This window comes from Tamandua tetradactyla, chromosome 1 (genome assembly GCF_023851605.1).
Source record: "Tamandua tetradactyla isolate mTamTet1 chromosome 1, mTamTet1.pri, whole genome shotgun sequence".
Lineage (NCBI taxonomy): Eukaryota > Metazoa > Chordata > Mammalia > Pilosa > Myrmecophagidae > Tamandua > Tamandua tetradactyla.
In genome coordinates this window covers 220,080,639-220,368,996 of record NC_135327.1, presented here as the reverse complement: position 1 = coordinate 220,368,996, position 288,358 = coordinate 220,080,639, and the positions used below count along the sequence as shown (strand labels likewise).

General features: G+C 39.8%; 1 protein-coding gene, 2 long non-coding RNA genes and 1 pseudogene across 19 annotated transcripts; 2 read left to right on the top strand and 2 right to left on the bottom strand.

Moving 5' to 3' along the window:
* Nucleotides 1-4,230: 4,230 nt before the first annotated feature.
* LOC143677046 (uncharacterized) lies at nt 4,231-5,816 on the top strand. Its single transcript, XR_013172362.1, has 2 exons — nt 4,231-5,428; nt 5,567-5,816. It is a non-coding gene; the product is annotated as an uncharacterized LOC143677046 (long non-coding RNA).
* A 40,074-nt stretch (nt 5,817-45,890) lies between these two features.
* Nucleotides 45,891-251,442, bottom strand: ZNF438 (zinc finger protein 438). Of its 17 annotated transcripts, XM_077152414.1 has the most exons (12): nt 251,331-251,419; nt 222,167-222,356; nt 210,190-210,276; nt 181,222-181,384; nt 180,443-180,501; nt 157,062-157,166; nt 104,783-104,878; nt 71,275-71,342; nt 66,542-66,592; nt 59,432-59,515; nt 48,749-50,579; nt 45,891-46,781 (listed from the first exon to the last, which is right to left on the bottom strand). In XM_077152414.1, the coding sequence occupies exons 7-12, from the start codon at nt 104,818-104,820 to the stop codon at nt 46,169-46,171; spliced, it is 2,685 nt and encodes an 894-aa protein (XP_077008529.1). In that variant the 5' UTR covers nt 104,821-104,878; nt 157,062-157,166; nt 180,443-180,501; nt 181,222-181,384; nt 210,190-210,276; nt 222,167-222,356; nt 251,331-251,419; the 3' UTR covers nt 45,891-46,168. The 17 variants fall into 17 exon arrangements, with proteins under 17 accessions (XP_077008529.1, XP_077008495.1, XP_077008512.1 ...); XM_077152380.1 differs by lacking the exon at nt 181,222-181,384; XM_077152397.1 differs by lacking the exons at nt 181,222-181,384; nt 222,167-222,356 and having other exon boundaries at nt 251,331-251,442.
* On the bottom strand, nt 127,247-130,920 carry LOC143676979 (signal transducing adapter molecule 1 pseudogene; annotated as a pseudogene).
* Nucleotides 251,443-251,461: 19 nt separating the features above from the next.
* LOC143677042 (uncharacterized) lies at nt 251,462-267,478 on the top strand. The gene is made up of 4 exons (XR_013172359.1): nt 251,462-251,607; nt 256,251-256,330; nt 258,062-258,181; nt 267,154-267,478. It is a non-coding gene; the product is annotated as an uncharacterized LOC143677042 (long non-coding RNA).
* The last annotated feature ends 20,880 nt before the right edge of the window (nt 267,479-288,358 follow it).

The window sequence follows — 288,358 nt, the reverse complement described above, 5'->3', positions numbered from 1 at the left end:
TATGTCAGGGTGGTTTAGCAAAAGAAAATCAATTAATGTAATAAACCATATTAATAGAATGAAGGATAAAAACCACATGATCATTTCATTTGATGCAAAAAAAGGTATCTGACAAAATCCAGCCCCTTCCCCTTCTTGATAAAACAGTTGAAAAATAGGAATAGAAGGAAACTTCTCAATGTGGTAGAAAGCATATATGAAAAATCCACAACTGATGTTATACTCAATGGTGAAATACTGAAAGCTTACCCTCTAACATCAGGAACCAATCAAGGCTGCCCACTGTTAGCATCATTATTCAACATTGTACTGGAACTTCTAGCCTAAGCAATTTGGCAAGAAAAAGAAATAAAAGACATCCAAATTGGCAAGCAAGAAGTAAAACTTTCTCTATTTGCAAATGACATGATCCCACATACAGAGAATTCTGAAAAATCCACAAAAAAGCTACTAGAGGTAATAAACCAATTCAGCAAAGAGGCAGGGTACAAGTTCAACATGCAAAAATCAGTAATGTTTCCATAAACTTGTGATGAACAATCTGAAAAGGAAATCATGAAGAAAGTTCCAGGGTACGATAGCAATGAAAGGAATCAAATTATCTAGGAATAATGCTAACTAAGAATGTTAAGGACCCATAAGCAGAAAACTGCAAAACATTGCTAAATGAAATTGAAGAAGACCTAAATAAATGGAAGGGCATTCCATGTTCATGGATCAGAAGACTGAATATTGTTAAGATGTCAATTCTACCCAAAATGATGTGCAGATTCAATGCAATCCCAATAAAAATTCCAACGGTCTTCTTTTCAGAAATGAAAAAGCCAATCATCTAATTCGCATAGAAGGGTAAGGGCCCCTGAATAGCTAAAATCACCTTGAAAAATAAAAACAAAATAGGATAACTCATAATTATTAATTTAAAACTTATTGCAGTGCTACAGTGGTTAAAACAGCGTGGTACTGATATAAGGACAGGCATATAGATCAACGGAATCTCTGAATTGAAACTCTCTGAATTGAGAGCTCAGAAATAGAAAAAAAATTGTTTATTTATTTACAGAAAAAAACCATTCAGAAAATAAAGAGTTCCCATATAACTCCTGCTCCCCCTCCCATTGTTAATATCCTATATACAGGTTTGATGGTATTGTATACCCCAGAAAAGCCATGTTTTAGTCCTGACCCAGTCTTGTGGGAGCAGCTGTTTCTTTTAATCCTGATTCAATACTGTAGCCTAGAAACTTTTGATCAGATTATCTCCACAGAGCTGTGGCACACCCAGTTGTGGGTGTGACCTTTCATTAGATGGAGGTATGACTCCATCCATTCCTGGTGGGTCTTGATTAGTTTATTGGAATCCTTTAAAATAGGAAACATTTTTGAGAGAGGCAGAAACCTCAGAGCCAACAGAGAGAGCAGCTGTAGACACTTGAGAGAACAGTTGCTTCAGAGAACAGAGACACAGATGTTTGGAGACACATGGAGCCTACCAGACACGGCCCTGAGATGTTAGCAAGCCAAAAGCTGGAGAGAGCCAAGGGAAGCCAAGAGATGAAAGCCAGCCCTGGAGAAGCAAAGTGAGGAACCCCCATAGGAACAGAGGCTGAAAGCAGTGGAGCCCAGGAGCAAGGGACAAGAAGATACAGGCCACTTGACTTCCCAGTTGACAGAGATCTTCCTGACTCATCAGCCTTCCTTGAATTAAGGTATTGTTCCCTGGATGTCTTACTTTGGACATTTCTATAGACTTAGAACCATAAATTTATAACTTATTAAATTTCACTTTTAAAAAGCCATTCCAGTTCTGGCATATTACATGTAAACTAACATACCCTGCATCTAATATGACACATTTGTTACAACTGGTGAAAGAATATTATTATTATTACTGTACTATTACCTATGGTGCATGGTTTACATTAGGGCTCCCTGGTTGCATTGTGCAGTCCTATGTTTTTATTTTTAAAACTTTTATTCTAGTAACTTATGTACAGCCTAAAATTCCCCCCTTTAACCACATTCAAATACATAATTCAGAACTGTTAATTATGTTCACAAAGTTGTAGCCATCAGTCTCCTTAAAAAATAAGAACGAAGTTGGAAGACTCACATTTCCCAATTTAGAACTTATTACAAAGCTACAGATATCAAAACAACATGGTAGTGGCATAAGGACAGACATATAGGCCAATGGAATTGAATTGAGAATTCAGATATCAACTCTCACATCTATGGCCACTTGATTTTTGTCAAGGGTATCAAGTCCAACAGGAAGTAATAATTGCTTTAATAAATGGGGCTGGAAAAAGATGATATCCATATGAAAAAGAGCAAAGGTGGAATTTTACCCCACAATATATATAATAACTAACTCAACATGGATCAGAAAGCTGTAAATATAAGAACTGAACCATAAAACATCTGGAACACCTAGAAAAAAATATAGGGAAGTATCTCAGGGCCCCATGTTAGGCTGTGGTTTCTTAGACTTTATACCAAAAGCACAAGCAGCAAAAGAAAAAAAAATAGATAATTATGATTTCATCAAAATTAAAAATTTCTGTCCATCAAAGGACTTCATCATGAAAGTAAATAGAGAACTAAAGAATGGGAGAAAACATTTGGAGACCACCTGTCCAAATAACCATTTCCTATCCAGAATATATAAAGAAATCCTACAACTCAACAACAAAATACAAACAACTCAATTTAAAAATAGGCAAAAGATTTGAATAGACATTTCTCCAAAGAAGATATACAAATGACCAATAAGCTCATGAAAAGATGCTCAACGTCACTAAGGAAATGCAAATCAATACCATAATGAGATATCATTTTACATTCATTAGAATGGCTACTATTTAAAAAAAAAAGGAATACAACAAGTGTTGGAGAGATGTGGTGAAATAGGAACACCTGTTTATTGTTGGTGGGAATGTAAAATGGTGTTGCCACTGAGGAAAACATTTTGGTGGTACCTCATAAAATTAAGAACATCATTATCATATAACCCGCCAACCCCACTTGTAGAAATACACTCAAAAGAATTGAAAGCATGAACTCAAACAGATTTTTGCACACTAGTGCTCATAGCGGCATTATTAACAATTGCCACAAGATGGAAGGAAACTGAATGTCCATCAACTGATGAATGGATAAACAAAATGTGGTACGGACATCCAATGGAATATTACTCAGCTGTAGGAAGGAATGAAGTTCTGATACATGCTACATATCAAACATAGATGTTTTTTAAGGCATCGTGTTGACTGAAATAGCCAGACACGGAAAGTCAAATATTGTACAATCTCACTGATATGAAATAAATAGAATAAGCACATTCATAGAGACAGTAGTTACGAGGGGGCTGTGGTGTGGATAGAATGGGGAGTTAATGTTTAATTGGAATAGGGTTTCTGTTGGCATGATGGAAAAGTTTTGGTAATGGATGGTGGTGATGGCAATACAGCATCAGGAATGTAATTAGCACCATTAATCATATATTTGAATGTGGTTAAAAGATGGAAATTTCAGATTGTATATGTGTAACTAGAATACATTTTTTAAAAAGCCACAGTACTGTACAACAGTGTAAACTGTGGACTATAGTTAATAGCATAATTATGATGCTATCATTTCATCATCTGTAACTAAGCTATCACACTAACGCAGTGTTAATAATAGGGAAATTGCATGTGTGAGGGGGGCATATGGCAGCTCTATATTTTCCCCATGATTTCTCTGTAAACCTACAATTTCTCTAACAAAAAATAAATTTAAAAAAATTCCAGAACATAAAAAGTACATATAATCTTTTGTTCAGTAATTCCACATTGAGGCGCTTAACCAAAGAAATGGTTAGAGACAGGTGAATGACTCAGTACAGTGAAATTAGTGACTGTGTGATTTATAACATTAATAAATGGAAATGTCAGATTTATTTAAATAAATGACATATTTACTTATGTATTTAGAATGTCTTGCAAAAATAAAAATGCTTTCATAAAATATTTAATGACAGAAAAATATATAGGATAAAAGAGAAAAAGGGCAGAATACATACAAAAAACTGCTTTGATTCTAAAATGCATCCTTTTTAACTGATATTTTAGGCATTTTTATTATTTAAAAATTTCTTTATTGAATATATTTATTTTAAAATCAGAAGAAAATAATTTTTTGAAAGAAGACTATTAAGCTTACAAAAGAGCCAAGGCACATAAAGAAAGGAGTGCTGGGAACCAGCTTTCCACACCAGTGTACTCCAGTACACCAGTGTAGCTGCAGTGGCCAGGGACTATTTGATTGTTGGGTCATCAACAGACTGGTCATCAAAACTATTTAATATCACCCCTGCGAATGACTATGATCAAAGGCAGAAAATGACAGATTTCTTCAAACACAGATAAAGTCTTTTTACAAAATGACTTTCAATGAAAAGTATTGCTTGGAAATTGTTAACAAAGGAAAAGAAACTGATCATCATGATCTGCAGACTTTGAGAATCATGGTGCTTCAGGAGGCAAGAATCTGAAAGATCAGCAACGTCACGGATGGGGCAGTGAGGCTCAGAAGTATTTAATGATCACCCCAGGTCTAAGAAGTAGGCTGAGAGGCAGAACTAAGAAATCAGGTCTCCTGGCTTTTAGGTTCTCAGCTTAGTGTCTAGAGGGGTTTCCTGACAAAATGAACTCTTCGACCCTCTCTGGATGGAGATTTGTGTGATCATTGTGTTCAGGATGGAACTTGCTTTGAATTCTAAGCCAAGTTGAGATCAGAACTTGGACTGGAATTGAAGGTTCTCCAGGGGCTTATCCCACCAGGTTGCATGCAGGGGGTGGGAAGGGAGGATGGGCACTGAAGATCCCCTTACCTGAGTGTGAGGCTTGATGGGAAGGTAGCACCTGGAGAGGAGCGATGAGGCTTTAGAGCATATGCCCTGCCCTGAAGCGTATGATTTTCTAATTAAGACTGAACAGCAAGTTTGCAACCAGCACCTTTATCCCAGCAGCTGGCTACTCTTGTTACATTTCTCCTTGAAGTCCAGATGTCCCAGGCAGAAATGCTGGGTCAGGGGCTTTTAATTCAATCCAGATTCATATTACGTCCTACTACTGGAGCGAAGAAAAAGGATTTAACAGATGGTGTCCGGCTTGATAAAATTTACCCTCCCTGTGATGCAAGACATACCCCAAGAAGAATCTACTGTGATGCAACAAGCCCAGGAACCTTGCCACCCCAGAGACGGAGCACGGGGTGGGGAGAGGGGGAAGCCAAATGGGAAGTGTGGGCACATCAGAGAGAAAGCTGAGGCCTCCTGCCTGCTGGCTGGAGCCATAACTCTGTGTTCCACAATCAGAACTACTTTCTAAATAACTGGGACACCGAGAAGGTCAGAGAAGTTTTTGAAGTTCATGTTGGAAAGGTAACTCTGGAGGATGGAGAAAAGGAGATAGGAGGGGCTGCAGTGGATAAAGCTTCTGGGACTCTTTTTTTTTTTTTTTTAACTTTAAATTGGAGGCAGATTAGGGACCTGTAAACATCTGGACTGTATGGTTTTCAGGCTCTGGGCTCCCTGACGGGACACTGTACCCACCCCAACAGCCTCCACGGAAGGGCCCTTTGGAACGTCCAGTTCAGCCCTCCAGCTTGCATCACCCCAAGAATGAGCCTTCTGGGGCACAGCCAGGACTCAGAGCAACTGTTTTGTGACCCACAGAGCCTTTGAAAATGGAATCTTTCTCCAAAACAGTTTTTTTTAAAAAAATACAAACAGCAGACTCTTCTGGAAATCACTGCCTCAAGCAGTATGAGGCAAAAAAAAAAAACACCTCAAATTAAAGTCCATGATACATTTTGTACATAGTTTGTGGTTTCATAGTCACTTTAATCTTTTCCCCCTTAAACTCCTCCAAAGCTTTGAGCATCAGCTGAGCCAACACACAGTTGCACTTCTAAGCAACAGACTTGTAAAAGCAGACTGGAGCTGTCCCTGCAGCTTTGTAACATCTCCAAAAGAAAGGGTGACATGATACATTGAAACAGATCCAAGGAACCATTACTATGTTTTGTGGCACAGAGCTGCTCTATTAAAGTCTTATGCCTATAAATCAGGTCAGCCTAACGTTTCCTTTTCCTTCCTATCTCTACATCCCAGGTTAACATTCTCAGTTCCAAGTGTCCTGGATGTGGGCTGGGCTATGGGTTTGGGGCGTGGGGGTGACTGGGGGCGGGGGTGGGGTGAGTCGGGAACCAGAGATGAACATTTGACAAAGTGCTGCAGCTTGGCTGTCAGCTTTCATGACACCGGTGTTAAGTCTCCTCACCCAGCACCCCCCACACCCCGCCCCCGGCATGCAGCATGGAGCCGACCCAAACCTGCTGGGACAAGGCGCCAGGTTGGGTATTTTTAAGACTCAATTTCAAACAAAAGGGAGACCTGTGACCCCTGTACTGTCTTTTGTTCCCTTGTTTTTCTGTGGGGAGATGAATACAGCCTAGCAAAAGAATCTGCTGGACAAGGAAAGATAGAAAAGATAGAGTCAACCCAATTACTCAGCAGATATACATATATATATATATATATATATATATATATAATATTTAACACCATATATATTGTTTTAAAATTTAAATAAATGTTTAAAAAATCAAATTCGCATTGAGTTCATCTGTACGTGCTTTCATGAAAGAACCTGGGTTCTGACGTCCTGAGTTTGAGTCCTGACCTTGTTGGCTTGGACAAGTCACCTCATTACTCTCAAATCAGGAGCAGGGTGAGCCCACCCCCAACCCAGGGCTGCTGGGAGGATTCTCCATAGCGCTGAGTTGTCACTGTCAAGAACTGTGCGCACAATGGTCTGAGTTTTTCCAATCAACATCTTCCTCCGCAGTGCTCTTCTGTGAGTTTTATTTCTGTGTCTTCTATAGGAGGTGGGATTTAGGCTTTCCTTCCTGGCTCCTGCTGGCTTCCCTGAGCAGCCCTGGCTACCCTGGAGCCCGTCTTTCTGATGCGGCCCTTCTCCTGCCATCCCTGACCGGAGCATGAAACCTGGGGAGAAACCGGAAGCTGGTGTTTGCAAAGTGGCCCTTCTCAGTGACCATCCCAGATGTCTCACCCCAGGGAAGTTCTCAGTGGCAGGAATGACTGTGCCTTGGAGGTGGGGTGGGACAGAGGCGCTGCCTGGCCCTGCACATGCCCAGCAGGAGTTCCATTTGCCTGCTCCCAGCACAGGAACGCTGAGCAAACGGGCTCGGGGGCTCAGAGAAGATTGTAGTGGGGGAAGCATAATTCTCCAGCCGCCCTCCTTCTTTGGACTGGGCAGCACGCTTCACCTTTGGGTTGATGTGCTGCCTCAAGGAAGGGTCCTTGGTGAAAGCACAAACTTTTGGGAGGAGAGGGAAGATGTGGATGCCCCAAGACCCCTGAGAACCTTAGGGTAGGCATGTTGCCATCAGAAAGCCAGTCCCGGTGGATGGAGCAGGAGAGGGGGCAGTCCATTTGTCTGCTCAAGTGTACCTCCTGGAAAGCAGGACCTGAACAGTGCCAGAGGCTGCAGGTTCGACTGCAGGAATGATCCCTGGGTGGGGCTGCTCCCTGGATTGAGGTGCTCCCTGGATGGAGATGCTCCCTGGATGGAGGCACTCCCTGGTTGGGGCTGCTCTCTGGATGGAGGTACTCCTTAGATGGAGATGCTCCCTGGGTGGGGCTGCTTCCTGGCTGCTCCCTGGGTGGAGGCACTCCCTAGTTGGGGCTGCTTCCTGGATGGAGATGCTCCTTGGATGGAGGAGCTCCCTGGATGGAGGAGCTCCCTGGATGGAGGAGCTCCCTGGATGGAGGTGCTCTCTGGATGGAGGTGCTCCCTGGATGGGAATGCTTTCTGGGTGGGGTTCCTTCTTGGGTACTCCCTGGGTAGTGATTCTCCCTGAGTGGGAATTCTCCCCAAGTGGTTGCTTCTTGTGTCTGTTATTGAAAAGTTCAGGATGTTCCAAAGATAAGATATTTATCCTTTTTTTCCCCTTATATCCCCCAGAAGAATCCAATCGTTGGTTTTAGCTCAATGTTCCCTATTGCTAATACTCCCACCAGAGGAGAAAATAGTTACAACAACAGGTGGCCCTGGGATTTGCTTATATTAAATATTCTAGGAGGACAATTTGACCAAACTAAGTTCTGGTTTCATTGAATCCACATTGGATCCTAGCCTTCTCTTGCTTTCTCCTCGTCTTACCTCTTAGCTTTTGATATGAGATCAGTCTCTCCTAGAAACCTTAGAAGAGTGAATAAAGGGTAATCTGGGGTCATTTCTGGGCTTTCCTACCCCCAGGACTTGGGAATGTTGTCATCCCCTCCAGGACATTCAGACTGGACCACCTTCCACGCTGATGTGCCCCCGAGAGGGCTTTTGGGTTCTATATAGGTCAAAGCTTGTCAGTTTTTTGTATGCAGTACTCTGTGTCAATTTTTTTTTCTTTTTTTGCATGGGCAGGCACCGGAAATTGAACCCGGGTCTCCAGCATGGCAGGCAAGAACTCTACCACTGAACCAACTGTAGCTTGCCCCACTCTGTGTTAATTTTACCTCAACAAAGCTGTGGAGGAGGAGGAGGAGGAGGAGGAAGAGGAGAATGAGAACACAGCTTCTCCTCTTCACCAATTGGTTGAGCAGGCTGGAGGGACACAGACGGTCTCCTCCCCCTGCCATGACCCCCAGATCTGACTTGATGCTGACACCACCCATGAAATGATCAAATTGCTGGGGCCAGTGGAGCTGGAAGTTTGAGAAAAAAAGCAAAGATTGAAAATCAGACTACATTTGATTTCCAGCTCTTTCACTTACTGTGGGCAAATGTATATGTGTGTGTGTGTGTGTGTGTGTCTCTCTCTCTCTCTCTCTGAGTATTACACACAATGTCTCCAAAGCCACAACTCGCATGTGGCCTCAGCTGCCTCTTGTCCCAGTAGCCCTGGAGCCCAGGGGTCCAGTGGTGGCTGTTTGCCACTGCTTCCTGGCTGTGGGAGTGGAATGGCTGGTAGATGCCTAGATAAGACTTTTAGCATTTCCCGACTTTCCAGAAATTTTGGAGCTGAAAATGCAGATGAAGCATCAGGAATCTAAAGTGGTCAATTATAGAGAAATCCCTTTTCTTCCTGGGAAAACAAACGCAGTGACAGTCATCTTATGATCTTCCAGTTATTAAGTTGTATTCAAGGCAGACACTGTCAGAAGCCCCAGTCCTCCCAACCAACAGCTAGCATTCTCATTTCACAGATCAGGCCCTTGCGGCTGGGAGAGGGTAAGTACTTTCCCCAGATCTAGTGGAGATGAGATGTGGTGAGAATGGACAGGAAGGAGGGCCCTGGAAGCAGCCCTCACACTAACCCCGTGGAGCCTGGAGAACTTGCCCTGCACGCCCTCTGGAAAACATGCCCTCTGGACAAGGGCAAAGGGATGTTTGGCTCAGGGGAAAGGAGACTGGATTGAGGTGGCCTCCCACTGTCCTTGATGGAAAGTATGGTAAGAGTCTCTCCATGCCAAGGACGTTGGGAAGGAGTAGACTACCGTGGGCACTTCTGGAATGAGGAAGAAAAGTCACTGGGACAAAGAGGGCTGTTTTCCTTCAGACAGGGTGCAGATGAAGACTTGGGAATCTCTGCTTTGGGCTGCCCATGCATTAGGAAACAGTGAGACCCTGGACTGGGTGAGATGTATTGTTTCAGGTCATCAGAGTTCCCAGTCCCATTCCGAAGTCTAACCAAGCTGGGGACAATGACTATGGAAGAGAGAAGAACTCTCTCAGCTCTGGGTTTGGTTGCCCTGGCTTGGGGCTGAGATAGGGAGTGACCACAGGTGGGAGGCTGCTCTGGTGTGGTCACCATGGAGGGCCACGGGCTTAGGTGGGGCATGTCTGCTGAACAGAGCAGGGGGCTACTCCAACTAGGGAGTGCCTCCACCCAGGGAGCAGCCAGGAAGCAGCCCCACCCAGGGAGTATCTCTATCTAAGGAGTACCTTCTTAGATACTGCAGTTCCTTATGCAGCCACCAGCTTAGCACAGGGATGAGGTACCCTTCCCCAGGAGATGAACGGAGGTGGGCAGCCCTGCTTTCAAAGCCTGGGGCCCTGGGAAAATTGATAAACTTCCATGCTTTTCTCATCTGTAAAGTGGGGCTAATAACCAGTGCCTTCCTTCTGGAAAGAGACACTGTATTATCTAGGGTTCTCTGGAGAAACAGAGTCAGAGGGAGATGTCTGTAAATACACAATTTATAAAAGTGTCTCATGTAACTGTGGGGATGCAAGAGCCCAAGATCCACAGGGCAGGCTGAGAGCTGGCAGCTTCAATGAAGGTCCTCAAAGATCTTGTAGGAGAGGCTGGCTGGCTGAAGCAGGAAGAGTGACTGTCTCTTCTGAATCCTTAAAAGTCTTCTGGTGATTAGATTTAGCATCACTCATTGCAGAAGACATTCTCCTTAGATGATTACAAATACAATCAGCTGTGGATGCAGCCAATGTGATCATGATTTAAGTCCATGAAATGTCCTCACAGCAACAGACAGTCCAGTACTTACTTGTCCAGACAACTGGGCACCACCACCTGGTCAAGTTGACACATGAACCCGACCGTGACACACACTATCAGGGAAATCACCAGCATGGTGTCCATCTCAGGTGCACAGTAAATGGGAGTCTTGAAGGAATAATTCCCCGCGCTATGTGGTGCTTATGGATTCCCAGACACATTTCCATCCCTCCTTTTATTTTATTTTCATTGCCACATTAATGGGTAGATATCATTACATCTGTTTTATGGATGGGGAAATGGAGAGGTTAAATGACTTGCCTCAAAGGGAATCTCATTCCACCACATCACAACTCTTCTGGTTAATCCAAAGGCCATGGGGAAACCCCTTGCTCTGCAGGTGCTGGGCAGCCAGAAACAAGGCTGGAAGCCTCTTTCTCCCCCAGGACCACAGCACTTCCCTTCTTTGGCAGCCCTAGGTCCTGGGAAACAGGGCTCTGATGCCCTACACACATCCAGCAGTAGGATCTTGGGCAGAAGCGAAGACCTTTAAATCAGGATGGAAGGGAGAAGGGGGTGGGGGATGGGGGATGGGGGGTGGGGGTCCCAACTGAGGTCCGAACTCTCATGAACTCCGTTAAAGTGCGTCCCATGGCTCCAAGGTGCAAGCGTCTTCTCAGTGGTTGGTGACTGTCTCTGGAAAGATGCGTGTGGCGTCAAAATAGCTTCTCAGCGGCTCAAACAGGTGACTGGCTTTCCTGCTTAGGGGCGTCTGCAGGGCGACCGGAGCAACTGTTCACTGGTGAACACCTGCTGGGCGGCAGAATCGAGGACCGGAAGTCAAAGGCCCAGCGCAGGCGAATGGGGGAGGGGCGAGCGCTCCGGGAAGGTTCTGCAAGGAGGAAAATTGAATTACATCAAGACGTTTACCTGCTGCAGTGGCTAGACCAGGACCTAAAACCTGCCGAATGGAGAACATTAGCCACACTGGCCATGCAACTAGCTGGCGACAGAGCTGCGCGGGAAGCCGGGGTAGTCTGCAGAGCCCCCTTTCCTCCGGGGAGCCTCCAGAGCAGACAGGTCGGGCCCCTGCTTCCTGCAGCCCCGCTCAGCGCTGTCCCCTGCCCTCTGCCCCCACATTCAGGCCTGGCTGAGGTCGGAGGCCGCCGAATTCATCACGAACTCTGCTGAGGCTTTAGAATTTGTGGGGCGACCGAATTCCCCTTGTCTGCTTTTCACCACTTTTCTTTTTTTTTTTTTTTCCCTGTTGTTTATAAGAACAAATCGTTGGACTGAGATCAAGCAGTTCCTGGCGCTGAGAAGCCAGAGAAGCTGCCGGGGCCCTGGGAAAGTCGGGCATCTGGCGTCCTGGCGGGACGACCCCACTCTGCTGCAGGCGGCCCTTTGGGTGGGGGACCCGGGCAGGCGCGAGGGCATGCAGGCCAGCGTGCGCCCACCCGGCCCTCCAGGGCTCAGAGCTCAAGGGCGCCAACAACCTGCAGCTCCCGGGACCCCCTCAGGGCCTGGCCGCCTCCTTGGCTGGGGTTTATGCAGGGGTCGGGGGCGCTCAACCTGATCCCAGGTGCGGGAGGTGGGCTGGGGGTGCAGGGATCCGGCCGCTGTGCTCAGAGGGTGAAACCGGGCTGTCCCGGCAGAACCGCCGCCTCCACCTCCCTTGCGCCGGTGCCCAGCTCTTCAGAGCCTTCTCGGGGTTTCTCCTTCCCCAGTTCCGCCGCCCGGGAGGCAGGCAGGGAGGTCAGGGCCCCGCCGGCAGCGCGTCCGTTTGCAGAGCCTTTGTGCTGTTCTCTCCCAGATCCTCTAGGGCCCCTGCGACTCCCCAGGGCGGGGTTTCTGGATGAGGAAAACGAGATAAAAGCCACCAGGGACTTGTCTCAGATGGCAACTTTCATAAATAGAGAAGCCTGAGCAAAATCATTAATTTTTCTGACTTTGAGTTGAAAAAAAATTACACATGAACTGATAAATTTAAATTGTACTTGTGTGTTTCATCATACTTTAAGGGGTTGGACTATTGAAAGAACCGTATGGTGACTCCTCTGTCACCCAGGTTTTCCTTTGTCCCTTCCTTAAAGGGAGGCCCACCTGGGTGGGTCTAGCTCCTGGCTACTCAGAGGAATAAGATTCTAAGCGGGTTTGTCTGTCCACTTGTAATTGATGGGCAAGGAGGGCTTCCTTAACCCCAGTTCACCCAGAGGCAGGTAGGGATGGGAGGCTCCAGCCCAGGACCTCTGGCTCCCCAGTCTCTGCTTTGAACTCTTTGTTCTCCTGCCGCTTTCTAAGCAGCCCTGACTTCTTCCCTCGCTGTTTCTGCGAGAGGAGTGACAGGGATTAACTTTTATAGAGGAAAAGCACTAAGCAGGTAGGGTCCACCCTGGGTTGCCGTGCTTAGAGCTGTGGCTGAGCTGGGAGCTTAGAATCTCCACGCTAATTGTCAAGAGGGAAGCTTTACTCGTCTATTTCTAATAAGCCAATAGACAAGGAATATTCCAGAGCAAATCTCCTGGGGCCTGCTTCTTAAACATTAATGTGCACACAAATCCCCTGGGGTGGGGGAAGGGGGGCTCTTGTGAAAATCCAGATTCGGGTGGGGCCTGGGATTCTGCATTTCTCACAAGCTCCCAGGTGACAAGGAAGCAGCTGGTTCGGGGGCCACACTTTCAGTAACAAGGCCCTCCACCCAAATTTTCCAGACCGGGATTCCTGGGAGCCTGTAGATTCCTCAATATGCTGCAGGGGCTGCCTTGGTGGTGGTGCTAACAATTCAAGAGGTTTTGAGTAAGATTTCTTTTGAAAATGGAGTTTTCCAGCTTTAAAAAAAGTTTGAAAGCCACAGCCTTAAGTACAATAGCACATTTGGACATACCCAACTGTGTGGCAAGAAATTTCTGTCCCCAAAGAGATACAGTTTTTTTATATGGGCTTTGCTAACTCAGAGGATCAGCAGCCCGATTTGGAGATTGACCTCACAATGACCTGCTATCTAATGGAAAATGTTGAAGGTACTCTACTTAGAAATAATTATATTTACATAGCCTCTGTGGTCTGTGGGTCTCTCTCTCTCTTATAGATGCTTGCAGGAAGAAAGAATACTTTCCTTTGGAATTCATCAGCTCCAGCTGTTTACCTCCATTTAAGGCCAGAAACTTTTTCTCCCACTGTGTTTAAGTTCCTTATGGGAGGGAGGCAAAGGGAAGGGAGGCTTCCAACATTGCAGTCATCAGACATTGTTACCCTTGGTGAAAAAAATCAATCTCTGTGTTCCAAACATCAATGAGAGTTCAACACCAGCCCTTCGAGCTGGTAGGATCTTACAGAATCTGATTGAGCGATCTCTAACAATATTCTGCAAGAAAAGGATTCTACAATCAAATAAGTTGGGGAAATGCTGTGTTAAACACATTTCTCTACTGTAGGATTTTGTGGAGTCTTTATAAGCTAATATGGTTGGTAACTCTCCAAACTGTACCCCAAACTTTGACCACAGAGCCTGCTTTTCACAGAAATATCTCAAGGAGCACCAGAAGTCTATAGAAGCCAACTCGGGGAAACAGCTGATCCAGCCTCAGCTCTCGTACACCCAATCCAATCTCTAAGACCTCGGCTTATGTGGTCTGGTTTTCCAGATGAGACACCCAGCCCTTGGAGTTCAGGAATTACAATCCCAGAGAGTCCCTGGTTGAGGCTGCGGTCAGCCCTGGGAGGTTGGTGGCAGAGGATGAGGCTAATGGTTTACCCCACAAGCAGGTGCTGAAAAATTCTCCCCAGAGTCCTGCCCCTCTCCTCACCACTGCCCAGAGCTGAGATTGAGTTTCACTAGCCTTTGTGTCTCTAGGGCCCAGTGCTAGCACTCAGAGGGCTGTCTATAAAGGTGGGTCAAGCTGAATGTGGTGGAATTAAGGGGTCGTGAGGAGGAGATGCCCATGCTGAAGGAGAAACAGTTCTCAAGTGCCCACACAGCAGGGAGAGCCCTAGGCTCTAATGGAAGCTGGGATCTTAGAGAAAGGAAGGAAAGAGGACTCTGGGAAGGCTGAGCTGGCACAGTGCAGGCAGTCGGCCTCCAGCACATCACTCATGCTCCATGCAGGTAGAGATTTGGCAGGGCCTGGTCTTGCTTCAGCCCAGTTCAGCTTCCCTTGCATCTGTTTACTCATTTTCAAAACAAGGTAGTTTGATGGTTCTCAGGCCCTTGTAGGTTCAACAGTCAATGTCCCTAGTATGGCACCTCCTCAAGGTGAGCTCAGCACATTTGGGGAAAGCAAGGGGACTCTGATGAGACACAGACTAGTGTTTTGTATCATAGTTACATATTTGTTTGATTGCTTATGAGGAAGAATGTGATAGTACCTCAGGTCCGTGCTTGCCCAGATATTCTTGCTTCCTTGGAAAAAGGTGGCTTCAGGTGTTCCAGATACATGGCTCATGAACTGTGTACAGGTGGAAGTGGATTGGCAAAAACTGTGAGCAGGTCAACGGATAAGGGACAAGATTGGGGAAATTTAGAATTCCTCTGGAAGGATGCTCTGGAACTAGCTGGCTGGGGAGGTGTATGCATCATGGGGTGATAGGCTCAGCACCTACCCTGATTCCCCAAGAGGCAGTTTAGTTGCTCTAGGTTCCCTCCAGTCTGCAACCAGGGCTAGGCTGAGTAGTGCAGAAGCTCAGCTTGTCTTCAAAATAGCAGCAAAGGTCAATTAAATGTGTCCTCTCTAAACAGGAGCCCTGCCCTGACAGCTCACCTGGGCTCACACCAGCTTTCTCGTCCAGAGCTGCATTTCCGGAGGCTCAGCCTGATGGTCTCTTGAAGTAACAAATGCCTGAGGACATGTGAAAGAGTCCGGGATGAAAAGAAAATGCTAGAATGTGTGCCATTTTCTGCCCATCCAGCTGCCTTAAGGTAGGTCTTCTGTCTCTGTGGATTTCAAGACCTGAATTTAATTCACTTGACGAGATTATTTTAATTCACGCTGCTCCTGAATGCTCCTTGAGAAGTGTATTTAAAATAAAATACAATGGAGAACTCCTTCAGTTAACTCAAAATAGGTCTCTGGCTTACTAATACTGCAGTTTAATGAAACATGAAACTATGTGCATATGCAAGCAGTCCGGCTTGAATAATACAGAACTTTCTATTTTCTGAATAGGGCTCTGTGCCGGTTTGAAAGGATTGTGTTCCCCAGAAAAGCCATGTTTTAATCCTGATCCATTTTGTGGAGGCAGCATTTTCTTTCAATCTCTATTCGATGTTGCAGGTTGGAAACTTGATGAGATTATCTCCATGGAGATGTGACACACCCAATTGTGTATATTAACCTTTGATTAGAGGGCGATGTGACTCCACCCATTCCAGGTGGGTCTTGATTAGTTTTTGGAATCCTTTAAGAGAGGAAACATTTTGGAAAAAGCTTCAGACCCACGAGAGCAACAGAGCCCACGCAGCCAGAGACCTTTGGCGTTGAAGAAGGAAAACACCCTTGAGTGAGATTCATGAAACAAGAAGCCTGGAGAGGAAGCTAGCAGACATTGCCATGTTTGCCATGTGCCTTTCCAGTTGAGAGAGAAACTCTGAATGCCATCAGCCTTCTTGAACCAAGGTATATTTCCCTGGATGCCTCAGATTGGACATTTCTATAGACCTGCTTTAATTTGAACATTTTCACAGTATTAGAACTGTAAACTAGCAACTTAATAATTTCCCCTTTTTAAAGGTCATTCTGTTTCTGGTATATTGCATTCCAGCAGCTAGCAAACTAGAACAGGCTCCAACATGGTTTAAGCAAGAACCCATTGTGCCCCAATGGGAGATGATAATAGTCACTGGGATTTAGTGTGGGATTCTTATGGGTTCTAACTATGTGAAGCTTTCTAACACTTTACCCTGCAAGACAGACACTTCATCAAGGTACAAAAAGACTCAGTCACCCACCTGAGGTCAAAAGGCAGTAAATTGCATAGTTGGGATTTCAAACTACTGCCCTGATCCCCACGAAATAAATTCAGGATCCACATCTTTTCTAGTTACAGGCTCAAAACAAAAATAAACTATGTGGATTTCTACAGTCGATATTTTTCCATATTGACTGAGACGACCCAAAAGCTTCCTCTAGACCTTTATGGAAATCTAGAGCTCTAGAGGAATCTAGAGGTGACCGGTCTTAGACCTCATGTGCACTTGAGAAACATGACATAGGAACGTCATTCTAGACCCTGAGCTATCCAATGGGATGATGGAGAGGAGCCATGGAGATTGGGGAGTTGAGGAAACTTCTGGTTCAGTCTTTTCTTTTTCATGCATGTCTGTATTTTGTTACTCATCTACCCATACACTGGATTAAAGGGGTCTCAGTAATAAAGTTTTTACAATCACACAGTCGCATGATAAAAGTTATATAGTTATACAATCATTATCAAAGGTCAAGACTACTGGATTACAGGTCAAAATTTTCAGGTATTTCCTTTTGGATAGTGTAATGCACTAGAAACTAAAAAGACATATCCAAATAATGAATCAATAGTCATAATCATTTGTTAAATCTAAACTTCTCAGTTACAACCCCTCCCTCTTATATAATCATTCTTTCAATCTTCAGGGATATCTGGGCAATGACCATTCTAACTTTTTTGCACTGAAAAGAAAAGGTGTTGACATTATAGGGTAGAGTAATGAAACTGGTTAATATTCTTGGAGAGACTGGTACCTCTGGGTTTCAGAGCTATCTGGCATAGGAGCATTTGGAAGCTTTAAGTTTCTGAAAAAAATTAACTTAATAGGTAAAAACTTTTATAGAGTCTTAGATAGAGCCCAGGGCATTCTTTAGAGTTTTTGGGAGTATTGTTGGTTGGGGCTTGGTATACTGTTGCAATTTACAATATTTGGCTGCAGCTTGCATAAGAGTAACCTCCCTAATGACCTCTCAACTCTATTTGAAATCTCTTAGCCACTGAGACTTTATTTTGCTTCATTTCTCTTTCCCCTTTTGGTTAAGAAGGCATTGTCAATCCCATGATGCCAGGGCTAGGCTTTTCCCTGGGAGTTATGTCCCACAAAGCCAGGGAGACTTACACCCCTGGGAGTCATGTCCCATTTATCTGCAGAATTTGGCTCAGAGAGAGAAGCCACCTCTGAGCAACAAAAGAGATTCTCTGGAAGTAACTCTTAGACATAATTATAAGTAGTCTTAGGTTTGCCATTGAAGAAATAAGTTTCATAAGGGCAAGCTTTAAGATTGAGGGCTTGGCTTTTTAAATTGGGAGTCTCTATTGCTTGAGAAAATATCAGGAATTCCCCAAGTGGGGAAGTTTAGTAGTTACACATTTTTCTCTCCAGTCCATCAAGGGAATTTGCAAATGCTTTTTTCATTTTCACCCAAAATATTTCAGAAGGTATCAGAGTATTATAATAATCTGTACGGAATAACAAGATCTCATTACTTATTCTAGTTTGTGTGTAATTAGGTTGTTTAAATAAACTGGCTAGACAGGTTAAATTAGATAGTATTCTATAGAAAATTTAAATTTTGGACAAAATAAGTTTTTCTTCCTTTGGTCTCACACAGAAGTTGAAGTTTTAAAATACAGACAATGTCATCCTTTACCCTGTATTCTGATTTACAGAATTCTAGACAAATCAGTTTAATTCCTATCTTAAATTGAAGTCTGATCTCTTTTTCAGCTTCTTTAACAGTTGCTGTATGGAGTAATGCTGACTTTCAGAACTGCAGAACTAACTCTGAGTCTCAGCTGTCACACAGATACCTGAAGTTCCAGGGAACTATCAAGTTATACACAAAGAGCACAGCATCTCAGAATTTAGAGATAACAGTTAAAATTCAGGAATAAATATGACTTCTGTAAGAACTAACAATCTAGGAACCTTGCAAATGAGCTTTATTGACATTCTGCACTACATAATCATTGATTTTCCAATTTCTACCCATTTTCATTATCCTGATAACCTATGCTCTTGAATTTAATTTCCAGAGTTTGTTCATTATAGTTAGTTTATATTAGTGAGGCGATACAATATTTGGCCTTTCATTTCTGGCTTACTTTGTTCAACATAATGTCCTCAAGGTTCATTCACCTTGTTGCATGCCTCATAACTTCATTCCCTTCTGTAGCTGGACAGAATATTCCATCGTGTGTGTACACCACAGTTCATCCCTACACTCTTCAGTTGGTGTACTCTTGGGCCAGCTCCATCCATTGACAATCATGAACCCTGCCATAAACCACGGCTGTTGTGCGGCTGCTAAAACAAATCCCATACAATGAGTTAGCTTAAAAAATGGGAATGTTTTGGCTCATGGTTTTGAGGCTGGGAGAAGTTCAAAATTGAGGTGTCAGTGAGGTGATGCTTTCTCCTAGAAGGCTGTGGGGTTCTGGGGCTGGCTGTCATTTATCCTGGGGTCTTTGACTTTTCTGTCACATGATAATGCACATGGTGACAACTTCTCCTTTCTCCTGCTTCTTCCTACAGCTCTTGGCTCCCTTCCTGAATTTCATTCTGCTTATAAAGGACTCCAGTAATCAGGATTGAAGCTCAACTTGACTCAGTTGGGCCACACATTAATTGACTTAACATCTTCAAGAGATTCTATTTACAATGGGCCCACACCATCAGACTGCAGCCCAAGACCAGGAACATGTCCAAACTGGTGTACAGAATTCAATCCACCACACCTTCCTTGACATTCATCTCAGGAAAGAGAGAGCCAGATCAGAATCTTTCTATAGGAGCATCCTGGAAACCCATGGATGGGTCCTTGGGGGATTTGGAGGGAAGGTGCTTTGCCTTGTAGCATCTCAGACCTATATATATTCAGGGGTGGTTCTCCATGGCCTGGAAAATGTGGGGCTTCCACTGATCTATCGTTTTCATTGGAATCCAGGAACACACTGAAAGCTCTGATGTCTGCTGAGCAGTATTTCATGTTCCCGTGACTCAACATCCGCTTCCTGGCTACTGGGGCCCTGGGGAGCACTTGGCCAATAGACCAGCATTGAGCCTACTGCCCCAGGTAAAGTCTTATAGACTGAGATGGCTGAAGGCCTATCTCCTGGTAAATGGCTGGAGCAGGGACCAGCGTACACAGCCTTGAGCATGAGACTTCTCCAGACCTGGGAGTGTGCAGGGAGGTCAGGTCCCATCTGCCCTCGGGGCCCAGCCCTCCGGCCGCACCTCTCACTGTACTCACTGCCCTGTGATCACCTTTGGCTAGTGGGCTTCATACTGTCTTATGCTGGTGAGCTCCACATTTCTCTTCCTAGCCAGTGCCCTCCTCTCAATTCCTGACCTGTTGTATGTACAGAGCATCTGCTGTATGTCTGGCCGTCTTCACTGAGGTGTCTAATAGGTTTCTTAAACATACCCAGCTCCAGATGCCCCCTCCCACCTCCTCTACCAGCTCTGATCTCCACGTGGTTCCCGCCAGCTCCGGATGGCCGCGCTCAGGCCAGCACCCTTGGTGCCATTCTTCATCTCTTTCTTTCTTCCACATCTCACAGCCAGTCCATTGGTAAATTCTCTGGCTTGTCCATCGCAGCATGTCTGAAATCTGGCTCCTTCTTATACCCCTGCAGCTCCTGGTCCTAGGAGCCTCAGCCCTTGCTGGGCGATTGCCCTCCTCCCAGGTGCCCCGAGGTGTCCACTTGGCAGCTGGCAGGAGCCTTTGAAAGGGAATTCCCAGTGCATCCTCTTCTGCTCTCTCAGAGTGAAAGGCCCCTGTGACCTGGCTGCGGCCCCTCCTCAGACCTCGTGCCCACTGCCCTCCCCGGTTCACTCACTCGGCCTCCCCTGGCCCAGCTGTTCCCTCTGCTGGGAAACTTACCCCCCAGGTCTTGTGCTGGCTCGCCCCCTTGCCTCCACACTTTTGTTCTAATGCCACCTTCTCAGCGTAGCCTGCTTAGACCCCTCTCTTTAAAGTGACTGCCCCACCCCCGGCCCCATGTCATTTCCTGTCCCCCCTTCCTGATGCATTATCAAGCCATGTGATTTACTTATTTTTGTTCACCATCTCTCTCCCTTCTCTTGGACAGGAGAGACGCAGGAGCAGGGAGGTTTGTTTCTCCTGATCATGGCTATCTCTTGGCACCTGGCACCTGGCCGGTGTGGATAAAGGTTTGTTAAAAGCAAGCCCTGCCTTTTCCCCAAGGGCAGGTCGAAGGTTGGGTGAGAGAACATAGGATGGCACTTTATGAACTGAAAGGGGCTCTCCAAACCTAAGGGAGTGTGGGGACTCTGCAATTCCTAAACTGAAGATCTGCAAGTTTCTGGCCCCACCTGTGCCCCCACGTCGCCAGGCAGCTCCCGGCTGTTCGTAGCCACAGCTCTCCAGCTCTCAGCCACAAAGGGTGGGAGGATGGTCAAAGCAGGAGATCTGAGCTGTGACGTGGGAACTTCACCTCTTCTCTAGGAGACCTTGGAAATCCCGCAGAGGCAGGAGCCCTCCTGAGAAGTGGAGGCTCCTTCACCCCTGACAGTCCAGTCACCGTGGGACCACTTGGTAATTTGCTGATGGTGAGTGCATGGTTGGGGGTTCAGGCAGGCAGCTACGACCACGGGTAGGCAAAGCCAGAGCAGAGCGCACATGGGATGTTCTTGTCTCCCTGAGCCCCTGCCCCCACCCCCCATGTCTGGGAAACCCCTGAGGGCAGGGACTGATCCGGCCCATGCTCCCAACCCTGTGCTCCGCTCAGAAGCCGGCACAGCACAGATGCGCATAAGATGCTTGTCAGGCTGTGAGGCGCCTGCCCAGCAGCTTTTGGGTACCCTTCCTATATTTGCACTTTTTGAGCACGAACAAACACTCTGCAGGGTTGACTGAGTGGAAGCTGTGAACCTCCTCTAGTGCTGCCTTGTGGTGAGCCTCCTGGGATCTGCCCGGAGGGTGTGAGGGAAGGTAGCTGCATCTGCCACCAGGGTATTCCAGATGGGTCTCCCACCTACCCTGGGTAACCAGAAAAACAGTGGCACCTGCCTGTCCCCGAAAAAAAGCGTTAAGCTGCTGGATGCTTTTCTCTGCAAACCATTTGGAAAAGAGAAAGGAGCTTGGGGACTCAGACCAAGCCCCGTCCTTGCAGGCCCTTCCTTCTGCCTCTTGCCGGATGACAAAGCCTGCAAGAGCCAGATTTCTCAGCACGCAGGTCTCTCCCTCCCTCTCTCCCTTCCAGGCAACACCTTGCCCTCCATGGCTGGCTTGCATCCCTCCCTTTCCTGCTGCTTGGTAGCTTTTAGGAGGTAGGAATCAAATTCTTAGGCCTGAAGACACTTTTCCAATAGGGTGGCTTGGGGCCTTTTTTGGGTCCCTAACTGTCACCCCAGGGTTTCTCTAAACTAGGGCTCACAGGCTCCGCCCAGTCCCTTCGTAAGTCCCTCCCTGCCTTCCTTTCTCTCCATTTCCTTATGTTCACCAGATTTTTCCCTCAAAGGGAGACCAACACACAAGGAAAGCTGTCCCAGCTTGGAATTCCAGACACCCCCACTCCAGAGCGGGGTGAGCAGCTCCATTTTGCATGACAGCTAGTCAGTTTGTCGATCACTGGAAAACTCAGCTACACAGCAAGTAAGGAAGTTGGAAAGACTGTCTGTCTTCGCAGGGATTTAATATGACAGGTTTCTGGCTCCGTGAACTTGTATAAGATTAACTCTTCATTTGTAAGGAGGGGGGGGGGAAGCCAGTTCTCTGAAATAGCAGCTCAGTGGGACAAAGTGAGCTCTGAAATCACGAGGGGCGGTCTGATCTGTAATGTCCCCTCTTTCCAGGGCTGCGTTATTTTCTGCGTCTGATAATAAGTTTGCTACACCTCATCTCTGCCAGGGACACATCCAGTAAATTGTCAGCTCAAAGCATGTAATCTCCTAACCAGAAGGCCTCAACATCTGTTAGCCACTTGTTGCATAGCTGGGTCGTTAACATGGCTTCTAATTTTACTCTTTGAATTTAACATAAAAAGTTTTAATGAGTCTATGTAATTCATACTTTCCAACTTCAGAGGGCCCTGAAAGAAAAACCTGTGCTTGTGTAACCCACATCTCTGAAGTAGATGGTTCTATTTTTAAATCCCGTTTCCTCCCCCAATCCCCTTCCATAAAGGCATTATAAAACAGACCAATTGGATATTAGCTCCCTTTCAAAAAGAATGCATTCAAATATTTGTCTAAGTTTTTGGTTAAGATCCCGCCCCCTCTCCTTCAACTTTGTGCTCATAGGAGACGTCAGATGTGCCCATTCGTCATTTTGATTAGACGAGTCTTGCGAGTCCCCATGCATCCATCTATAAAAACAAACTGAGAATTGGCATGGACATGATGACCAGTGAGTCATGCTGGAAGTATCCGGTTTTAAAACTTGCTTTTGCTCTCATGCCTGTTTTTACCGAAATGAGATGGATTTAGTGATGGTTTGTTTCTCCCAACTTAGTTCACTCTTCCCCTTTTCCTCTTCTCTGGATATGCCCTCAAACTGCAGCCTAGAAAGCTGATTGCATTTGATTAAATGCAGTTTGGGGTCGACCTGTGTATTCAGAGACTTGCCTCCACTAATATATTTTGAGGTACTTTTTAGCAACAAACTCTAACAGCCAAGAAAAACTGTTCAATCCAATAGCAGATGTGATTGATCAAGAGGAACAGTTACTCACTATAGCTGTGTTTGTCGTTAACCATCCTGGAGAATTTCAAAAGGAGTCACTGCATTAGCGTGTGTTTTTGTTGGGGGGATTTTCTCTACGGAGCTTAATGATGTTTTCAAAGCAAAAGGTCCCAGACTAACTTTGCTAGTGTGGCCTGTTCCTTTTTTTTTTTTTTTTTTGGTCCTTTACTCTTTTTTTAACTTTTTTTAAAATTGTGAACTATAACATATATACAAAAAAGCAGTACATTCAAAATACATTATAACAAGTAATTATGGAACAGAGTTCAGAGTTTGGTGTGGGTTCCAGTGCCACGATTTTAGGTTTTTCCTTCTAGCTGCTCCAAGACACTGGAGACTAAAAGAAATATCAATATAATGATTGAAAAGTCATACTCATTTGTTAAATCCTGTCTTCTCTATTATAACTCCTCCTGCTCCTTTTAGTCTTCTCTCAATCTGGAGGGTTATTTGGGCCATGCCCATTCTAAGCTGAAAAGGGGTATTGATAATATGGGATAGGGGGATGGAGCTAGTTGAGGTTCTTAAGAGAGCCTGCCCCTCTGGGTTTCAGGACGTATCTGGCCTAGGAACCCTCTGGAGGTGGTAGGTTTATGGAAAGTAATCTTAGTATGTGAAACTTTTGTAGGATCTGAGGTAGAGCCCTGGGTGTTCTTTAGGGTTGGTATAAATGGTTTTGGGGTTTGGCAAACCATGGTAAACAGCAATATCTAGCCGAAGCTTGGGTAAGAGTAGCCTCCAAATTAGCCTCTCAACTCTATTTGCACTCTCTCAGCCACTCATACATTTCTTTTCTCCCCTTTGTCCAGGAAGGCATTGTCAATCCCTGGGAGTCATGTCCCATGTTGCCAGGGTGACTTCCACCTCTGGGAGTCATGTCCCATGTTGCCAGGGTGACTTCCACCTCTGGGAGTCATGTCCCATGTTGCCAGGGTGACTTCCACCTCTGGGAGTCATGTCCCATGTTGCCAGGGTGACTTCCACCTCTGGGTGTCATGTCCCATGTAGAGGGGAGGGTAATGATTTTCCTTGTAGAGCTGGGCTTAGAGAGAGGCAGTGTGGCCTATTCTTAACTCCTGCCGAAAGGTCTGCAGATGGTCTGCACGCCTATTTCCCTTTCTGGCAGGGGAATTTTACTTACCCTAGTTCCACAGAACAGCAAGGGTAGTGCCAAGGATGAATAACTGGAGTTTAACAAGCAAATTTCTTTTGTTTGTTACAGGAGATTCAAGGAGAACTTCCGTGGGATTCTCCCAAGTTCAGGAAGAAGGAATACCAACTCAGCATTTTGCCGGATGAGCCACATCTCACATGCATTACCCAAGATAATGTGTGGTTGATGAACTTGACCCATGTCAAGATAAGGTTTTTCCTTTCACTCATAGGCATGTACTGAGCACTGTTTTATGCCAGACTCTCTCTAGGCCTTGGAAACAAGTACCACTTTTTCAGTGCTTATATTCTAGTATGGAGAGAAAAAAAACATAAGGAAATAAACTGTACAACTAGAACTGTGAGATGTTTCTACCAAAAAGCTAAAGAAAATGTTTCGTATTCCTTTGGAGCCCTAGGCATGTGCTTTTGTTCTAGAATTCCTAGGCAAGATTGGCATAAAATGTATTTTCATGGCTAAGGGTTGGAGAAGGAGTTGTGACTACAGCAAAAGGGGTTGGGCAAAATGGGAAGGAATTTAGAGATGATCTTGTCCAAGGATTTCATTCTGAGGTGAAGAAACCAAGGTCTGCAGGAACGATATGTTTGATAGTGGTGTCCAAAATTTCCTGAAGGAGATGGAGGGAGAGAAGAGTTGGGGATGGAGACCCATGAAAGGAAGAAGGGGGCATCGGAGAAGAGGTGGGCAAAGCAGGAGGAGAAATGGAGATGGGATTGCTGGAGAGAAAGGAAGAGAAATGAGGCTCAGCACCATGGACTCCACATTCTCTCAGTTAGCTCAGTTATTTCAGGCCTTTCCCCTTGGCGAGCCCTTCTCTTTGTCCTTGCCCTGTAGCCATGTGGGTTTCCTCAGGAAGAGCTGCACCTCCGAAGGAACATAAATAACCCAGGGCTGCTATGGTACATATTTCAGTGGAATATCAAAGTAAGCATCTGTAGAGATCATGTAAAACCAGGCTGCACATAAATTATCCAATGCCTCTCCTGCTGAAATTTATAAAGCTGCACCCTTGGAATAATTTGCAATTTTAATTGAAGACATATTTTATGCACTGAGGTCAGCTGATGGGCCTGCTCTGGAGTTCTGGTCACCTCTGCGTGGAGCTGGGCCTGGTTTCCACCACTCTGTGGATCTCACCTCTCCTCAGCATACTTGTGCTTACCGCTCAGTGACCTGGCCAGACATGGGCAGCCGGGCTACCCAGAAGCAGGGTAAGGCCAGCAGTGGGCCGAGAAGGAAGCAGCAGCCTTATACTGAGGCAGTCCTGGGACTATTAGGGCATAGCAGCTTTTTCACCTCTTCTCCCAAGCCGGAGACTAAGACCTTCTCACTCTGGATGTCGACACGTATTTTCTCAACTCCTTCAAGGGTGGCCCTGATGTTGGCTGAGAGGTGAGAGGAAAGAAAGAGGACCAAGGAAAAGGGTGATCTCTGCCCCGGATGACCCCCAGACGCTGCAGGCACATCAGGTCAAGGCCAAGCTCAGCAGACCCCAGGCCTCTAGGATGGCTTAGGTCTGTTAATAGGACCACTGTCCGCATGGGCCCCCGTGGCCGGGCATTTGGGCATGGGCTCCTCTCTTCCTTTGCCAGGCTGCTGTGGCAGGCACCACACAATGGGTTGGCATCAGCAATGGGAATTTATTGGCTCACAGTTTTAAAGCTAGGAGAAGCTCAAAGTCAAGGCATCAGCAAGATGACGTTTTCTCCCTGGAGTTTGTAACATTCTGGTACAGGCTCCGGCTCCCTGGGGCTGAGTCCCTGCCTCGCGTGCATTGGTGACATCCTGTCCTTTCTATTCCGGGTTCTGTTGACTTCCGGCTGCTGGCTTCTCCACGAGGCTTTCTCTTTCTCCTCTCTCTGTCTGAATTTCTTCTGCTTATAAAGGCCTCCAGCATCTGGATTAAGGTCCTCCCTCATTCAACTGGATCACACCTTAACTAAAAGCAACATTCTTGAGAGCTCCTCTTGACAATGGGTTCACAGCCACATGGATAGAATTAAGATTAGGAACATGTCTAAACCGGGGAACGTAGCTCAATTCCGACAACCTCCATTCCTTCTTCTCCTCCATCCCCCAGATCCAACCTGTCACTAAGCCCTACTCAATCCACCTTCGACACTCCAGCCCTGTGCTATCCAAAATCGTAACCACTAGCCACTGCCAGTGTGGATATCTAAATTTAAATCATTAAGACTTTTTTTTTTTAATTAAATACTGTTCTAGTTTGCTAGCTGCCAGAATGCAACACACCAGAGACAGATTGGCTTTTAATAAAAGGGGATTTATTTTGTTGGTTCTTCAGAGGAAAGGCAGCTAACTTTCCACTGAGGTTCTTTCTTACGTGGAAGGCACAAGATGGTCTCTGCTGGTCTTCTCTCCAGGCCCCTGGGTTCCAACAACTTTCCCCGGGGTGACTTCTTTCCACATCTCCAAAGGCCTGGGCTGAGCTGCAAGTGCTGAGATGAAGAATGCCGAGCTGCTTAGGCTGTGCTACGTTGCGTTCTCTCATTTAAGCACCAGCCAATTAAGTCAAATGTCACTCATTGCAGCAGACACGCCTCCTAGCCGACTGCAGATGTAATTAGCAACAGATGAGGTTCACGTACCATTGGCTTATGTCCGCAGCAACAAGACTAGGTATGCTTAACCTGGCCAAGTTGACAACTGAATCTAACTATCACAAATATCATTTCCTCAGTTGTACAGGCCCCATTTCACATATGTAATAGCTACCTGTGGTTAGGGATGATGGTATTGGATACAGAACATTTTCCCTGTTGGACAGTGCAAAGAGAGAACACTTGCATCTTCCAGAGTGTTCTAGGGGTGGTACTGCTTGGGTGTGGGAGCCTCCTCCCTGATGGCGTGTCCACACTCTCTCTCCAGCACCAAGTGAGAGCCCAGACGTGAAGGTGGTCAGCCGAGAAGGGGACATCTCTTTGGCTGGGTCCCAAAGCCATGCTCTTGGGCAAGGTCTCTGTCACTTCTGGCCCGGCCTAATGCCTCAGCCTCCGAAAGGCTCTCCCTGCCCTTGCAGATCCCTCCTCCATATTGTCAAGGATCTGATAAAACCACTAAACTAGACCCTGTCATTTTACCAATCTTTCCTGCTCCCTTTGACCCCCGGGATAAGGTAGAGCCCAGCGACCGTCTCACCTGCACCCCTTTAGACTTCACCCATGCTGCTCCTTCCCGCAGTGACCCCTCTTCTGGGTCACTTTCTCTACCTTTTCCAGTAGAGTTAGTTCCTCTTTCCTTTGTCCTCCCACAGGACATTTTTGAACTGTCAGGGAGCCCTGTTTCCCTGTCTCCCTTCCTTCCAGGCTGTGAGCTCCTTGTCTGGTTCATGGAAGGTTCCAGAAATGCTAGTTGAAGGATTAAATCTATGCATGATTGAGGGACTGGACGAACAAATGGAGAAGACCAAGACCCCCTTGAATTCAAGGTATTGTTTCTCTAGGTGAGGGAACTTTGTCTAAGGCAGTGGTCATCAAGCCAAGCTGCATTTTGGAATCACCTGGGATGCTTTCAAAATTGCAGCTTTCCAGGTCTCCAGACCAATGGAACCCGAATCTCTGGGGGAGGACCCTGGCATTGGTGTTCGTTAAAGTTCCCTGGGAAAGTCTTCAGGCAGAAGCAGGTGCCGCTTGCTTTCCAGGCCACCTACTGTCTTGCACATTGCAGCCCTGACTCCTTTCAGGTAGGGATGGATGATGAACCTGCAATGTACATCAATATCTTTATGTATGAAGGGGTGGTGTGGGGCAGAGGGGGTGTTGGGACTTAGGAGACCTGGATTCCAGGCCTGGCTGTGTGGACGAGCACCATCAGTTGTACACACTATTTCTGCTTTCAGCTCTCACTCCAATAAGGCATGGGCTGGGAGCAGCATTTTGCCATTTTAAATTATTTATAACAGGGGATTATGGGGCTGAGGCATTACCTGACACATCCCATGGGTAAGAGAGCAGTGCCGTGTGCATGTGTGTGTGTGTGTGTGTGCACGTGCAGGTTGAAAAGTAGAGAGAAGGGAGATGGAGCAGCAACAGAGCCTCCTGGGCAGACCCTGGACCTCTGGCCTGTTCCCCTCTGTCCAGTCCTGATTCTGCACCCACATGAAGTCGAACCTGAAGCCCTAGCTGTGATTCCAAGGGGAGAGTGGAGCTGTGGGAGCTTTCTGGGAGGGGCAGAAGACCAGCTTCAGAGCGAGTCTGGGTTGTGGAGTTCAGCTGAGTCGGGGTAACAAGAAGAAAGTGGGGTGCTGCTTTGGATAAGGTGGGCGGAGCCAGCCTCAGGGCTTGCCATCTGTGTCACCCTGGGGAGTTGCTTAGCTCTGGGCGCCTCACGGCCACCTGCCTTGCCAGTCTCGGTGAGGCTCAGATGACATGATGACATGCAGTGCACTGCATGGCTAGCTCAGAAGTGGCATCTCCCAGCCACCCATGGGTGCCAGGGTATCAGCTCTGTGCTGGGGGTGGCACCCACACTCTGTCAGAACTGTCCACCCCGAGGCTCCATGAGTGAAAGAACTTCTGGCCCCATGTAAGGGAGCACGGAAAGATGCCCGAAGCCCTGCTGGCCCGGGCAAACACCTAGTAAATATTTCAATCAGAGAGGAACGGGATTTGACTGATAAACTTTGGTCCGAGCTAGAGTGGGTGCTGGGCGCTCAAGTGTACTGGACAGTACATGAGTTTGCCATGATTATCTCCGACTGTGCCGAGCAGAGGCCATCTTTTCCTCATGCATCCTTGACCAGGTCGTGACAACCAAAGGACACTGGCCAAAGCAGACAATTTCCTCAGGCCTCCAAAAGAGCCCTGAGTTGCCAGCCCCGAACGGCTAAACAAGCCCAACTTGTTGGGGGTTTTGATGGGGAAAGGATGAACTCGCTTCCAAGTGTCTTGGCCATATACCAGCATTATTTCCTTAGCTGAGAACTGCCTTTCAACACCCTTCTCATGAGAAGGGCCAGGGAGATGGAACATCTGGGGAGCTGGAGATGAGTGAGGGGGGAGGAGGCGGACATGTGAGGAAGACATTGGCACCCACTCGCTGCTGTTTCTTATTTGGCCAAACCTCGGATTGAGCCAGGGGAAGACTGGAGGATCTTTGTGTGTGTGCATTTAAGAAAGGACTAACTGCTCAACCTCATGGCCAGGAATGGAGCTACCATTAGGTGTCATCTGCTCTCCTTTCCCAAATAGTTCATAGCGATTATTGTGACTTAAATAACTCCCCCCTGGTGTCCCCAACAATTTCAATGCAAATGTGCTAAGGAACATTCTGATCCCAGACCCCAGTGTGTTTCTGCTGAATGTGCTTCTTAACTACATGCTTGAAGGCAAGGGCTGGCCTTCTGGTATGGGCGGGACCCATTTGACGGGCCGGATGATTCTAGAACACAAACTTTTGATAATATGCCCCATTCTAGAGGGATTTGCTTATGAGTGTGTCTGCTTTCTGGTCAAGGCCGATGATTATGGGACATGATTGTGGGACACTGGGGTCCCTGGCTTGCATCACATACCTGCACAGGGCATTGCTTGTAAAGCCTTGGTGCATACCCTGAGCAGGGAAACAACTCCATCACTCATTCAGGTCACTTCACGTTCTCACCAAAAGGCTAGGTGTAAGAGTTCAAGTCTTGCCTTTAAGTCAGCATTTAAGAGGAGATATAAAATGTGAAGCTTTTATACATATTTTGCAAAGCTGTAGGTACTACTGTAATAAATATCAGAATCTATAATAATTTCAGACGTTCATTAAGAACTTACTGTGAAACAGTGGGGACAACCAAAGCAATAGGCTGAGCCCCCAATTTTGGGGTTTGTTCATATGAAACTTAGCCCCACAAAGGATAGGCTAAAGCCTACTTAAAATTAGGCCTGAGAATCATCCACAAGAGAACCTCTTTTGTTGCTCAGATGTGGCCTCTCTCTCCAGCCAACACAACAAGCAAACTCACCACCCTCCCCCTGTCTACATGGGACATGACTCGCAAGGGTGTGGACCTTCCTGGCAATGTGGGACAGAAATCCTAGAATGAGCTGAGACTCAGCATCAGGGGATTGAGAAAACCTTCTCGACCAAAAGGGGGAAGAGAGAAATGAGACAAAATAGAGTATTAATAGCTGAAAGATTCCAAACAGAGTGGAGAGGTTATCCTGGAGGTTATTCTTATGCATTATATAGATATCACCTTTTTAGTTAAGGTGTAATGGAGAGGCTACTGGGAAGTGCCTGAAATTGTAGAGCTGGGTTCCAGTAGCCATGTTTCTTGAAGATGATGGTATAATGATATAGCTTTTACAATGTGACTGTGTGATTTTGAAAACCTTGTGTCTGATGCTCCTTTTATCTACCTTATTGACAGACGAGTAAAACACTTGGATTAAAAAAAGTAAATAATAGGGGGAACAAATGTTAAAATAAATTTAGTAGATTGAAAGGCTAGTGATCAATGAAAGGGAGGGGTAAGGGGTATGGGATGTATTATTTTTTTTCTTTTTTCTTTTTATTTCTTTTTCTAATTGATGCAAATATTCTAAGAAATGATGATGATGAACGTGCAACTATGTGATGATATTGTGAGTTATTGATTGTATATCAAGAATGGAATGATCATATGGTAAGAATGCTTGTATGTTGGTATGTTTAATTAAAAAAAAAAAAAAAAAGAACTACCTTGGGCCTTGGATTCTTTTAAGAGCTGAAACCCAAAGATGATCCAGCGCCTATCCCCTCCTCCAGTCCCAGCCAGGATGGAAAGGGAGGGAAAGACGGCGAGGAGACGTCACCCACAGAACATCAATCCCAGGGCTGGGCTCCCCGCCCCCCCCGAACAAGCCCCCGATGGAGGCAGATGGCCCCCTCTGCACCTGAGAAAAGACAGTTTAGGGGGGCAGTGGACTCTCTGCCTTGATGGTGAGTGGCAGGGCCAGAGTCCAAGCCTGGACCTGCCTGGCTCCTGAGACCACATCTTCTCACTGTGCCATCAGCTATGGTGACAGGTCCCACAGGAAGAGAGGATGTACTCTCTGCCTAGAGAAATTGGGGAGCACTGCCAAGAGGGGGGAGGTGTTTGAAGACAAATGAAGCAAGGGGTCAGGTCCCCAATTCCTTTCCCTTTATTTCTCCCTTCTGCAGTCGTTCTCGTTGCCCTTGGAGAAGGCCCGGGTGTGAGAAAGGGCCTGGGCTCGAGTTCTGAGGAATGTTCTAGACAAGTGAGGTGCAAAAGCCCCTTCAATAATCCTTTCTTTGGCCCAGAAGGCAAGGAAGGACCAGTAAGCCTGGGGAAGCCCTGGGTGTGGAGGAGGGGACAGTGGCTGGGCGGCTGGACGGGGAGTAGGACAGGGTGACATTAGCTGCTAATAATGCATTTCTGGGCACTGACACATGTGAAGTCAGGAGATTCTTAAAATGATTAACAAAAAGTACAAAAGGGGAAGGTCTTCTAGCAGCCTTGACGAATGGCACCTGGGGAATATGGATGTGCCTGTAATAAATCTCACACACAGTATTCAGATTCAGATGGCTGCACTGCCATCATCCTGGTCCAAAACATCTCTAGCGTGGGTGCAGGAATGTGCCGGTGCCTCCGCCGGGCTCTCAACGGGGTTGTCCGGGCAGTGGCTGTAGAGGGGCAGTGGGCCCTCAGCTTCCTGGGCCCTTCCAGCAGGAAGCTGCATTTTCCATTAAGGATTGGGAGTGCTGGAGAGAAGACAGAACAGCTACCAGCGGTAGAACCGAGGGCTAAGCAGCAGCCTAAGAAGGTAGGCCTCCCAAATGTTATGCGAACCCCCCAGATAATTAAATGAACAAGCAAAACTCTACTGGCACACCAAGAATCCCCTCCAAATGCAATTAAGGAAATTCTGGAGCCATCTCTTGGGGCCCATGTCAATACTCTGGTGATGGTTCTCTGTGCAGCAGCAACACATCTGGCCTAATGTTCGATATTGACAGTCCAGGAAGGAACAGAGAAGGTCCTTATTGACAAGCATTTGAGATCACTGCTTATAATTGAATAAGGGAGACCCCACCCCACCCCACCGAAGGTCTTCGCTGGCAATATTTCTGAAATGACCCAGCGGTGTATTTCCACCAGCTTTCACCTTCAGTATTAACAACAGCACCGTTCCTATCGGAAATGTCTTTTATAATTGTGTAATTACACACCTCATTTATCCAATTGTTAAGCCAAGAGACTGATTAAATATTAACACCGGCTTGGTTCTCCTGATGTCATTAGCCGGAACACAACCCTGTAATCTCAGGTAACACACGAGGTAATTACCCTTCACATTCACACTTAGCTGAAACCCCCAGCACTCCATCCAGATGAGGTTGCCGGGTGGAAAATGCACTGCCTTGAAATCCTGTTTATCTCACGGTCTCCAAGCAAAGAGCATTTTCAACCAGCTCAGGGGTTTTCAGGAGGAGAGCTGCGCATTGTTGGGTAAGGGCTGCAGAGGTGGCGGGTGGGGAGAAGGGACAGCTCCAGCCCCTTGTCCAGCCCCCAGGCTTTGAAGGTCCTAGAGGGATTTTTCACCCGAAGCACCAAGAAGGAGCAGTTGCATCAGTTCAAGCTTTCCACATTGTTCGCCCCACTCTGTGGAGCCGAAGTGGGGGTCCAGGGCTCAGGTGGAGGTGTCTGCAGGCTTAGGGGTCCCCTCCTGCCCTCGCTGTCCCCAGCCAGTGTCCGCCACCTCACCTTTTCCCTTCCAGGCCACCCTACCTCTTTCCAGTTTTCGGGCTCATTTATTCTTTTCCACGTTCTCCAACTCCCTCCCTGCTGGTCCCTGCTTGGGGACATCTCCTCCTTCGGGTCTCAACTCTAGTTCCATCTTCTTGGAGAAGCGTTGCTTGACTGCCCGTTGGAGCAGCTCCTTCCTACCCTCTCGCCAACCCCCTCCCCTGCTCCAATCAGGGTTCCCTTCTTGTTCGGAGCGCCATCCCACCTACCCCTGCCCTTTAGCCCCTTGGAAGCTCCAGGAAGGTTCATCTGTCACCCTGGGGCCTCACTCCCAGCACAGTGCCATAGGCTGTCCTGAAGAAATATTAACTAAACGAATGAAAAGATTTTTTCTGGCATCTCATTCTGCAACTTTGCTCCAGACCAAAGCACTTTTGTGCAGATTGTGAGGGGTCCATGTGTATCAGTCTTGGGGTAATGCAGACTCATCATCACTCCTGCCACGCATGACCCTGAGTTCCTCCTTGGCATGCCCTTGGGCCAGCTTAGCCTGAGGTCTCTGAGGGCCTCACAAGCCTCAGAAAGGCCAGTGGATTCCCCAGAAGGGAGCCAGAAAGGAGGGAGTGACACTGGCCCTGGTGGCGCTGTGGGGCAAGGCCCTCATGGCCAGCCTGGGGAAGCTGCTGGGGCACCTGGAGGTGGACAGTCTGGAGCTGACCTGAGTTGGCTTGAAAGAGCTTCAGGTCTGGTTGGGTGAGGAGCCTCGGCAGGGGCTCTCTGGGCCCAGGGGGTACCGGAGCCACCTCCATTGCTTGGACAACTGCAGTCCCCGAGCACAAGGTCAGAGCGAGAGCACTTCCCAGGAGCCTGGGGCAGCTCCACTGGTTGGTCCTGGTGGTCCTACCCCCACCACGTGCCCAAGCCGGAGAACTGCTCAAAACTTCCCTCCCTGTCCTAGGCAACTGGGTGGTCTTGTACCCTCTGCTCTGACATCATGAGAGGCCCACGTGGCAGGACCAGGCACTCTGGAACATTCCCACACCTCAGCCCAGGGCATGGTGGGTCGGTGGGCAGGTCCCTTCCAGTCCCCAGCTGGAGCCAGTATCTGGGGGTGCTCTGGGCCCTGGTGGGCCATCCCAGCTCAGCACGGCAGGCAGGCAGGACTCTCCCTGTGTGTCTGGCGTGGCACTGGGGAACTTTTCTAAAAGGTGACAACTTCGGAAGGATCATGTGGTCAAATGGATCATCACAGGGTCAGATGGAACCTGCCCTTGGAAAATGTGAGGGAGCACTGCCTCGATCTGCTGATGAGTAGCAAGACAGTGTTAATGAGAATTAGCTAATTACTGCTCAAATCACCTCTTTTAAAAAGACTACTATGACGTAAACTTTGGCAAGTATCTACAAAGACTTGGGCTCATCTTAAAGATTTATGAATATGTTTGCCATATACTGATGTGAGGAGCAAAAAGAGAAAAGAGAAGGGGCAGATAATACAGGGCAGAAACTGATGGACAGCTCTAAACAGGAAGGAAATTCCAGGTGACAGAAACGGCGAGGGGCGTGGCAGCTCCCGGAGGCCTCACTCCATGACTTCGCTCATCTTTACTCCCCTCTGATACTGCACACCTGACACTTTATAAATTGAGAGGAATAAAAAACGTGGGTCACTACCTCACATATCAAAGATTTTAGGTTAGGGAGGAAAATGCAAAAACAAGCCCTTTAGGAAAAAAAAAATCTGTATCTGTGTAGCAAAGTTGTGTTTTGCATTCATTGCTCAGCAGGGCAGAGCTGTTTTAATTCTCCAAAGCAAATTGACTGGCAACAATCCTCCTGGGAAGACTAGGCAGCTCTCTTTTGACAACTCATTTGCCAGATCCTAATTACCGTGTAGGTTTTTGTTGTTTGTTTATTTAATATCAAAGAAAGGGAGGAAAGTCAGATGAAGTAAAATTGCGTGGCATTCAGCTCTCCAGAGGAGAAACCCAGGTCCTTAAAGTCATTTCTATGCATCGTCTGCAGAATTATTAAAATTCACCTAAAAAAATAAGACTGCTTAATCGAAGGCTGATTTCTTATTCGACAGCTTATCCAAGGATTTACTTCTGCACTTAATCGGCCAAAAGACAAATTCTGTTCGATGTGTTTCTCCTCTTTTGATTTAAGACTCTTGCTCCCCAACTTCTTAGTTCTCAAGCCCTTTCTGACCATTCATTGAAACTATCAAACTCTTATGTCCTGATGCTGGATAAGCTTTATGCCCCCACCAACCTCCCACCACGACCACTGCCTTTGTGGATTTATCAGTTCCCTGCTCTATCGTGCAACTGTTCACAGGGAATGATTTTTCACAGCTGGCAGTTGGTATGCAGTGCCCAGAGGGCAGCGCGCCCCGGAGACTTGACAAGCCTGCTTGAACCAGGTCTGAAAAATGTGGCTCAGCTAAACACTGCAGAGAGGGGAAAGGGAAGAATTTAATTGGTTCTGACTTCAGGATTCAGATCAGAGTTTTCCCTGGAGGTGTGCACTGCAGGAAACAACATCACCCGAGCCAGGGCCTTTCTAAACAGCTGACATTAATCAAGCTCCATGACCATTTGTAATGGGAGACTGTAAGAGAGCATTCGAACATTTAATTACAATATTTTGTAACGGTTAAATCACCAGTGGCATTTCGCAATGCTGTTGGTGAACAGATGCATGATGTATTTCTGCAGGAGAAGGCAGAAATGCTAAGCAAAAAGGAAGCAATCAGAGGCACCTCCTCTTCTTCATCTTCCCTCAAAGGGACCGTGCAAAGAGATAATTTGACTCGATTGTTTTTAATTACATTGTAAACATTTTGAGAAAAAAGTCTGGGATAAAGGGGAACATAAGTCAGTCGGTAATAAAAACACAGGCTCCATTTCTTCTTGGATGACAGAGGACCTGCGTTTAAATATCTTCTTGTTCCATAGAAAACATGGAACGTTTAGAATTGCAAACAACTGAATTCAATTAGCAGACCTTGTTTGAAACAGCTCAGGCAACCAGAGGACAAGGAACTCCTATTACCCACCCATTGTAGAAATAGGAAAGCCACACAATTCATGGTAGAGAAAGACTATCACATTGGCCCCTGTGTTTTTCCATCCAGCCATATCTGGCAAGCAGAGCCACAAAGAGATTCAGTGAGTCATGTTTTCAATCCCTCACCTTACATAAGCGCTTAATTCATCAGAAAGATACAAAAGTGAAGAAAATACATTCAGTGTTGAAAGATGGACTGCTAACTGCATCGCTTTCTAATGCAAGTAAGTCCCAATAGTAAAGCTCAATTCCAAACTCTCCTTCACTAATAAATCATAATCGGCAATTGTCGGGGGCCCTGTGTTCCGCCCAGCCACCTGTGAATAGGGAGTCCCTGCGAGAGAAAACTCGCCCTGGGAGAAGATACTGAGTTGGTGGTATTTTCTTCTTCGTGGAAGGGCACATCCATCCGTCTTGGGAAAGGTGGGCCTCGGCCTTGGTGTGCGAGGGCAGCGCTGTGCATTGCTTTGCGTGGGCCTTTCCTTCCCGGCCCTGGGAACGCGTACTTGGCGCGGCGTTGGATTGCACGCACTGGTTTGGTGGGAACGGGGTTGGTCCCAGGCTGGACGCCCCAGGCTTCCCTCTTAGTCGTTAGTCATGTCCTGTAAGCAGCACACTTCGGCCTGAGTTGGAGAAGCAAAATCGACGTAAGAAAGCAGAACCCTCAGTCCGGATGGTCTCGGCGAAGGCATTCGGTGGGGTTTATGGGCTTATGAGACTTGAACTCCAGGTGCTGGGAGAGCTGGGGAGCGCGCGGGGCGGGGGGCGGGGGGGGGGGCGGTGGTGCAGCCCAGGGTCCCCGGAAGGGCCCATCGGGGCAAGAGGCCGGGAGAGGGCATGCTCTTCCCAAGTCGGCGGGACACCCTGAGACTTCGTTTCGGGGATGTTCGAGTTGAACGTTTTCCTTTTCAAATTTCATTCTACAGTCCCCTCTCCCGGATTGGAAGTGTTTGCCCACGTCCTCTTTGTCCGAGGCCACGGGCTGCCAGGTCCCGCGCCCCCCGCGCAGCGCTGCAGCCACGAAACCGGGGAGGTCGTGCTTCACGGGCCACGGGGGTTTTGACAACTGATGCGTTTCCCTCACTTGCGGAAGGCAGACCTCGCCCTTCGCCCCTCGGGAGATGCGGGCCCTCTCGTTCGGCGGGGCGTCACCGCGCGCGGGCTGGGGAGGGGACAGCGGGTCGGGGCGGCAGCCGGGCCGCGCCAAGCTGCCGCGGGAAGGGACGCCCGCCCTTGGCGTCCTGGCGACGGCAGCCCCAAGACCCAGGTCTAGATCTAGAAACCTCCCCAGGGAGGTGCGAAGGTTTGGCCACCGAGCCTGAAGGCTGACGTGGACAGATGGACTCAGAAGGCCCTGCGAGCTGTCACTGTCCTCCCACCGGGCTCTTGGAGGGTGGGGTGGTAGGCGCAGGACGCAAGCTTGGGCTGGACGAGGTGGTAAGCAAAGAATACAAGGTCCGGGTAGGAAATTGCAGGCTACCTCCTTCCGGTTTGGGGTCTCATACAAGAAGGTGCCACTGTTTAGGGGGACGGCAGGTCCGAGTGGTTGGAGTGGAACAGAGAGTGGGGGGCAGGCTGCTGGGAGGCTTCTGGCCCCTCGGAGGGCTTCTGGCCCCTCTCGGGGACTGACTCCCTTGCTGGTGCCCACATCTGAGCCATCTGAGCCATCGAGTGAACAACAGGGGGGATGGAGAGGGGCGGCCAGTGAGCAGAGCCGGGGCCAGCTGGTTCCCCAGAGGAGAAGGCAGGGAGGGCTGGGGTGGACGGTCAGCTCCAAGGCTTAGGGCCAGAGATGACTGTTGTTTTCATCCAGATCTCCCCGCTGCCGCACACTCAGGAGGGTGTGACCGGGAAACCGTGGTCATGCAACAAATATCGGTTTAAAAGGGAAGAAGAAGATGGACTCTGAAGTACAGGGAGGGAATGCGTCACAGGCAACAGGCTCTGCAGTGGCTGTTGATCTTTTCTGTGCCATATTTTACCTGCCTTCCAGAAGAAAAAATTGTGCATTTAAACCATTTCCTCGAAGATGTTGACGCATCTTTAAAAGTTTGCTGCTGGCTTTATTGGCAACACGGTCAGACTGCACTTGGTAGGAAATTGGCAGGTATTAGCAAATGATTGGATGTGATTCAGATCACAGCGCTGAGGACTGTGAAAGGTTTAATTTAAACATCATGACAACACAGAGCCTACTCCCTTTTACTTAAGTCTAATGTGGTCCCTGGAAATAACGTCTCCATTACCTCCCAGTGGAGAGAGAGAGAGCGTGGTTAGTGTATTTTCCTGAAATTCCGTCAAACCCTCTCCTATCAGGAGAATCGGCTCTTTCATCTACTCCTCAGTCCGTTCTGCCACCAAATGAAATTCAGTGGTTTCTTTGCTGAGCTCAGAGAATATTAATGTTGGAGCACACTTAAGGTCTCGCTGAACATATTTTAAGTTCCTTGGGATTCCAGAAGGCCTTTTGCTGGTCCTGAACGAATCACTGGTGGGAAACCAGGACACCACGGCTCTGCACTCCAAGCCCTCTGCTTGTCCCGGGAGACAGCAAGCTTAGGGCGGCAACAGCGAGACCTCCTACCTCCTGTCTCAGCCCTCTAGCAAGTCACTCGATGCCCAGGTCCTGGGTTTGCTCCTCTGGGAGTGCCCATAAGGGGGCAATTAGTGTCCATTACAGCAAAGGATTTTGTGATGCGGAAATTTTCCCAGGTGTAACTGGACTGAAATCACCACTTAATCCCAAGGTTCAGAAAAGCATCTGAGGCCTTGGTGAAAATTCCCTAAGCTTGCCCTCTTTAACAGTCCTCAGAGTCATAACGGCAATTATAAAAATGATTAATTATTATTTTTCACATAAGATGTTGAACATATTTGGGGTAGTATTTCAGGGCACTGATGAAAATCAAAGTAAACCCAAAGCATCCCATCCCATAGCTAATGTCTGCCAATTTCCTTCTTCCCCAGTGCCTTTTATCATCGCAAGAGCCAAATTCTCTTCTCCCATCAATGTGAAAATGGAAAAGTACAGCTTAGCAGAAGCAGCTCCCAAGTGAACCCATCCAAGTGGAAGTCTGGGAGTATCTTCCGGGCTGCGTGCTGCTTGATGCCAGCCTGTCTCTTTGGGTCAGTGACCCCAGAGTGGGCATGGCGGTGGGGCTTGTGGCTCGCCACGGGCGCGTGTGTGGATTTGGGAATCTCCCTAGAATACCTGCGATGAGTTCCATAAATACTTTTTTGGCAACCTGGGATGGATTTAAGCTGCTATAAAAAAGGGAAACCGGACCTATTTTCTCCAAACCAACACACTGAGAGTGAAAGAGAGAACAGGCACAGGAACGTGGGAACTAACTGGGGGCTACTTTTGAATGGCTTGGAACAAGGGAGAGCTAAGTGAAAGGCAGAATCTTCACAGTGGTCATGGTTATATGACAAGCAGCAGGCAGCAGCATTTGTTTGTCTCAATGAAAGATGGGTCTAATTTCAGAATCACTCCCTAGAGAGAGGATGGAGGGATGGAGATCACTTTGAAGTCCAACAGATCCCTTTCTTTAACCACGTCCTACCACTGGGACCAAGTTAGGTGGCAGCTCTGGCCAAGTGCAAAGCATTCAGCAGGAGGGCGAGGAAAGTGGGTCAGCGGAGGTGGAGAAGGGCAGTGGGTGGGATGAGGAGAAGGCTGTGCATCTTCCTCAGTGGACTTGATCTCTGTCACGCCATTTTGTTTGAATTAGGATAAGAAAAGAGGGGCAATTTCAAACCCAACCTAAACCCAAAGAGCTTGGATGGGTTTACTCGGGAGCTGCTTCTGTTAGGCTCTCCTTTGAAAAAGTACAAGTGAAACTTCAGAAAGAGCTTCAAGCCTAGGGGCTTGAGTGAGCCCCCCGCTGGGCAGCAATGCTTACTCCTAAATGAGGGTTCTGCCTTGTTCCACAGGGGACTGGAAAGCCACTCAGGGTGGCACTGGAGAGGCACCAAAAGGTGCTGTGGGCTGGACTGCTGGGGATCCCCAGCTTTACTCACCCCTTTGGCATGAGGCTGCCGCTTAAAAGGCATGTAAAATGCAAATTTACGGGGAAAGGTGAGTCATTCATTAAACCCCAAACAGCAGGGTCCGAGGCACTGGGTGAGCCCAGAAGGGCTTTGATGGAGTAGGGGAGGGGTCAGTAAGTCTACAGTCTATGGTGGAATATTTCAAATCGTGGTGGCTCATCAGTGGGTCATGAAATCAACTTAGTGGGATGTAGCCAGCTTAGAAAAAATGAATCCGAAGAGACGGTATCAGAATACATTGTACAGAGTAAGGGCCTTATTTTGAGAAATTTTTGTCTCAGTTGTAGATACCCGTGTGCGTATATACTGGAGTGAAAATTAAAGGTTTTTCTCCCCGTGGGTCATGTCTGTGGGGTAGTGCTAGACAGCAGAGGCTCAAGCGGGGAAATGCTTTGGGGAACCGAACCTGAAGAGGGAGATGACATTTCCCTCCTCAGTTTTGCCGACAGTTGCCCCAAGCACAGCTACATCTTAATCCAGGAAAGCCTTTCTTTAACTTAAAAAATAGAATGCAGCAAAAAGATGCCAATCATGCAAAACCAAGTGGCCCTCGTTCCCATTTCCCAATTCCCCTTTCCTGAAGTCACTTCCCAGGAATTTCTTATGCAGCTTTAAGCACGTATATGTCCCTTCTCTCCCTCCCTTTCTTCCCCTATTAAGCATGTGATAACACATTATACATTGTTCTGCACCTTTCCTCCTTCATGTTGTAACTAATACTTGAGTACATAGCGTTACGTCAACATCTTAAATCTGGTATTCCATTATATAGCAGACGATTTTTTTTTTTTTCACCAGCTCTAATGGATCTTTAGGTTGTGTCCAGGCTCTTGCTTATCGTAAACAACCAGTGAACATCCTCATCTGTCTGTGCACATGTGCAACAATATCTATGGGAAGTGGAGCTCCTAGGTCAAAACGTCTGTGCAGTTTTAGATTTTGATGGACACTGCAAATTTCTCTCCCCTGAGGCTGAACCAAAATGTTGATGGCATTTTGCTGCCTGGGACACGGGAGCCCAGGTCACATCCCCGTTGGCTTTCCAGTGTGCCACTGGGCGTTTCTGATCAGAAAGCCCCTTGGACCATATCTGGACATACAACTCACATCTCCTGCTTTCCCCTCCCCAACCCCTATTTCAAGGATTCATAGGAAGAATAAACAGCATTAGAAAGTCCTCTTCGATACTTTAGAAATCACTTCCCTTTGGTGTTAGTATCATCAAAAAGGCTTGATTTAATGAATGTCTTATGGAAAACTGTGCTTTAATCTGTACTAAACTGGGAAAAGGTACTGTTCTAGTTCCCTAACAACACATCCTTAAATGATTCTTTGGTCTCGCCAGAGCTTTGGGGTAGGTTATGCAGCCTATTGGAGAGCCACTGAGATCTCTTCCATAGCCAAATTTCTGTAGTAATAGATGCATGATGACCCACTCCAAACTCCTGCTGCCTCTGAAAATGCCACCAGAATACCTAGCGGTCTCTCATCCATCTCCTAGGTGGGGATTAAATTTGTATTTAATTTTTTGTTTTTTGTATGCTATATGGCAGGGTCACATTTCATTCTTTTCCATGTGAGTATCCTGTTATTGCAGCACCATTTGTTGAATTTTTCTATTTTGGGGGGTGGGAGGGGGCATGGGCAGGCACTGGGAAACAAACCTGTGAATGTTTGTTTTGAGAAGTGCATGGGCTGGAAACTGAACCCAGGTCTCCTGCATGGCAGGTGAGAATTCTAACCACTGAACTACCCTTGCACCCTCTAAATTTGTATTTAATTTTGACTCAAATGACAGAGGGTAAATCTTTCAATTCTCTGAGTTGTGCTTAGTGGTTACTTATCAAAACAATGACCTATTATAATAAAAACTTGCAATTTTGACTTTGGAATATATTAAAAGTGGCAAGTCTTATGGCCCTATTTTAGATAGATTCTTTACTGCTAAGCTAATCAAGGGGAGGGGGAGAAATTTTGAGGCTGGCAGCACATTTTTTATAAAACAAACCTAACTGTTGAGTCTTATACCAAAATTAGAACAAAAATAATCTTTAATTCTCTTTCAGTTGTCACATTTGGTTTCCTTCAATGGACAGCATTTTTTTTCTAGGGCTAGGCAACACACTGAAATATTTTCACACTTTGGAGCTGTGGAAAATGTGATGTACTCCTACGCTAATGTCTGCATGCTCAACACAAATTTAAAATATGCCTGAAAAGCTGCAGTAAGTTTTATTATGGGGATAACTGTGCCATGGCCAGACGTGAGATATAATAAACATTGTGCCTCCAAAAGTGACAATTCAGAAGAGGTGGATGTAGTTAAAATATATATTAGATCGTACCAGAAGCCCAGATAAGCTGCTGGATTGCCCGACATCAGGGAAGTCAGTATAAAGTTGAAGCTAAAAATCTGTTCTGCTAACTTCCATTTCATTTTCACCAGGGTATTTTTTTTTTCCAGCTCAGTCAAAAGGGGAGACTACATAAAATACGTACCTAACAAAGCATGTCAGCAGCTTGAATGGAGCAAAACAGTCCAGTTCCGAGAATTCTAATAAATAAATGAGGTTGAGCATTTATTGCCAACCATCATGTCACAAAGGCTGCAGAAAACTGGAGCTGAGCAGCTGGGGAAGGGCCGAGTTTGCAGCCAGAGGAGGCCATGGAACATGTCCAGGTTTGATTATTTATGGTGTGTCGATGAAGAAACAACTTTCCATATGAGGTGCAGCTTAACGGAGGAGCAGTTCGGCTGAAGCAGGAAGAGGCCCAAAGAGAGCAAGAGAAACAAAAGGGGCGTGAATAAAAATGACAGCTAATAAAACAGTACAAATCCAAACTGCTTTAACTTTCAGAAATAATTTAGGGCCAAAAGAAACGAAAAAAGCCTTGTTTTGCTGACTGTGAGACAATCTTCCAAGAAGCAAAAAAAAAAAAAGGAAAATCAGGATGCAGAACTTCAGAGCAAATGTGCCTCGATGCCTTCCTGACTACCTGTTTGGTTGCTCCTGAGCTGGATTTAATTAATCAAAAGGGAAGTTGTAGTTTTGTCTGTATTTAGTCAATGTCTTCACGTTTTCAACAAGTAATTTTCTTGTGCACAATTACATGCCAGGTGCTGGACAAAGACACGTTCCTTCCCAGCCCGCAAGAAGCTTACAGTCTAGTTGGGAACCTGGACATGTGCTGCATCAGCTTCAGGACGGTGGGGTGGGTGCGCTGAGAACAGCTCGAGCAGGGGCCAGGGGATGGGGGGGCACAAAGGAGGGGGCAGTGTGGTCTGGGCCTTGACCTGAAGAATACAAGCTTCTGGGGGGGGGGGGCTGGAGCCAAAATAACTTTGTGACTTTCTCTTTCTATATTGACTAGACACTTAAACCTCCATGCAATCCAAATCCCATTTTTATTTAAACATCAGTATGCACTTTGTATACAAAGACAGAGATTTGTGGTTCTCAGTGGAGTGCCCATCCTTGAATTCTGGACATGAGGCCCACTCAAGTTGTCTTGTAAATATCTTTCACTGGTGTTATGGACCTCTTCTTCCAGCTCCGCCCTGGAGTATAATAAACCACACCCACAAGTTACCATGAGCACCAAATGTTTCAGATGAGGTGTCAGGTTTATTTTATTTGTATCTCAGTGATTTTTCACAAGGCAGAAGGTAGGATCCACACTTTCGTTTTCCAGGTGAGGGAGGGAGGCTCCTCAGGAGAGAAAGGGTCATCTCCTGGGGCTGGGGGGAAGCACTAGGGCATTAGTCTCTACCCTCACTGCCTCTGGGTCAAGTATATAAAGATGGGTGCCCATCACACCTCTCGGCCAGACCCCAGGGAGGCTGTGAGCTGTTTCTAAAGTCACTTTAGTTGAATGACTTCCTTTCTCCTTGACTCCCCCAAAGGAGGCTCCCTTTCCATCGTCCTCTCCAAAGTAGTGCAGGGAACTCTTTTATCTTGGGAGCTGCAAATCTCAATGAAGTTTCCACACCGAGGAAACATGTCCAGGCAGGTCTTCCAGGGAAGGTCAATCTGTACTGCACACTTCCTTCTCCCTTTTGAGCTTTCTGAAAATATGAGCACCCAGCCCCATGAGTGGCCTAAATCTAGTTAGGGCACTAGAATATTCTACAAGGTGCATTCTAGAAGGCAACCCAGGCAGAGCTCAGTCATGAGTGTCACCCCTTCTCCCTGCCTTTGTCCTCTTTTCCATTCCGAACTCCTTACTTTCCAGAGGTTGCCTACACCCTCAATGCAAGAATAGGTGGTGGAGCATGGTACACAGTTACCCCTCCCCCCATCTGTGGGGACTCCGGGCTTTTCTTACCTGCTGGGTGGATGCATTCTCCCCCGTGCCAGTGCCTCCACACAAGCTGCAGACCCACTACTTCTCCCTTTGGCCCCTGGCCACTATTTCTAAAAGTTTACTCACCACTTGAGCACTGTGCAGGCTGTGGGTTGCTACGTGAACTGAGTTCAAGTGTCATCGTTTGAATTTGAATAATTTTCTTGGTAGCTCTCGTTTATTAAAATCTTCAAGATCAATCTTCCCAAAACAAAGTACTGTACCGAATGGTAAACTGTTTCATTAGCAACCCAGGAGTTCTAAAAACAACAGACAGTGGAGGTTGGAAACTCTCTCTTTGCGACTGGGCAGAATGCAATTGATAAACCATCACAAAATCTTTCAGCAATTTGCACCCCTACCCTCTTATTCTCAAATGGACAAAACTATTTGCAAAAAGTCAAGGATCAAGTTTTCCCTTTTTGTACTGTTTGTGCTAAATTTTGTCTATGAATGCGTGCTCTTAAAACTAGACAGCAAAATAGATGACTTGGGGCCCACGGCCTTATCAATTCGAATTTAGTTCTTCCTCTGTTTCAGGTAACTGCCTTAGGCACAGGAAAATGTGAGGGCGCTGCATAGACCATGCTTCAGGCAAGCAGGGCTGGCTGCATACACTGTGCTTTCATCCAAATCCAAGATTTTTTTGGGGATAAATGCTCAAATCTCCTCCTTGCAAGAAAATTATTTCGCAGCCAGGATGGTCAGAAACTTCAAATGGCAACTTTTCTGCTTTGAGGTAATTTCCCAGGAATTTAAGAGGCAATTACTTACTCTTGACTTTGAAAGAGAGCTTGGACTTGAAAAGCACTGCTGTAGCTAAAATGGATCAGCTCACGACAACTTCCCCAAGTTTCCAGGTTTTGAGACACGTAGACAAGAGACTGAACTTTTGAGCCTGTAAAGTTTCCTGGTCCCCCAAACTACTTGAAAATAACTTTTTACCAACAAAGCAGATTTTATTAGCTCAAGTACCAAAATTTTCTTGACTAATGTGGAATACTACAGCTGTAAGACTTAGCAACAACTAATCTTCAAGACAATGTTCGTTTAAGAAAGCAGAAGTAAAAAGAAAAATCTAGGTTTTTCTTATAGATTTTAAATTATAGTAAATGACAACCTCATTAAATATACTGTTCTATAGCATACTCAAATAAACCAGAGAATTTCATAAATATCAACATTTACCATTCAACTTGATACTACATTTGAGAATGAAGGGTTCTGCCACCTGAAAATGTGTCACATTTGTCAATCTGCATATGGAGAAAAGAACTGAACAAAAGGACGTGCACACAAAACACGTTTTCACTGAAAACTATATTTGAAGAATAGCCTATAATCTTCTACATTTCAATCTCCAAATTTCGATCTTTTTATTTACTCTAAAATAAAGCCCCAAAATATTAAGAGTTAGTGTAGTTTTAGAATAGACTGTGTATGGTTAGAGAACTATGCATTAAAAGCCCATGTATTTAATTTCATAAGAAAATAAAACTGTGTACAAAAGTCACTTCTGGTCATCAAAGTTGACCCTAACTTGTTTGATTCTACAGTTAAGCACCACAGATAAAACGCAAAGCTTTGAGAGAGAGAGGAGATGCAAACCCTCCTCCGGGCCCCTAGGTTTCATTTCTCAGTTTTCTCGGCCAGCCCCAGGCCGCCCTGGCTGGAGAACTCGTTCAGAAGCGCCCAGAGCCGGGCCGGCGCTTGGCAGTTGTGTCGCTGCTCCCAGTGGAGCAGGAGCTCCTCTTGCCTCCCCAGGGTCTGAGTGCACAGGAGGCAGTTGAAGCCCGAGGGGGACCAGAGGACACTAGGGGCAGCACCCGGAGGGCCCTGGGGGTCTTCTCCCCGCTCCCTGCTCCCCAGTGGGGCGCCCTCGTCCTTCCCCATGAGAGTTTCCACGTGGCTCTGCTGCGGGGGGTGCAGCGGCCTCTGTGACTCAGCAAGTGCACAGGCCTCCTCCTCAGAGGCTCGCTCCTTGCCCGCCTTTCTTCTCTCGGGATACTCCTTCCAGTAGGCAGCAGCATGTCTGACCAGGTCTTCCTGAGTGCGTTTGCTTCCTGACAAAATCCCTTCCTGCAGTCGGCCCTGAATTTCCTCTCCATGAGCATAAAGTAAATGGAACTTTATTTCTGCAAACGACAGAGCGGTCATCTGACAACGGCCGCACTTGATTTGCAATTTGACTTCGTTGGCCTGGTTTAGAAAGAGGTCATCTTCCAGGTTTGACTTGCTTTCTCTGAAAAGGGGTGGGGGGGGAGATTCTCTATCAGACCTGATGGAAAAACACTACTGCAGCTGTCCCCGCTCAGGGACCTGAGACACGCCCAGGGATGGGATGTGGAAGGCGGGAGGAAACGGAGACCGTGGCAGACCTTCCATGAAGGCCACAGGACAGCCACTGTCCCGCCTGCCCAGGGCCCTCGTTTCTCCAGCTCCGCTTTTCTCCAGCTCCGCAGGTGTGCTTAGTGAATGAGTGTCTCCTCTATCCATCTCCCCGGGTGAGCCCCGTTTTCTCTGGTTACCGGTGGGAAAAGGTGTAATGGGCATGGAAGAGCCAGGCAGCAGGGCCGGAGCAGGCAGGAAGAGCTGGTCACAGGGCGGAAGGTAACTGCCTCCCACCCTCCCTGACCTTTAGCACCCAGTGCTGTTTGGACATCTTACTTAAAAGTCAAAACCTAACTAATGGGACGCCACAAGGAAGCGAGGTTTCCTGAGGGTGTGACTATAAATGCTAGTGCAAAGCACAGACACCTGAAAGGGGACAGATACGCCTAATGAAAACCAGAATGACTAGAGAAAAGCAAGAAAAAAATGGGACAGGTGCCCCTTGATTTTCATGAAGATGACAGAGTAAGCCGAAATCGAGTTGAAAATACAATTTATGGCTAGAACAACTGTGACAACTAAAAATGATGAGGGGCAGAGAATCTCAGGTGTTGGAACGTGTCATTCTTCCGGTGCCACTGGGAGTGAGTTTGAGAATCTCCCTCTAGGTCGCCTAGGAAAAGCAGAGGCACCTCCCGGGATGTGACTGCCCACTGCAGTTCCCGCCAGCCACAATGTTGAATGACACGGCTTGTTTATTTACAATGCTGCAAGTGGCACCTGTAGAAGGGAACTGTCACAGGACAATGTTCATCTGGCTGGATGGGGAAAATGGGTGATTGAGAGGGTCAGGCGTGATGGCCACTTGGGTGACCACACCAGCAGCCCCTCGACGTCCTGCCCTGGGCAAATGACGTTCTTTGGCTATCAATTCTGTGACCGTCATTTGAGTGGAAATTACTTGTAAAGACCACAAGAAAACTTGTGGCACCTTCGAGGCCACAAATCAGGTCAATTCTAATGAACAGACTAACCCATCACGCTCCATGGATTTATTAGCCTGACTGGGGCCAATTACTACTCCTCTAAGAGAAAAATTAAGGAAATACCTTGATGCATTGCTTCTAAGGGCAGAATCATCTCTTCTATTCCCCCCAGGCCTCAAAGTCACAAAGGCTGGCTGGAGTATCTCCTATTAACCAACCTTCAATTCCGCTTAGGCTTCTGAGCACCTATGACATTCTAGGAATTGGCTCTTGCACGCCCACAATCCCTTTCTTGAACTTTTGGGGCCAGATGTGTTTGGGGTTTACACTCGCAGATTTTGGAAAGGTAATACAATGGGTATAGCAAATGTGGCCTAACACCCAGCAGAGTCTGGGAGCATCTGTAAATAAACCTATTACCACTTTTGCAGGAACATATATGGATAATTTACAGCAGGTGGGACAAATGACGATTTTTAAATAGTCTTACTTCAGTTCTGTTAGGTTTGCCTCCGAGTGAGTTTTGGTACCCTAACAAATTTTCAGTTTTCAGATTTCAGGGAAGAACTATTTGGTTAGGGGATACCCAATAATTTACTATACCATATTTCAGTTATAAAAATAACCTTCTATCATCCTACTGTCCCCAACAGAGCCCAAACTGGCATTTCTGCTCTGGCTTAAAGGGGTTAGAGCAATTAACCCCCCTGGCTGATCAGCAACCAGAGACATGAAATCACTCTTCACAGGACAGGGAACAGGCGGCTACCCTTCAATGTCTTCCTCTGAGAGGCGGCTGGATGCACTCTGCATGGCAGAGAAGACCAGCTCTTACCCTCTCCCCGACTCAAGGCAGACACCCCTGCCAGGCTTCCGTCCGGGGAGCACTCACCTCACTGCTGCTCCCTCCGTCTTGTGCATGCACAGGTCTCTGGTTTTCGAGTCTCTGTTGTCTTTGAGTTGCGCGTCCCCGGGCTGGGGTTCGCTGGGGGAGGCCTCGGTGCTGATCACCACCCCGTGCACCTCTTTCAGATGGCCAAAATAGACCTTCACGTGACCAAACACCTTTGCACAAAACTCACAGCACATGAGTCTCTTGGGACGGGTCTCGGTGTGCTGGAGCTTCATGTGCGCGCTCAGGCTGCCGGGCCGGACGTAGGCCTTGCGGCAGACCCAGCAGCTGTAGGGCCGCCTGTCGGTGTGAGTGTCCATGTGGTCCCGGAGGTGCTGTTTGAACTGGAAGTGGTGGCCACAGATGTGACATCGGTGCCAAGGCTTCTTGATGCCAGAAAAGCCATTTTTGAAGCCAGTGCTAGGCTTGGTGGAAGGACTTAAGTTCTGCTTACAGCTGAGGAGTTTACAAGTGCGTGAGTTATTGAACAGAGCGCCCTGCCCTAGACTGCCGGGGGCCTGGGGCTGTGGCGCCGCTGCAGGAGGAGCCAGAGGGGCCACCGCGGGCACGGCCATGGCAGGCTTGGGCATGATGCTACGGTATTTTTTCAGGGCACCAGGTTTTTGGTCCCTGGGTTCTTGGGGATCATTTTTCACTCTGTCTTTTCCATCTTTGCACCTATTGACGATGTATTTCCTCCTTCTTCCCTGAAACGCTGACAATTCCTCTGGGAACTTGCGTTTCCTTCCCCTTCTCTTTGCTGTGCCCCCACTCGGTTTTGTCCTGTGGGTGCAATCGGGTTTGGGGGCTGGACAAAAGGCACCTTCCCAGGGGCTTGGCTTTGGAACCACTTTGGTGGCTGCCCCAAAGCCTTCAGTGAGGGGGGGCATCAACTCACAGCCTGCCCCGGGCCCTGGTAAGGACAAATCTTCAATGTGAGCCCCTGGCTCAATTTTGCAAAACTCTGTTGCCTTCACTCTGGAGTAGGGTAAGGTGGGTAGTTGACCCTTGGGGACTGAGGAGATCAACTGCACCGTGCTACCGACAATTGCTGGTAAGAAGCTGTTCATCGTGGCTCTTGCAAGATCCACTCGTGCCTTGGGTTTCTGCCCAGCCATCGCAGGGGGCTTGCTGGTGGTTTTCTTGCTTGTAAGATCTGCTGTCCCTGCAATCCTGATTTGGCCCTGCTCAGCAGGGGGCTCCTCCGCTGCAGACAAGCTCACGGCAGCAGAAGTGTCTAGATTGGCAGGGCTGTCCCTCAATGGAGGCCCTGAGTCTCTGTGGCTGCCTCCATCAGGCAGGGCAGCCGTGCCGATGCTGGCTGGGGCCTGGTATGGGGATAGTGCGTGCTCGGAGGAACTGACCTTGTGGGGGAGTTTGGAGGGGGCAGGTGGGGATAAGGATGGCTGAGGACACTCTTGGGTTTGGGCGGGTTTGCTGCAGCCACCCTCAGAGGGGCTCAACGTGGGCTTCTCTCTTGACACTTTGTTCTTTCTTGGGGGTTGGTACCGTGGAATTGGCACTTTCAGGTTTTTGGGCAGAGGCATCCTGGGTTTCTGGATTGGCTGAGCAGAGGCGACATGTGGCAGAGCGATGAGAGAAAATGTCCCCTCGTGGCCAGAGAGCTGCATGAGAGCATACTTCTGGGAGGGCATCCCTAGCGGCTTGGGGAATCCTGGGTTAACATGCTCAGAGAGCGATGGAGAGAGATAAGGCAGCACCCCTGATGTCAGGACTCTGGGCACAAGTTTTGGTGCAATGGTCCTAAACTGACTCTTATTCTGTAAACCCGTCTTGCTCTGCGCCGTTCCAGAAGGGACGTGTGGTTCACCTGCAATGACAGTGCAACACAGACGGTCACCAATGTGAGGCTGCCAGGCTGCCCAGAGTTCAAATAAGCACCTTCACAATGACGCTACCTAAAACGCAGTCCTCAGTCCACCCCCCCCTTCTCTGCAAACTCCGGTGTCCTTTGAGACCCAGCATGAAGGCCCACCCTCCCCTCCTCCCTGGAGGATGCATCATTATCCTCTTCTATGGTTCCACAGCACCAATGAAGCCATTTAGGATTTCCCCTGACCCCTTCTATGTTTGTATGTCTCGGTTCTTACCCACAGAGCTTCTTGTCCTCCTCCTCACAGTCCATCAGTCCATCCCCTCCATTTACCCAATTCTGACCCCTCCTTCCAGGCCCAGGGCAAACCCACCACCTTTCCTGCTTCCTCTCTGCCCTCTTTGGTCTGCTGTGTGTCTTACTTATTTTATGTCCATGTCTTGCATCCCCTATTAAACTTAAGCTTTGTGAGGGCAAGGCTCATATTCGATGCCCCCTGAGCTTTCCCACGGTATCTCTGACATATAAACTAATGTTTCTGGTACCCAGCTCACATCTTGCTCAGTTTCAGGACACACTATTTGACCCACTGGCAGTGTGACTTGGTTTGCACAGTGGACGAGCTCCAGGCTGAATGCTAGCTTTGTTGCTATTTCCCCATGTGACTTGTGAATATCTTCTCACACCTTTCAAGCTGTTTATGTGCGCTTTTGCAATTAAATCAGTGGTATTAAAAGAGCTGATGTGACACCTTTAGAAAAAATGTTGAAGAAAAACAAAAAGATGCCAAGCAATAAGTAGAGATACAGAGACAGCATAAAAGATGCGTGAATCACACAGGAAGCACCTTCGAGGCCACAAATCAGGTCAATTCTAATGAACAGACTAACCCATCACGCTCCATGGATTTATTAGCCTGACTGGGGCCAATTACTTCTCCTCTAAGAGAAAAATTAAGGAAATACCTTGATGCATTGCTTCTAAGGGCAGAATCATCTCTTCTATTCCCCCCAGGCCTCAAAGTCACAAAGGCTGGCTGGAGTATCTCCTATTAACCAACCTTCAATTCCGCTTAGGCTTCTGAGCACCTATGACATTCTAGGAATTGGCTCTTGCACGCCCACAATCCCTTTCTTGAACTTTTGGGGCCAGATGTGTTTGGGGTTTACACTCGCAGATTTTGGAAAGGTAATACAATGGGTATAGCAAATGTGGCCTAACACCCAGCAGAGTCTGGGAGCATCTGTAAATAAACCTATTACCACTTTTGCAGGAACATATATGGATAATTTACAGCAGGTGGGACAAATGACGATTTTTAAATAGTCTTACTTCAGTTCTGTTAGGTTTGCCTCCGAGTGAGTTTTGGTACCCTAACAAATTTTCAGTTTTCAGATTTCAGGGAAGAACTATTTGGTTAGGGGATACAAAGATGACTGGACAATTTCTGTCTTGATAGCTGGCCATCTAGTGAAAAAGACAAGTTTGATAAAATTTAGAATCAACCATGGTTTTAACACCTATAATCAGTGAACTAACAGAATTTTAGCAGGAAGTGTGTTCTTTCAGCAAAAAATGACGCCCACCTCCAAACAAATAAAATAGTAGCATTGCAGGAATGAGGTGGAAAAGTCTATTGACCATTTATTTTAGAAAATCAATTGTTTAGTAAAGAAAACGATGTTATAAAACATACTTTCCATGGCAGTTTGCAATAGTGTAAGGAGGAAAAAGACTTGTGGTGTGGATGAAAAAAATCAGAGAAGCATTCTCGTGCAATGCGCGGTTTTCCTTTGCAGCTCCGCTCCCATGATGCTCATGGGCAAACTGGTCAATCATTTCACAATTGCCTCCTCAAGGATCTGCTAGTTTTGCTTCTTCCTCCCACACAGTTTCCATCTTTTTGATTTTGAAGGAGCTTTTTAATTTAAACCTTTCATTTTAAGCTCATCTTCCCATCTTCTTGGAAGAAGTTCTGAAATAAGCTGGAAATAAATTTATTCAGGATTGAGAGAGGAAGCCAAAAGCCAGAAAAAAAAAAAAAAAACTGCCCAAAGCCTAAAATGACTGAAGCTTATGGTTACCTAGAGACAAGGCTTATTAAATGATTGCCTTATATGTAATGAGGGGCGGGAAGAGAAAAGAACACACTGGGTCATTTATATCTAGTTCATACTCCTGATGATGAATAGACAGTATTTGTAGCAGTAAGAGCTGGCAGAAATGCTGGTCTGTCTTTAGCTGTAGCAGTCATAACCCCCCTGTAATAATATGTGAGAATGATCCATCCCAGCATGAGACATGTCAACCCACTTGTCTGCTCAAAACTAACGGCTCTAAAGCCTCGCACCATTGGCTCCTGGGAACCTCTCTGACCTTTGTCCTCTGCACACTCTCCTCGGCACAGCTGACTGTTCCTTAAAGGGTCCCTGGAGCCTTGCACTTGCTGTCCCCACCGACCAGGAACACTCCTCCCTCTTTGCTCCACTGTTTCCTTCAGGGCGTTCCTGAAATGTCTTCTTCTCTTAGCTCTTTCTTGACCGCCTTATTTAAAAATGTACCCCATTCTAGCACCCTATTCCCCTTTCTGGTTTAAATTTTCTCCATACCACTGACTCATCTAACGTACCAGCTTCGTGGTCTGCCTTGCCCCCTGGAATGTGAACTCCTTGAGGACAGGGGACTGTTTTCCCCACTGCTGTGTGTTCTGGACCTGACACTGTCCCAGCACATGGTAGGGACTCCGTAAATACCTGACTATGTAAGTGGCAAGCGAGGACTCAATAAGAGGAATAAAGACTACAAAAATTGAGTCGTTGACATTTTCTAAAAAATAAAAAAATAAAATAAAATGAAAGCAAAGAACAAGATTTAAAAGAGAATTTTTGTATTTTCAAACTTTTGAAAATCAAAAGAAAGAAAGAAAATCAAGAAAGAAAATGAGGACGTAGCTTTAGAACATTGCTTTTTCAATGGGATTCCATCCACTTACAGAGTAAGGGAGTGGAGAGGTTAGCACTTTGGAAACTCTTTAAAATTAGGAAAGAGGGGCTGAAGCAGGGTGAGGCCAGTTGCCTAATCAACTAACTGGGCGTGGGAATAATGAAAGAAAATAGGCAGTTATGTGGCTGGGTACAAATTAACATAGGAAACCAAGCAGGTTCTGAAGAAGAGATGGCTTTACAGAAAAAGGCATGCAGAGAGAGCAGAGGGTTGAAGGGAAGAAATGGGGAACAACTGGATATGGAAACGCAAAGGCAGAGAACGAGAATGTCGACAGAAAGAAGAGCAGAAATAACAGAACAGAAGGTACAGCTGAAGCAACAAACTGGCGGTCAAGATCACCTCCAAAATCTCTGAAGACGTAAGCAGGTGTGGGGCTTCCTAATTTTAACAACCAAGTGTAAGAAAGCAACCTTTTGACAGTAAAGGTTTCCAGAAATGAAACTGAATATACTTTATAGAGCTATACTCAAAAGGAGACATTTATAGTTAATGTGTTTCAAGTGATCTTTGAAAGGCTCTATGTTATAAAATGTATGCTTTTGAAGAAATGCAAGGAGAAAAAGGGCATTACTAAAATGTCCATCAACAGGGTGCCCATAAAATACTCATCCAACCATACAATGGAATACTATGCAGCAGTATAAGAGAAGAATGAGTTAGACGGTGTAGCAGTTAGGCTCAGGTGTCAACTTGGCCAGGTGATGGTGTCCTGCTGTTTCGTTGCTACATGCTGTTTAACATCAGCATGTGAAATTCATCTATTGCTGATTACATTTGTGGCTGGTTAAGGGGAGTGCCTTCCGCAATGAATGATGTTTAATTAGCTTAAAAGGAGGAGTCAGAAGAGAGAGCTCAGCACAGTTCATGGAGCTCAGCACAGCCTAGCATAACTCAGCTCAGAGCTCAGAGCCAACAGAGAACCAGACATTTGGAGATTCAGAAAGGAGTCACCCCAGTGAAAGCTGTCTGAACAGATGCCTGGAGGAAAGGCCAGCAGATGTCACTGCCTGCCTTCCCATGTGATAAAGAAACCCAAATGAAAGCTAGCTGCCTTTCAACCAAGGAACTATACATTTGTAACTAAATGTTACCCCTTTATAAAAGCCAAACCTTCTCTGGTGTATTGTGTTATGGCAGCTTTAGCAAACCAAAACAGACAGATACACAGAATACTCTCCAAGATAGGAGGTTTTTAGTATGCTATCACTTGGATTAAAAAAATGGGGAGATGCACACACTAATATATTCTTGTATGTGCAAAGAATATCTCTGAAAGAAAACCAAAGGACCCAGTGGCCTCTAGGGGAGGGGAAAGCAGGAGGAGCAAGGAAGTAAGGAATGGGGTAGGCGCTTAATTTTCACCGAGTACCTTCTGTGCCTGGCACATCAGAGGTGCTCAATAAATATTTGGTGAATGAATTTTGAAAGGAACAAATAAGAAGCTTAAATGGGGTATCTTTAGGGATATTATTGATGGGAAATGTAGTCTCTGCATAAATGACTTTGTCTAGAAATACACGCGGAAAATGTCTCGTACCTTAATTTTCTTACCTACTTAATGGCAAGAACTACTAATGACCAAGGAAGTAATCTAGTAATCTGACAGGCAATGCATAATTATGTCCCAGTGCTAAACACTGAGATGTATTACAGCTCATTACCTCTCAAGGAAAATTGGAGTCCTGAGAATTGTTCCTCTAAATATTTGGCTTTTTAGGATAAAACAAGGAAATTTGCAATAAAGGTCAGTTACGCCAGGATAACTACAGTTTTTTTCTTAAGTAGCTTGAATATTAGGAATCCTTAGAGAAGCTGAAAATGCCATTAAGTTTAAAAAAAACTCTACAACTAAGACGGCATAATTATAGGAAGTCTTTCTTAGCAACAACGATACAACAGTGTTTATTCCACTTTACAAACCTTTCACAGATGGTGGGATCTGAAAATCTCCCACCTGTCATTTACTAACCTACAGATCTCATAGCACTGGGTACTAATTACTAAGTAATTAGAAGTAGAAATTTCCACTGACATTCGTAATTTCTGGGAATCCTACAAAATACCCGTAATACACTTGAAGAGATTCACAAGACTCTCAGGGACTAAAAATGGACTTTTATTAACAAAACATAAAAAGGTTCACCCAGTAAAATTAATTTTGCACAATTATTCAATGGTAATTCTTAAAAGAGCATAGGATTTTAAATGTGGGCTGTTTAAATATGTAAGCATATTAAAATAACTATTTTGAAAAGTGACATTTGTAGTTGGTGAAAAATTGATCTGATTGTGGACTGAAGGGAAACTAAGAGGTGCTGGTTCCTTTTATGGTGTAGAATCTGTGCTACTTGCCTGAATTGAACTCTCACCTAAACTCTGAAACTTAGTATTATTGTTCCCCTTTTACAGATTGAGAAAAATAAGACTCAAGGAAATTAAGTAACTGGCCAAAATCTGGAAAAAAATGAAAGCAACAGCTCCTCTCTCCTTCATTCTCCCCTCAAAGGGGGGAGATTTACATAAAAAGTTACCATAATTAACCCCTAAATATAACACTATCTCTGAATTTTAAGGAGACAGGAAAAAAAAAAAAAGAAAAAATATGAAACAAAAATGGCTTGTCATGTTCCCAAGCTTCTATTAACATTAAAGGACCTTTCCTTCTAAAAGCCCACTTACTAGAGAGAACTCATGGAAAATTAATAAAGTTGTTGGGAGGCACAGACAGATTTTTACAGTTGAAGTTGCCACTTAATATTCATAAGATTCTAATGACTCCAGTAAGGTTGTGGGGAGAAGGAATGAGGTGTGTCTTCCTCCTTTTCCCCACCTCCAGCAGAAGACATGGACACAGACAATACTGCACATGGGGCAGTCTCGAGACAGCTACAAACAGCTCGCTTCCTGATCTCCACTGGCAGAACCAAGGCTTGCTTTGTTGCCTCTGAACAAATTTGTTCCCACCTGTCCCTTTCGTTGGTGTGGGCAGAGTGCCATGATCCCATCTGTCTGTGGCCGGAGGGGGGAGCAGGCAGAGAAAGAGGAGCGTCTCTGCTCTTGAAACTGCTCTTGAAACAGACTTCGTGAATCCAGGCTAAGAACCAAAGTGCTGTCAAGTTGTAGGCACTAAAGAGCCAAAACTTTTTGGGGTTGTTTAGGTTTTAATTTTATTAAACCAACTCCCCCTTCCATTTTCAATTTTATTTGCTGGCACCCCTCCCACTTGGCTTCCAAATAATAAATTGCAATTGGGGTTCAAACTGTTTCCCAAGATGCTCTTTGGTTAAAACAAATATGGTAAAACCCTGGAGAACTCTGGGATGAAAGAAATGCCTCTTAACACAAGGGAGCTCAACTTAATTCTGCTGAGAAACCTATAAACACATTTCTCCTTGCCTGCCTTCTCCCCAAGGCACTGCCCGGGTTCTGCAGCCACAGTCAGCGCCAACCAGAGTGTGTGGAGCGCTGACTGCAGGTGGTGCGCTGTAAAACGTGCTGGCAAGAGGCACAAGCTTTCTTTTGTTTCCAAGGACCCAGAACGCCAAATATGTTTTGTAGTCCACATATTGGTAGCACCTAAGACCTTCTAGAGCAATTATATCTCTGATGCAAATTTCAGAAAATTTGAGACTCTACAAAGCATATTCCCAACTTAACGTCTTGTATCCTGAGTCTCACTTTGTCCACTCTCGTTGGCACATCTGCCTGGCTCCCACCTCCTCCCTCCTTCCCGACCTTTAACAACACTAGGGATGTGTCGGCACCTTCCATTGCACAACGTGCCAAAGAGTGAGTTTCATCATATGGCTTCCTGGGAAAGGTGATTCCCATTCTCTGAGTTCCTTAGATCCTGATATTTATCAATACTGTTCCTTAAACATTAGCTGAATGATAAGTAATATATCCTTTCAGGACCATGCAAAGTCCTTTACATAACCTCATTAACTCTCTTCAATAAACTGAGCCAGGAATTAGTGTGGTCTCCATTTTATATAGATTTCAAAGCTGGTAAGTAGCAGTTCTGGAACACACAGCCTGGTCCGGTTGACTTGGAGGGCTCTGTCACCACTGCAGGTTGGTGGTCCCCTCTTCTGGTGGGGGATATGGGGACCCTCACAATCTCTAGGAGAGAGAGTATGTGTTTGGGGTCCAGACAGACTTGGTTTCGACTCCTGGCTCTGTCCCATAACTTGTGGCTGGAGCAAGAGACTTAACCTCCTGAAGCCTAAGTGTTCTCATCTATAAAATGGGCAGAGTCTCAAGCACCAAGATCACTGTCAGGATTAAATGAGAAAAATACCCACAGAGGTGCCAGGTAGTGCCACACGCCAGAGGCTCAGAAACATCAGTTCTCCACTTTTTCTTGCCAAGAAGTGTGAAGGTCCTGACATTTATTTTTGGTGGGGAAGAAAAGCACAGATTTTGAATGCTAATCATATGAGTGTTTCTTTTTTTGAGAGGTAAATAAAGAAAGGGAGAAGAAATGATGGGTTACTTGTGAGGAATATTCCCAGAAAAACTGTAAAGTGTTTTTTCCCCTTGTACCTCTCCACCCGACTCCCGCTTAGGGGCTCCACCTTTCCCAGCATCTGATCTATCCTCCCAGTTTTTGTCTCCCAGATGACAAAGTGCTAAATTGATTAATAATTCAGTGTAAAGAAGAGTTAACATATGTGTATTTTAAAGAGCTGTTTTATGGGGACACCCTTCCCTGCTTTTGTTCATGCAGAGCACTGATTCCAAACCTTGCATCCTCAGAGAGAGCCTCTACCCTTAGAACTTTCTGGAGGCTGCCATACGTGCCTGTGTGTGTGGTGGGGTGGGGGTGGGGGCAGGTGAGCCCATGTCTCAGTGGCCAGGTGAAAGATGGCGTCTGGAGTGAGGCTGACCAAGGAGGGGGATCTGGCCACATCTCTGGAGAATGGAGCACGCAGTGACCATCTGACTTCTCAACACAGGAGGAAAAATCTTTGGGATCTCATGGGGTAGGGACAGGGCAGCCAGAAATTTTAAAGCACTTTTCTTGTCAATTTTAGTATTGTGCCAAGGAAATAATTAAGAAATAAGTCTAAGATAGACTGAGTAAAGAAAGAAAAGTTGGGCATCAAAGGACAAACTGCAGTCCATAAAAATCTAACAAATTAAATATATTATGAAGCAAGAGGAAACAGGGGTCCTTTATGGGAGAATTTAATAACCTATTACCTAAAATATTACTGGCAATAAAAGAAAAAAAAATTAACACATTGTGGCTTGTTACATTCAAGTAATTATTCTTTTGGGGCCATATAAATAATGGCTTGAATGAAAAGAAAATTTTAAAAAAAAGCTTTATCATTTAAAATACATTTAATAATCCTCAATTTAAATGATTTTCCTTTCTTTTAATTAAGCCCTTTGTAGTCACCCTTATTTCTTAGGGAAATTAATTTTGATTTTAAGTGCTTCTGATGGAAAACAGCTAAAAACCATATGAAATATTTTTACTTTTAACAGTTAGAAAGACAAACATAAGCTGTTTACCTTCCTGGCAGAAATAATTTGTAGCATGCATGAGATTTTACATGTCGCATTATCACAAAATAGCCAAGTCAACATCTTTACCAAATCTAAGAATGAGTGAATAGCACAAAAATTTAAAAGCAAATAGCCTAAGGAAAATACAAAACAAGATCAACAGAAGCCTCATCCTCCTTCCTGCTTCTAGATTCTGTTAGAATAACTAGAACTGTTAATATTCAGGTGAGTCACACAGTTGAAAATCAGAAAACCTTGATAACAACTTCTACACAGTAAAGGCAGCAAATGGCCACATTTTACATGCTATCGTACATAAGGAATACCTGTGCACAATGTCTTTCCAGAAGCTTCTGACATTTGCCGAGCCAGTTGTTTCTCAACAGGACCAGTGAGCATGGAAACCTCTCCTGCAAAACAGCTTTAGTGAGTTGACAAATACCTCCCAGCAAGAAATACAGGGAGGGCAATAGAAAAGTCTCCCTTTCACCAGCAAATTAAAATATCAATGAATTAATCCTTTACTTAAATGGCAGCTGGAAAAGTTAAGTAGCTGGGATGACCAACAATATGACAGTTGGGGAAGAACACCTTTTCCTTGGTAGGGACAAAGAGAAGATAAGGTTTCACTATCAAACTGTACAGTTGGTGGGAGAACATTTAAATTAGGAAACATGCAGAAGACAAAAGGTTCTTGCCTTTGACAAAAAACGAATATGAAACTAATGTGGTAAAGATAAGAACATTTCAACAATAGAATAATTAAAGGCAAGGGACCAGAATTACAAGGACAGTCCTACTTTTACACTGTCATTTCAAAAGAAGGTTTAACTTTTATAGGAGTGTGCAAATTGCATTTTAAGAAATGGAACATTGTTCCACCACCACAGTTTTACAGATGCTTTATCTTCGCTTTGGATTTATCTTCAACTTACAGTGATTTATAACATTTTTGCTGCAAGTTTTTCTATATCTCAGCTTTTATGTCAAATGGTTCCTGATTTGTAGGTACAAATGCACAAGGCTGGACGGCCCAGATCTTTGCCAAGTAAAGTATTCCTTTGTTAGGTGGCTAAGCACTGCCTAGCTTTTCTGCTTGGTGACTCTTGACTGTTACTTATTTCTTTCATCCAGGTGTGCTTGTCCCTTAACATAGAGAGACTACCTATAAGGCAAACTTTGAAGAAAATTTCAAGAAAGAGAAAATGAAGTGCCCAGCGCTGGCTGGTGCTGAGGTAACAGATCTGTGCTGTGACCTCTGTGGGTCTGACTGCGTGGCGGGTACCTGAGTTAATGGGCACACCAGAGTCTGATGTACAGCCAGTGGGATCAGATTCTGATCTCAGCTAGTGCCAAGAACTAAATCCTGGGCCTCGGAAAGTTGGGAGGGGCCCATCTGGGATCATTTTTCCTCTGAATTCTGCCCAGCTCTTCTTCCATCAACAACCTCAGAGTTCCTTAGGTGACAACTACAAGGCCTGGTAGACGGGACATCTACTGTGACCAGTCGGGAGCATTTAAGAGCAAACTCTCCATTTTCTCTGTACAGATGGCATGAACGCCTGGTCCCCTTGCCCTCCCTTTCCTGTCCTCGAGGCTGTGTTCCTGTGGATAGGCTCCTTCTTCCAGGACTGCTTCCAGGATGCACCCAGCCTGTCCCTACTGAGACAAAATAAAATCTCATGGCCGAGAGAGTTCAAACAGAGTCTAGAGGTTATCCCGGAAGCTATTCTTAAGCATTGTGTAGATCTCCCTTCTTCATTTATGGTATATTAGAATGACTGGAGGGGTGCACCTGAAACTATTGTGCTGTGTCCCAGTAGCCTTGACACTTGAAGACAACTGTATAACGATATAACTTTTACAATGTGACTGCGCAAAACCTGTGTCTGATGCTCCTTTTATCGAGGGCATGGACAGACGAGTAAAAAATATGGATAAAAAGTAGAGAAATAAGAGGGGCAATAAGGGGTAAAATAAATTGGGTAGATTGAAATACTAGTGGTCAATGAGCAGGAGGGGTAAGGGGTATGGGGTGTGTGAGTTTTTTTTTTAATTTCTTTTTCTGGAGTAATGCAAACATTCTAAAAATGATCATGGTGATGAATATACAACTATTTGATGATATTGTGAGCCACTGATTGTACACCATTTATGGACTGTATGTGTGTGAAGATTTGTCAATAAAAATATTTTTAAAAAAAGGCAAAATCTTTGTTTTGTTCGTTGCCAGAACCTCAGTCCCTGGATCAGCACCTAGTATAGCTGACACAATGTATTATTTATTAAATGAGGGTACTGTTATCTCCCAACCGTATTCTCTGGCTTTCTCCTTTTCTTTTGCTAAGCACAAAATAAAAGAGCAACAATGAATGTTTGGGCTGTATCTCCTCTTTAAGCAACGTCACCATGGCCTTTCTTTTCTTTATGAGAAAGCTTATTGGAGGTGATGCATATATTCCCGGCCTCTACTTGTCAGCTTCTCTTATTCCCTCCATGTCCTGGAACCTTAGATTCCATTAAGAAGTACGAAATGCCCCTCAGGCAGGGGTCAGTTGGGTGCCTAACCAGGTACCTCAGCCACTCCTCCACCAGGTCTCCATGTTAACATCTCCTGTCTCCACCGTGGAGACTGAATACTTCCCTCAGGGTCGCAAAGCTGTGAGTGAAGCTGGATGTGCAGCCATGTCTGTCTAGCACTAAAGCTGCTCGCCCTTTACTGCAACACACGGCACTCACCAAGGTGTCTCACAATCTACCCATTTAAAAACATATGCCAGTCTCTTCCAGTGGTGGCGTATGCCACATAATTCTTCTCTGTCTTGAGAAAATAAATATCCTATGGACTGACCTTTTCCAATCAGGGAGTGTAACAGTCAGGATAGAATGAGCACTTCCTGGTCCTAACAGGTCTCCAGTCTGGTAGGAGGAGAGATGGTTAAAGGGATGCACACACAGCCCAGGCTGCACACAGCCCTAGTGGCCTGTTGCCTAAAAGCCAAGCTGCCAGGGAGACTTACCCCCCCACCCCCCGGAATCATGTCCCATGTAGAGGGAAGGGCAGTGAGTTCACCTGCTGAATTGGCTTAGAGAGGCCACATGTGAGCAACAAAAGAGGCTCTCTGGGCTGACTCTTAGGCATAATTATAAGTAGGTTTAATTATGTTTTGCAGGAAAAAGTTTCATAGGTCTTAGCTTGTTGGGGCTTACATTCTAGTGGGAGGAGACAATAACAACCACTTTATGCACAGCATCGTTAGAAAGATACAGAGCAGAGGAATGGCCTCGGGGACCATTCCTTGGGGATGGACACCCTACTTTCATAATAATATAAGATGTCCTTCACCCATTTCTCTGTGTTGACATTCAGGTGTGTTGCACTGCAGGGCCAAAGGTGATCGTGGGTGAAACTGCTCTGGCCTTGAAGCCTGAATGGAGGCAGTGGCAGCAAACTGTGTGTGCTGGTTTGAAAGGAAGTATGCCCCCTAAGAAAAGCCATGTTTTAATATAAATCCCATTTCTTAAAGGTAGAATAATCCCTATTCAATACTGTATATTTGAAACTGTAATGAGATCATCTCCCTGGTTGATGTGATTTACTTAAGAATGGCTGTTAAATTGGATTAGGGGATGACATGTCTCCACCCATTTGAGTGGGCCTTGATTAGTTTCTGAAGTCCTATAAAAGAGGAAACATTTTGGAGAATGAGAGATTCAGAGAGATTCAGAGAGAGCAGAATGACATTGCCATGAGAAGCAGAGTCCACCAGCCAGCGACCTTTGGAGATGAAGGAAAATGCCTCCTGGGAAGCTTCATGAAACAGGAAGCCAGGAGAGAAAGCTAGCAGATGATGCCGTATTCGCCATGTGCCCTTCCAGATGAGAGAGGAACCCTGACCGTGTTCACCATGTGCCTTTCCAGATGAGAGAGAAACCCTGAACTTCATCGGCCTTCTTGAACCAAGGTATCTTTCCCTGGATGCCTTAGATTGGACATTTCTGTAGACTTGTTTTAACTGGGACATTTTCTCAGACTTAGAACTGTAATCTAGCAACTCATTAAATTCCCTTTTTAAAAGCCATTCCGTTTCTGGTATATTGCATTCTGGCAGCTAGCAAACTAGAATACTGTGCAAGGGGTTGTATCTCATCCCACACTCACAGGAAAACAACAGTATGGCAGGAGGAAATTTTAGTTTTATTAAATCTTGACCCTTGAGTAATTGCCCTGGATTATTCTATGTAATGGAATAGGATGCACTCATAGAGCACTCTGCTGCAAACAGAAGTCTGAGCAGTGAGGAAAAGTATGTGTGCGATTGCTTGAATTGCCAGTTGAACTAGCTGCTTTTTCATGGGCACAATTTTTGCTTGGAAGATCATCAGAGAGACATATATTGAATCATGCTACAAGGACAAAATTAGGACTTGGATATCTTGGCAGACATTTTTCTAAAAAATGAATAAAGGGAGTTGGTGACTAAAAAAAAAAACTGACAGTATTTGTTGTCAATGATAAAAATCATGCTTTCAGGCAGAAATCTGAATTTTGGAAAACTTGAATCCACTGTTAGGAGGCTGAAGCTTCCCAATACTTAATGACACTTCTGATGAGAGTGGTGGTTATATTAATGATTAGAATTCCTAAACTGTTATTATAATGAAATGTTTAGGAGATCTGCATAATTCAGCAAACTAGTATTTTCTAAATGACTGTGGTAGGCTAGTTATATGCCCCAATTGAGACATGTTCTAAATCTTAACCCATGTCCCTGAGGGTGTGAGCACACACACTATACACAGGACCCTTAAAAGATATTATTTTTAGTTAAGGTGCGGCCAACTGAACCAGGGTGAATCTTAATTTGGATTAGTGGAGGCCTAAAAAAAAAAATTTAAAAAAATCAAGGAACCCAGGGGTTGCTGTTTCAGTTTGAAAGGATGTATGTACCCTAGAAAAGCCATATTTTAATCCTAATCCTATTTTGTAAAGGCAACCATTTCTTCTAATCCCTATTCAGTATTATATATTTGAAAATGTAATTAGATCACCTAATTACTGGAGATGTGACTCAATCAATATTGTTATTAAACTGGATTAGGTGGAGACATGCCTTCACACATTTGGGTGGGTCTTGATTAGTTTATTGGAATCCTACAAAAGAGAATGACAAGAGCGAAAGTTGGGAGATTCTGACAGAGCAGAGAATGACATAGCCACGAGAAGCAGAGAATCCACAAGCAGTGACCCTTGGAGATGAAGAAGAAGAAAAAACACCTCCCAGGGACTTTCATGAAACAGTAAGCCAGGAGAGAAAGCTAGCAGATGATGCTGTGTTTGCCACGTGCCTTTCCACTTGAGAGAGAAACTCTGAACTTCATTGGCCTTCTTGAACCAAGGTATCTTTCCCTGGATGCCTCAGATTGGACATTTCTTTAAACTTGACATTTTCTTGGCCTATAAACTGTTAACTTGCAACTTATTAAACTCCCCTTTTTGAAAATCATTCCATTTCTGGTATACTGCATTCTGGCAGCTAGCAAACTAGAACAGTTGCCCATAGCCAGCACAGAATACCACCTTCTTCAGGGAGAAAGCAAACTTTGCTAATGTCAGGATCATGGACTTCTCAAAACCTGAGCCAATAAATTCCCATTGCTTAAACCAACCCTCTGTGGTATCTGCTACAGCAGCTGCGAAACTAAGACAATGATCAATGTACGACATTACATACATGGGTAAAATATTCATTCAAGAATAAGATAGGCCAAAATGTAACAGCATAAAAAGAACATTGGCATGGTTTCAGATCCCACATTGCAAATGAACTTTAAGATGTTACCACTTGATGAGTTTTGGTAATAATCAAAGAAGACTATCCATAATTATTTTACAAGGCTGTTAAAATACCTCTCCCTATCCTTTCCAAATACATATCTGTTTAAAGCTGGATTTTTTCTCAAATATTTCAACATAAACAACCTATTACAGTAGACTGAATGCAGGACCAGATATGAGACTCAAGAATAAGCTGCCTTATTGAGATTTGCAAATAATATAAAGCCATGCCATTTATCTCATTAATTAATTCATTTTTTGCTTTGGAAAATGTAGCTGATTTTCATTAAAAAATTATTTATGGTAACATGTAACAGCTTAATATTGTTATTTTAAAGTGAATTCACAAATAAATATTTAACTTTTCTCAGTTAAAAATCTCTAATACAGTAAATATTGAGAGATACAACCAACACAAACAAATGCTCTTTAGTGTCTATAAAATTTGGGTTTCACTGAAGTAGAGGAAATCTAATGTTGTATCTTCTTTTGAGATTCCATGTTTTGGTTGTTGTGAATGAGAATAAAAAATCAAATCTGGAAATGCTTTGTTTTTTACTGGTAAATTTCTGTTTCCTTCACTTTTGTTTCCTTGAGAACGTAATATGACAGGTCAATAGGAAAGAGTTTTGAAAATAAAGTATGAAAAGAAATACTCAGCCTAATAAAAATATATAATTATTATTATTTATTAATTATTTAATTATAATTAAAATAGCACTAGTTGGCAATGTAAGAATACAGGTTAAATAATAATGTTCGATAAAAATCTTATAAATATGGACTGCTTTAGAAGTTTATTGTACTTAATCTGAACTCATATTCATGGAATATCACATAAATTATATTCAAACTAAGAATATTTGTACTTTTTCCCCAATTTTCAGAGATATTACCACAAGATTCTCTTGACAGTATATCATCCTTTCAAAAGATAGAGCACTGTTTCCTACAGAAAATTTTTTTTTAATAAAATGCATTCAAAATCATTTAAAATTATTTTATCACAGCCAAAATAATCATAACTTGCTCTTTCTATTGTAAGTTGGATGCTGGAATTTCTGTAAATGTTTTTAGGATTCTGGGGCTAATTCACTGAAAGATAAGAACAGTATGTTTAACTCTATCAAAAAAATTACTAGGTTTATGAATTTTTATTCTTATTGGATCAGGTTTTTACAAACAAAAACTGCCTATCCTATATTTTTGGCTCGCATAAACATCCCTAACTTCTTTGCTTTTATCTCTGGTTCAACTGATCACACAGCCATCTGCATAAATAAAGATGTAAGCATCTGCTATATGGCAAGTGGTCTCAGGGGCAGATGTTCCAATCCTTGTGTTTGTGTCACTGGGGTTGGATACATTATTTGAACAGATGTACACAATCTGAAAGTGTTGTGTCCCACAGTGAAATGCCTCCAACTGCTTTCTATCAAAGTACATAAATGCTATTTGCACCTGCATTTATGTTAATGATATAAAGGCAGTAGGGGTTCTGACAAAGTGAGATGTGATGCTATGAAATATACTTACATGGTTAATTGCAGTTTCTGAGAGTCTACTGCCAAATGGCCACACTGACATAAATACATACCTAAGTAAATAATCTGATTAGCAGTCTGCTTTTTAAGTCGAGGAAATATACCTGTTTTAAACAACAAAAAATACTCATAATCTGAAATTATCAATAAGAATGTGTTAAATTCGAGTATTTTGCTCCAAAGCAAGAAAATAACTTCCAGCATCAGGTTTCTCTGACAAATTTTGTGCCACCCAAGTCATTTCCATTTTGTTCTACAGGCACATTTCTATAGGTATGTGTCTGTTTGCCATTTGTGTTTCTGTCAACAGCATAACATGCTAATAATCCACAGTGGTATTTTGCAGAAGTTATTGCATCAGAAAGTTTCAATTTCAAACATTAGGTAGTTAACTAAACCCAGCTTGAAAATGGTACCAAATCTCCAAGAACAGCATTTACACTGCTAGTTAAGAGCAAAATGCTTCCACAAATGAATTTTACATATTTGGAAACACAATGCATTGCTGATACATAGGCAATGATTTCTTCCTGTCTAAAAGTGAGGTCATGAAGCACAGTTACCCACTAAACACCCAGTATCAAATTACAGTGGCTCTCCTTGCTATTGTATATTAAATGTTAGGGCTGAAAAGTCGAAGAACATGCAAGAATAGCTAGTGTCTTTGTTGCTTTACTGAGCTAAGAACTATGGTCACTTATTAAATAATACATTTATTACTTTATCAACTTGAAATTTATATCAACTTGGCACAACTACATTGTATTTGAGTTAACTGTTATCCAAGATAACTTTCATTCTGCGAAATTTATGAGATTTATATTGCGCTCTAGTGTTTCCAAGGTGCATTCATGAGACTTATCTCATTTGACCATTAATAGGGCAAGAATTTTTATCCCCACTGTAAAAATGGGATAAAAAAAGTCTGAGGCTTGCAGAGAAGGCCAAGATCACAGAGCATAAAGAGGAGAGCAGAGAAATGACCAGACTTGGCTCTCCAGCTCTTAGCTTAGTGTCTTTTTGCTGTACTGAGATGCCTCTTGCTCAATGCCTCTCCAAAGAGATTGTTCAATACATACTTGTGAAATGAACATTGCTTTGTCATAAACCTCAGAGCTCCAGCTTGGTGCTTCATTTTTAAAAAATGATTAAAATGTTTTCACAGACAGACTACCAAGCACTTTACTTGTCCTCTCTTATCTTTCAGTAAAAAAAAAATGTTTTCACATCATCTAAGTATAATGAGTTGTTTTTTTTTTTTAAAGAGTGAGTTTAAACCATTTTCAGTATAATTAAATATATTTTTTGAGAACCAGTACATGCCAGGGTGCTTTAAACCCTGCCAAATATAAAAAATGTGCAAGACTGGTCTAAAAGACATAACTGATATTGAGAGTCCAAAATAAATTTTAAAAGTTTCTAAATATTTGAAGGGATATAAAATAATATTTGTGTCACAAATACCTAGCTACCCTGAATGTTCCTTACTTTGAATTCTAAAATGCTATATTCATTAATCCAAAATATTTATGTCTGTCAGATTTTATTGTTACATAAGATTGCAGAATATATATATATTTTAGAATGTACCGTAAGTATTGATTTTAAGAGCATTTTATTGAGTCAGAAAATCCAGGATTTTTTTTTAAAGACCCAAATATGAATTCTATCTACATGATAGAGAGTAGTAGCTGTGGCTTCCTGGTTATAGAGTGTACAGGGTGTTAAGATAAGGAAGAGATGTACGGGGGGCCTGTTCAGCTAACTGCAATGGGGCCAAATGAGGCCAGCAGGAACTGCTATGTCTTTGCTTCAAAGCAATCCCCACTCTCCTTATTATTCTCATGAAACAAAATGAGTACTCACAATTTGAAAACTATGTTTAAACAATACAAATATTATGACAGTTGAGAACAGTGTCAGAAGATCTGTAAAAGAACTTTCTGCTTATAGCAAGCTTGCCTTTGAAAATGGCAAAACTGAATGCTGAGGCTGACAGGTGACGAAGAGTCTGGGTGATCCCAGTAAGACATGCCCTCACCGGGCTTACATAAAGACTCTTCACTGACCGATGTACAATGGGACATGTTTAACCAACTGTACAGTAGCAAATTGCTTTATTTCCCTGTATCAGCCAGAGGCCAAGCAGTTCCTGGCTTAGTTACTCCCAGAGACTCACTACCATTCACAGCTGAAAAGTATCACTGAGTAATCACTGCTTTACTAATATGGAACCTGAGGCTCAGGGGCAAATAATTTGTCTGAGGTCCTGCAGCTGGCTGTGGACAGTTCTGGGAAAGGAGTCCCACCTTCCTGGTTCTTGGCCCATTACTCTTCCAAGTAGTTGTGCCTGTCCTTGCTTGCTTGATGAAGACGGCAGTGCCACCCAGCACACTGAATTTCTAAATCCTAGCATTGCTCCATCACTATAACCAATCTCCCAAAGGATATATGCCAGAGAACACTTTCGAGCAAATGCACACTCTTTATTTCTATTATTTCTACTTACGGTTGGCCCTTTCATTACCAACCCCCTCTCCTTTCTTGCCCGTGTGGTCAGGGATGGATCTTGTGTGTCTCAAGGGCTCTACTGTCTCTTTGGCTCAATGTATAGATGAGAACCAAACCAAGGGGTCTGCCCTTGCTTACTTCACCAACATCCCCTTGGACAATGCTGGCCCTCCTAAGGCCAGGTGGCATCCCAAGCAGGAGGCAGCCACGCCCCTCTCACAACACCAGCCTCTGAAGATGGAGAGTCCAAATATTAATAACAACCATTAACAGCAATGAGGAGGGCCTACGAGACCACCAACAATAAGCTAGATGATTTACATAATGATCTCCTTTCATCTCCATGACTTTCTGTGGGGTAGGACTTACTATCTTCAATTTATAGTGTAGGAAGCTGAGGCACTGAGAGGTTAAGTTTAACCCCTAATATTACACAGGGTTAAAACTGAGTTTCATAGTACTTTTGCATAGATTTAGGAAAAGAACTAGCAAAACAACAGAAAAAGATATAGAATGTTAATATAGAGAAAAAAAATAAAAATAATAATAATAGTAAAAAAAAGGAAAGGAAAAAGAAAAAAAAGACAAACAAACAGACAGACAAAAAAAAACAAAAAAAAAAAAACTGAGTTTCAAACCTAGGTTCCATGCATTTAACAGTTAAGCATGTTATTTTTCTCGCTGATAGACCAAAGATACTATTTGTTCCACAGAAGTTTCCTTTATAATAAATTTCCTCCTTTAACTAACAGCTACACCCCCCTCTAAGGCAGCCCAATTTTGTATCATTGAAGACATCATCATATCCAAGTTTCTCTTCTTTGGGGAAGAGAATAGGTGGAGGCAGGGAGAAGGACCTGGTTTCCTCCTAAATATTGTAGTGCATACCTTATAGTAAGAAGAATTTAATTATTCTTTATTCAGAAAGGACTTAACCTTCACCTGTAAACTGCTTCTCTGAAAGCTCCAGGTAGCTTCTGTTAACACATCACAGTATTCTGGGTGAGAACCTCTTTTGTTGCTCAGATATGGGTGTCTTTTTCTGAGCTAACTTTGCAGGTGAACTCACTGCCCTCTTCCCTATGTGGGACTTGACTCCCAGGGTTATAAATCTCCCTGGCAATGTGAGACAGAACTCCCAAAATTTGCCAGGATCCAGCGAAATGGAATTGGGAAAGGCTTCTTGACCCAAAGGGGGAAGGGAGAAATGAGACAAGATAATGTCTCAGTGGCTGAAAGATTTCAGAGTACAGAGGTTATCCTGGAGGTTATTCTTATGCAGATATCGCTTTTCAGTGTATGGTGTATTGGAGGGGCTGGAGGGAAGTATCTGCAGTTGTTGAGCTGTGTTCCAGTAGCCTTGATTCTTGAAGACGACTGTATGAAGATACACCTTTTGCAATGTGACCAGGTGACTGTGAAAAACTCATGTCTGGTGCTCCTTTTATCCAGGGTATGGACAGATGAGTAAAAAAAAGCATGGATACACAAATAATAGAGGGGATAAGGGGCAAAATAAATTGGGCAGATGGAAATACTAGTGGTCAATGAGAGGGAGTGTTAAGAGGTATGGAATGTATGAGTTTTTTTCTTTTTTCTTGTTATTTCTTTTTCTGGAGTGAGGCAAATGTTCTAAAAAAATGATCATGGTGATGAATACACAGCTATGTGATGATATTGTGAGCCACTGGTTATATAATATGGTTGGATATAGGTGTGTGAAGATTCTCAATAAAATATTAAAAAAAAATTCACCTGGGCGGGAAGCAATTTCTCTTATCTGTTACTTTTTAAGTGGGTTTTGAAGAAAAAGGTCAAGGAAAGATATAAACAAATACCCTCTGCTTTCTGTGCCTATGTGTGTATATGTTTATGTATATATAAATATGCAACACACATATGCCTATTTATACCCCTCCATACATTCTTCACTCACTTAAACATCTCATTCTGCCCCAGGAAGGCCAACGCTCCATAATTCCAACTGGTACCATTTAGATGCCAGGTAGCTGCCAGCTAACAGGCCAGGTCCACGGCGCTGCATTGAACAAGAGGGCCCAGCCTACTAAGGGAGACGCGTCCTTATCACCCAGGAGCCCAGACACACTTACGTGATGCTGAGGGTTTACTAAAGGAAGGAGGCTTCCACATATAATTACAATTTTTGTTCTTAATCACAGGTAATAAGTCATTCTATGGTTAGTGAATGGCGACATTCAACGTATCAGTGACAACTATTTATGACATATATATCATATCATCATTGTGTCCTTACCTTGATCTTTTGGCGGGACTGATAAAGGATTCTGCATTATGATGTATTTGACTTGAATAGTGACTTTCCTAAAACAACCAAGCACAAATAATAATTAGAAGATAACTGAGATATCATGCTAATGAGGACTACAACTACAACTATGAACTGTCTCACTTTTCTACAGCAGGAATAGGCAGGGTGAGGGCTGCAGTGACACTTTTAAGAATGGGGCCTGGTTGGTACCTTTGCCCTCAAAGAGTGAAGGAAACGGGCAAGCAGGCAAGTTAAAGGCCTTGCCTGATCGTTACGTTTCGTATACTCTGCTTAGAAAGAAATAACTATAGTACTTAAGAGTCTAGGTAAATTAATACAATTACAATGTATTCATTTGATAAAATAGAATTTATTCATTAAATACTGTGATTATGAAGATTATGTCAAAATATACTAAATGACATGCACATTAGGATTACAACTATATAAAAACATAGAGGCATAGAAGAAAAGTAGGGTAAGAAATGTGTCCATATATATATTGCTATCGTGTTTGGGGGGGAATCATAGTTGTTTCATCCCCCCCCCCCCATTTAAACTATTTTCCAAACTGTCTATAATGTGGGGTTCCATAGTAATAAAATATTTGAACCTAAAACTAAATAAAGTGCTTGAAAAATTATAGGGAAATCTTTTTATAAGCTTTCCAACATAGATGTGTTTCTAAACATGATACCTAAAAACAGAAATTGTTAAGGTAAAGATTGATGAGATTTTCCATTTAAAACCTTAAACATTTTTAAACTAGAAAATCAGGCAAAATCAAAAGGCATGCCTTCTGCTTCCAGCCAAAAGAGAGTAACAGAGACCAGATTCACCCTACTGTCTGAAACAATCAAAAAAGAATAGACAACATATATGAACATTCATTTTCCAGACTGCGCATCAGGTCAGGGAAGACAGTGATCCCTGTGAGATGGGAAATACAGGAGCTGAGGGCTATGACTGCAGGGGGTAGGGGCAGCCCTCTGCGAGGGAGGTGGACCCTCCTGTTTGAGGAGATAGTAGTTAGAGTCCAGAGAGACCAAGGTGGCCAGAGTTTGTAAAAGAGAGTACCAGAGAAGAGAACAAGATAAAGAACAGAAAGAGAACAATGGAGAACTCTAGAGGGTCTCCACTGACTATTCAGCAGCCTATGGATAAGCACATACAGGTTAGGGAACTACCTGAGGTTGGGGAAAGAACCACACCAAAGGAAACAAGGGATTAGAAGGAACAGTGCTTGACACTCAAACATGGGTAGGTAGAGCACCTCTTCCCACCAGCCAGACAGAAGAAACTCACAGTTCCTAGGGCACTGGGTAGAGTAATCAGATTTTGCCCCTGTAGGGAGTAAGAAGACTGAGCATCGCTCTGGTTTTACATCACATATCTTAAAGCAAGATCTCAAAGGATAATCTTGTTTCTAAATACCTTAACTTTTAAGGTTAAGAAACTCAAAAATATCCATTACCCAGCAAGGCAAAATTAATAAGGCCTGGCACCTAATAAAAAAATTGTCAGACATGAAAAGAAGCAGGAAATCTTGACCCATAATGAGGAAAATAATAAAAACTGACTCAGGACTGACACTGGAGAGGACATTGAATATATAACTGTATTTCATATGTTCAAGAAATACAGACATGGAAGTTATACAAAAGACCCAAATAAAATTGCCAGGATGGGAGGTATAATGCATACCACGTAAAATACATGGGATAGGATTAATGGCACTTTAAGATGTGTCCAAAGAAAATATTAATGAACTTGAAGACACAGCAATAGAAATGATCTAAAATAAAACTCTGAGTGAGAAGAGAGTAATAAAAAAAATAATGAACAGAGCATCAGTGAAATGTGGGGAAACTTCAAGCAACCTAATGTGCCAATAATATGAGAGAAGAGAGACGGAAAGTCAGAAAAAACTATTTTAAGAAATAATGGCAGAAAAATTTCCAAATTTGAGGAAAACTTTAAACACATAGTTTCAAAAAGCTCCATAAAACTGAAGCACAAGAAACATGAAGAAAACTACACCAAGCATATCAAGACCAAAATGCTCAAAACCAGTGAAAAAAGAAAATCCCAGAGGCAGCTGGAGAACAGAAACACATTACTTGCAGAGGAACAATGATTGGGAAAACGGCAAATTTCTTGCTGAAGACAATGCAAGGAAAAAGAGAGTGGGGCAATGTCATTAAAATACTGGCAGAAAAAAAGCAAACAAACATAAACCTCTACCAATATAGAATTCTAAGCCCAAAGAAAATATCTCTCAAAAATAAAGGTGAAATTAAAATTTTGTACATCGAAAGCTGAAGGAATTTATCACTGGGTCATCCACACTGTAACAAATGGTAAAGTATGTCCTTCAAGCAGGGAAACTGACACCAGTTGGGAATATGGACCTACACAAAGAAAGGAAGAATCCTAAGAAATGAGGACTATATGGTAAATACGTTTTTTAAAAAAATATTATATCTTTTTGACTTTAAACAAAAATAAAAGTGTAAAGTGGTGTCTAAACATATGCAAAAGTAAAATGTATGATCAAAACAGGGCAAAGGTTGGGAAAGGAGAAATGGAAGATTACTAGTTATAAGGTTCTTATACTCTGTGTGAATTGGTGTAATATTACTTGAAGGGAGATTATGATGACTCAACGGTGTATACTATACACCCTAAAGCAATCACTAAGATAACAAAATAAATATTTTTTAGCTAATAAGCCACAAAGGAAATAAAATGGAATCATAAAAATATTCAATTTTTAAAGAGAAAACAGAAAAAGAGAAGGAGAGCAAAGAACAGAAGGGACAAGCAGAAAAGAAATAGCAGGATGGTGACATCTTTAATCTTATCATATCAATAATCATATTAAATGCAAAAGTTCAAAATATCTCCAATTAAAAGGTAAATGATTGTTACATCGGCTAAAAAATGCAAGAGTCAACTCTATTCTGCTTAAAGAACAGCACATTAAGTGTAGAATCACAAGCAGGTTAAAAATAACAGGGTATATAAAGATGTATCACAGTAACACTATTCAAAAGAAAGCTGGAATGGTCACCGCAGCTTTATTTGCAATAGCCCCAAGCCAGAAACAACCCAAATGATAGTCATCAGGTGAGCTGATAAACAAACTGTGCTTGTCAATACTCAGCAACCTAGAGGGACAAACGACTACTACAACATGGATCAATCTGGAAAACACACTATATGAAAGAAGCAAGCCAGATAAAAAAGGGCATTTACAGTACAATTCCACTCCTACAAAATTTTAGAAAATGCAAACTAATCTATAGGGACAGCACGGAGCTCACTGGTTGCCCAGGTGGGAGCTGTAGACTACAAACAGGCACAAGGACCAGACATCCAACCCCATTAAGAGTGAAGGAAGTATTCATTCTCTTGATCATGGTGACGCAAGGATGTATGCATTTATCAAAACTTATCACATTATATTTTAAATATGTCCAATTTATTGCATGTCACTTATATGTTAATATAGCTGTTAAAAACAAAGAGACAAATATTGGTGGAAAATTTAAAAACATAGACACATAGACCTCCATTCATTCACTTCACACATGCTTGTGACTGAGGTGCTCCTATGCACTCTGGACACAGCAAAGGACATGACAGCAGGGTCTTTGGGCTCGTGGATCTTACAGTCTGGTAAGACACACATAAATAAGAATAAGACAACATTCCACCACAAACACACTAAAACTTTTAGAGGCCAGGAAACTAGTTATCGTTAGAAAGAATATTCAGTTATTGCTTTTTTCTTTCTTTGCTTTGTATATGTTATACAATAAAAAAAGTTAAAACACAAAACAAAACAGGCTAAGCCTACTTAATAGAGTCCGTCCCAGAGAACCTCTTTTGTTGCTCAGATGTGGCCTCTCTCTCTCTAAGCCGAGGCAGCAAGGGAACTCACTGCCCTCCTACGTGGGACCTGAATCCCAGGGGTGTAAATCTCCCTGGCAACGTGGGACAGAAATCCTGGGAAGAGCTGGGATCCAGCATCAAGGGACTGAAAAAGGCTTCTTGACCAAAAGGGAGAAGAGAGAAATGAGACAAAATAAAGTTTTAGTGGCTGAGAGATTTCAAACAGAGTCGAGAGGTTACCCTGGAAGTTATTCTTATGCATTATATAGCTGTCCCTTTTAAATTTATGGTATATTGGAGTAGTTGGAAGGAAGTACTTGAAACTGTTGAGTGTGCTCCAGTAGCCTTGACTCTTGAAGATGGTACTATAAAGATACATCTTTCACAATGTGGCTGTGTGATTGTAAAAACCTTGTGTCTGATGCTCCTTTTATCCAGGGTATGGACAGATGAGTAATAAAATATGGATATAAAATAAATAAATAATGGGGGGAGCAAAGGTTAAAATAAATTAGGTACATGGAAATACTAGTGGTCAACGAGAGGGAGGGGTAAGGGATATGGTATATATGAGGTTTTCTTTTTTCCTTTTATTTATTTTTCTGGAGTGATGCAAATGTTCTAAAATATGATCATGGTGATGAATACACAACTATGTGATGATACTGTGAGTCTGTACACCATCTATGGCTTGTTTTTATGTTAAGATTTATCAATAAAAATACTTTTTTTAAAAAGAAACAATGTTCAACCTCACTAATAGTAAAAGAAATAAAGACTTCAAAAAATAAGATTACTTTCTCTATAAGTTTGCAAAAACAAAATAAAACATGCAAATTCTTTCAAAGAATCCGAGACTAGGAGCATGGTTATTTACTCTGTGTAGGAGTAGAACTGGTACAAATTCTTTGGGGGATAATTTTGCAATATGTATTACCCTAAGCCTTAAAGTTCTGCATTTCTTTTGATCCAGAACTTCCACTTCTAAGAATATTCCCAGGAAATCATATCGGTAACATGCAAAGCTATATATCACTCTTTTCATTATCATCACCTCATTACCTCTATAAAATTCTTCGCAGTGCTATTTAATACTGTGCACAAGAAATTTAAACCTCTTAAGTAAATCAGGGTATATTCTTACAATGAAGCCACTAGAAATGTCTCTTAAAATATTAAATCATTTGGAAAATGTTAGTGACACATTTTTAGATTAAAAGGGATGTTATAGAGCCATATAGTTCAATTCTCTTTAAATATATCTATGTGTAAAACTAGGAAATATTAAAAGTGTTATCTCTGAGTGGGAGATTACTATTTACTTTCCTTTTTATGCTTATGGATATATTACCAAGTTTACCGATGAACAAATACTACCTTTGCAATCAGAAAAAGTAATAGGAGTTTTTATTTTAACTGTCTTGGAATGCTAATGTATTGGAAGAGGAGTGCTATTAAGGTCATTTTAACGATCCCTCCAATCTCTTAGTATTTAAAGTAGAAAATCATACAAATGGAGTCTGATTCTGTGCTGCCACAAAGCACTACAGTATTATATTTAACTCTGCCATAGTTATGAAAAGACGATTAGGTTGTGTAATAGATAGACAACATTTTATTAAAGAAAACATTTGAATAGTCAGAATACTGCATTTTCTGACTGGGTTGGGTAATAGCTCAATATACAAATACGCCAGGAGAAAATATTCCCTTATAAGATATGAGTATTTTTCAAACACCACTCAAGCAAAGTCAATGTGCATCTTCCTCAAGGATGCCTGGCACGGCACTGGCAGTCACCAGATCCCTCATAGCAGGCAAGAAACTCACATAATCATAACTTGACTTTTCCTACTTGAGCTGCTCAAAAGTATATTAAGTCAAAAAACCTATCAAAAAGGAAGAAAAAGTTAAGAACACAAACAGCTAATGCTGTCAATTATAGCAAGATCTAATACAACATGCTTTACAAAGTACTCTTACACCCTTACTTTTAGTTTTAGGTAAATAAATGCCATATTTAAACAGTTGATTAAAAATGAAAATTAAGTGACAGATTGAGGTGATATGTCCTCTTTTGTTATGCTGCCTTGCCAAGGTCCCTAGAAATGAATTCAGATAAAGAGCCTTAGTGAATAAAAGACTATCATTTGCTCCACGGTCAACAGGCTTACTACTATCAGCCCCGGGAGTGGGCACGTGTGTAAATGCATGCTCTGTGTGTGCATGACTGCAAACGTGGGCATCAACACAGAATTGTAATGTGGATGTCAATCTAGAGTCTTATTTCCAAGGACCTCTTTCCTAGAGAATAAAGATACGCATCATCAGACTGACATACTGTCATGCCGATTATATGTCATGGGATCATAAATTTGGCTTGGAGGATTTGAAATATGAGAATATAGACAGGAAAATGTAAAAAAAGGTAATTGAGTCTTTTGGTGTCTTACTATTGGTAACCGACAATAGGCTTTTCTTTGTACATTAAGATAATTCTACTCACCTACCACTGACTGAGAGCTGCTCTTCAAACAGATCCTCCTTTATTTTTCATTCTAGTGTGATCTTGTGGCTCTTGATTCTAAAGCATTACCTAGTGATTGTCCCAGGAGATTTTAAGTTGCAGGCCAGAACATGAGTCATGTAAACCCCCCAAGACAGCTTCACCCAGGCTGTACTGTTACTAAAGCTATTCTGCATGGAGGGTTTACCACGTGCTAAACCTACACGGTCGTTCGCGCATGTTCTCTTATCCTCACATGAAGTTGTGTGCTGTTATCATCTCTCAGGACAAGGAAAAATGACAGCCATCCTCGAGCAGTTGAACAGACGTTATTGGGAAGGAGGATTCCAGGGATCTGTGTAATTCAGTGGGTGGCACTAGGAGCCGGAGGGAGACAAAATCACAAGGATGCAAACATCAACCAGATTTGAGGAAGAACTTTCTAATTATTACTGAAATTCAATCATGGAGTGGGATGTGATATGAAATCTTGACCTCTATTGCTGAAGAAGTTGAGTGAAGCTTTTATCAGCTCTAAAAACATGCAGATCATACCCGGGGAATTTTGTCGAAGTCTCAGAAAGGCTGCATAACCTTGGGCATCATATAACGGATAAAAGCCTAACCCACAGCCTACACCTTTCTCCTGCTATACTAAGGAAGTGAAACTGATCATGATGCAGATAAGAAAAAAAGGAACTTCCTGGATGAATTTGTATTTCTGAAGTAGTCAATGCTGCTCTTTGCCTTTTATACACTTAGGCATTGTTTGGAAATTTTTAACACAGTTGTTTTAAGTAATTTCATGTGCCCATAGTTTAATTAATTTTGGTTTTAATTTTAAAATCAACTTTATTGAGGTATAATTGACATACAACAAAATGTCCCCAATTTTAAGTGCACAGTTAGATGAGTTTTGACAAGCGTATATACCCATATGCTTCACCCCTCTGAAGACACAGACCTTGAACATCACCTTAAAATGTTTCCTCATTACCTCAGAAAGGTGCATAGGGCCCTTTGGTGGCCAGTCCTCACCACTCACCTCTGACCAGGCCAGTCACAATAAATTAGATTTGGTTGTTCTAGAACTTCATACCATTGCATGTAAGTCATTCAGCATATATTCTTTTATTGTGTGCAGCAGCAGATCATCCCTTTCTATTGATGAATGGCAGTCCATTGTAGAACTACAATATAGTATGTTCCTCTGTTCACCCACTGTGGGCACCCGAGTTGTTGCCAGTTTCTGGCTATCGTGAATAAAACTGTTACAAACATTTGTGTCCAAATCTGTGCAGATAAATGTTTTCACATCTCTTGGGTAAAAATCCAGAAGTGGAAATGCTGGGTGGTATGCTAGGTATATGTTTCGCTTTGTCAGCAACTACCTCACTGCTTTCCAAAGCAGTTGTACTATATTTCAATTGATTTAAAACTACCTCTTCTGAGCAATTACGGAATTCACGTTTCCCAAGATCTTACATAAATAAGAGCACCAAAATACTTTATAACTCAATTTTGTTAAAATGACATAAGCTTATAGTACAAAAATCCTAAGTGATGATAGTATTCGTCATTCATACAATTATAATAAATGTTTGTTCCTATTTCAATTTGTACTATTTAATGAACAAATAATGAAATTATCAAATCGGTGCTAAAGGATCAGAGAAGTTAAAAGTTAATCTACAGAATAAAGCTTGATCCACTTAGAAAATTCCTACTGCTTATACTGTTGAAGCTGCATTTGTACTTGGCAACCTCTTCCTTCCCTGAATGGTTGCATACTGCTAATGAGTTCAATAGAAAGTCCCTCTTTTAACATAGAAATTTCTGAATGCCAGCCAGTGACAGAGTAAAATGCTTTGTAGAGTCACCCTGGGGGACATGAGTTTGTTTTAGACCCTCCAAGGCAACTCCTGCTCAGCGCAGAGTTGGGGAAATGTTGGAAGTAGTCCTGTTTTCCCTAATTTTTGAGATCTGTTGTTAAGGTGCTTTGGCCAGATGCTCATCCCTGTTCTCCAAGCCCCAACCCTCAAAGACTGGCCTGGCCCTTACTTCTCAGGACAGTGCCCCAGGCCAGTCTCCAGGCACAGTGAGGGAGACCTGTGGAAGCAGAAATGCAGTGCAATGCAGAGATGTGCATTTTTAACAGAAACTTCCTACTGCGTGACCCCGAACAAGTCACCTGATTGTCTCAGTTTGAAAGGGAGAGATACTTCGAAAGGGAGAAATAATAATAAAATATTTAACTTGTTTGGCTGTTGAAGAGATTAAACTAGATATTACATACTGAAAATACCTTGTAAAAAGAATTATTTAAAAAGTCAGATTTTACATATGTTTATTTTTCCAAAAGAAAAGTTTATTACTATCTTTGGCATTTCCAAAAAAAGTCACAAGAATATGCTTAAAAGCAGAAACCTATGTCCAACAGAAGGATCTAATTGTGTACTCTCATACAATACATATGTGCATACTTAACTTCCCTCACATATGCTACACGTATGACTGAACTGGGTACATAAACAATATTCGGGAGGGGATTTTCCTATCTCAATAAAAATCAGTTCATAAAAATGTGTCCTACATCCTCTTTCTTTTTTTTCCCCCTTCATGGGATTTTTACTCCAACTTGTGGCTCTAACTACAACTCCTCAATTTTTCTTTCCAGTTCCCAGGCCCCAGGGTGAAATGTCCTCTGCTTACTACAGATTCTCCATTTGGCCACCTCAAAACCAAATGCAGCTCTCACCTCCAAATTGGCCCCTTCTCTGAAGTCTCTTTCAAAAACATGACCTCAGATCAATTCCCATCTTTGCTGCCTTAGTGCAAGTCCTGGGCACTTCTTGCCAGTATTACAATAGCTTCCTAAACTGTCTTCCTGCCTCCAATCTTCCATCTTTCCAATCTATTCTCTATAATGCAGATAGAATAATCATCCCTTATTTTAATTTTAAAAAATGTAAATCAAAGGTAATACACACAAAAAAGGTAATAAACACAATATAGTCAATATAACTTGTGAAAAAAGCTCAGTCATAACGATGTCCTCTCTTTCTAGAGACAACCACTTTTAATTGTTAGAGTTGATTCAGTATTTATAGCTTCATATCTGTCAATAACATGCTTATTAATAAGCATTAACATGCTTGATTTTTTTTCAGTTTTAGATATTATCAATGGATGGTCCCACCATGGAAGATGAAGCATTTCTCTCTTTAAATTAACAAAAATCAAACAAAATTGTTGATTAATACTTTGCATATAAATACTAGTTTGGAATTTGAAGGCATTGTTCCACTGCCTCTGGCTTCCAATGTCGCCTTTAAGAAATACAAAGCCATTGCGACATATGGTCCTTTGTATGGATCTGTATCTGTGCTTTTCTCTAAAGAAACAACGTTTACAAAACTTCACAATGAAATGTTTTAAACTATTTTCATCCATCTATCAAATATTTGGGGAGTCCTTTCAATCTGGAAACTCTTGTATTTCAGTGCCTGGGATATTTTTCTTTAATTATCTTTCTGAGATTTCCTCTTCTGATTCCTCTCGGTTCCTACATTAGTTTGTTAAGCTGCCGGAATACAAATACCAGAAATGGAACTTTTTTTCAGAAATGGAAAAAAAGGAATTTAATAAAATTGCAAGTCTACAGTTCTAAGACTACAAATATGTCCAAACTAAGGCATCCAGGGACAGATACCGTAATTCAAGGGAGGCCAGAGGGCCTGAAACACCTCTGTCGGCCGGAAGTCGCCCGGCTGGCGTCGGCTGCTCTCACGTTCCTGGGCTTTGCTCCTCTCGGGCCCCTCGCTTTGCTTCTCCGGAGCAGGTTTTCATTTCTTGGCTCTCTTTTTCCCTCTCCATGTCCTGGCTTGCTTATCATCTCATGGCCACATCTGCTGGGCTCCAAGCATCTCCAGATATCCATGTCTCTGCTCCCTGAAGCAACTGTTCTCTAAGCCTCTCTATCTGTTCACCCTGTCGGCTCAGAAGTGTCTTCAGAATGTTTCCTCTTTGAAAGGATACCCATAAACTAATCAAGACCTACCCTGAATGGGTGGAGTCACATCTCCAGCTAATCAAATTTTCTGCCTTACGATATTGAATCAGGATTAAAAGAAACAGCTGTCCTCACAAAATTGAATTAGAATTAAAACATGGCTTTTCTGTGATACATAATACCTGCAGACCAGCACAGTGTCCTTCTTTTCTTAAACGCCTATTATCCAGATGTTTACTCATCTTGGATTATTATAATTTGCTTATGTTTTTTCTTCCCACATATACTTTATCTCTTTTCATTTTACTCTTTCTGGGAGAATTCTTTAATTTTGTATTTTAATGTTTCAATTGAGTTTTTTCATTTGTGTTATATTTTTATTAATAAGAACTTTTTTTTTGGTTCTTTAAATGTTTCTTATTTGGAGACTCCCATTCTTGTTTTATGGATGTATTATATTCTTTCTCTATTTTTTTTCTTTTCCTTATATATTCTTTCTTTCCTCTAAGTAAAGTTGTTTTATCTTAATTTGTTTATTTCCATCTTGATGTTTTATGTTAGAGATTTCCTCTGATGTCTGGTGCTCTGTAAATATTTGCTCATATTAAAACAGGGCACCTAGAACCTAACAGATTCCACATATTGGAATGTATCTCTCAAATGAGTGGCCTCACTCTAGGATAGTGTGGCTGGGCTATTCCACCAGGGAGCTCTTTCCTCTTTAGCTAGCCACATTCTCCAGAGGAAAAAAATTCTGGTCTCCCACTTGAAGGGTGAACGGCTGGCTTTCTGAAAGCTGCATGAGGAAAAATATCTGGGGAGGTGGCTTAAATTCAGTAGGAAAATGTTCATTTAAAAACCCTATTTTAGGTTCCCAGCTGCCAAAACAAATATCATACAATGGGTTGGCTTAAACAATAGGAATATATTGGCTCATGGTTTTGAGGCTAGGAAAAGTCCAAAATTGAGATGTCAGCAAGGCAATGCTTTCTCCTCAAAGACTGTGGCATTATGAGGCTGACTGCTGGTGATCCCTTGGCCCTTGCCTTTCACATGACAATGCACATGGTGATATCTTCTTTTTCCTCCAGGTTCTGCCGATTTCCAGCTTATCATAGCTGTCTCTCTCTGTCTGAATTTCATTCTGCTTACAAAGGACTTCAGTTATCCAGATTTTAGCCCAGTCTCATTGAGTTAACTAAAAATAACATCTTCAAAAGATATTATTTACAACAGGTTCACAACATTCTTGTGGATTTTAATCCACAAGAATGGATTAAAATTAAGAATATGGTTTTATGGGGTACATAATTCAATCCCCAACAAGCCCTATTCACGAACAGTCTTCAGCTGTGCCCACCGTCTCGCAGTTCAGAGACCCTTTGTTTTATTCTTCACAGAAGACAAAACTCTGGTTTCTGCTGGGGTAGGGGAGGGGTGGATGTTTCATTGTGAGAAGCTGTGAGGGGATCTGCTAAATCTTTTCAAACAAACCACCTGTTTATTGTCTTACTTTCATTCCTCAACTCCCAGGGGAATCTGGAGCGGACAATTTCTGAGCCTTTTGTGGGGAAGGGTCCTGTGGTATAATTTCAGTTGCTTTTCAACCTTTCTTTCTGCAGGTGAGGCTTTCCAGCTTCCAAAATAGCATCACCCTTGTTTCCTTTCTTGTTTCCTGTGCTTAGATATTTATGACTTAAAAATATATATTCTTTTACTCTAGTTTTAGTGGGCTTTAGGAGGGGCAAAAGTCAAGATAAGAGTTTGTCATCTTATCAGTAGCCCTTGAATTGTCTTTCTTGGGTGCAAATCTAATCATGTTTTGCCCAGTCTTCAATTCTTCACTAGTTCCCTACAATCTACAAGATAAAGTCAACTTCTCTAGGCCAGCATGACTCTTTCCCTCTCTCGCACCTCACCACCATGTTATTAAGAGCTGTATCTCAGAAGCTGACCAAACAGGCCAGTCTCCTATGCCTCTACACCTCTCCATGAAATGTCCTTTGCCTCCTTGTCCTGCTATGCAATTCCTACTCAACTTTTTTGTGATGTCTATACTTCATCAATTTAAGACATTTTTATTGATCTATCTACTGTCTTCTAGTCCTTGCTGACTCATTCTGTCTTAGTATGCAACATCTGTTTAAATTTGTCCATTTGGCCTTTAAGACCATGAGTTTCTTGATGTTTGGGACAAAGCCATTTTATCATTATATTTCTGGAACCTAGTGGTAATGATATATAATCAGGTTTAATAAATGTTTACTGAGTAAATAAATGATGTCACTAATACTCAACAGTATTTGTACAGGTCCAAGTGCTTTTCAAACCATTTAAATCTTTTAATTTTCTTTTATTTTTTATTTTTTTTTTAACATGGGCAGGCACCAGGAATCGAACCCGGGTCCTCTGGCATGGCAGGCAAGCATTCTTGCCTGCTGAGACACCGTGGCCCACCCGAAATCTTTTAATTTTCAATAGATACATTTCTAAAATTCCGAGTTACTTTTTGAATAAACAGTGATTAAAAAGCTGTGAAGCAATGTCTTATTAGTTTTGCCATGACTATACTATTCCATAACTAAAAGTGGCAGACAACTGGATAAGTTAATTTTCTCAGAAATAAATTTCCTTTAATCAGTATGATTTGCCTGGCTGTATTTTAGAAAGGCTGAAGCACTCCTAAAATCATTAAAAAATTAGTTATGTAAATGTAAAAAATGTTCTAGGCTCTTGAATTTCTCTAGTTTGAAGCTAGAGGACTTTTCAGGTAACACCAATATTGTTTTGCACTCTGTCCTATACGGATAACAAGTCTCAGGAAACAATGATTTCCAACATTATAAGTGAGTATTTTGACAATGCTGTTTTCCTCTTAAAGGCCTCAGTGCATAATGGTTAAATCTAAAAATATACAAGTTTAACAAACAGACATACTTCCATTTCTTGTTTGTTCAAATGTGTATGATAATAAATGAGAAAATATTTGGCTCTTTCTACATCAAACAGAGTATTCTTGGGATTTCCAGCCAGATTCCTCTGTGCTACCGGAATGTAAAAGTCATTCGGTCTGGTGGGGCTAGCACTGTGATTAAGAGGAAAGCATTCCCAAAGGATCGCATCATTTGGTAATAAATGAAATGGCACATGGCAGCAAAGTAAATATCACTACAACACAGATGCTGTAATTTACACTTCTGTGATACCTATACATTGTATAATTGTTCATTATTTTTTATTCTCTTCAATTGGTCTGCTGCTTAAATCACTTTGTATTTAACTCATTCAGTGTGAAATGATCACATTTCCACCTCCCTTGGCTTTTCTTCCCTTGCCAACATGCAGCGACAAAATCATCTTTAGTCAGATATACTGAAGTATGTAGATTTCTTTTCTCTCTTAAATCTTACCAGTTGCCAGGCAGTCCAGGAATCTTGGTTTCATCACAAAAGACTGTTTACTCGGAATAAACTCTTTTACTACCTCCTGCCTCTCTTCCCTTCTCATGGGCTCACAATACTTCCAGGACTGCCTCTTTCTCTCCCAGCTCCCATGCCCACTGTCTCTATAGTGTCTGCATTAAATGAAAATCCCACCAATTAACTTTATTAAGACTAGTCAATTAAAACAAAACAAAACAAAACTTCTCTGCTCTATTTCCTCCTAACTCCATCTATGCTTTGGAATCTCTTAAGTTCCATGGGTGTGTCACCTGCTACATGACTAAAATCATCCCGGTGATGTTTCTTCTTCCTTTAAAATGATTCAAACTTTCATATTTTCCCTAGGGCATTCTAGTCACGGAATTCCTAAATATTTTTCATTCTCTGCTGCAAATGGCTTTTGTCTAACATTTAGTTTATCATAAACTGATTTCCTCCAACATGAAAAAGCTAAAAGAAATATGAACAAGAATGAAAAAGGAAGGTGGGACAAAAAACTGTCAGGCTGTTGGAAACATTCTGGAATTTGTCTTCCATTGTTTTGAAAAAAATTCTATTACTGTGCATAGTAATAACACTGTAAAAACATTTTTGTAAGATGAACACTCACACAACTGTGGCAATACTGAGGTAACTAATATCTATGATTTAAAACATACGTAATATACTGTGGCATTTTATATAATGAGAGAAACCCTGGTAATTTCTACTATATGTTTTCCACTAAGAAAATATTACCTAATTACTAAATTTTTAATAAAGGGGAAAACATCATTCATAATCCTACATAAGCATAATATGATACTAAGATGGCCTCCTTGTTTTTCCTATGCTTTTTTGTTTTTGGTATATATGTATGTAATCATAGTGAATATATCTCTGCTCCCAAATTCACACCCCATTCCCCACCAATGCAATAACGCTCAGAAGCTTTGTAGGTATCCATTCAGAAATAGTCTGTGCATAGAAAAGCCAACATATACTTTATCCTTTCCCCCCTCTTACTGAACTGGAGCAGAATATACATGCAGCATCTGCACATTCTCTGTTTCTCTATCTCTCTGTCTACACATCCACATACACATGTAAAGAGGTTTATTTTATGGAAATGGCTCATGCAATTATGGGGGCTGGCAAGTCTGAGATCCATGGGCCTGGCTGACAGGTTGGAAATACCAAAAGGGGAGGTGATTATAGGAGGTAGAATTTCCTATAATGCTCTTTTTTCACTTAATATATGTTAGAGAGCTTTCCATATCAGCACTTATTGATCCTCTTCATTCTCTTCAAAGGCTGCATAGTATTTCATTGCATGGGACCACATTTAAATTACCTAGTCGCCTGCTGACTGACCATTAGATTATTCTCAGCCTTTTGTTATTTCAAACAAAGCTGCAGTGTACTTCCTAACCAATAAATCTCAGCTAACAAGTAAACATCTCTCTGTAGGATGAAGCCACAGTAAGAAATATCTGCAATGATTTAAAACTTTTATGGATACTGCCAAATTGTGTTCTGAAGAAGTTGTACCAATGTATACACCATTCGACAATGCAAGAAAGTACCTCAGAATCACTATTTGCAAAAGTTGCCAGAGGAATTTTTCAGTCAACTATCCAAAAGCTTTAAAGATTCTAGTTAGTCTAGATATTTTCTCAAGTTTAGATGAAATACATAAACACTGCATTAAAATACACTGAAAATAAAGTGAAGACCAAGTTCCCCATCACCAGGGTTTGGGAGGGCAATTGCTCATGGGCAGCCCCGCGGCCAAGCTGAGGAAAGGAAGAAGTCAGTTGGGAGAGTGGGAGAGCCGCAGTGGCCTCCGCCCGGCCTTCCAGAAAGGAAGTGGGTATCAGCGTCAGGGTGCGTGCCTGGCTAGCGGGTGTCAGCACATTCTCACCGGGAAAGTGAAGAGACAAACTGGTTTCCTAATTGAAAAAGATGAGCCAGATACAATAATAGGAGGAAAAAAATCTATGTATTTCAAGAAATGTGTTTTTTTTCTTTTCCCTGAAGACAATATAGAATGTACAGGTAGAGTTTAAAAGGTAATTTTATGGGGAAAACATGGCGCTCCTTTGTCTAATATGAAATGGGTTTCCAGATTGAGGCACCACTAGCTGAGGGTCCGGTGAACCCAATTAACCCAACTTTTTCTTGTTCATACTAAGTGGTTTGTTTTAGATGAATGCTATTCCCTAAATCCTTTAGGGTACTACATGGAAAAACCATAAACAGGCTATAAAGGTCATGACATTAATTTTGCTGTCATTCTCATGCTTTAAGTAGGCATCAAAAACTAAAAAATCTTGTCCTCTGGGAAGGAAGGCAAACCTGAAACTAATTATGGTGCTTATTATCGTAATACTATTAAATTAAACACTATGACCCTAGCTAAATTTATTTTCGTATCTTTTGTTAATGAACAAAACTTCCCAAATAAGATTACTTCACACTCTTACACAGCAAAATAGCTCATCAGAGCACTAGCAGAACAAAATAACCACTTGAAAACCTGAATTTTCACTCACCTAAAGCTTAACTTGAAATTTAATGCAATAATAAACATAATGTGGAATCTTCTTGCAGAAGATGCTGTATTTGCTACAGTAAAGCTTTATTTAAGAGGTAAAAAATTGGCATGGTTAAAATACTGAAGGCAAGAGTCCTTTTTGTCATGGCTAACAGCCTGCTTATGGATGATTCCCACTTATTTTCTGTTATCAACTACTTCTATTTTGCTACCTATCATTTAAATCTAAAAGAAAAATAAAAGGAAAAATACTGCAGTAGTTATTTTCAGCTAAAATTTTCAAGAATCAAACTGTGTTAGGTGTTTAGAGGACAAGATGGTCCAGAGGCAACACCTTAGCATAAATATTTCCTGTTAGTTCAGGCTGCCACCTCCTTAAGGAGCCCTGGTCTCAGCACCAGAGCTGGGGAGAGGAAGGCCCCTCCCCCAACCTGGCACCTGGGAAGCCTCTACTGTGCGTTCTCTAGGGTCCTGAAATAGTAATGAGATGCAGACAGCCTCTGATGGGCTCCTTATAATCCTCACAAAGGCGGCGGGACAGATGAGGGCTAAAGACAGTGAGTGATGGGGTTGGGTGGAAGGGGAAAGAAAACGAGGCAAGAAGAAGGACTAACAAATCTGTGCAGGACTAATGAGCTGGGGAAAGACAGAATAAGTAGCAATCAGAAAAGAAAGAAAAAGGAAAAGGAAAAAGGAATCAATGACAACTTTTTGTCTTTTAAGGAGAAAGGGTGTAAGAAAAATATCACTTAAATTCCAGTTCCCTTAAATATCTCAGAAGATATTTAAGAACTAGTTTATGTACTTCACAGCAGCTAGAAAAGGTATGCACCTTTTGTACATTGTTGATAGTCTTGATAGTCAATAACTATTGACTGATGTAAATGATCTTTTTGCTGATCAACTGCACTAGTTCATAAAAATTTAGGTTGCAATGAAGTTAAAATACTCTTAGGGCATCTTTTATTTTTCTAAATTTGAAAATTAATCTTAGAACATTTTCTAATTGTCACTCTTTGATTAGCAGTGTTAGGTATGTAGCATTTCCACATAGGAAAGCTGAGAAAAATAAACATGCAGAAGGCACTAAAAGATCATTTTCTTCTTGCAAGAATTTTGATAATGGTTTATTTTGAATCCAGAGGGGTTCCAAGTAGAAAGCTATGACTAGGAGTGCTTTTCTGATCTGTCCTTTCCGTGTATTTGAGCATGTTCCACTGACCTGTTTCTTAAGACTTTATAGATCTACATCTCACATTGCCTTTTGTACTCCAAATGTGGACCACTGCACATTAGCTGACAAAGCAGCATTTCAAGCTAGTTTATTCTGCTGCCTGCCAGCCACAAGTTTACTTTATATATGCAACAGTGGGTTTACAATTATTTTAATAGTTTACTGCATTGCACTCTTAGTATTTCATAAAAATTAGTGGAGACAAACAGATAAAAAGTGAACATGATTGCACTAGTGATAAGCAGTACAGGTCTTACAAGCAACATAGTTTAGGCAATCCTTCAGATGGCTTTAAATGGCAAATGTTTAGCCTTGATTAGAAGCACAATGGACTTAAGCCAGGTATATGTATATAATAATAAAATAATAAATAAATTAATTAAAGATTACCTATAAAATACACCATATATACTAGACATAGCTATGCCATGTAGAATGACGTATTAGGACGTGTATAATATTTTGCTAGCTCTCTTCTAATGAAGTACCTTCTTATACAGCATATGTCTATTTTCTAACTTTTCTACCTTTAACATTTGTACACAGTTTCGAGAATCTTTTTTGCACAAGAGTAAATGCCCATAAACAGGAAGTGTCAGCCTAGGACTCCTTAACACAGCTATTCCCTACACTGGATCTGGTTCATTTCTTTCTATTTTTCTTAAACACTTATCACCCATGTTCTCTGGGGAGTTTATGACAGGGGGAGGGCTTTCGAGGCAAGCTTTGCTCACAAGGCACCTTAATAGCAGCAGTGGACAAAAGAATCGGAACAACAGGACAAGTCTTCAAGAAATAACATTTTCTCAGCTCCAGACTGGTGAACTTCCCCCTGCCTCAGGTGGTTATCAAAGTTGAGTTGAAGAGATCAAGCTAATCCGAGTGGTTCCTGATTGAATTAAGTGTAGGCATTGAAGAGAGATTAGCTGTAAATCCCCACATTAACTCTAAGATTAAAACAGCAAGACCACTTATGGCTCCCCATGATGTGAGTATGCACTCACAGAGCAGGCAGACAAGCAGACATGGGTGAGAGGGCCTTGAGTGGTTTCTCTTGGGGACATTCAGTTACACTTTAAGGCTCTAAAGTATTGGCAAAGACTGTACAACTACACACAGCATGGAGCCCAAAACTGCATTACGACTACCAGCAAGGCTGTTCTCCTTTTGCTAGACCACCTGAAGCGCGATACTATGTAGTCCATTGGTCGCCACTGTAAATTTACTAAGCATTCTGTTTCCCTATATATGACTGGGTGGAGGGGGGCAGTTAACTTTAGTACAATCAAGAAAAGACATGAAAATAAAAATGATTTTAAAGACGAGAACCTGCTAAAGTAGTTACTTCTGAAAAGGGGAGAATTGGGAGGCACATTTTGGAGAGAGACAGTTGGCGGTCTTAGATTCCAGCTCAATGGAATCATTGTTCTTTTTCCTGGTGGAAACACTCTCCCTTCTGGAACTAAAACCTGTAGACCAGCAGAACTCAAGGTTGCAGAGACAGGAAGCAAAAATTTTTCTAGTGAATCACACGGGGTAACAGTGAGTGGTACCACTCCCATTTCCACCCCTTGGTTCCTGGACCCATGGATCCTGGCTGTGGGAGAAACAGCACCATACACAGCGGATGCTGATTCAGAGCATACACAGCCTCCTGGAGAACATCACCCCAGCCCTGCAAGGTATTGCCACCTAGCTGGCACTGTAATTGAGTTTTCAAAAGGCCATTCCACCATTCTATCAATCTGCCTACCTCTGGATGATGGGGAACATGGTAAGATCAGAGAATTCCATTAGCATGTGCCCATTTCCACACTTCATTTGCTGTGAAGTAGGTTCCTTGATCAGAAGCAATGCTGTGTGGAATACCATGACGATGGATAAGGCATTCTGTAAGTCTACAGATGCTAGTTTTGGCAGAAGCATTGCATGCAGGGAAAGCAAACCCATATCCGCAGTATGTATCTATTCCAGTTAGAACAAATTGCTGCTATTTCCATGAAAGGAGTTGTCCAATGTAACCAACTGCCACCATGTAGTCAGTTGGTCACCTTGGGGAATGATGCCATATTGGGGGCTGAGTATGGGTCTCTGCTGCTGGCAGATTGGGGAATCAGCAGTGGCTGTAGCCTGGTCAGCCTTGGTAAGTGGTAGTCCATGTTGCTGAGCCCATGCATAACCTCTATCCCTACCACTTTGTTCATGAGCCCACTAGGCAATGACAGGAGTTTCTGGGGGAAAGAGGCTCACTGATATCCATAGAATGGGTCATCTTATCCACTTGATTGTTAAAACCTTTCTTTGCTGAAGTCATCCTATGGTGCGTATTCACCTGGGACACAAATATCTTCATGTTTTTAGCCCACTCAGAAAGGTCTATCCACATACCTCTTCCCCAGACCTCTTTGTCTTTCCGAGTCCCTGACTCTCCAGCCAAACCATTAGCAACAGCCCAGGAGTCAGTACACAAATGCACCAGTGGTCAGTTCTCCTTCCAAGAAAAACGAACAACCAGGTAACTGATTGTTCTAGTTTGCTAGCTGCTGGAATGCAATATACCAGAAACGGAATGGCTTTTAACAAGGGGAATTTAATGAGTTGCTAGTTTACAGTTCTAAGGCCGAGAATTAAAACAAGTCTATAGAAAAGTCCAATCAAAGGCATCCAGGGAAAGATACCTTGGTTCAAGAAGGCCGATGAAGTTCAGGGTTTCTCTCTCATCTGGAAAGGCACATGGCGAACGCAGTCAGGGCTTCTCTCTCGGCTGGAAGGGCACATGGCAGACACGGCGTCATCTGCTAGCTTACTCTCCTGGCTTCTGGTTTCATAAAGCTCCCCGGGAGGCATTTCCCTTCTTCATCTCCAAAGATCGCTGGCTGGTGGACTCTCTGCTTCGTGGTGCTGCAGCATTCTCTGCTCTCTCCGAGTCTCAATCTCCAAAATGTTTCCTCTTTTATAGGACTTCAGAAACTAATCAAGACCCACTCAAAAGGGTGGAGACATGTCATCCCCTAATCCAGTTTAACAACCATTCTTAACTAAATCACATCAACCAGGGAGATGATCTCATTACAGTTTCAAACATACAGTATTGAATAGAGATTATTCTACCTTTACGAAATGGGATTTATATTAAAACATGGCTTTCTTAGGGGGCATATATCCTTTCAAACCAGCACATTCCACCCTCTGGCCCCTAAAAAAGACATGTTTTTCCCATATACAAAATACATTAATTTCATAACAATATCAGAAATCCTTAAACCTATCAGTAGCAATACAATGAAGTACAAAATTAGAGACAGTATAATATCTCATCAAGTCAGTTACAGGCATGGTCTGTCCTAAGGCAAAATTCTCTCCATTTACTCTGGACCTTTGAAAACTCATAACAAGTTATTTGCTGCCAACATATAAAGGAGGAACATTCGTAGGATACATGTACACATTTCCATAGGGAGGAAGGAACACAGGGGTCACTGGACCCATACAGTTTCGAAAACCTGCAGGGCAAAGTCCATTAGATTTCAAAGTCTGAGACTCATTTATCCTCAGGGCTTTAGAAAGTGGCAGTCCCACCCTTTCCAAATGCCTACGCCTGCCTCTTTCTGAATGCAACCTTGGGGGATATTGGGGAGACCACCTTTTTCTCGGCTCCACCCTCTCCAAGCATTGGGGCCACACCTGGGCTCTCTGTCAGCTCCGGGGCACACGCTCAACCCCTCCATGTGGTGGCAGCCAGGCTCCCCCCAAACCCCAAGAAACGTGCTTCACCCTCTCCAAGGCCTGAGGTGGCATGACTCTTCCACTGCAATGAGGTGGGAGGCCCATTCTCTGCCTTTGGGGCAAACTCACCCTCTCCATGGGCTTGGGTGGGTCTGCTCTCCTTGCCCGAGGCTTCTTGACTTCAGACCTCAGTCTCCACGGTTTTGCCTCTGAAGTTATTTTTCCTCCAATGTGTCCCTTCTCTGAACCCCTCAGTCCAGACTGGCAGCGGCTCTGTTTATACAGGTCCCACAGCACTCTCGTTGGCTTTCTATGCAGTAGCCTTGGATCATGCCCATCAGACATAAGGAGTTTCCACAGATCTTTCCTGGATAACTCCATGTCCGATCCTGACTTTCTCTGAAATGGCTGGCTGGTTCCACATTTGGTTAAATCCACACTATACTCTGTAGTCTCCCTTTCTGTAGGCCCAGAATTTTCTGGGACCTCAATTTCTGGTTTCTTTTTACTCAAGAGTTCAGTTTTCAGCTTATCTCTTTCCTGTCGCATTTCACTATAAGCTGCAAGGAGAAACCAGACTGCACTTTTGACATTTAATTTGGAGATCTCTTCTGCTAAATATCCAAGTTCATGGCTTTTAAAATCTGCCTTCCAGCCAAAACTACCAGTCAATTTTGCCAGATTTTCTGTCATTTTAAAACAAGGATCGCCTTCCTTCCAGTCTACAATAACACAGACCTCATTTCTGTCTAAGGCCTCATCAGAGGTATCTTTAGAGTCCACATTTCTACCAACAGTCTCTCCAAAGCATTCTAGGCCTTCTCTATCAAGCTTCTCACAACTCTTCCAAAATCTTCCCTTTATCCATTTAAAAAGCCGTTCCAACATGTTTGGTATTTGCAAACTGTAGCAGCAGCACCCCACTCTCCGGTACCAAAATCTGTTCTAGTTTGCTAGCTGCTGGAATGCAATATACCAGAAACGGAATGGCTTTTAACAAGGGGAATTTAATGAGTTGCTAGTTTACAGTTCTAAGGCCGAGAATTAAAACAAGTCTATAGAAAAGTCCAATCAAAGGCATCCAGGGAAAGATACCTTGGTTCAAGAAGGCCGATGAAGTTCAGGGTTTCTCTCTCATCTGGAAAGGCACATGGCGAACGCAGTCAGGGCTTCTCTCTCGGCTGGAAGGGCACATGGCAGACACGGCGTCATCTGCTAGCTTACTCTCCTGGCTTCTGGTTTCATAAAGCTCCCCGGGAGGCATTTCCCTTCTTCATCTCCAAAGATCGCTGGCTGGTGGACTCTCTGCTTCGTGGTGCTGCAGCATTCTCTGTTCTCTCCGAGTCTCAATCTCCAAAATGTTTCCTCTTTTATAGGACTTCAGAAACTAATCAAGACCCACTCAAAAGGGTGGAGACATGTCATCCCCTAATCCAGTTTAACAACCATTCTTAACTAAATCACATCAACCAGGGAGATGATCTCATTACAGTTTCAAACATACAGTATTGAATAGAGGTTATTCTACCTTTACGAAATGGGATTTATATTAAAACATGGCTTTCTTAGGGGGCATATATCCTTTCAAACCAGCACACTGATCAAAGTTCTGCCCACTGGGAAGATTTCCCCTCACTACTATCCTTCAGGGACATCCCAGAAAGGGGTTGGAGTGCTGCAGCTGTCCACTTTCGGATGGTACCTGCATATCATGACAAGCCATCTATAAACCAGGCCAGAGTTTTCTCTTCCTCAGTCAATTCACTGTAAGGAACTCCCAAAAGACCATAGCTGGTCTGGGAAAAAGAAAGTAATGTGGCAGGAGTATAGATATTTGGGTCGCTTCCTCATGTGACTTACTTGGGCCTTCAGGACCTGCTCTCGCCCTATCTCTTATATATCATTTCCAATTTATGATGGGGTTTTGCTGTGCACGCCCAACTTTATGGCTTAGTGGGTCAGACAACACTCAGCTCATGATAGGCAACTCAGGTCTCATGGTAACTTGGTGGCCCATGGTTAAGCATTCAGTCTCTACTAAGGCCCAGTAGCAGGCCAAAAGCTGTTTTTCAAAAGGAGAATAGTTATCTGCAGCAGATGGTAAGGCTTTGCTCCAAAATCCTAAGGGTCTGCATTGCAGTTCTCCTGCAGGGGCCTGCCAAAGGCTCCAGACAGCATCTCTATTTGCCACTGACACTTCCAGCACCACTGGGTCTGCTGGATCATATGGTCCAACTGGCAGAGCAGCGTGTACAGCAGTCTGGACCTGTCGCAAAGCTTCCTCTTGTTCAGGTCCCCACTCAAAATTAGCTGCTTTTCTGGTCACTTGATAAAAGGGCTGGAGTAGTATACCCAAATGAGGAATACGTTGTTGCCAAAATCTGAAGAGACCAACTAGGCGTTGTGCCTCTTTTGGTCGTAGGAGGCGCCAGATGCAGCAACTTATCCTTCATCTTAGAAGAGATATCTCAACATGCCCCACACCACTGGACACATAGAAAATTCACAGAGGTGGAAGAACCCTGTATTTTTGTTGGGTTTATCTCCCATCCTCTGACATGTAAATGCCTTACCAATAAGTCTCGAGTACTTGCTACTTCTTGCTCACTAGGTCCAATCAACATGCTATCATCAATAAAATGGACCAGTGTTATATTTTGTGGGAGGGAGAAATGATCAAGGTCCCTGAGGACAAGATTATGATATGGGGCTGGAGAGTTGATAAACCCCTGTGGTTGGACAGTGAAAGTATATTGCTGACCTTGTCAGCTGAAAGCAAACTGTTTCTAGTGGTCCTTATTAACAGCTATGGAGAAAAAAGTATTTGCCAGATCAATAGCTGCATACCAGGTACCAGGGGATATACTGATTTGCTAAAGCAATGATATCACATCTGGAACAGCAGCTGCAATTGGAGTTACCATGTGGTTGAGCCTACGAGAATCCACTGTCAGCCTCCAAAACTCATCTCTTTTTCTTCATAGGCTATATAGGAGAGCTGAATGGGGATGTAGTGGGAATCACCACCCATGCATCCTTCACGTCCTTAAGAGTGGCAGTAATCTTTGCAGTCTCTCCAGGAATATGGTATTGCTTCTGATTTACTATTTTGCTAGGTAGGGGCAGTTCTAGTGACTTCCATTTGGCCTTTCCCACGATAATAGCTCTTACTTCATGGGTTAGAGAGCCAATGTGGGTATTCTGCCATTTGCTCAGTATGTCTATTCCAATTATGCATTCTGGAACTGGGGAAATAACTAAAGAATGGGTCCAGGGGCTCACTGGACCCACTGTGAGAAGGACCTGAGCTAAAATTCCATTGATACCTGACCTCCATGGGTGATACTTTGTACCTCATCTTTTGGGGCCTTTTAGGTCTTTAATCTAGTTATAGGTCTGCAAGAAATGAGGAGTGGTGGGGGTGGATCATGAAAAGAATGGGAAGTATCTTCCAAGCCATTTGCTTCAGGGCATTCATTTGCAGTTTCATCTGGTGATACATGATTGATTAATCACTCTAGGGCTAATCCTTTCAGGTTGAGGTTGGGTAGTCAACCCTTCAGGGTAGGCTGGAGGTGGTAGAGTAGCTAAATCCTCAGGGAAGACTATCACAGGGTTATCTACAGAAAATTCAGCATGACCTAAGGTTTCAACTTCTTCACTGACATCATTATCAATCTATATGTCATCATCCCATTTTTCAGGGTCCCACTCCTTTCTAATCAATGCCCTTACTTTAACAGCAGACACCATGCAAGACTGAGATTTCAGTTTATGTTGTAAAGTTGCTACTCTAACAATAAGATTCTGAATTTGATTTTTGGAGATCTCAAGTCTCAGCTACAGAAAATAAGATTTTCCTTAAGGGCACTGGTAGAAACATTTACATCTGTCAGACAGTGAGTAAGTGTCTCATTTGAAGCCTTAAGCCCATCCCTTTCACTCATTAATGTATACAGCATACTAAGCTGTATTAGCTAGGGTTCTCTAGATAAACAGAATCAGCAGGAAATATTCATAGATATAAAATTTATAAAAAGTGTCTCATGCAACAATGGGAACATAGAGTCCAAGGTCTGTAGGCAGGCCACAAGCTGGTAACTCCAATGAAGTTACTGCAAAGAACTCTATACGAGAGGCTCTCTTCTGCTGAAGTAGAAAGAAGACTGACTCTTCGAATCCTCCTTAAAAGCCTTCTAGTGATTAGATTAAATTTCACTCATCGCAGAAGACACTCCCCTTAGCTGATTACAAATGCAATCAGCTGTGGATGCGGCTGATGTAATCATTATTTAGGTCCATGAAACGTCCTCATAGCAACAGACAGGCCAGCACTTGCCCAACCAGACAAATGGGCACCACCTCCTGGTCAAGTTGACACATGAACTTGACCATGCCACCAAGTAATCGGTAATTCTTTTCACATTTTGTATTTACTTCATTCCAATTTCATTGTGACCAATACACCCAATAAATAGTTCTCTAAGAAAATCTAATGCATAATGTCCATCCATTAAGCATCGAAAGCCATCAATAAATAATAAATTAGTAGAGTGAGCCTATATTGATAAGAGGAACATTATAAGCAATTTCCTAGAATTCTTGTTTTGACATTTTTCTAAACTCAAAATAATTTTAGCTTAGAAACAGTCCTTTAGCATAAAACTAAAAAAAACAAAGTTCCAAAAAGATAATATTCATGGACTTCCCCAGATTAGTTTAGCCTTTGTTATTCTATGTCCCTGTTGTATCATTTAATTCTTTCTACCCAACACTGATTACTTATATTAATTTAATATCTATATTTCCAAATAGACTTAAAACTTCTCCAGGGCAGCCTCCAAGGCTATCTTATTTGCATCAGCCCCTGGGACCTTTGAAGAGGGAAGTCTTTCAAAAGTACCTGATGAATATACTTTGCAAGATATAAAGCTAAATAAAAGAAGCTGCCCTATTTACAGGTATTTATGAGCAAAATAAATCCTAAGAAAAGATTATGTAACAAATCAAACAAAAGAAATCCACATCATAGTTTAAAATAGCACAGGATGGGAGAAAAGGTGAGTGTTATTTGCTTAAATCTGTTGTGACAAATTAAGGCATATGTTTTCTAAGCACAACTGTCAAAAGTTCTACCGCATTCAGCTACCTTATAAAGGCTCTGAATCACAAAGCCAATCTTTAAAAAATAACCACAAACTGTTTCTGAAATGGGATAATAATAATATACCCTTAAGGTATGTTATCATTAAAAATTTCATCTTATGAACAGAATGCTAGTTTCCAGAAAATCTGGAATTGTTTCAGAATTCATTATATTTCAGGAACATTTTTTAAAAGACTTATGGGACAGCAAATATCCTTAAACACACAAACACAAACACAAATTTAAACACATACTCAAGACATATGGGACTTCCATTTTGACAATTCTTGAGGGGAATCCACATCTTAATTTTTTTTGTGAATATGTATGTTTTTTTGGCATGTCTACACATAGGCAATCTACTAGAGTTGAATTAAGTCTACTCATGAACTTGTATGCCAGTTTCAACAGAATTTTTACCAAGGTGGAAAGTGATACTTTCTCTAAATCAGAACAGAAGTTTCCTGTCACAAGGATAATTAATTCAAGGCATGTGCTTTCTTATGCAAGACTGTATCTCTGCCAAAGCTCGCTAGTGTGGAAGGTACACATTCACTCACTCGTCACTCAACATAACTGACTAATAAGCCCCTAAACCAGGGTTTGGTGAAGTAAAGGTTCAGAGGGTAAAGGGTTTCAGCTTTGCTGGCCACAGGGCCTCTGTGATGACTCAACTCTGCCACTGTCGCATGAAAGCAGCTGCAGACCATACATAAATGAGTGAGTGTGGCTGTGTTCCAGTAAAACTGGATTTATGGACTCTGAAATTTGAATTTCATATTACATTCAGGTGTCACGATACATTCTTCTTCTGATTTTTAAAAAAGTCATTTAAAGACATAAAACTCACTCTCAGCTTGTAGACCATACCAAAACAGGCCCAATTTGGTCTGAGAGTTGTAGTCTGCTAATCCTGCCTCAAACCATCCTCAATGGACTCTTTAGTAAACCTGGTTTTAATGGTTATACCACTTCCTAGTCATATAGCCTTGGTCTTACACCACCCAAAAAGACCCAAACAATAAACAAAACTAACCACAGTAAGAACTGAATTAACCCCTTGGCTTTCAGATGGGAATTAGACTGCTATTTTGTGCATATAAAACCAGCAGCAGCAGTACCAAGTAACATTTATTTTGAGCTTACTATGTTTCATATGGCGTTCTTAGCATTTTAATTGGTGCTACTATACAGAATTCTCACAAGAGCCTAAGGATGGGTTCCAATCTCTACCTATACTTGCCAACATTTGTTTTTGCCCATCTTTTTTATTAATAGCCATCCTAGGGAGTTAAAAGTGGTATTTTAGTTTCCTCACTGCTAAAGCAAATACCATGTAATGGATGGCTTAAATAATGGGAGTTTATTGGCTCATGGTTTTGAGTCTGGGAGAACTCTAAATGCAGGTGTCATCAAGGTGATACTCTCTTCCCTGAAGACTGGCATTCTGGGCTGGCTGCCAGTACCCTTGGTCCTGGGCTCCTCAGTCACATGACAATGCCATGGTGTCTACTTCTCACCCCGCCTTTCTCTTGTGGATTCCTCAGACTTACAGCTTCTGGCTGCTCCCTCTGTGGTTTTTTCCCTCTCTCTGACTTTCCCTATAAGGCCTTCAGTGATAGGATTGAGACCCATCCTGGGTCACGCCTTATCTGAAGTAATCTCATCAAAAGGTTCAGAGCCACAGGAATGGATTAAGTTTAATAACATATTTTTCTGGGGTACTTAGCTCCAAACCACCACAAGTAGTAATATCAAATGGTTTGATTTGCATATTCCTAATGATGTTGAATATTTTTTTCATGTGTTTGGTGTCTGTTTAAGTTTTCCTGCTGCAAAAACAAATACCATACAATGGTTGGCTTAACAACAGGCATCTATTTTGCTCACGTATGATTTCAGAGGTTAGAAGGCTGGCTCCTTCCTGGGGTCAGGACCTTCTCACTGGCCAGCAATCTTTGGTTTTTCTGTCACATGGCAATGCACATAGTGGCACCATCTCCTTTCTCTTCCAGGTTCCACTGACTTTCAGCTTCTGGCTGCTCCCCATGTCTTCTCCTTCCTTATCTAATTCCTTTACTTTTAAGGACTTCAGCCATATTGGATTAAGACCCACCCTCATTCTGTTTGGGCACATCTTAACTAGTAACATCATCAAGGTCCTATTGACAAAAGGTTCCCACCCACAGGACCAGTGGGTGGCACCTGAGCATGCTATTTGGGGAGGACATAGTCCATTTGCATATTTTCTTTGGAGAAATATTCCTTTGTCCATGTCCTAGTTTGTTAGCTGCTGGAATCCAATATACCAGAAATGGAATGGCTTTTAAAAAGGGGAATTTAATAAGTTGCCAGTTTACAGTTCTAAAGCCGAGAAAACGTCCCAATTAAAACAAGTCTATAGAAATGCCCAATCTAAGGCATCCAGGGAAAGATACCTTTGGTTCAAGAAGGCTGATGAAGTTCAGGGTTTCTCTCTCATCTGAAAAGGCACATGGTGAAAACAGTCAGGGTCTCTCTCTCATCTGGAAGGGCAAATGGTGAAAACTGTGTCATCTGCTAGCTTCTTCTCCTGGCTTCCTGTTTCATGAAGCTTCCCAGGAGGCATTTTCCTTCTTCATCTCCAAAGGTCGCTGGCTGGGTGGACTCTAATTCTTGTGGCTATGTCGTTCTCCTCTGCTCTCTCTGAATCTCTCTCCAAAAGGTTTCCTCTTCTATAGGGTTCCAGTAAACTAATCAAGACCTATCTAATCCAGTCTAGCAACCACTCTTGATTAAATCACACCCCCAGGGAGACGATCTAATTACAGTTCCAAACATACAATACTGAATAGGGATTAGAAGAAACGACTGCCTTTACAAAATGGGATTAGGATTAAAACATGGCTTTTCTAGGGTGCATACATCTTTTCAAACTAGCACAGTCCATTTTTTAAATTGGGCTATTTGTCTTTTTACTGTTAAGTTTTAAGATTTCTTCATATATTCTGGATACAAGTTTCTTATCAGACATATGATTTGGAAATATTCTCTATCATCCTATGTTTTCTTATTTTTTTACTTTCTTGATGGGGCCCTTTGAAGCAGAAAAGTTTTTAGTTTTTGTGAAGTTGGAATTCTCTATTTTTTCTTTTATTGCTTGTACTTTTGGTGTCATATATAAAAAACCAATGCCTAATTCAAGGTCATAAAGATTTAGACCTATATTGTTGTTTTTTTTAAGATTTTTATATAGTTTTAACTCTTACCTTTAGATCTTTGGTTCATTTTGAGTTAATTTTAGTATATGTTGTGAGGCAGGAGTGCAATTTCCTTTTTTGCTTGTACATGTTCAGTTGTACCAGCAGCAATGATTGAAACACTATTCTTTTCCTATTAAACTGTTTAAGTACCCTTATGAAAAAAAACTGGCACAAATGTATAGTTTTATTTCTGGACCTTCAATTCTATTCCATTGATCTATATTTCAGTCCTTATGCCAGTACCACATTGTCTTCATTATTTAGCTTTCTGTTAAGTTTTGAATTTGGCAAGTGTAAATCTACCAAATTTGTTATTTTCTAAGACTGTTTTGGCTATTATGGGTCATTTCATTTCCATTTGAGTTTTATTATTAGCTTATCAATTTCTGAAAAGCAAAAAAGGCATCTGGGATTTTCACTCAAACTCCATTCAATCTATAGATCAATTTGGAAAGTATTCCCATCCTAATGCTAAGTCTTCCAATTCAGAAACATGGGATGCCTTTATATTTATTTTAATCATTAATTTCTATTAACAACGTTTTCACATTTTGTATACAAACTTTGCACTTCTTTTTTAAACCTATTCCTATTTTATTCTTTTCAATGCTATTATAGATAATTTTAATTTCAATTTTGATTGCTTATTGCTAGTGTATAAATATACAATTAATATTTGTAATCTGATCTTGATTCTTGCAAACTTGCTGAATTTATTAGCTCTAATAGTTTCTGAGAGGATTCCTTAGGATTTTCAGCAGATGGGATCATGCCATCTGCAAAAAATGTTTTACTTTTTCCTTTCCAATCTGGATGCCTTTAAATATATTTTTCCTTGTCTATTTGCCCTGGGTAGAACTTTCAATACAATGTTGAACAGAAGTGGTAAGAGAACACTTCCTCATCTTGTTCTAGGAGAAAAGGAGAGAAGCCTGCAGTCTTTCACCATTAAGTATGATGCTAGCTGTAGATTATTCATAGATGTCCCTTATCAGGTTGAGGAAGTTCCCTTCCATTCCTAGTTTGTTGAGTGTTTTTACCATGAAAACATGTTGGATTTTGTCAAATGTTTTTCCTCTGTCTAGTAAGATAATCATGTGGTCTATGGTCCTTATTCTATCAACATAGTATATTGATTGATTTTCCAATGTTGAACCAACCTTGCAGTCCTGGGATACATCTCACTTGGCTATCACTTATAATCATTTTTATATGTTGCTAGTTTCAGTTTGCTACTATTTATTTAGGATTTTTGTAAGGGATACTGGTCTGGGTGTAAGGGATTCTTTGGGTGTCTTTGTCTGGTAGTGATTCCTGAGTGTCTTAGTTTTCCCAACTGCTATGACAAAAACCACACAATGGACTGGCTTAAATAATGGGACTTTGCTGGCTCACGGTTTCGAGGCTAGAAGAAGTCTAAAATCAAAAACCTAGAAAAAACCCTGCTTTCTCCTGGGGTCAGTAGCATTCTGGCACTGGACTGCTATAATCCTTGGGATTCCTTGGCTTGTATCCCTGCCTCCTGTCATATAGCAATCTCTTTCTTTTTGCTCTTCTAGGGTTTCTCCGACTCTGGCTAGGGTTTCTCCTCTTTAAACTCAAGGCCTTTTATAAGGCCTCCAGTAATACGGGTTAAGACTTACCCTGATTCAGCTGGTCATTCTCAATAACCAAAATTAACATCAAAGCCTACATGTGAGTTCACACCCACAGGAATTCAGATTAAGATTAAGAACACATCTTTCACTGGACTATATAATTTAACCTACCACACAAGGTAATAATGGACTCATAGAATGAGGTGGAGAGTTTTCCCTCCTATGTTTTGGAAGAGTTTTTGAATGTTTGGTGTTAATTCTTGTTTAAACATTTTGTACAATTCCCCAGTAAAGTCGGGGCCTGGACTTCTCTTTGTAGGGAGATTTGTGATTATTAATTCAACCTGTTTACCTGTTGTAGATCTGTACAGATTTTCTATTTCTTCTTGAGTCAGTTTTGGCAGTTTGTGTCTTAACAGTTAATCCATTTCATATAAATTATCTCATTTGTGAGCATACAATTCTTATTATTTTCTTATAGTTCTTTATTATTTAAGTTCAATAGTGATGTCCCCTCTTTCATTGCTGATTTAATAACTTAGGTTTCCTCACAATTCTTTTTTCTAGCTAAAGGTTTGCCAATTTGGTTGACTTCAAAGAAGCAACGTCTGTCAAGGTTTACAATAACCAAAGAAGCAACTTTTGCTTTCGTTGATGCTTCTCTACTGTTTTGTATTTTCTATTTCATTTATTTGCATTCTAATCTTTATTGTTTCCTTCTGCCTGCTTGCTTTGGTTTACTTTGCTTTTTCTTTTCTAGGCAGAAAGTTAGGTTATTGATTTGAGATTTTTCTCTTTAAAAAAAAATAGGCATTTAGAGCTATAAACTTACCCCTGAACGCTGCTTTTTTTTTAGCTGCTTCCCATAAGTTTGGGTATGTTATGTTTATTAGTTTTCATTTATCTCAAGGATTTTCTTTAACCCACTGGTTACTTAGGAGGGTGTTATTTAATTTCCACATATTTTTTTAATTTCTCAAATTTCTCTCTGTCAACTAATTTCTAGCTGCAGTCCATTGTGGTCAGAGAACATACTGTGCATGATTTAAATATTTTAAAATTTTATGGAAACTTTTCTTATGGCCTAACATATAGTTTATCCTCATGAATTGTCATATGTACTTGAAAAGAATGAGTATTCTGTACTTATTGAGTTGAGTGTTATACAGATATCTTTTAGGTCTGGTTGGTGCACACTTATGGTTCTGGGATTGGAACTCAAGTTTGCTCTGGCATGGTTAGAGAGGGTGCACACCTTTTTAAGTGCTTACCATTCCACTTTCTATCATCCTCATGGTAAGAGGTATGTACATTCAGTACCTCATTTTAGATTTGTTCTTAAATACATCTATTCTAAAAGCACTCAAAGGAGAGCAAAGTGGTAAATGAATGCAGCTATCCTACCTTTCCTGATTAATTTTATATCTACCTCATGGACTTGTAAATATATGATTGCAAAGCACTCTGCAAATAAAAAAAATCAATACAAGTGCACAGTGAAAATAAATAATGTTATTTCAAATACCTAAAAGTTTGCCTAAGCACTTTCTGAAAGAAAAATTATATCACTTGATATAGCAGAAATAAATTTTAGGATTAAGAAACTTCATTAACCAAATAGACTCTGGGAAATAGAAGCAAGTGCAGTAGATTTTCTTAAGTAGGTCTTATGAAGCATACCTGGAAATTATGGCAACTACATCAATGTGCAAAAGTTATCTAATAACATGCCTTTTATTATTCTCACAAAAGATTTGTAGTTATTTCCCACAAATTGTCTGAAAGATAATATTTTTTACTTTTGTTAACATACCTAGAAAAGAAAACTGGATTTTCAAACTTTTAAGAGGAAAAACAAAACAATATTATTCCTGTATCATTAAAGCCAAATCTACATTTATTGAGAAAATGACACAGTAATTGTGATCATCAGCAAAATCCATACAGATATTTACCTTAGCCTACTGCATCCTACAAAAGCTTACCACTGTAGTAAACAACTAAGGTTTCTCAAAGTATATGTACTATTGAATTATGTGAAATTACAAATCCAAAGAAATGCTTAGCTTTTGGTTGCAGTTATTACATAATCAATATTAAGTAACTTTACACATAATCTCCATGAACTGCTACTAAATCACTGTCATTCTTACCTGGGTAACAAGAAAATTCCATGACTCCTGAAAGACATCAAAAGTCTTGAACTGAATACAATCCAGAGTTTCTGATTCTATGCTGATTTTACATTTCTGAAAAATAGAACCCAAGGCTCTTAAATAATACATGAAATGATAAACCTTGGAAATAACTTTTCACTTTACCTTTCTTTTCCTGGACCTTGTTCTTACTCACTTGTCCTCATCTCTACCCTGATCAGGTACCCTTACATCCTATATCCTATGGTTGAAAGTAATAAAAGCATTTTATTTTTCAATATGGCATGGTGAATCATTTTCAAGCTTGTAAGAGATCGAGTTAATGATAGTAGGGGCTTTCCAGGCGAAATCAATGACACTATCTACAATTTAAATATGTGAGAAAAAGTTAAGCATACCAATGGTCTTTCTGAAGCAGCTGTGACTTACTTATGCAGTCACGGTGACCTGCATGGGGCACAGGCCTGAGTGTACAAACATGTTTGCCAGGTGGGCACGTCATGACTTCTACCACTTCTGATGACCACATCACCATAAACCCCACAACAATGGTAAGCAAAAAGGGGAGTGATAACTTTAGGGATGCAAAGTGATTTTTGAAAGTATCTTCATACCCAAAATTAAGGCTACGGTAGGCCCATTTATTCTTCTTTGAAATTTGCCTAATTAGATCTCTTACATTAGTTCTCAAAGACTGAAACTCACAGGTTCAACTGAGCACATCTTGTGAAGCAAGATCTTGGAGCTCTCAGCTTTCTACCCATGCCTGGGACATGTGACATGAGGATTCCTGGAATCTAGAGTATAATAACCACATGCGAAAGTGGAAAAGAGATTCAACTAAAGGCTACAGGCACAGAAAGAGGAAAGATCATATTTAAAGTGGTCATGGATCCCAGGCAGCAAGAACTTCTGGAAAGAGAGTTGGAGAACATTTGGGTTAAATGGAGGGAAGAGTTTGTGGGTGCTGAGGAAGGGAAGGAGGACGAAGCTTCAGCAAATGCCCAGATCCCTCTGGTTCTTCACTGCATGCCTAGAAACATCCGGTAATGACAGAATATCTTTTCTTTCACTTCTAGCCAGGCCTAGGAATGGGCCTCCCACAACCATACACAGGCAAACAGGAAGAGATAGTGCAGAAGGCAGCTCTGGGTACCTCCAAATCTGTTAGATCAAGAATAAAAAGAATCTTCAGACTCAGCAGGGAGAAGATTTTCAGCAGGTGTTAGCAGTATGGAGGATGGAGAAACCGTAATCTTCCAGAGGACCAGAGAGGGACTTTATCAATTAATACTGATATACCATTCCCTTTTGAAAATCACTGGTTTAAACAGAATCACTATTCATATGTTGGAAAAAAAATACTTATACTGAAAAAGACAAATTATCCCTTTACCTATAGTATTCTTGGAAATAATTTGAAAGATGAACATAAAATAAAATTTTTCCAGTCTAGTTTTTTTTTAGGGGATTTTTTTGGAAACATTCCCTTGTTCCTAAGCCAATTCTAAATTAGTAGAGTTAAAACGGAAGCTTTTCTATCAAAAATCAAGACTAACATTTCATGAATTCTGGAATAGAAAACATCAGAGATTCACTAGAAAAAGTACCAAAATTCTAGAGTAATACAGTTCAAACAAATGGAAATTTTCATGATTTAAAAATATGTAAAAGAAGACAAAGTTAATACATTAATTATGATCCATGCTTCTCAGCTACATGAAATAAACAAAAATTTGAATTAAGTAAGAGAAAGTAACACTCTTGGCAAGTTGAAAAGAAGGAGCTGGTCACCATTATTTCAAATGAGAACATAGATAGATGTTCTCCAAATAATATATAAAAGTTTAGGGGGAAAAAAACCCTGACTAAATAAAACATATCCTGCAGTACAAATAGAGACGTAAAGGCTAGCATTTTTCTCTCCATTCCCTCCTTGAGTGTTTAGGGAACACTTGCAGGGCACACTCCCAGCTGCCTGTGAAGGGCTTGTCCAGAAGAGCAGTCCTGCTGGTGAGAAAAATGCTCCCAGGATAAGTACAATATAAGATAACAGGTGATTTCAATGTGAGAATTTTTATTACCATAAACATTCGCTTTTAAAAAAAACAACATTTTTTAAAATGTTGGATTCTCTTGAAAATTTCACCAATGGACAGACGCCTTCTACCATCCTTGCCCCCTTCTCTGTTTTAAGGTTGACTTCATTCCCAGAAGCGATGGACACATAAGAAGAGCTGCATTTAGGGCAGCCTAATCTTTCTCTGTACCCTACAGCCTCATCTCTAACCCTGCAGGTGCTCAGAAAAGGGTGTTTGTAGACAACTGAGAAACCCATTGTCCAAGAATTTTTGGAAATATAACAGTCAGCCTCCTTGGTGACTAATGCTAAAACTCCCCCTTTAACTCCTCAAACCTCCTTTCCATTCACTCACCAAACCATTTCACTTTCACTTTCCAGAGGAAACAGCAGCCATCAAGATGGAAAATCACTCCCCTCCCCAGGATGGAACACACACCTACCACATGTGCTCCAGCCTCTTCCTCTGACCTGACACTCCACAGGAGATGCCCCTCACCTTCCCAAGGCCTGGCCTTCTGCCTCTGCCTTAGATTCCATGTTCTCCTGTTTTTCTAACAACATGAAAACATCATTCCTCCTCTTGCCTGTATAACCAATGGCTTTTAAACAAACCCAAGTTTCTTCCTTTAAACCATTAACAAAAACAAAACCACTTGACTCCATAGTTCCCTCTAGCTACAGCCCAAAAGCCCCAACTCTCCCTGTCTCACCTGAATATACCTGACTGCTCCTACTCCATTTCCTTGTTGCCCAGTCACACTCCTCCAAAGCTGCTCCTGCCAGTCATGCACAGAGGCACTTCACCCTCATCATATCTGCATCTCAGCAGCAAAACGATTGTTGCCCACTTTCCCCTTCTTAATACTCTCTTTTTTCTTAGAGTTCGTGAACCAGAAGCCCCTGGTTTTCCCTTCTGTGCTTGGTCATTGATGGATTCCAGTTTGGACATTTTCCTGGGCTTGTTCCATAGTGTTAGTATTTTAAATGTAACCTTAAAACTGTAAGCAAGCTGTGAATTTGGGCTTTAGTCTCACGGAGGAGCAATAACATAAAGTCTGCATCCAGATATGAATAGGCTTTCATCTATCCCAGACTTGGAGGCACCATGCCCCAGGTATCACAGAGGGTGTAAATCCTAAAGGAAGTAGTAAATAGCTGAGATAAGGAACTAATGAAGCTCTCCAGACCCCTGTCACTTGTTACCCAAGATGATTATCTTTCATAGTCTCTAACATGTATAAAAGCCAATTGAAAAATCACTACAGGGAGGCACATTTGGGAAGTTTCCCCTGCCCTCCCACAGGCATAAATAAACCTCCTTTTCTTCTATGGCCTGTTCTGTGTGTCTGTGCATTAAGCCGTCCTAAGCAACGAACCCAGATTTTGTGGGGAGAGGGGAGTCGCAGCTACACTTCTACATTCTGGTGGGTGTAGACCCATTGCAAATAAGATCTATTTGAAATGTGACTTCAGTTAAAGTGTCACTCAGATTGGGCTTTAATCTGAAATAGTAGAATCTTATAAGAAGAATTAAAGTCAGACGGAAAGAGAAGCCCCGGGGAATAGGCAGAAGCCAGAAGTCAGTGAACTAAGAGAAGGGAGAACATATCACTATGTGTACTGCCATGTGATGGAAAAGCCAAGGACCAAGGACCCAAGGATCCAAGGACCCAAAGACAGCCAGCCTCACAGCACCAGTCTTCCGGGAGAAAGCATCACCTTGCTGATGCCTTGATTTTGGACTTCTCCTAGCCTCAAAACCATGAGTCAATAAATTTCTTTGGTTTAGGCCAACCCCTTGTGTGGCATTTGTTTTAGTAGCCAGGAAATTAAAACAATCACTAAATGCTGAAGTTCCTAAAGTAATCCCAACCCATCCTTTCCCTCTGAGACCACTAAAATGACCACCCAGTCAGTCAACTCACTTTTTTCTTTACCTCCAAAGCATATTCTACAAAGTAGCCAAAATTATGTTTTTGGATTGCAAATCTGCTTAAGTCAACTTCAAGTTTAAAATCTTTTATTGGCTTAGGAAAAGCCCTCCTTCTCTCTCCAGTTTCATTTCACACCACACTCCCTGGGTTCTCCAATCCTTCTGTGTTGGTTTTATTCTACTTCCTCATTCTTGTTTTGCTCCATCCCATCACAAGGGCTTCACACATGCCCTTCTTCTGTTTGGAATAATGCTCTTTCCTCCTCCCTTCTAGTCAACTCCAATTCCACCTTCAGATTTCTGCTGAAATGTACCTTCCTGAGGGAAGCCTTCCCCAGCACCCCAGGTTACTTACTCCTGGTTCTCATTGCTCGGTGTCTCTCTTTTAGGGTAGAGAAGGGGAAAAACGCATTTAGAAAGGGAGCAGGGGAGAAGTATTTCAGTCAGCTAGAATTTAAGAAAGATACCGTCATGCTTAATTACTTAGTTGAAAACACAAACAGGCACAGGGGAAAAGGAGAGTTACTTGGGCAACAATCAGCTGCAGAGAGCATACTGGGTAATCATGGGCTGCATGAAGGAAAATAAAAAACAAAAACAACTAGCAAATCTGCTGGAATCAGAACAAGGATCCTCCCTTGAATTTGTCTGCTACTGAAATCTTCTCTAACTTTGCCAGTTTTTATTGGAATGACTTATTGTTATGGAATAAATGACTTTTTTTCCTATTGGAAATATATTTTCAGAATATAGGTGGCAATTCTTTGGGTCTTAGTATGTGAAAACATAGACTAATCAAATCTAAATGGCTAAAAGGACATTAATAATGTACTTTTTTTTTTTTTTTCGCATGGGCAGGCACCAGGGAATTGAACCTGGGTCTCTGGCATGGCAGGTGGGAACTCTGCCTGCTCTGCCATTGTGATCTGCCCTGTACTTTTAATTAATAAGTTCATTTCAGCAATGTCTTAAACACCTTTTAAAAAATACTTTTATTGAGAAATATCCACACAGACACACTGTCCAACCATGTACAATCAATGGCTCACAATATCATCTCATAGTTGTGTATTCATCACCATGATCATTTTTAGAACGTTTGCAACACTCCAGAAAAAGAAATAAAAAGAAAAAAAAAGAACTCATACATGCCATACTTCCTCTCTCTCATTGACCCACAGTATTTAAATTTACCCAATTTTTACCCATTATCTCCCCTTATTATTTATTTATTATCCTTTTTTTTTTTACTCATCTGTCCATACCCTGGATAAAAGGAGCATCAGACACAAGGTTTTCACAATCACATGGTCACAATGTAAAAGCTATATAGTTATACAGTCTTCTTCAAGAATCAAGGCAGCTGGAACACAATTTAACAGTTTCAGGTATTTCCCTCAAGACACTCCAATACACCAAAAACTAAAAAGGGATATCTATGTAATGCATACGAATAACCTCCAGGATAACCTTTTTTTTTTAAGAGTCTTTTATTTATTTATTATTTAATTTTCTTACATGGGCAGGCACCAGGAATCAAACCCAGGTCTCCGGCATGGCAGGCGAGGACTCTGCCACTGAGCCACCACAGCCTGCCTGCCTCCAGGATAACCTTTTGACTCTGAAATCTCTCAGCCACTGAAACTTTATTTTGTCTCATTTCTCTCTTCCCCCTTTTGGTAAAGAAGGCTTTCTCATTCCCATGATGCTGGGTCCCGGCTCATCCCGGAAGTCAGGGCCTACGTTGCCAAGGAGATTTATTCTCTTGGGAGTCATTTATACTGTTGTGGGGAGGGCAGTGAGTTCATCTGCAAAGCTGGCTTAGAGAGAAGACACATCTGAGCAACAAAAGCAGTTCTCTGGGTATGACTCACAGGCGTAAGTATCAGTAGGCTTAGTCTTTCCTTTGCAGGAATAAGCCTCACAGGGCCGAGCCCCAAGATTGAGGGCTCAGCCTATTGAATTGGTTGTCTCCATGGCTTGTGAGAATTTCGGAATTCCCAAAATGGGAAAGATGAATATTTCCTCCCTTCTCTCCAACCCCACAAAGACCTTGCAAACATTCTTTTATCCTCTTCCCAAGTCACTCTTAGGATAAATGGGCATCATACTAACCCTTACAAATGAACAAGATCTTGCCCTATTCAAGATTCTATGTAATTGTGGTGTTTAAGTAAACTGACCATACAAGTTAAACTAGACAATGCACCACCCAAAATATAAATTTCACACCAAATAAACATCTCTCCCTTTGGTCTTACACAGAGGTTGAAGTTTGAAAATATAGGCCATATCATCTTTTACCCAGCACTCTGATTTACCTTAGTACTATCCAGATTAGCTTCACTCATATATCTAAACAAAGTCGATCATTTATACAGCTTTTTAACAGCTTAAACACCCTTTAAAATGTTATCTCACATTATCTCAACATTATATAAACACACGTTTATATATGTGTGTGTGATAACTAGACATCAAAACAGAGCTTGATGGAATTCTCAATAATAAAAAGGAAGGAACTATTAATATATTTAACAACTTGGACGAATCTCAAGGGAATTATACCAAATGAAAATAGCCAATCTTGAAAGGTCACATACTATAATCTCCCATTACTGAAATGACAAAATGATAGAAAGAGAGATCAGAATAGTGTTTGCCAGGGATTAGGCATGGGTGGGGTGGGGGGAGGCGCAAGGGAGGTGGACATGGTCCTAACAGAGCAACATGAGGGCTTCTTGGGGAGGAACCATTTTATCTCTTGACTGTTGTGGTGGATACAAGAAGCGAAATGTGATATAACTGCACAGAAGTAAATACACACATACACACATGAGTACCACTAAACCTGGGGATATATGAATAAGAGATGGGATCATGTCAATGTCAATCTCCTGATTGTGCGATTGGACTAGAGTTTTGCAAGATGTTACCACTGGGAGTAACTGGGTAGAGGGTACACAGGATGCATATTATTTCCTACTGAATGTGAGTCTACATTTAATCTCAAATTAAAAAGTTTAATACAAAAAGAGACAGTTTTAAAGTGCTTTCGTTGCATTCTCAAAGATAGTCATTATATTACCTATCCCTGAGCACAGAATTACAATTTTCAAAAAGTAATCTTCCAGTTTCTCCACAACCCACCTTCACTGGTATCAGAGCACAAAGAAAGGAAGATTTAGATAGACAAAAAGAGTAATGTCTTGAGGTTGTAATGGACACAATAAAAAGTATTAACATTTATAAAACATAGATCTTGAAACATACTTAGAAGTTTGAGCTCACAATGACACAAACAACTATTTATGACCTAAGAAAAAATGCCTCCTTTGGTGATTTTGAAGTGTTAAAAAAAAATCACATAGAATTAAATTACAGAGCTCACACACTTGTTTTTGCAGCTGGTCTTTTTTAAAATCTAGGAACTTAAAACCTACAATTCTAACGGGCTTACTGGTGACACCCCAATCCTTTGAAAAATAAATGAAATATTATAAATTATCTGACAGTTCTTAAGCTTAGATTTTTATCATCATTCAGGATCTCTAAAAATAAAAAGCAAGACGAAAGGAGAGGATCTTGCTTTGTTCCCTATAAAGTTTAAGATAGAATATAAATCATACTATTAAATGTCATTTAGAACTCTAACTTCAATCCTTAGGATTAAATTGGCTTAATATTCTTGGCCGTTTCTATGAGAATTCATGCAAGTAGAGTAGCTTTTCTTACAAAATATTGCAGAACTCTGGCACTTCCTATGATAAATGAAGCAATACGGTTTTGGAAGTGCAATTGTGTATGTTCAACTACTTCATCTAAGCAACCAGACGATCATCTTGCCAGGCATCTAGCACTATGAATTTATTATTTGACATCCAAAGGAATGTTTGGATACTTATAAAAAGTACAGGGTTGGGGTAAGTCCTTTTAATCTTAAACTACAAATTTAGGACTGTATTTGAGCTATGGAATTTAAGCTTTTTTTTTTTTTTTTTTTACATAGGCAGGCACCGGGAAACGAACCCGGGTCCTCTGGCATGGCAGGCAAGCGTCCTTGTCTGCTGAGCCACCGTGGCCCGCCCTAAGCTTTGTTTTCTTAAAAGTTGATTTAATGAAAAATATTCACAGATTTGAATGTTGAAATGAAAAATCTATAAATACCTTGAAAATGTTTATGGTCCAACGGAAGAACAGTAAGATCTGGCTGGCAGTCATTGCATCCTGAGATATCTGGTCATAGCTAAGTTTTAAGAAAATACACTGAGAGAGACATACTCCATGATCTAACTGTAAGGCAAATTCAGTGACTGGTCACTGATCAGTTGAAGTGACATTTCAATTCATACAAGCGCGCCTTCTGTTGCCAGCTATACCAGCGTTAGGGGAAGGCGCTCATGGCCAGGACCATTCCAATTGCCTGGCCCTTCACATTTTAAGAGAATTCTGGGGAAGGAGAAAAAAAATTACTTCTGTATTTCATGATGGTTTCATTTACCTTACACATAAGTGAAAAACCATAATTTTCCTTCTCTTTTCAAAGCAAAATTGTCACAAATTCTTAGAAATACCTCAGAAGATTTATATTGTATCTATTTAAAGACTGTAATCATTTTCAGTTTCAGTTGTCTTTCTAAACTGTAGTCTCCAGATAAAGGATTAACCCATGTGGACACCTCATCTGGCTATGGACAGGCTCATAAACATTTCAAAGAATGAGTGAATTAATGATACCAGAAAGCGTACTTCTTACATCTTGCATTATCATATCATTGCTAATGAAGATTTAATTTTAAAATGCACATATTTTTCTTAAGCAATCATAAGTTAATGAACAGACACCAAACCATACCTTTAATATATGTGTAAATTATTAAAAAAATAATGAAACGAGCACCTGCTTTCGTGTTAGCCATTTAAGGAATGGAGCATTACTAGTAATTCCAAAGGCCCCTCTGTGGTTCTTCCAGTTCCGATTCTTCTTAACGTGCTTCTTCACTCAATACCCTAAATTATTTTCTTGCTGTCCTTTATAGTGTTACCCTATGTACTCCAAAAAAATATAGATTAATTTTGCAAGATTTTGGATAAAATTATATTGGTTGGAATCATATTGGAAGTATTCTTATGTCATTTGGTTTTCTCACTCAACATCATGTTTATAAGGTTCATCATGATGGTGTGTGTAGGATTATAATGCAGTGTTTGAATATAGCATAATTTATTCTTTCACTTGTTGATGGATAGCTGAGTGGCCTCCAGTTTTTGGAGCATTCCCATACATGTTTTTCAGTGTTCATTTGCAAGAGTTTCTATGCCTTAGAAAACGCTGGGTTGGTATATGCACAGTTCATTTGATAATGAGATTGTTTTTTATTCTTACACTGCCAATCTGCTTCCTATTAGACATTACCACCAGCAGGGTAAAAGAGTTCAGGATGCTTCACTTCGTTGCCTACACTTTTGCCAATCTGTTGGACATAAAATAGTATCTCCTTGTGATATTTTATAATAGCTTTTCTTTTCTCTTTTGAGATAAAATTTACACGCAATGAAATGCACAAATCTTAAGTGGGCCATTCCATGAGCATTTTTACAAATGCTTGTATACTCATGTAACCCAAACCATTAGCACTGACCCGGAGAAAGTTCCTTCAAGATGCCGCCTGAGACAATTCCTGTCCCACCCACCCCCGGAAGCAGTCACTGTTCCGATTCTTTTCTGACCTGTATAAAGGTTTCTTGTTTTAGAATTCTATAAAAATGGAATAACATTAAATGTACTTTTTAGTGTAAGACTTCTTTCAGTTAGATAGTGAGATTCATCTATATTTTTGTAGGTTATCAGTAGTTTGTTCCCTTTTATTGCTCAGCAGTTTACATTTTATAAATACAACACAGCTGTTTATCCCTTCTCCTGCTGATGGACAAACGTGCTGTTTCCAGTTTGGAGCTATTATGAATAAAGCTACTACGTACACATACTGTGTTATTCTTGTACACGTCTCTTTTGTGGACAAATGTTGTCATTTCTCCTGGACAAATACCTGGGAGTAGAATTGCTGGGTTACTGGGCTAGTATATGTTTAGCTTTGCAAGAAGCTTTCAAACCTTTTTTCTAAATTGATCGCACTATTTTACACTTCCGCACAATGTCTGAGTTCCAGGTGCCCGACATCCTCACTAACATTTGATGTCTTCATTCTATTTAATTTTTGCCATTCTGGTGGGTATACAATATGGTATCTTACTATGATTTTAATTTGCATTTCCCAGATGACTAATATTGAGTATGTGCTTATTGGCCATTCAAATATCTTCTGTAGTGGAATGTCTGTGTTATGTATCTTTTCAAATTATTTGCAGCCCCCATTTTTGTTTCCAATTATCTTTTTATTATAGAGTTGTTTAAATTCTCCAGCAAATATTTTTCCCAGTCTGTGGCATGTTTTTCATTCTCTTAATGGTGTTCTTTTGATATATGCACACATTTTTATTTTAATGAAGTTTAATTTATCAACTTGTTCTCTTAGGGTAATTGTTTTCTGTTTCCTAAGAAATATTTGCTTACTCTCAGAAAATATTCTCTGATGTTTTCTTCCAAAAATTTTATTGTTTTAGATTTTGGCATTTAGTGTTCTGATCCACTTGGAATTAGTTTTTGTGCATCATGCAAGGTAAGAGCTGGGATTTCTTTCTTTCCTTATGGGTATCTAACTGTGCCAGTATTATTTATCGAAAAACTTCCCTTTCGCTACTGGGTTGCTTCGTTGGAAATCAAATGGCCACACAAGTGTGGATCTATCTGGCCTCTATTCAGTTGCATTGATCTATTTGTTGATCCCAATGTTAACACGACGCTGTCTTGGCTATTGGAGTTTTTATTGCTAAGTTTTGAAGTGAGAAAGTTTAAGTCTTCCAGCAATGTTTTTCTTTTTCAAGATTGCTTCAGATATTCTCAGTTCTTTATCTTTCCATATAATTTTTAAAATCAGCTTGTCATTTTACCAAAAAAGTCTACTGGCATTATGATACCAATTATGTTGAATTTACAGATAAATTTGGGGACAAATATCATCACTGAGTCTTCCAACCCATGAACATGGCATCTCTCTTCATATACTTAGGTGTTCTTTAATTTCTCTCTAATCTTATGTTATTTCCAATATAAAAGTACAATTCTTTCATCACACATATTACCAAGATTTTTGTTTAAAAAAAAAGTGGGTTTATTAATGATAATCCCAAATTTAAAATACTCATTTATCAGTGCTGGTCTTGGAGATCACATTCTCCTTGGGGATATTACAAATAGATTAAAATGGTGAGCAATTTTGTTTAATAGCACATTACCATACATTCTGTACAGTAAGCAAAATAATAATTTCTAACAAAATGGAACAAGGACTTCACAACCTGATAGCATCGCTTAGCCTCACCAATTTTATTTTCCACATCTTTCCAATCTAATTCTTCAGAGCTAAGATTATTTAACAGGATCTGGGAGTGACTGGATCAAATTCTTCATCATTGCCATTCAATTCCAGAAAGTCTTTCTCATCATCTTCAGCCTTTGCTTGACTTTTGTTGGCTTCTCTTCTGGCTTCCCTTTATTTCTGTCTTTTCTTCACACCTGTTACCTTCAATTCTTACCATCCTCTTCGTCTCAAATTTGGCCTATTGCTGAAGCTTTTCTTTGGCTGCAACAAAGTTGGTACCACTAGGACTTTCTTCCTTAGAATATTTCATGATAGATTTCTGCATCAGTGACCGCTGCTGAAGCAACTTCTGTTTCTCAGGGATAGTTATTTTCTTATTCACTTAATTTGGTTTGTTTGTTTCTATAGCTTTAGGAACTTTTTCCCTACCACTGTATTTAGACAATTCTTTATTTAATAATACATTATCTTTAAGGTTCAACCCAAACATAATGCACCACTTCACCTTAAAGAAATTAGCATCAGGGCCACCTTATTCTCCTTATCATGAACTAGCTAGGAACTTCCTTGATTTTATGTGCCACATTAGTATTGGGAGAAACCTAAGTTTGAGATCCCTTTGCTTTTATCCTTAGTCTTCCATTTTTCCCACTCAACTCCTCTCTTTTTCCATCATTTCCCTGCCCCTCCCCCGCCCCGGCCCTTTAATACTAAGACCATTGCCACTCCCCCTTACCAAGATCCCTCTCACTGTTCTGGTCTTTCCCCACTTTATTGAAGGATGGACACCTTCTCATTGAAATATGCTCCAACTGCTTTCACTTCATCACTGTGGAGGGAGGAAGCACTAAGCTCATTGACAGTTCTTCGGTCAGTTGTTGCTGTGTTTTTTCGAGAAATCTTAGCAGTAACATGTTCAAATCAAATACTTCTTGATCCTTCATCAGTTATCCAAGCATATGCAGGAAAGAAAACACTTCTGCGCTCTTTTATTTAAATGTTAATCATGGACTAAAAATGACTCCAGTTGGTGTCTGTAAGTTTTACAGAATTGACTTTTATTTCCCTCAGAGGTACTTTCTTCTGGAGAAGTTGTTACACCATCCTTTTCTCTGCTGAGGAAAGCAAAATTAATAAAGCTTTACCATCTTCTTTGTACTTGGCAGGTCCACCTGCTTTGTGAATATATACTTTGGCATAATCTGGCTATCAAACTGAGGAATCCAATTCACAGCCTAGAAATCTAGTTCCTTGGCTGCAGTATCAGTAAAAAAGAGCACTACAGCTCTCTTGCAGGCAAACTTATACAGACTTCTGATTTTTCTGTCTGCTGCTGTCAACCATAGATGTAAAGGAGAGAAATACCAGGGCATAGCCAGTAAAACACTCAGTTTAGACACTGAACCTCTTTACAACTGGAACAAAATACAATCTCCTTCTTCAGACGACTTCTCAGAAAAGAACACAGCACACATTTTTGCTGCAGCTCACTAACTGTAGTTTTGTTCCAAATTGGCAGGGGTGCAAATTTTAACCTTCTCATAAACCAAAACATATTCTGCATTTTTCAAACTCAAGCATACAAGGTCCTTTATATTTACCTAGAAAAGAGCAATGTTGATATTTCTTGGGAATATTTTCATATAGCATTCATGCCATCAGGAAAGCCCATGCCTAAGATCCTATCTGTTTCCTCATAAACTATCCTTTGGAGATCGGTATCATGAAAGCTTATTGCTTCACTCATGTGCTGACGAAGTTGACCCAGTATGCAAAAAAGTATATTTATATGCTTGATCCTCTCAAGCTTCTTCTTTCAGATCCTTTCCACTAACGATGTGATAACTGAAGTCATGATTATTTCCTGCTTTTGCAGGCATTAGTTTCCAATGCTTTGCTTTCTATAAATGAAGAAGTAATTGAGTTGTTACTAGATGAGTTATTAAATAACTTTTAAATTTATAAAATTTATAGATCATTTTATGATTGTGGTGTGTAACCTGGAAGGATTAGAAAGAGAATAAATTATGCAATTTCTGGCATATTGTAAACAATGATATTTTTCAAATAAATCACCTTTTAAAAGGCGTACTTCACTTTTCTCATTTTGAATCTCTATGACCTCATACTTTTTCCATTATCATTTCTTTTCTCTTGCACTCATCCCATTTTTTTTTTCATTTCTTTGATAGATTTGGTTTTCTTCTTTAACTTCTTTCCTGAATTCTCTGGCTTCTGTTTCATTTATTGTCTTCTTACTATTACTTCCCTGAGTGCCTTCTTTCATGCTTAAGTTTCGCAGTGACACTATCTTAATTAATCTTTAAAAATAAGTGGCAAAATATTTGGATGTCATCTGCTCTTTGGGAATATTTTTCTGTTAAGTGTGGTTCATCTACTTATAACTTTGATGTACTTTTTCTCATCTTTTTCATATAGGATATTGGGAGCAATCGTTGTGTTAGTTCTTGCTTTACTCAGTGCTGACATAATTAAGCTTTTCTAGACTACGTATGTGCAAAGAGCTCAAGGTAATTATGTCTGGCTAATTTTTCAATGCAAAGCTCTCTTTTATCTGCTCCTTCAGAAGTGTAGAACATTGCAAAATAAAGACCACATATTCCTCTGGTCCCTGTATGCATGCCCCTTTGCAATGTGACTTTGACCATCCTTCTATCAAGAGGTGGAGCCTATTTCTACACTCCTGGAAATCTGGGCTTGAGTTGTGACTTGCTCTAACTAACAGAATGTGGTAGAGGATTGTGTGACTTCGGAGTCTAGGCTTCAAAAGGCCTCATAAGTTCTATTCTCATCCTTTTGGAACCCTGAAACTGTCAGGTAAAGAAGACTGGAATAGCCCTCCTGAGGAGTAGAGACCTCGTGGAGAAAGGTTATCCAGCTCACACTCAGCACCAACCATGACACGTGTGAGCAACACCAATTGGGACCATTCAGCCTCAACTGAGCTTCCCTCATGAGTGGCCTCAAATGGGAGCAGCAGAAGAATCATCTGAGTCTAGTACAAAATGCTGACCTTTAGGATCATGAACAAATAAAAACATGGTTGCTTTAAGTCACTAAGTTTCGTAGTGGTTTGTTATAAGCAATAGATGGCTACAACTAATTTCTTCCTGAAAATATGGCTTGTTTCTGTAAGCCTACCTTCTCTGTTTCTGTGCATTAAACCAAGTCAGAGAAGCTTCTGCTCTCCACTTAGTTTGCTGTAATTTCCCTTTTCACTGGTTCAAGAGAAAGCTTGAAAATGAACAACTAATAGTCAGGAAGTAGATATTTCCTGGTTCTGTTATCTTGCTGCCTCTGGCCCTCTTTATCATTATCACTGACATCTATGTCTCTCTTTATTTCTTTCTCCTTCCTTCTTCACAGCTTCCATTCAGCATTTCCACGGACAGCCCTTAGACATATCTTGAAGGCTGTAGATTATTTTTGACAATGGTTTCAGTGAAAAACGGAGTTTGTGATTTTTTTGTTTGTTTTTAATTCTACTTTTGCTTTTAGATGGTTTCCTAGAGAATAAGGGTAAACAGGTTTTCACACTGATAATTCATACTACAATTCTTCCCATCTTCTTTATGGAAATTAACTGAGTTGACTGATGAACTAAGTTCTGTACTATGCTGTACTTTGAATTTATCAATCTTTCACTTTTGTGTTGCATTTCTTCTTGTAGTCTAAAATTTCCTTTGATCCTCTGAGGTCATAAAGCTATTCTCTTTTTCTAATTCTATAATTTATAATTATATTGTGCTGGCTTGAAAGGAAGTATGCCCCCTAAGAAAAGCCATGTTTTGATATAAATCCCATTTCATAAAGGTAGAATAATCCCTATTCAATACTGTATATTTGAAACTGTAATGAGATCTCATCTCCCCGGTTGATGTGATTTAGTCAAGAGTGGTTGTTAAACTGGATTAAGGGACAACATGTCTCCACCCATTTGGGAGGGTCTTGATTGGTTTATCGGAGTCCTATAAAAGGGGAATGAGAGATTCAGAGAGCAGAGAATGCTGCAGCACCATGAAGCAGAGAGTCCACCAGCCAGTGACCTTTGGAGATGAAGAAGGAAAACGCCTCCCGGGGAGCTTCATGACACCAGAAGCCAGGAGAGAAAGCTAGCAGATGATGCCGTATTCGCCATGTGCCCTTCCAGCCGAGAGAGAAGCCCTGACTGTGTTCCCCATGTGCCTTCTCACTTGAGGGAGAAACCCTGAACTTCATTGGCCTTCTTGAACCAAGGTATCTTTCCCTGGGTGCCTTTGATTGGACATTTCTATAGACTTGTTTTAATTGGGACATTTTCTTGGCCTTAGAACTGTAAACTAGCAACTTATTAAATTCCCCTTGTTAAAAGCCGTTCCATTTCTGGTATATTGCATTCTGGCAGCTAGCAAACTAGAACAATATAATTGCATTCAATTATAATTATTAATTTATACTTAACCTCTCCATATCTTGTGAATGGTATGAGGGTAGGGACCCAATTTTTTCCTTTTTCATATAGACAACCTATAGCCCTAGACCAAATACGAAAAATTCATACCCCCTAAACTACCAGTTCTGTCACAAATAGGTGATCTGTTTCTGAATTCTTTATTCTTTCCACTGGCCAATTTGTCTAACCTTACACCATTCATTGGCTTCATTACTATAGTTTTCATCTTAAGTCATACCATAAGGCAGGGAAAGTACCCCCACCTTGTTCTTCTTCAGGTGCCTATTTCAATTTTTAGACTATTGTTCTTCCATAAAGGTTCAGAATGATAATAACAAGTCTCATCAAAATATTTAATAATAATAAATTAAAAGAGAATTAACATCTTTGCAATATTAAGTCTTCCAATCCTTGAATATTGGGTGCCTCTCCATATAACTGAATAACATTTAATGCCTTTCAATAAGAGTTCATAATTTTTTCCATAAGAATTTTGGACATTATTAGGTTTATTCAATGCTTATTTACATTATTTGACAACGATAAATTGTATTTTTTAAAAATTACATTTTCTATAATAACTTTACAGTAGAGACAGCTTGGAAATACCACATTAACCACGTGATCCAATGTTATCTTCACCAGAGTAAATCATATGGAGATCATGTGCCCCTGATGTGACAAAATCATTGCAAAACATCAGACAAACCCAAATCAAGGGACATCCTACAAAATACCTAGCCACAACTCTTCAAAAGTGTCAAGGAAAGATGAGGAAAGACCAACAAACTGTCACAACTTCACAAATTGGAGAGAGATGACTACTGATGCAATGTGGTATCAAGGATTGGCTCCTGGGACAGGATAAAGATATGAGTAGAGAAACAGGGGAAATGCAAATAAAGTTTATAGTTTAGTTAATATTATTTGTGCCAATGTTAATTCTTAGCTTTGATAATTATGCCATAGCTATGTAAAATGTTAATTATTTCCAAATAAAATGTTTAAAAAATTATATTTTCTGTTTTTGTGGTTGTTGTTGCTGCTGGTTTACAGAAATGCAGTTGGTTTTCCAATATTGATTTGTATCCAACAATCTTGCTAAAGTCTCACATTCTAAGAATTTAGCTGTAGAGCTTTGGGAGCTTTCTATATGGATAGTCCTATCTGCCAATAATTACTTTTTTTTTTTCCCTTTCCTCCTCTACATTTTGTTTGTCCCTCCTGTCTTGCTTTGCTGGCTAGATTTCTGATGCAAAAATGAATAGAAATGTTCATGTCAGGCATCCTTTTCTTTTAAGGGAGTTAAATTATATCTGATGTTGCCTAGAATTTATTTTAATTTCATTAAGACAATCCATGGAAACTAAGTTGTTTTTGCTGTGAACAATTCTAAGATAGAGATAGTAATATATATATATATATTTTTTTCTTTTAGTTTCAAGTACCAACATTTCCCCCCAAAGCAGTAACACAAAGAAAAAGAAAATAGCATGATGACAAGAAAGGTAAAGTTGTATTACCTTTGTAGTAATGTAGTTACTAAAACAAAATGAAACCAGTGGCATTAACCTGTTCAAATTAGCTTTTCCCTTTCCACGGTGTACAGCTGTCACTGGGAGTTGGTTGCCCTGCCGGAGTCTACATTTCCATACCCCCACCCCTACCCCCAACCCCCGCCACCCCTGCATCTAGAGGCGGGAATGTGAGTAGTTCTCCCCAGCAGAATGTTGTGGGAGAAGGAATGCCCATTCCCAGGTTGGGGCTTTTCAGAAGCAAGTGAGGCTCTTCAAGCTCTTTCCCCAGGTGCTGGAGGACTCGACGGCCCAGGCTATGGAAACCACCGATTGGTCAAGAACATCTTCCAAACGCTGTTTCATTAACAATAAATACACTTTTATTGGTTTTAGTATTTTAAACATTTAGGGGGTCTATTTATTACAGTAGTTAACTTTTCCTAACTAATACAAAAAATGTTATCTTTAAGTGGGGTGCTAAGAAAACAAAAAATCTGAAATATAAGGCAATGACTTAGCAGCCAGGGAGCAGGAGTAAAGGCTGGGAAGCTAGAGAGTTATATCATACAGTTACAAAACATTTAATAAAACATTGCTTGCCTAAACTAATGGTGACAGAAGTCAAGAAGTGGTTGCCTCTGAGGGAGTCAAGTGGTGAATTAACTGGAAAGGGGTATCCATCTGAGAAATCCTCTACATCTTGGTTGGTGATTACACACAAGTACACAATTGTCAAAACTTAGTGAACTGAATACTTAAGAACTATACCTATGTGTGTGTGTGTGTGTGTGTGTATAAAATTATTATTATTATTTTTACACAGGCAGGCACTGGGAATCGAACCCAGGTCTCTAGCATGGCAGGCGAGAATTCTGCCACTGAGCCACTGTTGCACCACCCAGGAGCTGTATATTTAATATTTACAAATTACACTTCAACTTTTAAAAATATCTGAGATAATCTGGAAGGGAGAAAAAAGCATCTACGAAGCCCAAAACTATAGGAAAACAAATTGGAAAACAAAATATTAGAATAACAGAGTATTATGTGCTGAATTTATGGAGGATTTATAAGAAAGAAATAAGCACAGGCAAGAACTGATAGGTTTGACTGTGGAAATGAAAGAGAAGAGAGAATCCAGAAACTTGGGGCCGTCCAGGGTTGGGAAAACCGACTGCTTCTGGATTTTATACAGTTCAAAATAAGACTGAGAAAGGCTTTGGGCAGAAAAGGGCCACTACATTTTCTAAGCCTTGCTACAGATCAGTTTAAGTGTATAAACTTTTCCATGAAATCTGATTCAGATGATCATAAATATGCCCCTAGTAAACTGAGAGACAGAGGCACAGGTGTGAGAAGGCAAAGACATAAACTGGGCTTGGGGCCCACTGCTGGGCTTCCTGGCTAGGAGAGCCACACAAATAGCTGTCCAAATTGGGACAGTTTAAAAGTGGAAGAGGGTGTTAATACCTATCAAACAGAACAACAGGTACAGACCAGGCCTTTCCCTGCAAGACAGGGATACATAGTCACCCTATTACTAGCACAGGGGATTACTTGCAAGAAGACTGACCGTAAGTCTACCAAGCCTTTGAGGGACAGCACATGCCTGGCCTAGAAGACTTCGACCAAGTCTTAAAACAATGCACAAGGTCCCAAAACTGCATGGTTAACAAAGGCTATAAAACTTCCAAGGACGGAATACTCCCAATGCCCATGTAAGTGTGACCATGGGGGAAAATGGACAAGGAAGAACCTTTTGAAGGCAGAACCAGGTCCCAGAAAACAGTGAGTAAAAGAGCTCTGTCTAGAGAACAGGACTGGAGTTTAATGAACAGATGCTCCCCACCCGAGGGAAGGGTTCTTCTAAATACTTATCATCCCATGCTTTTGACTCCACCAGTATTCCTGATCCCAGATGCTCCCTCAGCTTTGGGACATTAAACACAAACTTGCAATTTGCTAATTGGGCCTGATGTAATAAATTATGGACATTCCACATAGTGTAACTGTAGTGAGGATAAATTTAGAGTCTTTTGCAAAGATCACTGATCTCACTGCCAGAGGCCACGATTCTCAGCTGACCTTTGCTATGAACTGTGTGACTCTGGATAAATCATGCTCTCTAAGGATTTCAGTTACTTCATTTGCAGAATGAATAAGGGAATGCATTCCAGTTCTATAATTCTAATTAAAAATTCTTGACCTGTCGAGCCAAAAGAAAACTACAAAATTCTTTTACAAAATGTCACTGACTGGGGAATCCAAAATAGACTAGGCTGGTCTGGTTTTGACAGCAAAAGCAACTCAGCACAATTCTAAAAAGTTATATCGGTAAGAAAAATTCTGGCACTCTTTCATTTTTTGATTTTTAATATAATTTTGGTACCATTATAGTACATTAAGGATCAGAATATAACTTTAAGGGGGAGTAAGATACTTGCCTTCCATTTCATTAGGCTTTAGAAACTAATTCAAAAAGAAAAGAGGGGGCAGGGACTACACTTCACCTAAAAAAGAAAATACTTTCTGTAATACTTAGAAATGCTTAAAAATATAATTTGATAAAATCTTTTACTCTAAAAATAGCATAATTACACATTTTATTGTTTATATGTAGTCAGTAATATTAATTGAATCCTAAAATACCGTATTTTCAAGTATTTAAAACTTGAGAAATATGCCTTTTAAATTTCAATTTTTGATACTGCCTCCAATTTTTAGAAGAAAACAGCATGTAAGACTCTGTCTTCTTTACTTACGAAAAATAAGATAAAAATTAACATTCTATATCAGTACTTTGCTATTCAATATTATCCAATTTTATACCCACAAAATGATAAAGCCAAAAATTTTAAGAGAAAGGACACAGACTTTGTCTCTATGAATCAGTTTCTCTTGGGATAAAGAAAAAATGGCAAATACTTTGCAAAATCTGCCATCATATATCCAACTATCAACAGTGAAATTCTAAGCCAAACACATTTATTAACTGTCCACTGACTGAAACACTGCACCGTAGACATTGTGCGCCACCACAAAAAAGAAGAAATACCAACTGTGCAATACCTTAAAATGATCTTAAAAAAGATCATTCTAATTATCTGTTGAGTGAATGAAGGAATAAAAAAATAAGGAACCAGAACAAGTACTGTGAAAATTATCCAAATCTCTGAAAAACAACTTTAAGGCATATCTCAAGATTATACAAAAGTTTAAATATGTTTAAATAACAGAAAATCTACAAGTGGAATATTTTAAATGTACTAGGGCACTGACTCTAAAGATATTTGACAGTGACTCTAGTAAAGAAATGGTCTTAGAATGATAAAAATTATCCCTTAAGAAAGTATTTCACAAATTAAGATGTTTCCATATCAGCACTGATGTCGGGAAATCATTTGTTTTTGTTCTTATTCTAAACACTGTATGTTTAATATTTTTTTCCCTCTCTGGAAATTTTAAGTTTACTTCTTCCTTCTCTTCTAGGAAAGACGATGTCTTCTATTATTTCTTTGATATTTTTCTCCCATTTTTGATGCTTTTTTGTATTAGTCAGCTGCTAGATCTTCAAGTTTGTGGCTCTAACTTTTCTATTTTCTTTCTGTATTTTTTCAAAATATGTTTTTGGGGAGATCTTCTCAAATTTATCTTTCAACCCCTCTGAGTTTATTTCAGCCATGATATTTTAAATTTTCATGAGTTATTTCTTGTTCCTTAATTTTCCTTTATTATATATCACAGATACAAAACCTTACATTTTCAAAGTTCAGAATTATAATTTGTTTTTAAAGTTTCCTACTGCTGTCTGTATAGTTCTTATTTCTTCAGAGTTCTTTGTTTCCATCTGCTTTATCTCTGCTTTCATATTGAAAGCATTCCCAAATATCTGGTGATTCCTAGCAGACTATTCTCATTTGTGTAAGTTACTAATACAGCAAATTGGAAGCTCTGCCTGAAAGGTGGAGGCTTACTGGGTTTCACTGAAGGACAACCAGGCAGCCAAGTTGGCTTATTCTGTGGCAAAACTAAGAAAGGCTCTTTCTTTGGGATTACACATCTTCTCTATAAGAGAATCCTCCGGTACCCTACTTGGGATTTATGAGTGTGACTACTGGTATTCTAAGAACAGGGCAGATGTTTGCTTAACCCCCACCCTCCACTGTTCCTATATCCTCGAGTTTAGACTCTCTGTGGTTTCAACCTCTCCAGAGAATAAACCTCCCATCTCTTGGGGTTTGACGCAGGTAGTTGTATGGCTGGGGTGGAGACCTGGGTGTCAAACTGGTTCTTTTCAGGACTTTCAGGTGATTGTCTGTTTTGAGCCCCATGCCTCACCACCTCCTTCAGGCTAACCTCTAGGTGCAGAACCTTCTAAGGTCCCACTCCTGGCTTGAGCTGGCATGCCTTCATGTGCAACTGAAGGAGTCCAAACGAATACATCATTTAACCTAAATGTTTCAATTATTAATACTAGAACTACAAGACACCACTTCTTTGCCAAAAATTTTAACAGCCCAACGTTTATTCAAAAAAAATAAAAAATAACATACACATATGTCCCTTCTACCATTTAGTTAAGATACTTGGACTTTATCTGATATATTCATTATTCCAAGGTAGCAGTATCTTTGAGAATAAGGTAGAGATAGATATTCCAAAAATTCCATTGTCACTAACCTACAGAACAATTTTTACTTTTCAGGTACTTCAAAAATTTCTTACTATTTTTTAAACCTTCTCTATAAGAGCTCTCAGTTCTTTATAAAACTCAAGGTACCTGTTATTTTACATAAAGGCTAAGTGAGTTAATGACATAATATATCTCAAGGGCAGTCCACGTTGGCTCAGCAGGCAGAGTTTTCGCCTGCCATGCCGGAGAACCAGATTTGGTTCCTGGTGCCTGCCCATGAAAAAAAAAAAAAAGAAATATATATATATATATATTTATTTATTTATATTTGAGATATATATATATCTTAAAACATTTGTTTCCTTTGGAGGAAAGTATGATTTAAATTCAAAGAAGGATTCAGCATCAGTCTGTGAACCAGAGACTTGAGACAAGGCTAGCTTCATTTACGAGAAGGAGGCAGAGGGTAAGAACATAGTTCTAAGGAGACAGGTAGGAATGCTTAGAAGTTGTGTTTCTTGGATGCTCTACACAGAGTGACTTCCCCACTAGTTTTCTAGAGGATATTGTACTTCCCAAGAGTCCATGTCTAAGTTTCTGTGTTTGAAGTTCTTTCCTGGATCTTTTTCAGCTACAACTCAAGTGCATTTAGGGGCCAGTCTGTCACCTCAAATACATTCAGGGGCCACGCAATAATCTAATAGAGTGAGAGGGCTAAATAATTCTTCAATTTATTACAATTATTTTATTTGCATTAAAAATAGAATATTTTTTAAAATTCCAGTTCTTTTTTTGAGGGGTGGGGGGATCAAGTTTTTATTTTCCATGTACTGTTTATCTCTCCTAGTCCTAGACTGACCGTGCTTTGCTTCATCATGCTGTCTCACCTGTCTGTTGATAGTGTCACTCCTTATCTGCACAGGAACCATGGATGAACAAGAGCTATAACACTGACAGTAACAACCAGGGTTACTGAACACGTACTATAGGGCAAGCACTGTTCCAGGTGCCTTACATGCATTAACTCATTTTGTCCTCCCTTCAACCCTGTGAGGGCAGTACTGTTATCCCATTTCATAGATGAAGGCACTGACGCACTGAGAGGGCAAAGTGACCTGTCCCAGACCACATGGCCAATGGGTTGGAGACTTGAATTCACATACTGTGCCTCAGGATCTCAACTCTTAACCATTCTCTGCACTCCACAAATCCACAATCCTAACAATCCGTTATCTTCAGCCTTGACACAGATGATGGTATAAGTAACATTTCAGTTTCCTTTTAATTCTATTTAAGAGAAAAGCAACAGCCAGAGGGGAGAGCTGTGAGAACCGAGAAGCACAGACTTTTCACCTGTGCCTATCTAACAGAGGCAGCACGTCACTGCTGCGAAGGGCAGGACTAATGCTGCTAAATCTTTCAGCTTCCAAAAAAAGCCAGAATTCTGGATTTGTGTGTTAAATTAGTTAATTACATGTTATATTAGTTACTAATTAAACTAACATTAAGTAATAACTAATGTGTGTTTTATTAAAACAGAACAAAACACATCTAGGTACCAATCTGGCCACAGGTCATCTTTTTATACTCTCTCTGCTTTTTGTGTCTACCTTCACTCTCATTTCACCTGACGGGGCACTAATGGGGGCGCTAACAGGGACCACATATCCATGGGGTTGAAGAAGCAGGCACAGTGCTGGCCCTGGGAGCCACACTGACGTCAGCACTGTGGGGCTGAAACGTTCTGGAATATGCTGAGTGGACTGTTGGCAGAATAAGTAGAGCAAGCTTTATTCCCTTATGACAGATGAGGAAACTGAAGCTCAGAAGCATTGCAGAGCTTATTCAAGGTTGTGAGTGACAGAGATGAAGCTTGTACTTGAGCCCTTGATTCTGCGTTCTGTGCTGTCCCCAACAAGTAAAAGTCATGCAGACTTACAAGAACAGGTTGTTTAGATCTGTCAGATCTGGGATCAAAAGCCAAGCACTATTCCTATTTGCTCTTTTTTTTTTTTTTTTTCAGTGAAAGGAAGTTTCAGTTTAATATGAAGCCGAAACAGGGACAACATAATGCCTTCAGGTCAGTGTGCCACCACTTTGTTGCAGTTTAGGATGGCGTATTTGTCTTAAATCTACACAAAATGTTACAGAACATGGTAGTTGTTCATGATTAAAATAAAATAGTATGTAAATCAATCTAAGTGTTAAATATATTCACACGATCACCATCATGATGCGAAACGGCCTAGGAAGTCACACATTAGTGTGCACATAACATTTGCCACAACAGTGTTTGTAAGTTTGACTTTTTACAGACCAGGTACTTTTACAAGACAAATAATTGGATATCATTTTTTTCATACTATGAAAGGAAGGAATTAAATGTAAGTAGTTTCATTCCTTGGGGATAGGGATGCTTCTAAAAAGTCAGTGCCAATTGAACAGTCCTACGTTCCTGAACATTTGGACTTGCTGACCAAGACAGATCCTTGCAGCTGGGCGTAAATCTCTCGGGACGGAGCAGATTCTCCTCTCGCCGAGAGCTGCCTGCAGCACTCCGACCCCAGGGCTCCCAAGCCCTACAGCAGCGCCTTCTGGGGGTACGGCTGTTGCGGCGGTGGCGGCTGGCTGCCAGGGGGCTGAGGCAGCGTGGAGGGCGGCAGGGCATAGTCTGGCAGCTGGGACACGCCGGTCCCTACATTCTGGTACACAGTGAGGTCAGAGGCAGCAGGGGGAGGACTGAACACGGCGGCCTGGCTGGGATACGCATGTCCTTGCACAGAACTGGCCATGGCGTTGGGGTAGGAGGCCTGGGCCTGCTGGCTGGGCAGGGCTGGGCTAGCCGGTGGAGGCAGCTGCTCTGCGGGAAGGCTGTAGCTCTGCAGGTGGCTCATCTGGCTGCCGCCTGCTACCAAGTAAGCCCCACTCGGGGGTGGTGGGTACACCTGAGAAGCAGAAACGCCAGGTGGCTGCATGTAATACTGCGGGTTCTGTAACTTTGCATACATGGAGTACACGGGGTCTTCATTTATTAACTTGGTGTACAATGAAAGTGCCTCCATCACTTTCACATTCAGCTCTGAGAGTTCTGAATGTTTTCTATCGATATCTTCCAGCTTCTCATCAATGAGAGGTCCCATCTGGCGACACATTGCTTCAGGATGGAGGAGCTCTGGCAGTTCTGGCTGGTCATCACTAGGGTCTGGACTTTGCAACATCTGTAGCAACTGGTCCATTTTATCTTCATCAATAAAGGCTGGTTCTGGCTCAGGCTCAAGGGTTTCCACCTGAACATCCTCACTGAATTGTACTGTCTTCTGTTTTAAGCATTTCTGGTTCAGCAGTGGGACCTGCTGTCACAAAATTTGAGGGAAATAACCCCAGGCCTTGATGGGTTTCACCTTTCCACCAGTTGGGGTCACTGTCATCAATAACTGTAATAATTTCTCCAGCTTTAAATGTAAGTTCATTATCTTCAGCAGCTTCAAAGTCATATATAGCACAAACTTTTCGGCCTTCGTGTTGGTGGTTAGTTAAGAGATTGGATGTGCTCGGATACAAACTGGAAAGTGGGGTTGGCTGTTGCCTCTGTTCCTTCAGGGATAACTCAATGGCTTTTGCTAGATCTTCTTCTTCCTTGTTGTTAGCAGCTGCCCCCAGGGTCTTTGGCTGGCAGAGCTGGGCTTGCTTTGGCTTGTTCTGCAGCCTGAGAGCCGACAGCAGGAAAGGAGACTCCTTGCTCCTTCAGATTCTTGATCATGGCTGCTATCAGACTCAGCTGCGGGTCATTCTTAAATTCATCTGTCCACTCCACCATAAGCGCTTTCAATTTCTCACAGACTTTAGGATGACCCTTATTTAAAACGTTGCTTACTTCACTAGCAAAATCTCTTGAACATACTTCTAAATGAAAAATTTTGCCACAGTTTGATACACACGCTCCTAGAAGCCAGTGCGAGACTGACCAACTTTATCACAAATATCCAAAATAAGGCCCCAGTCCTCAGCTGCATTCATCTCACTAGTTGCTTTCTCCACATCTTGATCGAAGGGGTTAGTGGCGAAGAGCGGCATCTCTTGACAGCCCCAGACAAGTGGGCAGGCTGCTCGGGTGCGGAGGGGGCGGACACCGGTTTGGCAGGCCCGACCGCTCCTCCCTGGCCTCCCGGCCCGTCGGCCTCCCCGGGCAACCGCGGTGGCGGCCACAGCGCCTCCTATTTGCTTTTTGACCTCAACCATGTTTTTTAACCTGTCCAAACCTCAACTTCATCCTTTGTAGAATGGACCAAAAATGACAGAATCAATAAAGAACCTGGCACAGTGTGGGCACTCGCTTCCACTCCCTTCTAGGATCCCCCAAATGTAAGCAGACCAAATGGCTGAATATTTAAATGGTTAATGAAAACCTAAGAAGCTATTAGAAAAGTAACTCACAGGATATGGATATACAGATAAGGCAACAAATTCATTGTCATGAGCAAAGAAGACTATATATATATATGGTTTTTAAAGGGAGGTGAGTGGTTCCATATCCACATCATGCTTTGAAATTATTCTCTGCTGTGTAATGAATAATGGTTCATGTTCTCCAAACCTAAAAAGCTCAAACACATGAAAGAGACATGAAAATATTTCTAACTTATGACATGGTTTAAAACTGCTGAGTGTGGGAGATCCCAGCAGCTGTCGAGTTCCACATGGGCCAAGAGCACAGGAGAGCCCATAGGATCACCCAGCTCGTCAGTGCCACAAGAGAAGGCAAACTTGGAATCCTGAGACTCTGGTGGCTGGTTCAGTTATCCCTCTGGATAAGGATGGGGGAGGGTGCTCAGACACGGACACCAGTGGGGGATGGGCCAGAATGCACAGGAGGGGAGGAGCTGCAGGGCATGGGACTTTGGCGGCGGGTGGGGGGGAACAGACACTGGAGCAGGGAGGCAGGTGCACAGCTGCCACCAGAAAATCAAGCCATTACCAAATTTGATACTAAGAGTATTAAAATGCAAAGCCTGATTTAAAAGATTTGTTCAAACTTTAATTTAATACTAGGGAATCTTGTGGCATAACTTACCTTAAATGTGTGATGTCTGAGTTTGGCCCCATCCTGCAGAGCTGGGACTGTATGTTGCATATGTGGGTGGCTATTAAATGCTTTATAATGATTATGCTAAAGGTCAGATTCCTCATAAACATAACTTTGCTTACTATTATGAGTTAGACGTGTACATGAGTAGACAATGGTCTCCTTCTATTAAATACAAACTGCCCAAAATGACTGTTTAAGTTGCCAGGTTGTAAGAGAAAAGAGATCCAATTAACGAGGATGAAGCTGTATAATTAGTTTATAAAACAAATCATGCTGAGGTCAAGGCTGACACCAGCAACCCCCATACATCTAAGTGTACTCATCAGATGTTACTCTTCTTTCTCACCACCACTGCTCTAATTCAAGTTGTTTCTTACTTCTCTTCAAAGCACATGCAGTTGACAAATTACCTATGTCGGCGAACACCAGTTCTGCTGTGCACCCCACCCCAGGCTCCGCTCCCCAACAGGGCATTTGAGGCTCTCCTCGATTTGGTTCATCCATCTAGTACAGTGGTTCTCAACCTTGGCTGAATATCAGAACTAGGGGAGCTTTTAAAAAATAAACAAGCCCCATGCCCAGAAATTCTATTTATTAGTTCTGAGGTAAGATTCAGGGACTTATATTTCTTAAAATATCTATGGATGACTTTTATGTAGTGCCAGGGTTGAAGCACTGCTCTAATTTCCCTACCTATTATTTCACCTGACATACACTAAATCTTCTGCTCTGGCCAGTAACGCTTTTTGTTTGTTTGGTTTTTGTGTCTCCAGTCCTCTATTCATGTCATTAATCTAACATGGAGTATCATTTCCTCTCTTAGCTCTTTCTTTAAATCTTCCCTATTATTCGGAAAGTAACTGAAATCCCACCCTATCTTTCTAGCCACAGTGAATCATAATGCCATTCTGAAGTGCTGTTATGCGACCATATAAGAATTACCTGTATGAACTTAGAAAATACTTCCATCCATAGGGAAAAATGGCTTTTCCTTCATGATGTATTCTGGCAACTAATAACATAGTTTGCACTGTGACTGATTCTTTCATAGTCTGCTTCTAGAATGTTAGGATCTTGGAGAAAAGGCAAACGTTTCCTAACATCTGTGATTCCCATGCCCTAGTCCCACACAAAACACAGTATTAAGCTAATGTAGAACTCACACACACGCCCAAAATTTAGGATGACTGAACAAATGAAAATCTAAATTTTCTGAGGTGTTTCCTTATGGCCTGACAACCTACCTGTCACCCACCCGGGCTGTTCATGCACACTGTATGCATATAGAAATGATAACTACTTACCAATGAAGACGAATGTGATGCCAAATAATGGGGTGATATCTACTGACATGAATTTTTCCCTATGGATGGCAGTATTTTCTATGTTCATACAGGTAATTCTTATAGGGTCGCATAACAGCAGGAAGATGGGGGGGGAGAGGGGGTTAGTAAAACAGTCCCTGATCTTTCAATATCTGCCTTCCAAAGAAGCCACCTGCTTGAGAGGAGAGCTGAGAGGCTGCTTACCATCCTAATCCACTGTTGGGGGGCGGGGGAGAAAACAGAAGAGCAAGTGTCCCCTTGCCCTCAGAGCAGAAGACATGCTAAATCAGTAAACTCTGGTGAATTTCTCTAAAGCAATGTCTAATCTGAAATGCTTCTGACGTGAGTATTTACTATGGCAAGCCTATGCCAGAGTCCCAGCTCAGGCCCTCCGACTGCCTGACCTGCCAGAAAATTCCAGCTTGTGGGGCATGGGAGAGATGCTTCTCATACCCAGAGCCAGCACTTCTCCGCAGAGCGACAGGAGGCAGGGTGACAGCCTGTAGTTTAAGGAGCACTGCAACATCATGGATTAAACGGTCTTGGGAGGGCTAGCTGAGAACACAGCCACTATTTATAACATTGTTTTGAGAGAAAATGCTTTCCGCCATCCAAACCACAGAATTAGACTTGAACTCTTGGAATATAGTTTATTTCTTAGGCTGGGAACTGACTGTGTTGTTGATTACACTATGGCCAATATTTTCCTAGGATAAAGTAGAGGCCTGCCTGGAGTGCATGACAGGAACAAAAAGTTGCCACAAATACGGACCTCATGTATCTGTAATGACGGGAGACAGAGGGGGTGATGGAGAAAAGGCTAGGCCACTCAATTTATTAAATAAATATTTACCAAATTCTACTAAAGGCTACGCTGAATGCCACAGGAGGCAATAAAAAGTCAGACAAATCTTTGACCTCGGGTCCTTACAACCCAGGGTGGGAGATGAAACAGACATAAACACAAACAATGAAGCTGCATGGTAAAATGTGCTATAGTACAGAAGCAAAATATCAGATGAAGTCAAAAGAAAGAGAGAACTAGTGCTTTCTAGCTGGAGGTATCTGGGAAAGTTTCCTGGAGGAATAAACTTCTAAGCTGAGCCTTGAAAGCTTAAGCTAGGATTTCAACAGGCAGGAGAGGCTCAGCAGGGAGTAAGGTACACCATAAGCAGGAGAAATAGTACAATTAAAGACTCAGAGGCACAAAGAACATCAAGAGTTCAGGGAATAAGAGGGAGTCCAGTTGGCTAAGGTGGGTGGGTAGGGTGGTATTTTTAGGAGCTTGGAAGGGGGCTTTGAATGCCAGGCAACAGAACATGGATGCCGTCCAACAGAGAGCAGGCAGCCTTTAACGGGCTTTTAAATCACTGAAGTGGCTCTTTATTTGGCAGCAGACTATAGGATGGAGGAAGGAAATGAAGGCAGAAAGATCATTAGGAGATTATAATAGTGAGGTTGGTTAAAATAACCTTTTAAAACTAGGCTTTTGAATAAATGGTTAATAAGCATTTTAAGTGCCAGTTAATTACTAAATATCTCCCTTTAATGATCAAGAACACATAACTCATTTAGAAAAGCTGTAGGAAGACAAACTGAAAAAACAAATACTATCTACAATGGAAAAACTACTTCAGAAAGTATTGAGCTAGGACACATAGTCAGGACTTGATATAGATAAAAGGGTGATTTTTAGGTATTTGTCTCAATTTCTAAAGAAATATAGTGAGTTTAAACATAATATTGCTTTTATAAACCATGTGAAATTTAATATGAAATCATATTTCCACTGTTTTCCAAGACGAGTGTTTCAATATACAAGGTGACTATAACACAGTCTAAGAAATTTTAGAGTTGACAAAGCTTCAAAGGTAGTGGTAACTCTACATTTTAAATCAATCTTGAGCTGGTGTTAAGATGGATGGGAGCAGACTTAGCTGAAGTGACCTCTCAACTTTAAAGCTTCAACAATGAATGAGACATAGAATTCATTTTTATCTCAAAATAAATGGGATGAAAGTAGTGAAATTGAAAGAACTGAGAGGCAGGTAATTGAGGCTAATTAGATGGTCATACCTCAAAGACCATAAAAGTGATGATATGAAGCCCTATAAAGTTGACATAACTTATATTATATATAATTTAAGAACCTAAAATAAACATCTCAAGCTATGCTCAAAGACTTCTAAAACAGGAGATATAATACTTCCCTTTCCCATATTTTTATGTCAATCTCCTAAAAATTCTGGAAAACATATTATTACATATTTAAGCCTTATTTGAACCAAATTATTTAAAATTTAGTTAACACTTGAGCCCTATAATTTATTCAGTACTAAACCACAGAGAACAGAGAGATCTGAAGTTGAACTAGAGATAGTACATGTTCTCAGGAAATGCACAGACATGGATAATTCTACTCCAAACCAAGACAGACACAAGAAGTGCTACAAGTATACAAGGTAGGATTTGAAGGAGGGTTAATTTTTGTAGGAAAAATGTGGGAAGGTTCTTAAAGAGAGATTTGAACAGAGTCTCAAAAGAGAATCAGAACTTTTAGCAATCAGACAAAAGTTGGATTTGGAAGCATATAACATTTCAGGAAGAAACAAAAATTATTTTACTTTAGACACAGAGGACAAAATGTACAGTGTGAGCTCAAAATAGTCAATATACTTGTTTAACAAGAGTAAAGTTTTGGGAAAAGGAAGAGAGAGAGATAGACAGATAGATAAAGGTGAATTTTAGATTGTGGTCAGATTATAAATGGCTTTGAATATTAGAGTTAGGAAATGGGTTTTATGGGGCTTCATTTTATATATAAAGGGAACCATCAAGCATTCTCAGAATAGACATATTCAAGATGGTTCTGGTTTTGGAGCATGAGTTTTACAAAGATTCAAAAGGCAGAGACTAGTTTTGATACTGAAATAGTGTAGATGAGAAGAAACCAGGGCAACTGCAATGGAATTAAAATGCTAAAAATTCACTGAAGATATGTGTGAGTGTTGAATGTGTGAACCAGAACAACCATGCTATCAGTTACGTAAGAGGAGAAGGGGAACAGTCATCCCCATTCAGTTATACAATCACAGACACAGAAAGAATGTCCTGGGTCTCACAGAACTTTTTTTTTTTAATGTAATTTAATTTTTATTAAAGAATGCATGGGCTGGGCGGGCCGCGGTGGCTCGGCGGGCAAAGTGCTTGCCTGCTATGCCGGAGGACCTCGGTTCGATTCCCGGCCCCAGCCCATGTAACAAAAACGGAGAAACAAAATACAATAAAACAAGAAAATGTTTAAAAAAGATGTTTCCCTTCCTTCCTTCTCCTTCTCTCTGTCTTTCCTTTAAAAAAAAAAAAAAAAAAAAAAAAAAAAAAAAAGAATGCATGGGCTTACATTACAATCATGTATAAAATATAGGATTCCCATAGACCACTATTATTAATACCATATATTGGTGTTATACTCGTTAATTAACGAAAACACAATTTTTATAACTGTACTATTAACTGTAGTTCATCATTAAACTTAGGGTTCACTTTTTGTTTTGTGCAGTTCCATGGATTTTAAAAAAATTTTACCCTAGTACCAAATATAACAATTCCCCTTTTACCCATATTCAGATACATTTATTCATTTATTTATTCATTTATTTGTTTATTTTGAGTGCATGGGCCAGGGATCAAACCTGGGTCTCCTGCAGATATATATCTGAGTGCTGTTAATTCCGTTCACAATGCTGTGCATCACCAGCATCCATTACCAAAACATTTCCATTCTTCAAAACAGAAATGTTATACATTTTAAACCTTAATCCCTATTCCGAATTCCTACCCTATTCACTGGTAACCTATATTCTGGATCCTGATTCCATGGGTTTGTTTAATCTAATTATTTCATACCAGGGAGATCATATAATATTTGTCCTTTTCTCACAGAATTTTTCTTTTCAATCAAAACCACGTTTTTTATTTGCATTAACCAGTACCTTAAGCAATCAACCAATGCAGACTCACCACACTTTTGAAAGTTTATCCTAAAACTTCAGAGCCCACCCTCACATCAAGAAAAACCCTATACTCATTTCCTTTAACAAGGCACCACTTTGGAATCACCTATGATTCTTACTTTCTTGCAGTAGGTCAAGAAAACACAATTTGCTTATATACTAGAAGGTTTATTTATTAGAAGAGGGGGGCTACCACAAAAGATTGGTATCCATCAGTGAAGTCAAGCAGAAAGGCAAAAGGAGAAAGGGCGCTGTCTTGCCTTTTCAGGTCAGAATGAGAACAAGAAGAGGTACTAGTCACTTGTGAGTTCAGAGGAATTTCAGGAAAGTAACAAAAAAGATTTTTTAAAAAGCCTCCAGTAATTGAGGGATTCACTTATTTATTTATTTATTTATTTATTTTGCATGGGCAGACACAGGGAATCAAACCTGGGTCTCCGGCATGGCAGGTGAGAACTCTGCCACTGAGCTACCAGCGAACTGCCCTTGAGGGATTTTTTTTAAGGAGAGAAAAAGTGGAATTAACATGTAAACTTTACTTTTCTAAGTAAATAATTCAAAAGTGAAGCTGAATCTTTAAACAAAGTTTTTCTAAGTTACTGTTTTCATGTTTAATGCTAGGAGAAAGGGAAGAACTAGAGAGGGAGAATGAAAAATAATGAAACAAAGTCCAAAAAAAAATGGGAACATGAACTCTGATGGAGTTAGCTATTTTAAGAAGGGGAGACAGCTCTTTTTCTATGATTAGAAATGGAGGAAAGGATGGGCGATGGGATGTAGATGAAATTTTGTATGTAAGAGAGTAAAGCTGAAGGCTTTAAGATCCAATGGCAAGAGGGAGAGAGTGGTAGAAACAAGAAGAGAAAGTGAAATGGAGAGACAGTATATGAACAGAGAAATATCTGAATTTAAAAGTTTAAAGAGAAAGAAAAAGAGAAGGGACTTTTAGTATTTGAGATCTTGCAACAATTCTGTTCAACAGAACTGAGAAAGTTAAAAAACAATTAATTCTAAATATCTGAAACTCAAGAATATGAATTTGGAAGAAACTGATCATAATCACGTGATGTGGAAGGGGGATGATAATTTCAAGCCTAATGAAAGTTGGAGCAATGTCCTGGAAGTCAACCAATGATAGCCAGGAGAAACTAGAGATGGTAGTTTAAGATTTCGAAGAGACGGAACTGATGAACAAATGTGTCACACTGACCCCTGAACTGACAGTGGAGAACAAAGGGCCATCTCAACCCTCATTTAGAATCTAGAATTGAAAAAAAATCAACATATTTTATTGAGAGAGTTGTGAGGGGGAAAACGGCACTATTTTAAGAAAGCTAGGTTTAATTTCTACAGAGGAGAGGGAAGAAGAGTTCCAGGAAAAAAAAAATCAGAGTTTTAAGATCTCGTTCACAATAAAGGAGAAGGTGCAGATGACAGAAGGAACAAGAGAGGAAGGTGGACTCTCTGCTGATGCCATCCAAATTGGGCAGACATGAATACCTGGGGAGAGCATAATAAAAGTTGGGCTGCACCCAGGACGGTAGGTGAAAAAATACCACCGTTTCTCAGACGCATCTGTTTGTTAACCTAGGACTAAACACTGATCACCCAGTCTCTGACCTTCTCTTTGAATGTGCTTGCCCAAACCAACTTGCATTCTCCTCTCATCCACAGAGTAAAATGCAACGAGGCATGTTAAGTCAGTCCAATCTGAAGGGGTAGGAAGACAATGCATATCTAAGCTACACTCTTTAACCAGGTTTCATCATTGATGAAGTTGACATTTTTATTCTCATCTGAGTTATACCTATTTCTCAAAGACTTCAGAAGATGGAAGAAGGGTAACGCAGAATTAATTGGCTCCCTCAAACTCCAACAACTGGGATGCAAAGTCAATAGATGGAAGGAAATCTGAAAGAAACTTTATGGAAAATGGGTTGAGTGTAGAACTTGTCAGCCACAATGAAGTTCTGAATTTCCTAGAAACATTCAAGGACCTAAAAAATATGATAGCTAGTTCAGCTGGATACTATTAGAGGTGGAAAGATTTCCAATTATGCCCTTCATAGAGGACTATTCAAATTTTTTTCTTTTTATGTCATTTTGATGCTTTTTCAAGGATTCTGTACATTTCATCTAAGTTGTCAAATATTTGCTTGCTCATAATATTTGCTTTATCATTAAAATATTTCCTGGAGCTCTAATAATATTTCCTTTTAAATAATACATTGGTAATTTGTATTTTCCCACTTTTTTTTTCTTTCTAGAGGCTAGTCAATTTTATTAATCCTCTCAGAGAAATAACTTCTGGCTTTGTTGATTTCCTCTACTATATATCTGCTTTTCATTATTTCCTTTTTTTTCAAGCTATTTGAATTTAATTTGCTCTTCTTTTTCCATTTTGAGATGGAGGATAAATGCACTGATTTGCAATCCTATCCTTTTAAATATATGCACTTAAACTATACATCTCTCTAAGTACTATCCTAACTGTGTCTCACAGGTTTTGATACGCTACATTTCCATTATCATTCAGTTGAAAATATTTTCTAATTTCTGTTGTGAATCCTTCTCTGACCCAAGTACTATCTGAAAGTACTATCTAAAAGTCTGTTTTTATTTTCCAGGCAAATGGAAGGTCTTCTAGTTATTGTTCTGTAATTTATTTCTAGTTTAATTCCAGTATGGAGCACACACTGTATGATTTCAAGCCTGTAAAATTTGTTGAGACTAGCTTTTTTGGCCCAGCACCAGCACATGTTCTAATTCAGTAAACGTCCTATTTTCACTTGAAAAGAATGGACATTCTGTAGTTGTTGAAAACAGTGTTCTAAAAATAGCAATTAGGTAAAGTTTAAGTATTGTTTAAATATTCTGTAACTTTACTGATTCCTTTAAATCTGATTGTTCTATCAGTGGTTAACAGGTTGTTAAAATTTCCAACTATAATTGTGGATTTGTCTATTAACTCGTTTGGTTCTGTCAATTTGGCTTTATGTATTTTAAAAGTTACTAGAAACATATCAATTTAGGAATGTTTTCTTCCTATTGAATTGACACTTTTATCATTAGTAAATGTTCCCTTTATTTCTCATGTTATTTTGATATTAAAATAACCACATCATATTTCTTCTGGTTAGTATTTGTACAGTGTACTTTTTCTTCCTTTTGTATGTGTCTTGTGGGTATTGTTTGTTTTAATCCAGTCTGACAGTTTTTGGCTTTTAATTGGAGCATTTCGTCCATTTATGTGTAACTGACTACTGATATTTGAGAATATCTTATTAATAGCTTTCTAGTCATCTCATCTATTCTTCTTTTATTCCCTCTCCTGTTTTTTAAATAAATTTTTACTATTAAATTTTATCTCCTCCATTAACTTCTTTTAGCGATAAAGCCTAAGAACCCTAGAGACTATAATCTACTTCCTTCACTTATTACAGTGGACTTAAAGTAGAACTTTTGCTACCTCTTAAAGATAAAAAAGTCATTCATAACTCCATTTATACCCACCTACCTTTTGTTTTGTTTTCATATATTTTATTTCTACATATGTTTTAAGCCCACAAGACACTGTTATTACTGATGCTTTATATAGCTAGCAATCTTTTATATTTATTCAATATGCTTTTCATTTTTTCCTGAGATTCTATGGCTCTACTTAGAATCATTTTTTCCTCAGCTGAATAACTTTCTTTAGTATTTATTGTACTACGGGTCTCCTTGGGATGAAGTCTCACACCTTTCATTTGTCAAAAAAAGATCTTTATTTTGTCTTTGTTAAATTTGTTTATGCTCCTGGGTTTAATAATTTCATTTGGCAGTACTTTTCCTTACAGCCCTTTAAGAATGTCATTCCACTGTGTTCTGATTGCCATAACTTCTATTGAATAGTCAGCCATCAATCTTACTGTTGCTTCTTTGAAGGTAATCTGGTTTATTTCCTTTGGTTAATATATTCTCTTTACATTTGGTTTTCACTTGTTTAATTACATTGTGCCTTAGTTTTCCTGTTCACTTAGTTTCTTTAACTTCTTGAATTTGTTGGTTGATACCTTTCATCAGTTCTGGAAAATCTTTGGTCTTTATCATTCCAAATATTGCTTTTATCTCAGTCTCCCTATTTTCCTAGAACTTACATGAATGTTAGACGAAGTGGCTTAGTCTCATATGTTGTTCTGTTTTTCCATTCTTTTTTCTGTTTCCATTTGTACATTTTCTAACAAACTGTCATCTAGTTCACTAATCCTTTATTTTCTTACTGTGTTTAATTTGCTATTAAACCCATAAATTAATTTCAAATAATATATATTTTTAGCTATAGAATATCATTTGATTAGTTTTTATAGTTCTCAATTTTCTGTTGAAATTCTTTATCCTTTCTACTACTTTGTTCATTTCTTCCTTTATTTTCTTTAACATATTTGTAACAATTATAAAAATCCTTGAATTTGCTAATTCCCAGATTTGTATCTTTGGTGGAAATGTTTCTATTGCCTGTTGTCTTTGCAACATTTCCTATTTTTCATGTCATATAATTTTTTACTCATTCTATCAATTGTGGGGAAATGTTGAAATAGCTAACTATAATTGTAGATCTGTATATTTCTCTTTTCTCTACCGTCAGCAGTTTTGGCTTCATGTATTTTGAAATTGTGTTATTGGGTTCATAGATATTTAGGGTTATTTACCTTCTTGATGAATTGAATCTTTTATCATTATGAAATATCTCTCAACTTCCCTGGTAATATTCCTTGTCCTGAAGCCTATTTTGTCGGATATTAGGATAGCCACTTCAGGATTTTTAATGATTAGTATGTGCAAGGTATATCTTTTTCAATCTGTTACTTTTAAACTATGTCTTTATATTTAAAGTAGATTTCTTTCTACTTGCTACAAACACCACGTAGCTAGGTTTCTTTTTTAGCAAACCTAATTCTTCCTGCTTTTACACACCAATATCTGCTTTAAGAGTATTTAGACCACTTATAGGCAATCTAATTATTTATATGATTTGGTTTAAGTCAACCATTTTATTATTTTCTATTTGTACCAATCTGTTCTTTATTCCCTTTTCCCATTTTCCTTGTTTTAGTTTCCTGGACTGCTCAAGCAAATACCATGAAATGGACCAGATTAAGCAATTTGTTTGCTCACAGTTTTGAGGCACAAAGTCCAAATCAAGACATCATCAAGGCAATGCTTTCTTCTCAAAGACTGGCATTCTGGGGCTAGCTGCAGGTGGTCCTTGGTTCTTTCTTAGCTTGTCACATGGCAAGGCACATGGCAGCATCTCCTGGTCTCTCCTTTCAGTACCAGGTTTGCTGATGTTCAGCTTCTGGTTGCTCTTCTGTGGCTTTCTCTCTCCTTGTTTGAATTTCATTCCACTTATAAAAAAGTCCAGTAATAAGATTACAACTCATCCTGATTGAGGTCGGCCACACCTTAAATAAAGTACCCTCATCAACAGATACTTTGCTTATTTATGAATAAACCCCTATTTATAATGGGTTCACAACCTACAGGAATGTATTAAGTTTAAGAACATGCTTTTTCTGAGGTACATTTAGCTTCAAACCATCATATCTATCTTATTTGGGATCGAATATTTTTTAGTATTTCATTATATACCTGTTTGTTGTGAATTTTTACTGGTTTCTCTGGTGTTTACAATATACACCTTTAGTTTCACACAGTCTACCTTCAAATAATACTGCATCCTTTGACATATAATGGAAGATCTTTACAACAAAATACTTCAATTTCCTCCTTCTTTCCTGTCTTTTGGACCACTGTCATCATGGTCTGACTACCGTAAGACTTTCATGCTGGAGAAGTTACAAGTAGGAACTTTGGTTGACAATCCCAGATAAACCCAACTTTCTGGTGATTCCTGTCAAGGTGCCAAAAATATGAGTGAAGCTGTCTTGGATCTTCCAAACCATTCCTGTCTTCCAGCTGAATGTCACCAAGTGACCTTAGCTGATGCTATATGGAAAGCAATAACCACCAGCTGAGCACTGCCCTTCACCCAGACTCACAAAGTTATGAGATGTAATAAAGTGGTTGCTATTTTAAGATGAAAAGTTTTTAGGTCATTTGCTGTACAGCACTGGATAAACATAACAGAATTTGGTACACGGTAGCAGGATTCCGTAATAAAAATCCCAAAACATGCATAACGACTTTGGGACCAGGGAGTGGGAAAAGGCTGGAAGTGCCTTGAAAAGGCTGTTAGTGAAGGCGTGAAGGACAGTAAGTGCCACTGGGAGATAGAGAAATGGCAAACCTTCTTACCTGGTGGTAGAAAGTTTGTAACACATTATCTGCAGTAGCATGGATAAGAAAAAATATACCCAAGAAAGTGTAGTAGATTTAATTAAGGTTATTTTAAGGCAGAAAGGTGAAAATATTGGTTCCTTTTAACCATATATGATATGTATAAAGAAAGATGAGATATCAAAAGACTACCCCGTTTTTTACCAGAATTGAGAGGAAATATAAAGGAGCCAGGATGTGCTTTATATGTAAATAAAACTCTTTCTTATCTCCATTTTCTACAGTGAACACAAAGACTCTCAAAGTAAGAAACAACCTCAGGAAAAAATTCAAATCCAGGGCCTTACCAGTAAAGTATGATTTCAGGTAAAAGTCTCCAAAAATGTGGCTATAAACCACCATGTTGAGGCCTCAGCAAGATTCAAAGTCACGTCTAATTGGGCTTTCTAACAAAATCAAGGGTGTCTAGGGACTTTTTCAAACAGACAGAAAGGCTTCTGAGACTCTTAATCCAATTGTTCCCCAATACCTTGCCTCACAATCAGAAATATAAAAAGGCCTATCTCAGAAATGAATGTGTGCTTGGACTGTTTTTAGAGAAGATTATACTTTGATATGCAGGAAGTCTACAAAGTTTTGAAAGGAATTATATCAGGTTGAACTGAAAGAGGGATAGTACAAAACAAAAAATGGCTTTTGGAGTCCCCTAATTCTTGAAAACATGAACCAATTCTATAAAAAAATGATGACTTAGAATACAGGTGATGAAGTGAAGAGCCAAAATAATTTCCATGGAGCTGGATTAGTCCTAATCAAGGAACTGACAACATTAAGATTTCAAAATTTCTATGGACCAGTGAAAGCTACATGCATCCTGCTTCTCTATTTTTGAGTGGGAGTGTTTACTACAGTTATTCTGTATCAGCCTCTCTATTATAGGTTGGGTATGTCAGGGGGAGATGACTTGTCTCTTGAGAGGAATCCCACCAGAGGAGCTTTCTCTACATCTAAATTTGATTTAAATGACAAAATCCTGGGTTTTAAACCTGAGGCTAAAGCCATAGTGGGATGAGAATTTGGGGATTCTAACAAGGGGCTAAATATATTTTGATCACAGGAGGAATGTAAATCATTTGTGGAAAGAGGATGGGCTGTGGTGGATTAAAGATGACCACAAATTCTTTGACACCCTTTCCATGGAGAGGTCCTGCCTATCTCCTCTCCTTGAAACTGTGAGGGCTCAGTGACTGTTCTGACAAATGGGATATAGTAAAAGTGATCTGGTGTCAGTTTCTAGGTTTAGGCCTTAATGGTACTGGCAGCTCCCACTTACTAGCTCTTGGCAACTCTGGAATCCCAAGGCACCATACAGGAAGTCCAACTATCTTGAGACGATCAGGGCCGGTAGGCCACATGATCCAGTCTTCCAGCCACCCCTGCCAAAGCACCAGATATATGTGCAGAGACCTCTTGGGCCCTCCAGAGCAATCAACCACCAGCTGAATATCACCCTGTGATCTCAGTCAGTGCAATATGGAAGACAAGACTTGCATGGCGGAGAAATGCCTGAATTCCCAAGCTATAGAATCACACGGTACACACAAAAAAATGGTTGCAATTTTAAGATATTAAGTTTGGGGGCAATTTGTTATGTAACAAAAACATTACTGGAATATAGATTTTTGTAATTTACTTGTGTTTTAAGTTGTTAGAGTGACTGCATTGTGCTGCCAACACTTTTTACTACCTAACTAGAAGTAAAAGCCTAAACCTAGATGTTTTTGCAGAATTAACTTGCAAAGTACACTATAAGGTAAAATTATTTCTTAGAAATAAAAAAAAGGGCGGGCCGCGGTGGCTCAGCGGGCAAAGTGCTTGCCTGCTATGCCGGAGGACCTCGGTTCGATTCCCGGCCCCAGCCCATGTAACAAAAACGGAGAAACAGAATACAATAAAACAAGAAAATGTTTAAAAATGTTTCCCTTTCTTCCTTCCTTCCTTCCTTCTCTCTGTCTTTCCTTTAAAAAAAAAAAAAAAAAAAAAAAAAAAACAACTTTTTCTGCAGTCTAAGTTATTATTGAACAAATAATTTCCTGAACATAATAAATTTCAATTAAATTACTGCAATTAAAGCCAACTGTTTTCTTCTTACCAAATAGACTACTGTTCATACATATAATGAAGCCAAATGATTCATGTTCAGGCTATCCTTTAGTTCATTTAACAAATGGTTATCGAGATACTTTCTCATGATTGAAGTAAGACGAGGATTACTGTGGTAGTTACATTCAGTTGTCAACTTGGTCAGATGAAGGTACCTAGTTCTGTTGCTGTGGACATGAGCCAATGGTACATGAACCTCATCTGTTGCTCATTAATCTGCAGTCAGCTAAGAGGTGAGCCTGCTGTGATGAATGATGCTTGATTTAATTGGCTGGTGCTTAAATGAGAGAGCTCAATGTAGCACAGCCCAAACAGCTCAGCATACTTCATCTCAGCACTCACAGATCAGCCCAGGCCTTTGCAGATGCAGAAAGAATTCACCCCAGGGAAAGTTGTTGGAACCCAGAGGCCTGGAGAGAAGGCCAGCAGAGATCACTCTGTGCCTTCCCACATAAGAAAGAACCTCAGTTGAAAGTTAGCTGCCTTTCCTCTGAAGAACTAACGAAATAAATCCTCTTTTATTAAAAGCCAATCCATCTCTGGTGTGTTGCATTCTGGTAGCTAGCAAACAAGAACAATTACCAATATAAAATTAAGACCATCTGTAGTTGACTAAAGCAGTGATTTTTAAACATAATATAAAAACTGGTGTGTTGAGATAAATTATTAAGTACACACGAACAGGTAATAACCTGTTAATAAAGAGATGAGCAATATATATTTGTGTATATACATGTTTGTACATGTTTATGTATATGTATGCGTGTGTATATGCACATATGGAGTGGAAGAGAGGGAGGAAGAGAGAGAGGCAAGAGGAAGAAGAGCGAGAGAATGAGAATGAGAGATACATGCAGAAGCATTATCCCCATAATAATGTAGTTTACAGTCACGTGCACTCATATCCTTTTTTAAATAAGGAGTGTTGGTGTCAAGATGTTTATTGTAAGCACAGTAACAGCTTGAAAACTGGAAGCAACTTAAATTCACATTAATTGGAAAATAGCTAAGAAAGGACTAGAAAAAACTAAGGTGACTTTAATTTTTTATTCTACATCTTCTACATAGGACGTAAATTAAATTGTTAGAAATGGTTCATGATAAGCATACAGCACTTGTGAAAATTTTACAACAATGGAAAGCATACCACTCGAAACTAATCCATATAGCCAGGTTCCTGCCTTTAGAGCCTGTATAATCCCATGGCTGTGAATGGGACAGCAGTCAAAAGTTACTCCTAAGGGAGAATCTTAACCCTTTCAGCACAGATTTCTTCAGGCTGCCTCCACGCAAAGGTGGGAGACAGTCTATCCAAACACATTTCTTTCTCAGACTCCCCAATTTTCCTAAGAAGATGTCAAGCAAATGGCTCCATATCTCACCTGTAACTGAGAATAACTACACTCTAGGTACATGCCAAGGAGTAAAACTTTCAACCTACTGCTACTCAGTTTTTACTGAAAACTTCTTAAGGACCTCCTGATGGTTACTCCACCAGCTACTCCGTATTCTAACAGTTGATCCCGGGATTAAGTCAAAACAGCAAAGACCAGCATCCCTGGTCTTGGCTTCTGCAGCTCTCCTCTCCAGTCCGCAGCTGGAAGGTAGTTACTGAAGTGCTTCTCATGCGAAGCACAAGATGGTACCAAAGACCCAGGTTCCAAGAACAGCTCTGGAAGACAAGAAGGTCTTAGTGCAGTTCCTCTAAGCATCCTTATTGAGGACAGAGTTGATTACATTGCCTAGGACTGAAAAGAAATTTGTTTCTTTGAATTAGACGAGTCAGGCTTCTCCTAAAATCTGATAAATTCTGATCTTGTGAACACATTATCTTGTCTTGAGAGAGGTTTCCTTAGAGAGTTTAAAGCAAAATTTGTGCTCTACCTCAAGCAAATATACAAGCTGTTATGAAATGCATTGTCTATGGGACCCTTACTCCATTTGTCCAATTTTCTCACCCTTTTTTTTTACAGTTTTATTGAGGTGTGGTTTACATACCATAAAATTTACCCATAAGAAGTAAACAATTGAATGATATTTTAGTCAACTTATGGAGGTGTGTAATCACCACCACAATGCAGTGTTAGAAATTTCCAGGATCCCCTCAGGGCTGAGCCCATATGCTGTCAATCCCCATGCCCACCCACAGCCCCCTACTCATCTGTTTTTTAGCTCTATAATTTGCATTCCTTGGACATTTCATATAAATAGTTTTTTGCATGTGGCTTCTTTCACTTATTACAATATTTTGTGGTCCATCTATGTTGCAGCATTTACTTTGTTCCCTTTTATTCCTGAATAGGCTTTGAATGTATGGATAGACCACATCTTCTTTATCTATCCATCAGGTGATGGACATTTGGTTTCTAGTTTTTGCCTACTGTGAGTAAGGCTGCTATGTGCAAGGTTAGGTGCTGCAGGCACAGAGACAAAGAAGATATTCTCATAAACAGAGAATGATGGCAGACTGTGTTAAGAGCAACAGAAATATGTCTAAGATACTGTGGGAGCAAGGGCAAGGTATATTATTTCTGTCTAATCAGATTAACCTTACTACATATACTAAGACTGTTTCTAAAATAAATGGTTTACAAATTCTGATATTTTCTAGAAAGAGTGAGTATTTACAAAGGCTTGAATGAGGCAATCCTTTTGTAAAGTGGAGCTCTCTCAACTCATTTCTGTCCTTTAATTTGTTCTTTGTTTTTAAGATTACAAGGGAGATTTACTCTAATGGGAAAACTGAAGCAAAACAGAGGTATTTATAGTGAAAATTCCACTTCACCTCCAACCAATCCCACTCTTCCTCAGTGGTAACTCCTGGTATTCTCTATTCTTGACTGTTTAAGGCAACAAAGATGCAGACAGTGCGAGCTCTTGAAATCCTCAGATAGATTTCAAACCTTATGTTAGTTAGGAGCTTCAGCCTCTTCTATTAAGCTTGATAAAGAATAGCTAGAAAGACTTAAAAATTACTCCTTTTCTTTCTATATCCCAAGCTATGTGCTAAAAAAAGGTAGAGATTGATAGAAAAATGGCTCAAACAATGGACTCAAATAACTGTGTGTACGTAAAAAACTTCACAGTGACAATTCCTGAAACTTGTTCTACAGTTTTAAAAAGTATTGCTGCTTTTTTTTAAAAAAAAAAAAAAAAAGAAAAGGCAAGAAGGAATAGATGAAGGAAAAACGAAACATGGGAGTGGACATTTCCAAGGTCAAATAAATTGGGGAAACACTAGGCTAAATATAATACCAGTAAGCACTATGATACGCTCATCTTTCCTAAAATTAGCAGACTACCAAACCCTTTAATGCAGATCACCTAGTAATGTCTGGAAAGGCTCTAAATCTTCACAAGAATAGTTGGGAAACCAGTACTGGTTATATTTTCCCCTGCATTATTACACTGGACAGCAATTCAGACAGTTGAACAAATATGGAGATTTAGAAACATGCACAGGGCCACATAAATATGCTACTGGCCAAAAACCCAAATAAAAAAAGTTAATACATTGTCTTAAGATTCTATCTTTACCATGTTTGGAAATCTGGTTTCATTTCTGGTCTGTGTTATTTTTCCTTTGGCTATACATAAAAATTAAAATAATATAATCAAAAAGTCTCAAAATAAATTCTACCCATTATTTTTATTTGCTTTATAAAACCAAAAACTGGATTAAAATATTTGGGGATATTAATTCAGTTCTTGCTTTATTGTAAAATAATCTTTAAAAGACAAATAAAAAATGCTATGAAATTATGATATTTATCTATAGTGACTATACATGCCAAAAAAATAGTGAATTTGGATATAACTCAGCAGTGAGAGCAGGTAAAACCTGCCTCTGAGATTGGATGAGGCTTTATGACCAAACTGTGCTCATGAATGATACCTCTTCAATATATCTTATTCCTGGCTTCCTGCTGAAATTTTAATTGGGTGAGAAAGTTGGGAGAATTTCCTACTGAAGTGATCCTCATGGTAGCTGAAAGAGCTGCTATTTGTGCCAGGTGGAAGCTTTTCTAAAATTCCATTTAAAGGATAAATAAGTCACTATTGGAAGAAAGTCTCCATCATATACTTGAGTCTTTTTTTTTTAGGTTGTTTCTTTATGGCACCTGGGAATAGGAAGTGTGATCATTACTGACAATGCTGATGAACGTCAGACATCTCCCTCACACACACGCTCCAGCTTCCTGTCCAATGCCCGATTCAAGCTTCCTCCATTAAATCTCTCTCTGCTCTCCAATTCAAGTCAAAATGATTTCTCCCTCCCCTAAGCTACTGATTCTTGTTCAGGCCTCTTGCTTAGTGCATAATCATACTTAATGTACCTTAGGTTCCTGTTTAACTTGGCTACTGTACATAACATGCTTGCTGAGAAGTCTAGGAGCCTCTGGATGACAGGAAGAGGGCTGCACACATCTGGGAGAGCTCGCAATGCCACGTGCAAGGCTGCTGACATTAGCATTCTCCAAGTATTTGTTGGCTGACTGATAGTCCTATTTAGTGCTTTACCATGGCCCTAGGAACAGTTCAGCCTTGGGAGAAAATATAAGTATTTTTCCATTTTGAGGATGATAGATTTGCTTACTGGTTTTAGAGTATGTTTATAGACTGCCTCCAATTTAAGGTTCTGATGACCAAATGTCATTTTTTTCTAAGACAGAGCAGTGTCATGGTGAGGCCAGCCAGCTGCAGATCATCTAAAGATTCAGGCATAGACTACCGTGAGGGAATTAAATGCTGAGTGACAAAGGGACCTTGAATAGGCTCTATCATTAGGGACTAATAAGAAGGGCTAGAATAACATGTTAACATGTTCCACACATATGGAACAATCAGGAACCTACAAAAGTAATTCGGCAATCCCAGGCATCCATTCAACAAATTGTTCTGGATTAGGCGTGGAGGAAAGAAAGGTGAATGACAATCAGCAAGCATACATATTGGCTAGCTAAAGCAGACCGAAACAGAACCAATCTGAAAATTCATTTACCCACCTTCATGCAGCACCATTTCTTTAGGCAACAGTTAGAAAACAAATTATTCTGAAACTTCCTTAAAAAGACATTGCTTAGACTCTGTGCCCAATCCTCCAGGTTTTCCAAGTTGTTGATTCAGGACACAGAGATGTGCAATAAACAAGATGAATAAACTCACCCCTGGAGTCTAAAAGAATACTCGTTACTGGCCATTGGGGCAGCACTGACAGAGGTACTCCTGCTCTCTGTCAATGCATAAACAGCTGCTGACATTCTCATACTTCATAGGAGAATAACATTTTCTTCTAAAACTTGAGTGGAAACGTTTTGCCAATCAAAAATGTATATCTCTTCCAATTGTGGAATAAAAATGAACTGCTATATACTTTCCTTTCGGAGGGATGTGCATGGTCCAAGAATCGAACCCAGGTCTCCGGCATGAATGGCGAGCATTCTACCACAGAACCACCCATGCACCCCTGTATACTTTTTAAAGCAGAGAAAAAAATAGAAATAACAAGTGCTTCCCTGTCACCTTCTGAGTCGACACAGAAGGAGAAATTATACAGTTTCAGTTAAAATAGCTTTGCTCTGAGGCAACTTAAAATGCTCCACCGGGTAAGTAGGCTAAAAGGGAGATGGTAGGATCAATTTGCCCTTTCCAAATCATAACCCGTTTTTAAAGTGCATCTTTAGAAGGAAGAATGTAATATATAATAGATCCATGAAGTTTCACAATTTCTGTTGTGAATACCAGAAATTCACAACAGGAATCAGCAGATTCTAAAATCTACACAAATAATTTGACAACAAACTTGGGACTAATGTATTACTGCTCTGTTGTTGCTACTTCAAATCAAAAGGATTTCTTTTGGGACTGCACCACAAAGGATTGAGCGTTTAGCCTATCTCAGAAAAAGGAGCGATTTCTATCCTTAAAAACAAGGAGGTTCGCCTACATGATCACCTGGGACAAACTTGGCCGATGCAAGCAGGCTAGAAGGTTATAGGGGCCTGGGAATGTTTAACATCAAGAAAGGAATTACAGCCCAGTAAGATCAGAGGGAATTACACAGGAAATGTGAACACTAACCCTTTCATATCGTCCCCACCCCTGCCTGCGATAAATGGAGTCCTGCTGCTGCCCATTTACATGAACATATAAGCCAACAGCAGAGAGAGAACAGGGAAAAAGGGAAAGAGCATTTGACACACACACACACACACACAGGATATATTCATAATGAACTGATAAAATCACGTTGCTCCAGAAAACAGCCTTTGGTTGTTCTAACTGCCACGTATACACTGTATCATTGGCTTAAGCACCAGGGCCCTAACTAAAAATTCAAAGAAACTGAAGAATCAGGCTGGGTTGGGGGATGGACTAATTGGCAGACTCACTGTAAGGAGGGAAACGTGGCTCATCTGAAGCTGACCAAACAAACAGGTCTCCACCCTGGCTTATGTTTAAACAACTTGTTCCTTCCTAGTCTGTCTGCAGGGAAAACATTCTTTCCACAATAAATAATATGGAATCAAATTGGAAATTCTTATGCCATCATTTATCTACTCTATGTAAAAGTTTCTTCAATATTCTAAGCCAGAAGCTCAGAGAATTCAACTGATTTTATTTGTTAAAACTAGCTTAGCGGGCGGGCCGCGGTGGCTCAGCGGGCAAAGTGCTTGCCTGCTATGCCGGAGGACCTCGGTTCGATTCCCGGCCCCAGCCCATGTAACAAAAACGGAGAAACAGAATACAATAAAACAAGAAAATGTTTAAAAAAAAATGTTTCCCTTTCTTCTATCCTTCCTTCCTTCTCTCTGTCTTTCCTTTAAAAAAAAAAAAAAAAAACTAGCTTAGCTATAGTCAAGGCAAGATAAAATTTGGAAAAGAGGATGTGACTATGCAGATGTTAGCCTTTTTTTAGTGACCTTTTTTTGGGACCTCAAGAAAGCAACCTATCCTTAATACATCTGCCGCTGGGAAAAGGGAAAATGCCCCATTTCTATGAACAGGTAAGTCTGACACAGAATAATTAAAATCAGAAGCAAAACTAAACCAACAGCAACCACATAGCCCTCGGATGGTGAGAAGACGGGTAGGATTCCAAAATAAAATGAAGAAAAAAGTGTTATCTCCAATGGGGTAAGTTTAAAATATGGAATGGAATTTCACAAGTCACTCTGAAACAAGATTTTACTTTTTCACTGGTATAACTTCAGGATACAGGTGGTTTGCCACAAAGAGTAGGTCGAGAAATAAATGGAAGTGAATACTCAGCTTACAAGGCAAACCACCAATAGCTTTGCAGAACTATCTAAAAGAAGGAACAATAAAACCACATGATTCCTTTTTTCCAACAAAGCATCTCCTTCAAAGCACACAGTTAGTTTTCTTTAAAGAATGGTTTATATTGGTAGTGTTTTTGCACGATAAAATGGCACACTTCTCAAATGGCAAATGACATTTTTTAAACTAGACTTCTTAATTGCCTTAAAGTCAAACAACTGATGTCTAATATCTCTAGCACTGGTGCACAGATGTGTATTCTCATGACTCTACAACAAGCTTAAAGGTGCTCACTATTTCCATAGATTCCAAATATTTGGAAAAACAAAAACAGAACTGGAGGGAAAAAGACAAAAAACAAACTGAATAGTAAACCTGAGTTTTGACTGAGCATCTAAGCCAGGATTATCTCCCTATTAGAGTGTGGGACCTAAAAGCACATCAAGTGGAAGCTCAGTCTCCTCATCTGGGAAATGAGAGTTTACTCTCAATCTTCTTAACCATTTTTAACCCATGTCGCATTCTGATAAACAGAAAACCTCAAGCCCTAGTCGAATGTTATTTAAGATTTCAAAATAAATTATTGTAACTAAAAAGAAACCAAAGCAAGATAATTTCTGGTTATTTTTTTCAATGTGCCACTACAACAGAAATTAACATAGACTTTTAAAAGTGGATAGCTATTAATCAATATTTGTTTATCTTGAAATGTCAAAATGCCTATGAACACTAATATACAGATGACAGTGAAATAATATTTCTGGAGACTTTCAGCATATATCTTCTTCTCTTATTGAGAGTTATCACAGATCTTTTCAGTTCTCACATTATCCAGAAAAAACGCTAATTGCTATATATTAGGTAGTCAGTATTTGCTAAATGAGTGAGCAACAGGGCCTCTTTTTCTATTCTGAAAATAGCATAACCCTAAAATGGTAACCTCTTTCAAGTAATAAAAAATAGAAGCAACCAAGTTAAGTCTTCATTTACTAAAAGGCATTAGTAAATGAGGCAAACTGCAGAAGTCTTTGATAATAGTTAAGATAAGGAAAATCAAGAAAATATTACATAATCCTTGTACTAAGTATGGCACTTAGCAATGTAAAAAATACTTTATGTACTTTCATTCCCACAACTGTATAAAACAGATGTTATCATTATTATTTGATATACAAAGAAACTGGTTAAAACAGGATAAAGTGGCTTTTTTTCAAGGTCTCCCAGCTAGTTGAGCTGTAGAGTGGAGACTTAGACCCTTTTGACCTCTGTTCCATTTACTAGCAGGTCTTTACTTTGCCGTGAAATGGTGAAAATATCCTTACGCAAACTCCCAAATCAGGGTTTACCTAAAAAACCTAACCCCTTTTTCTCTCAATCCATCTACTCTCTTTCTACCAATTCCCTTAAAAATTCTCCCAGTTCCCACTACTTTCATATCCTCCTATCACTATGACAAGGGCACAATGAAAGGCATCTTTCAAAAACTAACTTCCTTCAATCTAGGTCTTGTATCCTTCAACTGTCCCAAAAAATGAGGACATCATCACAGACATGGGCTTTTAAAATCTTTAACTACTGAGGAAAGGTCTAGGCTGTCTGCTCATCATGCAGAGTGAGTCAAATATGACACATACTACCGTTTCATCCCTAACGGCGGTGCAAGTCAGCTCACATTTCCAACTTTCTGGTCCAGCAATCACACATCTGACTCCAAGGACTTGGTAGAGAAGAGCTGACTGCACAAGAATGACGAAACTAACAAAACTAAAAGTTATATTCTTATCAATTTTTCAAATTAACATCCTGAGTGTTTAATTTTTGAAGTTTTATTAAAAAGTGATAAACTACGGGGAACAGTAATTTAATATAAATGGGAGGCGGAATTTTATGCAAATACAATCCAGTATTTTATTCACCTCTGAAGGTTATTATGAAGATGATGAGTCTACATTATATGAAAAATGCTAATTATTTTGTCTAGCATAGAGTAACTGTCCAATAAATGTCAGCTGCTGTTAGTATTGCTATTGAAGTATTAAATACAAAACATAAAATGGAAGGCCATATTTAAAGTGACTGAGCAAACAATATATTCTGTGATTTTTAAAATGTTTACACAAAACATAAGGATCTGTTATCTGCATACAAATACTGTACATAAATATTTAGAAGATTGGGAGAATAAATGGCAAAATGATGACTTCTGGAAAGATAGGAGGATGGTGATCAAAAGGAATGTAATGCTGTTTTTAAAAAAACAAGAAAAGGGATTCACATATTCCTCGTATAATTAATTTAAATTTATTTTTATTAAGTTTTTAAGAGCAAAAAAAAGAAAATACATTCACTCCAAGTATCATCCCAGGAAGTTTCTTCAATTCCAAAGCTGATCAGTCCTATTACATGAAACAGTTTCCTTGTATTTGCTGTTAAAGTTTCCAAATTTCTAAAACTTACATAACTTAGAAACTTTACTAAGTAAAGAAACATTACTAACAGTAGCTAACAAACTCATGTTACAAACTACTTATAACAAACTTCCTAATGATATTCCTAATTATTATTTTAAAAATATTTGCTTGCACCAAAGAAAAAGCGTCCCTCCTCACAATTTAGTACAGTTTTAAAAAACCACTAATTTAATCACGGTCCAAGGAGACTTTCAAAGTCCAGGAGGTCATAAACCACAAAAGTTTTACAGAAGAAGGTTACATTTTTCCTTAAATTTTATAATTTAAAAAAAGACAAGCCCTTGATTCTTCTTTTCAGGCCAAAGGGTTGTCTATTTAAACTCACCATAACAATTTCAAATGTCTTGAGGGCTGCTATAATTAAAAACCTCTCCTCTCAAGCTCTTCCTAACTTCTAATTCTTGTCTGTACCATATTGGTTCTGGTTTTTTAAATTCTAACTTTCCTTTCAGTTCACAGTCATGACTCTGACTTTTTCATCCCGTTCTTTTTGTCCTTCTGGTTATCTAAATTTGAGCCAATACCGTACGGGTAAACCAGGTCACAAAAGCCCTCATTAACTCCCTACGAGCAGCAAATGAAAGGGTCTCCTGTGACTCCCCAGAAGGGAGTCCATATCACATGTCCAGCCCAACCTGGGCCCCTTCAATTCACAAATCCAGCTTATAAATTAAAGGGCCCTTATGTTGTAAGAAGAGACCAACATTTGAATGGATGAGAGAGAATGCAGCCTTTTACTTGAATTGCAGGAAGCTGTGTAGTATCTTTTAGATACATTTTAAAATTCAAGGAAGAAAATGGTTAAAATGGCAAGTTTTATGTTATATGTATGTTATATACAAAAAAAGGAAAAGGAAAAGGAAAAGAAATGGCCTCATGGGCCCTGACGTGACTCCAAAAAAAAAAAAAACTCAAAGAAGCCCTTTTCTGTAAATTAATGGGAAGAGTATTTTATCAAATTTATCGTGTTAAAATTTACAAATAAAATTTAAAATCCTGTACTCAATACAGGGAAATTCCATAATAATGACACAAATAATAAGCAGCTTTAATTTTTCAAAAATAGAAAGCAAATATATCAAGTTTTTTTTTTAATTTTTCTCCCAGATACCCAGATATAGACTCATTTATATTAAGAATTTGTACCTGCAAAAATGTAGAAAAATGAACTCCCTTGGCTCTCTAAGTCTTAATCCAGCATAATGGTTAAGAAAATGGACTTTGGAGCCAAGTCCCAGACCCCCCACATATCAGCTGTGATTAATTAAGTCACTCAGTACTCTGTGCCTCAGCTTCCTCACTTGTAAAAATAATATATGATATCAAACTTAAAGGATTCCCTCAAGCATCATATTTCTTGTTATACACAAAGCACCAGAAAGCATGAGAAAGGCCTGTACCGTTGTTGGTTATGATCCTTCAGAAATGTACAGCTCCCGGAACAGAGATGAACTATGACCAGTAAAGGAACAGACACCTTTGAGGCTGCTTACTGCTATGCTTAGGACACATTCAGAATCACCGGCATCGTTCTCTCTGTACATTCTAATGATGTATTTCTTCCTACTTGCCTCCATGTACCTGGTGCTCCAGTTACCTGTTTATCCATTTCCCTCCGGACTATGAGTGCCTTGAGAACAGGGATACCATCTTCCCTTGTGGTCCCAACGTCTAGCACAGTGCCTGGCATAGAGGAGATGCTCTAGAAAAATGGAAAGAAACAGAAGTTCATGAAGATTAGCCATTTGTCTTTTCTGCCCCATTCAAGTTAAGTTCCTGAGGACAGATCTCTGCATGCCCAGCTTTGCCTACCATATGGTAGACACTTAAAGCCAATCACATACATTTTTTTATCCAAGGTCCAAATGTATTCTGAACTTTATTGAAATTAATTCATGATAACTCATCATTTACTAAAATAATATGCACTTTTGAAATGAAACAACTCCTCTAGCCCCTGCCCCAGAAGCTCCTACTAGAAGGAAATAACATCTTTCAGCAATATTCTAGTTCTCAGAAGTGAGGATCCCAAAGAAGAGATACAACCAGTATCTGTCTCCTGATCTTTGCCAAGCTGCTGTGATGCAGAGCTTTCGCTGGGCCCTACCTGCAGAGAACAAGTCACTTTGGTTGCGGTATAGATTTTATTCAGTCAGCACTATTTCCTGGCTCCTTCACAACTGTGATACAGTCATTATTTGAAAACTCTTTTTGCCCATTCTGCTTGTGACTATGCCCAGCTATGACACAGAGCCTGCTAGGGCAGCATCTCACTGCTGATCTCGTGAAGCAGATTTTAGCCGTCTTATCACTCAGAGGCTCATCAACAGAAGGCCTTAAGTGTGACCTGAGCCCGATGTCAAACATTAGCACATGACGTGCCACTTGTCAGTGTCCTCCATCTCAAAACCCACATAAATCCCAATGAGAAAAGTATAAAGTAACCTTCTGAGAATCTAGATAAAAACGTTTATTGGTTTCCTCAGGAAAAAAAAATGGCAATTTAACAGCCCCCTGAGTCATTCTATTACTGGATTACTTTCAGGTGTCATAACTGGGACATCAACCTCAACATGTGTTGCTGACCTAATATTAGGTCAGAGCATAAATACACAACCACATGTGATCCTGCCTTCTAATCCTCCTTTCTCAGAGTAGGAAGATAAATGATTTATTTCTCTTGACTTTACAAGATGAAATTAAGCTTGCTTCTTTGCTTGATGAAATTAAAAATAAAAATGCTGTCAAATGGAAGCTCTTTGCTATCCCTGGTGCCTTAGTCAGCCATGGAATCTGAAAGTTAGAAAGGATCTTAGAGAGAGCCATCTTCCTCATTTAATAATAGCTCTAGCATGAGGTCCAGAAAAGTTGAGTGGTTTGCTATGGTCAAAAAAATAAACAGCAGAACCAAAGCTAGAATAAAGAGGACTTCCTGCTGCCTCAGTCCATGGGCTTTCCAAAATGCCACCCTGGACTGAAGTCTCCTGCCAAGAACTTTAAACTGACCTGGCAACCCTGAAGAGGTTCTTCTTAGCCTGACCTCAACTCCTTACACTTTGGTAGTCCAGTTACATAATTATCTGCTAAAAAAAAAAGAGGACAAGCCTTCCATCTCTAAAACTAACCTGTAAGATATCACCCCTAGCAACAGCCATTGGCTTATTCCTTCTTTCCAGGATGAGGCTAAGTGTTCTCTAAGGCCTGATCCCTGAAATGGTCTTCAAGCATGTTCTGGAAAAACTGGGAAAGCCCCTTGCAAGCACTCTTATTATAGAGAGGAAGGGAACTGGCAGCTTCAAGGAAGGGATAATAGCCTCTCAGAACTCGAAGCAGCAAGAACAGCCGCTATCATTGAACAAATATTAATGACTCTAAATGCCAGGACCTGTGTGACTGGATACAGTCATCAACAGCAGCATTTTAGAAACAAACTTACAGGTAGATAACCGGTAACCTCCTCTACCACCACCACAAAATCCATTCATCCAATAATGCCAAACATATTCTAGATTTTACACTTTGTACAGCATAGCCAAACACAAAATTTAGTATCTTAATTTCAAATACGGCTGCTACAATTTTGTTAGTGGGTCTAATGAGCAGGGGAATGGCCTGAAGGTGGGCAGCAAGGAAAATAAAAAGAATGTGCAAAGATAAAAAAAAAAAAATAGTGAATAGTAAAATAGTGAAGAGTAATGTAACAAAACACAAAGTATACTTTTTTTTTTTTAGCATGGGCAGGCTCCGGGAATCAAACCCAGGTCTCTGGCATGGCAGGTGAGAACTCTGCCACTGAGCCACCACTGTATACTTTTAATGACTTCTTTAATGTTCACTCTAATATATATTCAGAAAACAGAGGCAATTCATTTAAAGTTGAGGCAATCTTAGGATTTCTCATAATCATTATGCCCATATAAGAAAATAAATATTTTATAATTTAATAATAACCTGACATAAAAATCTTTATAATTATATTAATAAGCTGAAAAGAAGACAAGTAAAACCCTATTAAATCTGTCATTTCATAATGAGGGAAATAAAAAGATACTATCTCCTTCTTGACTATTATTTATAGGTATAATACAGTTTTACAATTTAAGGAAAAACTTTCACTTAACCTCTAGAAAACATCAGAGCAAAATACATGTCTTTTAGATAAAGCATACATTTAAAAAGTCAAAACCAAAATAAAACAAAAACAAAACTTGTATATCAAATAGCAAAAAAATGCTGAATACAATGCAAACAAAGAATTTAAAACAGAAAGCTAAAAGCAAAATCAATAAAACTGATCCATTTTGATGGCAAATATAAATGAGTTAAACTTCCTGTTAAAAAGGTTCTGGTTAGAGTAAAAAATAAAATGACAAAGGTTGCAGAAAGTACAAAGATTTAGAAGGAAATAAACTGAGGTAACAATATTAATTTCAGCTAAAACAAAACACAAAGCATAAAGTAGGAAGAAAAAGTCATTCTATTCTGATAAAAGGTATTATCCTCCATTAACATATTCACAGTTAAACAATTTTAATATAAACACAAAACAAATTGGTGATAGAAATATGAAGAAAAATTCATGGAAGAAATAATTGATTTACATCTTTAAGGACTGATCAGACAAAAGACAATTATATAAAAGTTATGAATATGTTCTCTCTGTTTTTAAAACATTTTTTCATTTTCTTAACAATGTCTTTTGAAAAGCAGAAAGTTCCAGTTCCAATTATAATGGAGTCCCATTTATCCATTTTTTTTCTTTTATGGTTCATGCTCTGTGTCCTAAGAAATCTTTGCCCGTTCCTAGGTTGTGAATATTTTCTCCTATAAATTCTTCTCAAAATTTTATAGTTTCAAGTCTTTTGTATTTCAATCCATATTTTATTCAAAGTTATTTTATATACAGAGAGGCAAGAGTTATTTCTTTTTGCATATGGATATCTAGTTTTTCCACCACTGTTTGTTAAAAAGACTACCCTTTCTCTATTGAATTACCTAGGCACCTTTATTAAAAATCAGTTGGGAAAAAAAAATCAGTTGGCCAATATGTGAGTCTATTTCTGAAATGTTATTCTATTCTACTGACCTATCCTTAAGCCAACAAACACTGCCTTGATTACCATAACTTTAGAAGAATTCTTGACACCAGGTAGTAAAAATGCTGCAAGGTTGTTCTATATCAAAATTGTTTTGAGTCTCCTAGAATGTTATTTCCATATAAATTTTAGATTTAGCTAGTCAATTTACACACACACACATGCCTGCTGGATTTTCAGAGATTGCATTAAATTTAAAGATCATTTGGGGAAGATCTGACATCTAAACAATATTAAATCCATGATCCTTGAACTTAGTATATCTTTCTATATATATTTAGGTCTCTTTAATGTCTCTTAGTAATGTTTGGTTTTAATTGCATAGATCTTGCACATATTTTCAATAATTTATCCTTAATTATTATGTATGTTTTTTGCAATTGCAAATGGCATTATTTTAAATTTCAATTTCCAATTGTTTGTTGATTTTGTATATATCTATATCTTACATCTTGCAATGTTGCTGCATCCAATTTTAAATATTAGTGGCTTAATTTTTCAGATTCCTTAGCATTTTCTTTGTACATGACCTTGTTGTCTACAAATAATCTTTTACTTCTACACTGTCAATCTCTGTCTTTTGTTTCCTTTTATTGCCTAACTATATGGCTAGAGCCTTCATAATAATGTTAGAGAGGTAGAAGGATATGGGCATCCTTGCTTTGTTCCTCATCTTAGGGCATTCTATCTTTTGCCAGTAAATGAGATATAAAATGAGATTTTTTTTGTAGACTTTATCAGTTTGAAAAAGTTCCCTTGTATTTCTAGTTCCATGAATGGCTACTCAATTTTGCTCTTTTTCTACACCGACTGACAGGGTTATATGACTTTTCCTTTATTTTTAAAGTTATATTCACAGGTTTTTAAATGCTAAAATAATTTGATACCTGGAATAAACCCACTTTTTATATCCTGCTACATTTTTCTTTCTTTCTTTTTTTTTTTAGGTGAATGGTCCCGGGTCTCCGGTATGGAAGGTGAGCATTCTACCACTGAACCACTACATCCTGCTGCATTTTGTTTGCTAATGTTTTGTTAATTTTTTCATCTAAGTTCATTAAGGATACTTTTCATAGTTTTCATTTTCTGTAATGTCTTTATCTGGTTTTGGTATCAGCATAATGCTGGTCTCCTAAAATGAGTTAGGGAGTATTTTCTCTCCCTCTACCTTCTGAATTACTTCTTTAAATGTTTGACAGAATTCACCAGCTAAAACATGGACACCCTGAAGTTGTCTTTTGGGGACTGGTTAATTAGCAATATAATTTTTAAAATAGATACAGGCATACCTTACCTTACCTTATTGTGCTTTGCAAATATTGCATATTTGTACCAACTGAAGGTCTGTGGCCTCTGAGCTGAGCACTCTATCAGCACCTTTTTCCAACGGCCTGTGCTCACTTCATGGATGTGTCATATTTTGGTAATTCTCACAATATTTTAATATTATTTCTGTTATGTTGATCTGTGATTAGGGATCTTTGGTGTTACTATTGTAATGGGCACCACAAACTGTGCCATATAAGACAGTGAATTTAAGTGATAAATTAAATTCTGACTGTTCCACTGACTGTCCACAACCTACCTTTTCCCCTCCCCTCAGGCCTCTCCTTCTCTCTGATACAGCAATACTGAAATTAGGCCAATTAATTACCTCACAATGGCCTCTAAATTTTCAAGTGAAAGGAAGAGTCGCATAATTCTCACTACAAATTAAAAGCTAGAAATGATTAAACTTTGTGAGGAAGGAATGTCAAAATCAGAGATACGTCAAAAGCTAAGCCTATTGCAACAAACAGTTAGCCATGCTGTGAATGCAAAGGAAAATTTCTGCAAGGACATTAAAACATATAATTAAAATGTACAATCCAGTGAACACATGGATGACAGGGAAGCAAACCATTACTGCCGATATGTAGAATTGTATTGGTGGTCTGCAGAGAAAATCGGACCAGCCACAACTATCCTTTCAGCCAAAGCCTAATCCTGTGCAAGGCCCTAATTCTCTTCAATTCCATGAAGGCTGAAAAAGGTGAGGAAGCTACAGAAGAAAAGTCTGAAGCTAGCAGAAGTTAGTTCATGAGGTTTAAGGAAAGAAACCACCTTTTTAACATAACAGTACAACATGAAACAGCAAGTGCTAATGAAGAACCATAGCAAACTGAGATCACTGATGAAGGTGGCTGCACTAAACAACAGATTTTCAACACAGGCAAAACAGCCTTCCATTGGAAGAACATGCCATACAGCTACAGGGGATAGATAGTCAATGCCTGGCTGGCAAAACAGCCTTCCATTGAAAGAACATGCCATACAGCTACAGGGGATAGATAGTCAATGCCTGGCTTCAAAGCTTCAAACAACTGGCTGACTCTTTTGTTAGGGGCAAATACTGTCAGTGACTTGAAGTTGAAGCCAAGCCCATTTACCATTCCAAAAATCATAGGGCCCTTAAAAATCATGCTAAATCTACCCTGTGTGTGCTCCAGAAATGGAACAAAAAGACTAGATGACAGCATAACATTTAACACATGGTTTATCCAGTATTTTAAGCCTACTGTTGAGACCTAGTGGTCAGAAAAAAAGATTCCTTTCAAAATAAAACTGCTAATTGACAATGCACTGGTCATCCAAGAGCTCTGACGGAGATGTACAATGAGATTAATATTGTTTTTGTGCCTGCTAATACAATATCCATTCGGCAGCTCATGCAACAAGGAGTAGACTTCAAGTCTTTTTATTTAAGAAATATATTTTGTAAGACTAACTGTCATAGATAGTGATACCACTGATGGATTTTGGCACAGTAAATTGGAAAACTTCTGGGAAGGATTCATCAGTCTAGATGCCATGAAGAACATTAGTGATTCATGGGACAAGGTCAAAATATCCACATTAACAGGAGTCTGGAAGAAATTGATCCTAACTCTCATGGATGACTTTAAGGGGCTTAAGACATTAGTGGAGGAAATCACTGCAGATGTGGGAGAAGGAGCCAAAGAACTACAACTGGAGCTGAAGATGTGACTGAATTGCTGCAATCTCATGATAAAACTTGAATGAGTGAGGAGATGCTGCTAATCGATTAGCAAAGAAAGTAGTTTCTTGAGGTAAAATCTACTCCTGGTGAAGATGCTATGGAACTTTGCTGAAAATGACAATAAAGGATTTAGAATATTACAAAAACTTAGTTGACAAAGCAGTAGCAGGGTTTGAAAGGATTGACCTCAATTTTAAAAGAAGTTCTACTGTTAGTAAAATGCCATCAAACAGCATCATATCTAGAAACAAATCCTCCATGAAAGGAACAATTGATGCAGCAATCTTATTTAAGAAATTGCCACAGTTGTCCCAACCTTCAGCAACCACCACCCTTACCAGTTAGCAGCCATCAACACTGAGGTAAGACCCTTTACCAGCAATAATTATAATTTCTACCCTTTCAAATTTACTCAAACTTGTTTTATGCCTAGCATACAGTCTATCTTGGTGACTTCCACGTGCATGTGAAAAGTGTTCTCTGTGGTTGGTGGATTCAGTGCTCTATAAATGTCAATTAAGTGCAAGCGGTTGATAGTCTTGTTAAATACTTCTATATCCTTCCCGCTGTTCTGTTTATTCTATCAATTACTTACTGGGTTGTTGAAATCTCCAACTTTTAATTGTAAGTTTGCCAATTTCTTTTTTCACTTCTATCAGTTCTGGCATCAGGTAAGGTTCTTCTTGATGAATTGACCAATTTATCATCATAAATTTCCATCTTTAATCCTTTGATCCAATACTTGTTCTGAAGTCCAATTTTTCTGATATTCATAAAGCCATTAACGGCTTTCTCATTTAGTGTTTTACGGTATATATTTTTCTATCCTTTTACTTTTAACCTACTTATATATTTACTTTTAAAGAGGGCTTCCTGAGGATAATACAGAGTTGATTCTTGCTTTTTTACCTAATCTAATAAACCTTCCCTTTTAAATGGAGCAAATAATTTATATTGAATGTAATTTTCAATATGGTTAGGCATAATTTCACCATATTAATCCTTATTTTCTACTTGTCCCATCTGTTCTTTATTCTTTTTTCATATTTTCCTGCTTTGTTTGGGATTACCTAAGTATTTCTTAGGATTTCATCTTATATCCACTACTGGTGTTTTAGCTAAAACTTTTTTTTAAATTCTTTTTTAACAGATGCTCTCATAACTACACTATGTACCTTATCACAATGACTTCAAATATTATAGCACTTCATGTATAAGATCCTTGCAGCAACATTCTTCCTTTTGCCCCAGCCCCATCCTTTGAGCTATTGTTGTTACACATTTTACCTTTACATATTTTATAAAACCTACTAGACATTGTTACTATTTTTGCTTTAACAAGTTATCTCTGAAAGAAAGTAAAATATGAGGGAAAAGTTTATGTTCATCCAAATTTGTATCATTTCTAGTATTCTTCACTTCCTTGTATAGTCCAGATTCCCATGGGGTATGATTTTCCTTTTATCTGAATAATTTCCTTTAACATTTTTTGTAATATAGGTCTGCTGGCAATGAGTGCTCTCAGTTTTCTTTGTCTAAAAGAAGTCTTACTTCTCCTTCCTTCTTTGAGGATATTTTACTAGATATGGAATACTAGATTGACACTTTTTTTCAGCACTTTAACACTATTAAATTGAAATCTATAGAAGGTAAATGGTAGGATTATTCACAATAGCCAAAAGGTGGAAGCAAACCAAGTGTCCATCAACAGATGAATGAATAAATAAAATTTGGTGTATACTTATGATGGAATATTATTCAGCCATACAAAGGAATGAAGCTCTGATACATGCTACAACAAGGATGAAACCTGAAGATATCATGTTGAGTGAAACAAGCCAGACACAGAAGGACAAATATTATATTATTTCATTTTTATGTAATACCCAGTGTAAGCAAATACAGAAAGTAGATTACAGGTTACTAGGGCTGGGTAGTAGCAGGGGAATGAGGAGTTACTGCTTAATGGGTACGTCCATTTCTGTTTGGGGTGATGAAAAACTTTTGGTAATGGACGGTGGAGAGTGTAGTACAATACTGTGAATGTAATAAATATCACTAAATTGTATATATGAAAATAATTAAAACAGGAAATTCTGTATTGTATCTATATGTTCCTACAATTAAATTTTTAAATAATTACAAATTATCAAGAAATGAAATAAAATATTTCTGATTTGCACAACTTCACATAAGAAGTCTGCCATCATTCTTCATTCTTTTGTATGTAATGCCTTTTTCCCCTGTTTTTTAGACTTTCCCATTATTACTGTTTTTCAACATTTTCTTATGATGTGCCTTAGTATATGTTTGTGTGTATGTGTGTATGTTTATCTGCTTGGGTTCTGTCAAGTTTCTTGGATTGTGGGTGCATAGTTTTCATTAAATTTGGAGATTTTTCAGTTATTATTTATTCAAAATTTTTTCTTTTCCACTGTCCCCCAAAATCTGAGCCTCTAATTATGTTAGGCCGTTTGTTATTATCCCATACGTCACTGAACCTCTGTTTATCTTTGATATTCTTTTATTCTCTCTTTCTGCTTCATTTTGGTTAATTCTGTTACTATGATTTCAAGGTCACTGAGTTTTTTCTTCTGTGGGGTATTATCTGCAGTTAATACCATCAAGAAAAAGTTTTATTTCCGCTATTGTATTTTTTATTTCTAAATGTTCCATTTCTTTTCTTTTTTATATCTTTTATGTCATTCCTAATTATGTTCATGTCTTCCTTCTTATCCTGAGCAAATGATGCACAGTTATAAGAGTTGTTTTCTGGGCAAATGATGCACAGTTATAAGAGCTGTTTTAATGTACTTGTCTCTAATTCTATCATCTATGTCATTTCAGGTTCTGTTTATATTGACTGTTTTTTTTTTTTTTTGCTAGTTATAAGATTTTTCTCCTGATTCTTCATTTATGTAGCAATATTTGTTTGGATGCCATTCATTTATGGTGCTGAGTGCTGGATTTTCTTGTATTCCTTTAAAGAATTCTGTACTTTTTCTGGCAGGCAGTTATATTACTTAGGAAATAGTCTGATACTTATGAGGAATGGTTTTAGGGTAAGTGCAGAGGATTATTTACTCTATGGCTAATTTTGTCCCAATCTTACAACTACCTGGGTTAAGTTTTCCTTCTTCAGACTGAATTTGTCCAAGTCTTACTTTTATCATATGTTAGATGGGGATAATAATATTATATTCCACACAGGACTGCCCTCAGGATTAACTGAGTTAAAATACATAAAGCATTCAAATAATACGTTATTTATGTGATTGCAATTATTACTAAGAGCAAAAATAAGTAAATAAAGAAGTTCTAAATTAAATATACCATTTTAGGGGGCCTGAATTTTCAGACATCATCTGCATGTGTTAAAAACCTCATCTGCTTCACTTCTCACTCTCAGATCTGTTCTAAGTAGTGGATTTTGACAGACAGAAGTGTGATTATATTTGAGAATTGCTTCTTCCTCCTCATTTTCACCTATTACTTCATTATTGCCTTTAAGTAGGGTATAGACATATTAGTCTTCTGCTAAGACTGTGTAAAAAAACAAATCTCAATTGCTTTGGAGCAAGAGACCCAGAACCATCACCCACATGCAATGTTTACTTCACTTTTACAAACAAAGAGCTATGATGGTCTACCTTTCCCCCAAGGAGGAGGATCCTTGGCTCAAGTCAAGCCAGCACTATCAATATGGGAGTTAACCCAAAGTGTAGGTGCTGGATCAGAGAGGCAGTTTTTTTAACTTTTTTTATTGTACAGTATAACATATATACAAAGCAAAGAAATAAAAAAGCAATAGTTTTCAAAGCACACTTCAAAAAGTGGTTAAAGAACAGATTGCAGAGTTTGTCATGGGCTACCTACCATACAATCCTCTCTTATTTTTCCTTCTAGCTGCTCCAGAATATAGACTAGAGGGCTTAAATACTTTTTTATCATCACAATTGACTTTTTTTCCTTCTTTTATTGTTAATAATACCATACATACAAAAAAGCTATAAATTTCAAAGCACAGCACCATACTTAGTTGTAGAACATATTTCAGACTTTGACATGGGTTACAATTTCACAAGTTTAGGTTTTTACGTCTAGCTGCTCTAAACTACTGGAGACTAAAAGAGATACCAATTTAATGATTTAGCATTCATATTCATTTGCTAAGTCCTATCTTCTATGAATAATTCCACTATCACCTTTGATCTTTCCATACCTCTCATTAGGATTGTTTGGGCTATGGCAATTCTAAATTTTTTATATTGGAAGGCTCTGTTACTAATACAGGGTAAGTAAATAGAGCTATCTGATGTTCTGAGAGGCTGAGCTAGTTTTCAGGACTTATCTGAACCAGGGACACATCTGGAGGTTTTAGGTTTCTGGAAAGTTACTCTAGTGCATGGAACCCTTGTAAAATCTTATATATTGCCATAGGTGTTCTTTAGGATTGGCTGGAATGGTCCTGGCTGAGGGTAGGCAAGGTCTACCTGAAGCTTGTGTAAGAGCAACCTCCAGAGTAGCCTCTTGACTCTATCTGCACTCTCTCTGCCACTGATACTTTATTAATTACACTTCTTTTCTCCTTTTTGGTCAGGATATAATTGTTGATTCCATGGCGTCAGGTATGGATTCATCCCTGGGAGTCTTCTCCCACGTCACCAGGGAGACTTTCACCCCTGGATGTCATGTTCCACATTGGGGGGAGGGCAATGATTTCACTAGCAGAGTTGGGCTTAGAAAGACTGAAGCCACATCTGAGCAACAAAAGAGGTTCTCCAGAAGTAACTGTAAGGCATACCTATAGGTAGTCTAAGCTTCTCTGCTACCTACATAAGCTTCACAAGAATAAGCTTCATGATCGAGGGCATGGCCTATTGATTTGGGTATCCCTAAACTTTGACACAGTATCAGGGGATTCCCTGATGGTAAGGTTTAATACTTTCATATTCTTTCTCCCCTGCCTGAGGGGACTCTGCCAATACTTTTTGATTATCTGCTTAATATACTCTAGGATGTTTCCAGGCATTACAATAATCTATTAAGGATTAAAGGACCTCTTTCTTATTCTGTGCTGTGTTTCAAATTGTTGTTCAAATGAGCTCTACAGGAGAGGCAGATTTTTGTTTGGGAAAAGCCAAGAGAGTAATCAGGAAGAAGGAAGAGTTAAATTTAAAGGACAGAAATAGGGTCAATGGGAAAGGGGACAGCAAAGTCAGAAATCTGGAAACGATAGAAGAACAGACAGAGACTCAAGGTGAAGACAGGTTAACGAGTTCAGGTCTTCCTTTGAGAGTCAGAACAGTGTACTGATTAGGATGCTGATTTCACAGAGGTTGCCAGGCACTTGCTGGGGAGGGGAGGCCCAACTGCTAAAGGAAGTCGAATGGGGCTGGAGGCTCACCTAACAACATTTAAGTGATCATCCTATTCTCAACTAATAGGTGATTATGAAATATGGAGCACATCTATATCAGAGACCCTGAAAATCATTGTCTCCTATCACCAATTCCAAGTTCTGTAGTTCAGCCGTTAAAAAGCATGGTTTTTACATGGTAGTCTATTTCCTTATTCAGGTCTTAAAAGCACCTCTCTATTAATTAGACTTTTTTTTTTTGTTTGTTTGCCTTTTCCTAAGAGAAGAAAAGGGAATGGCCATATCACCCTCAATGACACATTCAAAATATAGTCACTACTTCTCAAACAGCTTCTGGTATCAGGGAAAGGATGAGGTGAATTTTCCATTTCCATTTCACTTGCCCAAAGTTTATTTCCAAATATTCTTCTACTTCTGAAGCTCAGTGAACATTTGTCTAGTAACTAAAATCTATTAAGGAGTTTTATAAGTTGATATGTTGCTATTCATTTTAGACAAAGAAATGAATTAAAATAAATGTTAAAAATTTAAACTGAGAGGGAAAAAATGCCTCAGAGTAAGTTCCTTGGATGAAGACTTCGCCAATTTGACTGGAAATTGACCCTGAAAGCAGTTCTTCTTTCCCCTAAAATATTGAAACTTTTAACCTAGAAAGGCTTTATATGTGGTTAGAGAAAACTTTCCAATACAAAGTAGGACTCTGAAAAGACCTAAACAAAACAAAACAAGATTCTAAATACTGAAATAACCTGAATTGGAAAGACCTCAGAAATCAATTCTTTTCCTTCTACTACAGTACAGTTTTCTTTTTACAACTCTGTATGAGATTAATCAGCCCGAATTTGAACACTCGCTGTCAGTGACTGAAAACTTACTATTGTATGAAGCAGCCCATTCTGTTTACATGCAGATATAACTGCTATCAGTTTACTCATTATAGTACCCGCTAAACTGAGCAGAAATTTATCTCTTGGTAATTTTTACCTGTTAGTTCTAGCTCTGTCTCTGTAGCTTTCTGTAACCCCAAGTCTCCCTTTACACCTGAAAGAATTCAAATTACAGGACCTTAGGATGTTAAAGGTGCAAAATTTCTAGCGTGAACTCTATCACTAAATGTGCCAAGAGAGTTTTGGATATCTACTTTTCTTCTCTTCAAATTTACCTCTGTTGGTCCAGGCTGGAGGCTGAACTGGCTGAAGTGAGGACTGTGAGCAGGAGAGGAAGGGGGATTTAGCTAATTCCAAACTACAAATGACTTTAAATTTGAGGGTGTTTGCAGGAAAGGGTGAGAATGGGAAGTCATCTGAGGAGAAACCAGATGCAGACCCAAGAAGCCAGAGATCAGTGGGTAAAAGAGATGAATGCAAGAAGTGATCGTTAGAAAGGCATGGTGGATAATCACTACATCCTGTGTACCCTTCTTCCTGGATTCACAGTTTGACTTCATTTCCCAGCCTCCTTTGCAGTTAGATTCAACACTGGAACTAAGATCTGGACTATGGAATATGGGCAGAGGGTCATAAAACACTTCCTGTGCTATCCTATCTCTAGACATCCAACAACTGAATGTAGGAGTTGACACTCTACAAAGTGACCAATTGGAAGGGACTAGGTCCTTAAGTCACTGCTGGCAGGAGAGCTTCTAGGAGAACCATCTACACAGAAGAGTTACTGATCATGAACACTTATGCTGGACTATCACTTGAGGGAGAAATAAACTTAACTTTTTTTTAAGACACTAAGATTTGGGGGCTGTGTATGCACCCGACCTAATACTTGTTTCAGATGTGGAGTGTTTCTGTAACAAAACCCTAAAATATATAGCACTGGCTTAGTAGTAGGCAAATAAAAATAAGTTTATTTGCCACTTATTAGCAGTGGCAAATAAACTGATTTTGAAGGCTGGGAATATAGCAACCAAATAATGCAGTACAGAACTGTGGCCTAGAGACCACGTAATTACTGAATCTGCAGTTCTGGGGAAAGTGGTGAGCATCAGGATGTTAGCATGGATTTCCACTGCTGGCTACCTTTAGGAAGGCATTACAAGAAAGAGGAAAGTGCAGGAAAAAATTAGCAGTTCGGCTGCAGAAATGTGAGGAAGCAGAGGCCAGAATTTGGGTTATCAGAAAAAAAAAATAACTGCTTTAAGGGCCTCAACAGCAACAGATAAGTTGGAAAATGTTTTTAGGGGCAGTGGCCCAGAAAAATTTCTCACTTGGACAAAGTAACTCAGACCTATAATAAAGATTAGATTAAGGTTGTAATCCTCCCAACTAGTATTTCAAATTTTCTCCACATAGCCATTACTAAGTTGAAGAAGAGAAAGGTATGGTGAAGAAGCAAAGACGTAGGTCTAGGAAAGAACTTTGGTTGTAGTTATTAACGCTTGAAACTGACTTAATCCAAACAGATAAGAAGGTCATTAAGTTTTAAAAGCATAATTTTGCCAAAGAAATAATCAACCCTCATTTTAGGAACCTCTGACATTCTTGACACTTTAAAACAATTATCAGGCAAGAAGTAAGCTAAGAAAGCTGTATGTAGTCTCAGGATGGGTATACTCCCCATGCCAGGAGGTCTCTAAGACTAATTTCAGGTTTAATGATTTGTTAGGAGGACTCACAGCTCTCAGCATATGGTCATAATAACAGCTATGATTTAAGACAGTGAAAGGACATAGAGCAAGTTCAGCAAAAATAAGATGCAGGGAGCAAAGTCTAGAGATTGGCTACAGCATCCAAAAGACCTCTTGCAGTGGAGTCCTCTTCAAGTGGAGTCCTCTCACAGGGGACATGCTTAATTCCCTCAGCAACAACTTGTGAAAACATATGTGAAATGTTGCCAACCAGGTAAGCATATTTGAGACTCAGAGCCCTGTGTGCTGGAGCTGTCACTAGGCAACCTCTGCCTGGCATGTACCTAACCCCAGACTCCAAGAAGAAAAACAGGTGGTTGGCATAAACCATAGTGTTTATAGATTTAGGTACAATGAGCCACTCTTATCAGGGAATGTGGAAACCCTCCCCAAATCCAAGTATGCAGATACCAGCCATGGGCCAACTTTGTAAGCGGGCCTTTCTAAGGAGAGCAGTCAGGACTGCATGTTCACTTTTTTCTGCACACTCCCCAATGCCCACTTCAGATGCCACCATGGAATATCATGGATAAGGAAGAAGTTCCCAGAAGGTGGAGCCAGGGGTTATGAAGATCAATGAACAAAAGAATTCCTTCAGGAGAATAAAATGACAGTTTAATCAAGGCACTTTCCCCATTTTCAAGGAAGATCTTCAAAATGCCTGCCTGCTTACACAATTTTAGAAATACTCTAGACCAGGAACTGTATGTATTTCCAAACAGAAGTTCCTATTGTGGATATTCTTTCTTAAGTCCACAATTATAAATTGGGCGTATACATATTATAAATGGGGGATGTGCAAATAATGGGGTAAAGTTCACAGGTTATCATACGACAAGGAAGTATGTCTGGACCCGATGGTGAGGTTGCTTTACCATCCAGATCTTCTCAAGTTTGAGCTGGATGCTGTGAGGAGAGGGGACTCTGTGTGTCTCATTTAAAGAAGGTGTGAAAGGAAAGAGGTTCACCAGATATATGATGAAAGAAGGGCATATTGTGGCAGAAAATGGATAGATCACACCAAACCCATTTCCCCTTCTTCTTAGCACACACTTAGATGACATTTTCCTGCCCTCCTTTGCAGTTGGGTGCAGCCTGGTCCCTGGAATGCAAACAAAATAAATGTAGCTACCTTTTGTGTCTGAATCATAAAATCTTCTCATGTTATCCCCTTTTTTCTGTTTGTTTATCTAAATATTAGGCTAAAAGAAGAGAAGGATGAGATCCTAGAATATACTGGATCTTCAAGATGTCATAGATTCACTCATTCATTTATGCAATAAATATTTGTTGAGGCCCTACTATATACCAGCTCCTACTCTTGGTGCTAAGGTTATAGCAGTAAATAGTACAAAATCTCTATCCTCAAGGAGTTTACAGTCTAGAGAGAAAGACAATTAAAAAAAGAAATAAATATATACTTCCAGGTAGTTAAGTTCCATGAGGAAAAATAAGTCACCCTCATACCCAAACCAGGCAAAGATATTACAAAAAAAGAAAACTACAGACCAATCTCTCTAATGACTATAGATGCAAAAATCCTCAACAAAATTCTAGCAAATCAAATCCAGCAACACATTAAAAGAATTATACATCATGACCAAGTAGGATTCATTCCAGGTATGCAAGGATGGTTCAACATAAGAAAATCAATTAATGTAATACACCATATCAACAAATCAAAGCAGAAAAATCACATGATCATCTCAATTGATATAGAGAAGGCATTAGACAAGACTCAACATCCTTTCCTGTTGAAAACACTTCAAAGGATAGGAATACAAGGGAACTTCCTTAAAATGATAAAGGGAATATATGAAAAACCCACAGCTGATATCATCCTCAATGGGGAAAAATTGAAAACTCTCCCCCTAAGATCAGGAACAAGACAAGGATGTCCACTATCACCATTGTTATTCAACATCGTGTTGGAAGTTCTAGCCAGAGCAATTAGATAAGAAAAAGAAATACAAGGCATCAAAATTGGAAAGGAAGAAGTAAAACTATCACTGTTTGCAGATGATATGATACTATACGTTGAAAACCCTGAAAAATCCACAGCAAAACTACTAGAGCTAATAAACAAGTACAGCAAAGTAGCAGGTTACAAGATCAACATTCAAAAATCTGTAGTATTTCTATACACTAGCAATGAACAAGCTGAGGGGGAAATCAAGAAACTAATTCCATTTATAATTGCAACTAAAAGAATAAAATACTTAGGAATAAATTTAACTAAAGAGACAAAAGACCTATACAAAGAAAACTACAAAAAACTGTTAAAAGAAATCACAGAAGACCTAAATAGATGGAAGGGCATACCATGTTCATGGATTGGAAGACTAAATATAGTTAAGATGTCAATTCTACCTAAATTGATTTACAGATTCAACACAATACCAATCAAAATCCCAACAACTTACTTTTCAGAAATAGAAAAACCAATAAGCAAATTTATCTGGAAGGGCAGGGTGCCCTGAATTGCTAAAAGTATCTTGAGGAAAAAAAACGAAGCTGGAGGTCTCACGCTGCCTGACTTTAAGGCATATTATGAAGCCAAAGTGCTCAAAACAGCATGGTACTGGCATAAAGATAGATATATTGACCAATGGAATCGAATAGAGTGCTCAGATATAGACCCTCTCATCTATGGACATTTGATCTTTGATAAGGCAGTCAAGCCAACTCACCTGGGACAGAACAGTCTCTTCAACAAATGGTTGCTAGAGAACTGGATATCCATATGCAAAAGAATGAAAGAGGACCCGTATCTCACACCCTATATAAAAGTTAACTCAAAATGGATCAAAGATCTAAACATTAGATCTAAGACCATAAAACAGTTAGAGGAAAATGTAGGGAGATATCTTATGAATCTCATAACTGGAGGAGGGTTTATGGACCTTAAACCTAAAGCAAGAGCACTGAAGAAAGAAAGAAATATATGGGAGCTCCTCAAAATTAAACACTTTTGTGCATCAAAGAACTTCATCAAGAAAGTAAAAAGACAGCCTACACAATGGGAGACAATATTTGGAAACGACATATCAGATAAAGGTCTAGTATCCAGAATTTATAAAGAGATTGTTCAACTCAACAACAAAAAGACAGTCAATCCAATTACAAAATGGGAAAAAGACTTGAACAGACACTTCTCAGAAGAGGAAATACAAATGGCCAAAAGGCACATGAAGAGATGCTCAATGTCCCTGGCCGTTAGAGAAATGCAAATCAAAACCACAATGAGATATAATCTTACACCCACCAGAATGGCCATTATCAACAAAACAAAAAATGACAAGTGCTGGAGAGGATGTGGAGAAAGAGGCACACTTGTCCACTGTTGGTGGGAATGTCAAATGGTGCAACCACTGTGGAAGGCAGTTTGGCGATTCCTCAAAAGGCTGAATATAGAATTGCCATATGACCCAGCAATACCATTGCTAGGTATCTACTCAGAGGACTTAAGGGCAAAGACACAAATGGACATTTGCACACCAATGTTTATAGCAGCATTATTTACAATTGCAAGGAGATGGAAACAGCCAAAATGTCCATCAACAGACAAGTGGCTAAACAAACTATGGTATATACATACGATGGAATATTATGCAGCTCTAAGACAGAATGAACTTATGAAGTATGTAACAACATAGATGGACCTAGAGAACATTATGCTGAGTGAGACAAGCCAAAAACTAAAGGACAAATACTGTATGGTCTCACTGATATGAACCGACATTAGTGAATAAACTTGGAATATGTCATTGGTAACAGAGACCATCAGGAGATAGAAATAGGGTAAGATAGTGGGTAATTGGAGCTGAAGGGATACGGACTGTGCAACAGGACTGGATATAAAAACTCAGAAATGGACAGCACAATACTACCTAACTGTAATGTAATTATGTTAAAACACTGAATGAAGCTGCATGTGAGAATGATAGAGGGAGGAGGGCTGGGGACATAAATGAAATCAGAAAGAAAGATATTAAAGATCGAGATGGTATAATCTAGGAATGCCTAGAGTGTATAATAATAGTGAAATGTACAATGTACAAATTTTAAAAATGTTTTTGCATGAGGAAGAACAAAGGATTGTCATTATTGCAGGGTGCTGAAAATAGATAACTAATACTTCAAAATGTCACATTATGTGTAAGACTAAAGCAAAAAATGTTTATTTTTTACAAAATTTAGATTTTGACTAGAGCATTTCCTAATATAACTCATGTAGATAGTTTGATTGGATGTCATAAGTACTTGGAATCTCAGGTAGCACATGAGATTTTGTTGCTTTGTCCAGAGTGATCCCCCGATGAATCCCAGAATGATTTGATCAGTGACTGGAAAAGTATTTGCAAGCCCCCTTCGGGGAATGGTGAGAGTGGGGAGAAATTCAACTTCCCCAAGTTGAATTCTTGATATTCTCACAAGCAGTGTGGACAACCAAAGCTATAGGCTGAGCCCCCAGTCTTGGGGTTTGTTCACACGAAACTTAACCCCACAAAAGATAGGTCAAGTCTACTTAAAATTTAGGCCTAAGAGTCACCCCCAAGAGAGCCTCTTTTGTTGCTCAGATGTGGCCTCTCTCTCCAGCCAATATGATGAGCAGTCTCACCCTCCCCCTCTCTGTGTGGGACATGACTTCCCGGGGTGTGGACCTTCCTGGCAACATGGGACAAAGATCCTGGAATGAACTGAGACTCAGCATCAAAGGACTGAGAAAAACCCTAGAAGGAGCTGAGAATTAACATCAAGAGACTGAGAGAACCTTCTCGACCAAAAGGGGGAAGAGTAAAATGAGACAAAGTGTCAATGGCTGAGAGATTCCAAACAGAGTCGAGAGGTTATCCTGGAGGTTATTCTTATGCATTAAGTAGATATCACCTTGTTGTTCAAGATGTAGTGGAGAGGCTGGAGGGAATTGCCTGAAAATGTAGTGCAGTGTTCCAGTAGCCATGTTTCTTGATAATGATTGAACAATGATACAGCTTTCACAACGAGACTCTGTGAATGTGAAAACCTTATGTCTGATGCTCCTTTTAGCTACTATATCAACAGAAGAGTAGAACATATGGAATAAAAATAAATAATAGGGGGAACAAATGTTAAAATAAATTCAGTTTGAAATAGTGATAAATGAAAGCAAGGGGTAAGGGGTATGGTATGTATAGTTTTTTTTTCTCTATTATCATTTTATTTCTTTTTCCATTGTCTTTTTATTTCTTTTTCTAAATCGATGCAAATGTACTAAGAAATGATGAATATGCAACTATGTGATGATATTAAGAATTACTGATTATATATGTAGAATGGAATGATTTCTAAATGTTTTGTTAATTTTTTTTAATAAAAAAAAAAGAAAAAGAAGTCATGGTAAGGGGAATAGAGAGTTATGAAGGGTTAGGCTCTTCTGGATAGTGTGTTGGGGAAGGCCTCCTGAGAACATGACATTAGAGACTTTAACCAGGTGAAGGAGAAAGACATGTGAAGACCCTATGAGCAGTTCAGGCAAAGAAAGAATAAACGCAAAATCCCTGAGACCAGAATGGACTTGGAACAGTAAGAAGGCAAATGTGGCTAGTGAAAAGAATGCAAGATAAAGGGTGAGAGGAGATAAAGTCATCGGGAAGAACATGTAGGGCCTGGTAGAACATGGTGAGACTTGGAGTTCTACCTGGGTAGCCAGTCACCGATGGGTCCTGGGCAGGGGAGTGACAGGACTATTTTAACACTTTTACAAAAATCACTTTGGTTATATGCGGTAGAGCGGTAAAATGAGAAAGGGTAGCCAGCCAGAAGAATATTATTAACTAGGTGACTTATGATGGTGGCTGGTGTTGGAGTATTGGGGGAGGGGGCTGTAATTTGGGATATATTTTTGAAAGGAGGTCATGTAATACTTACTGATAAATTGGATATGAGGTAAGAAAGATATAGAAAAGTCAAAGAGAACTCAGTTTTGGGCTGAACTGAGTGGACCCTTTAATGAGATGAGGAAGAAAGAGACAGGAACAAGTTGAAGAATCCTATATTTAGACACATTCAGTTTGAAATATCTGTTAGGCTTTCAAATGGACATGCTGGATAAGCAGACATACATATATGAGCCTGAAGTTCACGGGAGAGGTCAAGGTGAAGAAACAAATTTGAGAGGACAGATGGCATTTGCAGTAAGGGATCACATGGAATCATGCAGAAAATGAATATATTGAGGACTAAGCCCTAAAGAATGCCAACTTTTGGAGACCCTGACAAGTAAGAGGCAACAAGGGACATTTTATATTGTTATGACTCTTATAAAAAAAGCTTTGGAGTATTTTCTGTCTACAAATTAAGAAATCCACAGCAGCCACCATAAGCCTCTTCAAACACCACCGTGCAGAGTCACGTGCCTTCCTTTTGACTAATGACCTACTGACTGAGTCTGGATGGCTGCATTCCACCTGTCAATGGCTGAACTACCCCATCTCTGGCCTCTGGCATGTGTCCTAGTTTCTGGATCCAGGCTCTCTAAAAACTCTGAGAGCATGTTCCCCAAAACTACTAAAAGTTCTTGGCATATGATCAATGAAACACACAATGAGTGAATGTTCAGCACTTAATCAGGTGACAGAGAACAACTGACATGGTTTGACTCAATCTCAAAGACCTGTAAAATGAGCCAAATCAAGGCTGGAACAAGGAACAGGAGCCCCGATTCCAGGCTAATCACCCCAGGGGATTCTGCTCTGAATCATCCAGTGTGGCCAGACATTCCTTTGCCCAGAAAAGTTGTGAGCTATGTGCATATGGGTTCAACATTTCCTGGAACCTGCTAATTTTTTGAACCCTACTGGACGTACTATTCCCAATGACACTTGTTCCTTCTGTCCCTCAGTCTCTGGGTAAGCCTAGAGACATCTGTTATTTGCCCAGCCTCATCTGTACAGGGGAATTCCAACCAATTTCATAGATGCTGGTGAACATTAAGTGAGCTAACAGAGGAAGTGCTCAGTACACATTAACTATTATCATTCACACTTCAAATGACCACAAAATGACAGCCAGCCGAATGGTGAGCATATTCCCAGAAATAACATTTTTAATCCTCTCTTAGCAAAAAAAAGAATAACAGAAGTTATTGCTTTTTGTGAGCTATTAAATAATCAGTGGAATTTAAACTTGGCCTGGGAAAAAAAAAGTTCTCATCCCTTTTTCTAAACTTTCCTAACACATCTGACATGATTATGTTAAACAACTAAGAAACAGAGATGTCAATTCTATTGACATTAGATTGATAACAACTCTGAATAAAGTTCATCAAGAAAAACAGAAATCTCCAGGCCTGACAATTATTATTTTTCTTAGCAATCTAAAATAAGAAGTGTTTTTTATTTCACAGTTTCTGTGGGTCAGAAATCTAGGCACAGCTCAGACGGGTTCTCTGTTTTACTGAGAATTATTCTTTAAGAGTCACTGAGACATGGGTCTGTGATTCAAATGTCTACATCCTTTAAATATTTTCCTTTTATGAAGTTTAACTAAAATCATTAAAGTTGGCAATAGAAGCAAGAACCATTTATAAAACCAGCCTGACCATTTTACTTTCATTAATGAGAAGTTATATAATAGTTTCAACAAACTACAGTAGAGTTCCCTTCTTGTTTATTTTAAATTATTATAAAAATTCTGAAGCATTTTGCTGCTAGAGTTTACTTTGGAACTTGAGAATATCTGTCACCTGATGACAATCAATTCTGTATTATTTTAGCTTATCTACAGAAATGGCTATTTAAGAACTGGGATTCATCTCTATTCACACTCTGTAACAACAGGTCAACCTAGGAAAGTCAGGGTCACTGAACAGAGCTACACTAAGGGGCCTCAATTCTAAATCACTGAGGCACGTCATTGGGCTTTTTGCCTCTGAACAGTGCACTAAAGAAGATAAAAGGAAAATACAATACATTATTGGGCTTGCTTGTATTATCAGAAACTGCTGTACAAAACTACCACAGAACCATAATATTTTAAAGAAATCAGCGAGAAAGTCTGCAATCAAGTTTAAGGACAGGTTTACAGACACCATAACTAAGGTCCAAAAATGAATGGAAAATAAAACCTATATTGTACCCACATATTTCCCTGTAGTACTATTTCATGGAAATGGAATATTTTTAGGATAAACAATAATTTTTATTTTTCTTAAGCCATTGCACAGAAAAACTACTCCCAGCCTTTATATATGTTTTCCCTTTAAATGAACTTTTAATATTGGAATAATTTTAGATTTATAGAAAAGTGGCCAAGAGAGTACCAAGTTCCTATCTACCCCTTCACCTGGTTTTCCAGAATGTGAACATCTTACATAAATATGCATGGTACATCTGTCAAAACATAAATTAACTTTGGGATACTCCCATTAACAAAACTACAAATTTAACTAAGATTTTGCCATCGGTGAAATCAGGATCCAGGATCCAATCCAGGGTACTACTTTGCATTTAATGATATTTACTTTTTCATTGTTTCAACTTTTGGTAAATGCCACATGCTTGTGTCTTACTAACAATGTTCTCACTATTATTATTATAGAAAATAAATCTCAAGTTCCCTGGGGTATATGGGAAATATATTTATTGAATATTAAGGAACGGTATGTGAATATTCATGTAAACATGATATTTCTGCTAATGCTTTTCTGAAAAACAAGTAAATTAGTGAAGTAAGAGATGCCCTACTGTTTATGTTGACAGGAAACTGTGAACATAAATTAATTTTTTAGAAATTAAATTAATGTTTTAGAAATATCTATTCAAAAAAAGTACTTGTAACTTACCTATCTTCCACAGTCCCGTAAAGAGTCATAAGACATACAGTAAATCCTTTTAATTAATTCTGGAATAGAATACAAAGTATTATTATAATCATATTCAGATAATCCATTACTATCAAATGTATATTATAAACTGCTTACATTTTAAACTACCATGTGATATTTTTATTAAAATAAAAGAACTAGGGATACATGGGTATTTCAGTGGTGGAATTCTCGCCTGCCATGCGCGAGATCTGGGCTCAATGACCAGCCCATGCACTCCAAAAAAAAAGTGAAACCAAACAAAAACAACAACCAACAAATGGTGCTGCAGTAATGGTATATTCACATGGTTAAGAATGTAATGTGACCCCCCCACTGCAGAGCATACACACACAAAAAAAGGATAAAAGAACTAAGCTAAGCGAGAATAATTCCTTAAGTTTAATACATATTCTCCATTGGGATATATCATTAGTATCCAAATGAAGCCATGTAAAATTTAAAAAAAGTTTTAAGAATAGAAAACATTTCAGAAGAAAAAGAAATGCCACAATGAATAGAATTGACTAAAAAGAATGTGCCACATTTTTTCCATATGTATAATGCTGTGAAAATTACCAAACAGTCACAAACAAATGAATCATATTGAGAGCATCAGCTTTTGACAGGAAAATAATCTCGAGTTTGGGATTAGGAGATTCTGAAAGGACACACATTTGGCAAAGCGGCCATCTATGCCAGTGTGCCGGAGACATTCCCAATTTATGCTTGTTATCCCACTGTCCCATTCAAATTACCATTTGTCCTGAATTTTTCATTTTTTAGTGACTTATTTTTTGGTAGCATGAAAATCAGCCGGACTTATCTGTACTTGTACTTCCTGGCTCTGCCAAGATCTGGTTGAGTAGTGTGTGGTACATGTGCAGTGCGCTCAGCTCTCAATTCCACATGTGGATAACTCTGAAAGACAGCGGTAAACTCCTCTCCTTTCCCATCCTCCCTACATGCGCTGTAACCGACACCTCACTTTCAAATACAGCACCCAGGGTACTTGCAGATAAAGGAATTGAAATGATTCCTTCAGTCTCCAGGTGGAAGAAGTACTTAGCACCCCAGCCCCTGCTTATCACATGCTCAAAGACAATGATTTACCAGCAGGAAGGAAAAGTGTTTTACATATTCCTCTGTGAAGTATGACTCTGCATTTAAATCAAATGACTTCCTTTTAAATTTATCTTGCTCAGTTTTTACATCAAATATTTCTGTTTACATAGAAAAAGTAAAGTGAAGTAAGGAGTCACAATGCCAGCTTTCTATCAGCATTGGGAGATGCTTCAAATAGAAAAACTAGTTATTTTCAATAATGGCTTGATTTTTTTCATCAAATTCATGGAATTAAAATAAAGCTTTTGAAAGTTCATTCTGCAGAGTGTAAAATACCTGACATTGCTATAATTGCTATTTAAATTTATTTCAAAAGTTGAACAACAAAGCTAAAGTTATTTATCTCTACAGTGACAATATGGAGAGCATAGCATTGTAGTAAAGACAATGTTCTTATGAAATCAGAAAATACTATGGAGCAGAAGCCAACTTGGATTTAGTTGGTCACATAATAATTACAACTCTGCCCATATACTACAAATCAAAATAGAAGCAAATTAAGACTGTATCCACAAAAGCTTTGGTATACTACTGTGCCAGTTTGAAACTATTATGTATCCCAGAAAAGCCAATCCTGATCCAATCTAATGGGGGCAGATGTTTCTTTTAATCCTGAGTCAATATTGTAGGGCAGAAAATTCTGATTACATTATCTTCATGGAGATGTGGCACACCCAATTGTCAGGTGTGACCTTTTGATTAGATGGAGATTCATCTAATTCAAGGTGGGTCTTGATGAATTTACTACAGTCCTTTAAAAAGAGAAACATTTTGGAGAAACCTCAGATGCAGATGTTTGGAGAACAGTTGCTTCAGAGCTGATAGAGACATGGATGTTTGGAGATGCTTGGATTGCCAACAGAGAGAGCAGATGCCTAGACACAGGCAGAGCCCAGCAGACATCACCATGTGCCTTCCCATGAGATGTTAAGCAAGCCAGAACCCAGAGCTGTGTCCTGGAGGAGCTAAGTGAAGGTCCACAGATGCTTGGAGAGGAAACCACTGATATCAGAGGTGGGAAGCAAGAACAGAGAACAAGGGTCAGCAGCCACCAGCCACATGCCTTCCCCAACCAGACGTCCTTAAGCCAAAGTATTTTTTTTCTCTCGATGCCTTAGTTTGGACATATTTATGGCCTCAGAAATGAAACTTGTAACTTATTATATTCCCTTTTTAAAAGCCATTCCATTTCTGGTATATTGCATTCTGGCAGATTAACAAACATACAAATACCAATCAAAATTTTCAAAGATTTATATACACAGACATAAAGTTAAAGAAACAGAACTAAACAGTTTTTGTGACAAAGTTGATGGTGAATTAAAAAAAAAATACTTTGGCACGACAAACCATTTTCACTTTATGCTGCCTATTATTAATTGGATTTTAGATATCTTTCAGCCTTTTAAGAACCACTTCATAAAATTATCAATACCATTTAACTGTTTTGAAATCAAGCTCTCTAAATCTTGGTTGACTCTGTTCTAAGTCAGTTGGAAATCTTTCATTAAAGTATTTAATAAGTGGAGTACCAAAAACTTCCATTTGTGAAACTTCTTAACAAACTGCAATTAGTGAAAACAAAGCTTGTAAACAAGGAGGGTTTGAAATATTTCCCTTTAAAAGATAGGGTGGAAGGTGAACAAATTAAAAGATGAGCTCTCTATAACTACACTTTCAAATGTCATGATTCATAGTAAGATTTTTTTTTTTTTACTAAAAGTTATATTATGTACTAGGATGAAATAAACTTAAGAATACCTACAATTTAGTAGCATCTAAATTTAGCAAAATGTTCAAAAGACTTTGAAATAGACACAACTTACTTGACAAGCCTTGTCTCAGAAAACTTTTGTCAAACAAGGATACTCTGAACAGAGTTAAAAAGACAGCAGTTGTGAAAATACATAAATTCAGAATAATCTCAACTTAGAGTTTATTTGAACTTACAAGTTACCTCAATATCTGTATACTCTCAATTAAAATATTATTTTTGCTGAGAATATTAACTATTGAAAGAATCAACAATGTCAAATTCAGTAACTGAAATTTAGCTTTGAAAGGCACTAGTTTTATGAAACAATTAAGAATAATACATACATTTTTACAAGTATTTTTTTTCCAGGAAAATACATGGAATCAGTATTAGGTACAAAGTATTACTAAGAAACTGAATAATGTATGTAAAGTTTTACCAAAAATTTGATTTATGTTCTTTTTAATGTTGAGAAAATCAATGTAAAAGACACTCTGTCTTGCCTTAATACATATGAACATGTGTTAATGCTTTTTTTAGAAATAAATTTATTTTTAAAATAATTTCTTAATAGGACTATTGTATTGTTTTTATTTATTTTATCACTTGTTGGCTAACAAACAAGTATTTTTAAAATCATATTAATTCGATTATTTCTTTACTACTCATTCTCAAAAGAATCCCAACATGAGCAAGAAATTACATGGCTAACCTAAGTAAAGGAGAGTGGAAGTCTCTAATCTAAAGAAGCATCAATGGAAGGTACTGTACTGATAAGAGAAGAAAGTGACAGAGTTTTGTTTTAGGAAGCAAGCAATTAAAATAATTAACATATCTTTTAAATAGGAATAGAAGCCCAGGTTCTAGGGCCCCAGCTTCCTGTACTAGAATCACAACCCAACCCAATAGCCCAGACCTTAGTTTTTTAAGAAGAGGGCATGTCTGACTTCTCATTGTGCCCCATTTCTTAGCAGTGAACCTGAGCCAGAAAAGACCCTCTAAAAGGTTACTAAACAAACTAAAATTTCAGAAGATATCACTGGCCCTAAATGCTAATATGATGGGGAATGTGAAAGCAAAAGCATTTCTTTTAATGTTTCAGGAATCCTATCGTTGATGACATTAGTGTCGTCATTCTGAGACTGTTGGTGTACATATAATGGAATAAGATAAATGAATAATTATGAAATTGTCTAGTTCTATTACGTCCTTGAGGACCAGGATTCTTTTTAGTACAGAGGAAAGACAAAGAGATGGAAAATTAAATGGACTGTAACCTTGAGTCTGAATTGGAAATATAAACATGAATACATAAAGTAAACTTTATTTATCATATATATTATCCATGACAAATGCCTAGAAATGATGACCAAAACAGTATTAATGGATATCCCTTAGACAACAGGGCTTCTAAGAAAAACGGCAGTATTAATGGACATCCCTTAGACAGTAGGAGTTCTTGGAAAAATAGCAGATTCCAGGACTCACAAGCCAAAGTCAAAAGGCTCCCACTCAAAAAAAAAAAGTCCCCTACTGGAGGCAGGGAAATTTGGTGGGGTAGGGAGGTGTGGGAGGCAGGGAAATTTGGTGGGGTAGGGAGGTGTGGGATTTAGTTTATCCTATAGGGCAGTTAGTAAATAGCCAGGAACTTTCTGGAACAACTGTTTGGGGAATTTCTATGACCAGATGCACATTGTATACCAGCCTGGAATGAGTGGAAGGGACAAGATCACAGCACAGAAATATAGGTAAGTCATTCCACGCTGTGGAGGTCGCTGCCTCTCCCCCACTGGCACAGGAGACTGACTCAGAGTCTTTCCCTCATGGGAAAGAGAAACCCTCTCTACTAGGAGTAAGGGAAGGAGAGTTCAACCAAGCTCCAAAGGTAGGTTTGATTAACAAATTCAGACAGCTGAATACCAGCTCCAAGCAGAGCTAAATCTAGAATGCAAATAGAAAAAGAAACCAGGGGATCTATAGCAGCCCAGCCCTCAGTAGGGAGGCAGGGTTGGCAAAAACAACACCAACAGAGGTTTCTGGAAAATCATATGCCTAGCCATGAGTAAAAACTCGCAAGCCACATGAGGAAACACAAAGATATGGCCCCCCCAAGGGAAAAAACTAAGACTTCAAATGAGATATAGCTATTGAAAAAAATAATTTTAAAGATGTTGTGCTGGTTTGAAATGGTTTTGTACACCAGAAAAGCCATGTTCTTCTAATCCACTCCTGTGAGCGCAGACCTATTGTGGGTGAGACCTATTGATTAGATTATTTCTATGGAGATGTGACCCACCAAATTCAAGGTGGGTGTTATTCCTTTACTGGAGTACTTTCAAAGAGCTCATGGAAAGAGAAAGGGCTCAGAGGCAGAAATACCCCCAAGAGAAACAAGCAAGGACCAACAGAAGACCAGAGACATTTTGGGGAGAAGGGCCAGGAGACGTTACCATGTGCCTTTCCATGTGACAGAGGAACCCCACAGCAGCCTTTCCTCAGAGAAGATATCGCCCTCTTGATACCTTAATTTGGACATTTTCATGGACTTACAACAGTAAATTTGTTACTTAATAAGTCCCCAATGAAAAGCCAACCCATTTCTGTTGCTCAGATGTGGCCTCTCTCTCTAAGCCAACTCAGCAGGGTGAACTCACTGTGGGACATGACTCCCAGGGGTGTAAATTTCCCTGGAAACATGGGACAGAACTCCTGGGGATGAGCCAGGACCCAGCATTGTTGGAATGAGAAAGACTTCTTGACTAAAAGGGGGAAGAGAGCTATGAGACAAAATAAAATCTCAGTGGCTGAGAGATTTCAGACAGAGTTGAGATGTTACCCTGGAGGTTATTCTTATGCATTATATAGATAACCCTTTTTAGTTTATGGTGTATTGGAGTGGATAGAGGGAAGTACCTGAAACTGTTGAACTGTGTTTCAGTAGCCTTGATTCTTGAAAAAGGCTGTGTAACAATATGCTTTTATAGTATGACCATTGGATTGTGAAAACCTTGTGTCTGATGCTTCTTTTATCCAGGGTATGGACAGATGAGTAAAAATTAACAACTAATAAAGAAAAAAAATAAAAAACAATACAGGGAGATTAAGGGTAAAAACTGGGTAAATTGAAATACTGTGGGTCAGTGAGGGGGAGGAGTAAGGGGTAGGGGTAGGGGATATATGAGTTCTTGTTTTTTCTTTTTATTTCTTTTTCTGGAATAATACAAATGTTCTAAAAATAACCATGGTGAAGAATACCAACAGTGTGATGATATTGTGAGCCACCGATTATATAATATGGATGGACTGTACATGTGCACATACGTCTCAATAAAAATATATTGTTTAAAGGAAAAAAGTGAAAAAATGCACAGACCTCAAATTAAAAAATACTTTGTCAACTAAAACAATATATATTATAGTTTCATCACTCAGAATTTCCTCTCCCCCTCTCAAGCTGCCCCCTCCTAAGAAGAAGACAACCCCTATTTGGATTTCTAGTCCCACAGATTAGTTTTACATGTTTTTGAACATTATGTAAATGTACTTTTTTGTGTTGGCTTCGTTCTCTTAATGTAGTATAAGTGTTGATATATATATCAATAGTTTATTTGGAGTTGCGTTCCCTTATTTGGATATACCACAATTCTTTTAATCATTTTTCTGTTTATGGACATTCAAGTTGGTTTCAGTTTTTCACTATTATGAATAAAGCTTCTATAAAGATTCTCCTAAAAAAAAATATCAACAGACCTGTAGATGGACTGACAGAGAAGAAGTGAGAGGATGCAAATAAATAAAATCAGAAATGGGAGGGAAGACATTGAGAGGATACTATGAGAAACCAAATGCTAACAAAACTAGACAACTTAGGTGAAATAAAAACTTCCTAGAAAAGCATGAACAAGTAACAGTGACTCGAGAAGAAATAAAAAACTTTAAAAAGACAATCACAAGATTGAATCAGTCGCCAAAAACCTCCCAAAAAAGTAAAATCCAGGACCAGATGGCTTCACATGTGAATTCTATCAAACATTCAAGAAATAATTAGTACCAATCCTGCCTAAACTCTTAAAAAAAAAAACTGAAGAGAAGGGAAACCTTCTTAACTTATTCTATGAAGTCAACATCACCCTAATTCCAAAGCCAGACAAAGATACTACAAGAACGGAAAATTACAGACCGATCTCTTTCATGAATACAGATGCAAAAATTTTCAAGAAAATATTTGCAAATTGAATCCAGCAGTACATTAAAAGCATTTGACATCATGACCAAGTGGGTTTTATTCCAGGTGTGCAAGGCTAGTTCAGCACAACATGGTAATCCACCATGTCAGAAAATCAAAGGGAAGAAACCACTTGATCATCTCAATTGATGTAGAAAAAGCATGTGACAAAATGCAGCATCCTTTCTTGATGAACAAACAATTCAAAGGATAGGAATAAAAGGCCATTTCCTCAACATGATAGAGAGAATATATGAAAAGCCCTCAATTAACATCATACTCAATAGGAAAAGACTGAAAGCTTTCAGAAAAAAGACAAGGATGTCCACTGTCATCCCTGTTATTCAATATTGTGCTGTAAGTTCTGGTTAGAGCAATTAGGCAAGAAAAAGACTTGAAAGGCATTCAAATTGGAAAGGAAGAAATAAAACTTTCACTGTTTGCAGATGATATGATCCCATATGTAGAAAATTCAAAAAAAAATCTATTGCACAGCCACTAGAGCTAATAAACAAGTACAACAAAGTGGTAGGAGAGAAAGCCAACACACAAAAATCAGCAGTGTTTCTATACACTAGTAATGAGCAATCTGAGGAGGAATTCAAGAAAAAAATTCCATTTACAATAGCCACCAAAAGAATCAAATATTTAGGAATAAATTCAACCAAGGAAATAAAAAACCTATAGACAGAAAACAACAAAACACCACTAAAACAAATAGAAGGAGATCTAAATAAATGGAGGGACACAATGTGTTCATGATTTGGAAGACTAGATATAGTTAAGAGGTCAATTCTACACAAATTGATGAATAAATTCAATGCCAGGTCAATTAAAATCTCAACCACTTACTTTGAAGAAACAGAAACATTAATAAATCAAATTCATATTGAAGGGCAGGGGGCCCTGAAGAACTAAAAATCTCTTAAGAAAAATGAAGTGGGAGGTCTCACAGTACCTGACTTTAAAGCATATAACTAAACTACAATGGTCAAACAGTGGTACTGGAATAAAGACAGATATGCTGACCAGTTGAATTGAACTGAATGTTCAGAATTAAAACTTCTCATCTGTGGACAATTGATTTTCGATAAGGTTGTCACGTCTACTCAATAGGACAGGACAGCCTCTTCAAAAAATGATGCTTGGAGAACTGGATATCCATGGCCAAAAGAAACAGGACCCCTATCCAACACCTTATACAAAAATTAACTCAAAATAGATCAAAGACCTAAACATTAGAGCTAAGAGCATAAAACTTCCAGAAGAAAATATAGGGAAATATCTTAAAGATCTTGTCATAGCAAGTAGTTTCCTAGACCTCATACTCAAAGCACCAGCAGGGAAAGAAGAAACAGATAAATGGGATCTCCTCAAATCTGAATACTTCTGCACATCAAAGGACTTTGTCAGGAAAGAAAACAAAGGCAGCCTACTGGACAGGAGACAATATTTAGAAACCACATTTAGGACAAGGGTTTAATATCCAGAATATATAAAGAGATCCTACAACTCAACAACAAAAAAACTAACAACTTAATTAAAAAACAGGCAAAATATACAGACAGACATTTTTCCAAAGAGGAAATACAAATGGCTAAAAAGCATATGAAAAGATGCTCCACTTCACTAGCTATTAGGGAAATGCAAGTCAAAACCATAATGAGACATCATCTCACACCTACTAGAATGGCCATTATGAAAACAAAACAAACAAACAAAAAACAGAAAACTACAAGTGCTGGAGAGGATATAGGGAAACAGGAACACTTATTCACTGTTAGTGGAAATGCAGAATGGTTCAGTTGCTCTGGAAGGCAGTCTGGCAGTTCCTCAGGAAACTACGTATAGATTGCCATATGATACAGCAAGCCTATTAATAGGTGTATACTAGGAAGAACTCACAGCAGGAACACTAACAGACATTTGCACACCAATATTTACCATGACAATATTCATTATTGCCAATAGATGGAAACAGCTTAAATATTCATCAACAGACAAGTGGATAAGTAAACTGTGGTATATAAATATGATGGAATATTATGCAATTGCAGGATGGAATAAAGTCATGACACATGCAAAAACCATACACGAACCTTGAGGACAATATGTTGAACTAAATAGGACAGAAACAAAAGGACAAATACTGTAGTTCTCACTAATATGAACTAACTATAATGAGCAAACTATGAGAGTTAAAGTTGAGAACACAGGTTTTCAGGAGATAAAAAGAAGGTAGAGATTGGGCATTTGAAGCTGAAGGAGTACAGAATGTTTAACAAGATTAATTGTAGGATAGCAAAATACTGTGTGATGGAAGCACAATATTGTAAGTATAATGAACAAAGCTAGTGTGAGCATGGTTGAATGAGGGCATGTATGATACCAGAAGGAAAGACAGAGGATAAAAACTGGGACTGTCTAACTTAGTGAAACCTAGAGTGGACAATAATGGTGATTAAATGTACAAATATAAGGAAGTTTTTACATGAAGGAGATCAAATGAATGTCACCATTGCAAGGTGTTACAAATGGGATGGTATATGGAAACGGTACAATTAATGCAAACTAAGGTATGTAGTTAACAGTAACATTGTAAAATTCTTTCCTTAACTATAACAAAGGCAAATATGCAAAGCTAAATGTCAATAAGAGGGAGATATAAGAAGGGTATATGATTTTTGTTGTTGTTGTTTCTCTTTTTTTTTTTTCTCTTCTTTCTACAAGAAATGGAAATGTTCTCATAGATTGTGGTGATAAATACGTAACTTAGTGATTATACCAGGAGCCACTGATTGTATGGTGTGTGAATAAACTGTTTAAAAATAAAAAGAAAGATACAAGTGTGGCAGAAGACGTGGAAGCGAGAGAGATATCTATTCACTATTGGCAGGGAAGGAGAATGGTGTAGCCTCTCTGGTGGGCAGTGTGGTAGTTCCACAGGTGGCTAAATCTGGGGGTGCCATATAATCCTGCAACCCTGTTATTAGGTATATACTTGGAAGAACTGAAAGCAAGGACACGAATAGATATTTGCATACTGGTGTTTATGGCTGTATTATTCACGACTGCCAAAGGATGAAGGTGGCCTAAGGGTACACAGACTGATGAATGAAAAGGCAAACTGTGGTTATACATACGAAGGAATATTGAGCAGCTGCAGAAAGGAAAGAAGTTTTAAGGCATTCAACTAGGGGAATGAGCCTTGAGGACATTATGGTGAATAAAATAAGTCAGAAACAAATGGACATTAATATAAACTAACTATGATGAAAAAAACTCTGGGAATTAAATTCAAGAGCACAGGTTATCAGGGGACAGAAAATAGGCAGAGATTGAGCAATCAATGATTAAGGAGTACAGAATGTTCAATAAGGCTCATTGAAAAGGTTCCCAGACTGTAAGTTCTTACAGCAGTCACATTTATTCCTGAGCTTTATCTGTTATTTCTATATTCTGAGATGTTGTGCTCTTTGCATATAACCTGGCAGTTCCCTGGAACTTTAGGTATCTGTGTGGCACCTGAGATTCAGAGTTACAGCCTACGGCTCTGAAAGTCAGCATTACTTCATACAGCAACTGTTTAAAAAGTTGAAAATGAGATTAGACTTCAATTCGAGATATGAATGAAGCTAATCTGGTTAGAATAGGGTAAATCAGAATGCAGGGTAATGAATGATATTGTCTATATTTTAAAATTTCAATTTCAGTGTGAGACCAAAGGAAGAAATGTTTATTTTGTCCAAAATTTAAATTTTCTGTAGCTCACTATCTAATTTAGACTGTGTGGTCAGTTTATTTGAACAACCTAATTACAAGAAACCAAGAATAGAGACTGAGATCTAGTTATTCTGTACAGGCAAAATAATACCCTGATATATTCCAGAGTCTTTTTGGCAGAAAATTAAAAAAATATTTGAAAAGTACACTTGAGGGACCAGGGGAAAATATGGCACTATTAAATTTCCCCACCTTGGGGACTCCCAAATTAATAAGCCAAGCATTACTGACTCCCAATTTAATAAGCCAAGCCCTTCATCTTGACCCTGCCCTTATGAAACTTATTTTTGCAATGGCAAAGCTAAGCCTCCTTACAATTATGCCTAAGAATCACCCCCAGAAAAACCTCTTTTATAGCTCAGACGTGGCCTTGCTCTCTGAGCCAAACACTGCAAATAAACTCAACTACCCTCCCCCATAGGTGGGATATAACTCCCAGGGATATGTCTCCCAGGCAACGTTCCAATATGAAGACGTTAAAATGGTCACTGCCCAGATATCCCCAAAGATTGAGAGAATGATCAAATGAGAAGGAGGAGGTGTATCTGAGAAATTAGGATTTAACAAACGACTATGACCACTCACTCATTAGATACTTCTTTTTAGTTTCTAGTGTATTAGAACAATCACAGGGAAATGCCTGAAATTGTTGATCTTTGATAATGATTTTATAACAATTAGCTTTTATTGTGTGACTGTGTGACTGTAAAAATCGTGTTTATCCAGATATGGGGATGAGTAATAAAATACATGCATGAAAAAAAATGTTAATAGAGACAATACCCCTTATTTACTATTTGGTTTCCAAGTGTTGCTTTTCATAAAGGAATGACAGAAAAAAGTCTTATTTTTTTCCTCCTTTTACTTACTGTTTTTTTTTTTTCCAGAAAATGAATTGGTCCCCTATAATCTATTGAAGGTGACCAATTAAAAGATATATTATTGTGAACTCTTGGATTTGAATATATTTGATGGGTTTTAATTCATTTCAGGTATTATCAAGCTCAAATTCTTTCATTCGTGACCAGTAGGAGCCTATGGAATATGGGGGAAAATACCCCTGCATAAACTATGGAAAACAGTGCTGCTTTAATAATTTTTCATCAGTTGTAATAAGTGTAACTACTGTAAAAATAGAATTACAAAAAAAGTGTTATCAACTGTAACAAATTTTCCATATCAATTCAAGTGTTGGTGGTTGGGTGGTACATGCCAATTCTGTATTTTTGTATGATTGTTCTGTAAACCCCAACTTCTCTAATAAAAAAAAATCTGAGTCTTATTCTGCCTCTGTACACAGCTGTCAATGTGCAAGAAATAAGAAGAAATGCATTGAGGTATATGATGAGTATGCAAACATCAAAACTTAGAATGTGGGGAAAATTTTAGAACGATGATAGAATTCTCAAAGCCACACACATATCCAAAGTAAAGCATACAAATCTAACTGGCTAAAAAGGCATAAGACAACCTTTGATCAATAAAGGACTCATGCTGAATGAGGGAGACTCCTAGGTAGCCAGGTTAAAAGATAAAAACAAGGAAAAAAAAAAACTCTGAGCAGAGAAAACAGACTTCACAGTCAGTTCAGCAGAGTCACCTAAAATAATAAATAATTAACACAGTAAACAGTATCATCATCACTAGGAGTAGCTATAACATATTACTTAAACTGTTCAATTTTCAACAAAAAATTACAAGATATGCAAGGAAACAGTAAATTTTGAACCATACATAAGAAAAGAAAAAAGGCAGGCATTAGAAACTGCTTTTGAAGAAGCCTAACAGATACTTGCTATTTTAAGTATGTTCAAAGAATTAAAGAAAACCCTATACAAAGAATTAAAGAAAAGTAATGGCCTTGTCTTAGCAAATAGAGAATATTCATAAAAAGAGAGAAATTGTAAAAAAAAAAAAAGAAAAAAGAACCAAATGGAAATTCTGGAATTGAAAAGGTTGAAAGCAAGTGATCCCAGTAATTTGAATCTACATGAAAAAACAAAAGGATGCCAGTAAAAAGTAATTATTTGTATAATTATAAAAGACACTGTAGTTGCATTTTTCTTTATTTAAAGAATAACAATAAAAATGCATATATAATTGTACTGTGGGCTTTTATACCACATGGATATGTAATTCATTTGACAATAAGAACAGAGAGGAGGCAGGTCAGTGTAAAGCTGCAGTGAGTAAGGAAATGACATTTGACAGTAACTCAAATCCACGGGAAGAAATTAGGAGAATGAAAAATGGTAAATAAAAAGGTTATCATAACTAACTCATAAACATCTAATTGGTTTCTTTCTTCTTTCAGCTTCTTTAAAAACCATAAGATGATATAAATTAAAAATTATAACACTGTATTCTTGGTTTTCTAGATATGTATAACAATAATAGCACAACAAAGAGGAGGAGGGAAATGGAGATATAAAGGGGGAAAGTGAGATTAAGTCTCAATCAGAAGTTGATTTTGGTAAGTTAAAATAAATATTGTAAGCTCCAGAGCAATATCTTATTAGATATTTCTATCAAGAAAATAAATTTTGAAACCTAACAAAAATTATTAAAGGAATTAAAGTGCCACACTAAACATTATCTACTTGATTCAGAAAAAGGTAATAAAAGAGAGGAGGAATAAAATAAATATACAAGACATAGAAAACAAAGAGCAAAATGACAGCTACAAATCCATCATATCAATAATATTAAAAGTTAGTAGATTAAACAAAACCATCAAAAGGCAGAGAATATCAGGCAATTTGGATTCAAAAATACAAATGGGGTGAAAGTAAATGGATGGGAAAAAATACTAGGCAAATAGCAACCATAAGAGAGCTAGAGTGGCCATATTAATATCAAAAAAAATAAACTTTAAAAGGAAAAAATATTACTAGAGATAAAGAGGGACATTTCATAACAATGGCTGTCAGGAAGATATAACAATTATAAGCATATATGCACCTAACAACAGAGCTCAAAAAAACATGAAGAAATGAGAGAACTGAGCAGAGAAATAGACAATTCAACAATAATAGCTGAAGAGTTCAATACCCCTTTTCAATAAAGTAGAATACCAACAAGGAAAGAGATAACTTGAACAACAGTAGACCTAACATACTTATATAGAACACTGCACTCAACAATGTAGAATACACATTCTTCTCAAGTACACATAGACATTCTCCAGGATAGACCATTATTAGCTAGGCCATTCAACAACTCAATCATTTAATCAGATTAAAGCATGCAAATTATGTTCTTCAAACACACGGGAATACAATTAGAAATTAGTAACAGAAGGAAATGTGGAAGATTCCCAAATACATTGAAATTAAACAACATATTTTTAAGCTGTGGGTCAAAGAAGAAATCACATAGAAAATCTGGAAAATGAAAACAGAAACACAGTAAATTAAAACTTATGGATGCGGCTAAAGAAACCAGTGCTTAGAGAAAAATGAATAGCTGCAAATGCCTGTATTTAAAAAAGGAAGAAAAATCTGAAATCAATAACTTAAACTTCTATTCAGAACCTAGAAAAAGAAGAGCAAACTAAACCTAAGAGAGCAAAAACGCAAATAATAAGAGCTCAAATAAATGAAAGAGAATTTAAAACAATAGAGGAAATCAATGAAACAAAAATTGGTCTTTTGAGAAGATCAATAAAATTGACAAGATTTTGACTACACTGTGCGAAAAGCACAAGGGACAAAAAGAAAAGACTCAAATTACAAAAAAACAGGATGAACAAGGGACAGCACAATTGACTTCACAGAAATAAGACAGGATTATAAAAGGAGTATCAGGAACAAATAAATGTATGGCAATAAATTGAGTAACGTAGATGAAAGGACAAATTCCTAGAAAAACACAATCTACTGACACTGCCTCAAGATGAAACAGAAAATCTGAAAAGACTATCACAAGTAAAGATACTGAATTAATAATTCAACGACTTTCCCCAAAGAGAAGCCAAAACCCAGGGGTCTCACTCTAACAAACATTTAAAGAAATAATCTTAATCTTTCACAAAATCTTCCCCCAAAACACAAAAAGCAAAAACAAGAACAGGGACACTTCCCAATTCATTCCATAAGACCAGGATTAAACTGATACCAAAACCAAGGAAAGACATCACAAGAAAACTGCAAACCAATTTCCTTTATGGATATATACATAAAAACCTTCAACAAAACACTAGCAAACCGAGTCAAATATACATAAAAAGGATTATATACCATAACCAAGTGGAATTTATCCTTGGAATGTAAGGCTTTTTTAACATACAAAAATCAATCAATATTATCTACCATATTAATAACAAACAAAACCATATCACATGATAGTTTTAATAGATATAGAAAAAGTATTTGACAAAATCCAACACCCTTTTGTGATATACACATTCAACAAACTAGGGAAACTTTTCTTGACCTAATAAAGTACATTTTGAAAAATTCCAGAGCTAACATCACGTTCACAGGTAAAAGACTAGATGTTTTCCTCCTAAGATCAGAAACGGGAAAATAAGTTTCTTTTTTACCACTTCTATTTAATGTTGTACTGCATATCCAGCCAATGTAGTTAAGGAAGGGAAAGAAAAAAAAAAAACAATAAAAACACTGCATTCAATCAATTTATTTCTATGCAAACACAATGAACAATCTGAAAATGAAATTAAGACAATTCCATTTCAACAGCACTGAAAAGAATAAAATACTTAGAAGTAAAGTTAACCAAAAAAGTGACTTGTACACCAAAAAATATTAAATATTTAAAATATTAAAGGATTAGTAAACTTAAAGACAAGACAACTGAAATTATCCAGTTTGAGAAGCAAAAAGTAAAAAAAAAAAAAAAAAAAAAAAGGGGCAGGCCATGGTGGCTCAGCAGGCAAGAATGTTTGCCTGCCATGCCAGAGGACCTGGGTTTGATTCCCGGTGCCTGCCCATGTTAAAAAAAAAAAAAAATTAAAGAACAGAGCCTGAAGGACCTTGGGATCTCATCAAATATACCAACATACACAACACAGGAGTACCAGAAGGATAAGAGGGAAAGGGGCAGAAAAAGTATCTGAAATAATAATGGCCTAAAACTTCCCAAATCTGACAAAAGACATAAATATATCCATCAAAGAAGCTCAACAGGGGACTCTCTCAAGATGGCAGCATAGTGAGGTGAGGAATTTAGTTCATCCTCCAGAGCAGCTAGTAAATAGCCAAGAACAGTACATATGCTGGGGTCATATGAGTGACCAGACACACAACATACATCTGTCTGGACAAGCTGGACCAGCTGTGATTGCACCCAGAATAGTGAGTGCCCCAAGCCACGCAGGCTGATGCCCCCCCCCCCCCACAGGCTGGTTTCCTGAGGGGAAAGGAAAGAATTTTACTAACAGCAAGGGGCTGAGTTCAACCAAGCTCCAATTACAGAATTAATTAACAAATTCTGACTACTGAAAATAGGCCCCCAGCTCAGATAAACGTTGAATAAGAGCTAAAGGTACTAGGAGTTTTTGCCCCAGGAAACAGGGGGCAGGCTGATGGGGGGGGAGGGGAAAAACAGACACTTTTCAGATTGGACAGCACAAAATACTTGAAAAGGGCTGGACCCTAAAAAAAAGGGGGTCACATAGAGCCTGGAGATACATGTAGCGATGTGCCAACTTAAGCTGTTGATTAGCAAACCCAAGGAATGGGGGTCTTGCTCTGAAAAGGATATTTTTTTTTGCTTCGTTTCTACTACTTAATATTTCATTAGATAGAACCGCAAGGGTTCTCAGGCTCCAACTGCCCCAGGAAGGGCAGAATTAAGCTTGTCTGAGAGACTAGAATTAAACTTGTCTGAGAGACCATGTGACTGGTCCCATGAAAAGATTTTTCCTTGCCTTTCTCCTGGCTTGCTTAACATCTCATGGCAACATCTGCTGGGCTCAAAGCATCTCCAAACATGCATGCCTCTGTTTTCTTTGTCAACTCTGAAGTTTCTGTTGGCCTCTCTCTGTCAGCTCATCATTTCTGACTTTTACCAAAAAGTTCCCTCTTTTAAAGAATTCCAATAAACCAATCAAGACATATCTGGAATGGGTGGAGTCATATCTCTACCTAATCAAAGTTCACACAACTGGACGAGCCATATCTCCATGAAGATAATCTAATCAAAACATTCTACATGCAATATTGAATCAGGATTAAAAGAAAGGTTGTTTCCACAACATTGGATCAGGATTAAAGCATGGCTTCTCTAGGGGACATAATACTTTCAAACTGGCACAAATGGAAGCCCAAAAGCACTGGCATATTTAAAGTCCTTACAGAAAAAAAATATATATATGTCAACTAAGAGATCTTTATCTAGCACAACTATCCTTCAAGAATGAAGGAGAAATTAATACATTTACAGATAAAAGCTGAAGGAGTTCTTTACTAGAAGTCTTGCCCTATAAGAAATGCTAAAGGGAGCCCTTCCAGCTGAAATTCAACAGCATCTAAAGGAATATAGTACTTAAGAATAAATTTAACCAATGAGGTGAAAGGCTTTTATATTGAAAATTAAAAAAACATTAATGAAGAAATTTAAAAAGATTTAAGTAAATGGAAAGATATCCTGTGTTCATGGATTATTTAATATTACAAGATAATAATACTACCTAAAGTGATCTACACATTCAATGCTTTTTCAAAAGCCCAGAAGCCTTTTTTTACAGAAATGGAAAAACTGACCCTCAAATTCACATGGAATTTCAATGGGCCATGAATAGCTAAAACAATCTTGAAAAATAAGAACAAAGTTGGAGAACTCACATTTGCTGATTTTAAACTTACTACTAAGTGACAGTACTTATAGAGAGTAATATGGCATAAGGGCAGACAAATCGACCAACAGAATTAACAGTCCGGAAATAGAATTATATAAATAATAGAATTATTAATATAATATATAATAATTAGTATAGAAATCATTATGGAATAATTAATAGAACTATAGAAATAGAAGAGAATTAAGAGTCCAGAAATACTTTTTTTTTTCTCCGCCGGACCGCCGCGCGGCGCACGCGCCCCGCAGCAGCCGAGCCGCCCGACCTCCCTACCCCTTCTCTTTCTCCGCCGGACCGCCGCGCGGCGCACGCGCCCCGCAGCAGCCGAGCCGCCCGACCTCCCTACCCCCTCTCTTTCTCCGCCGGACCGCCGCGCGGCGCACGCGCCCCGCAGCAGCCGAGCCGCCCGACCTCCCTACCCCCTCTCTTTCTCCGCCGGACCGCCGCGCGGCGCACGCGCCCCGCAGCAGCCGAGCCGCCCGACCTCCCTACCCCCTCTCTTTCTCCGCCGGACCGCCGCGCGGCGCACGCGCCCCGCAGCAGCCGAGCCGCCCGACCTCCCTACCCCCTCTCTTTCTCCGCCGGGCCGCCGCGCGGCGCACGCGCCCCGCAGCAGCCAAGCCGCCCGACCTCCCTACCCCCCTCCTCCCCCTCCTGCTCCGGCTGCTCTCCAACCAACACGGTGCCCTCTTCCCCCGCCTTCACCGTGCTCCTCCGCCACCAGCCTCGACAGCCTTGCCGCCCTCACCTTTCCTCCTCCAGAACAACTACTGGGGGAGTGGAGATAATACAGAGCAGCTCCCGGAGCCACGAGGGAGATCAAAGGGACAGCGTACCCCATCCTGGAACGGCTGACTATCTGGGAGAACCAGCTCCGGTGAGATCACCAAGGGGCACGGGCTTTCCTGGGTGGGACAGCAAGCGACCGGAGTCCCTCCCTTCCACCTTCCCAGGCCAGCTGGTAGAATTGGACAGGCGGTCCCCTTAGGCCGCGGCGGCTGGTGCCCCCACCACACGAGGCCCCCCGGAACAACTGAGATAGTTGGGTCGGAAATCCCCAGACTGCGGAGAACAGTGACCGGGGGATCCCTTCCAAACACGTGACTCCCCCGTCGGCTGGGAGCAGTGCACTCTCCCGGGATGCGACAGCTGGCGCCCTCCCGCCACGCTTGGTGCCCCGGGCCGACTAGCTAATTTGGCCGGACGCTCTCTTGTGCTGCGACAGCCGGCGACCCTCCCCGCGTTTGGAACCCCGGGCCGGCTGGCATTCTTCCAAGACGCTTCGGTTGCCGCACCTCCCCTACGGCGAGAGTTTTCCAGAGTTGAGGGACCCACAGCAACTTTCGCTGGTGGAACCCACAGACAGGCGTGTGCCACGTGCGCCACCTACTGGGCAGGATAGGAAGAACAGAACCCAGAGACTGCGCAGAAAAATCTTTCAACCTGTGGGGTCGAACACCCGGGGAAATCTGACTAAATGCCCAGACGCCAGCAGAAGATAACGGATCACGCTCAGAAAATTGAACATATGGCCCAGTCAAACGAAGAAACCAATAGTTCAAATGAGATACAGGAGCTGAAACAACTAATGCTGAATATACGAACAGAAATGGAAAACCTCTTCAAAAACGAAATCGATAAATTGAGGGAGGACATGAAGAAGACATGGGCTGAACATAAAGAAGAAATAGAAAAACTGAAAAAACAAATCACAGAACTTATGGAAGTGAAAGATAAAGTAGAAAAGATGGAAAAAACAATGGATACCTACAATGACAGATTTAAAGAAACAGAAGATAGAATTAGTGATTTGGAGGATGAAACATCTGAACTCCAAAAAGAAACAGAAACTATCCGGAAAAGAATGGAAAAATTTGAACAAGGTATCAGGGAACTCAAGGACAATGTGAACCGTACAAATATACGTGTAGTGGGTATCCCAGAAGGAGAAGAGAAGGGAAAAGGAGGAGAAAAACTAATGGAAGAAATTATCACTGAAAATTTCCCAACTCTTATGAAAGACCTAAAATTACAGATCCAAGAAGTGCAGCGCACCCCAAAGAGATTAGACACAAATAGGCGTTCCCCAAGACACTTACTAGTTAAAATGTCAGAGGTCAAAGAGAAAGAGAGGATCTTGAAGGCAGCGAGAGAAAAACAATCCGTCACATACAAGGGAAACCCAATAAGACTATGTGTAGATTTCTCAGCAGAAACCATGGAAGCTAGAAGACAGTGGGATGATATATTTAAGTTACTAAAAGAGAAAAACTGCCAGCCAAGACTCCTATATCCAGCAAAATTGTCCTTCAAAAATGAGGGAGAATTTAAAACATTCTCAGACAAAAAGTCACTAAGAGAATTTGTGACCAAGAGACCAGCTTTGCAAGAAATACTAAAGGAAGCACTAGAGTCAGATACAAAAAGACAGAAGAGAGAGTCATGGAGAAAAGTGTAGAAAGAAGGAAAGACAGATATGATATATATAATACAAAAGGCAAAATGGTAGAGGAAAATATTATCCAAACAGTAATAACTCTAAATGTCAATGGACTGAATTCCCCAATTAAAAGACATAGACTGGCAGAATGGATTAAAAAACAGGATCCTTCTATATGCTGTCTACAGGAAACACATCTTAGACCCAAAGATAAATATAGGTTGAAAGTGAAAGGTTGGGAAAAGATATTTCATGCAAACAACAACCAGAAAAGAGCAGGAGTGGCTATACTAATATCCAACAAATTAGACTTCAAATGTAAAACAGTTAAAAGAGACAAAGAAGGACACTATATACTAATAAAAGGAACAATTAAACAAGAAGACATAACAATCATAAATATTTACGCACCGAACCAGAATGCCCCAAAATACGTGAGGAATACACTGCAAACACTGAAAAGGGAAATAGACACATATACCATAATAGTTGGAGACTTCAATTCACCACTCTCATCAATGGACAGAACATCTACACAGAGGATCAATAAAGAAATAGAGAACCTGAATATTACTATAAATGAACTTGACTTAACAGACATTTATAGGACATTACATCCCACAACAGCAGGATACACCTTTTTTTCAAGTGCTCATGGATCATTCTCAAAGATAGACCATATGCTGGGTCACAAAGCAAGTCTTAACAAATTTAAAAAGATTGAAATCATACACAACACTTTCTCGGATCATAAAGGAATGAAGTTGGAAATCAATAATAGGCGGAGTGCCAGAAAATTCATAAATACGTGGAGGCTCAACAACACACTCTTAAACAACAAGTGGGTCAAAGAAGAAATTGCAAGAGAAATTAGTAAATACCTAGAGGCAAATGAAAATGAAGACACAACATATCAAAACTTATGGGACGCAGCAAAGGCAGTGTTAAGAGGGAAATTTATTGCCCTAAATGCCTTTATCAGAAAAGAAGAAAAGGCAAAAATGCAGGAATTAACTGTCCACTTGGAAGAACTGGAGAAAGAACAGCAAACTAATCCCAAAGCAAGCAAAAGGAAAGAAATAACAAAGATTAGAGCAGAAATAAATGAAATTGAAAACATGAAAACAATAGAGAAAATCAATAAGACCAGAAGTTGGTTCTATGAGAAAATCAACAAGATTGATGGGCCCTTAGCAAGATTGACAAAAACAAGAAGAGAGAGGATGCAAATACATAAGATTAGAAATGAAAGAGGAGACATAACTACTGACCTCACAGAAATAAAGGAGGTAATAACAGGATACTATGAACAACTTTACGCTAATAAATACAACAATTTAGAAGAAATGGACAGGTTCCTGGAAAGACAGGAACAACCAACTTTGACTCAAGAAGAAATAGACGACCTCAACAAACCAATCACAAGTAAAGAGATTGAATTAGTTATTCAAAACCTCCCTAAAAACAAAAGTCCAGGACCAGACGGCTTCACATGTGAATTCTATCAAACATTCCAGAAAGAATTAGTACCTACTCTCCTCAAACTCTTCAACATAATCGAAGTGGAGGGAAAACTACCTAATTCATTCTATGAAGCCAACATCACCCTCATACCAAAACCAGGCAAAGATATTACAAAAAAAGAAAACTACAGACCAATCTCTCTAATGAATACAGATGCAAAAATCCTCAATAAAATTCTAGCAAATCGTATCCAACAACACATTAAAAGAATTATACATCATGACCAAGTAGGATTCATCCCAGGTATGCAAGGATGGTTCAACATAAGAAAATCAATTAATGTAATACACCATATCAACAAATCAAAGCAGAAAAATCACATGATCATCTCAATTGATGCAGAGAAGGCATTTGACAAGATTCAACATCCTTTCCTGCTGAAAACACTTCAAAAGATAGGAATACAAGGGAACTTCCTTAAAATGATAGAGGGAATATATGAAAAACCCACAGCTAATATCATCCTCAATGGGGAAAAATTGAAAACTTTCCCCCTAAGATCAGGAACAAGACAAGGATGTCCACTATCACCACTATTATTCAACATTGTGTTGGAAGTTCTAGCCAGAGCAATTAGGCAAGAAAAAGAAATACAAGGCATCAAAATTGGAAAGGAAGAAGTAAAACTATCACTGTTTGCAGACGATATGATACTATATGTAGAAAACCCAGAAAAATCCACAACAAAATTACTAGAGCTAATAAATGAGTACAGCAAAGTAGCAGGCTACAAGATCAACATTCAAAAATCTGTAGCTTTTCTATACACTAGTAATGAACAAGCTGAGGTAGAAATCAAGAAACGAATCCCATTTACAATCGCAACTAAAAGAATAAAATACCTAGGAATAAATTTAACCAAAGAGACAAAAAACCTATATAAAGAAAACTACAAAAAACTGTTAAAAGAAATCACAGAAGACCTAAATAGATGGAAGGGCGTACCGTGTTCATGGATTGGAAGACTAAATATAGTTAAGATGTCAATCCTACCTAAATTGATTTACAGATTCAATGCAATACCAATCAAAATCCCAACAACATATTTTTCAGAAATAGAAAAACCAATAAGCAAATTTATCTGGAAGGGCAGGGTACCCCGAATTGCTAAAAACATCTTGAGGAAAAAAAACGAAGCTGGAGGTCTCGCGCTGCCTGACTTTAAGGCATATTATGAAGCCACAGTGGTCAAAACAGCATGGTATTGGCATAAAGATAGATATATCGACCAATGGAATCGAATAGAGTGCTCAGATATAGACCCTCTCATCTATGGACATTTGATCTTTGATAAGGCAGTCAAGCCAACTCACCTGGGACAGAACAGTCTCTTCAATAAATGGTGCCTAGAGAACTGGATATCCATATGCAAAAGAATGAAAGAAGACCCATCTCTCACACCCTATACAAAAGTTAACTCAAAATGGATCAAAGATCTAAACATTAGGTCTAAGACCATAAAACAGAGGAAAATGTTGGGAGATATCTTATGGATCTTACAACTGGAGGTGGTTTTATGGACCTTAAACCTAAAGCAAGAACACTGAAGAAGGAAATAAATAAATGGGAGCTTCTCAAAATTAAACACTTTTGTGCATCAGAGAACTTCATCAAGAAAGTAGAAAGACAGCCTACACAATGGGAGACAATATTTGGAAATGACATATCAGATAAGGGTCTAGTATCCAGAATTTATAAAGAGATTATTCAACTCAACAACAAAAAGACAGCCAACCCAATTACAAAATGGGAAAAAGACTTAAACAGACACCTACCAGAAGAAGAAATACGGATGGCCAAGAGGCACATGAAGAGATGCTCAATGTCCCTGGCCATTAGAGAAATGCAAATCAAAACCACAATGAGATATCATCTCACACCCACCAGAATGGCCATTATCAACAAAACAGAAAATGACAAGTGCTGGAGAGGATGCGGAGAAAGAGGCACACTTATTCACTGTTGGTGGGAATGTCAAAGGGTGCAACCACTGTGGAAGGCAGTTTGGCGGTTCCTCAAAAAGCTGAATATAGAATTGCCATACGACCCAGCAATACCATTGCTAGGTATCTACTCAAAGGACTTAAGGGCAAAGACACAAACGGACATTTGCACACCAATGTTTATAGCAGCGTTATTTACAATTGCAAAGAGATGGAAACAGCCAAAATCTCCATCAACAGAAGAGTGGCTAAACAAACTGTGGTATATACATACGATGGAATATTATGCAGCTTTAAGACAAGATAAACTTGTGAACCATGTAATAACATGGATGGACCTAGAGAATATTATGCTGAGTGAATCCAGCCAAAAACTAAAGGACAAATACTGTATGGTCCCACTGTTGTGAACGGACATTCAAGAATAAACTTGAAATATGTCATTGGTAACAGAGTTCAGCAGGAGTTAGAAACAGGGTAAGACAATGGGTAATTGAAGCTGAAGGGATACAGATTGTGCAACAGGACTAGATACAAAAACTCAAAAATGGACAGCACAATAATACCTAATTGTAAAGTAATTATGTTAAAATACTGAATGAAGCTGCATCTGAGCTATAGGGTTTTTTTTTGTTTTTGTTTGCTTGTTGGTTTGTTTGTTGTTGTTGTTTTTTACTATTACTACTACTTTTATTTCTTTTCTTTATATTAACATTTTATATCTTTTTCTGTTGTGTTGCTAGTTCCTCTAAACTGATGCAAATGTACTAAGAAACAATGATCATGCATCTATGTGATGATGTTAAGAATTACTGAGTGCATATGTAGAATGGTATGATTTCTAAATGTTGTGTTAATTTCTTTTTTTTCTTTCCGTTAATAAAAAAAAAAAAAAAAAAAAAAAAAAAAAGAGTCCAGAAATAAACCCATACATCTATGGCCAGTGATATTTCATAGATATCAAGTCCTTTCAATGGGGAAAGAATATGCTTTTCAAAAAATGGTACTGGAAGAACTGGAAATCCATTTGCAAAAGAATGAAAGTGGACTCCTACCTCTCATCATGTACAAAAATTAATCTCAAATGTATTAATTAATGTGGCATCTTGAATTACATACTGAAAAAAAAAACATTTTCTTAATCTTAATCCAGTGTCATGGTGTGAACCCATTGTAACTAGATATTATTCTTAGTTAAGGTGTGGTCCAACTGAATGAGGTTGAGCCTTAATCTTATTACTGGAGGGTTTATAAAGGGAAAATCACACAGAGGAGAGAAGCTGGAATCCACCAGAACCTGGAAGAGAGAGGAAAGGATGTAATCAGATATATGTGACAGAAAAGCCAAGGACCCAAGGATCGCTGGCAGCCAGCTCCAGGACATCATTCCTTAGGGAGAAAGGATTGTCCTGCCTATGTCTCGTTTCTGGACTTCTCTGAGCCTCAAAACTATGGGCCAATGAATTTCCATTGTTTAAGCCAACCACTGCATAGTATTTGTGGGAAATTAATAAAACAGCCTAAATAAAAGAGCTAAAACTATAAAACTCTTACAAGAAAGCAGAGATATCCTCCAGGACCTTGTATTAGACAACAGATTTGCAGAACTTACCCCAAAAGTACAATCAACAAAAGAAAAATTAAATAAATGGGACATCATAAAAATTAAAAACATTTGAACATCAAAGGATATTATCAAGAAAGTGAAAAGACAACATACAGAAAGGGAGAAAATATTTGGAAAACTAATATATCTGATAAAGCTTTAATATCCAGAATACACATTAAAAAAAAACTCCCACAACTCAATAACAAAAAAGACAAGTAACTCAATTTAAAAATGGATAAAGGATTTGAATAGACATTTCTCTAAAGAAAATATACAAATAACCAATAAGCATATGAAAAGATGCTTAACATCATTAGCCATTAGAGAAATGCAAATCAATACTACAAGATACCATTTCACACCCAACAGGATGGCTATTTTAAAACAAATGGAATATACAAGTGTGGGCAAAGATGAAGCGAAATGGGAATCCTTCTAATACAAGGGAATATAAAATGGTAGAGCTGCTATGGAAAACAGTTTGTCAATTACTCAGAAAGTTACACACAGCATGACCATACAACCCAACTGTGCCAGTTTGAAGCTATTATGTATCCCAAAAAAAGCCATGTCCTTTAATCCTCATTCAATATTGCTGGGTGGGTTATTTTTTTATTGTTTCCATGGATATCTGATCCACCCAGTTGTAGGTGGTAACTTTTGATTAGATGGTTTCCATGGAGATATGTCTTCACCCATCCAAGGTGGGGTTGTTGCTTACTGGAGCCCTTTAAGAGGGAACCATTTTGGAAAAACCTTTAGAGTCAACAGAACCGAGAGAGCCACACAGCCAGAGATCTTTGGAGATGCAGAAGACCACCACCCCTGGGGAATCCTCAAGAAACAAGAAGCCAGGAGAGAAAGCGAACAGACGTCACCATGTGCCTTTCCAGCTGACAGAGGTGTTCTGGACCCATTAGCCCTTCTTGAATCAAGGCCTCTTTCCCTGGATGCTTAGTTTAGACATTCATGGCCTTAGAACTGTAAATCTGCAACTTAATAAATTCCCCTCTTTAAAAGCCATTCTGCTTATGGCACATTGCATTCCAGCAGCTTTTACAAACTAAAACACCAACAATTCCACTTCTAGATATGTACCTGGTAGAAATGAAAGCAGGGACTCAAACAGGCTTTTGTACACCAGTATTCACAGCAGCAGTATTCATAATAGCCAAAAGATGGAAGCAACCTAATTGTCAATCAACAGATGAATAAACAAAATGTGGCATACTGAACAGTGTGTGCATGTGGTAGAAAGAATAAGCTAAGTCTCCTAAGGAAGGAGAGTGGGATGTTAAAACATGGGAATGTACAACACAGTGAATCTTGTGGTAAACACTGTCCATGATTAACTGTACAAATATTAAAAAGTTCTTTCATGAATGAGAGCAAATGTTCGACATTATAACAAAGAGTTAATAATAGAGAGGTATATGGGGGAAAAAAGTACCCATTGCAAACTATGGATTATATTTAACAGTATTATTTTAATAATCTTTCATCAACAGAAACAAATGTACCACAACAATACTATGGGTCAAAAACGGGGGAGGGAGGGATAAGGAGTATGGAGGGATTTGGATTTTCTGTTTTTATTTCTTTTTTGGAGTAATGAAAATGTTCTAAAATTGATCATGGGGATGTATACAAACTATGTAATGTTACAGTGAGCCAGTGATTATATCTTTTGGATGGGTTGTATGGTGTGTGAATATATCTCTAGAAAATTGCATTAAAAATGTGGCATACATATATACAATGGAATATTATTCAATACTAAAAATAAATAAATAACAAAAAAATAAAGTACTGAAACATGGTACAATAGGGATGAACTTGAAGTTCAGTGGAATAAGTTACATATAAAAGGACAAATATTGCATAATTTCTCTTATACGAAATACTTAGAAGAAGCAAATTCATAGACACAGAAAGCAGAGAAGTAGATGGGGCTGAGAAGAGGGAGGAATGGGAAGTTACTTTCTTAATGGGCACCATATTCTGTTTGGGATGATAAAAATGTTCTAGAAACAGATAATGGTAAAGGTTACATGATATTGTCAATGAACTTAATGTTGCAGAATTGTATACTTAAAGGTTGTAATATATTTTGTTATGTATATTTTACCACAATTTTTTACAGTTTAATAAAAAAAATTTAAGAAAAATATATGGACACAAAAAAAAGACATGAAATGCCCTCTTTTCTTCAGTTGTGGGTCCTTATGAGCCAAAGTTTCTATCCTGAACCAGTAGAGGAAAAGCATTAAGACAAAAGCAAACACATTCAGGATGATAACATGGAAATCCAGAACGAACCAGAGAGCCTGATGTCAGCAGCCAGCTGCTACAGGATCCAACTCTGAAACCATCTTTCTTCCAGATTTCTAGTTATAGGAGATAATAAAATTTACATATTTAAGCCCTTCTCTGTTGGATCTTCGGTTATTTGCCTGTTGAAAGCATCCTGATAGAGAAAGATATTTTTCACTAAGATAGGTATGGATAAAATTAACTTTGCATTTGGGAGACATGGGAATTTAAGGGACTTTCAGCCTGATATTTCACTTATTTAAACAAAAATGAAGCTTATATAGATCTATTGGTAATATAAAGCGATCAATCTTAGCAGCTCTTTCAAGATATCAAAAAACATAGTATTTCTAATAATAACAATAGTGTTTCAAGATGATGATGCTAAGTTCATGGTTATTAAAATATTTTTAAAAGCTTTTTAAAAGCATTTTATTCTTTTATTGTTTACCTTCTGCATTAAATTTGACTTTAATAGTGAAACCATACCAATTTCTTACTTTTTGTTTATAACAATGTCCATGTCAGTTTCAGTTTTCTTGCTTTCATGACATATAACACTATACCACAATCTAGTGGAATCCTTAACCTTAAGGAACAAACACTTTTAAAACCAAATAATTTACAAGAAGATTTTTCTATTTTTATTTCCATACATTTTCTAGCACTGTTCAAGAAAAGAAAACAACATTTTAAAGGCATGTGTGGAATTATGCCTTTGATAAATATTAGAGGGTAGAAAGTCAACACTGTAGCCACACAGATAAACATGAGAGAAAGCACGATTTTAATACAAATAAGGAAAAGCACCAGAACTGTGTGCCTATCTTAGTTGTCTCCAGATGATGAAAGACTTTTTGAAAGTTAATTTACAAGTCAGTTTTGAGGCCCAAACATTTTTTACCTATAGAAACAATGCTACTGTGAGTCATGGTATTCCTAGGCCAGACCAGAGGAGCCTTCTGAAACCACAATGCAGAAGACTATTATTCGAACAATACTCACATAGAACACGTAACTTTCATCCTCCCCACTCTACCAAATCGCAGGGGAGGGGCCAGTGGCCAGTGGTGGATTGTGTTCACCTCTCCAACCCTTCCCTCCCTGCTTTCACTGCACTCAAGTTCTCCCTGCCAAGCCTTTGCTGTCATGCTCCTTCCTCCCTCTTCTTCTAGGTCACCTCCTCTCAGCCTCCTGATCTCAGCTTAAATGCTCCTTCTTTGAGAAGGCCGTAACCACGTGCCTACACTGGGTCATGCACTCTGATGTGTGTGCTCTCCTCTGATGTCCCCATCGCAGCACTGATCAAACTACTGCAATCACAGTGTCCATCTCCTCAATCAGCTCCATCGAGTAGGGGACCAGATTCTTTCGTACTTGCTACTATTTTAACATCTGGAGATGCTTAATATATATTTCTTTCTATGAATGGATTTTCATAAGAGGAAATACATCAGTGCATTTTAAAACATCTCTGGAAGAACAGGTGGTCATTACCAAGGAGGAAGAGCTTTTCCAAAGAAGATTTCCCCAGTCCTGAAATTTATACCTAGAGATTATTCACAGGGAGGCAACTACATAAATTTCTTCCTGCTGCTGGTGTATAAAATCACTTAAATGGAACATTAAAATTCTTGGTAACAGAAATAAATATATTTTCTAATATTACCTTTATCTCTTTCTTGCAGGTAATCTCATTAATTCTCCAACTTTTATTATAACCCATCATCTGCTGACTTCATGAATTTGTATTTCTAGGCCTGAATTCTCTCTTGTGAATTCCTGAAAGTCCCACAAGGACATTTCTATGCTCAGTCCCTCCCCAACCTGTTTTTCTCCTGTGCTCTCTCCATTTCAGAAAATGACATCGCCATTTAGTCACTGGAGCCTGCCACCCAAATCATCTCACCCTGGCTACTTAAAGATCGGTCCTTGGAACAGCAGCAGCACATCACCCAGGAGCTGGTTAGAAGTTCAGGATCTGAGGCTACATCCCACATCTGCTGAACCAAATCTGCATTTTAATGAAATCCTCAGGTGATTCATGTGCAAATTAAAATATGAGAAACCATTCCCTCTAACTCCTCCACTCTGACCTCAGCTTTCTTTCCAAAATACAAAGCTGATCATGTCATATCCCTCTCTAAAATCTTTCAGAGTCTTCTGAACACATCCCGTAATTTCATACCTCTATCCTTCTGCTCATGCTTTTCCCTGTGCTTTTTCTTCCTGGCAAAAGTCTTGCTCATCTTCCAAAGTCCTGCTCAGGAGTCATCTAATGGGAGAAAAGTCACCTCATGTCACTGGACTTCTTTGATAAGGAACTGCTTCTCCCTCCCCTCTACCCCCAACTGCAGTTTGTTCATCCCGTGACGACTGTGCTCATCAATAGCAGGAAGAGTCCACAGCGGTCTGTGTTCCCCGCCAGACTAGAACTTCCTTAAAGGCATTCTGGCTCTCAAACACTGGCAGATGTAGGTACTTGAAAAATGTTAAACAAATCAATTACCATTTATACTGACATCATAAAAAGCTGTATCACTGACAATGACAATGCGTTTATAAACAACAAAATACTAAGTACCATATGCCTCTAAGATGGAATAGTTTAGAAAAGAAAACAAAGTGTAGAAATATCTCTCAAACTACACACCCTGGGAGGTCAACCCTGTCTCCTAAGAGTTAGACCACATAGTTGGACAGAGCACAGAGTTTAGCCTTTGAGGGGGGAGGGAGGGACCAAGACTGACAGCTGGTTTTTCACAAGTACACATTTTAACACTAAGACTGGAATGAAGAAGAAGGTTTAATTATTATCTATAATAAAGCCATCTAAAATTTTTCATGCTTTGCATATTTCTTTTCAAATGCAGATGTGATCACAGTCAACATACCATTTTGTATTCATAAATTACACTCAAATTATATATTTCTACTAACCATGTTATTCCATCATCCAACATATTACAGTTCATTAAATCACTCACCAAAGTCCAATAATTTAATTCAGTAAGCCCTGCCCACCCCTCAGCTCCAGAACCATGCAGCCCAGTGACAAGGCAGACTTGTGAACCCACAAAGGCAGTGCAGGACAATTTTGCACGATAAATATCTGTTCCATCCCAAAGGCTGATAGCCTCAGCTAAGAACCCTGGGGCTCCAAATGACTTGTCTCGAATATCTAGTGAAGGAAACCAGAATTCAAGTCTTCTGACTCCCATTTGCTCTAGACCCTGGCATAAATACATGCTGTACAATGGGAGGGCCAGCCCTAGAGAGATCTGTGAGGTATGCCTAGCTATCTTTGAGGACTTGCTTACTCCCTTTGTGAGAACCCTCATTTTCTCTCCATTCTGGCCTGAATCCCTTAACCAACCTTTGGTTGGGTTAACATCCCAACCAAGCCTGCCACGTCTTTTTCATTCACAAAGCAAGTTCCTGGGCTTTTGCTACTCTCTTCTTTATCTGACCCATCAAAATCTGCTTCCTATAAATTCTTAGAAAACATCTGAAAGACATGTCACACTAAGTTATCAACCTGATGAAGATACAATGCATTCCTTTCTCAGGGATATCTGCATTAGTCTTAAACCCAAGACACCCTTCTCACCATACCTCTATTATCAACCTGGGTCCAAGCTACTTATACCTGTCACCTGCATTACTTTGGTAGCCTCCTCACTGCTTCTCCCTGCTTCATCCTTCCAATCCACAGTCTATTCTCAACAAAGAGCTGACCTAAGTCAGATCATATCACTCCTCAGCCCAGAACTCTCTGATGGCTCTCTATTGCATTCAGAATAAAAGCCAAAACACCACCAATGGTCTGCAAGGCCCTATATAATCTAAAATGAGGAAAGGTGGAGGAAGAGCATATCAGAGAGAAAGACCCAGAGTTCATTTTGATGATAATAAGTTTAAGCTATGTATGAGACCTTCAAGTATAGATTTCTAAGAGGGATTATCCCTGCATCCTCAGAAGAGTGTTTAAGCTACATAAGTGGCTCTCAATTGGTAGGGATTTCGCCCTTTAGGGGACTTTCGGCAAAGATATTTTGGGTCACAACTGGGAGAGGAGGGTCCTAATTGTATCTAGTGGGCAAAGGCCAGAAATGCTGCTAAACACGCTACGTTACACAAGATAGCCCCCAAAAGGAAGCAACGGTTGACTGGTCAACCTGTCAGGTAACACTGGTGGGAGTAAGAAGTTTACCCCCTAGAGGACTGCTCAGACGTTAGGTAAACTGGTGGGGGTAGGAAGAGTAGATAGGGAAGATCTGCTGCAGGAAGTGAGAATGACGTAACAGATTCACAAGGGAAGACTGGTGGGTAATTTTGAGGCTGTTGAGCACAGAGTTAAAGTGAAACCAACATGCAGGTAGTTGGGTTCATTCAGTCTCAAGGCTTTGCCAGATGGGAGAGATCAAAGAGGTGAAAAGGAATTAAGGGACTCTGTGGGAGAGTAACTTGCATCTGGCATCTAGGCTGGATAAGGAAGGAGAAAATGACAGGAGAGAGCAAAGGAGTAGAAAGAAATGGGGGAGGGATCAATGAACTAGGAATCTAATGAGTCATGAACATTTTCTCAGAACAATAGACATTCTTCTCTACCATGTTTTTAATGGCTCCATAATAATAAAGCCTATTTTTTGTTATTATTAACTACGTACCTTATATAAACTTTAATAAGAAAGAGCTATTTACTTTTTGAACACCATTTACCATCCCTTTTATATTTCAGGCCACGTCCAAATAGCATTTGTGGAAAAGAATATGTCATAGTGAAAGATATAATAAATAACAGGCCTGGATTAAAATATCAACTCTTTCATTTACTAATGTTGTAACCTTGAGCAATTTAAAACTCTCTGAACCTAAATCTTTTAATCTAATGAAAAGATTATAGTAGGCACAATAATGCACCCTCATCCCTGGAATCTGTGACTATTACATGGCAAAGGGGAATTAAGGTTGGAGAGGAAATGAAAGTTTGTAATCAACAGACATTAAAATAAAGAGATTATTCTGAAGTACCCAGTTAGGCTTAATGCAATCTTAGCATCTTTGAAAGGATAAGAAAAGTCAAAACCAAAGAAATGACATCATAAGAAAGACACTGCCAGCCATTGCTGGCTTAGAAAATGGAAGGGGGCCATAAGCCAAGGAAAGCTGGCAGCCACTAGAAGCTGGAAAAGACAAAAAAACAGATTTCCTTTAAAGACTCCAGAAAGTAAAGAAGCCCTGCCAACTTCTTGATTTCAATCCTGTGGGACTACAAATTTTAAGCCACTAAGTTTCTGATAATTTGTTGCAGCAGCAATAAGAACCTAATACACAGAAGTCGTCTTATAAACTGTTTTGTAGCTTAACCAGGATAAAATATAAAAAGTACCTAACAGAGTGGTTAGTACACAGGAAGCACTGAAATAACTATTATTGTTATTAATGTTACTTCTATTCATGCAACCGTAGCCAACAGTGAGAACAATGAATTCAGTTCCAGAACTTACTTTGCTTAGTTCTGCTCCCTAAGACTGTTTTCTCACGAAACAAAATGAGGGGCCTAGATATAGGTGAACTCTAAGCTTCCTTACAACTCTAAAATTTTATGACCTTAAAACCCAATTCCTAGGTGCTGCAAATGTTCTAAAAATGATCATGGTAATGAATACGCAACTATGTGATGATATTGTGACCCACTGATTGGACATCATGTATGAACTGCATGTATGTAAAGATTTGTAAATAAAAATATATTTTTTTAACTCCTTAATAGTATATTCCACATATTGCTAATCAACTGATTCAGGAAATCCTATTCAATAAAAATAGTAAGCCAAGCAGTTTTCATTTTAATGTCTCAACATTTTTTATATATTACATAGCTGAAATATAGGCTTATAAAGTTGAGTGATAGCATAAAAAAATCACAGGCCTGCAAGCAAAGTATCTAAGTCATCCTGCTACTATTTAAAGGCCCTATAGTCAAACTTTAATAATAATAGTATTCTCTCAAATAGCTAAAAGTATATTCCCACAACTACCTCATTTATTCTTTTTTTAACGGCTTTGAGGTATAATTCACATGCCATACAACTGAGCCACGTAAATGCACAGTTCAGTGTTTTCCTATATTGACAGAGTTGTGCAGCCATCACCACATCATCATCCCCAAAAGAAATCCCCTATCCATTAATAGTCATTCCCCAGTTTCTCTTGCTAATCCTCCCAGCCTCAGGCAATCACTAATCTACTTTCTGTCTATAAATTTGCCAATTTGCACTTCTCATATGGATGGACTCATGTAATATGTGGGCTTTTGTGACTGGTTTCTTTCACACAGTATTATATTTTCAAGATTCCTCCATGTTGTAACATGTATATCAGAACTTTGTTCCTTTGAATTGCTGAATAATATTCTATTACATGGATTATTATTTTGTTTACTCATTCATCAGTTGATAGACATTTAGGTTATTTTCACTTTTTGGTTACTATGTATAATGTTCTGATGAAATTCACATACAAGTTTTTGCACAGACTTAGGCTTTCATTTCTTTTAGGTATATATATATATATATACCTAGGAGTGGAACTGCTAGATCATATCATAACTCAATGTTTTAATATATTGAAGAACTGCCAAACTGTTTTCCGAAGAGGCTAGCTGCCCATTTTGCATTCCCACCAGAAATGTAGGAGGGTTCCAATTTCTCCACACTAACACTTGTTATTATCTGTCTTTGGCTATAAGCGGTAATACCGGGTATGAAGTGGCATCTCATCATAGTTTTCACTTGCATTTCCCCAATGGTTAAAACGTTGAGCATCCTTTTAGTGCTTATTAACCATTTCTAAAACTTCTTTGGAGAAATGTCCAAATACATCCTTTGCCCATTTTTAACTGGGTTATCTTTTTAATATTGAGCTGTAAGAGTTCTGAATATACTCTGGATACAAGATACTTATCAGGTACATGATTTGTAAATATTCCCTCCCATTCTGTATAGTTCATTTAATCTAAGTGTACCAACTTACACTGGATAAAGAGATTCTGGGTTGCTATTCCCATTTTACAGAAAGAATTGGCTTGTTAGGGGAGTAAACAGACTTGGCACCTGGAAGCCTCCCAAAACACTGACAGCTGTCCTCCTGTCCCTATAATGTAAAGGGGGCCATAACTACAGCAATACTGTGCCCGCACACTGACAGAGGATCCCCAACTCAACCCTGAAGCTGTCCTTTATCTGTAACCAGACAATATGATTTCCACAGTCATTCACTCAAAAAGTTGCGAGTAACTGTTCAGGGACAGGTGCTGAGCTCCTCCTAGCTCAGGATGCATCCATGAGCACGACCAAGTCCATGTCCTTATCAGGCTTACCATTCAGCAGTGCTGGGCAAAACCCCAAGCCTGAAGTCAAATCCTAAATGGCAAACAGTTCTGAAAAATCCTATTTTTTATCTTAGGGTCTTAAGTATACCCTCAGCTTAGCAAAAAACGTTTAAGTGATATCCTATTAAAATGCAAGTGGCATCCTTTTTTAAGAAAGAATCCACTAGTGCATTTCCTAATATAACTTACATAGATAGTTTGATTAAACACCATAAGTACTTGGAATCTCAGGTAGGACATGAGATTTTGTTGGTTTGTCCAGAGTGATGCCCTGATGAATCCCAGAGTGATTTGATCAGTGAGTGGAAAAGTATTTGCAAAGTCCCCTTCGGAGAATGGTGAGAACTGGGGAAAATTCAACCTCCCCAAGTTGAATTCTTGATATTCTCACAAGTAGTGTGGACAACCAAAGCTATAGGCTGAGCCCCCAGTCTTGGGGTTTATTCATATGAACTTTAACCCCACAAAGAATAGGTCAAGCCTACTTAAAATTAGACCTAAGAGTCACCCCCAAGAAAACCTCTTTTGTTGCTCAGATGTGGCCTCTCTCCAGCCAACACAAGCAAACTCACCACCCTCCCCCTGTCTACATGGGACATGACTCCCAGCAGTGTGGACCTTCCTGGCAACGTGGGACAGAAATCCTAGAATGAGCTGAGACTCAGCATCAAGGGATTAAGAAAAACCCTAGAATGAGCTGAGACTCAGCATCAAGGGATTGAGAAGGCCTTCTAGACCAAAAGGGGGAAGAGTGAAATGAGACAAAGTGTCAATGGCTGAGAGATTCCAAACTGAGTCAAGAGGTTATCCTGGAGGTTATTCTTACGCATTAAGTAGATATCACCTTGTTATTCAAGATGTAATGGAGAGGCTGGAGGGAACTGCCTGAAAATGTAGAGCTGTGTTCCAGTAGCCATGTTTCTTGATGATGATTGTATAATGATAGAGCTTTCACAATGTGTCTGTGTGATTGTGAAAACCTTGTGTCTGATGCTCCTTTTATCTATCTTGTCAACAAACGAGTAGAACATATGGAATAAAAATAAATAATAGGGGGAACAAATGTTAAAATGAATTTAGTTTGAAATGCTAGTGATCAATGAAAGTGAGGGGTAAGGGGTATGGTAGGTATAATCTTTTTTCTCTATTTTCGTTTTATTTCTTTTCTATTGTCTTTTTATCTCTTTTTCTGAATTGATGCAAATGTTCTACGAAATAATGAATATGCAACTAAGTGATGATATTATGAGTTACTGATTATATATGTTAATGTTTTATTTCATTTGTTAAATTTTCTTTAATTAATAAATAAATTTTAAAAAAAGAAAGAAAGAAAGAATCCAGTCTCCAATTTGTTTTGCTGCCTAGGAGCTTGCTTTGAATATTGCTCTAACTAGAGTCATCACCTGGTGCTTATAAAGACTTATTATAATGTTACTTTAACAGCATTTGTCAAAATTTAAGTTCACTAAAAGAAGAAAATACTCATTTTTACCTTTAGGCTTTCCAAGTTAACAGTCAGGAACTCTACCATGGCCAGTTCCTATTTCATAACAAATAAAAATGTTACAATACCTCTATTAAACATAGAAACAAAAATACAGAATTACAAAATCGACAAACTTAAAATGGTCATGCTGACCATGTCTTGTCTATTTGACTTGGTCTACTGCAGTATTCCTAAGGCAGAGAAGAATCCCCAGAAGATTTAAGGCACAGGCCTAAGAAGACCAGAGCCAACTTAAGTTTCTTGGTCTTGTGCCTTTTTCCTAAAAATTTCACATAAATGTTAGAATCTAAACCATAATACATCAATTTTATGTTGATATAGAAAATGTGTAGAATCTTTAATTAGAGACAACAAAATAATTTGTTGAGAAGGACAGACAGACCCCAGGGCCTACAGCAGGAACTACATTAAAGGACAGCCAGCAAGGCAAGGGGCATCAAAGGATGCTGGGAAGACACAGCCTCATGCACATGGCTTCGGTTTCATGGCTGTGAACACCCTCGCATGGCACTGGTAGCTGTGCGGTGGCCAGGCTGCCCCTGCCTACACACCAGGCTTCCATGTGAGTCTTCTGAAGAAAATAAAAAGGAGGAAGTCTTGACCAGGAAGACAACAATGTGCATCAGATCAGAAGGACAAGGTGAGGACAAAAGGGGAGAATGAATAATGACGCTGGTGACGAGCAGAGTCAAAAACAGGAAAGGGTGCGGTGTAAGGCAAGGGCCGGGGTCAGGCCGTCATCCACTATAAAGAATGCCTGTTGTGGAGACGTGCCTCTGCTTAAAGGAACAGCAAGGGCATTCTTCACCCTAGGCACTCAACCACTGACATCTTACACTTCAAGATGTAATAGGCTACTTGCTGGCCACAATCTCTTGTCTTTTCAGTTCTCTGATTCCTTAACTCCCACTACCAATCAATTGTCCATCAAGCAGCTACAGCAATCTTTCAGAAAAGTAATACATTACAATTTAAACCTTCCAATGGCTTTTCCATGACGACTGAATAAAATCCTAAACTCTTACAAGGGCCCTAAAGCATCATGCTAGCAGGGACCACCCACAGTTCATTTTCCCCACTCTCTTCCTCATGAACATGGCTCCAGCTTCTCAAGCAAGCTCCCTTCCTAGGGCCTTTGCACATGCTGTTTCCTTAACTTGTCCAGCTCTTCCTTGGACATCTGCATTGGTCTGTCCCTGACTTCATTCAGATCTCTATTCAGGTCACCTCTTCTCAGAGCTTCTTCCCTAACCATACATATTATCTAAATAGCATCTGCATCACTCTCTGTCTCCTTACCCTTCTTTGATTTTCTTTGCATTTTCTCACCACTTGAATCCATATATATACAGATATGCCATATATATATGCCTCTTTGCTATCAGTCTCCACACCAGCAGCCCTACAGGGGCAGGGACTTTGCTTTGATAAACTCGCTGGAGCATCTAGGATAGTGTCTGGAAGAAAAATGCTCAATAAATATTTATGGAATGAATGAAAAAACCACATCTGCTCCTAAACCTGTTTCAGCTTCCAGTTTTCCCTCACTTCCCTCTCATTTTCTTCCTAATGTATCAACGATACTCCCAGGCTCACTTCTTCTTAGGGTCCCAAGCCCCAGCATTGCCCACTTTCTGGCCTAGCTCTCAACTTTTTTGCCAGCTTGTCCTTCTACTCCACCCAGCCCCTCACCAATCTAAGGGTCTCATTCTTCACACCCACCCAGACTAGAGGGCACGGCTGTCTAGCAGTGTAGAGATCACACAGCAACAAAACTGTGCACACACACTGCAGATGCACAGGTCATCCAGGCCCCTGCTCATTGCTGCCCACCAATGGCTCTCTCATGTCTCACAAAATCAACTCTAAACTTCCACCACTTTCTTCGAGCTTCCTACTCCCCTGCTACTTAGCAAATGACATCACCTCCAGAGAAACAAACAAGAGGTTATTAGGTTAGGCTCCCTCAGCTTCCTCTGATAACCCCCCACCCCCTCACTCACCAACAACAACACTCACATTCTTACCTCCTTCCTGGCAGTGGGGAGAGGAAGGGTGACCCGCTTTCCTGTCCAAAGCTAATCTCCACCAGGGTCAGGAACTCAAGCTCCCGACCTTCAGGGATCTGATGATGCCATTTATCCACTTTCAACTTCTCCTTCTTTTTTGACTTCTCCCCACTGCACATAAAAAGTGCTTAAATCTCTCCCATCATTTGAAAAAAAGAAAAGAACAAACAAACTTAACACACTCCCCCAGACTGTCTCACTCTAGCTACTGACCTATTTGCCTCTCTCTACAGCCAAGTTTCTTGAAAACAGAGTTTAAATGGACTATTTTTACCACCACCACCACTTACTACCTACCCCTCAGCAATCTGGATTTTGCCTGCAAACACAAAACTGTTCTCCCCCCGAACACAGATGAATTCTTACTTTAAAAATTCATTTAAAATTTAGTAGACCCCACTGATTTAATACTGGCACCCTTAATCTTAAAGTGCTCCTCTCTTAGCTTCAGTAACACTATTCTTTCTTGGTGTTTTGTATTTTTTGCCCCTCCTTCTCAGTCTGCCCTGTTTCAGGCTGAGTGATCTGAGTGCCACAGTTACAAGCATGGGCTCAGCAACTAGGCTAACAGCCCGGTTAGCCTAGTTCTGCCATTAACTAGCTGTGTCACTATGGACAAGGTGTCTAACATCTCAGTGCCTCACTGGCCTCATGTATAAAAATGGAATGATAACAGTACAATCTCGTAAGGCCTCTGTAAGGTTTAAAGTAATACAATAAGGGGGTACGGGTGGTTCAGGGGTAGAATGCTCGCCTTCCATGTGGGAGACCCGGGTTCGATTCCTTGACCATGCACCAAAAACTAAACTAAAATAAAAATAACATAGTACAGGGAAAAGCCTTAGAACAGTCCAGGGAGCACAGTAAACACAATCAATAAGAATCATTACTGTTGTTACTTTTATTGTGGATCTTGTCATTCTTGTAGCTGTCTACACTGTTGTAATTATCATTGCTGCCTGTCACTGTTGTCATTAATGTCCTTACCAATACTGTTCCTGTCATTAATTAGTAATATTAAAATGAAGATATTTTAGACCCCAGAGCCCTATCTAAGATAATTTCACTTAAAGAAAAATTCTTACAAAAGTGCAGCATCATTTATAGAAACAAAATTTGAAAGCAACCTAAATGCCAATAATAATGAATGTTTAGTAAAACATGGTATAACTGAATGATATCTAACCATAACTATCAACTAGGAGAAGTCAAAAGCAACAAATAAAGTGAATATCAATGCCTCCCTGACGAAAAGGGGGCAAAGAAGTGTAGCAAAATAAGGCATCAGTAGCTAAGGGAGGTGAAACAGTCAAGAAGCTGTTCTGGAGGCTGCTCTTATGCAAGCTTCAGTTAGATAATGTTAATTGCCATGGTTTGCTAAACCCCAATCTGTTAATTCTTAAGAACACCTAGGGATCGAACTGAGGCTCTATAAATGTCTCATGCACTAAATCTGCTTTCCTGGAATCCATAATTTCCAGAGGGTTTCTAGGCCAGATAAATCCTGAAACACAGAAGTGGGTCCAGCCTCTCCAAGATTATCAATCACACCCCCCTATCCTTTTGACAACCCTTCTCAACATGAAAAAGTCAGAATGGGCATTGCCTAAAGATCCCTATAGATTGGGAGAAGGATCAAAGGAGGAGGAGTTATAACAGAAAAAAAAATAGGATTTAACCAAAGCGTATAACTGCTGAATGATTATACTGATATTTCTTCTAGTCTCTAGTGTTTCGGAGCAACTAGAAAGAAAAATCTGAAATAGTGGAATGGTAACCCATAATAAACTCTGAAATCTGTTCTGTAACTACTTGTTGAAGTGTAATATGAAAATTATTGCTTTTTCTTTCTTTTCTTTGCATATGTAATATTTCACAATAAAAAATTTTGAAAAAAAGAATGGTGTTTGAGAGTTCTTTCTCTATTTCTGAGATTTTTATAAAGTAGACAATTTGATAAATAAATTTTATAGAAAGAATATATAAATGAAAAGCTTCATTTATTTGAAATTATTCAGAATGACACCAAATCTACATTTCTATGTTTGTTTCCCATTTACATCACTGCCAACTAAATCAACTAGGACATAAGAATAGTCTGTTTTAACAAGACCAAGAGTGTAGTGGCTCCATCAAAACACAAGGTTATTTCTCTCTCAGCTAAGAGGCCAGAGGCAGAGAGGTGGGCCAGAAAGCTCTGCTCTATGAGATCATCCAGGGACTGAGATTCCTTCGCTCTTGTTTCACCACTCACTGGGGACTGCCCTTGTCTGCATGATCAAAGTGGGCTCACCGACACCATGTCCATGGGAATGAGGGAAAAGACCATGACAGTCAAGTAGCTTTTTAATAAAAATGCAGTTCAGAAATTGCGCACACCACTTCCACTGCTATCCCACTGGCTAGACTTAAACACATGGCCTCATCTGACTATGGTTCCTAGGTAGGGTCTATGGCCTAGCTAAATATCAGAGAGTAGGAGTACATTCTTCTTCCCACTCTTGGAACACATTCATCTCCTTCCTTCCTTTAGGGGAAACCTAAAGGTCCACTCAGTTACTGAATTCAGCTCAAAGTCTAGAATCACTGGGTGATGCACAATCCTCTTTTGACAGGCAGAGATGTCACTCCTTTCCAGACCAATAACCTCCAAATTAATAGACCAGTCACCTTTGCTCTCCACCATTACCACCACACCCAATATACAATGGTGGAACACAAATGAGATGACTGCAATTAAATCTTCCATTCAAAAAGAAAAGGACAGGAAATACATATTCCTACCACTGACTGAATACTGCTGGGCATGCCTGATGGATTTCAGCCTTTACCATTTGTTTGCTTTGGCTAAGAAAATATGTGAACAAAAGTAACATGCCACTTCCCTGCAATCACTTCTTCCAGATTTATCCCTCTGCCACAGAATGGCCTTGTACCCCAAAAAAGGCTCTTCCTTTGGCTTAAATCTTGGAGTGAAGGACAACAAGGACAGAGTACCACCAACATGTTGAGTGAGAAATAAACCTTTTTTTCTGTAGGGACTAAGATTTCAAATTTCTTATTGGAGTTTTATGAAATTTAGTTTAAACTGAGTGTGAGAAGCAAATCCTTAGCTTGATCTCTGCCTGGACTGGCTTCTACTCTCTGACTGAGAATACCAATAAGAGATTCTGGAGAACGACAATCTTACCTCTTGATGTTTGAGACACAGAAACACTTTTTTTCCAACCCTGCAATGCTCCATATTACTATCTTCTTAGTCAATTCAGATCACAGGACACAGGCAAAGAGAGCCTTCTTTAAGCAAAACTATAGTTCCTTCCGATTCCAATTGCCAAACTGGCCAATTGTTCTATTACTTGATGTCCTTTGTGTTCTTCCTAAAGAAGCAAGAAGCAGACAACTCAGATTAACAATTTGATTCTAGCCACTTCCCTAGAGTTACAAACTGGATAGACGGCTTGACTGTTTTGCAAGTTATCAGAGGTTTCACCAAAAGCTTCAACACATATACTATAATAAGGGTCACCAGTTTTCTAACCAATAACATATTTTCTATTGTCTGTTGACCAACCACACAGCCAATGTCACAGATTTCGGTTTACTGTTGTAGTAGCACCACACTTCAGGTACCAATTTTGGTATGAGACAGGAAATATTCTAAGCTGTTGTAATAAAGTGATGCCAAAATACAGTGGTTCAAACAAGAAAGAAGTTTACTTCTCTTCCCTGAAACAAGACAGAGAAAGAAAGGTGGCTGGAGCCAGGGTAAATAATAGTTCGTTCTGTTCCTCAAGTCATCCAGGAAGTTAAGCTGATGAGGATAGCTCTGTACTGGGTTCAAGGTAGTTGTGGCCTTTCTAATTGTTCCTACTTTCAAGTGGGGATGGGGAAGGGGGGTTGGCAGTGGGAGATGAAGAAGACAACCCAGAGACAGCTTCTGTCACTTCTGCCCACATATCATTGGCCCAAACCTAATCACATGGACATACCCATATGTAAGGGAAATTGGAAAATGTAGTCACTAGGCAAGTAGCCATATACACAGCTAAATCAGAGGAATTCTGTTACCAAAAGGGAGAAAGAGGAACTAGATACTAGAGAAGAAATGGCAGTCTCTGCCAATTCTATAATCTATTTTCAACAGAATCATCAGAAAGTTCCTTTAAAGCTATATTTCAGACAATGGTATACCCTGTTCAAAATCCTCCACTGCCTTTCCATTCACTTAGCATAAAAGCCAAAGTCCTGGAGACTTTGCACAACTTCAGGAAGCTGGGGTAAAAACGACTTTCTGGCATCTCCCCTGACCTCTCCCCAAGGACCTTTGGAATTGGTCTGTGCCCCCTTCATGGGGCCCTGGCGCTGTTTTGATCAGTTAAATACACATAATTCTAAAAATCTATAATAAAAGGGTCAAAGAAGAGTCAATTCAAAGCCAAGCAACAATAAAACCCAAGATAGAGAAACTGACCATCAGAGTAAACTTATCAAGATAATGGATGCCTAAACAGGAACAAAAAATACAAGCCATACTAAGAAATAGGAAGATATGAGCTAGTCGAGGAAAAAATTAAACAGTTGGAGCACCATTAGGGTCACCCAAAACAATAGGCTAACCCCCGGATCTTGAGGCTTGCTCTTGTGAAGCTTACGTATGTAGCAGAGAAGCTTAGCTTACCTATAGGTATACCTAAAAACCATCTCTAGAGGACCTCTTTTGTTACTCAGGGGTAGCTTTTCTCTCTTTAAGCCCAACTCTGCAAATGAAACCATTGCCCCCACCCCACCCCCCCAATATGTGGGACATGACATCCAGGGATAAAAGTCTCCCTGACAGTCTGGGAGATGACCCCTAGGGAGCCTGGCCTTGGCACCGTGGGCTCAACGATGCCATCCTGACCCAAAGGGGGAAACGAAGTATAACAAATAAGGTATCAGTGACTAACAGAGTTCAAATAGAGTCAAGAAGCTACACTGTAGGTCACTCTTTCGCATGCTTCAGTTAGACATTGCTACCTGTCATAGCTTGCTATACCCCAACCAAAACCATTCTTGCCAATCTTAAAGAACGCCTAGGGCTTTATATAAGATTCTATAAAAGTTCCATGGGCACTAGGGTAACCTTCCAGAAAACTATAACCTCCAGTGGGTCCCTGGATCAGATAAGTCCAGAAATGCAGAGAAGCCAGCCTCTCCAGAACATCAATTAGTTCCATCTCCATCCCATATTACCGACAGCACTTTCCAATACAAAAAAGTTAGAATGTTCATAGTCCAAATACCCCTAAAGAGTGGAATAAAGATAAAAAATGATGGTGGAGCTATACAGAGAAGGTTGGGTTTAAGAAATGAGTATAGGTGCTGAATCATTATGCTCATATTTCTTTTAACCTCCAGTATCTTAGACCAGCTAAAAATAAAAAACTAAAATTGTGGAATTGTAACCCATCCCGAACTCTGAAATCTGTTTTACAACAATTGTTGGAATGTTCTCTGAAATTTATTGCCTTTATGTATATTTGTTATATAAGGAGGAGGTGTATAACAGAGAAGAAAGGATTTAACAGATGAGTATGACTGCTGAATCATTATATTGATATTTGTTCGGCTCCAGAGTCTTGGAGCAACTAGAAGAAAAAATAAAATATTGTGGAATGGTAACCCATACAAAACTTTAAAATGTGTTCTATAATTACTTGTTAAAATGTACTTGGAAATTTATTGATTTTTTGTATATATATTTCACAACAAAAAAAAGTAGAAAAAAAAGTTGGAGCAGACACCAAATTTGGAACAACTAATCAAAGTTGTTCAAACAAATCTCCTAAATCAATTCAAGGAGATAAAGGAAAATATGGCTTAAAAGATAACAGATATTAAGAAGACTCTGGGTGAGCATAAAGAAGAATTTGAAAGTATGCAAAGAAAAATAACAGAACTTATGGGAATGAAAAGCACAATTGAAGAGATTTAAAATATACTAGAGTCACAGTATATTTTTTAATATACTAATATTTGTATATTTTTTAATATACAGATTTGAACAAGCAGAAGAAAGGATCAGTGAAAGAGAAGACAGGACATCCAAAATTATACAGGCAGAAGAACAGAAAGAGAAAAGAACGCAAAAAAATTAAGCTGGGTCTTATGGATCTGAATAAAAGGACAAAGTGCACAAACATACATATCATGGGTGTCCCAGAGGCAGAAGAGAAGGGAAAAGGAGCAGAAAGAATCTATGAAGGAATAGTGGCCAAAAATGTTCCCACTCTTATGAAAGACACAAACATACATGTCCAAGAAGTGCAACATACTCCAAACAGAATATATCCTAACACCTCTACTCCAAAACATCGATTGATCAGAATGCAAGTGCCAAGTATAAAGAGAAAATCCTGGAAACGGCAAGAGAAAAGGAATTCATCATATACAAGGGATCTGCAATAAGACTAAGTACTGATTTCTCATCAGAAACCATACAGATGAGAAGGCAATAGTATGATATATTTAAGATAATGAAAGAGAAAAACTATCAGCTAAGAATTCTTTATGTGGCAAAACTGGCCTTCAAAAACGAGGGAGAATTTAAAATATTCACAGATAAAAACTGACAGATCTTGTCAACAAGTGACCTACCGTATAAGAAATACTAAAGGGAATTCTGCAGGATGAAAGGAAAAGACAGAGGAGAGAGGGTTGGGCAGAGTAAAGAAATTAAGATTACCAGGAAAGGTAATTATAAAGATAAAAGGAGAGACCAAAAAAAAGTATGACATATGAAAACCAAAGGATAAAATGGTTGAAGTACTGCATTTGCAATAATAACACTGAATGCTAATGGGTTAAATTGCCCAATCAAGAGAAAACCTTCTCGACTGAAGGGAGGAAGAGAGAAATGAGACAAAACAGAGTGTCAGTGACTGAGAGATTTCAAGTAGAGTTGAGGTTATCCTGGAGGTTATTCGTACACATTTTACAGATATCCCCTTTTTAGTTTAAGATGTATTGGAAAGGCTGGAGGGAAGTGCCTGAAACTGTGTTCCAGTGGCCATGTCTCTTGAAGATGAGTATATAATGATACGGCTTTCACAATGTGACTATGTGATTGTGAAAACCTTGTGTCTGATGCTCCTTTTATCTATGATACTGACAGATGAGTAAAAATACGGATTAAAAATAAATAAATAATAGGGGAAACAAATGTTAAAATAAATTAAGTAAATGGAAATACTAGTGGTCAATGAGAGGGCAGGGTAAGGGGTATGGTATGCATGCGATTTTTCTTTTTTCTTTTTATTTCTTTTTCTGGAGTGATGCAAATTTTTTTTTTTAATTTTTTTTATTAATCAAAAAAAAGAAAAGAAATTAACACAACATTTAGAAATCATTCCATTCTACACATGTACTCAGTAATTCTTAGTATCATCACATAGATGTATGATCATCATTTCTTAGTACATTTGCATCGATTTAGGAAAAGAACTAGCAAAACAGCAGAAAAAGATATAGAATGTTAATACAGAGAAGAGAATTAAAATAATAATACTAATAAAAAATATATATATATAAAAAAAGGAAAAAGAAAAAAACAAAAACAAAAGATACAAACACACAAACAAACAAAAAAACATATTTCAGGTGCAGCTTCATTCAGTGTTCCAACCTAGTTACATTACACTTAGGTATTATTGTGCTGTCCATTTTTGAGTTTTTGTATCTAGTCCTGTTGCACAGTCTGTATCCCTTCAGCTCCAATTACCCATTATCTTACCCTGTTTCTAACTCCTGCTGGTCTCTGTTACCAATGATGTATTCCAAGCTGATTCTCGAATATCGGATCACATCAGTGGGACCATACAGTATTTGTCCTTTAGTTTTTGGCTAGACTCACTCAGCATAATGTTCTCTAGGTCCATCCATGTTATTACATGCTTCATAAGTTTAGTCTGTCTTAAAGCTGCATAATATTCCATCGTAGGTATACGCCACAGTTTGTTTAGCCACTCGTCTGTTGATGGACATTTTGGCTGTTTCCATCTCTTTGCAATTGTAGGTAATGCTGCTATAAACATTGGTGTGCAAATGTCCATCTGTGTCTTTGCCCTTAAGTCCTTTGAGTAGATACCTAGCAGTGGTATTGCTGGGTCGTAATCCATTCTGCCATTCTATGTCTTTTGATTGGGAAATTCAGTCCATTAACTTTTAGTATTATTACTGTTTGGATAATATTTTCCTCTACCATTTTGGCTTTTGTGTTATATATATCAAATCTGATTTTCCTTCTTTCTACACTTTACTCCATACCTCTCTCTTCTGTCTTTTCGTATCTGACTCTAGTGCTCCCTTTAGTATTTCTTGCAGAGCTGGTCTCTTGGTCACAAATTCTCTCAGTGACTTTTTGTCTATAAATGTTTTAATTTCTCCTTCATTTTTGAAGGACAATTTTGCTGGATATAGGAGTCTTGGTTGGCAGTTTTTCTCTTTTAGTAATTTAAATATATCATCCCACTGTCTTCTAGCCTCCATGGTTTCTGCTGAGAAATCTACACATAGTCTTATTGGGTTTCCCTTGTATGTGACAGATTGTTTTCCTCTTGCTGCTTTCAAGATCCTCTCTTTCTCTTTGACCTCTGACATTCTAACTAGTAAATGTCTTGGAGAACGCCTATTTGGGTCTATTCTCTTTGGGGTGCGCTGCACTTCTTGGATCTGTAAATTTAGGTCTTTCATAAGAGTTGGGAAATTTTCAGTGATAATTTCTTCCATTAGTTTTTCTCCTCCTTTTCCCTTCTCTTCTCCTTCTGGGACACCCACAACACGTATATTTGTGCGCTTCATATTGTCATTCAGTTCCCTGATCCCCTGCTCAAGTTTTTCCATTCTTTTCCCTATAGTTTCTGTTTCTTTTTGGAATTCAGATGTTCCATCCTCCAGTTCACTAATTGTAGCTTCTGTCTCTTTAGATCTACCATTGTAGGTATCCATTGTTTTTTCCATTTTTCCTTCTTTGTCCTTCACTCCCATAAGTTCTGTGATTTGTTTTTTCAGATTTTCTATTTCTTCTTTTTGTTCAGCCCATGTCTTCTTCATGTCCTCCCTCAATTTATTGATTTGGTTTTTAAAGAGGTTTTCCATTTCTGTTCGTATATTCAGCATTAGTTGTCTCAGCTCCTGTATCTCATTTGAACTATTGGTTTGTTCCTTTGACTGGGCCATATCTTCAATTTTCCGAGCGTCATCCATTATTTTCTGCTGGTGTCTGGGCATTTGATCAGATTTCCCTGGGTGTGGGACCCAGCTGGTTGAAAGGTTTTTCTGTGAAATCTCTGGGCTCTGTTTTTCTTTTCCTGCCCAGTAGGTGGCACTCGTGGCGCTCGTCTGTCTGCGGGGCAGTCGGCCCGGGAAACCGCGCGTGGAGGCGGGGGTCGCTGGCCGCCGCGGCTTGGGGGAGTGCCGGTCCAAATTGCCCAGCTGGCCCGAGAAGCCAAGCGTGACGGGAGGGCCCAGCTATACAACGTTCCCAGTCAGACCGGGGAGCCACGTGCGTGGAGGGGATCCCAGTCACCAGCCGCCCCAGCCGGGAAAACGCGCGCCCCTTGGGTATCTCACCGCAGCGGATTCTCCCTGCTGGTTCAGCCGTTCCAGAATGGGGTACGCTGTCTTTTTGGTCTCTGTCGAGACTCCGGGAGCTGTTTTGTATTGTTTCTGTTTCTTTAGTTGCTTTTCTGGAGGAGGAACTAAGACCCGCACGTCTCACTAAGCCGCCATCTTCTCCGGAAGTCCCGCAAATTTTTTTAAAAATGATCATGGTAATTAATATACTACTATGTGATGATATCGTGAGCCATTGATTGTATACCATGCACAGAATGTTTGTATGTTAAGAATGTTCGTTTGTATGTTGTTTTGGTTTGATAATAAAATATAAATTTAAAAAAATTCAATAATCAAAAGACAGGGACTGACAGAATGGATAAAAAATATGCTCCAACTATCTGTTGTTTACAACAGACACACCTTAAACCCAAAGACACAGACAGGTTGAAGTGAAAGGTTGGAAATATGACCATGAAAACAGTAACCAAAAGAGAGCTGGGGTAGCTATACTAACACTGGACAAAATAGACTTTAAATGTAAACCTGTTCTATAAGACAAAGAAGGAAACCATATATTAATAAGGGGACCAAGAAGAAATAACAATCATAAAATTTACACATCTAAACATGTTGCCCAAAAACATATGAGGCAAATATTGGAAAAGCTGAATGGAGAAATAGTTGGGAGACTTCAATATACCCCTCTCATCAATAGAACATATAGACAAAGAATTTTAAAAATTTGAATCAATAAAAACAGACAACTTGAATAATATGATAAATGAACTAGACCTAACAGACATTTACAGAACATTGTACTCCCAAAACAGCAGGATATACATGGATCATTCTCCAGGATGGACACATCTTGTGCCACAAAACAAGTCTCAATAAATAAATTTAAAGAGACTGAAATTATACAAAGCACTATCTCTGACCATAATGGAATGACACTGGAAATTAACAAAGCACTATCTCTGACCATAATGGAATGACACTGGAAATTAATAACAGAGGAGAACTGAAAAATTCAAAAATATATGGAGGTTTAACAACATATTCAATCAGTGGGTCAAAGAAATTGCAAGATCAGTAAGTATCTTGAGAGGAATGAAGCCCAGAGACATTCTGGAGCAATCCTACTCAAAATCTCCAAAAAAACTGAAACAGAGGGAATACTACCGAACTCATTCTACGAAGCCAACATTACCCTAAAACCAAAGCCAGATAAAAATACAAGAAAAGAAAATTACAGACCAATTTCTGTTATGAATATACAGGCAAAAATCCTCAACAAAATACTTGCAAATTGAATCCAACAATACATCAAAAGAATTATACACCATGATCAAGTGGGCATTATCCCAGGCATGCAAGAGTGGTTCAACACAACAAAATCAATTATTATAATACACCACATTAACAAATTGAAGGGGAAAAACCACATGATCATCTTGATTAATACAGAAAAGGCATTTGATAAAATCAGTATCCTTTCATGATAAAAACACTTTGAAAGATAGGAATAGAAGGAAGCTTCCTCAAAATTATTAAGAGCATATATGAAAATCCACAGCTAACATCATACTTAATACTGAAACACTAAAAGCTTTCAATCTAAGATCCAAAATAAGACAAGGATGCTCATTGTCATCACTGTTATTCATCACTGTGCAAGAACTTCTAGCAAGAGCAGTTAGGCAATGTGCTGGTTTGAATCTGTTAGGTATCCCAGAAAACACTATGTTCTTTTAATCCATCCAAGTGTGGTCAATCTATTGTTGGATAGGACCTTTTGATTAGATGGTTTCCATGGAGATGTGACCCAGTCCATTCCAGGTTAAGTCTCAGTACCTTACTGGAGCCCTTCAGGCAGGCTCACAGAGAGAGAGAGAGATGAGAAAGAAAACACCCTGAAGAAGCTAAGAGAGAAAGAAACATCTAGAGACATTTTAGAGACAGCCATTGAAACCAGAGGCTGGGAGAAAAGGAACAGAAGATGCGGCTACATGCTTTCCCATGTGACAGAGGAACCCCACATGCCATCGGCATTTCTTCAGTGAAGGTATTTTCTTGTTGATGCCTTAGTGTGGACATTTTTATGGCCTTAAATCTATAAATTTGTAACCTAATAAATCCCCACTGAAAAAGCCAACCCATATTCTGGCAGGTCTAGCAAACCGAAATAGGCAAGAAAAGAGAAATAAAAAGAACCCAAATTCTAAAGGAAGAAGTAAAACTCACTATTCGTTTGTAGATCACCATGATCCTATATATAGAAAGCCCTGAAAAATTACAACTAAGCTACCAAAGCTAATAAGTTCAGCAAAGTGGCAAGAGACAAAATTAACACACAAAAATCAGTAGTGTTGAGGTTTGATGGGGGGGGGGAAATATACATATATATATTTATATGGAACTATTAAACTCTCCTTTCTGGGGAACCCTGGGTACTCTCTCAACCAAGAAAATAGGCCAAGCCCTGGATTTTGAGGCTTGCCCTTATTAAACTTATTTCTGTAGGGGAGAAGCTAAGACTACCCATAAAGAGGCTTAAGAGTTGATTCCAGGAAGCCTCTTTGTTGCTCAGATGTGGACTCTTTCACTCTAAGCCCAAAATCTGCAAGGAAAATAGGTGCCCTTCCCTCTACATGGTACAAGCCATTCAGGGGTGAAAACTTCCCTGACAATGTGGGACATGACTCCCAGGAATGAGTCTGGCCCTGGCACTGTGGGATCCCCAAAAGGGGGAAAAGAAGTGTAATAAAATAAGGCACCAGTAGCCAACAGAGATCAAATGGAGTCAAGAGGCTATTGTGGAGGCTACTCTTACCCATGCTTCAGTTAGACAGTTCTAATTGCCATGGTTTGCTAAACCCCAATCAATATCACTCCTGTTGACTCTTATGAACACCTAGGTCTTGAACTGAGACTCTATAAAGGTTTCACACAGTAGGTTTGCCTTCCTGGAACATATAATTACTGGAGGGTTTCTAGGTCAGATAAATCCTGAAACTCAGAAGAACCAGCCTTTCCAAGATTATCAACTAATTACATTCTCCTATCCTTTGGTGTCAACACCCTTTCTCAACAGGTAAAAGTGAGAATGGGCATTGACCAAAGAACCCTACAGATTAGAAGGATTAAAGGAGAAGGAGGAGGTATAGCAGAGAAAATAGGATTTAACAAATGAGTATGGTTATGAAATCATAGATTAATATTCCTTCCAGCCTCCAGTTCTGGAGAAGCTAAAAGGAAAAATATAAAATGCGGTAGTCCATAACAAACTCTGGGATCTGTTCTGCAACTACTTGTTGAAGTATGCTTTGAAAATTATTGCTTTTTCTTTCTTTGCTATGTATATAGGTTATATTTTACAATTTAAAAAGTTTAAAAATCAGTAGTTCTTCTATACACTAGTAATGAGCAATCTGAAGAGAAAATCAAGAAAAAAATCCATTTACAACAACAACTAAAAGAATCAAATATCTAGGGATAAATTTAACTAAGGATGTAAAAGACAAGTACATGGAAAACTACAAAACACTGCTTAAAGAAATCAAAAAAGACCTAAATAAATACAAGGACATTCCATGTTCATGAATTAGAAGACAAAATATTGTTAACATGTCCCATGTACCCAAATTGATTTACAGATTCAATGCAACCCAATCAAAATTCCAACAGCCTACTTAGCAGAACTGGAAAAGCCAATGAAATTTATCTGGAAGGGGGAGAGGCTCCAAATAGACAAAAACATCTTAAATAAGAAAAAAAGCATTGGAGGACTCATACTTCCTGACTTTAAAGCAAACTGCAAAGCTACAGTGGTCAAAACAGCATGGTACTGGCATAAAAATAGATACACTGACCCGTGGAATTCAACCGAGAGTTCAGAAATAGACCTCACATCTATGGCCAATTGATATTTGACAAGACTACCAAGTCCACCCAACTGGGATAGAATACTCTCTTCAACAATTGGGACTGGGAGTACTGGATATCCATATGCAAAGAATGAAAGAGGATCCCTATCTCACACCTTACATAAAAATTAGCTCAAAATGCATCAAAGACCTAAATATAAGAACTAGGACTACAAAACTCCCAGAAGAAAATGTAGGAAAGCATCCTCAAGATATACTGGTAGGCAATGATTTCTTAGACTTTACACTGAAACAACATGCAACAAAAGAAAAAGTAGATAATTGGGACCTCCTCAAAATTAAAAATGTCTGTGCTTCAAAGGACTTCATCAAGAAAGTGAAAAGACAGCCTACCTACACAAAGGGAGAAAATTTGGAACTACATACCCAATAAGGGTTTAACATCTACAATATATAAAGAAATTCTACAACTTAATAATAAAAAGACAAACAGCCCAACTATAAAATGAGCAAAAGACTTGAATAGATACCTTCCCAAAGAAGAAATAAAAAAAAAGCACATGAAAATATACTCAACTTCATTATCTATTAGGGAAATGCAAATCAAAACCACAATGAGCCATCATTTCACATCTACTAGAACAGCCACTATTAAAAAGCAGAAAGCTACAAGTGTTGGAGAGGATGTGGAGAAAGAAGAAAATTCATTCACTGTTGGCAGGAATGTAAAATGGTACAGCTGCTATGGAAGGCAGTTTGGCAGTTCCTCAGGAAGCTAAGCATAGAACGGTCGGTCACAGGACCTGGCAATTCCACTACTAGGTATATACGTAGAAGAACTGAAACAGGGACACAAACGGACATTTGCACAATGAAGTTCATAGCAACACTATTCACAATTACCAAAAGATAGAAGCAACTCAAGTATCCATCAACAGATATGAGGATAAGCAAAATATATATACATAGAATGGAATATTATTCATCAGTAAGAGGGAATGTAGTCGTGATACATGCAACATGGATGAACCTGGAAGACATTATGTCGAGTGAAATAAGCGAGACACAAAAGGGCAAATATTGTATGATCTCACTTTTATGAACGAAGTATAACAAGCTAACTCATAATGTTAGAATCTAGAATATAGGTTACCAGATGATAGAATGTTAGAATGCGGGCAGAGAATGGGGAGATGATGCTTAATTTGTACAGAATTTCTGTTTAGATTGATTATAAAGGTTTGGAAATAGAGGTGATTGTACCTCATTACTGTGAGTATAACAGCACTGAATTATATGTGTGAAACTGGATGAAAAGGGTAATTTAAGTTGTGTAGGTTACTACAAGGAAAGCTAAAGGATAAAACACTGGAATGTATAACACAGTGAACCCCGTGGTGGACGATTTCTGTGGTGAATAGTACAAAATAAGAATGTTCTTTCATCAACTATAGCAAATGTACACTGCTAGTACAAGGTGTTAAAATACTGTGGCTTATGGGAAAAAATATACTAATGCAAACTATGGACTAAAGTGAACGGTAATATTTTAGTATTCTTTATAAATATGTCTATATAGCCAGAATTAGATTAGTGGTTATACAGGGCTGGGGAAGGATATAGGGATTGAGAGGTAAATGCTAAGGGGTACTCCTTGGTACCAGGAGTGATTCTCAAGGAACAGAATCTTAAAAATGGGTTTTTGTGAATGGTTTTCTACTCTGACTGGACTCAGAGACACTAAGGACTCTGATTCCCGTAATCAGAATGACACTCCCAATCCATGGAGTGAGTTGGCAAAGGAGATAGTCAAAATATCATTGTTCAATTCTCCTAATGCTTCGCTTGTACGAAGCCAGACTCTGGGGGATAATGTTTTTGACACCTTTACAGAGTTTTGTAGAAATAAGAGTTATAGAGATGTTGGTTGGTTGTTGTTAGATACACTGTCTACATTAAAGGGTGAAAGGAATGGGCTTAAGACTTCAAATGAGAAGCTTAAGCGCCGTCTGAAAGATGTAGACGTTTCTATGAGTATCCTGCAGGAAAATCTTATTTCCTGTAGCCGTAGACTTGAGATCTTGAAAATCAGACTCAGAATCTTATTGTTAGAGTAGCAACTTTACAACGTAAACTGAAATCTCAGTCTTGCATGGTGTCTGCCGTTGAAGTGAGGGCGTTGATTGGAAAGGAGTGGGACCCTGAAAAATGGGATGGTGACATATGGATTGATAATGATGTTGGGGGTGAGGTTGAAACCCTAGACCATGCTGAGCCTTCTCTACATAACCCTGTAATAGTCTGCCCTGAGGACATAGCCACCCCACCTCCAGCCTACCTTGAGGAATTGGCCACCCAACCTCCTCCTGAAGGGATTAGCCCTACAGCGATTATTCCTGTTTCACCAGATGAAACTGCAAATGAAGGCCCTGAAGCAAATGGCTTGGAAGATATTTCTAATTCTTTTCATGACCCCCCCCACCCCCCCTCATTTCTTCTAGACCTATAACTAGACTAAAGTCCCAACAGACCCCTAAAGGTGAGGTACAAAGTATCACACATGAGGAGGTACGTTATACTCCAAAAGAACTGTGTGAGTTTTCCAATTTATATAGACAGAAATCAGGGTAATATGTGTGGCAATGGATTTTAAGAGTATGGGATAACGGTGGGAGGAATATAAGGCTGGATCAGGCTGAAAATTTTGATATGGGCCCACTAAGCAGAGATTCTGCATTCAATATTATAGCTCGAACAGTTAGAAAAGGTGTTAACAGCTTGTTTGGGTGGTTGGTTGAAACATGGATCAAAAGGTGGCCAACATTACCTGAGGTTGAAATTCCAGAACTGCCCTGGTATAATGTAGATGAGGGGTCCAGAGGCTTAGAGAGATTGGAATGTTAGAGTGGATTTATCATGCAAAGCCTGCTCTTACACCCCAGGAATGTCCAGAGGATGCACCTTTTACCAGAACAGTGAGAAATAAGTTTGTGAGACTAGCACCATCATCCCTCAAGAGCTCTGTGGTTGCACTTCTCCGTAGGTCAGATATTACTGTAGGAAGTGCTGTCACTGAGCTGGAATCCTTAAACACAATGGGGATGACAGGATCCCGAATTGGCAGAAGCCAGGTGGCAGCACTTAATCACCAAAGACAGGGTAGACGTGGGTATTATAATAGACAACAAACTCAAAGGAGGCATCAAAATTATATGACACGCAGAGATTTGTGGCATTGGCTAGTAAATCATGGGGTGTCTAGAAATACAATAGAAGGGCAGTCTACTAAATTCTTGTTGGAGCTGTATAAACAAAAGAGTTCTAGGTCAAGGGAACAGAAGTCTAACCTGAATTACAAAAACACAGAGTCACGGCCCCTTAATCAATTTCCAGACTTGAAACAGTTTACAGACCCTGAGCCCCTTGAATGAAGGGGAGGCCAGGTCCCTATGGGGGAGAAACCTGTTACACTGCCACAAATTTATACTGTTAATCTTCCTCTAAGTCTTCCCCAAGGAGACTGATGGCCTTTTACCAGGGTAACTGTGCATTGGGGAAAAGGAAATGAGCAGATATTTCGGGGATTATTAGACACTGGTTCAGAAGTGACATTAATTCCAGGGGACCCAAAACGTCACTCTGGACCACCAGTCAGAGTGGGGGCTTATGGAGGCCAGGTGATCAATGGAGTTTTAGCTCAGGTCTGTCTCACAGTGGGTCCAGTGGGCCCCCGGACCCATCCTGTAGTTATTTCCCCAGTTCCGGAATGTATAATTGGCATAGACATACTGAGCAACTGGCAGAATCTCCACGTTGGTTCTCTAACTCGTGCAGTGAGGGCTATTATGGTGGGAAAGGCCAAGTGGAAGCCACTAGAACTGCTCCTACCAAGCAAAATAGTACATCAGAAGCAATACTGTATTCCTGGAGGGATTGCAGAGATTACTGCCACTCTTAAGGACTTGAAAGATGCAGGGGTGGTGATTCCCACCACATCCCCGTTCAACTCTCCTATTTGGCCTGTGCAGAAAACAGATGGGTCTTGGAGAATGACAGTGGATTATTGTAAACTCAACCAGGTGGTAACTCCAATTGCAGCTGCTGTTCCAGATGTAGTATCATTGCTTGAGCAAATCAATACATCCCCTGGTACCTGGTATGCAGCTATTGATCTGGCAAATGCTTTTTTCTCAATAGCTATTAGTAAGGACCACCAGAAACAGTTTGCATTCAGCTGGCAAGGTCAGCAATATACTTTCACTGTCCTACCTCAGGGGTATATCAACTCTCCAGCCCTATGTCATAATCTTGTTCGCAGAGACCTTGATCGTTTCTGCCTCCCACAAGACATCCATTGGTCCATTATATTGATGATATCATGTTGATTGGACCTAGTGAGCAAGAAGTAGCAACTACTCTAGATTTACTGGTAAGGCATTTGCGTGTCAGAGGATGGGAGATAAATCCAACAAAAATACAGGGGCCTTCCACCTCAGTAAAATTTCTAGGTGTCCAGTGGTGTGGGGCATGTCGAGATATCCCTTCTAAGGTGATAAATTGCTGCATCTGGCCCCTCCCACAACCAAAAAAGAGGCACAACGCCTAGTTGGTCTTTTTGGATTTTGGCGACAACATATTCCTCATTTGGGTGTGCTACTCCGGCCCATTTATCGAGTGACCAGAAAAGCTGCTAATTTTGAGTGGGGACCTGAACAAGAGGAGGCTCTGCGACAGGTCCAGGCTGCTGTGCAAGCTGCTCTGCCACTTGGGCCGTATGATCCAGCAGATCCAATGGTGCTGGCAGTGTCAGTGGCAAATAGAAATGCTGTCTGGAGCCTTTGGCAGGCCCCTATAGGAGAATCACAATGCAGACCCTTAGGATTTTGGAGCAAAGCCTTACCATCTGCTGCAGATAACTGCTCTCCTTTTGAGAAACAGCTTTTGGCCTGCTACTGGGCCTTAGTAGAGACTGAACGCTTAACCATGGGCCACCAAGTTACCATGAGACCTGAGTTGCCTATCATGAGTTGGGTGTTGTCTGACCCAACAAGCCATAAAGTTGGGCGTGCACAGCAGCACTCTATTGTAAAATGGAAATGGTATATACGAGACAGAGCCAGAGCAGGTCCTGAAGGCACAAGTAAGTTACATGAAGAAGTGGCACAAATACCCATGGTTTCCACTCCTGCTGTCACATTACCTTCTCTTTCCCAGACCAGAGCTATGGCCTCTTGGGGAGTTCCTTACAGTGAACTGAATGAGGAAGAGAAAACTCGGGCCTGGTTTACAGATGGTTCAGCATGATATGCAGGTACCACCCAAAAGTGGACAGCTGCAGCATTACAACCCCTTTCTGGGGTGTCCTTGAAGGACAGTGGTGAGGGGAAATCCTCCCAGTGGGCAGAACTTCGAGCAGTGCACCTGGTTGTTCATTTTGCTTGGAAGGAAAACTGGCCAGAGGTGCGTTTGTATACTGACTCATGGGCTGTTGCTAATGGTTTGGCTGGATGGTCAGGGACTTGGAAAGACCATAATTGGAAAATTGGTGACAAAGAGGTCTGGGGAAGAAGTATGTGGATAGACCTTTCTGAGTGGGCTAAAAACATGAAGATATTTGTGTCCCATGTGAATGCACACCAGAGGGTGACTTCAGCAGAGGAAGATTTTAATAATCAAGTGGATAAGATGACCCGTTCTGTAGATACCAGTCAGCCTCTTTCCCCAGCAACTCCTGTTATTGCCCAATGGGCTCATGAACAAAGTGGTCATGGTGGTAGAGATGGAGGTTATGCATGGGCTCAGCAACATGGACTTCCACTCACCAAGGCTGACCTGGCTACAGCCGCTGCTGAGTGCCCAATCTGCCAGCAGCAGAGACCCACACTCAGCCCCTGATATGGCACCATTCCCCGAGGTGACCAGCCAGCTACATGGTGGCAGGTTGATTACATTGGGCCACTCCCTTCATGGAAGGGGCAGCGATTTGTTCTAACTGGAATAGACACATACTCTGGATATGGGTTTGCTTTCCCTACACGCAATGCTTCTGCCAAAACTACTATCCGTGGGCTTACAGAATGCCTTATCCATCGTCATGGTATTCCACATAGCATTGCTTCGGATCAAGGAACACACTTCACAGCAAATGAAGTGCAGGAATGGGCACGTGCCCATGGAATTCTCTGGTCTTACCATGTTCCCCATCATCCAGAAGCAGCTGGATTGATAGAACGGTGGAATGGCCTTTTGAAAACTCAATTACGGTGCCAACTAGGTGGCAAAAACTTGAAAGGCTGGGGTAATGTTCTCCAGGAAGCTGTGTATGCTCTGAATCAGTGTCTGCTGTATGGTGCTGTTTCTCCCATAGCCACGATCTATGGGTCCAGGAACCAAGGGGTGGAAATGGGTGTGGTGCCACTCACTATTACTCCTAGTGCTCCACTAGGAAAATTTTTGCTTCCTGTCCCTGCTACCCTGAGTTCTGCTGGTCTACAGGTTTTAGTTCCAAAACGGGGTGTGCTTCCTCCAGGAGAAACAACAGTGATACCACTGAACTGGAAGTTAAGATTGCCACCTGGTCACTTTGGGCTACTTATGCCTCTGGATCAACACACCAAGAAGGGGATTACATTATTGTCTGGGGTAATTGACCCTGACTATCAGAAGGAAGTAGGACTGCAACTACATAATGGAGGTAAAGAAGAGTTTTCTTGGAATACAGGAGATCCCCTGGGGCGTCTGTTAGTACTACCATGCCCTGTGATTAAAATCAATGGAAAACTGCAACAACACAATCCAGGCAGGACTACTAATGGCTCTGAAACTTCAGGAATGAAGGTTTGGGTCACCCCACCAGGCAAAGAACCACGGCCAGCTGAAGTGCTTGCTGAGGGGAAAGGGAACATGGAATGGGTAGTGGAAGAAGGTAGTGATAAATATGAACTTCGACCACATGATCAGTTACAGAAACGAGGACTGTAATGCTGTTTTGTTCATGTTATACTATTTAAGTTGTAAGATATCAAGTTTAAGAATGAATGTTGCCCAAGGATTTGCACCCTATTCTGGAGAGATTTAATGTGTTTACAGTTATATGCAGGACAGTTGAGTATTGTCAGGTAAAAGAAAAAAATGTGTGCTTATTTGTTTTCATTTGGAAATTAAGTATGGTCTAAGGTGATATATATATATATAGGTGCCAAGTTGACAAGGGGTGGACTGTCATGGTTAGGGACAAGTGTCAACTTGGCCAAGTTGTGGTACCTGTTTATCTGATTGAGCAAGTGCTGGCCTGTCTGTTGCAATGAGAACATTTCATAGGATTAGGTCATGATCATGTCAGCTACATCCACAGCTGATTCCATTTGTAATCAGCCAAAGGGGAGTGTCTTCTGCAATTTGTGATGCTAAATGTAATCATGGGAAGCCTTTTAAGGAGGACTCAGAGGAGACAGGTTCCATTCCTGCTTTGGCTGGTGAGCCTCTCCTGTGGAGTTCATCCAGGCTATCCATCGGAGTCATCAGCTTCGCAGCCTGCCCTGTGGATTTTGGACTCGGCGTTTCTACGGTCACGTGAGACACTTTCATAAATTTTATATTTGCAAGTGTTCCCTGTTGATTCTGTTTCTCTAGAGAACCCTAACTAATACAGTGGTTATACAGGGCTGGGGAAGGATATAGGGATTGAGAGGTAAATGCTAAGGAGTATAGGGATTTTTTCTTTCTGGAGTAATGAAAATGTTCTAAAATTGTGACAATGAATGCACAACTCTGTGATTATACTAAATGCCACTGATTGTATACCTGGATGGACTGTATGGTATGTGAATATATCTCAATAAAACTGCTGTTAAAAAAAACCCCGAAGTCCTAAAATGGTCTACAAGATCCCACATAATTTACTCCCCCATTATCCCTCTGACCTCATCCCCTAATACTCTTCCCATAAAATAAACACCAGATGAATTAACAATCTAAACACAAAAGATAAAACTGAAGCTAGTGCAGAAAATGTATAATATGTGACCTTGTGGAGGTAAAAGCTAACTGAAACAGGATTCCAAAAGTATATAAACAGCATGGGGAAATACTGATGGAATTGACTCAATCAAAATTAAGAAGTTTTGTTCAACAAAGGACACTGCAGACAAAGTCAACAGGCAAAAGGGTAGAATAGTATGTCTGCATCATCTTAAAAAGACAAGGGATTAATGTCTAGTGTATACAAAAGAACTCTTAAAAAAACAAACAAAAACAGAAAACGAAATTGAAAATTTGTTAACATATATAGACAAGTCACAGGAGAAATTAGAGTCAGATAAAATACTTTATTCATTATTTATCTGAAATTAAAGTTTAACAGGATGTCCTGTATTTTTACTTGCTAACTCTGGCAACTGTAGGTGAAATCCATATGGCTGATGCAAGGGCTAATTTTACGTGTCAATTCGACTAGGTTATGATTGCCAGTGATTTGGTCAAACACTGGCCTACATATTGCAATGGAGGCATTGTGTAGCGGGGTTAGCATGAACCATCAGTTGGCTGTAAGTAAAGGAGATAACCCCTGATGATGTGGATGGGCCTCACACAATCAGTGGAAGACTTCAACAGCAAAGAATTGAAGGCTCCAAAAAAAGAAGTAATACTGCCCCAAGACTACATCAACTCCCCTAGAAATTTCCACCCTGTTGGCCCTTGCAGATTGCAGACTAAGATAACAACATCACTCTTACCAGAATTTCCAGTCTGCCAAACTGTTTACGAAAACTCAGAATCGCCAACCCCGGAAATTGTGTGAGCCAATTCCTAAAAAATAAATCTCTTAATATATACACAGATGTATCCTGTCAGTTCTGTTTCTCTCAAGAACCCTGACTGATACCACTGACAGATGATTGAAAAGATGCTCAACCTCTCAAGTAATCAAAAAAATGCAAATTGTTTAAAACTATGAGAAGGCATTTTATACCTATTATATTAGCATATTAAATAAGGCTTTTTTTTTTTTGAAGAGCAAATGACATGACCCTTGTATTTTCCTTTTTGCTACAAAAGCTCCTCTAACCTGGAATTCTTTTTTGATCACATCACCATGCAATAAAGGTCCAATTATTCCCTATACATTTATAGAAAAGGAAGACTTTAAATGCATTATTTCATACTTTTAGATAGCACAGAAATAATCCCAGTAACCACATTTATGTATCAAAGGCAACTTTTTCCTAGAAAATTTTAATTTTTGAGGTTGAATGAAAATATTTAATACCATTTAGTATTTAAGCAACAGGTCTTTCATAAACAGTACCAAATCACAAATTTTACAACTGGTTAAGATTAACCTTTTAAGGTTAACTATCTTAGCAGGTGAGAAATTTAGAGTGTAAACAAAAACAAGAATCAGGCTTTACACTTCCAAAGAACTTTCATATGAAAATGCTTTATATAAATTATAAATACGGTTTTACCACTGGATAATAGAACATACACCACAAAAGCTGCAGTAAGGAAAAAAATAGGGGGTGCACATAAATGCAACAGCATCCGTTATTTTTTTTTTAAGTTACAAGCTTATTTCACAAGTAAATACAGCATGTTGAGTATTTAAAAATAAAATCTTAGTATATAAAAGAAATTACATCAAAAATTCATTTTGCCTCCTCTAACTTCTAAGATAATGCCCTCTGAGTTTACTTTTAACATTTGCACTGGAAAAGATTTTAACTTTAAAAGATCCAATTACAAAAATATCTACATATTGTCACAGCTTCAGTATTCAGTATTCATAAATAGTAGCTCTTTATTTCATTCTGAAGAATAAAAATATTCTAAATAAATATTAAATTACTGAGACACTTTATATAAATGGTACTATGATATAATAATTGGGATAAAATGTTTCAGATACTAAAATAATTCAACCTAATGTATCACATAAAAGACATGTAATATAACCATTATACCCTCCAAAATACTGTTAAGAATATTAATTGTTGGCTTCACTTGCAAAAAGTTATTGCTACTAGATGTATCTCTAACAAAAGCAAAACAACAAACTTAAAGCTATAATTCAACATCCATCAAGACTAATTTCGACAGGCATGTAATACAACACACTCCCACAAGACAGAAAAAGAGATAAGAATAATACAGCTCTCACCATAATGTTCAGTTAGAGCTTCATATTTCCATAAATAACATATTACCTTCTTGACTATATATATAAATAATCCTTGAAGCAGCCTGGGTTCCAAATATCTTATAATCCTGAGACTGGTCAGTACAAATAGTCACTGAACCCATATTTATTAAGTTTCAGAAGAAAAGTAAAATCAAAAGGTGATCAGCACAATTGCTAACATTAATATGTTTGACATAAATGTGGAGAATAAAAAGTACCTAATCTCCAGCTTCAGGAAAAAAGGAGACTCTTTGGCTCTTGCCCCAAACTGTGAACAAGTATCCACATAACTGGCTTTAAATCTGCCCCAATCAATCATAAACCCTTCTCAACATTTCCACTTGAGTACTCAGCCAAGAAAGGCAGCCAATCCGAAACTACCCAGCTGTAGCAGCCTGGTCCCTCAAATCCGCCACCCACTAAACTTTAAGTTTAAAGTTAATCAATCCCTAATTTGTCTTACTTTTGAAAATCAGCCAATCTTTAAACTTCATGCTTTCTCAGAACCCTTATTACCTCTATCTTGCTCAGAGGGACTGTGTTCTGCAAGAATATTCTTCATGGCTTAGCAAATACTGAATTTAGCTTTGTTTCAGCTTTGAGTGGATGGCTCTTCCCTCATTAATACAATAAATATTGTTTTACTTCAGATACTAGCATTTTTCTTCACAGTGGTAAGAAAAATGTCTTTGCTACAATAATTCAATTTTGTGAAAAATCGAGAATCTTCCCCCTTTAAATATAATTATGTCTTATCCAATACATAATTGAACTAGAAGTATCACTCATCTTCCTCTATCAATCCCAAATTAACAATTTCATACTACCAGTGTTTCCAATCCAGCCAAATGATGCATTATACTAAACATTACAAATATCAAACTAATGAAATTTATACCAAGACCTGGATATCATCAGATAGTCGTCAAACAAAATGATAACTGATCAAATATTTAAGCATATATTCTCTTTGATCTAATTGAAATAACAGGCAGGCTTAGTTTTGTCAGATTTGAAAAATTAAATTCTAAATCTTATCTTGGAAACTGATTTACTTGGGTAAACTGATAAACTGTTCCTAAATTTCCTAACCTAGGAAATAAATGCCATCTAAACTTACTAATGTAAAAAATAAACGATCCTACCACCTCACAAAAATGATGTACTCATTTAGAGTAGGATGAACTCTAAATTTCAGAAAGGAAACTAAAAAGGTGATTATAACATTATGATTTAATTTACTGAGAAACTCAAGTCAGCCTGAGGTTTAGGTCAACATGGCAAAAACTAAGGGAAACATTTTCAAAGTTGACATAAAAGACGGGGAAAAAATAATAATATGGATTCTAATTAGAAAATGAGAATGGAGTCCTATTCTGGATATAAATTCCTGTTTTTCACATTGTAAAAATGAATCCTGCAATGTGGCCTGCCTTACACACGATCACTCAAATACAGCTAGAGTCATCTCTTCAGACTTAGTGTTCCAAAAATAAATTCTAAATAGCAAGCAGTATTACATCATGGTTGACCAAAACTCAGTGACGTGTCCACTCCACTCTAATCAGAATAAGACTAAAAAAAACTAAATTATCAGTTGATTCAAGTGGCAGCATGAATATTAGACTAGGTGCCATGACATCAGGCAGAGACTTGGTGAATTTATCCAGAAATTGCCAAATTTGTTTACTGGAGAAGTTTACTCAGAAAGACCTAGTAGCTGAACAGAAATAGTCAAAACCACATTATGAGTTGGGTAACCTTTAAATCAGTTCCCTCATCTGTAAAACAAGAATTAATAATCTTATTTCACAGGACTATAAGGAAGATCGAATGGTATACAAACAAATGGTTAACGTTAAAAGTGCACTGATCTTAAAGGGAACATTTCAATAAGAGTTGTAGTATGCATTCTTCTCTTTGATGTGGATTCCAGATAGATGAGGAATAAATGTTTATGTAAACTATTATACCACTTGTATCTAACTGCAAATTTTAAAGAGCTCAAATTTTAGAGAACTCCTAGCAGGTGTCAGATGGCTTTACATGGCTAACCATAGTGAATTCCAGTAAAGAAGATTATACGTAACTTTTTCATTTAATTTGTCAAATTATAGACATTCTTCTTCTAATTTCTTAGGCCAATTTAATAAAATCAGTTTCCCTTGAACATCTCTTTTCTTATATTTTGATATTAAACTGTTTCAATATTGTCTGTTTAATTTATTATTCATAATGTTGTTCCTCTCATCATGATGAATAACTACTTTTGTTCAAGAAATATTCTCTGTGACTAAAAAGCAAAAGAATTATTTTTAAGCATACTGTAAGCATCAAGACCTCAAAGTCTTAGAACTGCTTTTGTCACTAACTTACTTTGACACAGTCAGTCATTCAACTAAAGTCTGCTTCCTTACCTGCCAACTAGTGAGCATAATGCACACCCTACACATTTCGTGGGTTATGCGCGACAATCACATGTGAAAATTAATGTGAAAAAGGATTTTTGAAAAATATAAACGACCACATAAACCTGAGAGTACAAAATTGAAGGAGAGCCATACTAGTAAACCTGTTACAAGCCAAAAACTTTGATAACTAAAAAAAAAAAAAGAATTAGACATGCTGGCAAGAACAACAAAAAAAATTTCAAGGATATTAGTTACAAGAATAATTTCCATGCAATAAACGAGCCAAATTAAAATCAGCTCAGTTCCCCAACAAACTAACAGCATTTCAATACAATCTTCAGTTCAAGCCAGGTGTTCCTCACTTAGAACTGCAACCTCCATTTCTAAAGTCTCCAAAAGCCCAAGAGGTTATTTACGGTGGGGTTTCTCAAACTCTGCAATAGTGATATTTTGAACCAGAAATTTTTTGTTGTTAGGGTTGTCTTGTGCATGGTGGTATGTTGAGCAGCATCCCTAACCCCTACCCACTAGATGTCAGAACATCCCCAGTTGTGACAAGCAAAAATGTCTCCAGCCATTGCCCAGTGTCCCCAGAGGCAAGAGGGGCAGAGAAAAAATTATCCCAGTTGAGAATCGCTGAGCTTAATATTTCAATATTTATGTCACATTAATCTCTCTTCTGACCATTGACTAGCAATGCAACTTAAAACTAGAAAAGCATTTTGCAATGTAAGAATCAAACAAAATAATGCTGTCTGTAGGATGGCAAAATCGTAAGAGGAATTAGAGTTAGGGTTAATAGGTGGTTATGGCAAAGTTATGCTTTCCATGAACATGCTGTTTTTGCTTAATGGTCTCTAAGAATTTTTCTCTTGGGTATTCTTTTGGGGTTGCAATTTGTTTAACCTGACTCACTACAGCTCAGTCCCAATAAGCCTTATTAATTTTTAGTCTTTAGTGTCTACATGAAGAAAAAAACAAAATCAAGCCTCAAGATTTTAACTTCTAAGCAATCAAATATGAAATGAATAAAATTTTTAAATGTTTAAACATTCCTAATGCTAAGTAAAAGTACACAAGCTAACATTTGACTATTACTGTAAATATGTAAGATATACATGAGTTGAAAAATACACAAAAATAAGAGTAACTTAAAAGAATTCGATTTAAAAATATATATATAAATGCCCAAAATGTATTATCACTGGGCTATGCACAGTGTTTTCTAGAAGAACAATTTCCATATATTTACAACAGTATTCTTAAAATAGTGTTTAAACCCAGAACTCCTCTAATAAAAAAATTAACAAAAAGAGTGTTTAAAAATTTGCTTGTGTAAATATAAGTATTAAAAGGAATTTTAAGTTTATAAGTTATCAAGGATGCCATATATCATATGTCCAAAGTTAGACAGAGTGACTCCTGCAGTCTCCAAACAGGAGGACTAACCCTCAGTCCTGCTCCATTAGAAGCTGTCAGACCCAGTTAAATAATCATCAACCCTCCCTTGCTGTGCCGGAATCAAAAATCGAAAATGCTTAAACAATCGGGTCATTTAATATGCAATTCTATTCTATACTATATAGGTGTATCTGATGTTCTTAGAGAAGTTAAATGAAATTGTGGAATTAAGAAACAGTAATCATTTCAACTCATTCATACTTAGGGAAATTACCATAACAAATTTAAAATGTTTGTGAATTCTGAAATGAGATGGCATATCTCTACACTTATATTTGTGGAAGGCTCCTGTTTCCAGGAATGGTGGACTTGGTTATCCAAATCAACTCTTTCACAGAAAGCTAAAAAAGCTGAACAAGATATAATTGTCATACTGTTAAGAAAAACACTCTGTGATTCACCACAAAAAATACACCATGGTGCAACTAAAGGTAATTTTTTTTTGGGGGGGGGGGGTGCATGGGCCAGGAATTGAACCCATTCTCTGCATGGCAGGCATGCATTCTACAAGTGAACCACCCATACACCCCCAATTATACACAACCTCTTAACGATTCAAATTTGAAACAGTTATATTAGAAAGTAAGGTTTTAGCATGCCTGTAAAGAGATTTCTAGACACAAGACAACTTTTTTGCATATGTAATTCTAGTCTCTAAATTCTAAAATGTTCCAGCTATAAAAGATGCAAATTATAATCTCACTTTTGACATATAACACCAGATCCCCTTTCTACAGCAGACATCTATATATACATATATCTGCAAAGAAACTCAAATTTAATCCAGTACGTGGAACTTTGGCATCATACATGTAAGCCAAATGAGAAACTGCCCATATTTTTCACACAGCCCCTCCATTACCCTCTATTATGCAAGCTGCAACATTTCCAGCCAACTCCCTTATTTCAATAGTGAGGTCTGTCAACACTGAGGTAATAGAACTGGAAAAATTCATCACTCTGCAATGATATTCAAATATCAGAATTTATTTCATTTGGTAAAAATTACATCATTGCCAAATAAAACTAATGCAAATACACTAAAATACGCAGGGTATCAAGTAATTCTTTTGTAGAAAAGGATCCTTGGGGTGCCTCAAATTCATTCTACAATTGCTTAAGCATTCCATTGCTTCTTTGACCTGTTTGAGCCCTACTCCTCAGGCATGGAGGTGGGAGGACAAAGAGCCCAAGGAACTAATCAGCCTGCATTTCTGCAATTAATCTACTCTAGTTTTATTCCTGCAGGTTTTTCTTTATACTCTTCTCCTGGGGAGGTGGGGGGGAAGGTATTGCAATAGTTTATTTATCTCTCAACTCCTAAAGCCAAAACTAACATCTGGCATATAAAGTCATCCCTAACATCTAATACACAGTAGGCACTGGGTTAGGGACCAGAGATAGAGCAGTGGAAGAGACAGGCAGTAACCACGCCATCATGAAACCCACACCTGGGCTGGTGGAAGATACTGGCGTCAAGTAACGAAAGGCCAGTTAGCACAACCCCAGGCCCTGTGCTCTTCTCTCCCACTGTCAACCAAGGCACAGATGAGGAACAAAAGCAGGCTTTCCTTCAGAAACATAAATGTGAATCTCCAACTCTGATCATAATGCCGAGTTCCATATTCATATATCCAACTGCCTACTCAACATGTCTTATCCGGAGGCAGTTACAGTAATTAACTCCAGGGCTGAAGACAGATAGCTTGCACTTGAATACCAGCTCCATCACCCACAAGCTAGGTGGCTTTGGGCAAGTCACTTTTAACCTTTCTGTGCCTCCATTTTTTCATCTGTAAAACAGGAACAGTAATTGTCCCTAGCACATTGCACTAGGCTGAATAGTGTTCCCCCAAATTCATGTGCACCCAGAACCTCAGACTGTGATCTTATAGGGTCTTCGTGGATGGAATCAAGTTAAAATGAGGTCATATGGGATTACAGTGGGCCCCAAATCCAACTAAAGGTGGCCTTATAACAGAATTGTGGACCCAGGCAGAGACACACAGGGAAAAGACCACGTGAAGATGCAGGCAGAGACTACAGTCAGATGTCACAAACCAAGGAGTGCTGGCCACCACCAGAAATTAGGAGAGAGACACGGACCACATCTTCCTCCAGAGCATTCACAAAGAAACAATCCTGCCAAAGCCTTCAATTCAGACTTACAGCCTCCAGAACAACGAGAATAACTTCTTCTTGTTCTAAGCCACCTAGTTTGTAGTAGCAGCCCTGGGAAATGAAAACACACATAGAACTATAAAAAGGATTAAATGAACCAATGTTTGTAAAAGTGCAGAGAACCATGCCTGGAACACAGTTTACACTTCTTCCAGTACTAGTACTATTATGACTGTGTCTACCTGGCATCCAAAACTTAACAAGTTCAAACAGAACTTGTGATGTGCCTCCCAAACCCTGTCCTCCCATCTCAGTAAACAGCACCCCCATTCTCCTATTTGTTCCAGCTGGAACTAAGAAGTCATCATTTCTTCCTCTCATAGTCCACATTAGCAAGCCCTGCCAGCTCTATCTTCAACCTTTAAGATGGCATCAACCACTTATCACCTCCACAGCTACCTTCCCTAGCCCAAGGCACTATCTTCTCCCTTCCTGTAGAAAACCTGTTATCTTCCCATTTCCACAACCTCCACTCCATGACCCAACAGTAAATTCTCCATCCAAAAGAACTCAAGTCAGATGCCACTGTCTTGATTCAAACCTTCCAGTGATTTGCTACCACACTTAGAATAGAATCTGAACAATCGCCACAGCCTACGAGGTCCCTTGTGGCCTAGCCGGTACTGGCCCTCCGGCACAATCTTCCACCCTTCCTCGCAGTTCTCTCAACACCTCCTGCGGCACCAGGACCACCTCAGGCTACCACTTCACATCACTGTTCCTTGCTGCTCCTGCTGTATCAAACTACAGTCGAGTCATGTGGTGAAGTCAGATTGTTCAAATTCAAATACTGTCTCTACTACATTTCAGCGATGGAACCTGCAACAAATCCTTAATCTTTCTATCCATTGATTCCTCACCTATGAAAATGGAGGCATTAGTACTAACCTCATAAGGTGTTATAAAGAAAATGCAATTTAGTCTTTAGAACAGAGCCTCACATTAGATCTACATTAGTCTTTACTATTATTATTTCTCCCGCCTGAAATGCTCTCACTCCAGATACTTGCTTTTTCCCTCATTTCAACCCACTCAGGCTGTCACCTCTTCACAGTGGCTGTCTCTGACATTTTCTAAAACAATATGCCCTGTTCCCACTGTCATTCTCTTCTTTTACTTCACTGCACTGGGAAACTGTATTATATACTTATTTTCTTCTTGTTGTCTATTTCCCCCCTTGAAATATGAGCTTCATTATATTGAAGATTTTGTTTTCTTTGCTACTTTTCTTTCTACACCTCTTGTCCAGCCAGAGGAACCAATGCAAATCATCCAAAAGCCTTTCATTTTCACACTCTCTCTCACCCTTGCAAAATCAACAGCAGATATGACTATTATCTCCCACTTTAGATAAGAAAAACAAAGTTCCAAATCTGGGGGGCTTGGCTTTAGAAATAAAGCTAGAGATAGCTTTAGTTACTAATACCTAAACTAACTTGAGTTACTAGAAATAAAGCTAGTAACTAAGAGAACTGAAATAATAACCCCTTTTCTGAATCCAAGGCTTGTACAAGGATGGTAAGCTATTACGCCTTTGAACTGGCTTTACAGGAAAGTGTTCTCCATCTCCTGTATAAATACACCCTGAGGTAGTCACAATATTCTTCCCTTCAAAACTCCTGGCAAATACTTGTCCCAGAGTCTGAGAACTACTACGTATACTACTAATTCATCAGTCAATGTACTATCCCGAGGTTGCCAAAAGATTCAATTCCTCAGATGTGATTAAATATTCCAAACGAACACAATCTAGACTTCCTAAATCTCACAAGTGCATCTTTGTTGAGCATAATATCCTAGTTTGAGCAAACTAAAAGCTTTCTCTGCAAAATGCAGACAAGAGGGCACAACTGCCAAGAACGCTGATACATCGCTACCAGTTATTTCTTGATCCCTGTTCCACCGAGTTGAGTGACAACAGTTCAGACTGCGCATCAGGCTCAGGTGTTCATGACCTGATCTGATGGGAGAGGGCAAAATCGTGAAAGACTCCTACCTACCAGACCTTTGTCAAATGACCGACCACTGGCCACCACATTCCCCAGAATAACGGACTGTCTTTATAAACTTTCTCCTAGCAAGTTTATAAGCTGGCATCTCATACATAACGTTCCCGGAACTGTGCGAACAAGGAGCAAGGCCAGCGAAAACTTTACCTGTACTTTACATAAATAGAACCTGCCCCCCTTTTTTTTTAACTTGTCTTCAGCGACGTGAATGCTTGCGGGACCCCAAGACGAGGCCTGGATACAGAATTTCTAGCCCACGAAGGAGCAGCCCATCCCAGACTTAGCATGTCCTGCCCCAGGGCTGAGAGGGCGAAGAAAAATAATCCACGTTCCTTGTCAAGGGAGAAAACGAGCCTGCCCCACCTGCACTCCTAAAACCTGTCACAGTCCCTTGGGCGCAGGTGCAGCCCCCGCCCCGAGGGGCGCGGCATCTCCTCCCCGCACCCCGGCTCCCTCCCACCCCGGGGGCGTACTCCTGCACAGGTGGGCACCTGCCCCTTGGCAGCCCGCGGCTGTGCCCCTGATCGCCCTACGTTCCAAGGCCCCCCCAGCCGGGCGTCAGGACCACACGCAGCCCAGCGAGCCCCGCAGAGCCGACGAGCTGCTGGAACACACGGAAACTTACAGGGCTCCTACTGCACGCGCGACGCGGCGGGGTGACGTCACCGGACCCGACGTTCGGGAGGTCAGGGCGCGGAGCTCTCGGCCCGTCGCCCCGCCCCCCTGCATCTTGGCCCTGGCCCCGCCCCCGCCACGAGACCTAGGCGCAGGCGCAGATGGTCGGCTCGAAGCGTGTGGCCAGGGGCGTGGGGTGGGGCCAATAACAGGAAGAGAGGACTACTCCCTCCCGCGGGGCGTATAGCAAACAAGGTGTCACCCAAGACACTAGAGTAGAAAGCCAGGTTGGTGAGGCAGTTTTTCCACAGGCATTGTCTGCGTTTTCTCAAGCGTTCGTTAAAAGTTCTCTATATTGGAAATACAGTCATTTGTTCTCCGCTAGGCGCCTGTGGAACCTCAGGCCGGAAGAGTCAGCACTTCTAACAGCCTCACCCAGAACCCGCCCCGCTCTGATCCGGGCCCTCCGCACCCCGGCGGGGCCCGCCCCCAGCCCAGGCCCCGCCCCCTCGGGGGCCGCCCTTCCGGCTTCGGCCCTTGGTTCCCGCGGGAGCCGTCCTGCCCCGCCCAGGCTCGGCCCCGCCCCCTGGGGATCCGCCCTTCCGGCTCCGGCGGGTGGTTCTCGCGGTTCCGGCTCCCTGTTCCGCCTCTGTCGTTTTCCTTCGAGGGTGAATCCGCTCCTTTTCCTACTTTTTCCCGTTTCAGCTTGGTGAAGCTGAATTTACAGACCACCGTTCACCTCAATTAAATTTAAGAAGCGGCGGTCTGTACTAATGTGTACAATTCCAGCCCCTCCACCACGTGCCTGAGCCTTCACGCCCTTACAGTGGACGAGTTCTGGCTCAGCTGATGACTCGGTGGAAGAAAAAACCGAAAGAACTGACGAGAAGATACTAACTGATTTTTTTATGGCTTAAGGGATTCTTATAGTACTTGTATAAGTAGAAAATATATAAACGATATAGTAAAAAGGTGTGGCTCAGACAAATATTTCTTGGAAAAAGAAATTAAAAAATGGGAGAAAGTACTGAAAATAGCAAGGGATCGTTTTAAACACTTACTTGGAACCTCCACAAATAGTTGGGTCAGGTATGAGATTTGCCATGCAAAAAAAAGAAATCAGGTATTTCCTATGTAAATAAAACTTGAAAGGATGGTTCCTTTCTACAGTCATTGAAAATATTGTAGTATCATCATAGAAAAGAGTGATGACAGAGAATATTAGAGTCTTTAACTCTTGAGATCTGAATTGATTGAAAGTAAACAGGTAAATAATACTTAGGAAACATCTACTTAAAGTAGTTAGTTTTGAAAGATTTCTGATTTGGTTAACCATTTGTACATTTTATTTTCATAGCAACGAAATTTTAATTATCAAATCGTGTAAGAAATTTGTAAAGTGCATAATAATTTTAATAATAGTATGGATCTTGTTCTGTGGAGCAGAAGTATAGCAAATTTAGCACTTTAAAAGTTCAGTATATTTTTAAATTATCCATATTTGATTATTTCCTTGCAAAACAACAATTTTAAGAAACCTTTAAATAATTAATTTCATTTTTCACATGCTTATAAAATGTTTTATGCATACCATGTCCAAAAAGTGGCGAGGTTTTTTTAAAGTCAAACGACAGGTATACCATGGGAGGGTCCCACAGGTAAATGCCATTTGTCATTTTTTGGATAGGAAAATGGTTAGGAAGTGTACCCCAAATATAGTAAATGTATTTGTTAGAGAATGATTATACCTCTCAAAGATGGTTTCACAGAATACATTTTCCTTTTCATCTTTTTGTTCAGTTTTTTCTCTTGACATTCCAAATACTAAAAAAAAAAATTCTATATTTCTAGATGCAGTAAGCAGTAATGTGGTGAATATAAGATTGACAAGCAGAAAGGGTACACAAGCGGGGGGTGGGGTGGAGTCCTCAGGAAATGTCAAGTAGAAATTTGTAGGAAAATACGCAGATTTAGCCAAGTTCTGTGACAAACTGGAATTCGATCTAGGTGGATGATTTGAAGCAAGTGCCAAATTTGAATTGATATTAGAGAGAGTAACTGTAAGAGAAACTGCTTTCTTTAAGAAAATGAAACCCAAACCCTCAAAGTTTTGCGCTGGAATGACTAAGGACGTCTACTCTGGCCCTTAGGGTTTCGGTGTCCTCTTGGAGTTCTTTCCCTTTGGTAAACTGGAAGCTTCCAGAGCCCACTACTTCAATCCCCATATCTTTTCCTTCATCCTACTTAGCACCACTGAGAAAGGCTATAAAAAAGAAGGAAATATAATGGCTAATATTTAATGAGTGTTTACTTATTAAAAGCACTGCTTTATCTCATTTAATCCTTGAATGGCTGAGGTAGGAACCCTTATTATCCCCATTTTACACATAAGCACCTTTTATCACAGAGACAGGGTCAGTTCCCCAATGTCACACAGCTGCTGAGTAACAGAACTAAGATTTGAACCCATACTCCAGAACCCACAGTCATAACCATGATCTCTGTAAGTTTCCTATAGCAAAGAACAAATAAATCAAGAAATAGGGAGACTTAGAAAATCCAAGATATCTACATTTTAGCTCTGAAAGACTGACCAAAATGTATGGACATCTTCATAATTTCCAAGCCTGTGTCTGTGCAGATGCTTCTATTTCATTTTTTAAAGTGTTCCTCATGACCCACTAAATCGATTTTGTGACCCATTAATGGATTGCCTGAAAAACACTAATCAGGATCAAAAATATGAAAATGTATCACATGAATTAAGGCTAATTTTTCCCAAAACTCAAATTTAGGGAAACTGGTGTTTCAGTAATCTGTATTTTTGATTGAATTGCTATTATGGACTTTAAAAAGTTTGAAAAACACCGTTATAACTGCCTCTTGCCTGACTCCTGAAAACTCCTATTGTGGCTAGCCCTGGCCTGACTCCTATGTGTCTTTCAACCTTCAAGACCAGGACGTAAGAGTAGACAAAATCCCACTCTGCAACCCCCATGCAGCTTCCCCTCCCTCTGAGATCCAATGTGAGGTCTGAGAGATGTCTTCCCAGATGATTGCCACAGCAACTGGGTCTCCCCCACATCCAGAAAGGCTCTGATCTCCAGCACAAACCCAATAACATAGTAATCACTTGTGTAATGAGCATCCATACAAGAGTTAGACAGATGAGTATCAGGAGGTGGTTCTGACACAAATAGAGAGCTCTCTAGAAGACCTGTCAGCGATTGGCGAACTCTAGAGGGATGTATATTTAATAATCCAGCAATTTTACACATCTGCTGTTTCACAGTTCATACAGTGCTGCTCATCTCATTTTTTCACTTCTCTTTCTCCCCATCCTACTTCACAGGTACTTTCTCTGGGAAGCTTCCCTAAGCTGCCTTTGCTCTGCATTCACAGCATCCGTGATTTCCTGTCACCGTACTTATCTCATTTTGAAAATTATTTTCATTGCCTCACATATTAGACCATAAGCTCCGTAAGAGTAGAAACAATGCTGATTCTGTTCCACCTCAGATCCTTTTCGTGTCAGCTAAATATGGGTGGAGGATTGAATGCCTGAATAAACTAAAATTCGAAGACTGGTTAGGTTTCTTACTCAGGATGCTAGTTGGCTTCTACAATGAGGCCACTGTGTCCATAGAAATAATACAGAGAAGAAAATTTCTCTAGATGGGAAAACATTTTGAATGACCACAACACTTGGCATATCATAGCAAAGGCACTGAACCTGGCTAAACTCTGCCATTCACTGAATACTTTTGTGCAAGTCCAGTAGCATCTCCAACCCTCAAAGGGCCTTAGACTCACTAAATATTATTTGTAGTGAACATCCTAATAGGACATTACCCACTCTGGGTAACTCTGGGAAGTCAGGGCAGGCCACCTGGAGCCTTATTTGAATGCAGTCCCCTGAAAGGAACTGACAGGCACTGGGGGATAGCTATTAATTCTCTTAGACAAAGGATGCTGAACAAAGCCCCTCCCCCCCAATGCCACAACAAGAGGGGAGGGAAGGAGGAGGGAAATAGGAAAGACAAGTAACTTGTGGTCTTGCTCTAAAGAGCCCAGTTCAAGTTTGAATACAGGGCCTGTACATGCTTTGGAGTATAAAAATAAAAGAATCTGGCTGCCTTTGTGGGCATGTTGGGATGGGGGGTGGGAGAGAGGGGAGGAAGTTGTGGGATAAAGAAGAAGAGGGTTTTAAAATGATTTATAATACTTCAAGGAAAAAAAAAACCATCACCTACTGCAACACAGAACACAGTCAGAATTTTCCAGAAACCAGCCTTGGGCCTTTGCATATACTGTTCTTCCTGCCTGGACTCTATTTTCTCCCTTAAGTGCTAGGAGAAGACCCACTCATTCTTCAAGTTCAAGTCCTATCATTAATTACCTCTGCTAATAATAGCCAACCTTTATCAAGCACTTACTGGGTCTAAGGCACTGCTGAGCACTCTATGAGAAATCTTGCTCTTCACAGCAACCCTATGGGGTAACTACTCTTCTCTCCTTATTTTACAGCTAAGGAAAAAAAGTGACTGAGTGACTTGCCCTAGATCATATGATTTAAATTAATCTGACTCTCCATTTTGCCAGGCCATCTCTTCTTTCTGCTGCTTAACAGGAACTCCTCCTATAGGGTACAAATTATTTTCTAACATTTCAATATTCCTGAAATTAGAACGCATCTTAAAATTGAAGGCGTATTATAATTTACTTGATAGCATTCTTTTTTTCTTAGAGGTACCAAAAATAATTGTGTCTTATAATTGATGGCATCTTAGATTTAAGAACCTATGTGTATTGTTTTTTTTGTTTTTTTGTTTTTTTATTAATTAAAGAAAAAAAAGAAATTAACACAACATTTAGAAATCATTCCATTCTAATGTATATTGTTTTATACATATGTTCTCTTTCCTTTAAGCTATGAATTCTTTGAAGACCAAGACTGTGACTTACTCACCTTTGTGTCCTTAGCACCGAACAGATCCTGGCACATAAAAGGTGTCTGACAGTTGTTCTCGAATTCAGTGGAAGACAGAAAGTCGCCGCCGGATCCCAGCAGTGGACCCTAGAAGCTGACACTCATCATAGTGTCACCAAAACCCTCGTTGAGCCAAATGCCGGTAGCCTGGGGAAGCTAAGCTGCAGCTCCTCCAAGTTTTCTCAACTAAGTTCTGTGTGGCTCTGAAAGTCTGTGATCCTCTCCTTGGTCATTAATTCAGCATGTTGGATCCCTACTCAACAAATTGTCATTTATTATTTATCCTTTATATTGGGTTCAGGCATTTTTTAAAACAATGAAAGCAGTTGCTGCTTTCAAAGTCCAAATCAAAGTTTTAAAATCTGATATTGCAAACTAGAATCCAATTGTATTTAGACTTTAAATTGAAGCTCATACTCAGCAGCCTGGATTCAGCTCACTGGGAGGTGTTTGGTTTGTTCATCTGGTTTTTTTTTTTTTAAGATTTTGAAGTGAATATTAGAAGATGCATTTTTGAAGAATGCTTTTGGGGGCTTCTTTTGAAAAATCAGAAGCTCCGATGATAAGGGTCCCTGCTCCCTCAGGGGCACAGATCCTTGAGAGGCTGCAGATTCAGAGGGACAGATGTTCCCCATTTTCCCATGACCTCCAACTGGGGGGCATTTAACCTTCCTGCTTGGCTCCTGAAAGCACCTGAATTTATGATGGATCTTGAAATAAAGGGTTTTACCATTTAAGCCTCTGGCTTAGAAAGGATCATTAAACTTGCAAAATGAACAGTTTTGCCCAGAAATTCATGAATGCGCCATGTGAATTCATGATTTTCAATAGCTATATTTTCACCTCCAAATAGATTTTTCACAATTTTTATACCTAGCTTCTGGATAAAGAAACTTCTGTGCATTAAGCTGCTGCTCTTTTGGCAATTAAATGAAAGAGAAAAATAGTTTTTTAAAAGCTGAAGTATAAAATAGAAGATTAGGTTTAGCATGGTCCAGCATATTTAACTGTTTTATTGATTGCCCTTTGAGAATAAACACTCTAACTCAGCAGAGAATCATGGAAGTTCCTTTCCCGGGATCTTTCTCTTCTGTTGTCACAGAGCATGAAACGTATGGAAGAAGAGAGGTGAATGTTTAACTTTTGTATTCAAGTTTTACTTTATACCATAAATGATCATGATAATCACTTAAATGACTTTAAAAAATAAGTTTTGAAGCTATATAGAATGTGAATACTTCATTAACCTGTTACTTTGGTCTAGCCATACAGTAGGTACTACAATTGATATTCACCAGGATAAAATTTGACCTCAAGTGACACTGAAACCGTAGGGTAACAGGCTAACACAGGATTGACCTCAATTTCTTTCATATGTCAAATGTCTGGAGGTAGGTGGTCAAAGGCCAGCAGGTACACGGCTGTGTCAGGGACTCAGTTGCTTTCCATATATGCGTTTTTGCATTCCCAGGTCAGCTCATGGTCCAAGATGGCTGCCCAGCCTGCATAAGGGAGAAGGTCCAAAATATTCTGCAGCTTGAACTCCTTAAGTTCCACCATTTCCAGGAAGCTTTTCCTCAGCTAATTCAGAGACTGGAGAATAATTTCTCATCTAAATTCACTTAAGACTTTCTTGTACTAGATTTCCAAGATCTAAATGCACATAAATGTCTTTATATTACATATATCCTTAAGATGTATTGAGGTTATACTTAGTTTTAACATCTCCATCGTCCTCATTGCTTCTACAGCTGGAGCAACGATTGTCAACTGGGCCTTCACGTTAGAGTTTCTGACAAACTTTTGAAAGAAATCCAAATTTTCAGGTGATGCCACTGGGCCCAGACCCATACTTGGAGAATACAGCAAAGGTAAAAGAGGTACTGAATGGGGTTGGGGGTGAGGTCAGGTGGGGAGTGGCGTCCACACCCCATTCAAGACTCATCGTACCCGTGGCCCTAAGGGGTGGCAGGCCCTCCAATGGGGACATCCATCTGTGTTCTGGGGAAGCTGGGCGTCAGGAAGTCCCTCTAAGGATTCTGGGCAGACAGCCTGAGCCAAAACTTGACCCAGAAGGCATGGAGCTTTGTATCTGTGACTGGCCACACGGGCCACAGTCCAGAGACTTTTCTGCATTGCTCCTGAGTTTGTGCACCACCCGGAGGGAGGGCCTGGCAACCAGGAAAAAAACAAACAACAGCAAACAAACCACTACAATTGCATTTTCTGCCTCTCTAGTGGATAAGTGCTGAGTCGGGCTGTGTTTGATTTGAAAAATTAAAGAAATGTGATTGTGCTTGGGACTCAGGTGTCACAGAACATTATTATGGATACGACAAAAGCAGTGAAAATATCTCATATTTGCATAACACTTTATTTTCATATATACTATCTCAGGTTACGCCCATTATCTGAATTTAACTACAAAGCTAGCCATTAGAGCAAATCCACGGCAGAGAGGAATGGTAAGGTTGACACAAATCTAGGAGGACACCTAATGTACCCCAGGCATAGATGGTGAAACTCTTACTCAGAGAGATGTTTTGGCTCCTGACTATTTGTGGGGTGTGGAGGAATGAGGGAGGGTGGAGAAGGACGAGAGGGTTGCTGTTAGACTTCCAGTTTGAGTAAAACAGTAGATATTTGCCTACCTAGACATTTTACTTGTTATCAGCATTTTCTTGTTTGCAGAATCAAAAAATAGTTTTTACACTTTATATTTCTTATTCCTGAATTGGTACGTGTATTAGTTAGGGTTCTCTAGAGAAATGGAATCAACAGGGAACACTCACAAATACAATATTTATAAAAGTGTCTCATGTGACCGTGGGAACGCAGAGTCCAAAATCAGCAGGGCAGGCTGTGAAGCCGACGATTCCGATGGAGGGTCTGGACGAACTCCACAGGAGAGGCTCCCCAGCCAAACGAAGCAGGAATAGCCTGTCTCTTATGTATCCTCCTTAAAAGGCTTCCAGTGATCAGGTTAAGCGTTACTTATTGCAGAAGACATTCCCCTTTGGCTGATTACCAATGTAATCAGCTGTGGATGTAGCTGACATGATCATGATTTAATTCTATAAAATGTTCTCATCACAACAGACAGGCCAGCATTTGCCCAACCAGACAAACAGGTACCACCACTTGACCAAGTTGACACATGAGCATAACCATGACAGTACCTAATTAAATGGGCTCTGTTTCGGTTTGCTAACACTGCCAGAATGCAATATACCCTTTAAAAAAGGTATTAAGTATGTTACGAGTTTATAGTTCTAAGGCCAGAAAAATCTTCAAACTAAGGCATTCAAGAAAAGATAGCATGACTCAAGAAAGATCGATATCTCTCCCATGGGAAGACACATGGTTGGTATTTGCTGGTCTTTGTTGCAAGTTCCGTTGCTTCCAGCTTCTGATACCAGTAGTTCTGATACTAAGCATCTGTGGGCTTTCACTTCACTCCTCTGGGACACAACTCTGGGTTCTGGCTTGCTTAGCATCTCATGGGAACGTCTCCTGGGCTCGGCCCATGTCTAGGCATCTGCTCTCTCTGTTGGCAATCCAAGCATCTCCAGATATCCATATTTCTGTCAGCTCTGAAGCAGCGGTTCTCCAACTCTCTGTATCTGAGGTTTCTCCAAAATGTTTTCCCTTTTAAAGGTCTATAGTAAACTAATTAAGACCCACTTTGATGGGTGGAGTCACATCTCCATCTAATTGAAAGGCCAAACCCACAATTGGGTGTGTCACATCTGCACAGAAGTGTAAGCTAACCGAATGGTCACACCCACAACTGGTGTGTCACATCTCCATGGAAACAACCCAATCAAAGTTTTCCACCCAAAACAATAGATCTTGCCCCATAAGATTGGATCAGGATTAAAACATGGCTTTTTTGGGTTACATAATAGTTTCAAACTGGCACAGGCACTAACATTTTCACTTACTGAAAGAAATCCAGTTAAAGGGATGCCCATTGTATCCTAAATTGCTTTGGACTCTTCTTCATATATAATTTTTAAGGCTCTTATTCTCTTCTCTTTTTTTTTCTTTTGAATTTAAAATCTTATCCTTGTTACACCAAGTAGACCAGGTTTCTTAGTAAGGACTGTGTGACCAATTCACTAGTAGCTAAAGCAACTACAGTTGTCTAATTCCTATATCTTCCTCTCTTTCAATAAAACTGAACCATTTATAAAAAATAAAAGCAGAGTCTGGTGCACTGTCAGTACTCATTCGAAGAATGCATACTGATAGTTATAGCTAAGATTATTTTCTGGGAAGCGAGAACGTAAGGCAAGGCCCGTGATCTTCTAAGAGATGCTTGTTTATTTACTTATTTATTTTTGACATGGGCAGGCTGCAGGAATTGAACCTAGGTCTCCGGCATGGCAGGCAAGAATTCTGCCACTGAGCCACCGTTGCCCACCCTCATTTATTTTTAATAATTTGTTTTTAAGGTTTATTTACATAAGATAAAATTTATGAGTCATGAATGTACAATTCAAGGAGTTATAACAAATACATACAGCCATCTATCCACCATACAGCTATGACGTGGATTGTAAAATCTATCCGTCACTCAGAAAGTTCCTTCATGCCCCTACCTCAGCCTTTGGTATTCTTGATATTTTGCATTCATAGAAATAGAATCATACAGCTTTTGTGTCTGGCATTTTTTACTTAGCAAAAATATCTTTTAGATTCATCCCTGTTGTTGTGCATATCAGTATTAAACCTATGAGTGTATCTATTTCTGAACTCTATTCTGCGACTTGTTTTTTTTAATCTTTTTAATGATATCTTTTGAAGAGCAGATGTTTTTAAGTTTGATAGTCTGATTTATCAAGTTTTTCTTTTGTAGGCTATTCTTTTGGTGTTATATATTTTTAAAAAAAGTCTTTACTAAACACCAGGTCAAGATTTCAGCTGTTTTCTTCTGGAAGTTTTGTAGTTTTAAGTCTTATATTTGATTCTATGATCAATTTCAAGTTAATGTTTGCAAATGTGTGAGGAAAGGGTTGGGTCTAGTTTGCTAGCTGACAGAATGTGATATACCTGAAACAGAATGGCTTTTAAAAGGGGGAATTTATTAAAATTGCACATTTATAGTTTAAGACCATGAAAATGTCCCAATTAAAGCAAGTCTATAAAAATGTCCAAATTAAGGCACCAACAAGAAGCTACCTTCACTCAAGAAAGGCCAATGAAGTTTAGGGTCTCTCTCTCTGAACTGTAAAGGCACGTAATGAACATGGTGACGACTGCTAGCTTTCTCTCCAGGCCTCTTGCTTCATGAAGATCCCCCAGGGGCATTTGCCTTCTTCATCTCCCAAGGTTTCTGGCTATGTGGGCTCTCATGGTTCTCCTGGCTCTGTTATTCAGGCTTTTTGCCAAAAATGTCTCCTCTTTTAAAGGATTCCACTAAAGTAATCAAGACCCACCTGGAATGGATTGGAGTCACATCTCCCTCTAATCAAAGGTTAATACCCATGATCGGGTGAGTCACATCTCTGTGGAAATAATATAATCTAATCAGGTTTCCACAAAATGGATCAGAATTAAAATATGGCTTTTCTAGGGTATATAATCCTTTCAACCTGGCACAGCATCTAATTTCAATTTTTTTTAGCATATTGACATCCAGTTATTCCAGTATCATTGGTTTAAAAAACTACCCTTTTCTCTGTGATTGCCTTGGCACCTTTGTCAAAATTCATAGGGAAATTATATGTAAGGATTTATTTCTGGATTTTTAATTGTTTCTTTCATTTATATGCCTATCCTTTAACCAGTGTTACGCTGTGTTGATTGCAGCAGCTTTATAGTAAGTTTTGTAATTAGGTAATGTTGGTATTTGAATCATGTCCCCCACAAAATATACATTCAGGTCCCAACCCCCGGTCATGGGTGGGTGTGGATACGTAAATAAGAACAATGCCTTCCCTTGAAGACATTACTTCAGTCAAGGTGTGGCTAATAGAATTAGGGTGGGCTTTAATCTGGATTACTGGAGTCCTTTATAAGCAGAATGAAATTCGGACAGAGAGAAAGAGAAGCCATAGGGATTGGCCAGAAGCTAGAAAGTCAATGGAACCAGAAGAAAAAGGAGAAGATTTTTCCTTGTGCATTGCCATGTGACAGAAAAGTCAAGGAACCCCAAAGATTGCCAGCCAACCAAAAGATAGTGACCCTGGAAGAGAGCAAGCCTTCTAGCCTCTGAAACCATGAGCCAATAAATTCCTGTTGTTAAGCCAACCCATTTTATGGTATTTGTTTTAGCAGCTAGGAAATTAAAACAAGTAGTGTGTCTTCCTTCTTTGTTCTTTTTTGAAGATGTTTTGAATATTATAGGTCCTTTGCATTTCCGGGTAAAGTTAGGACCATCCTGTCAATTTCTTGTAAGTCTTGCTGGGATTTAGTAAAGACTGTGTTGAATTTAAAGATCAGTTTGGGGAGAATTGCCATCTTAATAATTTTCACTCTTCCAATTCATGAACATGAACTGTATCTCCATTTCTTTAGGTCTTCTTTAATTTCCCTGAAAATGTTGTATAATTTTCGGGATACAAGTCTTACACATTTTTGTTAAATTTATTCCCACAAATTTTATTCTATTTTATGGTATTGTGAATGGGATTTATTTCTTAATTCATTTTTTAATTTCTTGTTCCTATTATATAGAAATATATTTAATGTTATATATTGGTCTTACTTTCCTCAACCTTGCTAAACTTATTTATTAGTTCTAGGAGCTATTTTATAGACTCATGAAGCTTTTCAGGATCATGTCATCTGAAATAAAAACAGTCTTGCTTCTTCCTTTCTAATCTGTATGTCTTTATTTTGCTTTCTTTTGCCTTAATGCACTAGCTAGAATCTCCAATATAATGTCAAATAGAAGTGGTATGAAAAGGTTTACTTGTATTTCTCCTGATATGGGAGAAACTGTTCAATAATTCACCATTAAATATGATGTTCACTGTAGGTTTTTATTAGATACCCTATATCATTTGAGGAAGTTCCCTTCCATTCCTAATTTTTTGAGAGTTTGTCATGAATAGATACTGGTTTTTGCCAAATGCTTTTTCTGTGTCTATTGAGATGAATATGTAGGGTTTTCCTTGGCTCTATTAATATGGTATATTACATTAATTTATTTTCATACAGTAAGCCATTGTTACAATCCTGTGATAAATATGACGTGGCTGTGATCATCCCACTATGATTGTGAAATTGTCAGTTTCTCCTTTAGTTCTGTCAGATTATACTTCATGTATTTGATACTCTGTTATTAGTCATATATGTAATTATAATCGGTATTCTTTTCTGATTTTTTTTATCATTAGCTGTCTTTTTTATCAAAGATACCAAAAGACAGTTTATCATTATAAACTGTCTTTTGGTATCTTTAGTAATACTGTTAGTTTTGAAGTCTGAGATTTCTGACATTTATATTGTCACTGAAGTTTTCTTTAGATTACTCTTTGCATGGTAAATATTTTCTAGCCTTTATTTTCAGAGTATGTTCATCTTTACATTTAAAGTGCATCTTGATAGACAGCATATATTTTGTTCTTGAGGTTTTTTTATGCAGTCTCACAATAACCAACTTTTTATTGGGATGTTTAGTCTATTTACATTTAATGAAATTACTGATATCATTATATTTCAGTAAGTTTAGCTCAATACTGTGCTACAAGGTTTTCTCTAATTAGTCACAAGTCTTAAGATAAGAGACTATATATGTATGTACAAAAGTGTATGTGTATGTATGTGTGTGTATAGTTACCATTTCTTGTGCTCTTCATTTCTTCTATAGATCTGAGTTGCTGTCTCATATCAAGTTCTAGGTTAAGAAACTTCCTTTAGCATTTGTTTTATTATACATCTGCTGATGATGATAATGAGAATTCTCTCAGTTTATGGTTATCTGAGAATGCCTTTGTCTTTCATTTTGAAGGATATATTGCTGAAGTCAGAATTCTTGGTAGACATTTTGTTCCTTTAATATTCTTTATATTTTGTTCTGACTTCTCCTGACTTCCATGAATTATGTCAGGCAGACAACTCTTTGTTATATCACCATTCCCCTAAATGTAATGTTCATTTTCTCTCTGGCTTCTTTCAAGATTTTCTCTTAATCTTTGGCTTTAGGCTCAACTCTGGTGAGTATAGGAGAGCATTTCTTGGTGTTTTTCTTGCTTGAGGATGATTAAGCGTCTTAGATCTGTAAATTACTGTTTCCCACCAAATTGGGGCAGGGAGGTTTTCAGCCATGATTTCTTCAACTATTTCTCTTTCTTCTTTCTTTCCTCTCCCTCTGTAATACTAATTACATATATGTTCGACCCCTTAATAATAGTTTTCCACAGGTTTCTGAGTTTCTGTTCCTTTTTCATCAATATTGTTTTTCTTTTGTCCTTCAGATTTGGTTCATTTCTGTCAGTCTATCTTCGAGTTTGCTGATGTTTTTTGCCATCTTCAACCTGCTGTTGAGTGATTCCAGTGAAATGTTTACTTCAATATTTGTACTTTTTGGCTCTATCACTGTTATGTTAAAAATAATTTCCATTTCTCTGTTGAGATTGCCTACCTGTTCATTCATTTATATCATGTTTCCTTCAGTTTTTAAAAGTTATTTTCCTTTGATTCTTTGAATATATTTATAATAGCATCTTTGAATTTTTTTGTCTGCTAATTCCAACAGCTGGGCCTATTTAGAGACGGTTTCTATTTATTGCCTTTTTTTCTTGAAAATGAGCAATACTTTCCTGTTTCATTGCATATCTAATGATTTTTGGTTGACAATTAGACGTTAAAGATAATAAGTTGTAGTGACTCCAGATTTTGTTATCTTCTTCCAAATATAGGCAGTTAAACTGTTTTTCTTCCTTTGGCCTATGTAGACTTTATAGTTAAGTTTCGGGTTAACTTCAGTTACTTTCGGATTTAAACAACAATTACACAATTACAGAATCACTTTAGTTGCACAATCAAAGGCAAAGTACAGACGTTTCCTTAAAAGTCTATCTTTATATTAATATTGGTATAGTTTATACCTTTATTTAATCTCTTACTGTTTCTAACTTTGTCCATTTTCACAAAGTTCCATCTGATCTCCTTCTAGCCAATCTTTTCTTACACCCATCATTCCTACTATGGCCAGGTTTAGGCTTAAAAAATATCAACAAAATAAAAAATATGAAACCCCTGTAGGGTTCTGTGGTGCTTTGCTCAGATCTCTTTTCAAGATGGAGACACTCATTCCAGCTGCTGGAAGTGTTGGTTGATGGCTCACAGCTGTGTTCCTCTCCTGGAGGAATCTGCCTTGCCCTAGGTTACTCTTCCTCTGTAGGATTGACCCACATCCACTGACTTCTCATTGTGAATATGAAGGTCTAGCCCCTGGTCTCACGGTGGGACTACTTTGAATGACCACTGTAGCACCAGAGCTCTCCATGAGGGCAGCTGCAGAGTATGAGGCAACTGCCTCATAGCCCGACTTCCCCTTTCCCATGCTTGCTTTCCTTTACTCCCTTATAACTGTTGCTCCCCCAAAGTACTCCCCACATAAACTGCTGCATGCAAATCTCAGAGTTTCAGAGACTGTTTCTTAAGAAGTCTAACTTAAGGACATCCTAAAGCTGATTATGTCATTTCTCTGCTTAAAATCCTTAGCCTACGGACAAAGGATTAACTCCTTAATTTGACATGCAAGGGATTTCATAGGCTGGCTCCAGTCCAATTCTCTCTCTTCAGCTTCTGCTGTCACCACTGACTGTCATCCAGGCATCCTCATATATCTATATCCCCAAACCCCCAATACCCATTTCTTTATATACTTTCAAGAATAAATTTCCCACCTTCTGCCAATCCTTCTGTTCTTCCTTAAAGTCTTGGCTTGGATGTCACCTCCTCTGTGAAGTCTTCTCATTTCCCCCCCGAAAGTGCATGCAACTCTTTATATAAGAATATATTATTTAATATTGCAATTGATTTGTTCATATATATGACCCTCTACTAAATTGCAAGCTTCTCTAGGCAGGGGCTGTATCCTGGGCCCTTAGTGCAATTTTCAGTGCATTATAGAGTCTCAGTAAAGTTGTGATGAATGAATGAAGAAATGCTAAGATAAGTTGGACACTCTAAAAAAAATATTGAACATTTTTGGAATAAATTTAGAAATTTATCCTACACTTGATTCCTGGTATCTTATATCTAGAGTACCATTTATCTACTTTAACATAATCTGTATTTTTTAAAGAATCCCTTTTGAATTCCAGAGTACCATGTCAAAGAACAACAAATCTAGGCATATACCTCAAGATGAAATGAAATCTAAATGCAGACCTTTAAAGCTAGTTCTGTTTATAAAAAAGAGGGAGTGTGGAAGTAAAAACTTCTGTGAGTTCAGGGAAAAAAATAGAGACCGAGAGAGAAAACTGATTAAATTAGATTGGCTGGTACGAGACTGGAAATTTTCTTCCTGTTCCCAAGAGGCTTATTTTTTATCTTTCTTTTTCACACTGTAAAGTGTCAAATTGAATTGCAAAGTTAATTCTTATCACTAAGGAAGGGATTCTAAATGTATTAATTAAGGATTACTGGGCATTTAAATTTTATTCATGAGAATGAAAACTTTTTAATTAAATATTTACTTGTTCACATTTACATATTTACATTATTAGAGAATATTATAATTTAACATCAGTACTTTAGAGTCTATTTTCTAGAAATGTCTATGACTATTTTAAAATAAGACCTGTTCCTATTGATATATTTGATTTTATGAATTATGATGCTGGAGTTCCCTTGAGAAATTATGTTTCTTTTTTCTTCACAGATGAAGTCCTTGACAAGACAAGATCTTATCTTGTAGGAAACCAGGAATTCATCGTGGAAGAGAATGATTTGGATTTCACTCTGGTGAACCATGAAGAATCTTCTGAATTCTTTACTATCCCTTTCAGTGATTTATGTTGTGCATGAAAATAATCTTTAGCATTTTTTCAAAACATATGAACCTATCTTTATAGAAATTGAACAGTTGTTCTACAAGATAATCTAAGGTAAAGAAAAGCAAAAATATTACTTTGGAAATAAGGTAAAAATGATAAAAATATTATGTCTCTCATTAAAAATCCAGGTATTTGGTGGTTATATCAACATATTTTAAACATTTAAGCATTCATTGAAAAAATTAGGATTAACTTATAAACAAATGTTGAGAAGAATACAAATTCTAAATTATGAAAATATAATCTGAAAATAAAATTATAATGCAAATTGAAATTAAGAATATATTTCTTTTACAAATTTACTTTGTCTTTTTTTGTTTTATTTGGGCTTTGCTAGTTTTTCTCAGTAAATGAGCTACTCTAATTCACAGATCATATTTTTTAAGAAATAACTTCTTAGGAAGGAAACAACATTGAAAGTAGTTATGGTTCTTCAAGCAAAACTAAATTATAGTTCTTCAAATGGCACCAATAATCAGAGGGGTTTTTTTTCTATATTAAATCATGGGTTTTCATTAACAAAATAAAAGCTGTATCCTTTTATATATGGACATTGAAAATATGCCTGTAGAAGCACCTAGTGTCTTTGTCACCTTGATGAACAAAGTTTATTATTAACAATGGTGTAATTGAGCCATGGGGAGAGTCTGGAATTCTGTCTCTGCTAGGATTTAGAGGCTGCCAGTGGGAAGCAGCTGTTTTAAATCTAAGAGGACAGGAGTGAGTTAGTGACATTTTGTGAGAAATAAATGAGCCCTCAGCACACACCAATTGCAGGTATTTCAGAAAATTGATGGACAGTCTTCTTTGAGCAAGAAAGTAAGAGAGTTTTCTTTCTTTCCAAAAAGAAAAGAGACATTTGACAATGTTTCTTCATTATTCTATTTTCATCTTTTTTTGCCATTCAGGATCATCTCCTGATTTCAGTAGTTCTCCTGAAATCTTAGATTTTAATTTAAAACAAAACAAACTTCACAACTCTGAAATGTCAACTTCCATTTTAAAACCAGGAAAATGTCCAAAAGTAATTTTCTATTATTATTTCCTTGAGATAGCTTTTTCCCTTTAGTCTGTATATTTTTCCTTAAAAATAGCATCAACATTTTAAAAACAATCAAACAACAAAAGAAAGCTGAACAGTCCTTAAGCTATGTGATTACAATGCTGCTAATACCATATTGAAACTACGTAGTGTGTCTTAACGATTTTTTTTATCCTTTGGTTAACATTCCAAAGAGTTGGAGAAAAACTTCTAACAAACCTCTTTAAGCCAATTGAGTGGAATTTTAACTACCAACTTTCTAGTGTCTTTAAATATCACATAATTGATGTGAATGAGAAAATGTGTACTTCTCAATAAACCTAACTTAAAAGAAAAACAAAATTCCCTCAAGTTGCCACTTTAATTTCCTGAAATAGATCTTCAGGTCTGGCCCTTAAACCCTATCCTCTATTTTTTTGACTGCAAAATAAATTTATTTCTTATTTCCTTGTCTTTAAATCATAATCCAAGAAAATCTAAGACAAGGATCTGTATTTAGAAGTAAAGACAGATTAAAATACAGAATAATAATGTACATTAAACTTAATATAAACAAACTATATTCTAAATTATTATTTACTTCAAAAATTACATGAATAACATGGAAATAGCTTTTTATATCTTTGGTTTTCAAAATTTGCATAGATTTTTGTCATCATCAGGTATATACACACACACACACATAAATTTTAAGATCACATTTAGACTACATGGTAAATTAAAATACAATATTTCTCTCCTCCAAATCTCATTAACTTTTTCCCTATGCAGTCCAGGTTTTATGAAACTATTACTGTGTTATGGTGAAAGGGATACATATGAATTATTCCTTATACTGAAAATTAGCATTTTAAACTTTAGGTAGTAGGGAAAATAAAAAAAATAAATTTAGTAAAATAATTCTTATTTACATGGCTGCTTCCAAACATGACATGAAAACATGAGAAACAGATTCTTTATTGAGTATGATCATAAATGCCAAATTATTACCTTCCAAACCATGTAAAATTAGAGCCTGGAATTAAAGCAGAAACAAACAAAAAACTAGGGACAAGCCCTCCAGGTACCCTTTCAGCACTGTGCTACTCCCATTTTGATACATTTTTCTGCCTGTTGCTATTGGGCTTTTAAATAGTTTGTTGAACACTTTTATTTCGAATATGAAATTTGAGTCAACATATGATCTTTCCCTTATATTGCAAAGTCCTCAGTTGTTGACGATACAGATTTAGGTGTTCTTTATTTTAAAGAAATTATCTGTCTAACAGTATTGTGCACTGTCAGAGGGCTCTGAAAATGCAATTTTGAAACACAAATAAATAATAACACATCTCGTCCTTAAACTTAATTACAAAGATATGCTAAGAGCTGCTTTGAAGGGCAGGACTCAGTCAAAATGAAATCACAGCGCATAGGCGCCAAATCCTTCAGCAGGTGACCTGGAGCACCAGCATGGTAAACATGGCAGCCTTTGAGGGTTTGTTCGAGTCTCGGCTGTGCTGCAGCAGAGCCTTAGAAGCCCCGAAGCCCCAGACCATGGAAATCCAATTTTGACTTCAATAAGAAGCATTTTGTTGAATGATTTCATACATTAAGAATCCCTGATGCATATCTTCTGCTAATTTGTCTTTAATCTCCTGGAAAAAAGATTCCATTTTGATGCAATCAACATCATAAAACAAAACACAGTGACTCAAAAGTGTACAAAAGTAATTGCTGCTTGAGAAGAGATGTTTTAGGAGATGAGATCTGCAACAACTTTAATGATTTTACAGGGAGTTCTGAAATGAATCCGTATTTTTGTCCAGGAAAATCTAGTTGAAATAATACTTAATTTACCTATTTTTATGTCTTTCAGATACGTAAAAATATTTTTATATGTGTGAAATTGGAATATTATATTACAGAATACATTTTAATTTTTCAAAAAGCAAGCTTACTTTATGATCTATTAAACATACCTACTCATTCAACGAGCTTTTTATCAATCATTTGCTCTATGTAAGATACTGTGATAGTGATTGTGCAGGAGAAATAGATGAATAAGGCACTGACTCTCAAGATTTTTCAGTTCACCAGGGAAGATAATATAGATAGGAAACAAATAATAACAATGCGAGATATAAAATTGTACCTATAGTTCAATTTTAGTTATGAATATTAGTTCTAAGTAAATGGTTGGCAATTTAAATTTGACAATGTAATTACAAGCCATGACCAAGTCAGTTTGTTAAATGAACTAATATATACATATATATATATATGTAAACAGTTCTTAGGAAATCGGTAGTGTTTTCTATGTTAGCCATTAGTTACTTATTTAGTCCAGAAATACAAAGATGGTTCAAAATTATGAAAAGTACCTAGTATATTACATTAACAAATTGGGGGGGAAAATCTCCTTGTCAATAGATACAAGAAACACATTTGATCAACTTCTGCAATGATTAACCAAAAAACAAAACCCAGCAACCATAATGTTCAAAGGTGGATGGCTAAAACCATCATCATCAAAATCAGGAAAGAAATAGGAATAACTGCTCTATCAGTCAAGACTCAGGCATAAGGCAGAAGCCACACCAGTTATTTTAGCAGAGAGAAAATGAATGTTAACTGTATGTTAAATTATTGACAAGGTAAAGAGAGAGACAGAAAGCAGAGAGGGATATCACTGGATCCCAGAGGTAGCAACTACAGAAAGCAACTACCACCTTAGGATTGGATGAGATCAAGAAATGGGGTGGAGTTTACTAAAACTTAGAAGCTTGGCGAGATGACCTCACAGAACTGGAGCTCAGACCTCTGTCCAGCTGATGCTAATATCTCTGGGAGGGTACAACGAGGGGGTGCAAAAGTTAGAGAAAAGATTAATTGGTGCTATGGGATGGCACTACTGCCGCCATTGCAAAGAAGCCTTGGTGGGACAACACTCATAAGAACAGGGAGGAAGCCTACAGAGAATAAACAGGGATGTGCAGATCCCTTCTTCCTTCTCAAGCCTTGTGATATTACTTCAACCCCTTATCAGGAGAGTTTAATGGGGAGCTAGCTGGCAAAGCAAACATGTGGCTTACAGTGTTCCAGCCCTAACGTCACAAAGCAGAGTATCAAAGGATAAGTTTGGAACTAAAAAACAATAACACAATAAATTACATACTATCATCACTATTACTGAAGTGTTTTGGATATTTGAGCTAATAATGAAGGTAAGAAAACAAATTAATAGTAATCAATATAAACACTAGGGAAAGAGACCATTGGCTTCATTTGTGGAAGATGTTATTATACCTAGAAAACCCAAGAAATTGTGTTTTTATAATAAGAGAATTAGGTAGGGTGGCAAGATATAAGATAACTTGTACAAAAGTCAGTGGACCTGTCTCACTCGAACTGAATCAGTTAACTTTGTTGTGTAACATACAACCCTAATATCTCAGTGACTTATAGTAGCAAACATTTCTCTCTCACTAAGATGACATGAAGGCTGTGGGTTTTTGTTGGGAGACACTCCTCCATAGGCCTCCCATATTCCTACATGTCTTAGTATGTACGCTAAGTATTTAAGAGCCTCACTACTCTTTAGCCATTTCTCAGGGTTATATTTGTGCAAGCAACTTGACAAATGAGGTCATTTCTACCCCTGGAGCAAAGAACAGGCTTTCTTACTATTTGCCGTAAAGGGTTTCCAAGCTCATTGTTTCTCTCCTGTAATGCAAACTACTTTGTGATCAGAATCCATGTGGGGTTTTGTTTTAGTTTGCCAAAGGCAAACCAGAAATGGATTGCCTTTTAAAAAGAGGATTTATTTAGTAAAAAATTAACAGTTCTTTGGAGGAAAGGCAGCTAGCTTTCATCTGGGTTCCTCTGTCACATGGGAAGGCACATGGTAACTTCCGCTGGCCTTCTTTCCCAGCTTCTAGTTTCAAATGACTTCCCCTGGGGCATTTCTTCTCTGCGTCTTCAAATGTCTGGGTGTCTGGGTCAGTGTTAGCTCTGAGCATGCTTTCTCTCTCCTCTGACTTCTTTTAAGCCTTCAGCTGATTAAACGTCACTTATTGAGAAGGTGCTCCCCTTAGCTGACTGCAGATGTATTCAGCCACAGATGAAATTCACATGCTGATATTTGAGTCCACAGCAACGTAACAATTGGGCACCAATACCTGGTTAAATTGATGCTTGAACCTGTTTATCCCTGTGTCCCTCCCTTGTCAACTTGGCAACAATATCCATCACCTGAAACCATACTTAATCTCTAAATAGAAAACAGCAGCAGACGTGTTTTTTCTTTTGGCCTAACGATGCTCATCGCTCTGCATACAACGCCCTAAACCTTTCCGTGTACAAAATACCTTCATTTCATTACAATATCACCAGACCTTAAATCATTTCAGTAACAACGCAAATACAATACCAACTCAAAAATAATACACACTCATCAAAGTCAGCTATAGGCACAGGCTGTCTTAAAGCAAAATTCTCCTCTGGCTGTGGACCTGTGAACTTAGAGCAAGTTGTCTGCTTACAGTATACAAAAAAGGAACAGTCATAGGATGAATGATCCCGTTGCCAAAGGGAAAAATTGGAAAGAAACAGGGCTCACCAGACCTAAACAATTCTAAAAACCTGCAGGAGAAACTCCATTAGATTTCAAAGTCTGAGAGTCATTAATCCTTGGAGCTTTAGAAAACTGCAGCTCCACCCTTTCCAAGGCCTATGCAGCAGCCCTGACAGCTCTCAACACTGGGATGAGTGTTGCAACATTGGGGAACATTGGGGAGACCACCTTTTTCTTGGTCCCACTTTCCTCAAGCATCTTGGTGACATCCAGATTCTCTGCCATCTCCAAGGTGCACACTCACCCCCTTCAGAACAATGGGGTGACAGTCAGGCTCCCCCCCCAGTCCCCAGAAAAAGTGCCATCTTCAGGGCTGGGACACTAGAACTTTCTACGAACAAAAGGCAGGCCTTTTGCCTTCAGGGCAAACTCACCCTTTTACAGGCGTGGGTGGATCCAATCTCCTGGCCTTCAGTTTCTTGGCTTCAGATCTTAGCTTCCTTGGTTCTGCCTTTGAGGTTATTTTTCCTTCAGTCTTTTCCTTTTCTGTCCCTTTAAGTCCAGACTGGCAGTGGTCCCATTTATACAGGTCTTACAAAACATTGTTGACTTGGCATGTAACATACAGTGATCAAAGCCATCAGACAATAGGACTTTCCACAAATCCTTTCTGGATAACTCCATCTCCAATTCTGGCTTGTCCTGTAATGACTAACTGATTCCATATTTGATTAATCTTTACCTGGGGCATTATTCTCTAAGGTCTCACTTTCTGGAAGTCCAGAATTTCCCAAACCATCACTTTCTGGCTTATTTCTACTCAAAAATTCAGTTCACAGCTTATCCCTTTCTTATCACATTTTACTAGAAGCTGCAAAGAGAAACCAGGATGCATTTTCCAAATTTACTTTGGAAATCTCTGCAGCTAAGTATCCCAGATCATTGTGTTCAAATTCTCCCTTCCATCCAGCATCAGGACTCAATTTTGCAAAATTCTACACTGCCTTAAAACAAGGGTCACCTTCCAATTTGCAACAACACATTTCTCACTTCTGTCTATATCTTCAGCAGCAGTATCTATAGAGTCCATATTTCTACCCCAACAGTCTCTTCAAAGCAATCTAGGCTTTCTCTATCAAACTCCTCGTGATTCTTCCAGAATCCTCCCCTTAACCATATAAAAAGCTCTTCCACACTAGGGCAACATATAAGATTTTATAAAGGTTCCATGCACTAGGGTAAGTTTCCAGAAACTACAACCTCCAGATGGGTCCCTGGACCAGATAAGTCCTGAAATATAGAGGGTCCAGCCTCTCCAGAATATCAGCTAGTTCTCTCTCCCTATCCCATATTATCAACAGCCCCTTCCAACACGGAAACATATAATGGCCATAGCCCAAATACTTGTAAAGAGTGGGATAGAAAGATTAAAGGTGATGGTGGAGTTAACAGAGAAGGTAGAGTTTAACAAATGAATATGATTTCCGAATCACTAAATTGATATTTCTTTTAGTCTCCAGTATCTTAGAGCAGCTAGAAGTAAAGTCTAAAATTGTAGAATTGTAACCCATACCAAACTCTGAAATCTGTTCTACAACTTATTGTCGTGCTGTGCTTTGAAATTTATTGCTTTTTTGTAAATGCTATTTTTCACACAAAAAAGAAAAATGTCTACTGTGATGATAAAAAAATATGTATTTGAATATGCAAGGAGATAGCTCTGTCTATTTCAAACTAGACAGGCAATTTTGCTGGGGTAATTTTGCTTGTCTTCCTATATTCTGGACCACTAGAAGGAAAAATCTGAGATGATAGTTTGGTGGCCCATGACAAACTCTGGGATCTGTCTCCTGTAACTACTTGTGGAAGAGTGCATTGAAAACTATTGTTTTTTTCTTTCCTTGTTTTGTATATATGTTGTATTATACAATTTAAAAAGTTAAAAAAAAGTAAAAATAAAAAATAAAGAAAAGCTGTTCTAACATGTTTGATACTTGCAAACACAGCAGCACCTCACTCCTCTGGTACCAAAATCTGTTTGAGTTTGCTAAAGCTGCCAAAATACAGTATACCAGATATGGATTGCCTTTTAAAAAGGGAATTTATTTAGTTACAAATTTACAGTTTTTTGAATGAAAGGCAGCTAGCTTTCATCTGTTTTCCTCTGTCACATGGAAAGGCAACATCCCCTGGGCTTCTCTCCCAACTTCTGGTTTCAAATGGCTTCCCTTCTGGTGTTTCCTTTTGGCATCTGTAAACATCTGGGTCAGCGTCGGCTCTGAGTATGCTTTCTCTCTCTTCTGACTTCTCCTTTCAAGCCTCCAGCTGATGTAATTATATGTCACTCATTGTGGAAGGCACTCCCTTTAGCTCATTGCAAATGTAATCAGTCACAGATGAAATTCATATGCTCATAATTTAAGTCCTCAGCAGCTGAACAACTGGGCACCAATACCTGGCCAAGTTGACACCTGAACCTAACCATAACAGTTTTGAATCAGAATCTCAGTTTTTGGTGTTCTTTAAAATTGATATAGGTATATGGAACTTGACTTGAAGAATAAACAAGTGAGACCTTTTGTAAAAAGTGTGCCACAAAGCAGGGGGACTTAACCTTATCAGATATTAACTTGCTATAAATCTATTGCAATCAAAGTAGTTTACTGTTGAAAAGGAAATACACATAGACTAATGGAAGAGAATAGAGAACTTAGAAAGAGATACAAATATTTTGGAGTTTTGTGAAAAAAATAAAATTCAAATTTTACCTAAGCCTTAGCCAAGCAAAATTACCCCAACAAAATTGCCTGTCTAGTTTGAAATAAAAAGAACTATTTCCTTGCATATTCAAAAAATAAAATCCAGATGGATTAAAAAGCTACATGTAAAAAACAAAACAATAAGAACATTAAAATTTAGGAAAGTATTTGCATATTGGGTAAAGAAATCACTCTTAAAGAAAATAGGCACCCCAGAAATCATCAAGAAGCATGTAGACCTAATAGATCATATTCAAAAATTTTAAAATTTTATGGCAAAGATGTCATGATTAAAGTTGAAAGAAAATAATATGAGGAGAAAAAATATAAGAAAAAAATGCAAGCCGCGGCAGCACATTTTAGAAAAAATGCTCCATCTTACTAGTATCATGGAAATGTAAGTTAAAGCTGAGGTACCATTTTATATCCATTGGATTGGATTGACCATAAACACTGGTCAATGGTACTATCTCAACTTTAATAACGTCTCAATCGAAGTCACACAATGTCTTTCTGGGTAAACGTCATTATTACAGAGTGCCCTTTTTTGCAGAATATACTAATACTACCAGGCTATATTAAGAATCTGTAATGGCTGCAGCCTTTTTAATCACTGAAGAACAAGACTTCCCAATACTGGAGGAATTCTCAGGGAACTTTGCCTTTCGGGTGCTGCCAAAGGTTTATCAGAGAAGAGATTTAGAAGATATTCCAGAAATTTTCTCTGTAGGATTCTATAGTCTGATATTAAAATGATGAATTCCCTCATAATGTCACACTTGGGGGGGGGGGTGCAAAAGATTGAATCAATGCTTTTTCTTACTATTAGTTTGATGCAGCTTATATTTGCCCATAGAGGAGCAGTTTTCTCAACTCCCAGGGGGCAACTACTGGACCTAATGATACTATGAAGCACTGTCAAAATTCTTCTGATACAAAAAAGAAAAAAATCCATAGGTATTTGTTATTTGGTACTTAAACATCCAGAACCCTGCCCTGCCATCTATGAGAACTATTCATATCATTATCAAAGTATTTGACTCCAAGAAAAATGCAAGTGAATACATTCTACTTTATGAATAATTGAATGTTAATGACAAAGTTCTCATGTTCTGTCCTGAAGTTTGTTAGTTATCAAAAGTAAAGCTATTTGGCTAACGAATGACCAAGGCTTATTTTTAGAACATCAAGGAAACTACTGATTATTTTACACTTTCAAAAGCAATAACTTTCATTGGCACTTGGCATATATTTGGCATACGTATTTGAAATTTTGTATATGGAACTTGAAATTTTAAAAGGTAAACTGCAATATTAATGTATATTAAATATACTCTAAGTAATCATAACCAAAATCCCGCTATGGAGAGAGTAAGTTGCTGCTAAAATTGGACTTTTCTTGTCCTGACTTAATTCTTGAAAACGATTTCAGGGAAAAAAATGTAAAATAGCATCTCATCAGCCTGCAAGATGAATTCAGGTCATATTTTCCTGACATTGTGGCAGAAAATTCCACTTGGAAGTTTGGGAGGAAATTTTTATTTGCTAACATTTTGAATTTGTCAAGTGATCCCCAAGAGGAGATTTGGGGAATCAAATTCAATTTACTTGCAACTTTCAGAAAATAATTTGAGAGATCTTGGATAAAGTAGGTCTTATTTTATGCAGAATCAGTGTGCAAGCACTGCATGTCCTTGTCCAATTTTTATTGACTATATTTATGAATCTCGGTTCTCTAGGTTTTGCATTTCTGGCTATCCAAATAAAGCATCGTGATAGGTTTGCTGTGAAAAATGGCCTGTACTGTGTGCTTGCTTCCCAACTTTCTAGTCCTGCAAACCTCTCACAAGAAAGTTCAATTCCAGGCTCAATGTGCACATAACTAAAATTTTAAAATGTAGGTCTCAAGTTAAAAAGTAGATTTTCCTTTTTAAATTCAATTGTTTTGACTTATTTCAGTTGTGATGCTTCATCTACTTGAAATCAAATGAAAGTAAATCAGGGTTTTGAAGAAAGGCTGTACGATAGAAATGATTCTTGCCTCTGCAACAGACTGAACAAACCTTGGAGACAATGTGTTGTGCACAATAAGCCAGAAACAAAAGAACAAATATGCTAAGGTCTCTTTCGGGAAATACTTATAAGAAAATTGGAGCCTAGACTGTAAGCTCTTATAGCAGCCACTCTTAGTCTGAAGTTGCAAGTGTATTCCTGGATTCTGAGAGGCTGAGCTGTGTGTATCAGCTGGAAGTTCCCTGGGACTTTGAACAACTCTGTGACACCTGGGACCCAGAAAGTGCATGCTGCAGCCCTGAAGGACAGCTTAACTCTGTGTGCTAACAGCTCAAGTAACCAAAGGGAAGATCAGGTCTCAATTAGAGTTAAAAACGAAACCTATCTGGCTGAGTCTAAGCTAAATCAGAATGCAGGTTAAACAGTGATGGTGAACGTAGTCCAAGTCTTCACCTTCTGTAGAAGGCCAGCAGCCGAAAGGTTTACTACGTCTAGAACCAAGATTTTCTGTAACACGTCACTTAAGCCAACCTGTCTGGATAGCCCATGGGAAAGACCCAGTCCTGGAGTCCAGAGTGGGAATGAGGCCAGGTAGTTCCATGTAGCTTGGTGTAATGTGGGGATACATCTCAGACTGTGTTGGGCTGATAATTGGGAGATGTTGGTGGAGCCCCTTGAGGTCCTAATGAGGGATATATATATATATATATATATATATATATATATATGGAGCTGTTGAATTTGCCCACCTGGGAAACCCCAGGTACCTTCTCAATTATTGGAGACTCCCGGGAAAATGGGCCAGGCCTTTGATTTTGAGCCTTGCCCTTAGGAAACTTGTTTCTGTGGGGGAGAAGCTAAGACTTGCCCATGGTTAGGCCTGGGAGTTGCTTCCAGGAAGCCTCTTTGTTGCCCAGATGTGACAGCTCTCTCTTCTAGGCCCAGCTCTGCAAGGAAAGTCTTTGCCCTCCCCCCTGCATGGGACATGACATTCAGGGGTGAAGGTCTCCCTGGCGGCGTGGTGAATGGCTCCCTGGGATGAGTCTGGTGCTGGCACCTTGGGATCAATAATGCCTTCTGGACCAAGGGGAAGAAAAGAGGTGTAATAAATAAAGGCATCAGTGGCTAAGAGAGATCAAATAGAGTCAAGAGGCTATTCTGGAGGCTACTCTTATGCAAGCTTCAGTTAAATAGTGTTGATTAACATGATCTGCTAAACCTCAAGTAGCATCACTCCTGTTGACTCTCAAGAACACCTAGGGCTTGAACTGAGGCTCTATAACTCCATGCACTAAGTTTGCTTTCCTGGAACCTATAATTCCAGAGGGTTCCTAGGTCAGACAAATCCTGAAACTCAGAAGGACCAACCTTTCCAAGATTATCAATTAATTACTTCCCCCTATCCTTTAGTATTGACACCCTCCTCAACATGGAAGAGTCAGAATGAGCATTGCCCAGAGATCCCTGTGGATTGGGAGAAGGATCAAAGGAGAAGGAGGAGGTATAACAGAGAGAATAGGATTTGGCAAATGAGCATGCCTGATGAATCACTATATTAATATTCCCTCTAGCCTCCAGTGTTCTGGAGCAGCTAGAAGGAAAAATATGAGATGTCAAACTCATTCTTTTGCCCATGACAAATTCTAGAATCTGTTCTGATCAAGTTCTGTAGCTACTTATTGAAGTGTGCTTTGAAAATTATTGCTTTTTTCTTTCTTTGCTTTGTATATATGTTATATTTTACAATCTAAAATATTGAAAAATGATTCTTGTCTCATTTTTTTACTACTTCAGGGAATGTACCTTTATCCTTGGCAGTATAGAACTGATTGCAACTCCCCAGTACACCATGTATTTTAGGCTATGCGCCTTCCCAGTTTGTGTTTCCCTTCACTGATATTAGCTTTTCTTCAACTTATTACTAAACTAATTCTTTCTGGTCCTTCAAACCTCAGTTAGAGTGAGCATCTACCCTAGGAAGCCTATTAGAGGGAGCAACCTTCCCCCTGTTCTCTTACAGCCTCCTGCTCAACCTTCCATCCCAGCATTTTCCACCAAACCGTGCTTGCTGCCTGTGACATGTTTGATTGGATTTGATGAGTGTAGCCCCTCCCAGAATGCCTGTCACTTGCTAGTCTCTCCATATACTTGTGTGGTCCAAAGTGTGTAGTTAAATGTGGGCATGCATTTCCCAAGGGAATCCATGAAAATGAGTCAGTGACGGGGTGGTGGTGGTGGCGGCGGGTAGTCAGGAAAACCTACCCAGAAGAGGTGACACCTAAGATCGGATAGACCATGCCAAGTAGAGAGTGTACTGGGTTGAATTGTTTTCTCAAAAAAAGATATGTTGAAGTCCCAACCCTTGGTCCTATGAATTTGGAATAGGGTCTTTGAAGAAGTGATAAGTTAAGAACTGGAGTCCTTATAAGAAAGGGAAATTGGGCACAGATAGACAGACAGACACAAGGAGAACGTCGTGTGATGGCAGAGGCAGAAACAAAAGCCCAAGGATTCTGGGAAACTACCAAAAGCTATGAAGAAGCAAAAAAAAAGATTCTTCCCTACGAATTTCAGAGTTCCCGGCTCCAGAACTGTGAGACAATAAATTTTGGCTATTTTGAGCCACTAGTTAGTTACAGCAGCCCTAGAAAACCAAGGTAGAAGGGAAAGTTAAAGAAAGTGAAGGGAAAGGAGAGAATCTCAGCCAGGGGAAATAGCGTGTATAGGAAGGAAGGATGGGAGAAAGGGAGGGAGGGAGGGAGGGGTATCAGAGGCAAAGGGGTATGGAGGTTTAAGGCAACAGGAAGCAGTGGGAACTGTGGGAAGCTGGAAGGTATGAGCCATATCCAAAGAGGGCAGCCATTAGTAGACACTTACAGATTCTTACTACGTAGGCATTTGGAACTTAATATTATCAGATCTTTTGATTCTTTAAAACGAAAGCAGCTAGAAATTGGATTTTATTAACCTGAAATCTCTCTCTCTTTTTTTTTTTTTTGATATTGGCAAGTCATTGAAAGTTTTAAACCAAGCCAAATTTGCCTAACAACTTCTGTTTTATGTCCATATCAAGAAGCATATAGTGTGTGGAGAACAAGCCATCCTGACTCTCCAGGTCAGTAGATGTTGTTCTGGGAATTGCATGGAAATGTCCATTTTATCTCTGTGCCTTTCTTTGTTGAATAGCCCTTCTGATGGAAGGGGAGTGCATCCTCAGTGTGAACCTTTTCCACTGGGGTAAGAGCCCTACTGGATTTGTGGGAAACCCTTAACAATTTCACACTCCTGTATGGAATGGAAAGTTCTGGATCAATCCCTCCATATAGTTTAACTTTGCACTTTAGAGAAATCAGCAAGGGTGAATGTAAAGGGAGAACAATAAAAAAGCCCAAGGACAGAAATTTGAGGAACACCTAAATTCGGAGGACTTGAAAAGGAAGAGGGCAAAGACATCTGGAGGCAGTGAAACAAAGAGAGTTTGTTATGAAAGCCGAGGGGGGAAAATGCCAACGTGTTTATTTATTACAATATAATTTATGTTTATGTTACTAAGAACATTTGTTTTCATTGAAAAAGAGCATGAAAAGTAATTTTTAGTGACTATTAAATTATTTCTTCTGTATTCTTTTGCTTGTAGGTTCAAGAGTTAACATCCCCTGACAAATAATACAGTTTGAGAAAAGAGATTTGAGGCTCGTTTCACATCTGCTTTACTTTAACCTTTCCACAGAGGAAAAACAGTCCTGAGGACTTTGCCCAGTTTTTAAATTTGGAATTGTCTTACATGGAACTAAAAAGCCCTCACACGCATCGAGGCTAATCTAGTGGTGTTGAAACTTCTGGAAACCTGGCACAGGATTTTCTTCTTAGATTTGAAATGCACAGAAGAAGCTATGCAATTAGTAAGCAGATATAGGAAAATGTCCAACCTCACTAGCAATCCAAATTCTACCAATATAAGCAATAAGATAATCTTAATATTTTGAAATAATGGTGATTTCTTATGCTGGCTGCTTTGTTGTTCCTTATACACTGAAGCATTGCAGGTCGTAGTATAATTTTTACAAACCCGACAGAAAAACAATTCAGCCATGCATTTTAAGAACCATAAAATATCCTGGTCTGTATTCTTTGGAATTCGATTTTGAATATATAAATAAGGGGAAAACTACATACATAAAGGGTTTTTGTATCATCTTTATTTTATGAAATACCAAATGTACGTGGAACGAGTACTAGTTCAGGAAGTGATCTTAGGTTAACGTCCCTAGAAGCAGAGCCAGAGACGGCGATTCTTGTGTAGGTGATTTAGTGAGAAAGCAGTTGTAGGTCAAACCTGTAGGAAAGTAGGGGGGCATAGGAGAGAGGAGAGGAAGAAGTGAGGCCAATCCGTGGGTTCAGCTGACGTCTAGCCTCTGCGTGACCTGCGGGGAGCCCTGGCCTGGTCCCTCTGCACAGATCACTGGCTGAACGCTGTCCGGCAGGCAGAGTCTTCCCTGCATTTCCAACAGCGCAGCTCCTGTCAACACAGCACGGATGGATGGACACATTGAGGCAGTGACGGAGAGGGGAGGGGGAGCAGGGTCTGGGCACTGGCAGCTGCCCCTCTCCTATGCAGATGGGAGGTTAGGGTTGATGGGTACCGCCCAGCTCAGTGTATGAAGTCCGGTATTCATCGAGGGGAGAGCCTGTGGACTGGAGGCGTGGGTCTTGCCAGGGAAACTAAAGGAGCTGAGATGACAGAGGAGCATAAAAAAATGCAAGTGGTCACGCATTTACGTTTTGTTTTGTTTCTTAAAATTAGACACACCTAAGTTCAAATCCCTGTTTTCCACTTAGGATCTGTGACTTTGCACAAAGTATTTAGCCTTTCCGAGCCTCAGTTCCTTCCATTATGGGAATGAAGATGCCAATGCTGGGATGCCCCGGGGGCATGAAGGGCTGCTTCTCCTGCAGTCTCCAGAGCCAGAAGGCCTGGCTTTCCGGGTTGGCTTCACCATACACTGGCTATGTGAGCCCAGGCCTCTTTGTGCCTTGGTGCCTCAGTTTCCTTTCCTAAAAAATGAGCATAAAACCAGTACTTACCTTTTAGGGGGTGATTTGAAGATTAAGTGAATTCATACCACTGAACTGCTCAGAAGAGTACTTGGCACAGAGTAAACATTAAAAACACATGTGCTACTAATTTGTTAAATCCTATTATGATTTTAAAATCATGTCAGTAAAGAAAATAGTAAGTGCTTGGTAAAACAGTAAGTGCTGTCACAAGGTTCTGATGTGTATAGATTTCATCACAGGAGCTCTGTTCTATATGATGACCACCTAAGTTTTTCTGATTTGATGTCATCATTTAGGCAAATGAATCATATCACCTGGCCAGGTAATGGAGGCCTTGTATGTGAAACATTGACAGATTTTTCTAAGTTCATATTATTAATACGTGTGTCTTCTCCATTTCTTTTTCTCTTATTTTAGCATGATGGACCATAATGACAATACAGGATACAAAAAGGTCGCTAAGAACAGGTCTTAATAAGATTAGCCCTCTTCTGAAAAAGAGAGAGAAAGAGGGACAGAAAGTGAGAAAATGGGAGGGAAACAGACAGACAGAAAGGAAGGGACAGCGGGAGGGCAAGGAGGAGGGAGCAAGAGATGCCATAAGAGAGTAAACAAATAGACCATGAAAAATAAAGTCACTGTATGAAAATATTACCAATTTATAGCCCATAAATTGAAGTGTATATGGTAACTAGAGATCAGTCAATACTGGGTCAATACTGCCCAGGGTAAAAGGGAATTATTAACGATAAAAATAAGGTGTTTCTGCTCTTATTTGAAATGTGTTTTCTTACAAAACCTTGCATTCTACAAAATCATGTACCAAAAATAACCAAGCTTATGAAAAAAAAAGTTGGAGCAGACCACTCAGAACTATGCGACTTTGTAATCAGAGCACTATAAAAGCAACAAACAGTTCCTGGGACAATAACTTCCAGCACCCAGTTATACAGATCAGCTTGCCTAGAAAATGCCATGTTAAAACCACATAAGGGCTATGGGACTTATGAGTTTTTTCTTTTCATTTATTTTTCTGGAGTGATGCAAATGTTCTAAAAATGATCATGGTGGTGAATACACAACTATGCGATGATATTATAAGCCATTGATTTCACACCGCGTACGGACTATATATGTGTGAAGATTTGTCAATAAAAATATTTTAAAAATATAAACCCACACAAGAGAGGGGCAGCGTTGGCAACATTTCCCGGAGAACCGACCTGGCAGGGGCTGAGACTGCCGGGCTGCTAGGAAGGTGGCCCGGGAGGCATCGCCACCTGCCCCAAAGCGAGAGCCAGGCAACCCGGGTTCCACTGTTCTGGGGAGCAGGCCCTTATTTTTTTTCTTAAAAATCCAGTCCAAAAGTTCCCACTGCTAGTGTGGCAACCCAGCTAATTCTCCTTTTCCTTTCGTGACAAAGATCATAATGCAATGGTTGCTATAACAGCTCTCCTTATCTAGAAAAAGATGACCAGCCAACGCTATTTCTTGGCCACACTGATTTCATGCCTATGTATCAATCGCATGTGAGTTACTTTGCATTTTGGTTATGTAACGTGACCAAAATGAAATTCTATAAATTTTTGGAATAATCACAAAGCCACTTACTAAGATGCATGTTGCTTTCGACAATATGGAAGAGAGTTACAATTGAATTATAGCATTGGGGATCTTTGAGGGAAGTGAGAAGTAAGTACGGGAAAGCAGGAGATGGAGGCCAAAATAAGAATAACGAGTTCATTCTTAGATAACGTTTATTCCGTGCCTGGCCTGCCATGCACTAATCCTCGCAGCACACCTGCTAAGGTAGGCTTGCACGACCCCTCTTTCACAGATGAGGAAACTGAGGCACAGAAAGTTCAAACCACTTTTCTCGAGTCATGCCAGCAGTACATGGTGGGAGGGGATTTGAACCCAGGTTTTCTGGGCCAGCACTGCATGTGTGCCTGCCACACGGTAAACTGTCTTTGCAAATGCTGCCTTCACTGCAGCAATGGGTACAAGGTGGGGGTGACTCACTTCTGTGGGGTAGGGATAGCCCCTAAGTCATCAGGGGAACCTCCCTCCCCCAAGCACCGGCATAGCCAGGAGTTAGCAGGGAGCAGCTGCCAGAAAGGGCCTTTTATTTTTCAAGACCCTGGAAGACCGATCTGTTTCCTTAAAATGTACATGGATCCTTCTGATATCCTTTGTAAACCCCAATCCCGCCATTAGCATCTTCGCAATTTTCCTTTCTCCTGGGGGGGGGGGGGGGGGAGTCAGTGAAGTGGGCCTGCAATGAAATAAATAACAAAATGAGGTCAGAAGAAAGCACTTTAAGGGGAGAGGAGCCAGGGAAGTGAAGGAGAAGCGTTGGGATAAAGATGAGTGGGGGGGGGGGGCAGTATGGGGGCCCCTTCTCCAGTTACATGCAACAAGCCTGAAGGAACAAAGTGGCCTGTGAGACTTCAAAATCCGCGTCTCTCTCTCTGTTTGCTCTTTTTTACCTTCAGCCTGTTTCCAGCTGTTTTCCAACTTCAAAAGGATTAAAGGATTGTGGCTTTCTCCAGGAGTTGGAGAGTAGGAGGGTATTTATGGCAGCTCCCAAAGGCTTAGAAGCCAGAGAAGGAAGAAAACCTTGATCCCAAGGAACAGGTGGGTGCAGTGGAAATCAAAGCAATGGGACAATCCCAGGAATTCTTTGAAAAAAAGAAAGGGATTGACCCAAGTCAAGGCAGCAGCCGGAGGGACGACAGGCTGGGGCCCTTCGCTGCAGGGATCTGCACACCCCCCCCAACCTCCCTGGCCAGTGGCTTCTCAGAGAGCTCCAGGTCTCCATGGTCCTGGGGGCATGGGGGTAGGGTAGGGGAGGCAGTGAGGGGTGCAGGAGTCCTGGAGCCTTTGTTAGGGGAAAGCAACTCTGGAATGAGTTCCATGTTAGAACTCAAAAGCATTTTCCTAAAGAAATAATTGGATAGGTAAATACAAATAACAAGTTGAGACATTCAGGATACCCATTTTAGCCCAATATGGAGAAATGATGTGATGCATGAAAAGATGAAGGTTTGCACGGGAAAGCTGGGACTCAGTCATGGTGGGCGCATCTCCTGCCCCAGGGATAATGTCTGAGTGCAGATTCAGGTTGGGTGTTTAGGAAGTGCCGTGCAGTAGCAGACATTAAGCTTGGAGATGGGAGACGGGAAGGGAATTTGCTTGGTTGATTCAGGTAGGGCAAGTCAAGGTTTAGCATGGACCCAGGCATTTAGGGATCGGGAACTTGCAGAGGGATGGGGTTCAGGTGGCTACCTCCCACTTGTATCCCTTCCCATGACGAGCATCAGAATCACCTGGTAACTAGTTCCCAGTGTAGACCTACTAACCCAGGATTCCTGGAATCTGCATTTTAACAAATGCTCCAAGTGACTCTTCTACATATTAATGTTGAGGAACCACTAGTTCAGGATTTATTATCTAGAAATCTGGGTGTTAAGCGGATGATAAATGAGAATCATGTTCACATTCACTCACTTTGAAGAGTGAGCACCCATGAACAGGTCGTAGCATTATAATCAAATAAACCTCATTTCAATTACAATGTCTCCAGCACACATAATCGTTATTTTACTGCATGGTAATTAGGCATACACGTGCATCTGTTTGCCTAAACGACTGTGATTCACAATGCTTTGTAACAGCTCACCCCAGCATTTCTGCCATCAGCAGGGAAGAGAGGACTGGGCAGGCAGGGCGTCCCAGGGACCCAGCCAACACGGGGTCTGGGTGGTGAGCGATGCTGCCATATGCGGGCAGTGGCAGGCGTTCTCTTGCTTCCCTGGATAGAGGGCAGAGCCCGCCAGCCTCCTCAGTTTGCCTGTCCCAGGTGGGCATCGTCTTCCAAGCTCTGGCCCCCTGCTGCCTTCCCAGAAGCCTAGTACACTTACAATTGAACTCTCGGGGTCCTGGCCACTCCCTTTCCTAGAACCTGCCTGGAGTGAGAAGGGTACTTGGTTTGGCCAAGGTCAGTGATGATATTGGGCAGGAAGTTCCACCTGCTGGCCTGGTAGAGCCAGAAATGGTCAATTCCAGACCTCTCGTTTTTCTAGGGAGAAGTGAGGTTCTGCGAATTAAAGATTTGCCCTAGAGTATGGGACTGTCTCAGGGTAGCTTTGCACTTTGACTTAGTTTGCCTAACTCCTAAGACACCGACCCTTCTTTTCCATGCCGTGCCTGAGTTGATTTCACTCCAGTTATGCCGGCGAGGAGCAGGTGGGCTGGAGGCGCACAGGTGGCTCAAGGGATCTTCGTGTAAAGCAGAGCTGGGCTGGTGAGTGGTTAGTTGCCATTCGCCCAGTCACCAGACGGCACCACCCAGGGATCACACCATCTCGTTGGTGTTATTTATAATTGCAAATCACTTAGTATTGGTGTTTGGGTTGTAAGCATCAATGAAAGCACCATGGCATATCTCTTACTCATGACTGATTTTTATACAGCCACTCATTATTTTGAATATCACTCTTTTGAGTCACTTCCATTAGTTACTTTTTTTAAATCCAATCTCCTTACCCATGTGGCCAAAGGGACCAAAATTAAATTCCAACATTGCTGGTGGTGATCTTGAGAGGTTGAGGTCACATAGCTGTGGAAAGAAGCGAGGGTTCTGGAGGTCAGTTTCTATGTGCTGAGGTAACAGGCCAGGGCTGGAAAACTTCCTAGGACAATAGATTCGGTTTCTGCCCTAAAGGACTCATGTTTCCAGAGATGCTTGTGAGATGTACAGGAGCATTTGCTGAATATGATTGCTGAATCATTAAATTGATATCTCTTTTAGTCTCCAGTATCTTGGAGAAGCTAGAATGAAAGTCTAAAATTGTGGAATTATAATCCATGTCAAACTCCGAAATATGTTCTACAACTAATTGTAGTGTTGTGTTTTGAAATTTATTGCTTTTTTTTGTATTTATGTTATTTTTCACAACGAAAGAAAAAAAAAGTGATGATAGAAAATATATATATTCCTTCTAGTCTCCAATGTGCTGGAACAGCTAGAAGGAAAAATCTGAGATGATGGTATGGTAGCCCATGACACACTCTGGGATCTGTCCTGTAACTGCTGGTTGAAGAGTGCTTTGAAAACCATTGCTTTTTCCTTTCTTTGCTTTGTATATACGATGCATTATACAATAAAGGAAGTTAAAAAAAAAGAGCATTTGCAAGCTGGTCAGAACTTTTCAGCCTCAAAAAGAATAGCAATGCCTATTAAGGGTGTGACAGAGAAGTCGAGAGGAAAAGCAAACCACAGCTCTCTTACTACTTCTCTACCAAGTTGCCAAATAGTATGGGAAATTATGAGGGTCTAGGTTTGAAAAAAGAAGATAATATTTATTCTTCTGTGTGTGTGGCCTTTATTTTAGTGTCATCAAGTATGTGAAAATATGTAGTTATCAGTTGAAACTGGTCCTTTACATGAGTTTACCCCAGTTTGAAGCACCCCCCAACCCCTGGACACTGAATGAGTTGCTTAGGTGACATCACCTGCTGATGTCAGGTGATTCTCTGCCAATCTATAGGGATAGTTAGGCCATGGATGGGCCATGGGTTCTGCCAAGGAGTGATCTGAC

Excerpts from the sequence above, each read along its gene's own strand:
- ZNF438 (XM_077152397.1), bottom strand. The coding sequence starts at position 104,820 with ATGTCTTTCAGGAGTCATGGAATTTTCTTGTTACCCAG. Across the intron at positions 71,343-104,782 it reads GGAATTTTCTTGTTACCCAG|GAAAGTCACTATTCAAGTCA; the intron begins GTAAGAATGACA and ends TGGTTGTTTTAG. Across the intron at positions 59,516-66,541 it reads TAATCAGATTATTTACTTAG|GAGAGGTTTCCATGCTCACT; the intron begins GTATGTATTTAT and ends GCTGTTTTGCAG.